The following is a 288,358-nucleotide window of genomic DNA, read 5'->3' as shown; positions in this document are numbered from 1 at the left end:
ATACCAGGATTGAAATTCAAGTACAAGCAGTCACCAATGGGAACTAAGTGCCAGCTACGTTTTAATTAATTTATAAGGATGATGGATGGGAAAGTGAAATCGACAAAGTGCTTGGCAAGTGTTAGAACTTTCTTTTCATTCTGTCAACAGTGGCCCACTGAGTGGCTAAGTAACACAATGAATGGCTAATTCAGAGGAATGTCAAACATCATGTGATCTTATGACACAGGCTGTAGTCCTGATCCATTTGCATTCACTCTCTCCGCATTTTACATCTATTACACAGTCTCATACTCCACATCTAATTTTCCATGCAGCAGATGCCCAATGGACTTGAAATATCAGGAAACCATCATCCTATTTTAAATCTTAGGATTCCTGAACAAACGCTCAGCATACTGGATTAGGGACATCATGCTACTGAAGTATAATTCAGTTTTCAGATTTATTACTTTTTTTGAATAAACACAGAAAGAGTAGTTTTCGTCTGAGGCACAATTCCTGATAGTTTGGTGTTTCCCACTGATTTACGGAAACCAGGATAATACCCTGTAGAAACTGTACCAGAATCAGAATCAGGTTTATTGTCACTACCACGAGTCGTGAAATATGTTAACCTATCAGCAGCAGTTCAATGCAATACATAATATAAAAGAAGAGGAAGAAATAAATAAATAAATTACAGTATTCATAAATTGAATAGATTAAAAATAGTGCAAAAAGCAGAAATAAAATATTTTAAAAGTGGGTTAGCGTTCACGGGTTCAATGTCCATTTAGGAATCGGATGCATGCTGTAAAAATATTAGTCCATAATGCTATAAGCTGCAACCTCTGTTTCTTCACAGAGAAATTCCCTACGGAAGATTATTCTTAGAATAAGATTAATACAAATAAAAATATAGGTAAATTAATTGTAATGGCAATTGTAGTTATCCATTGCAGAGAGAAACAGTCCTTACAGGATCCCAGATACAGTTAAACATATCTAGTTCAGACAATAACTTGTAACTTATTTAACACTGGCAAAGTCAGGATTAGATGGTGCGATAGAAATAAACTGAGCTGTTGCTGTGGTTAATCTGCTAAAACTCCTCAGGTTGAACAGTTAATGTGACAGAACTTGCTAAACATATCCTTATGCTGACATGGATGACAGGAGCAGAAAATAAACCTCCTGTTGTGAATTTTTATAGCACCTCACATGTCAAAAATTTTTAGAAGGAAGTGATTGTTATTGAAATAGAATCAGGAATAATTTAGAGAGATGACTGAGAAGTGGTGAATGACTTGACCTAATTGCCATTCATCTCTTCATGACATTGGTGGACGTCACCACAACATAGTTTTGTATTCTGAAAAGTCCACAATGGTGCACATGCTACCATTCTCTATAAATACTTAAATTAAATTGCTCAAAAATAACATCCAGTGTCGTATTCAATTTACATCTGCGCTGATGTAGTCAGCAACATCAGAATTAAATGCATTGCCATTCTACAACTATCAGGCCGCATATGCCCTCCACAATTCCAACTCCATCAGCCAAGTCACAAAGATTGTTTCAGTAGTGATCGTTGCGGAATAACACGTTAAAAACTGAGCTTTGCTGGAGGATGAAGTATCAAACTGGTAAAGTTACAACACATGCAAAGTAGCATAATATAAAGAGCGATTAAGTCCCAAACTAAAGAATTATGTCAAAAATAATTGATCATACTAAGACATTATGAACTGAGCCCAGGCAACATTCTGACAGGGCTGCTGAAGAAGACCTAATTTCCACTACTTAAACTGCTCCACAGTAAGTACAAAATTAACATCCAACAACCAGTGGGAAAAGTTGCCCAAGTATTTTCCGTCCAGAAATAGGACAAATTCATCTCAGATTATCCCTTTCCTGTCAAACTAATCATAATCATCAAAACAGGTGTAAGTTAAAAATGACACTGGAGAGGTAATAATGGGGGCAAGCAAATGGCCGATAAACTGAATAAATATTTTGCATCTATCTTCACTGTGGAAGACACTAACAGTATGCCAGAAGTTCGAGCATGTCAGGGGACAGAGGTGAATGACGTTACCATTACTAAGGAGAAAGTTCTTGGGAAACTGAAATGTCTGAAGTTACATAAATTATCTGGACTAGATAATCTATACCCCAGAGTTCTGAAAGATGTAGCTGAACAGATTGTGGAGGCATTGGTAATAATTTTTCAAGAATCACTAGATTCTGGCATGGTTCCGGAGGACTGCAAAATTGCAAATGTCACTCCACTCTTCAAGAAGGGAGAGAGGCAGAAGAAAGGATCCTATAGACCAGTTAGTCTGACTTCAATGGTTGGGGAAATGTTGGAGTTAAGGATGTTAAGATGTGGTGTTGGAGGCACATATTAAAATAGGCTGAAATCAACATGGTTTCGTCAAGGGAAAATCTTGCCTGCTGGAATTCTTTGAATAAATAACAAGCAGAATAGACAAAGGAGAGTTGTTGGATGTTGGATTTTCAGAAGGCCTTTGACAAGGTGCCTCACATGAGACTGCTAACAAGTTAAGAGCTTATGGTATTACAGGAAAGATATTAGGGTGGATTGAGCATTGGCTGATTTGTAGGAGGCAAAGAGTGGGAATAAAGGGAGCCTTTCTGATTAGCTGCTGGTGAGTAGTGGTGTTCAACTGGGGTCTGTGTTATGATTGCTTTTTTTTGCATTGTACGTCAATAATTTGGGTAATGGAATTGACAGATTTGTGGTCATGACTGCGGATGATATGAAGGTAGGTGGAGGGGCAGGTAGAGTTCAGGAAGCAGGGAGGCTGCGGAAGGACAGACAGATTAGAAGAATGGCAAAGAGATACAAGATGAGGTACAATGGCAGGAGGAGTATGGTCAGGCACTTTGGTAGAAGTAATAAAAGCACTGACTATTTCTTAAATGGAGTGAAAATTCAAAAATCTGAGGTGCAAAGAGATTTGGAAGTCCTTGTGCTGCATTCTCTAAAGGTTAACTTGCAGGTTAAGTTGGTGGTTGGGAAGGCAGATGCAATGTTTGCATTCATGTCAAGAGGACTAGAACATAAAAGCAAGGATGTAACCTGGAGATTTTATAAAGCACTGCTGAAGCCTCACTTGGAGTATTGTGAGCAGTTTTGGGCTCCTTATCTAAGAGAGGATGTGCTGACCTTGGAAATGGTTAGAGAAGTTTCACAAGAGTGATTCTGGTAATGAAAGGGTTACATATAAGGACCAATTGATGCCTCTGGGCTTGTAAATCACTGGAATTCAGGAGAATACAAAGTGATCTCATTGAAGCCTATTGAATGTTAAAAGGCCTCAATAGAGTTGATATGGAGAGGATGCTTCTTATGGTGGGGGAGTCTAGAATCAAAGGGCACAACCTCAGAATAGAAAGGTGTTCATTTGGAAGGAACGTCTTTAGCTAGAGAGTGGTGAATCTGTGGAATCTGTTGCCACAGGCAATTCGTGGAGGCCATCAATGAGTATACTTAAGCAGAGGTGATAGATTCTTGATTAGTCAAGCCATGAAATGATATAGGGAAAAGGTAGGAGACTGGGGCTGTGAGGGAAATTGATTAGACATGATGAAATGGCAGAGCAAATTTGATGAGCCAAATGGCCTAATTTTGCTCCTATATTTTATAGTCTTGTTGTCTTGTCAACTGTGTTCTCTATAGGCACTTATTGATGGTCAGTTTATAACTTCACCACAGCCTTGGTCCAGATACAGTCTTAGACTGTATTTCAGAGACAAGGTAAGAAATCTATACTGTATAGATGTGTGCTGGAGAGTATATGACTGGCTGTATTACAGCCCAGTATGGAAACACCTATGTCCTTGAATGTAAGATCCTACAAAAAGTAGAAGATACAGCCAAGTCCATCATGGGTAAAGCCCTCCCCACCATTGAGCACATTTACATGGGACAGTGTTACAGGAAAGCCACATCCATCATCAGGGACCTCCACCACACAGCACATGCTCTTTTCTCACTGCTACCATCAAGAAGAAAGTACAGGAATCTCAGGACTCACACCACCAGGTTTAGGAACAGCTATTACCCCTCAACCATCAGGCTCTTGAACCAAAGGGAAAAATTATATAACCAGATAATAATTATAGCATGGAAACAGGCCATCTGGACCCTTCTAGTCTGTACCGAACGCTTACTCTCACCTAGTCCCACCTACCTGCACTCAGCCCATAAGCCTCCATTCCTTTCCTGTCCATATAACTATCCAATTTTTTTTTTTAATGACAACATCGAACCTGCCTCTACCACTTCTACTAGAAGCTCATTCCACACAGCTACCACCCTCTGAGTAAAGAAGTTCCCTCTCATGTTACCCCTAAACTTTTGCCCCTTAACTCTCAACTCATGTCCTTTTATTTGAATCTCCCCTACTCCTAATGGAAAAAGCCTATCCACATCAACTCTATCTATCCCCCTCATAATTCTAAATACCTCTATCAAGTCCTCCCTCAACCTTCTATGCTCCGAAGAATAAAGACCTAACTTGATCTACCTTTCTCTGTAACTTAGGTGCTGAAACCCAACACCTTTTCCTAGAAAGTTACCAGGTAACTTTCTAGGAAATCTCCTCTGTACTCTCTCTAATTTGTTGACATCTTTCCTATAATTCAATGACCAGAACTGTACACAATACTCCAAATTTGGCCTTACCAATGCCTTGTACAATTTTAACATTACATCCCAACTCCTATACTCAATGCTCTGATTTATAAAGGCCAGCACACCAAAAGCTTTCTTCACCACCCTATCCACATGAGATTCCACCTTCAGGGAACTATGCACCATTATTCCTAGATCATTCTGTTCTACTGCATTCCTCAATGCCCTACCATTTACCATGTATGTCCTACTTGGATTATTCCTACCAAAATGTAGCACCTCACACTTATCAGCATAAAACTCCATCTTCCATTGTTCAACCCACTCTTCTAACTGGCCTAAATCTCTCTGCAAGCTTTGAAAACCTACTTCATTATCCACAATGCCACCTATCTTAGTATCATCTGCATACTTACTAATCCATTTCACCACCCCATCATCCACATCATTAACATATATGACAAACAACATTGGACCCAGCACTGAGGCACACCACTAGTTACTGGCCTCCAACCTGACAAACAGTTATCCACCACTACTCTCTGGCATCCCCCATCCAGCCACTGTTGAATCCATTTCACTACTTCGATATTAATACCTAATGATTGAGCCTTCCTAACTAACCTTCTGTGTGGAATCTTGTCAAGGGACTTACTGAAGTCCATATAGACAACATCCACTGCCTTACCCTCATCAACTTTCCTAGTAACCTCTTCAAAAACTTCAATAAGATTGTCAAACATGACCTTCCAGGCACAAATCCATGTTGACTGCTCCTAATCAGACCCTGTCTATCCAGATAATTATATATACCATCTCTAAGAATACTTTCCATTAATCTACCCACCACTGACATCAAACTTACAGGCCGATAATTGCTAGGTTTACTCTTAGAACATTTTTTAAACAATGGAACCACATGAGCAATACACCAATCCTCCGGCACCATCCCCGTGTCTAATGACATTTGAAATACTTCTGCCAGAGCCCCTGCTATTTCTACACTAACTTCCCTCAAGGTCCTAGGGAATATCCTGTCAGGATCCGGAGATTTATCCACTTTTATATTCTTTAAAAGCTCTAGTACTTCCTCTTCTTTAATCATCATTGTTTCCATAACTACCTTACTTGTTTCCCTTACCTTACACAATTCAATATCCTTCTCCTTAGTGAATACCAATGAAAAGAAATTGTTCAAAATCTCCCCCATCTCTTTTGGCTCCACACATAGCTGTCCACTTTGATTCTGTAAGGGAACAATTTTATCTCTCACTATCCTTTTGCTATTCATAAAACTGTAGAAACCCTTTGGATTTATTTTCACCTAACTTTCCAAAACAAACTCATATCTTCTTTTAGCTTATCTAATTTCTTTCTTAAGGTTCTTTTTACATTCTTTATATTCCTTGAGTACCTCATTTACTCCATGCTGCCTATATTTATTGTAGATCTCTCTCTTTTACTGAACCAAGTTTCCAATATCCCTTGAAAACCATGGCTCTCTCAAACTTCTAACCTTTTCTTTCAACCTAACAGGATCATAAGGATTCCGTACCCTCAAAATTTCACCTTTAAATGACCTCCATTTCTCTATTACATCCTTCCCATAAAACAAATTGTCCCAATCCACTCCTTCTAAATCCTTTCACATCTCCTCAAAGTTAGCCTTTCTCCAATCAATAATATCAAACCTGGGTCCAGTCCTATTCTTCTCCATAATTATATTGAAACTAATGTTATTGTGATCACTGGACCCGAAGTGCTCCCCAACACATACCTCTGTCACCTGACCTATCTGATTCCCTAACAGGAGATCCAACACTGCCCCTTCTCTAGTTGCTACCTCTATGTATTGCTGCAAAAAACTACCCTGCACACATTTTACAAACTCCAAACCATCCAGCCCTTTTGCAGAATAGGCTTCGCAGTCTATGTATGGAAAATTAAAATCTCCCACAATCACAACCTTGTGCTTACTACAAATATCTGCTATCTCTTTACAAATTTGCTCCTCCAATTCTCGCTCCCCATTAGGTGGTCTATAATATACACCTGTAAGTGTTACATGTTACTACACCTTTCCCATTCCTCAATTCCCATTCACTCAATTTCAGTTGCCCCATCACTGAAGTGTTCCCACAACCTATAGCCTCACTGTCAAATACTCTTCATCTCATGTTCTTGATACTTATTGCCTATTTATTTATTAATTATTTATCTTTGTACTTGCGCAGTTGTTGAACGCTGTGCAGTCTTTCATTGATTCTATTATAGTTATTACTCTATAATGGATTTATTGAGTATGCCCACAAGAAAATGAATTTCAGGGTGATATATGGTGACATATCTGTACTTTGATATTAAGTTTACTTTAAACTTTGCACAACTGCTCTTGGCCCATCGTTTGCTCTGGTGCAGCATCTCAGAGCTTTGTATATCTGAAGTCAGTGAGGATCAAGTTTGGTGGAGAAGTGTGGTGGATTAAAACTCCTTAGGGTTATGAATCATGCATATCACTAAGAACATAGAACGTAAACAGTACAGCATGAGTACAAACTTTTCAGCCATGATATTATGCCAAGCTAATTAAGCTTGCAATTAAATGCCTACTAAAATAATTCCTTCTGTCTACATTATGTTGGGACTGTGATCAAAGTCACTGGAGAGACACTGAAGCCTTTATTCATCACAACCAATAGACATTCTCCTGGATACTCTCTCAGTAGTCTCACAAAATCAAAACTACATCACATTTTTATACCTTTAAGATCAATACACCTTCAATAGTTACCATGACATCATTTAATGTTGTACGGACCTTTGCAGCGAGCCGTTGAACGACGGGCTCTAAGATTTCCAGAACAACATGTATTTGTTCATTGTTGTCTTAAGCACACTCATTAAGCCTTTGAGAATTCTGTTTAATTTAGTAAGGTTAATTTTGACTGGCACGGGTGTTCCACATACTTTGACTATTTAAAGCAGATTCCCAGTAAGCGCTTATTGCGGGTTCCTTGTATTGAAACTGACTTGTCTCACATTGCCGCTTAGTCAAGCCACCGATTTCTATCGGAATACCTATGTAGGAACTCTTGTTTCTATCTCTGCATATGGGAGTCTGTCATTCCTGCGCACCTGGCCAGTACCTGCCACCACAGAAGGGCATCGAGATCAATAGACCCAGCGGAGGTTCAACAGCAGTCTGGACATTAGTTGGCTGCAGGCAACTAATTATAAGCCTCCCGAGTTTATGTTCTGAGTTTCCCAAGTCTATAATCCAAGTGCGAGTTCCAAACTACTCCGGTTTATATTCAAGATTTTTTCCTAGGCTCTCTAGACTGACAAGGTTTGCTAGAGCCCCCATGGTATACTATGCTTCCGAATTATATATAGTTTCTGAATTATATACGATGTTCATGAGTTCCATACAATGTTCCTGAGTTATGTGCAATGTCTTGAGTTTACCAGCCCTCTCTCAAGAGCATCAGGTCCATCTTGAGCTTAATAGCCCTGTTTCAAGCTCATCGGAGCTTACTGGGTGGTCAGGTGTTGGCTTTGGGTAAGGAAGTACTGTCATGGACCCTGCGGGCATGTGCTACAAGCTATATGGTGTTGTGCCCCAAAGTTTCTGAGGCATCTGTATTTGTTCATTGTTGCCTTAATGAAAGTCAATAAGTCTTTGTGCTCTCTGTTTAATCTTGGCAAATTTGTTTTGATTGGTATGAGTTTTTCACATACTGTGATTATTTAAAACAGATTCCCAATTAGCATTTATTGCATGATCCTTGAATTGAGAATGATTTGTCTCACAGTGCCACTTACTCAAGCCACCAACATTCTGTTGGAATACCTTTGTATAAACTCTTATTTCCGTATCTACATATGGGAGTTTGTCTTTCTTCTGTACCTGGGTTCAGTCGTTGCCAGCGCGCACTGTGTCAATTTACTTCAATATTTTGGGTTGACAAAGCTTCTTTTGAATTACATACCTACTGTGAGAGACATCGCTGAATATTTAAACACCTCTGCTTGGACAAACTAATTGACACAGCTTTCCTAAAAACTTCTGAAGACAGAGTCAGATGCCGAAGATTAATGTTTGTGCAAGTTGACTCTCTGAATATGCAATACATTAGCTATTTGATGTGCTACATGATAGTATCTATCTGGTCTCCAAGGTTCCTTGAACTTGTTTACGATGACGCAAATTACTTAAACCCATAGTTGCCTAAATTGATGTAGGTTAATTAACACAATGCCATTGTCTTAATGTTTGGCTGATGCATATGCAAACATTATGGTCACCATTTTCCAAATCATATCTTTTAGTCTGTGGACTAGTCCGTGCTTTTGATTTCAATTTACTGCTTGCAATTTACAATTTACATTAAGAACTGAAGACTGGTTCTTGCTTGAACTAATATCTGCTATATTCACATACTATTCCCTAACACCATATTTCTCCATTCTCTATATATCCACACGCCTATCTGCTGAGCTGAGGCCTCCGTCAATCTGAGTTAACCATGAATATTACATCCTGGCTGTCTAGGTACCCAAGCCTGGGCAGTATGATATGAAGAGCAAGCTGTTGACCCTGTAGCGAGCTCCCCCTCTCCACACAACCGATGAACCCAAAGGAATGGCAGAGACCAATACAGTTTGGTAGCAGCAGCACTGCAGGAGTTGCCGGTCAGCATTGAACTCAATGCAGGACTGTCTTAGCGACTCCAGCTCCAGACATTTCCCTCTGGATTTAATCCCAAAGCCTTCCCTGTGAGTGGGTATAGCCACAAGGCAGCAGAAGTTTGAGATCAAAGTTTTCCTTCTCCTTGCTGAGATGCCAGCCATGGCTGATGAGCCCCATCAGCCTGAAGCAGCTGGTTTTAAGGCACCAGTATCCCACATTCCTGTCGGTAGAAACTGTTCTGCCAGGCTTAGTAGCCAAACCAAATGTGAAAGCAAAGAGCTGGATTTGGTTGTCAGAGGCTACTTGAGGCACACACCGTTAGGAACATTTAATAGGTAGTGGGAGCTTGTCCCCATGACCACTCCCAGCGAGAACAACCTTAAGGAACCAAGCCTATCTAAGAGTCTCTTACTTACCAATGTGTAGCAGAAGACAAATGGTGCAAATACAATAAATAAATAAACAAATTGGTAAATAAATAAATAAACAAACAAACAAACAAACAATGCTGAGACAAAGTGTTGTAGAGTCCTCGAAAGTGTCTCCTGTGCTTGTGAAATCAGTTCAGAGTAGAAGTGAGTGAAATTATCCATGCTGGTTTAGGAACCTAAAGGTTATAGGGTAATAACTGTTCCTGGTGTTGTGGGACTTAAGGCTCCTGTATCCTCTACCTAACAGCAGCAGTGAGAAGAGAGACATGGCCTGGATGATAAGGGTCTTTGATGATGGATGCTGCTTGTTTGGTGGTGTTACAGTTGATTGAAAAGAAGAGGAAGTAGAACTGGTGTGACTGAACTTGAAAGTAAGAAAAAACACTTTTGTACTACAGATTGCCATTTTGTAACATATATTACAAGACATTTCTACCAAGGGATTGAGCATGAGCTGGTTCAGATTCAAATCTGATCTTTCCCATGGTTTATCAATCTGTTCATATTTGGTTTCCTACTCGTGGGTATTTGCATTCTGTCATCTGGACAAAGTATGTCAGGGCCTTTATTTCGTGGAGTGGATTGCCCAGACATGCTAGACAAATTGATACTTACTTTATTAAGGACTCTTTAAATTGGGCCAGTTGGTGAAAGAAAAATAAACCAAATTCTTTTTGCCACTCATGAGAATGTTGCAGAGAGACATGTATGCGATATAGAAAGGCAGCTGAAAATACTGGTGTTGAAGTGCAAAATGAGTGGGAAGCTTTGGTGAACCACTATTTGAAGAAAGATATTGTGAGTGGTTAAATTGCCAAATTTCCAATCTCTTTGCATGTGAACTGTAGTCAGTTTGGTGACTGCTTAGAACAAGATCACGAGTAATGAATTTCACAGTTAATCTAAAGTACTTTGAAAGTTCTTCAAGCATAATTTTTTATTTAATAAAAGGTTTTAGCCTTTCAGTAACCTTTTAGCTTCTCCATCTATTTATTTATAAACCATATGGTTTCTGCTACAGGGAGCACATCACAAACTCTGTCGTAGTTGTATTTGTCCAGCTGTGGTTTTCAGCCAGCTCCATAAATCAAGGGTTGACATTAGGAGGGTAACATTCTGAAGGGGCAGGGCAATAAATGCCGGTCAGAACACAATTAAGATACTTAGTTGAATTAGCTGTTAGGAATGATAATGAGGCAATGCCACCACTGTAGTGGTCATTCCTGGTGCCCACACACATACAGATATCAGAAAGATTTTGTCTACTTTACTATTATGAACCTTGTCTTTAGATTTGCATTAAAGTGTACGAAGGATGTGAGGATGGAGCGGCTATCAATGAAGTAACTGTAAGTTCACCAGAAAAAGTCCGGCTGGTGCCTTTGGTTGTTGAGTGAAAATTAAATAGATAAGCAAAAGACAATTATCGCCAAAGAACTTTTGTCTCAAAATTTACAAGACGAGTTTCTTTCCGTTGCTAGTTAATTTATTTCCACTTAAGAAATAAAATGACAATTCATTCCAACCATGGATCTTCCATCAAATGAGATTTGCATGTTGTAACTCCCCAGCACACAAGGACAGATGCTAATGGTACTCCCACTTTTCATAGCTAGAGCGTTTTGCCAGAGCCAAACACATTGAAACCTCCCTCTGCTTTACAGGGCTGCATCAGCAGGAGAGAAGCAGTAGGGAACAGGTATGCTTGCATAATCTAATCAGAACTAATTTTAAAATATGGCCACATCTGTAATAGCCACAAGCAAGTATGCACCACTACATTCACAAAAAAAAAGTGTCTTAATGACCAGAAACTCTGTGTTAAATGACTATATGATGCATATGTTATCCAGCATGGAGAGAACTCCCCTCTTTCCTTCAAAATGGTACTGTCCAATGTCGTGCTTCCACCTGAAACAGGCCTCAGCTTATTATTTTATCCAGTGAAGGCCCTGCAGTCCCTCAGCACTGCTCTCGAGTCTATCTTCAGTGCTCAAGTGCGCCATAATTCCCTCTAGGCTTGACAAGAAGCTCAAAGACCTTGGCCCTCACCCTGTCTTGTGTAGCTGGATCCTGGGCTTCCTGTCAGATTGCCAGCAGGTAGTAAGGGTGGGCTCCCTCACCTCCACCCCTCTGACACTCAACACAGGTGCCTCTCAGAGCTGTGTCCCAAGCCCCTCCTCTATTCTCTGTATACCCATGACTGTGTCGCCAGCCAGAGCTCCAATCTGTTAATTATATTTGCAGACGATACTACATTAATTGGCCTAATCTCGAATAACGAAGCAGCCTACAGAGAGGAAGTCATCACCCTGACACAGTGGTGTCAAGAAAACGATCTCTCCCTCAAACTTGTGAAAAACAAAGGAGCTGGTTGTGAACTACAGGAGGAATGGAGACGGGCTAACCCCTATTGACATCAACGGATCTGGGGTTGAGAGGGTGAACAGCTTTAAGTTCCTCAGCATACACATCACCAAGGATTTCACGTGGTCAGTACATACCAGCTGTGTGGTGAGAAAAGCACTACAGCGCCTCTTTCACCTCAGACATTCAAGAAATTTGGCACGGGCCCCAAAATCCTAAGAACTTTCTACAGAGACATGACTGAGAGCATCGTGACTGGCTGCATCACTGCTTGGTGTGGGAACTGTACCTCCCTCAATCGCAGGACTCTGCAGAGAGTGGTGTGGACAACCCAGCGCATCTGTAGATGTGAACTTCCCACGATAGAAGACATTTACAAAGACAGGTATGTAAAAAGGATCATTGGGGACCCGAGTCACTCCAACCACAAACTGTTCCAGTTGCTACAATCCGGGAAACGATACCACAGCATAAAAGCCAGGACCAACAGGTTCCAGGACAGCTTCTTCCACCAGGCCATAAGACTGGTTAATTCATGCTGATACAATTGTATTTCTATGTAATATTGACGGTCCTGATGTACATACTATTTATAACAAATTACTATAAATTGAAATTATATATTGTACATTTAGATGGAGACGTAACGTAAACATTTTGACTCCTCATGTATATGAAGGATGTAGGTAATAAAGTCAATTCATTTCAAGTACCTCAAGTGAGGCATGAACAGTAAATCTTTTGAATAGAATGCTACCTAATGAAGCACAGTTGACGTCACAGAGGTAAGCATAGAACTGGGTGTTTAGAGAAATGTTTAAATTTAAGGAGACAGAAAAGATAAAGGGAGGATCTGAGCACTGTGTTCGTAATAGTGGGGAATTATAGAAGTATTTTGTTTCCAGAGTATGCAACTTAGATGTGTGAATCCTTAATCAGGATGCATGGCAAGAACAAGTAAGTTAGGAGCAAGCGGAGCAGCCTTTGTTGGAGTGGACAGTGTTAGAGTGAGGATTTTGAGGCTTAAGCTCCTCGAGGCTTAGCTGAGGTGGGGCTTGAGTGAGAGAAGGTTAAAAAATGGTAGGTAGACTTCTATCCCCCAGTTTATTGTTTTTCTTCCTTTATATCTGCAGTTAGAACAATAGGGATGCCAGGTAGGGTAGATGAATGATCCTCTTGTGGGACGTGGGAAGGCAGGGAGGTCTCCAGTGTCCCTAACGACCACATCTGCAAGAAGTGCATCCAGCTGCACCTTCTAACACTCTGCATTAAGAAGTTCGAGCTGGAACTGGATGAACTCCTGATCTTTCAGGAAGCTGACAGGGTCATAGATAGAACATATAGAGAAGTAGTTATACCCAAGGTGCAGGACACGGGAGACTGGGTGATAGTCAGGAAGGGAAAAGAGGTTAAACAGTCAGTGCAGAATACCCCTGCACCCATCCTCCTCAACAACAGGTATATCACGTCAGATACTACTGGGGGGGGGGGGGGTGGTGCTGGAGTATGATAAAAACAGAGGAAGGTCATAGTGGTCAGGTCTGTGGCAGTGAATCTAGCTCTGTGACTCAGAAGGAAAGGGGAGAAGAAAAGAGATGTGGTGATAGGGGGACAGAAAGGAGGGACTGTGGACGAGAACAAGATTCCAGAAGAGTATGTTGCCTCCTGGATGCCAGTGTCCAGGACATCTCAGATCGAGTCCTCAGCATTTTAAAGTGGTGGGGTGTGCGTCCAGTGGTTAGGTTCCATGTAGGTACCAATGACATGGGTAGGAAGAGCGATGAGGTTCTGCAAAGTGTGTTTGGGGAGTTAGGTGCTAAGTTGAAAGGCAGGACCTCAAAAGCTTGTGATCTCAGCATCGCTACCCATTGCACGTGCTAGTGAGGCCAGAAATAGGAAGATCATACAGTTTAACACATGGCTAAGGAGCTGGTGTAGGACGGGGGTGGGGGAGGAACAGATTTTTGGATTATTGGGCTTTCTTCCAGGGAAGGTGGGACTTACACAGAAGAATCAGTTTGCACCTGAACTAGAGGAGGACTAATATCTGAACTGGAAGGTTTGCTAGTGCTGCACAGGTTGGGGGTGGGTCCAGGGAATGGGAAGCAGAGTGCCAGAACAAGTAATAGAGAGGTTGAGGAGACAGATGTTGTTAAGTTCTCAATCAAAAGGTTGAGCATGGTGGGACCAATGTCCTGAGTTGTGTATATTTCAGGTATTGGAGGAAACGGAGGTGAGCTCAGGGCTTGGATCAACACCTGGAATTATGATATTGTAGCTATTAATGAGACTTGGTTGCAGGAGGGGCAGCACTAGCATTTCAACATTCCTGGGTTCAGCTGCTTTAGACATGACAGAGCATGGAGGAAGGGTTGCGTTACTAGTCAGAGAAGATGTCACGGCAGTGCTCAGTCAGGACAGATTGGAGAACTTGTCTAGTGAGGCTTTATGGATGGAACTGAGGAATAAGAAAGGTATGACCATGTTAATGGGGCTATCTCATAGTCCACCCAACAGTCTGAGGGATTTAGAACAAATTTGTAGAGTGATCAAACACTGTTTGTTGCAAGAAACATAAGGTTATAATAGTAAGTTACTTTAATTTTCCAAGTATCATCTGGGACTCCCATACTCTAAAAGGTCTAGATGAGATGGAGTTTGTCAAATGTATTCAGGAGAGTTTCTTTAATTAGCACAGAGAAGTCCCAACAAGAGAGTGTGTGATACTTGATCTGTTATTAGGGAATGAGACAGGGCACATGACAAAAGTTTGTGCAGGGGAATATTTTGTATCTCTTGATCATAATGCCATTAGTTTCAAAGTAAATATGGAAAAAGGTCATTCTGGTCCACGGGTTGAGATTCTAAATTGGAGAAAGGCCAATTTTGATTGTTTTGGAAATGGTCTGGCAAGTGTGGAGTGGGATAGGCTGTCATCTGACAAAGGTGTAAGGGGTGGTCTTCAAAAGTAAAATTTTGTGAGTACAAAGCTTGTATGTGACTCTCAGAATAAAAGGTAAAGGTAACAGGTTTAGAGAACCTTGGTTTTTAAAGGATATTGAGCCCCTGGTTAAGAGGGAAAAAAAGGAAGTGTATAGCAGCTAGGAAAAAATAAGGTATTTATGGAGTATAAGAAATGGAAGAGAATACTTAAGAAAAATATCAGGAGGGCTAAAAGGAGGCATGGGATTGCCCTAACAAACAAGATGAAGAAGAACCCTAAGGGATTCTACAGATACGTTAAGAGCAAAAGGTTTGCAAGGGACAAAATTGGTCCTCTGGAAGACCAGAGTGGTAATCTATATGTAGAGCCAAAACAGTGGAGAGGGTCTTAAATGGATTTTTTTTCTTTGCCTTTGTATTTCCATAGGAGATGAACACAGAGTCTATAGAAGTGAGGCAAACCAGCAGCAAGGTCATGGGCCCCATCCAGATTACAGATGTGGAGGTGTTTACTGTCTTGAGGCAAATTAGGGCAGAAATTATAGGGGGCCTAGCAGTAATATTTGACAGGTGAGGTACCGAAGAAATGGAAGATAGCTAATGATGTTCTTTTGTTTAAGAAAGGCTGGATGAATAATCTAGGAAATTATAGGCCAATGAGCCTGACATCAGTCATGGGAATGTTATTAGAAGGTATTCTAAGAGACCAGATATATGAGTTTGTGGAAAGTCATGGAATTGGGGATAGTCAACATGGGTTTGTATGTGGAGTATGTATAACTCTATACCTTATAGAGTTTTTTGAGCAAGTAACCAGAAAAGTTGATCAAGGCAAGAGTGTGGACGTTCTCTATAGGGACTTCAACAAGGCATTTGACAAAATCCCACATGGGAGGTTGGTCAAGAAGGTTCAGTCATTCAACATTCACAATAATGTAGCAAATTGGATCAGGCATTGGCTTTATGTTTGCCTCTCTGACTGTAGGCCTGTGTCTAGTGGAGTGCCTCAGGGATCAGTGCTGGGTCTGCTGCTGTTTGCCATCTGTATCAATAATCTGGATGGTAATGTGGTTAACTGGATCAGCAAAATTCTTAATGACACCAAATTTAGGGATGTAGTGGACAGCAAGGAAGTCTATCTGAGCTTGCGGCAGGATCTGGATCAGCTGGAAAAATGGTAAATGAAAGCTAATGCAGACAAGTGTGAAGTGTTGCCCTTCAGTATGACCAGCCAGGGTAGGTCTTACACAGTGAACAGCAGGGCACTGCGGAGTGTGGTAGAACAAAGGCATCTGGGAATACAGGTCCATAATTTCTTGAAAGTGGTGTCACAAGTAGATAAGGTCGTAAAGAAAGCTTTTGCCACATTGGCCTTCGGTACGGGAGATGGGATGGTATATTGAAGTTGTATACAGCCATACAAATTGTATGAGGCCTAATTTGGAGTATTGTGTGCATTTTCGGTCATCAACCTACAGAAAAATATAAATAAGGCCAAAAGAGTACAGAGAAAGTTTACAAGGACTTTGCTGCATCTGGAGGACTTGAGGTAAAAGGAAAAATTGAATAGCTTAGGACTTTATTCCTTGGAGCATAGAACGTTGAGAGGAGATTTGATAGATGTATTAAAAAAAAACTATGGGGGTAATAGGGTAAATGCAAGCAGGCTTTCTCCACTGAGATTGGATGAGACTACAACAGAGGTCATTGGTTAAGGGTTAAAGGTCAAAAATTTAAGGGGAACATGAGGGAAGACTTCTTCATTCAGAGGGTCATGAGAGTGTGGAACAAGCTGCCTGTGCAAGTCATCTATACAAGTTTGATTTCAACGTTTAAAGGAAATTTGGATAGGTACATGGTTGGTAGGGGTATGAAGGGCAAAGGTCCAGGTGCAGATCAATAGGAGTAGGCAGTTTAAGTGGTTTGGCATAGACTAGATGGGCCAAAGGGCCTGTTTTTTTGTCCTTTTCTATAACTCTGTGACTGTATTTCTGCTAGCCAATGTAACTGTAAATAATTTTAAATTATGACAAAGTTTTTTTGATGCGTCAAGTTGTCGAGGGATAGGTTACTCATTCAGAAATGATGCAGCAGATGCTGAAATGGCATTTAAAAATTCACATTTGATAAAAGAAAAATGAAAGAGAAGTGAGGATAAGGCATAAAAATGGAGTTTATTTGCTGTAAAACCCAATAAAGTGGGAATAGAAAATGCTAGAAGTACTCTACAGCTCAAACAGCAGCTGTAGAAAGAGGACAATTGATCTTTCATCAGAAAACTTGTGTTGAGCCTTGAAGCCTACCACTCCCCTCATGCACTGGTAAATTCAAATATAAATGTCAAATATGTGGGATCAGGCAAAATAGTCATGGAGCATATTACGACTGACTGGATAATAATGTTTGGAATAATCTATAAAGTTCTATTGTTCAGCTTGTGCTGGAGCTGACATCTATTGTTCATCGAGAGTGCTGGTTATTCATGTGTTGCCCCTCCATTATCCTAGCTACTTCCTGTGAATTGTTGGTTGCTAAACAATGCCTGATTACAAATGGTATATGACAATTCTTTTTCTATCCCAACAGTGAAATTCTGCAGTAGGGATATATGCCATCTGAAATTTCTGGGGCTCTTATGTTTATCAGTGACAATGTATTAATACTAGTGAACAATGTTAAGTTTATGAGGTTATTCCCACATAACAATCTATCATGGTTTAAGGTGGCACTGATGAAATACAGTGACAACTTGCTGGCAGCCTTCAAAACTATTTTGTTATTAACACATTATTTTCTAGAAAATAATCACTGCAATCAATAGCCTGTAACCTCCCTTTTGGAGTTGAGCTTTTGAACTGCCTGTACAGTGTGGTTTGAACTGAAGTCTCAAAGGTGCAGGACAGGCACAGTGTGGGATGTACAGGCTGAATTGAGGCAATGGGGCTCGGGTCCGAGAGTAGGGAGTGAGCTCATGTTTGATTATTGACGGAATGGATTTAGAGCTGATTCAAAGCAGCAGAACCGAGGTGATGCGAACGGAGGCAAGGCATGTGTGGGAGGGCATGAGTGCAAGGAACAAGCCAATGTTTGACTGATTTAAGCACTGGGCTAGATTGGAAGGGGCAGGTACAGGCCAAATAGAAGTCCTGGGTGCCAGGTCTGATTGTAAAGGAACTCTCTGTTTGGCTGATTGAAGTGCAGGGCCGTATTGAAAAGGTGGAGGTGTCAGGGCCAAAGTGGAGTGATATGCTGGTGTTCTGCTCACTTCTCATGAGGTTTACTCGTCTCTGCACTGAACTGAGGCTGTGGCCTGCAACTAACAGGCTCCTGGATTGGCTGTGACTGGCTTCGTGTCTGTGGACTCATTTTCGTGAATTTCAGTTCTGAATGTTATTTGCTTACTTTTGTTGTTTGCATGATTTGTTTTTCTCTGTACATTAGGTGTTTGACAGTCTTTTTTTTAATGAATGATATTAGGTTCCTTTGTTTTGTGGCTGCTTGTGATGAGCTGTATCTTGAGGATGTATGTAGCATACATACTGTGATATTAAATATACTTTGAACCAGTATAACTTGTTTTCCATTAAACCTGAGCAGTGGTTGTTTCTTCCTTGGGTTATGACATCAGCAGCACTTGACTGGGGCCCAATTTACTCAGCAGAACAACTGGCACAAACACTACATGAGATCATTCATTTCTGCAGTTACATCAAGAAAGATTTATCTAGGTGCTGATCAAGAAATGGCCAGATTGTGCCAGCCACTTTTTGTATATGATTTTAGGTGATCTGAGCATTTGGTTAATGATAGAAAAAGATTATTATTAGTTTGCAATGCTTATGATTGCACTTGATTCTGCCAATCTGTGCAACTATGTGTCAGGATGGATAATTGAATTCGGTTCATGGGATATGACAGGTAGATGAAGTGGAATTGTCAGCAGATGGTGAATGTTAAGCTGTTACCTACAGAGCCCTTCACTCCATGATAAATGTTTCTATCCCAAAAGCTTCAACAGTGAATCTTGGCGGCTCGCATTCAGAGTCTAAACCACCATCTGTGGCACAATATTACTGAAAGATAATGTCTGGAGATGGATTTAACCTGTCAAAAATCAGTTATAAAATGCTGCTCATCAAGATTTTCAGAGGGTGAATACCAGAAATAATTAACAATAGGCTTGAAGGGCACAAAAAACATGATACATTCCAAATATAGTGTTTATACGTAAACCGTATACATGTTTTTTATTAATTACACTATTTCTGCCAGTGAGATTTGGAAAAAGAAGTGGAGCCACTCAGAGAAGGGAACACAACATGGGCGTTTGAGTTCAGAACTGAGGAGATGCATGATTTTAGGGACCACATTTTTGCTGACAAAAGTTCAATTCCAATTAAAACCTTTACTGGAGCCAACCAGGCAGCTCATTTGAATGTCACTCTTGTCAATTTTTGACACTGGCTGCAAAATAGAATGTGTGTGACAGAAGTGAAGGGGGAAAAACAGCAAAGAAGCTAAAATGCAGTGTGAAAGAGATTTGTTGGATGACTGGAACCAAGAGCTGGCAGTGGAAACGTGCTGTGAGTGAAAAGCCCTGCTTCGGTCAATATAACATGATCCTTGTTTGCGCAGATGAAATCAGAAAGCAGTTCCATTGTTTCTGTCTCCCCATCCCTTGATTACACTGTTAGCGGACATCTCTTATCATCTTAACCAGTGATGCATTTCCAATGAGAAAACCTAAACACCAAGGAAAAATTAAAAGAACGAGCTGGAACTGAGATGATGTGGAGCTCAAAGCATTGGGTTGATTCTGTTATAAATGCTGAAGGAACAATTATCTAAAACAATCATGCCTTAGATGCAAGGGAAGGACAAGGGGGGGAGACAGCAACTTTGCCAAAGAAAGTTAAATTTTAAATGGCTTCTGAATTACCAGTGGTGATGTGAGAATGGCAGTGCATTGGAGGGAAAGGATATACAAGATATGGTGAATCCTAAGAATGCCGGAGAGTAGGTTATTGAACACAAAATGTTCAGGATATTTGGAAAATATCTGGAGGAGGAGGAGGGAATTTGCCCTGCAGAAGGATGTAGGCTCTGCTGATACTGAAAGGGACGATGTCAACACTGACATGAAGGGAACTGGAAACTGTTGAAGTCATATTTGAAGTAGGGATAGATATTTATCTATCCTCAGGGTTAGATACTTCCAGAGGTTACTATCCTCTGAGAGAAAAAAATTCTTTCCCTCTCAGTTTTAAATGACTGGCTGTTTGGTAGCTATCTCCTCTTAATCATTATTCTCACACTCATGAAAACAATTCAGCATCCATATGTCAAACTTCCTTAGGACATTATATGTTTGAATAAGGTTCTTATTCTTCTAAAGGCCCAGGAATATTGCCCCGACTGCTTAGCAACTCTTGACAGGACAACCTTTTTAGCTCAGAAATTGGTCTTTGGAGCAGATTTTCCAACATTGCTATATTCTTTTTTAGTTAAAATTTAGGTTAGACTCTCAGAAGCTCTGGGCTCAGTTATGTCTCACATTGATTATCATAAATATTACATACTTAGCCTTCTTCAACAATTATAGGATTCAATTTGGGATACCTTTGATCTTAGTCTTTTTCACTCTGCTCTAACTCTTATTACATAATTCTTAGGACCATGCACTTATACTGTTTCCACAATATCACGCCTTCATTTTGGAGATCTTAGCTCATGAATTCTGTCTTCAAGACTATATCTACAACTCTGTTTCTATGGTCTTTCCACCACCTGCCCTTCCAAACTGCAGTGGGAGAAACCTCATCCATGCCTCAGGTATTTTGTATCTCATCATTCACCCGAGAGTGATTCACATGGTGGAGCTGAAATTATCCCATAGGATAGCAAAAGGATACATTGATATTCAGTCTATCTTCTGTGACCTGTTTCTTCAATTCTTTATTTACCACAGCCCTTCTGAATTTGAAGCTGACTGTGGTGGAGGACTGAATCGGTGCTTTCCTTTTTATTGCACAAGCTGTAACATTTCACAGTGAGTCTTTTGGGAGACCAGGTGATCTCTCCTACGCATTCTGTGGTGGTGCATAATCCCACACACATAGTTTTGATAATTAATACAAAATGTTTTCTAGATCTTTTCACTATAATCCATATGGATACACCGGAATGGTCCAGCAAACCACTTTCATGCCGAGACTAGGAGACAGAGACAGAAGTCGATGTTGTTCCACTGTTCAAGAAAGGTCCTAAAAATAAACCAGGAAATTATAGACCTGTGAGATTGACCTCACTGGTGGGAAAGTTATTGGTGGGTATTCTGAGGGACCAGCTATATAACTACTTGGATTGATATAGACTGATTAAGGTAGTAAGCATGGCTGTGGCACTGTAGGTCTCGCGTCGAAGGCTGGCTAAGAAGGTTCAGTCACTCGGCATTCAGGATGAGGTAGTAAATTGGATTAGACATTAGCTTTGTGGGAGAAGCCAGAGAGTGGTAGTAGATGGTTGTCTCTCTAAATGAAGGCCTGTGACTAGTGGAGTGCCTCAGGGATCGGTGCTGTGTCTGTTGTTGTTTGTCATCTATGTCAACAATCTGGATGATAAAGTGGTTAACTGGGTCAGCAAATTTGCAGATGACACCAAGATCCGGGGTGTAGTGGACAACAAGGAAAACTATCATGACTGCAAACCGGAAAAATGGGCTGAAAAAATGGCAGATGGAATTTAATGCAGACAGGTGCAAGATATTGTACTTTTCTAGGACCAAGTAGGTAGGTCTTACAAAGTGAACAGCAGAGTGCTGGGGAGTGTAGTGGAACAAAGGGATCTGGGAATACAGCTCCGTAATTCATTGAAAGTGGTGTCACAGGTTGACAGGGTTGTAAAGCATACTTTTGGCACATTAGCCTGCATAAATCAAAGTACGGAGTACAGGAAATGAGATGTTATGTTGAAGTTGTGTAAGATATTGTCTGTGTGAGGAGTGACGCGCCTCACTATCTTTCATTCAGTGCCTTGTAAGGCATGAAAATACCGATGCTGGCCTCGCAGGCCTGAGTCAATGTCATCATCATCATCGTGTGTAAGACATTGGTGAGGCCTAATTTGAAGTGTGCCGTTTTGGTCACCTAGCTACAGACAAGAGTACAAAGAAAGCAAGGTTGAAAGAGTACAGAGAAAATTTACAAGGATGTTACCAGATCTGGAGGACTTGGGCTATAAGAAAAGGTTGAATAGGTTTGGACTTTATTCCTTAGAACATAAAGATCGAGAGGAGATTTAATAGAGGTATACAAAATTACGAGGAGTATGAATAGGGTAAATGCAAGCAGGCTTTTTCCACTGAGGTTGAGTAGGACTACAACAAAAGGTCATGGATTAAGGGTGAAAGGTGAAGAGATTAGGGGAAAATGAGGGGAAACTTCTTCACTCAGAGGGTCATGAGACTGTGGAACAAGCTGCCGGCACAAGTTGTGCATGCAAGTTTGAATTCAATGTCAGAATGCAAGTTTGGATAGGAACATGGATGGTAGAGGTATGGAGGGCTATGGTCCTGGTGCAGGTCGATGGGAGTAGGCAGGCTAAATGCTTCAGCATGGTCTAAATGGGCTGAAAGGCCTGCTTCAGCACTGTACTTTGCTATGACTGTATGACTCTTAAGTCACAACATAAGGTTAAGGAATGTGACAAGGATTTTTTTCACCTTAACGAGTGGAATTCCCTACTACAGATAAACATTATTGCAAAATCATTAAATACATTCAAAGAGTTCAGTATAATTCATATATCTATAAAGTTCTAAGTACATGAAAAAGCGGGACAACGGACTGAATTTGAATGATTAGCCATGATCATACTGAACAAGGGAGCAGTCTTGAAGTGCCAAACTGCCTACTTCTACTTGTAATTTCCATGTTTACGTTTTCAGTGTTTAGATGCATCTAATTTAATTATTAAAGTCACAGTGATTCATCAAGGATGTTGCCATTGTGGGACTATCTGACCTTCATTCCAGTATGGTGTGTGGTCAGTGAATAGTGTGAATGCACAAACTGGCGAAACCTTGTAACTGTGGTACTGCTCAAACTCAAACAATCCTTAACAACCTCTCCCTGCTCACTTAATCTTGTCTGTGTTACAGTGACTACCTTAGAGAAACAATGAAGAGTTGTGAAGAATTTTACAATAAGCCAAAGACATGAACAGTTCAAAATAAATGTAAATCTGTTCTCTCTTTTCCTTAAAGATATCTTTGCAATCTTGCACAAATAACTAATCATTTCAAGATCCACTGCAATTTTTGGCTGATCTCATTTTAACTAATACCAGATTTGGATTCTTTAATTCAATATTATGCTAAAACACAGTGATTTTTTTTACATAATCCTATTGTTCTACTGCAGCAGGGATCATTTTATTGTATTATCCAGAATGTAAAGAATGTGTATATGGATCAAGGAAGGGGAGAGATGTTCAGAAATGGCTTGATTTACCTGGTCCATTTCTAACACCTTTCCCCATTTCTTGATCTCTCTGTCTCCATCTCTGGGAACAACGTCCATTGACAACTTTTATAAACCCACTAACTCTCACAGCTATCTTGGTTATACTTCTTCCCACCCTGTCCCCTGTAAAAATGCTATTCCCTTTTCTCAGTAACCTTCATCTCTGCTTCCAGGATGAGGCTTTCATTTCCAGATCATCAGAGATGTCCTCCTTCAAAAGGCCTGTTTTCCCTTCCTCCATCACTGATGCTAACCTCAATCGCATCTCCTCCATTTCCCAGACATCCAGCCAGGAATCTTCCTGCTGCCCTAATAGGGGTAGATTCGTCATCCTTACCATGAGCCACCACATCCAGCACATCATTCTCCACGACTTCCACCACCTTCAACGGGATCCCACCGCCAAACATATTCTCACCTCCTCCACCCCTCACCCCAATTCTTTGTTTTCTGCAGGAATTTTCTCTCTGTGAGAATAGGTTAGATCCATAAATCTTTGAATATGGCATATCTTTACCTCCCACATGCCACTCTCCACTTCCCACAGGGATTGCTCCCTCCCTACTTCCCTTGTCTAATCATCACTCCCCTCTAATCTCCCTCCTAGCACTTATCCCTGGAAGTGGAAGAAGTGCTACACTTGCCCTCTCTCACCTCAATTTAGGCCCCAACTAGTCCTTCCGGGCGAAGCAACACTTCACCTGCAAATTTGTTGGGGTCATCGTTCTGTATCCAGTGCGCCTCAGTCCTGATGTAGATTGGGGCACCATTTTGTCAAACACCTTCACTCCAACCACAACAAGCAGGAATTCTCGATGGCCAACATTTTGATTCCAATCTCCACTGCCATTCCAACATGTTGGTCTATGAGCTCCTCTCCTGCTACGATAAGGCCACCCTCAGGATGGAGGAGCAACACCTCATTTCATCTGGGTAACCTCCAACCTGATGGCATGAACATTGATTTCTCTAAATTCTGGTAATTTTTCCCCTTTCCCGGTCCCACTTCTTCAATTTCCCAATCTGACTCTCCTCTTACTTCTTCTCTTCTCTTTAAATGCCTCTCCCAGTGTCCTTCCTCCTTCCCTTTTTCCCATGGTCCATTCATCTTTCTTATCAAATTCCTTCTTCTTCAGCCCTTTACCTTTTCCACCTATCACATCTGAGTTTCCCATTTCATCTCCCATCCCTACCCATCTGGCTTCACCTAACACCTTTAAGTGTGTATTCCTTCCCTTCCCCCACCTTCTTATTCTGGCTTCTTTCCCCTTCCTTTCCAGTCCTGATGAAGGACTTTGGCCTAAAATGTTGACTGTTTACTCCTTTCCATAGATGTTTCCTGACCTACTAAGTTCCTCCAGCATTTTGTATGTGTTACTATTAGCTAGCACAAAGGCAGCTTGTAGTTGACAGAGATGAATTAGAATCAGGAATTAGAATAAGAGATTTTCTTCAGTTATAAAATATTCAGTGTTACTTATTTATGTTTATTAATGCAAAGACTTGGTTAATATCAGGATTGAACATGGGAAGCAGCAGGAAACGTTTGTATTGTTTAAGTTCCACGTAACGACAGCAACAAATGACAAATACTTTCCTGTGACCTCCAATTATAATCACCCATGTTAAGTCCCTGCCATCAACACTGATCAGAAGCTTAAGACGACTTTACATGGAACATGAATGCAAGAATGAAGAAGGCTTCAGGTAGTCTACAATGAATAACTTGTCTCATTAGTTTTCCAATTCACTCCACTTTTAAGCTTCGAGGAGCAGATGTTGTATGGCATTTTTGAATAGTGTTTAGTATTGTGCTATTACAGTGCCAGTGGCCTGGGTTCAGTTCCACGGCTTTCTGAAAGGAATTTGTACTTTATCTCTGTGACCACATGTGTTTCCTCTGGGTGCTCCAATTTCCTCCCACATTCCCATTCCCAGGATATGTGGGTTAGTAGGTTAATTGGTTAATGGGTGTAATTGAGCCATGTGAGCTTGTTGGGCCAGAAGCGCCGGTAACTGTGGTGCATGTCTAATAAATAACAATGTGATATTTATCACACTTATTATTGGACAGGATGGATTTTACATCTGTGGGCAAACTGAACTGAGTATTGTCGCAACAAAACTAAAAGAACAAGAATCAGACAGAACATCCTTCAGTGACCATGGTCATAGCTGATCCAAGGAAAAATGTTGCTATTTACCAATTCATTGAGGTTACTTTAAAAGCACCTCTGCCCCTTCTAACTGAGAAAATACCTATAGTGGAACCGTCCATTGTACACCACCATCTCCAAATCACTTCAAGTCTCACACCATCCTTTTTCTGATGTTAATTGCCATTCCTTCATCATTGATCTGTTAACATCCTGCAAATCACCAACAACAATTTGGAAAAAGAGTATTACCATGTGAAGTTCAGCACTTCAAGAGGATCTCAGATCAACATGGGATGAACAAGTGCAGTCTAGTCGCATCTCAACCCATTCTCCTCTAAGAAAGAATGTGAAGTTACAAAGATGTGCAGCATTTTAACTGTTATGCTAGAAGATTAAAATAAGAACATTAGACAGGTAGATATCTATGTTTAGTGCCTTTCATTGTTAACAGTGACATGTTGGAATATCATCCACTTTACTCCTGTTATTGGACAGGCCGACAATAAGCAATCAACATCTAACTATTTTTATTTACAATTTTAAAAATTCGAATAAGATTTCCAACCTTAATTATCAAAATTATATATAAACAATAATGAAATGATATGACAGTAGCAAAGGACTCCTTAAGGAGGATTACAATTCTACCTCAAGTATATTTAATGTTATTCCAGGAAACTCAATTAAGAAATATTTTGTGATTCCACAAATACTGTTAATACATTTTCCTGAAAAGAATGTTGAAAGCTGCAATGAGCACTAAAGAAGACAAAATTATTATCAGAATCAGGTTTAGAATCACTAGGATATGTTCTGAAATTCTTTGAATTTGCAGTAGCAGTACTATGCAATACACGATAAATCAGCAATGATTGAATGGCAGAACAGACTCAATGGGCCAAATGGCCTAATTCTGCTACTATGTCTTATGGTCTTTTAAATATAGGAAAAAACCTGAATTACAGTATGTATATCAAAGTGTTAAGTTAAAATACATGGGTCAAAAACAGAAATACTTTTTAAAAAAAGTAGTAATGTCCATGGGTTCAATGTCCACTTAGGAATCAGATGGCAGAGGGAAAGAAGCTGTTCCTGAAGCACTGAGTGGGTGCCTGCAGGCTTCTGTATCTTCTTTCTGATGATAACAATGAGAAGAGAGCATGTCCTGGGTGGTGGGGTTCTTAATGACAGACACCAATTTCCTAAGGGACCTCTCCTTGAAAGTGTCTTGGATACTATAGAAGCTAGTATCCAAGTTGGAGCTGACTAATTTTACAACTTCCTGCAACTTACTTGGATCCTGTGCAGTAGCTCTCCCTCATGCTAGACGTTGATGCAGCCATCAGAATGCTCTCCACAGTACATCTTTAGAAGTTTTTGACTGCCTTAAGTGACAAACCAAATCTCTGCAAACTCCTAGTGAAATATAGCTGCTATTTTGCCTTCTTTATAGCTGCATCAATATGTTGTGACCAGGTTAGGTCCTCATATATTGACACCCAGGAACTTGAAATTGCTCACTGTCTCCACCTCTGACCCCTCTATGAGGATTGGTTCGTATTCCTTTGTTCTACCCATTCTGAAGTTCACAATCAGCTCTTTGGTCTTGCTGAGATTGAGTGCAAGGTTGTTGCCAAGGCACCACTCAGCTAGCTGGTATATATCGCTCCTGTATGCCCTTTCATCACCATCTGAAATTCTGCCAACAATGGCTGCATCATCAGCAAATTTCTAGATGGCATTTGAGCTATGACACAGTCATGGGTATAGAGAGAGTAGAGCAGTGGGCTAAGCACAAATCTCCGTGGTGCATCAACGTTGATTGGCAGTCAGTTGGAGATATTATTTCCAATCCACACAGATTGTGGTCTTCCGGCATTTATCCATTACTCATGTTTATATGAAGTATTTTTAACTAGGTGTAATGAATAGTTGCATCATCACTGATATTTTTTCATTCAGGCATCATCTAAGTAATTAAAAGCAACAGCATTTAACAAATAGTTGTACAGCAATTGCCTGGTTACAAGATCCTAGCGATTGAGGGAAGAATAACTATTTCTGTGCTTTATTCAGTGCTTGGGTTGCATCCATCCTCTGAAGTTTAATTTTGAAGAGTTTACTGAGGGTTAGAAGGGTTATCAAGAAATCAATGCTTTCCTATTTATACAAACCATTGTTTAAATAAAACAGTTAAAATGAATTGCTGAGCGAATAGCACCATATAAGAACATATTAATGACAACCACATGAATCCTAACAGCCTGCAGATTGTAATATACCATTAAACATTGTCCCATGTCCCATGACAGTTTGGAGCAGGGTGAATTTTGGCATTTTCCCTCTCTCCTCCATGCTTTTTCCTTTGCTTTTTCAGCAATGGTTTGGGGAGAAGAGCAGAGTGGGCTAGCAGTCAAAACTTTAATAGTGTCTTAGGGTGATGCAAAATTTTTCAGTTATTGGGAGACTAGGGTCTGACTGAATCATGGTGGTAAGGGAATTGTGAAATTTGGGTTAAATGGGGAGCACGGGGTCATCACTGGTTTTGTTGGCTTGATGTCAGAGCCATTTGGAGAAGAATGTGATTGGAGCTTGGAGCAGGGATGATGAATTAAGTCACAGATCTGTTAATGGGAAGGGATCAATCCTAGTTTGGGGATTTTAGTGGGACTAAAAGCTAAAATGCACAATGGGGTCTCAGTCTGTTCCCCAAGACTTGGTTGCTCTGAGAGAGTTGAAAGATGGTCCTCTGATATCTATCACAGCGCTTATCACATCAAAAAAATACCTAGGCAAAAATAACCCATAAATGGCCAAATACTTAATTTATATAAAATTGCCAAAATATATATTGATCCATTTCTGACAAATGAAACTAGTCTAAATTTAAATTTGTTGAACCATGCAAAATACATTTGATACAAGTTTAGGAATGGACAGTACTGCCCTTCCAATCTTACGGGCTTGCAATGATCAAAGGAAACCCTAGGTTTCTCACATTGAAGTAACCATTTTGAGCTGCAATGTTTGTTCTTAGCTATTCAAATATTAAATGTGTTTTTTTTGAAATTGCCTTATAGATGATTTCTGAAGCATATTGATTAAATAGTTATTACTGGAAATAGTTCTTAAGTACACGTTAGAAATCACTGAAGCAGCTCAAAGGAAAAGGGAGGAGTTTAATGGGTGGTTCACAGTTTGCAGTCAGTACATTATCTAATCATGTACTAGCATCATAACCCAGGTCCGAACAGTAACTAAAAAATACAAGTCATCTTCTCAGCAGAATCCAGCATTGTCTTAAACACAATTTTATGCCAGTATTAAACTAATTTTAAAGAGTAAAATGGCAGATATATATATTTGTAATTTTTGGAATAAATTTTATTATCATTTCATTCACAAATGATAACTAAACATTTGAGGCTTTCTATCTGAATGTAGTCCACAGATTTTTGTATTCTATAACAGAATTCATATCAGCATTGATAATTTGATTTTCTTTGTTTTCAGAATTATCTTAGATTTTTAATAGAGGTTTTGAGTTTTATTCGTATTGGTGTGAGCTTAATCATACAAGGTGCCATTTCCCCGAGAGGTCATATAAAAAGTGGGTGATACTGATTGTTAAAATGTATACATATACCTCACCAATAAGCTGTAGTGTACAACAGGAAGTGTGATTTTTCATGTTCCAATTAAATGGATTATGTCAAAAATAACCAGCTGCTGTTCTCTTACACCATGTCAAGGGCTTTCAGAATAACTAAGATAACCAATTTAGTAAGAATAGAAATAAAGTATACTAAATCTTAATCTGCAGCTTTTCCACCTTCCATTTTATTGATTGTAGCTGCCTGGCTGCTGAGAATCTTACGTTACCAACACAAAGCTCCCTGTGGTGAGTGACCGGTATTTTAGTCATTGTTTAGTGGAAGGTTATAAACAAAGCCCTTTAGTCGCAACAGGAATCCAAGGAAGTTTGCTGTTAAGGTTTTGTCATCCTGACAAGATGCAAGTTTAGTCAGTTGTTCTCAACCAAACCATATATGGTGAATAAATTGTTATGCAAAGCATGCATGGGTACACGTCACTTTGCTTCAGCTTTTAAGGACATTGCCCTGTTCTAAGTATAAAAGAATGCCTCTAAATTCACTGACATTACATACCATCTTCTGATGGAAAGTCATTCTTCCAATTGTGGCCATATCCTGGGGTGAAACACAGCTTGGCCATTTTCCCCTTGTTTTTTACATGTAGTGCACACATTCAATTGCGTTGTGCCAAAGTAAATGCCGTCACACAATCCATTTCAAACAAATGAGCCCTATTCCAAATTTTAATTTACAGAATTATGAAAAACTCATGTGATAAATTTTAACAATGAAGTACTTCTTGCAGTAGTAAGGCTATACTTCCAGGCATAGCCTTAATGCACATATGTATTAATGCACTGTAGTGATCAAGCTTCTACAAAGTAATGCTCTTGTGTTTTAAATCCATTTTTCTCCCTTACAGTCTCTTAAAAATTGACATTTCATCTGTAACTGTTGATCCCATTATTCCCCTAGCCTTCCTTCTCTCAATCAGAAGTTGCCTGGGAATCATTATCTCTGCCTTCCTCAAATGCTGGATCTTGCTCTCTGTCTCCTTATTAGGTCACCGGGCCCTCTCCTGTCTCTAACAACTATCGTCCCCAATCACGAGAACCCACAATCCTTGACCCTCTCCCCTCACAGCAGTTCTTCTCCAGCTGCTCACTGGCCGCTCTCCTCTCTCAGTTATCATTTTCTTCCTCTTACAATCCTTTCTCAATCATCTCTCCTCACCCTTGATAATTCCAAGCCCTGGTGATGGTGAGCAGGCAGGTCACTCGTCTCAAGTAAAAAACCTGAGGCCAAATTTCAGGTGATAGTTTTTGACACCAGCATGAATTAACTTCTAGACCTCTACAGTTTAAAATGGTATAAACTCATGATTCATTTAATTGAAGTTGGTTTTGTATTTCTGCCCTTCGTTCATTAGTGTGCTATAATATATCATTCATGAGAATGAGTATCACAGACAGTCACCTTATTGACAACTCGCTCTTGTAGATCCTTGCAAAAGTATACATATATATTAAAATAATCCTTGATAATTTCTTGAAAAAAATCACAAAATCCCTGATTTGTGTCATCCTCTTTTCCTTCAAACTGCTGTGATTTCATTTGGTATTTTATAAATACAGTTTTTAATTTTTCTCCTTATTATTTATCATGGTTTTATATGCTTCTTATAACTCATTTTGGCTCAGGTTACATTTGTCTAAGCACCCAAGTAGTCCAGCTGCTGCTACATTTGTATTTATGAAACTATGTCAACTAATCACCTCTGACTTTTTCCCATTATGTTTCCAATGTCATATCTGATTTTTGTCCTTACTCTCCAGCTGGAATGTGTACTTCCCCAGAGAAATAATTTTGATGTGAGAACACAGAACAGTATAGTATAGTGCAGACCCTTCAATCCATGATGTTGTGCCAACCTTTAACCTATGCCAAGATCAATCTAAACCTTCTCTCCCACTCCTCCCTTCACTTTTCTTTCATCCATTTTCCTAAGAGTTCCTTAAACGTCTGTAATGTATCTTCCACGTCCTCATCCAATTCTCTTTCAGAACTTCCAGAACAGATCATTATAGGTTACCACCGGTCACTGACTTCCGGGCAGAATATGCTCTGTCTGCTACCACCTTCTACCGTCTTCGAGTAAGCCAATTCTGAATCCATGCAGCCAAGTTTCCTTGGATCCCAAGACTCCTGACTTTGTGAGTGAGCCTACAATGGAGAAACTCATCCAATGCCTTACTAAAATCCACGTGCACCTTATCCACTGCTCTAACTTTATCAATTTGTTTTTCACTTCTTCAAAGAATTCAGTCAGGCTCATGAGGGAAGACCCAAACCAAAATCCGCATATGAACTAGGACATTCATAGTCTGCTGAGGTCTGGGCCTGAGGCTTTCAAGACTGGTGATCCAAAACTATACAAGAAGTCATAGTACAATCCACGGAAGGCTATTTTAAGAGCAAAGAAACAATTCTGTTTGAAGATAGAGACATTATCGGATGCATGTCAGCTCTGGCAGGATTTGCAGGCCATAACTTCCTCCAAGACAAAATCTAACATCATGAATAGCTGTAATGCTTCACTCCCAGCTGAGCGCAATTCCTTTTATGCACACTTTGAAAGGGAAAATAAAACCAACACCTGTCCGAATCCCTGCAGCATCTGGCGATCCTGTGATCTCTGTCTCAGAGACTGATGTCAGAACATCTTTCAAGAGGGTGAACTTTCACAAGGAGTCAGGCCCTGATGGTATACCTGGTAGAGCACTGAAATGCTGTGCCCACCAACTAGCGGGAATGCTCAAGGACCTCTTCAATCTCTCACTGCTGCATTTGGAGCTTTGCTCCTGCTTCAAAGGGGTGCCTATCATGCCAGTGCCCAAGAATAGCGGGGATGAGCTGCCCCAATGACTATTGCCCAGTGGCACTCACATCTACTGTGATGAAGTCCTTTGAGAGGTTGGTCATGGCCAAAATCAACTGCTGTCCAAGCAGGGACCTGGACCCACTGCAATTAACCTTTCATCTCAATAGCAACACTTCTGTCAGACTGCTGTTTATTGATTACAGCTCAGCATTCAACACAATCATACCCTCAGTTTTAATCAACAAACTCAAAAACTTTACCTCCCTCTGAAACTGGATCTTTGACTTCCTCACCAGCAGACCACAGTCAGTGCAGTTTGGAAATAATATCTCCACCTTGGCAACAGCCAACACTAGCACACATCGAGTTTGTGTGTTAGCCCACTGCACAACTCTCTTTACACAAACAATTATATGGCAAAGCACAAGTCAAATGACATCCTATAAATCTGCCGATGACACAACTATTCTTGTTAGAATTGCAGAAGGTGGTGAGGAGGAGTACAGGAGCAAGATGGATCAGCTGGTTGAGTGGTGTTGCAACAACAACCTTGCACACAATGTTAATAATACCAAGGAATTGATTGTGGACTTCAGGAGAGGAACTTGAGGGAACACACACCAGTCCTCATCGAGGGATCGAGGGAAGTTAAAGCAGTTTCAAGTTCCTGGGTGTCAACATCTCTAAAGATCTATCCTTCTGCCCAACATTATTGATGCAATGACAAAGAAGAAACAAAAGCAGCTATAGTTCATTTTGAGTTTGATGAGACTCGGTATGTCAATAAAGACTCTCTCGCAAATTCCTGAATTCCTGAGAGCTGGCTGCATCATCATCTGGTATGGAGGGGCCACCGCACAGGATCAGAAAAAGCAGCAGAAGTTGTAAACACAGCCACCTCCATCGTGGGCACTAGCCTTCCCAGCATTGAGGACACCTTCAAAACGCCATGCATCAAAAAAGCTTTCTCTGTCGTTAAGGACGCCATCACCCTGGACATGCTCACTTTTCATTGCTACCATCAAGGAGAAGGTACAGGAGCCTGAAGACACACATTCAATGTTTCAGGAACAGCTGCTTCTCCTCTACCGTCAAATTTCTGAAAGGATAATGGAACAAGGAAACCTACCTCACTTTTTTATTTTACTCTATTTTGCAATGCTTATTTAATTTAATTTTTTATATCAACCTCTCATAGTAATTTATAGGATTATTATTATATATTGCAATGTACTGCTGCCACAAAACAATAAATTTCACAACGTACGCCAATGATTAAACCTGATTCTGGCCTACCCATCACAAAGCCCTGCTTACTATCTCTAATCAGACTATGCTGATAGATCCTGTCTCTGAATAGTCTGATAATTTGCCTTCCACTAATGTCAGACTCACTGATCTACAATGTCCAGGATTATCTCTGTTACCTTTCTTGAACAAAGGAGTAACATTTGAGACCCTCCAATTTTCTGGTACTACTCTTGTGGCCAGTGAGGATGCAAAGATCTTCAGGAAACTTTTTTTTACTCATTCATGGGAAAGGAATATTCACGTCAACAATGACATTTGTACTCTCTCCGTAGCTGTGCCTGAACTGTGGAGATAGTTGCAAATAAATTACATTGTTGGGTCTGCAGTCCAAGCTAAGGGCTATGGCGGCCTCTCGAGATAAGTAAGGATAGTAGATTTCCTTCCCTGAAGGATATTAAAATAAATCAAATAGTTTCATGGTTATTCTCATTGAGACTAGCTTTTTGTTTTAAAATTCCAGATTTAATTGCTTGGATTTAAATTTCCCAGCTGCTGTCTTGGTATTTGAACCCCTGTCTCTAGATTACTGGTTCAGAAATATTGCTGCAGGTCACTGGGGTAGAAATTCATCTGTGCAAAATGGTGGTGTTGTATCATCTGCTGTTATAAACTGAGGTCTGCACTCAGATCTATTGACTGAATATCATGTGCAATGTATTCTTCACAAGTGATGGTAATGACTCCTGTATTGAACTGACATCCAAGATAATTTCGGATTCAAAAGGACTGTAATGAAAGGAAGGGTGAACATATTCAATACTTGGAGTCAGAGGAACCCAGCAGAAGAGATCCCATTCCAGATATAGCAAGATCTATTTTATCAAATGATATGGAGAAGGTGCACAATTGGTTAATATCAAAGACAAAATTTCTGCATTCCTAAAAAAAATAACAGGATATTCATGCAGAAATACTGGATACATTTTATATTAACAGCTGGAGCTTGTTGACATAAGATTTTGAAATGTCTTTATCTTGGAAAGGCTACATGTGTGGATAATGGGTGTGTATTGTTTTAGCACCAAAAAAAATATCACATTGCTGTTCCCCAATGGTTCATCTGGTGAACAAAGAGAAGTTGAGACATTTAGACCAAGGAATTTCTAGCTTCAGCTCTTGGTCTGTGCGAAGCTTACAGACCTGAGCCAGACAGGCAATAAGCATTTGCTCTCCGTGGCACTAGGTTCCATGCAGGCTTATTTTATCCTCTTTCTATCCTGCTTTGGGCATGCTTTTACCTCCCAGGCCATAAATTAAGGAGGAAGGAAATTATCTGATTAGAAGATATTAAGACTGGTCATGTGCTCTTTAAAATTTAGAAGAAGTAATTGCAGTTTTACAGAACATGACAGGGTAGATGTTTCCCTTGGTAGGGGTGTCTAGAACCAACAGTCACTGAATCAAAATAAGGGTCTGACCAGTCAGAGTTACGCTGACAAAAATATCTTCACCAGAGGCAGTAGGTGATTATGTAATGAGTTTATTCAAGAGGCAACATAGCAGAATAGTGTAATACCATTACAGTGCCAGTGACCTGGGTCCAATTCCACCGCTGTTAGTAAGGAGTCTCTACATTCTCCCCTTGACCTTGTGGGTTTCCCCCAAGAGCTTTGCTTTCCTCCCACTTTCCAAAAACCCACGGGTTAGTAGGTTAATTGGTCACATGGATGAAAATGGACAGTGCAGGCTCGTTGGGCCGGAAGGTTCTGTTACACTGCTGTTTCTCTAAATAAATATAGAAGAAAATAAATCGATCAATAAAGAGTCAATGGATATGGCTCAGAATGGAAAATCAATAAGGTGAAGTAGCAGCCGTTTATTGAAAGGCGGATCAGACTCGAGAGGACAAATAGCCGACTCCCGCTCCTTCTTAAGAACAAAATGAAATTATGTTGGGAATTTACAGAAGTGCATGCAGGAAGGACAGAATGTACGTAGGAATGGAATGAAAGAAGAGCCTACAGAAAACATTAATTGGGCTTTCAGTTATACAGTGTCTTTCATGACTGCAGGAAAACTTTGGTTGTCCACACAGTTATTGTCCTGAGGTAGATGAGTATTGGTGACAATGCTGAGAAAACCATGCTATATTTAACAGGAAGGAGAGTCCAGATGAAGAGTCTCACTCCAAAACAACTTCTCTCCCTGGATGCCCCCTGGCTTACTGAGATTCTCCATCCCCTTCTGTGCTCCAGATTCTAGCAACTGCGGTCTCATGTCTCTCAATACTTAATGGCATTTTTAATTTCTTGCCAACGTCATCTGTGAATGGAATAGTGAAAACATCCAGAAATGCACAGGAAAGCTATCAGAGAATTGTACTGAAAAACAATCCCACCTTAGTCTGAATAACTGAGTCATTCCACTAACAGCAGTTCAGCCTAGTGAATCACTGAAGCACTAGATTGTTCATGAAAATCACAAGATAGAACAGCTCTGCTCGTATATTCTGAAATGATGTACTGTGACTCTGAAGTCTCAAGCACTGTTCAAAAATATGTGGTGATTCATACCATCTTTGGCTGCAAAATAACCCTGAGATGTCAGTGTTCTTTCAGCATGACACTCACTTATTTGAGCTCTCTGATTTGGAGACAACATATTGATTCAGTGGAGTCTTAGCATGAAATATGTCTATGAAATGATTCCACATGAAGTTACTGCTCCACAATGCTGCATACATTGTGTTAATAACATTTGAGGAATTTCACTTTGACATCTGAAATTACCCAGGATCCAGCAGACAGGTTTACTATATAGTGAGAGGGTTCAATGGACATCATACTTCCTGCAGAGTGCCCAATTGATGTCACAAAATGATGCATGATTCTGCCCAATGCTAGGAGATGCTCAGGGGTCACTGTACTGTTCCTCACCTGCCTCAATAATGTTCAAATAGCTGATTGGACGATTTACACTCTGCCTAATGATAATATTGGCATTTGGAGATCCTCCAAGATCTAAGAAAGTCCAGAAAGCCTGCTGCTTAGTCAAGCACAGAAGAAAGTGGTACAGAAACCCTAAGCACAAGTAATATCTACCAAGATGATACTTGTGTAATCAAAACAACAGGAAAATCGCTTCTACAACAAGGACATTTATACAAATCACAGCTAATATAAGAACTTAAGAAATAGGAGCCCATCTGACCAGTCGAGCCTACTCCATCATTCATTAAGATCATGACTGATCTGGCCATGGACTCATCTCCAACTACCTGCCTTTTCCCCATAACCTTTAATTCCCCTACTATGCAAAAATCTATCCAACCTTGTCTTAAATATATTTATTGAGGTAGCCTCCACTGTTTCATTGGGAAGAGAATTCCACAGATTCACCACTCTGGGAAAAGCAGTTCTTCCTCACCTCCATCCTAAATCTACTACCCCAAATCTTGAGGCTATGTCCCCTAGTTCTAGTCTGGCACTAATCAGTAACACCGTAGACAGAGGTACATATACTCAGTCGTCACCTTATTAGATACCCCTGTACACCTCTCATTAATGCAAATATTTAATCAGCCAATCATGTGGCAGCGACTCTATGCGTAAAAGCATGCAGATGTGGTCAAGTAGTTCTGTCATTGTTTAGACAAAACATCAGAATGGTGAAGAAATGTGATCTAAGTGACTTTAACTCCAATGTTCCCTCTAAATTGTAATGACCAGTGTGCACAAAAATCCTGTGCTGGGCAATTTTTTTCCCCAGTGACAACAACGTGTGTACACTGAATAATTTCTTCAATAGAAACAGTAGAAATACGCCAGCTCTAAAATCTGCAGACAAGTCATCACAAACTCCACATTGTCAACTTTGTCCACATCAGAAAACGGGAAGGGAAATGTGATTGTGTATGATCGTGAAATATAATTAACATGCCAATGAGGTAGAGGGTGACAACCTTTTGTGTGCAGTGTAACTTCCTTTGTGCACTAGTAGCAAAAGATATGTGCACATGCAGACATGAACATCTTAGAGGGAAATATTGTTTAACTGGGGAATGATTGTTGGCGTCAAACAGGGTGGTTTGAGTATCTCCGAAACTGCTGATCTCCTTGGATTTTCACACACAACAGTTTCTATAATTTTCAGAGAATGGTGCAAAAATCAAAAAACAAATCAACTGAGCCGCAGTTCTCTGGGAGAAAATGCCTTATTAATTAAGAGGTCAGAGGAGAATAACCAGATGGTTCAATCTAACAGGAGCATAACACATAGTAGAGTACAGCACAGGAACAGGCCCTTCAGCTGACAATATTGTGCCAAACCAAGTAAATTAGTAATCAAATGGCTAACTAAATTAATCTCTTCTGCCTACACAATGCCCATATCCTTCCATCACCCTCACATTCATGTGTCCATCTAAATGTCTGTTACTAGAACATCAACAGCGCATGAGCACAGAAGGAAAGTGACAGTAACTCAAATAACCACGCATTACAACAGTGCTGTGCAGCAGAGCATCTCTGAATGCACAACACGTTGAACCTTGAAGTGGATGGGTACAGCAGCAGAAGACCACAAAGATACACGCAGTGGCCACTTTACTCGGTACAGGTAGTAAAGTGGCTACTGATTGTACACAATACACAGGACTCAGCTGAGTACTAACACAGAGTTACCATTGCAGCTAAGCAGTCTAGGGAATATATCCTATCATAGTTGTCTATAGTTGGTTAAACACTGTAGTCCGTTATAAATTTCATGTAATCTTATGTTAGAGTTCAGTACTCACACATGGCTGTACATGTTGTTTGGGAGGGGAACTCCAGAAGTGCAGCGATAAAGGGATTATTTAATATTTACACATTAGTGATTCATTCTTCTGACTGCTGCTACAATCCCACACATGTTTGGTGTTTCCAATAGTTACCTTGATTTCCAAACGTCTGCAGGGGAGTGGAGCTGCAGGCGCTAAAATCAATCTTCCAGGACTTCCTGACTTCTGCATAAGCCAGGTGGTCTCAGATACCATTCAATTCAGCGGGTGCTCTTTGAAGTACTGTGTCACTGGGACAATCGCGAAACAGTATGGCAAACAGGAGTATGGAGAGGAGCAGAGGGTTTGCAACTCTGGGTTATATCCAGCCAGGGCTTCGGGGAGTATTTCTCCCACCCCGGGAACTCCTGTAAGGAGTGGAGAGTGAGAGCTCCACACTATGATAGGCATGTCTTCGCTGCAACCTGCCGGCTGCTGCAGGAGCAGCTGCAAGCTGGAAGCAGCACGAGCAAGTGCATCGCCAGTCACTATGGTAATGAACATTTGTGCTTCTGGCTTCTTCCAGGCTGAAGCTGGAGGTATGTGCAACCTCTCACAGCCTGCCTTTGCACAAGTCGCACAGCCTGTTTATTCCAAGAGAGTTAATTATATTTCATTCTCTCTTGCCAGGGACCAGAGGGCTGTGAGAGCAATGGCTGTACTAGAACCACAGACTCCCTCTTGGCACGGGGTGCCACTGACTGCACATGCATCACTTTATTGGCATCATGCCAATTCTGCCTTGTACCAGGGTTGAAGGAGCTTATATTCCCTTGATGTCCAACTGGACCATAAAATGAGTCATGTAGGTCACTGCCTGCTTTCCTGGCAGCTACCGTGATGTCTTTATTCTGTAGAACAACAATGCGTCAGCTGGATTTGAACCACTGCAGTAAACTAAAGGAGGACGGATTGACAAAAGCTATCTCTACATCATGGCTGAAGGATGGTTGTAATTGGGAGCTGAATGTCAAAGGTTACACATTATATTGGAGGGATAGGAAGCTAGGCAAAGGGGGTGGCTTGGCTCTGCTGGTAAAGAATGGGATCAAAACATTAGAAAGATGTTACATAGGATCAAAAGGTGTTGAATCCTTGTGGGTTGAGTTAAGAAACTGCAAGGGTAAAAGGACCCTGATGGCAGGTACTCACAGACCTCCAAACAGTAGCTGGGATGTCGACTGCAAATTACAACAGGACATGTTATAATGTGGACATATAACAGGACATGTGGCTAATGTTATCCCACTTTTCAAGAAGGGAGGGAAGGGGAAAACGGAGAACTATCGCGCTGTTAGCCTAACGCCAGTCGTGGGGAAGATGCTTGAGTCCATTATTAAGGACGAAATAGTGGCACATCTTGATGGCAGAAATAGGATTAGGCCGAGCCAGCATGGATTTACCAAGGGCAAATCATGCTTGACTAATCTGTTGGAGTTTTTTGAGGGTGTAACAAGGATGTTAGACGAGGGTAAGCCAGTGGATGTTGTGTACCTAGATTTTCAGAAGGCATTCGATAAGGTGCCACATAGGAGATTGGTGAGTAAAATCAGAGCTCATGGCATTGGGGGCAGGGTTTCAACATGGATAGAAAACTGGTTGGCAGATAGAAAGCAAAGGGTAGCAGTGAATGGGTGTTTCTCGGACTGGCTGGAGGTGACTAGTGGGGTACCACAGGGCTCTGTATTGGGACCACAGCTCTTTACGATTTATGTCAACGATTTAGATGAGGGCATTGAAAACTATATCAGCAAGTTTGCTGACGATACTAAACTGGGTGGCAGTGTGACATGCGAAGAGGACATTAGGAGAATACAGGGAGACTTGGATAGGCTGGGTGAGTGGGCAGATACTTGGCAGATGTCATTCAATGTGAATAAATGTGAAGTTATCCACTTTGGAAGCAGGAACAAGAGGGCAGAGTATTGTCTGAACGATGTCGAGTTAGGTAAGGGAGAAATGCAAAGAGACCTAGGAGTCCTAGTTCACCAGTCAATGAAGGTGAATGAGCAAGTGCAACAGGTAGTGAAGAGGGCAAATGGAATGTTGGCCTTTGTTACAAGGGGAATTGAGTACAAGAGCAAGGATGTCCTTTTGCATTTGTACAAGGCCCTGGTGAGACCACACCTGGAATATTGTGTACAGTTTTGGTCTCCAGGTTTAAGGAAGGACATTCTGGCAATTGAGGAAGTGCAGCGTAGATTCACTAGGTTGATTCCTGGGATGGCAGGGCTGTCTTACGCAGAGAGATTGGAGAGATTGGGCTTGTACACGCTGGAATTGAGGAGATTGAGAGGGGATCTGATTGAAACGTTTAAGATAATTAAAGGATTTGATTAGGATTGAGGCAGGAAATATGTTCCAGATGTTGGGAGAGTCCAGTACCAGAGGGCATGGATTGAGAATAAGAGGTCAGTTATTTAAAACAGAGTTGAGGAAGAGCTTCTTCTCCCAGAGAGTTGTGGAGGTGTGGAATGCACTGCCTCGGAAGACGGTGGAGGCCAATTCTCTGGATGCTTTCAAGAAGGAGCTGGATAGATATCTGATGGATAGGGGAATCAAGGGATATGGGGACAAGGCAGGGACTGGGTATTGATAGTGAATGATCAGCCATGATCTCAGAATGGTGGTGCAGACTCGAGGGGCCGAATGGTCTACTTCTGCACCTATTGTCTATTGTCTATTGACGTAGAAAAGGCACGTCAAAAGGGCAATGTTATGATAGTCATGGGAGATTTTAACATGCAGGTTGAGTGGGGAAATGAGGTTGGAAATGAATCTCAAGAAGGTGAATTTGTTGAATGCCTTTGCAATGGTTTTTCAGAGCAGTTTGTCATTGACCCATTATGCAATGAATCAAAGGAGAATAGAGAGCTTAAGGTAAAGGAACATATGAGAGACAGTGATCACTATATAATTGAGTTCAACTTGAAATTTGAGAGGGAGGAAGTAAACTTTGACGTAACAGTAGAGTGGAGTAGAGTAGAGTGGAGGAAGGGAAATTACAGTGGTATGAGAGAGGAGTTGGCCAAAGTAAATTGGAAAGAGATGCTAGCACGGACGACAGCAGAGCAGCAATGGCTTATGTTTCTGGGAAAGATCAGCAAGGTGCAGGTTAGATGTATTCCAAAAACAAAGAAATACTCAAGTGGCAGAATAGTACAACCGTGGCCGACAAGGGAAGTCAAAGCTAATTTAAAAGCAAAAGACAGGGCATACAACAAAGTAAAAATAAGCAGGAAGAGAGAGGATTGGGAAACTTATAAAAACCTATAGAAAGCAAATAAAAGAATCATTAGGAGGGAAAGGTGAAATAGGAAAGCAAGCTAGCAAACAATATCAAGGTAGAAAGAAAAAGCTTTTTCAAGTACTTTGTATATAAAAATTAAAAGAGGGACGAGAGTGGATATAGGACCACTAGAAAATGAGGCCAGAGAAATAATAATGAGGACAAGGAGATGGCTGATGAGTGAAATGAGTATTTTGCATCAGTCTTCACTGTGGAAGATACTAGCAGTGTGCCAGGTATTGAAGGGTGTGAGAGAAGAGATGGAGAAGCTGCTCAAAAAGCTGAAAGACCTAAAGGTACATAAATCACCCAGACCAGATTAACTGCACTCTAGGGTTCTGACATCTGTAGTGGTACAGGTGATGGAGGCATTTGTAATGATCTTTCAAGAATCATTGGACTCTGGCATAGTTCCAGAGGACTGGAAAATTGCAAATGTCACTCCACTCTTTAAGAAAGGAGGTTGGCAGTAGAAAGCGAGCCTGACCTCAGTGGTTGGGAAGATGTTGGAGTCAGTTGTTAAAGATGAGGTGATGGAGTACTTGGTGGCACAGGACAAGATAGGACAAAGTCAGCATGGTTTTCAGGGAAAATCTTGACAGACAAACTGTTGGAGTTTTCTGAGGGAATGACATGTAGGATAGATAAAGGAGATGCTGTGGATGTTGTATATTGGACTTTCAGAAGGGCTTTGACAAGGTGCCACACATGATGCTGCTTACCAAGTTAAGAGCCCATAGCATTATAGGAAAGTTACTGGCAGGGTTAGAGCATCAGCTGATTGGTAAGAGACAGTGAATGGGAATAAAAGGATTCTTTTCTGTTTGGCTACTGGTGACTAGTGGTGTTCCACAGCGGTCGGTGTTGGGACCACATCATTTTATGCTGTATATCAATGATTTAGATGATGGAATAGATTACTTTGATGACAAGTTTGCAGATGATATGGAGACTGGTGGAGGGGCAGGTAGTGTTGAGGAAACAGGAAGGTTGCAGAAGAACTTAGACAGATTAGGAGAATGGGCAAGAAAGTAGCAAATGAAATGCAATGTTGGAAAATACACAGTCATGCACTTTTATAGAAGAAATAAATGTGCAGACTATTTTCTAAATGGGGAGAAAATCCAAAAATCTGAGATACAAAGGGACTTGGGAGTCCTTGAAGAGGACACCCTAAAGGTTAATTTTCAGGTTGAATTGGTGGTGAAGAATGCAAGTGCAATGTTAACTTTCATTTTAAGAGGCCTAGAATGCAAGAGCAGGGATGTGATGCTGAGGGTTTATAAGGCACTGGTGAGGCCTCACCTTGAGTATTGTGAACAGTTTTGGGCCTCATCTAAAAAAAGATGTGCTGGCATTGGAGAGATTCCAGAGGAGGTTCACAAGGATGATTCTGGGAATGAAAGGGTTATCATATAAGGAACGTTTGATGGCTCTGGGTCTGTGCTTGCTGGAATTTAGAAGTATGAGGGGGGAGCTCATTGAAATCTTTTGAATTTTGAAAGGCCTAGACAGAGTAGATGTGGAAAGGATGCTTCCCATGGTGGGTGAGTCTAGGACAAGAGGGCACAGCCTCAGGATAGAGGGGCATCCATTTAAAACAGAGATGCAGAGAAATCTCTTTAGCCAGAGGACGGCAAATTTGTGGAACTTGTTACCACAGGCAGCTGTGGACGCCAGATGGTTGGGTGTATTTAAGGCAGAGATTGGTAGGTTCTTGATTGGACATGGCATCAAAGGGAGAGGACCAGGAACTGGGGGTTGAGGAGGGAAAAAAAAAGAATTAGCCATGATCGAATGGTGCAGCCGACTTGATGGGCTAAGTGACCTAATTCTGCTCCTATGTCTTATGGTCTTTTGGTCTATTCTCCAATGGCATGGTCATGTACAGGTGCAAAGCCACTAGTGGACTTTCCGTCTTGCTGCATGAGATCTGATGGACAGATATGCAGAAAGAATCCTCTCATTGTCTGGACACGTCCTGCAGTATATAACAGAACAGTAGTGCAGATACATCACAGCCTGTTTCACGTTCCACTGTTGTCATGGCGAGACAGTCCTTGCCACTAGCAACACAGTGAACAGCTGATGAAAAGGAGGAAGGGAGGGGAAATTGCAGACAGTGCTCTTCTCTGTCTTTTGTCCAAGAAAAATCAATTTGACTATCCAAAATCCTCAGTCACCAAGAACCCATACTTAACTTTTCCTGTTTGGGCTCAAAGGATATATAATATCCAAGACAAAATAAACATTTCAGTTCAGACTTACAGTGAAGTTCATGATACATTGCAATTCATTATCCACATGCATTTTTGTGGTGCCTGTCCTGTGATTGCTATCCCAGTACCGTCACACGGCCACCCCTGTGGCCGCAGCATGAGGGTGAAGGGGAGGAGACTTCACTGGGCTCTTGGCCAAGAACACTCAGTTGTCTTCGGAGCAGCAGCAGTCTGAGCGGGCTGGGGTATGAGACTGAGGATCAGAGCAGAGCAGCTGTGCTCACAGATTGAGATCTTTTTGAAGGAAGGCAGCACTTTCTCACTCCACGGAGATTCTCCACCTTCCACGTAACAATATTCAAACAGTCTTCTATCCTGCTAGGTTCAGCTTGGAACCTATTATGTAAACTAACATCACCAGACAGAAGACGGCAGTCTGAAGTTCCACCACTCCCCCTAGACAGCAATTGCTGCTGCTTAGTTCATGTTTCATTGTATTTAAAATGAGAAAGATGCAAAGCCAAGGTAATAATGTAAATAGGCGGGGAAGTCATATTTGATGATTTCAGCTGGCTGCAGTATCAGCAATAGTCATTCCTGTCTGGTGGCAAGGGGTCTTACAGCTACTTTGAGTTGGGAAGACAAAGTGACGAGTTATGGCTCATCATTGATAACAGGCTGACAGTTATGACGGGGATGCGACATCTGGAGCCATGCACACGACTCCCTCCCTTTGGCGGATCGTCACTTTGAAGCTGCATTCATCAGCCTTGATCTGGCTCTGCATCCAGATGTTGGCATTGACCTCCACAGCTACTCTCTCCCTGCCTTAGGAGCAGGTACCTGAAAGCACTCTTGACCACAGAATCTCCTTCCTACTTGACCTCTCTTCACTAAGGTGTGGCATTCAGCAAACCTTGGACCTCATGCTTTTTATTGTTGAACCACCCTCCCATGTTTCAGAATCAGATCCAGGTTTAATATCACGGGCATATGTCGAGAAATTTGTTAACTTAGCATGCAATACATGGTAAGTAGCTTCAAAACTACAGCAAGTATATATATGTATATTAAATATTTAAATTAAGGTAAGTAGTGTAAAAACAGAAATTTAAAAGAAAGTAGTGAGGTAGTGTTCATGAGTCCAACGTCTATTTAGAAATTGGTTGGCAGAGGGCAAGAAGCTGTTTCTGAATCGCTGAGTGTGTGCCTTCCAACTTCAATACCTCCTTCCTGATGGTAACATGAGAAGAGTACATGTCCTGGGTGGTAAGCATCCTTGATAATGGAAGCCGCTTCTCTCAGGCCCAGCTCCTTGAAGATATCTGGAGGATAGTATCCGTAATGGAGCTGATGAATTTACAACTCTCTGCAGCTTGCTGTGGTCCTGTGCAGTTGACACCCCCCCCCCTCTCCCCACCTTACCAGATCAGGTTCACTTCCTGCCACAGTGCATCTTCCCATTAAATGCAGGCAACATTGAAAAGGCACCATGTTCAGTGTTGACTTCATGTTGATGTGTCCAACCAATCCACACATTCATGGCAATTCCATGACCTGGACAATATATTCATCCTCAAAATGCTGGAGGAGCTCAGAAGGTTAGGGAACATAAATGAAGAGGAATAAACAGTTGATATTTTGGGCCGAGATCCTTCATCAGGACTGAGCCCCGATGAGTCCCAATGAAGGTCTTGGCTGAAAACGTTTATTCCTCCCCATAGATGCTGCCTGACCTGCTGAGCTGGTCCAGCATTTTGTGTATGCTGTTCTGGATTTCCAGCACCTGCAGAATCTCTTGTTTTAATATATTCATCATTAGCTCATTCCCCTCATACTTTCATTGAAGAATCTATTAGCTTTTGATGTTAAACCAAAAGTTTTCCTCAAATCAATTATTGTTCGGACAAGTGCGTTCCATTCTCTGGGTAAAGAACAAAAAAAAGATTTGCAGATATATGCTGCACTTCAGAGCCTTTTTGCAGCTTCACAGCCACATGAATGGTGATGCTAATCCTGTGGAAAATTTTAAGAGTTTGAGTTTGTTTATTTTAATGTTTATTTATTTTATTATAAATTTATTATTATTGATTGCATTTAATTAATATTTTATCTTCCCCAACCAGAAGACCTAGATGAGCCAGGAGACCTGCAATCTGCTGAGGGCCAGATCAGTGGTGTTCAGGTCTGGCAAACAAATAAGATACAAGACGGCCAGGTACAACCTCCAGAAAGCCATCTCACATGTGAAGTGGCAATTCTGGATCCAACTTCAATCATTGAAGGATGTTCGACAGCTGTGGCAGGGCTTGAATGCTATCACCTCCTACAAAGTGAAACCAAGCAACGTAGGTATGTGTCAACAAGGATTCGCTCCTAGATGAACTGAGTGCCTTTTATGCTAGTTTTGACCATCAAAGCATGGAGGCACCTTCTTGAACTCCCACAGCCACTGACAACCCTATGATTACAGCCTCTACGTCCAATGTGAGAGCATCCTTCGGGAAAATAAACCCACAAAAAGCATCTAGCCCAGTAAGGGTACCTGGCCAAGTACTAAAAACCTGTGCTCATCAACTGGCTAGATAGTTCACTGATATGTTTAACCTGTCACTTCGGCAGTCTGGGGTACCTATCTGCTTCAAGCAAGCCTCAAAAATAACAGCGCCCAAGAAGAATGTGGTAACCTGCCTCAATGACGATCATCCAATAGCACTTACATCCACTGTAATGAAATGCTTTGAGAGGTTGGTGATGAAGCATAAATCTCCTGCCTGAGGAGCAATTTTGATCCACTTCAATTTGCCTACCATCACAAAAGATCAACATTTCACTGGCTCTCTATTCAGCTGTGGAACATCTGGGCAGTGAAGGTGCAAACATCAGGATGCTCTTCATTCACTACAGCTCGGCATTCAATACTAACATCCCCTCAGAACTAATCAGAAAGCTCCAAGACCTAGGCTTCAATATCTCCTTGTGCAAATGGATCCTCGATTTCCTCACTTGCAGACTCCAGTTAGTTCGGATTGGCAACAACATCTCTTCCACAATCTCCATCAGCACAGGTTCACCACAAGGCTGTGTGCTTAGTCTCCTACTCTACTCACTTTACACTTACGATTGTGAGCTCCAATGCCATATTTAAATTTACTGACGACACCACTGTTATTGGCAGAATCAAAGTGGTAACTAATTAGCATATAGGCAGGAGATTGAGGATCTGCCTGAGTGGTACCACAGCAACAACCCCTCACTCAATGTCTGCAAAACTAAAATGCTGATTATAGACCACCGGGGGCAGAAGCTGGAGGTCCACGAGCCAGTCCTCATCTGGGGATTAGAGGAGGAGAGAGTCAGCAACTCTAAATTCCTCAGTGTTATTATTTCAGAGAATCTGGAGGTCCACGAGCCAGTCCTCATCTGGGGATTAGAGGAGGAGAGAGTCAGCAACTCTAAATTCCTCAGTGTTATTATTTCAGAGAATCTGGAGGTCCACGAGCCAGTCCTCATCTGGGGATTAGAGGAGGAGAGAGTCAGCAACTCTAAATTCCTCAGTGTTATTATTTCAGAGAATCTGGAGGTCCACGAGCCAGTCCTCATCTGGGGATTAGAGGAGGAGAGAGTCAGCAACTCTAAATTCCTCAGTGTTATTATTTCAGAGAATCTGTCTTGGGTCCAGCCATTTGTAATGGCTAAGTGGCAATACAAAGAAGGCACGGGAGAACTTCTATTTTTTTAGAAGTTTGTGCAGGTTCAGCATGTTATCTAGGACTTTGACAAACTGCTACAGATGTGCGTAGCATCACATCCCAGTGTGTAAACCCTTTAACGGAAAATAGTATACATGGCCCAGTCCATCACAGGCAAGTCTTTCCCCACCATTGAGTTCACTTACAAGGAGCGCTGTCACAGCAATGCAGCATTGTAAACATGGAGCAGTAGAGCACAGGAATAGGCCATTCGGCACACGATGTTATGCTGGACCAGCTAAAAAGTAAGTTAAAGATGCCCAAACACTAATCCCTCCTACCTGCACAATGTCCATATCCCTTACATCCTTACATCCATGTGCCTATCCAACTGCCTCTTAAAAGCCTCTAATGTACATGTACTTGCCTCTGCCATTATACCAGGCAGCGCATTCCAGGCATCTACCACTCTCTAAGTAAAAAAACTTACCTCTCACATCCCCCTCCAACCTACCCCCTCTCACTTTCAATGCATGCCCTCTGGTATTGGATATTACAACCCTGGGAAACAGATACTCTCTGCCCACTCTATCTATGCCTCTCATAATCTTATAAACCTCCATCAGATCTTCCCTCAGCCTCCTCTGCTCCAGAGAAAACAACCCACGTTTACCCAGCCTCTCATCATAGCACATGCCCTCTAAATCAGGCAGCATCCTGGTAAACCTCTTCTGCATTCTCTTCAAAGCCTCAACATCCTTCTTACATTGGGGTGACAGGAACTGTGTGCAATACTCCACATGTGGCCAAACCAGAGTTTTTATAAAGTTGTCACATAACCTCTTGACTTTTGAACTCAATGCCTCGACTAATAAAAGCAAACATTCCATAAGTCTTTTAACGACCTTATTGACCATCATTAAGGATCCTCCACCATCCAGCCCATGCTCCTCCTGACGAAGGTTCTCGGCCCAAAATGTCGACTGTACTTCTTCCTATAGATGCTGCCTGGCCTGCTGCGTTCCACCAGCATTTTGTGTGTGTTGCTTGAATTTCCAGTATCTGCAGATTTCCTCGTGTTTGCTCTATTCTCACTGCTGCCATCAGGAGGGAGATACTGAAGCCACAGGTCCTGCACCACCAAGTTCAGGAATAGTTACCACCCATCAACCATCAGTCTCTTGAACCTGAACCGAGAGCTTTGTTGATGAATTTGATTAAGATCACTTGTGAGCAATGCCATATCACAATTAGGCAACGTGCCTTCCTGAATTAAAGACAGAACAGTCAATGAGCCAAGCAGTATCTGTGGAAAAACAAATAAATCAATATTTCAATCTGGTGACCCCTCTTCACAACTGGGAGAACAAGTTAGTTTTCAGTGCAGGGATGGGTAGGACAAAGGGAGTTTCCCTCATAGGGTGAGACTTGAGGCAGCCCAATACATCTCTCTGTCTGGGTTACATGTTGTTAATAGCAGGGCTTTAGGACATAATAAATGAAAAATCGAGCCAAAATGGTGATAGTTGTAGTACAGGAAGAAAAAAATCCATACATGCTTAAAGCTGGAAAATTCAATAAGGTCTGGAATCAATATTAAATTCTCCAATTATGTTTGGTTTGTTACTGCCAATAGATAGTCACTCTTTGGACAGGGTTCTTCTACATTATAACAGAAATGTTGTAAAGATGAAAAGCATGATGTTTAATCTTGTTAAGTGAAAATGCATCAAACGTGTAACCAGGTATCCTATGCTGAAAAGCTTAGTGAAATTTTTGCAGTAAGTAACGTGACCTGAAATGGATGCAATAATGTTTCACACTGCATTATAGCCAGCTTCAGGTGAATAGTGCTGGATTTCACAAAGCTAGTTCAGGGTAATAATATCTGGGGATTTTCTTTAAATTTATATTAGTTTTGTATCATGTTACATTCATTTTTGCACATGCTCATTAGGTTTTCTTCATGTAGCCCATTAACACATCCTCACAGTTTCCTGAGGACTGTTTAAGTATTATTACATGGAACACCTCTTTAATCTCTAAATTTACCAATCGACTGCTGCTTCTCTCTTTGAACTGCTCCTCAAACTCTGTTGAATTGTGAGTGCTCAACATTTTACTTAAATCTAATTCATCGTTCAGTATACAGTATATGCCCGGTGTTAGTTAGTGATGACTGGGCCCTGAAGTTATTGAAACCAGCAGCAGAAGGAAGTTGGCACATTGCCTGCTTTAAAATCTATTTGTGCAGACAACTATCGCAATCCTTGTTTTCAGTGGTCAATGACTTTACTCCCCACATGTTTCCAAATACCCTTTGATCTCACAGGATCCATCCTTACTCAATAATCTCAGTCTCCCTCACAGTCTATTTGAGATTAAAGGAGGAGATTACGATAATGCCTCAAAGTTCACAATTGCATTCCAGAGCATTAACTAACCACATGTGGAGCAATAAGTAATTAATCAAATATAAGGTCAGCTATTACTGGAAGAGTGGAGAGTGCCCTTACTCTGTCCTTTTTTACTGGAAGACTAGAGGGTGCTAACGTTGTCTTTATTCAAGAAGGGCTTCAAGGATGAGTTAGGGAATATAAACTGGTGAGACTAATGTCAATGATGGGAAAGTTACTGGAGGGAATTCTGGGAGATGATCCATCTGCATTTGGAAAGCTGGTTAGGGATGACGTTTGTGAGATCATGTCTCACAAATTTGAATAAGTTTTTTTTGTAGAGGTGGCTAAGAGGATTGATGAGGGCAAGGTGGTTTACATTGTCAACATAGACTTTATTAGCAAGATTCCACATAGTTGTGTGATCAGAAAGGTTAGATCAAATGGGATCCAAGGTGAGTGAGCCAATTAGATACACAGTTGGCTTAGTGGTAGGAGTCAAAGGGTGGTAGTGGAGGGTTGTTTCTCAAATTAGAGTTCAGTGATCAGTGGTGCGCCAGAGGGTTCAGTTCTGGGTCCACCATTATTTGCCATTATATTAATGAGCTGGTATAGTTAGTAGATTTGCAGATTACACCAAAATTGATGATATAGTGGATAGTGAAGAAGATTATCTAAAATTCTAAGGATCTATATTAAGTTGGAAATTGAACCAAGGAATGGTTGATGGTACTTAAATCCAATAAATGTATTTTTGGGAAGTTAGACCTTGGCAGGATTTACACAGTAACTGACAGAGCCCTGTTAAACATTGCAGAACAAAGAGACCAGGGGCTCCAAGTACATACCTCATAGTTCCGTGATAGTAGTGGCATAGAGAAGTGAAGAAGCTGTTCAGAACATTTGTCTTCATCATTTAGGGCATTGAGTATTAGAGTATTGTGTGCAATTCTAGTTGCAGACCTATAAGGACGATGTCATTAAGCCAGAAAGGGTGCAGAAACAGTTCACAAGGATGTTACAGGACTGGAACGCTTGAGTTTAAAGGAGAGACAGGACATTTTGCCTTGAAGCATGGGAGGCTGAGAGGAGACCTTATATAGGCATAAGAAGTCATGAGGGACATAGGTAAAGTCTTCATTCCAGGATAAAAGGGTCTAAGACACGAGTGAAAAGGTTTAGGGTGAGAAGGGAAAGATTTAAAGGGAATCTGAAGAGTAATTTTTTTTTCACACAGAGGGTGATGAGTACAAGGATTGAACAGACAATGGAAGTCATAGAGTCAGGTGAAATTACAATGTTTAAAGGAGGCAGGTACACAGATAGGAAAGGTTTAGTGGGATATGGGCCAAAGGCAGGCAAGTGGGACTTACACAGGCAATCTGGTTGGCATAGTTAAGCCTGTTTCCATGCTCTATAACTTCTAACTCTAAAACTCTAAACTTACTGAAGATAGACGTGAGAAGATGAAGTGCCCAAATCTCTAAAAACTCTTTTCATGGCCAACTCTCTTTTGGTACTTTTTAAGTACAAAAGCAATAACAACATGTAAAATCAGCAACTTTTTTTAAGGGAACTGATTATGTTTATCTCCTCAAAGTATATTCTGATCATAAAATACCTGTTTTCTGCTGAAGATGATACTTGAATGAGAAGTACAGATTTCAGGTCTATTCAGGTCCCAGATCCATCACTGTCAGGCAAAGCTTTTAACGTGCTGCAGCTTGCAACATCTGACTTTTTAAAGAAGCTTTGAGAACTTCAGTGATGAATAGAAAGTTTGGTTTTTCAGAATGTGAAGTGATATTGCCCAAGGAAATGGGCATAAGAACAGCAAAAAAAAATGTTCAGGAAAACTGAGAACTTTCCATCGCTAGAAGTAGGAATGCAATTAAAATTCCCATCAAACCCCTTTCTCTGTGCTTGACATTCATTTGAGAAAGATATTCAAGTGCAGATCTGATAATCATCAGGAAGTCAGAAATCATTGCATTAACTTCAAAATTCAAAGTAAATTTATTATAAAAGTATATATACAGTATGTAACTTTAAACTACCCTGAGATCTATTTATTTGCAGACCTTCACCATAGAGTAGAGAACTTGGATGACCACAGAAGACAGTAAGCAATATTTCAAAGAACACCTGGATCATATAGTGACATAAAATGGATGAACACACTGCACGCATTTGAGTCTGTGAGTCCAATTAAAGTAATCCAATTGAGAAGCAGTGCGGGATGGAGAATTCAGATTAAGACTCTTGACAGAGCAGCCTTTAGTTCACTGTGTTTAGCCTCCTCCCTCCTCTACCCTTGTTTATCAGTTGGCACTACCGCTGATGAAAACTCCTAGGAATTTAGTGAGCTCATTGATATCCCACTTCAGAATGTTCAGGAGAGTTTCAGTGCTTGAAAGTTAAAAATTAAAAACAGCTGTATTACAGCATTCAGTCCACCAACAACAATGAACTGACAAATCCTATGCCATTCATCTCAGAAAGCAGGAGGTGGTGAACCTTTTTGAGAGTGTGTGTCCAAGGTGGCGATAACCGTCTAACTAATTCTTTCATGTGCCATGGTAATTTTGAGCAGAGATTATCATTGATTGAAATGACTTTAATACTTACATCCTTCATATACATGAGTAAATATCCTTACGTTACGTATCCGTCTAAATGTTAATATACTAATTAATAAATAATTATGGACTCCTTTTAAGAGAAAGGACATTTTGTTGCTTATTTATGTGTATTCATTGTTTTACTATTGATTAAAGTATAAGAAGACATTTTGAAATAAATGAAGCATTTTAGAAAGTCTGTTGAAAAATTACTAACATTAATCTTTTAAAAAGACAAAAAAAATCATTATTTCTAAAAAGTGTGGTTATTGTAGCCATTTACTAACCAAATATTGATGTCTACACCCGGTCTGCGAGGATTTCAAATCATATCACCCTGCATCACAGGTTCTTACAAGCTGGTGTGAGATATCTCCTGTGAAAACATCTCACTGCTCTTGGGTTGCAAAAACTCATTCATTGCTTCATTTGGCAGTAAAGATAATCGTTATGTATCTTTTGTATCTTTTTATTATGGGAGAGGTTTAAAGAATAAAGAGGCAAGTCATTCTTCATGTGTTAACAGACCACCTGGACTCTCTAGTCTCACTCATCACCTCCCAAAGGATGTGGTGGAAACTGTGAAGAGATGTACAGGCAAACAAAAGGAGGGCGAGACCACAGTTTCCATCGGAGTTGGTTAGCGAGCAACTGTGGGATTTGGGCAGTTTGTCAACACGTAGACCAACCTCGGCCCATCTCCAATGATAGCTACACACATCATGCCAGCCAGGGGTTAACCTGGCACCTGGCATCACAGCACTGAGTAGCTGCAGCATTGCCTCAGACTCACCCCAGCACCAGCCCTCAGAGACCAGTCCACACCAAGGTATGGGTTGTTCATTGCTGGAGAAAGGCCAGGGAAGCCAAGAACTTGATCCAGTTTTCTGATGCAGCAGAAAACAAGCTTGGACGACTTGAAGTATAGAATCAGAATCAGAATCAGGTTTATTACTACTGGCATGTCACGTGGAATTTGTTAACTTCGCAAGGTAAGTATGTGTGAGCATTCACACAAGAGTGTTTTAACAAATCAGCACTTTTCGAGATATTGCTGAGTAGCTACCTATGTAAAACATTTGAATGTGATGTGTGAATTATCATAAGCAATCAAGCATATTGCAGATAGGTTCAGAAAATCAAAAGTCTCCCCAGCACTTCCTCCACCTGAATCCATAGCTCATTATCCCACCTCCCTCGTCTGGTTCTGCTATCAACTACCAGTCTGTCTCAAATTCAAAATATATCAAGGGTAAAATAGTGTTAAATGAAAATGCCACACGTAAGTTTTACAAAGCCCATCCGATTCCTCATACCATTTGTGATAAAGAAACCAGTGAGCTAGCTCGCATGGAGGCTGAAGGAATTCTTTCCAAGGTTGAGTGGAGCCCATGGGCAATGCAGGTAGCCGAGGAGAATGGATCTGTCAGGATCTGTGACGTCAACCCAGTACTGAAAGTAGACCTATGTTCTCTACACAACATAGAGGATATTTTTACAAACCTTTCCAGAGAAAAACACTTCAGCAAAGTGAATTTAGCTGAGGCCTACCAACAGATGAAGATAGAAGAAGAGTGTTTCTCACCATAAACACTCACAAAGGACTTAATCGCCATAATAGGCTTATTTTTAGAGTAACATCTACACCTGCACTCTGACAGAAAACTATAGACCAGGAGCTACAAGTCTGCCCAGGCACTCAGTTTTTACCCGTGAGGATAAAAAAGAACATCTCTAAAATCCCAAAACAGTGCTAAAAAGATTAGAAGAAATGGCAATGGGCAAAGCACTGTGAGGTGACTTTCCAAAGGGCAAAGGAAATGGCATTGTACTCACACATTACAATCCACGTCATCCAGCAAAGTTTTCCTGTGATGCCTCACCTTATGAAATAGGTGCAGTCATAACATGTTACAAGTGATGGAAGTGAACACCCCACAGCCTTCGCATCAGAACCCTTACCACTGCAGAGAAAAATTATGCAGACATCGACAGAGAGTCCTTGAATCTGGTTTGCGGTGTAAAACGTTTCAACCAGTACTTGTACAGGAGAGAGTTTACCTTCGTTGCTGATCATCAGCTGCTGCTGCCCATTTTCAAAGCACAGAAAGGTGTTTCACTGACAGCAAATGCACAAATGCAGAGACGGGCTCTGTTTCTTGGAGGACACATTTACAAGATCGAATTCAAGAGGACAACGAATCATGGAAATGTCGATGGATTGTCCTGTTTACCCTCGGAAAAGGAAATACATGAAAAATGTACAAAAGAGGACACTCCTCTGGACATATTCTTCCCTAAGGCAAATTAGAAGTCTTTCTATTACAGCAGCGATGATCCAGAGGGAAACCAGAAAAGACCCCACACTCTCCTAGGTCAGGAAATGGTGGAATGTGTAGCAGGAATACCTGTACCCCCATCTTCTTCAGTGCAGGGATGAACTTATCCTTGATAGGCATCGCCCTATGTGGAGATTGTGAGTTGTTGCACTATCCAAACTAAGAGCTAAAGTGCTGGGGGACACGCAGGTCACTTAGGCATGGTTAAAAGCAAAGCGTCGGCTCAAAGCTTTGTCTGGTGGCCTGCGATAGATCAGCAGATCGAGCAGCTTTCCATGCACTATTCGGGATGCCAACTCATCCAGAAGAAAGGTTCCCTGAGCTGCCAGAACCAGTTCCTGCAGTCCCAGCGTCAACTCCTACAGCCACCACAGAGGAGGCCCCAGAATCTGAGATTGTTTCACAGCCACAAGTCTCACCTGCCAAGCAGGGTGACCTCCCAAATCAGGAAAGGCATTATCCCACAACAGTAAGAAATCCTCCATGGCAATTATATCTTTCGACCTGAATGGAACAATTAAAAATTTACTATGCTGTGGATGTCCATATAGTAGTTGTATTACATATGCAATTGCATTGTATCTTGAGTTGAAGTTTATAGTTAAGCAGGAAGGAGTGCTGTGTTTTAATATTCCAGTAATATTTGAGTAATATGGTAAATATATTGTTTGATTCAGCAATCTTGTTTGTTTAAATAATTCATTACATAAATGTACATGAATGGCATATGTCATCACATTACTACGTCGTATGTGTACATTTCACTAAAGTAAAAACAAAACTAAACCCAAGTTATCTCCTGGCTCCGTGTTATTCTTTTCAGTTTGTTTTTCTGTTTTGGAGTTATAAAACATTACAAAGGAGAGAAGGCAGGAGAATGGGGTTGACAGGGATAATAAATCAGCCATGGGGGAATGGCAGAGCAGAATCAATGAGTTGAATGGACTAATTATGTTTCTATGTTTTATGTTCCTATCTGGCATTCCATCATTTCTACTGTTCCTTACTGTTCCTTTAAAACAGGAGTTCCCAACCTGGGTTCCACAGACCCCTCGGTTAATGGTACGGGTCCATGGCATTAAAGGGTTGGAAGCCCTTGCTTTAAAACAATAAAGTGGCCTGTCATAGTATCAATATTGGTTTTAGTGTAGTTATCTATAAGTAAAGCTTTCCTTATTTCAGCTCACTAAGTGTATTTTTCCAATGTTGTGTCCGGAGTGCTAATGTATTGTTTATTATCTCATCCATTGTAAGAGACTTTTTTTTAGGATTTCCTGAATTGTCTTTTGGGGAAAATTACACTACAATTACATGGAAACTCACATCTATCTTTCCAGACAGAACTTTTATTTATCTGTCTGATTTAAAACACGGCAAAAAGAAATTATTGCTATCAAGCTACAGAAGTCTCAATTACTGACTCAGGGGTTAACCTCTGCGCATCAATTTATTGGGCAGAGGCTGTTCCATCAGAAACTGCCATAAGTGCAAACAAAACTCGAGTGAAATTGCCTGATTCCAGGCTGAGTGCCGGTAAATCCTATTTGAAAATATCTTCCATGTAAACTAATGCCTTGGTCAAAACATCAGAAAGAGTATAAAAAGCATATTTGAATATCCCATTATAAACATCCTTACAACATACATAAGGATTCAGCTTGCAATCGCACAGTTTGCCTCCTCTGGTTCAAGCCCTCTCTCTCAGAGAGTACTGTACTTTAAGTGCTCATTACATGCAACCCCATTATCATTTTCTTAGAGTGAGCACTTAAGGATGTTCTCACTGAAAATGAAATAAGTATTCACAAGCGAATGCCATTTTCATAAGGGTTGTCCTTTTAAAAGTGGATGTCACATATAAACAACATAGATTAAATTAATGCCCACAATGCCTGTACACGCAATACCTGAAAACTAAATATTGTTACTCAGTGACAATCTTACTGTCTCTACTCACAAGATGCATTACTGTCCTCTGAGCCCAATCCAAATAAATCAAGCTATGCACTTCCACTAATTCCTCTTCTGGCCTTTGATAAGCCCAACCATTTTATACCGTTAGGGAAGGATAATGTGAATCTGCTGTCCTGACTCAGTATCGTGTGTGGAAACAGGCGCTGCCATGCCCAGCCCCCACATGGCATCCTAACCTTGTGCAGCCTGGCTACTGGTAGACAGCAGAAAGCTGATCTTGCACAGAGCCCTGTTGCTGATGTCCAATACCCAGGCAGCTTGCCAATCTCCTTCACTGGAGGACATCCAATGGAAATGTCACTCCCAAGCAATTTTCTTTTAGCCTAATTGCTTCCATCTGAAACAGACAGGAATTTCCTGACCTTAGCAGGGGTGCCCCAGAGAAATGCATTAACTGCAGTTCCGAGTTCAAATCCGCAACAGTCAGAAAAGGGGAAAGAAGGGAAGACTTACGTTTTGTTTTCAGTTCCAGAACATCAAGTTACACCAAGTAATCCACTTTTTGAAGTGATGGAATGTAAGAAATGTTTTAACCAATTTGCATTGCAAACCCTCTCAAACAGCAGTGATAACAGCCAGGCTGTCTATTCTTGTGCTGTTTATTAAGAGGTAAATATTAACCAAGACACAGACATGAACTGTCCTGTTCTTTGAAATTATGCCGTTGGCTCTTTTACAATCATCTGGGTGGCCTCAGTTTGTTATCTCAGCTGGAAGCTGACCACTCCAGCAGTGTCACAATGTGAAGAGAATTGCCTTTAAAAAATATATCTAGAACAGAGAGGAAACATGAATACTTGATATTTGTGTTGGGCAGATCTGTGATCATCGAAGATTAATGGAAGCAATGGTAAGGAAAGACCATATAATTTTGGGGGTAAAAAAATAGACATCAAATACAATGCAACACAACACCCACAAAATGCTGGGGAACTCAGCACGTCAGGTGGCATCTATGGAAACGAATAAGCAGTTGACGTTTGAGCCGACACCCTTCTTCAGGACTGAAATTGAATGCATACTGAATGTCTTATCCAATTGATTTATTTATTAATTTTCTTAGCTCCGGGTATCTCTCGAAAGGTCAGCAATGAATACTATGCTTCAGTATTCACCAGGGAAAAAGACCTTGGCAATTGTGAGGTTGACTTACAGTGGACTGAAGTGCTTGAGCATTTAAACATTAAGAAAGAGGATGTGCTGGAGTTTTGAAAAGCATTAAGTTGGATAAGTCACCGGGACTGGATGAGATGTACCCCAGGCTACTGTGGGTAGCGAAGGAGGAGGTTGCTGAGCGTCTTGCGATGTCTTTGCATCATCAATAGGGATGGCAGAAGTATCAGAGAATTGGAAGGTTGCAAATGTTGTTCCCTTGTTCAAGAAAGGGAGTAGAGATAGCCCAGGAAATTATAGACCAGTGAGTCTGACTTCAGTTGTAGGCAAGTTGTTGGCAGGATTCATGAGCATTTGGAAAGACATAATCTGATTAGGGATTGTCAGCATAGCTTTGTCAAGGGCAAGTCATGTTTTACGAGCCTAATTGAATTCTTTGAGGATGTGAAAAAACACATTGATGAAGGTAGAGCAGTGGATGTAGTATATATGGATTTCAGTAAGGCATTTGATAAAGTTTCCCATGCAACACTCCTTCAGAAAGTAAGGAGACATGGGATCCAAGGAAACCTTGCTTTGTCGATCCAGAACTGGCTAGCCAACAGAAGGCAAAGGGTGGTCCCGGCTCTGTGTTCCGCATTCCTGTCTCCCAAGACTAAGGCTTTGTGTTCCAGTCTCCCAAGCCAAGTATCAGCTTCATGTCCTCGTCCAGTCCAGGAGTCTTGCATCCTGCCCCTACGTCCAGTCCTGTTGCCTTGCCACGTCTTGTCCTCGCCTAGATCCGGAGTCCGAGCCCAAGTCAAGACCCAGGGTCTCCTACCCCCTCCAGTCTCTGGCTCAGAGTCCTTGTCCAGCTTCTAAATTCCTAGTTCCTCATCCAGGTCCTGCTTTCCTAGTCCAATCCTAGCCCAGGCCCTAGTCTCATCCAGGGCCTGTGTCTTGCCCAGTGTTGTTTCTTCCCCACTTCTCTTACTTTCTTGTCACACCTAGTCCTGCTCCTAGTACTTCAGTGTCTGGGTCTTGCATTTGGATCTGCTCTCAATGCCCCTCCCTTATGACACCGTGGGATGGAGTTCAAGAGCAAGAGGTAATGTTACAGCTATATAAAACCTTGGTCAGACCCCACTTGGAGTGCTGTGTTCAGTTCTGGTCACCTCACTACAGGAAGGATGTGGATACTATAGAGAGAGTGCAGAGGAGTTTTACAAGGATGTTTCCTGGATTGGAGGGCGTACCTTATGAGAATGGGTTGAGTGAACTTGGCCTTTTCTCCTTGGAGTGACAGAGGATGAGAGATGACCTGATACAGGTGTATAAGATGATAAGGGGCATTGATTGTGTGGATAGCGGGATGCTTTTTCCCAGGGCTGAATGGCTAACACAAGGGGGAATAGCTTTAAGGTGCTTGGAAATAAGTACTGGGGGGGATGTCAGGGGTAAGTTTTTCATGCAGAGAGTGGTGGGTGCGTGGAATGCACTGCCGGCAGTGGTGGTGGAAGCGGGTACAATAGGGTCTTTTAAGAGCCTCTTAGATAGGTACATGGAGCTTAGAAAAATAGAGGGCAATGCACTATTGAAATTCTAGGCAGTTTCTAGAGTAAGTTAGATGGTCGGCACAACATTGTGGGCCGAAGGGCCTGTAATATGCTATAAATTTCTATGTTCTAGTTACTGTCCATCATTTAATGATGTATCAAGGTGAGCACTTGAACAGGCTTGACATAGAAGACTACAAACCATGTGCCAGAAGATGGGATTAATGTTGGGTGCCGCTAGTCAGCATGGCTATGAAATACTGTGATTCCATGACGCAAAAATTGCCTTTGAGAAGGGGCTGAATATCCCCTTCTTGAACCACTGCAGTCCTTCAGGTCACAGTGCGACAGGGTAGAGAGTACCTGGATTTGGACCCAACAAGGAAGAAAGCATGGTGATTATACTTCCAAGTCAAGCTAGTGGAAAACTTGTTGAGGATTCTGCAGAAGGTGATGTTCACAAGTGCCTGCTGCCCTTATCGCTCTCAGTAATAAAGGACTTGAATTTGCCTTTGATGCTGCCACAATGTTAAAGGAAAATCACTCTCACCTCTTCAACTCAACTCCTTGTCTATGTTTGCAGCAAGGCTGTGAAGATCTCCAAAGTGAACTGGTTTGGCCAAAACCTAAATTGGGCATTGCTGAGTTCACTTTGATAATACCTTCCATCACTTTGCTGTAGTACACTAATTAGGTGGTAATTAGCCAGATCAGATTTGTACTTTTTTTTATGAATGCAGTATCCCTAGGCAAACTACCACATTGTTGGGTAGAGACCTTTTGTGTAACTGTACCTCAACAACTTGGCAAGAGATACAGCAGGCTCTGGGTCATTAGTCTTCAGCATTACAGTTAGATGCTGTCCAGTCCAGTAGTCTTTGTTGTATCCCTTGGCATCAGCCATTTCCTGATAGGCTGGAGGCTGGCTTTTGTAATTGTGGGGATCTCGGGGTGGGGTGGGGGAAGAAACAAGATGGATCATCAATTCATTTCTTCTGAGTTATGAATGCTTCAGCCTTGTCCTTGGGCACTCACATGCTGCGCCCCTCTATTGGTCAGGACACTGTCACTCTTGGACATTGCTCCTGTAACCTGCTCAGTTGTCCATTACCGTGTAGTAAGACAAGAGAGTTGAATTTGATCCATTGCTCATCAATCGCTTAATTCTGTCTGCTTCCTGCCGCCTGTGTTTTTTAGCATTTAGTTTGTGCCATGTTACAGCTTCACTAAACTGGCACCTCGTTATTTTAGGTTTGTCTGGTGATAATAATCCCTCAGTAATTTACTGATTTTCTTCATAAATGTTGAAAAGCTTTTAAAACTGGAAGATTATATTTTTGGCAAACTGCTTTACGTAAAAGGGCTCCAAAAGCTGTGTGCGTATCTGCTGGTTTTTGTTAGCTAAATATAGGCTTGTCCTTTGTTTTGGGTATGGAAGGGACTTGTCTGCTCTTCACATCAAGCCCTGGGAATGTTTTAACAAGTTTTTAACTGGTTTGTGAGGAAGATCAATGCTGGTTGCCAGAAATAAACATTTGCATAGATCAGAGCTTGTGAAGGTCATATGAGACTGCGCTAACCTTACATGAGCTTCGAGTTTATAAATAGTGCTGCCTCAGCATGATATCACACTCAACCTATTCACTTTGCTACTAATTACAAACATAGCACAGGATACAATATACTCATGCAAGTTCATTGTTTGACAGCAACTTTTGCAGAAAGGCACATTAACTGGTCTTAAGGTACCATTTTTAATGTCGGTTTGTTAGATGTGTGGGAGGGTGATGTGATGTGTGGGGGAAGAATCTGGTATTGCATGAGAAAACCAGGATGTAATCTCAGCACATCCATTACTGGTGTTTTAACTCAGCCAGCTCATTATCATTTCACTGCCAATGCTGACGCTCAGTGCATTGTCTGTGGACAAGTAGGACCCAGATGACATAATCTCAACTCTGTGACCTGAATGGCCAATTGAAAAGCTGAATTTGAAAGAGTAAGAGAGAAAGGATTTTGCCGGTGCATTTTAGGGCATCCAAAAGCAGCACTGTGCTTTAATGATGCTTCCCTATATACTGCTGGGGGCAGTGAAAGCTTAGGGAAAGATATTCTTCTGTGCCAATGAAGGGACACAGCTGCTCCCATGGTTGAAGATGAGATGTTCACCAACCGAACAACAGTCTGCAATTATAGATTCAGTTCACAACCCGCACTAGTGATCAGTCAGAAAGAAGAGAATGCTAGCATTCACGTTGATGAGGATGGAAGGAGCCCTAGTGTCTTTGCAGATACAAGGGGTTAAGACATTGCTATCTACTTAGTGGCATCTGACCACGTGGCATAGCAATTACTGCATTGCTTTACAGTGCCAACCTGCGATTACCAGTCGAGGTTCAATTCCCGCCACTGCCCATAAGGCGTTTGTACGTACTCCCCGTGACCACGTGGGTTTCCTCCGGGTGCTCGGGTTTCCTCCCACCCTACAAAGATATACGGTTAGGATTAGTGAGTTGTGGGCATGCTATGGTGGCACAGGATGCGTGGCAACTCTAGCGGGCTGCCCAGCACAATCCTCACTGATTTGACTTGATGCAAACTGCACATTTCACTGTGTGCTTTGATGTACATGTAACAAATAAAGCTAATAATAGTAATAGCAATAATAAGAATAATAAGCAATGTTGTTTATTCACCCAGATCCTGCTACGTGCATTGGTGCAACTCATTACTTTCTCCTATTATGCTCCCTACACAACTCCTTTCTCCACTTGTCCCTCCATTGATCTCCCTCCTGGTACTTATCCTTCAAGCAGAATAACTGCTACACCTGCCCTTACACTTCCTCCCTCACTACCATTCAGGGCCGCAGACAGTCCTTCCAGGTGAGGCAACACTTCACCTGTGAGTCTGTTGCGGTCATCTACTGTCTCCGGTGCTCCCAGTGTGGCCTCCTGTTTATCGGAGTGACCTGACATAGATTGGGAGACCGCTTTGCTAAGCCCTTATGCTCTGTCCACCAGAAAAAGTTCATCTCCTGGTGACGACCCATTTCAATTCTACTTCCCATTCCCGTTCTGACATGTCAGTCCGTGACCTCCCCTTCTGCGCAATGAGGCCACACTCAGGTTTGAGGAGCAACACTTTATATTCCATCTGGATAGCCTCCAACTTGATGGCATGAACATCGATTTCTCTAATTTCCAGTAAGTGCCCCGCTCCCTCTCTCCGTCACCATTCCTCTTTCCCTCTCTCACCTTATCTCCTCACTTTCTCATCATCTCCCTCTGGTGCTCCTCCTACTCCCTTTCTTCCATGGCCTTCTGTCCTCTCCTGTCAGGTCCCCCCTCCCCCACCCCGCTGCCCTTTATCTCTTTCAGCAATCAACTTCCCAGCTCTTTACCAACCTCCTTCCCCCACTCTCCCAATTTCACCTATCACCTACCACCTTGTACTTCCTCCCCACCTTCTGACTGCGACCTCCTCTTTCTTTCCAGTCCTGATGAGGGGCCCTGTCCTGAAATTTAAGCTTTTTCCGTAGATGCTACCTGGCCTGCCGAGTTCCTCATTTTGTGGGTGTTGCTTTGGATCTCCAGATCTTCTCACGTTTGTCATTACTTTCCCCTGTTACATCAACTTATTGTGCTATTCCTTGCACCTCTTAACCACCCTCCTCTTCCTATGCACTCTCCCAGCTCCTCAGATGATAATAATAATGCTCTTCCCTCTTATCCTTCAGCAATCTCTTGCTTCTCCCTGATTAGTCACTCTTTTCCATTGCATTGCAGTGCTGTGGCTGCCATGTCATGTAGTAGATAAAACACACACTTTCAGTGAACACATGCATTGGCAAACAGTTCCTGTGTGTTAAATTCTGTGTGCTGAAGCATCTCTTTCCAAATGGAACAGTATTATCCAGAGGAGAATAGAACATTCCAAAGCAAAGACAATTTATTCCATTATGCAAGGTCTCATCAGTTTATCCCATTGCTTGTTTTGTAACGAGAGCAGATTTCTCACCCTCCCTGTATTTTTGCTGTCAGTCAATCTCATTTCCAACTCCTGCAAATTACAAAAGCTATTCTTTTCTACTTGATATTCTTATCCCAATACCACCCCTTCAGCAGAACACTATATTCTGTAATCTTCAAAGTATTTTGATTGTGCTTAATAAATTATTAAAGTGGGGAGACCAAAATAAATAGTGTGAGTTTCCCCCATGCTACTGGTAGGCCACAACCCAGAAGAGTTACTTATCACACAGGCAGCTTTTGCTCAGTTGGTACCATTCTGCACTTGTGGTTTCAATTCCCACTTCAGAGCTCTGAGCACAAATTTTTTAAGTTGGCACTCCACTGCAGGGGAATGCCATTCTATTGAAAGTCTCAACTTCCTGAGGCCCTGTGTGCTCTCACAGACTTTCTTAAAACCATAGCAGAATCACATTGAAGAATAGGAAGGTTAACCCCAGCTACATACTAAACCCTCAACCAATCCCTGAACCACAGATTATCTGGTGATTATTATACTGCTGTTTATGAGAGCTTGCTTTGTGTGACTTTAATGTTTCTTACGAGGAATCAGTGGCTGTACTTCAGTGTTTTGGAATATCCAAAATGGAAAGTGAAAGACACTATTTAAATGCATCTGTTTCCTGTTCAATATTCAACAACGTTGCTTGTTTTCATAAACCATTTTTATAGAATATTGTTGGTTGTGATACTAGGCACAACACATCTCAAAATTCAGATAGTCTTATGACCTTTCAAGAACCAAATTCACTTGATGTTCCTTAATGTATTGAACTTTTTTTTACTATCTGCCTACACAATATTAGAGTTGTGATTTACATTATTATTAAGATATTAAAGAGATACTTTTGAGGTATAATGAAAATAAATGTTTAGTCTCAATTTGGAGCAATTGGTTTATTCTTCTACCATTAATCAGTTTATTATAAAGGATAAAGTATCTAGGGTGTATAATTAAACACTCCGAAACAAAATGCAACTTTCAATATTAAATTATGCTCTCTGTTGCATTAATTTATTTATTGTCAAGACATACAATAAAATACAAAATTATATTTTGACGTACTACTTATCAGTAAGATAAATGTGCATTTGTTCATTGCCTTATCAAACAGGAATAATTTCTTTATTCAAATTATAATCCGATATTCAAAGAGCACTTTAGGCTTGAGGCTTTGTGACTTGCTGACATCTCATTTAAATTTAATTTAATTTTTTCCCTAGGTTATCTAGATGATTCAGGCCTGTGAATGTTATTAAAAATGTCAACTCTATCTGAGTGTCAATAGCAATACAACTATTATAAATTAATGTACTTGATACATTTTGTGAAGATTGACAATTGGGAGATTATGGGTGTAATGAAATAAATAACAGCTTAAAATACATTAAAATCAGATTACTTAATTCCAAAAAATCTTTGTTTTCTGGACTGAATAGCCTATATGGCAGTGCAACAATGAGAACAAACAGAACTTGGTTTGTGTTACCTACGTGATTCCAGCAGGATTATATCATTGATCTGATCGCTTTATTGATTGTGCATTCAGTTAGTACCAGACAGAGAACAAAGATCCCAGACTTAACACTGGGGTGTGTTGTTAGCCCACTGCTCTACTCCCTCTATACCCATGACTGGTGGCTAGGCATAGCTCAGATACCATCTATAAATTTGCTGATGATACAACCATTGTTGGTAGAATCTCAGATAAAGATGAGAGGGTGTATAGGAGAGAGATATACCAACTAGTGGAATGGTGTCCCAGATTTAACAATACTTTGTGGTATCCCATTTCAGCTTGAGCTCTGGAACTGGTTACAGTGCTCCTAGTTTGAGGAAAACAAAATTTGAAAGGAGTTTTAACTCTAAGACAGCACACAAGTGACTGAAGTGCAGTGAGGCTACAGGAAGAAATGTAATGTGAAAACTGGACTGCACTCCATTGTAATATCTCATTAACCCTCCTTGTCACTGCTGATACCTGGGCTACAAATGACCATATGTTAATATAAGGTGGCCTTCCTGGTAAGGAGAGGAGATAGTTTGGTTACATGATACCTGTGATGCTGAATATCACTTTGGAAAAATACTTTTTTTTTTGTAAAAGACATCCAAACATTCTGCAATTGATCATCACTTAAGATTTGAAAAATTACCCTGCAATAGTATACATTAAAATCATCAGTAAATTTAGAAATACCACCAACAGGAACACGAGAAAACCATAGATTTTATATTACATGACCCTCCCCCCCCCCCCCCCCCACCCACAGTAGCACTCACATCTACAGTGACCTTTGAGAGGTCGGTCATGACTAGACTCATCTCCTGCCTCAGCAAAGACCTGGACCCCCTGTAATTTGCCTATCGCCACAATAGGTCGATGGCAGATGCAATCTCAATGGCTTTTCACACAGCCTTAGACCACCTGGACAATACAAACACCCATGTAAGGATGCTTTTCATCTACTATAGCTCAGTACTTAACACCATCATTTCCACAAACCTCATTGATAAGTTACAGAACCTGGGCCTCTGAACCATCCTCTGCAATTGGACCCTCAGCTTCCTAACTGGAAAATCACAATCTGTGGATTGGTAATAATATCTCCTCCTCACTGACAATCAACACTGGGGTGTGTTCTTAGCCCACTGCTCTACTCCCTCTATACCCATGACTGGTGGCTAGGCATAGCTCAAATACCATCTATAAATTTGCTGATGATACAACCATTGTTGGTAGAATCTCAGATGGAGATGAGAGGGCGTATAGGAGAGAGATATACCAACTAGTGGAATGGTGTTGCAGCAACAACATTGCCCTCAATGTCAGTAAGACAAAAGAGCTGATTGTGGACTTCAGGACAGGTAAGCTGAAGGAACACGTACCAATCCTCACATAGGGATCAGAAGTGGAGAAAGTGAGCAGTTTCATGTTCCTGTGTGTCAGGATCTCTGAGGATATAATCTGGACCCAACATATTGATGTAGTCATAAAGAAGACAAAACAGCAACGATACGTCATTAGGAGTTTGAGGAGATTTGGTATGACAACAAACACATTCAAAAACTTCTCTACTGTGGAGAGAATCTGATAGGCTGCATCACTATCTGGTATGGGGGGAGGGGGCTGTTGCACAGGACCAAAAGAGGCTGCAGAGGGCTGTAAATTTAGTTGGCTCTATCTTGGGTACTAGATCTTCAAGTTGCAGTGTCTCAGAAAGGCAGCATCCATTATTAAAGATCTCCAGCACCCAGGGCTTCTTTCACTGTTACCACCAGGTAGGAGATACAGAAGCCTGAAGGCACACACTCAGTGATTCAGAAACAGCTTCTTTCCCTCTGCCATCCGATTCCTAAATGGACATTGAACCCATGAACTCTACCTCACTCTTTTCATATGTATTAATTTTAATCTATTTGATATACATATACTGTAATTGATTTACTTATTTATTTTTACTTTTTTTCTTCTATATTATGTATTGCATTGAACTGATGCTGCTAGGTTAACAAATTTCATGACACATGCCAGTGATAATAAAACTGATTCTGATTCTGATCTGGCTCTGATTAAGTCACTGTACATTTTCTTTGAAGGTGAAGCTGCACTTTAGCACCAGATTGGTTCGGCAATTTTCAAAAATTAATATTGTTTTTATATAATGCTGAAATGATGACAAAGATTTTTTAAAAACGTTTCTGTCTTGATCATGGTATTGTTTATATGAGGAATGCTTGCCCCTTCCTAGGATTTTTTGTTTTAGTGCCTAAATTTAAGAACCATGTAGTATGGATTACTAATCTGGATAATACAGTAAAGGCGAAATATTTGTTTACCAGAAGAACTCATGGAAGAATTCTTATGGTGCAATAGACTCCCTGGAATTAAGAGATATGAACATGTTTCAAATGTGTTTCAGATAGTCCTTGCCTTGCCATTGTTCCTGTCCAATTCTGCTCTCAGTTCCTTACAGTTGCTAGGTTTAGAGATAAAGTGATTATTTTTGTTTCATCTGTGCCTTGGTTATGTCGTAGTGATATCAATAATTTAAATGGTTGGGTTATGCAACAATACAGACAAAGCTTGCATTATGGAATGAATTTTAAACTGTAACAAATCGCTGACTTGTTCCCAGTTCATTATCAATAAAGGGCAGCGCTTGGTCTGAGGCAATACAAATTTACCTGCAACAGTATGAAGACTGGCAACGTATGTGGTCCCCAGCAATCAAAATAAAATAAATGCACTGACTAGGATAAGAAAAGAGTGAAATTTTCAGATTCTTGTCTCCCTCTGATCTCATCGATAATATCTCTCAATAGACCTACTCCCTTAATCTGTTGTTGATTGCCATGGCAACATGCTGTCCTATATTTTCTTCTGTTTTATTGCCTTCTCTAAAATCTGACCTTTAACATAACAGGACAGTTTAAAGAGTTGTTTTCTGTTCACATAAAAAACATATGCATTGAACTAAAGATGTATTATTCAAATCTATTCTATTGCAGGTATCCTGATGGTCAGGCTCATCACAAATTCTGTTGCTTGTTTTTAATATGATGCAGATAATCTTGTAGCTCAGTCAAGAAGCTGGAACACAGTTTTATCCCATTTTCATTGCTTTAAATTAACAAGAATATCTGGGCTTTGCCGTTCATTCTATAATATATTCAACACAGCGCTTGGTGACATTCTTTTCCACCACCTGCAATAAATTCACACACCTTCAATTTTTCAATATTCTTTACATCTTGGTGTTATTGAGATATTTACTATACATCTCCAAACAAAGCATTGAATGTAAAATATGAGTTCCCTATGTTGAGTAAGTAGCAATTTTATTATAGATTAATATTTGCACTGGTTTCTTAGTAAGCATTTGCCAAACATTTCCCCAGTTTTCATTGATTTTGATACGGAAAACTATTTATATTTAATCATAGCCTTGATTTCTCTGACAGCTCAGAAGCAGCCACATGCAGGTTAATCTAATGGCTTTGATTACAGCTCTAACCACTGACTAGCAAAATGGGCCTCAACAATGCCAGGGATCATTCTCACTAAATTGGTCTGATGCTGGAAATAATTTACAGCTTCATTGCTAAAATTATCTTTGTCTTCACAAAGGAATATTCTCCCTTTATCATTTCTAATGCACAGGACTATGTTATCCTTCCAATATAATATTATAGAAATAATTGGACAGTATAGGCTACTATTACTGAATAACATGGAATTTGAAATCATTGTTTTTCCCCAAAAAATATCATAGATTAATTTTCAGGAACCAAAGATGACAGACAAACTATACGGAAACGAACTCCATGACTGGACCTTGTAGGTCAGCAAACATCTGACCAAAATAACAAATCGTACAAGGACTGGCAGCAGGATGTTTTCTATGTGTGTACATCTTTTCTTCAAACCTCAAAAGGGACGACTATGAATGTTTTAGTCAAAGATCATTGACTTGAAACATCTCCACAGAGGCGACTGTCCTGCTGAGTGTTTCCAGCATTTCTCTTTTTACTTGTAGTGTTTATTTTCGCTCTTCAAGTTAAATGTCCTGTTGAGATACAAATAATTAGATGGCTGCATGGAAGACATCTTGTTAATTAAATCATCTTTTAAAGTTTTATGTACTTGAGATCTGACTGGTGGGAATTCAGTGGTCAAGGTCAATGGGAAAATATTGATCTAGGGTTAGTTCACATTAGGGAAATGAAGTTCAGCACAGAATCTGATAAAATAGCTTATGAACATAATACCCCTGAAATGCAATTCATTTAACAGTGGAAAAACAAGTTATCTTTAACCTGAATATTTAAAACAAATTTAATATTCCTGCCTGCTTTATGCTGACATTCTTTTGGAAGTTTACAGTTTAAGTGTAGTAAAGTGTGGCAAAGCTGATTTTATATTAATGCTTATTTAAATATCAGAAATCTTCAGCAACATAATACTTATGCAAAATGCTACAGATGCTTAGAATTTGCAACGAAGAAAGAAAATGCTGAAAATACTCAACAGGTTAAGCTGCACAAGTGGAGAGAGAAATAGGGTTAACATTTCAGGTCAATGGCCTATCACAAAAACTAGTAAAAGTTAGAGATCTAAGACTGGAAACAAACAATCTAATTCATGCTCCCCAAAATTTCATTGGATTGGTGTTGTACACTAGTGATGGAGAATTCAAAATAGCACTGAGAATTAAAAAGGTAATGAACTGGAAGCTTCTGGCCAAATGAAAGTCTTCAGTAAAGTAATTATCCAATCTGCACTTAGTCTTCCTTAGTGTAGATGAGCAATGAAACAGCATGCTAAATTAGTCAAAATAAAAATAAACTAATTTTGCACTTGAATTGTATGTCTAAGGGCCTGGATAGAAGAAGCTCAAAGGGCAGGTGTTCACCTTGTGGAAAATGGCAAGGGTTTTGTAAGTATAATTGGGAGTGTTTTGAAGGAAACAATCTCTTTGGCATACTGATAGAGGAGGTGTTGGTGTGATAACGTGCTTGGCATGCATGTAGTTACAAGTGTTAGAAATAACCTAGTGAATGTCAAGGTTGGTAAGAGGGAAGATAATGATAAAGGAAATTTTATTATGGATCTGGGAGGAAGGGCAGAGTTCTGGATAGTGGGATAAATGGGAATTACAGATTCAAGAACAGTTTTAACCAAGATGCAGAGAATTCCTTATCAAGGAAAAAGGGAAGCACAGTTCCCGCATCATCAGAAGAGAAGCAGGAGAGATAGAGAAAAGGCAAGAGAGAAAATGTTTAGTTGAGATAGCTGAAGGAATTATTTGCCTAAGGTCACTAGAATAGGCAAGTCAAGGAAGGGAAGAAAAGAGTTTGAAGTGAGGGTAAGTTAGAAATCAGAAAGAACAGGTAACAAAATCATCAGTATACAAGGAAAAGAGTAAGGCAATGGCTCGAGTAGGATGAACAAAGACTTTTCCAAGTATTACAAAAAAGATAGCTTTGACAGGATCTATATCAGTTGCCTTGACAACTCCTTTTATTTGGAGAAATTTAATTGAGTTAGAAGAGAAGTAACTCAGAGTAAATGTTGTCTACCAGAAGATGGCAGGGTGTGGAGGGGAATTTGTTGATTTGAGAGGAGAGACAAACCATTAATCTGATATATATGGGATGGAAATGTTGAAGTATTTATGCATTGTGAGAATCAGTATATATTCAAGAACACCTGTCCTACATGTAATAAAATGTAATAATTCATCACGACTGTCATGGTTTCATTTCAGTTAATTTATGACACACAAAATGATTACCATGTCAGAGAAAGTAGTCTTGAGGCATTCTCAGCAATAGACCTTTAAGCCTTATGCAAATTAAATCAGAGAGATTTACAACAGCAGGACCCCAGGCAACTCTTCAACCTAGTATATAGATTTTGGGTCACTTTGTCACTGAGTATGCCTCAGTTAGGTTCTGGCCTGGGTAATGATAGACCAGCAGATCAGAAGCAGACAAGGTCATAGGGCATAAAAGGTGAAGTGACTGGGACAGAGAGTTAATCAGGAAAAGGAGTGGAGCAAGGAGATAGGGAAGGACTAAAGAAGTGATAAGAGAGGTTCAGTCAGAATCAGATTTATTATCACCAGCATGTGTGACGTGAAATTTGTTGACTTAGCAGCAGCAGTTCAATGCAATGCATAATATAGAAGAAAAAATAAATAAATAAAATAACAAATAAATAAGTAAAACAATTACAGTACAGTATATGTATATTGAATAGATAAAAAATTGTGCAAAAAACAGAAATTTTATATATATATTAAGTGAGGTAGTGTTCATGGGTTCAATGTCCATTTAGGAATCCGATGGCAGAGGGGAAGAAGCTGTTTTTCTTGGGGAAACTGAAAGGACTGAAGGACCAAATGTTGTACACCCCAGGGTTCTGAAAGAGTTGCTGAAGAGATCGTGGAGCCATTAATAACGATCTTTCAGGAATCGTTGCATGGTTCCGAGAGACGAGAATCCTGCAAATGTCACTCTGCTCTTCAAGAAGGAAGAGAGGCAAAAGAATGGAAATGATAGGTCAGATAGTCTATCCTCAGTGTTCGGGAAAACGTAGGAGTCTGTTAATAAGGATGAGGTCTCAGGGTAATGGAAGTTACATGATAAAGTCACGCCTAACAAATCTGTTGAAATTCTTTGAAAAAATAACAAGCAGAATAGACAATGGAAAATCAGCTGATGGTGTGTACTTGGATTTTCAGAAGGCCTTTGACAAGGTGTCTCTCATGAGAATGCTTAGCTAGAGTCCATGGTATTACAGGAAAGATTCTAGCATGAATAAAGCAGTGGCTGATTGGCTGGAGGCGGAGAGTGGGAATAAAGGGAGCCTTTATTCTGACTAGTGGTGTTCCACAGGAGTCTATGTTGGGACCAATTCTTTTTATGTTATATGTTAGTGATTTGGATGATGGAATCGATGGATTTGTTGCAAAGTTTGCAAATGATATGAAGATAGGTGGAGGGGCAGGTAGTTTTGAGGAAGTAGAGATGCTACAGATGGATTTAGAGAGATTAGAAGAATAGGCAAAGAAATGACAGATGGAATACAATGTTGGAAAGTGTATGGTCATGTACTTTGTTAGATGAAATGAAAGGATTGACTATTTTCTGAATGGAAAGAAAATACAAAAGTGAGATGCAAAGGGACCTGGGCGTTCTTCTGCAGGATTCCCTATAGGTTAAAACACAGGTTGAGTCTGTGGTGAGGAAGGCAAATGCAATGTTAGTATTCATTTCATGTGGACTACAACATGAAAGGAAGGGTGTAATGTTGAAACTTTATAAAGAGCTGGTGAGAACTTACTTGGAGTATTGTGAGCAGTTTTGGGCCCCTTATCTCAGAAAGGATGTGCTGAAACTGGAGAGGATTCAAAGGAGGCTCATGAAAATGATTCAAGGATTGAATGGCTTGTCATATGAAGATCCCTTTGAAACCTATCAAATGATGAAATGCTCTGATGGAGTGTTTGTGAAGAGGATGCTTCCTATAGTGGGAGAGTCTAAGACCAGAGGACACAGCCTTAGAATGGAGATGAGCCACAGAATGGAGAATCTGTGGAATTCTTTGCCACTGGCAGCTGTGAAGGCCAAGTCTTTATGTAAGGCAGTTGATTGATTTTTGATTGGTCAGGACATGTAGGGATGCAGGGAGAAGGAAGGATATTGGAGCTAAGAGGAAAATTGGATGAGCCATGATGAAATAGTGGAACAGACATGATGGGACAAATGGCCTAATTCTGCTCCTATATCTTGCGGTCTTATAGCGGCTGAAGTAATCAAGATTGGGGAAGACGTCTGGGAGTGCATAAAGCAATTGGAACAAAGGGAGGCAAATAACAAGGTGATCACGTGAGAGATGGAAGTGATTGAGAAACAGAAAAGTAATCAAGACAAAGGTGATGAAGATCAGGGAAGGAAGTTGTTTGGGAAGTCATGTGGTGATTCTAGGTGGACGTAATCAGATTGGAGCAGTGAAGTGGAGATGATTGGGAGACTATTAGAACGATATATGTTTTGAATTCACCTTTGAAACCCTTCTGTTTCGTATGCAAGCCCTGACAATTCCCTAACCAAATGAAATTAAAAGGCTAACACTTTGAGACCTGATGTCAAAACCTTTGATTTCATCATGTGATGCCTATCATAGAATACTTGGTTATCCATGTCTAAAATGTTAGGCTCTTTATTTCTATACAGCTGCCCATGTTGCCAAAATATTCTTAGATATTTTCATCCCATAAGAAAAAAATGTGTATCATTCAGAATCTAAGTATCAATTTTATTTAAAAAAAATTATAGGACAATCTGCAGCAAATTATTGAAGGTATGATATAAACATATGTCATAGTATAAGAATAAAGCTGCAGCTCTTCAGGCATGATGCCACCTGAAGACAAATAAAATGGTGTTACTTCATGCATTGCTTTTAAAAGAAATTGGCTCCCTCTTTTGCAAAACAACTCAAAATGATATGACAAATACAGTGCAGCGGTCAGAAGAGGCCCAAGCATTTACGTCACAGCGAGGGGTGTCTGCATTCTTCAGTGAGTCACAAATTTATTTTTGACATGATAGAAATTGAATAAAATCTAGTCTGCTCCTAGCAATTGTTATGTCTGCTTAAATGTCATTTAAGCTTTCACGGCTCTTGATGTCACAGTGGCCACCTAGGTAATTTTTCATGAATAATATTTAATACGCTGGTGTACATTTTCAGCTTTCACCTTCATGAATTAAATGGCTGCATTAAACCTTAAGCTATATCAATTTTATTAATCTTATTTAAGGCAAATATCACCACCAAGGAATTAAGAGCAAAATTATCCCTAAGTATTTTGAAAACAAAAGGTGGCAGCTTCCAGTTACGTTCTGCTGGAGTAACTGAGACTATAATGACAGTTAAGCATATGTGACTTTGTGCCATTTTGTCACCTGACTCTAAAGCACTCGTTTTCATTCAGACAGGACCCAAATAGGTGGGGCCATGATAGATGACATATCAGTGTTAAGACCAGAAATCCTTTGGAGATAAGTTGTGTGGTTCCCATAAATGAGTGTGGGGATCATGATACAAAAGGAGCTTTCATTGTGCTCTGATGCAGGCAACTCGCCAACCTATTGCTGCCCATTTATTTTTTAAACATTTTTAAATTTAGAGATACAGCATGGTAACAGACCCTCCCTGCCCAGCGAGTTCACGCTGCCCCAACAACACCAATGTGACCAATGAACCTATTAACTCTAATGTCTTTGTAATGTAGGAGGAAACCAGAAAGCGTGGAGGAAACCAACGGAGAGACTGTTAAAGCTACGTACAAATGGCAACGGGAAATGAACCTGTAATAGAATTACTCTACCCGCTATTCTACCCCAAACTTATTGATGCCAACATATTAACAGGGAGCCCACTTCATGTGTGGTCAGCACCATTTAAAACTTGGCTCCTCTGCTTAAGCTTGTCTACATCGGTTCAAGGGGAAGTGTGTCGTGTGCAGATTACAAAGCTATGAGAGATTACAGGACCCATTCAGGTTATGGAGATGGCATCAATGACCCAAAGTAATAAAGAAATGTGTCCCAACATTTTCTGATCCAGCACTGGGGCTTTAGTGCAAGAGGTGGAGAAAACTGAGACAGGCCTGTTAGCAGGAAGACCAAAAGACAAACTGTAACAGCATAATTAGGCCATTCAGCCCCTCGCATTTGCTTTGTCATTCCATCATGGCTGATTTATTATCCCTCTCAACACCATTCTCTTGCCTTCTCCCCATAATCTTTAACACCCTGAATAATCAATAACCTATCAACCTCCACTTTTAATATACTCAATGTCATGCCCTCCACACTGGTCTGTGGCAATAAATTCCACAGATTTTCTACCCTCTGGCTAAAGCAACTCAACTAATCACCATTCTAAGTCTCTATTCTTCACGTCCCTCTATTCTAAGGTTGTGTCCTCTAGTCTAGAGTCACCCACGATGGGAACATCCTCTCCACATCCACTCTATCTAGGCCTTTCAATATTCTATATGTTTCAATGAGATACCCTCATTCTTCTAAACTCCAGCGAATACAGGCCCAGAGGCATCAAGCGCTCTCCACACATTAACCCTTTCGTTCCGAGTTTATTGTTGAGAATCTCCTCTAGACTCTCTCCAATGCCAGCACAGCTTAGGTAAGGGGCCCACGCTGCAAGTGCAGTCTGAACAAAGCCTTTTAAAAACCCAGTATTGCATCCAGGCGAACTGCAGAGGTGATGGGTATAGAAAGCAGAGAGAATCAAACCTAGGGGTCATTCACTGAAGGCATGTGAGATTCTAAACATTAAAGATCTCTTACAAAAGGTTAGTGTCAGTGAATAACTTTTCTAGCTCCTATCCTCCAATTTACTAGTCTTCCGCCCTGTTCAGCTACAACAAACTGTCACTCAGCTGCCAATCGGAATGTGTACAACAGTGCATCCTTACACTCTGAGTACGAATCCACAATCCCAACTCTTCAATCAATGTCAAGGACATGCTTCCCTTACTCTTGCAGAACAGTGTTTCAAACAATCAGTGTAGAGAGAGCCTGGCAGCAGAACGTTACCCATATGGAGGAGACAGTCCTTGCCAATGTTGGAGCAGTCATCGTTGAAGTCATGGACAGCAGTAAAACTGAAACAATAGGAGACCATAATGTACATACTAATGTATAACTATGGTTGACACAGCTTAAAAGAGGAATCAAGAGAAAGAGAAGAGCTGCTCTGGCATATACAGTAAATCGTGTATATAACAATGCACGTGTGTGTCATTTACCCTGCAGATCTAATCTGTCTCTGTTTCTCTCCTTCTTTTCAGTACAATTTAAGCATTTTTGACTGTTTGAAAAGATACAGACAACCTCAGATTGTGGTGAAGAAAGGGAGCATATTAAGCAGTGCAATCCCTCACCTTGTGCAGATTGTACGTTTGAGGAGCTTTGGGGAAAAAGGGAACAATAAGCAGCCCAAAAGTACAGAAAGTCAAAAGTTTGTCAATAGCACAACTATTGATGGCAGAATTTCAGATGGTGACGAGGAGGCATACAGGAGTGAGATAGATCAGCTGGTTGAGTGGTGTAGCAACAACAACCATGGACTCAATGTCAGTAAGGCCAAGGAATTGATTGTGGACTGAAGGAAGGGAAAATCGAGGACACACACACCAGTCCTCATCGAGAGATCAGAAGTGGAATGGTTGAACAATTTCAAATTCCGGGGTGTCAACATCTCTGAAGATCTATTCTGGGCCCAACATATTGATGCAACTACAGAGAAGACATGACAGCGGCTACATTTCATTAGGAATTTGAGAACTCATGGAACATCACCGAATTCTAGCGAATTTCTACAGATGTACTGTGGAGAGCATTCTAACTGGTTGCATCACCATCTGGTATGGAGGGACCACTGCACAGGATCGAACAAAGCTGCAGGAAGTTGTAAACACAGCCAGCTCCGTCATGGGCACTAGCCTTCCCAGCACTGAGGGAATCTTCAAAAGGCGATACCTCAAAAAGGCTGCATCCATCACCTCTTCTCATTGCTACCATCAAGGCATACCTAAAGACATACACTTAACATCTCAAGAACAGCTCCTTTTCCTCAGTCATCAGATTTTGCAATTAACAATAACATCATGAGCACTAACTCTATCTTTTGCACTAATATTTTTATGTATACTTTTTGTAATTTACAGTTTTTTATTAGTATGTACTGCTGCAAGCCAACAAGTTTTATGACAGGCTACCTTGTGAAATTGAGACTTAAATGCTGGAAATACTTAGCGACTCAGACTGCATGTGTGGAAGAAAAAAGTGTGGTAAATGTGTAATAGTTTGTGAAATTAATACATTTGAAAGGAATGCCATAGATACACATTATTTGAAGTTATTGATCTAAGTGTTGAGTCTAGAAGGCTCTAATTGTGGAAGATGAATCTCCATCTTAAGTTAAACATTTTTACCAAGTGTAGAGGCCAAGGGCTGAAGTCAATTTGGGAGTGAGACAGAATTCTAACAACTGGTGACTGGACGCTCAAGATCAAATTTGTAATCGAATGGATCCGCTTTTGGTCTCTGTAATCTGGAGAATATAACATCAAAAGTAGCTAATGTAGTACAGTAAATTCAAAGAAATACAAGTAAATATTGCTTCATGTACGAAGGCTTCTTGGGACCTCAGATGGTAGGAAGAAAATCAAATGGCAGCTGTGCTATTGTCTGGATAGAAGGTAACTCAAACTCAAAGGAGTGCAACCTTGGAGGAGCAGAAGTTTCCAGCAGTAATTTCTGGATTTCTGTGTTTCATTACCCATGTGGTTATACCAGAAGTTGCTGTCATTTTCACAGTGCAGAGATGACATATGCTGGAAGTTACACTGTTATTACAGTTGCAAACTTTGCCTCATTATCTTTCTAATCTGGTTCGTTTCACCATTGCACTCCATGTTCTACACTCCTGTGACTATCACACTACATTCTGATCATGACCCAGAAATAAACTCATTGTCCTGGTTTGCAAGTTCAGCTCTCTCTCACAATTGATCCCCTATTTGCTCTTTGCTTGCTTATTCCAGGTTCAGATGGCTTAAATAGCTTTAGATATTTATCTCTGCTTTTTCTTTCCGCTTCACTCTATGGAAGCCCTCTCATGTTTCCTTGTCACCTTCCTTTTGTTGAATACTTCACACAAGTATTTTTGTATGTGGCAATTGAACTTCTCTACTAATTTCTAACATTATTATCCAAGAAGGGAAATAAAATTATGTAATCTTTAGGTCAGCTGTGATGTAACTGTAAATGTGCTCATTGATCTGCAAGAAAAGTTATTTCTAGAAGCAGCCTCTATCAGTCATTGTGATGTATATCATTACACTTAGATAGATGTTAGTCAGAGATGTGATTAATTTCATATGTCATCCACTTAGTTCTTTGTTCTGCTTGAGAGGTTCAGCTTTTGATCATGGCTACAGGGACAGTACAGCTCCCTACTTTCAGTACCTCTTTAATTGCAGGTTTTCAGATAAATGCATGACTGTTCCGTGAATCATTTTCTTTATTATCACTCGAGCAGCACCTAGCATTTACAAGATGCTGCAAAGATAGCTCTTATGTGTACCAGCCACCTTTTGCAGCTATTCACAATAAGATCATCCTTTATGCTCTGTGGCCAATTCCCTATAGGAAGATGCGTTTATATGTCACCCTCACAATCAAAAACAAATGGAGACTTCCATTTGATTAATCCTGGCTTGATTTGGATTCAGATTATAGAGGCAAAAGGTTCTAATCCCATGGTATTATCCTTCTAAATAAAACAATGCTTCTTACAGCTACCAGAGTTAACATCAGTGGATGTCATACAACTGCAGAAGCTTTTTATGAGTTGTTGGATAATCCGTATTTTATGAAAGAACTGATGCCATACTGTGATCTTTTTACCGTTTTCTTTAGTTTAGGAGCATTTTACTCTGTGGTAATTATAAGCAGTGACTATCAGAAAGATAATTCTTTCATATTCCAGTAAACAAAGGTCATGAGTCTACTGGCAGAAAGTTTCAGAATTATTTTATCCGAAGTTCATAAACTATAAGTAATGAAAATGAAGAATAAAGTATGAACGTAAACAAGGAATGAATGAAGAAAATAATATAATTCTAATATTGCTACATTTTTAGACAGCTTAAGTATAACATTGGCTATTTAACTTGCACGACTGTGGATGCCTACCAGATAACCACTCTGGTATCTACCACAATGGACTGTCATATAAAGTGCAAGTTCTTCATCTTGGAAGTCACTTGCACTCCCACTGTCAGCATCTTGGGCCTTCCTCTTGGCCATTTCAGTGAGATCTGGTTGCTTCCAGGATTACTGTGTCTCTTGCTGCTGTGTCCTTTGAAAATAATCACAATAAACAGAAGGGGAAAATTACTCTTCCACAGTTCTATCTGTCTTGACTGCAACTCAGCCACAGTTTTAAAGCTCATCCCATACTAGGCAGGGCCTTAATATCCATACTTCAAAATTGTCTGTAAGTGCTTTCAGCATTTTGTAAGTTTGTGTTTTATAAGTACAATTGTTAATTTCCTATAAATTTTATTTTATACCCATGTTTTATTATAAAGATAAAAGTATAGTACTGATGGAAAAGTTCTCCACAGGTTACAGCAAAGTTCCATCTCTGTGAACTGTTCATAACAAGTTTGCAAGTTCAAAATGCGGCTGTAAACCAAGCTGTAACACAGCATGTGATGCCTGCAGCCGCACACCAACTGGTAACTGCATTCCTTCATTCTCCCAAACGCTCGCTCCTATGTCTGGGCAGTGCATAACTCGGGCATTCGCAACCTGTATTTAAGATGAATATGAGACCTTGAAAAAAAGAGGTTAATGCATGGTTGGAAATTCTTGGGTTTTATGGATATTGGCAAGGACTGAATATAAGTGATGGAGGCTGATTGGAGGAGAGGGAAACTAAAACTGGAGAGTTCTACTAACTTTTGCAAACTGAATTCCCCTTCAGTAGCCTACCCCTAATGTTAAGGTCAAAGGCCATTATTTCTCAATTTACTAGCAATTTAAATGATTTTGTCTCTTCCTTAACAAATCTTTCACTCATTTTAAGCACCTTAACTCTAAGTCTTCTATATGTTAAGTGAATACAAGTTAAACTAATGCAATTTGGTCTCAAAATGTAATTACATAGCACCACTTTCATTCTTCTGATTTGTCTGCACTGCACTTCCTCCAAACCTATTATATCCTCCTGACAGAGGTTAATAAAAACTTCTACAATTCTAGCATGATTTCAATCACATTATAATCCAGTCCACCAAAGTCACTGTTAATGTTCCATTTGCTTTTCTAATATTTTTAACTATTCCCATTCTTCTCATTGTTTCCTAAATCACTCCATTCATCCTCACATTTTAATTGCTCCCCTCATAGCAAATATAACTGGACAACAAATTTTTTCAAGAGTTGCTTCCTCAGAATTTTTTTTGTTTACGATAGACCACGTGAAGTCGAACATAAATATAATCTCAGACTACTTGCCTAGGAATGTGGAGAAACAAGAAATTAACTTTTATTGAGTATAATGCATTTAATTACATAATGGTGCTAATGCTTTGCAGTAGTTTAATGAAACTAAAAGTGTTTTGTTGATGATTTTCTTTTGTACTCAGTGTCTGAGACTTCTTGCTCAGTGTCCAATAATATTCAGCCAACATTGATGGATTCCAGTTGCTCTGATACCATTTCTCCATGACAGCAATATCCTGGTGAAACCTTTCACCATGTTCGAAACTGACAGCGCCATGATTTGCAGGGAAGAAGTCAAAATTGGAATGCAGAAGATGAATCTTTAGTGACATGTTGCACTTCATAGTTTTGTATGCTTGAAGCATGTTGTCAACCAGCTGCATGTAGTTTGGTGCTCTGTAGTTGCCAAGAAAATTTTCAACAATGTACTTGAATGCCTTCCAAGTGATTTTCTCTGGTCCCACTAGAAGTTTTTCGAATTGCCCGTCATTGATGGCCTATTTAATTTGCGGACAAAGCAAAATACCTTCTTTAATCTTAGCATCAATTATTCTGGCAACCATCTGTCTCAAATATCGAAATCCTTCATGTAAATTTATACATTTTCCAAAACCTGCCCTGCCATGCAGCATCTGCCCTGCCTAAGCATGCTCAGGCAAGCCTGGACAATATAGAAAACTTCTCAGTTTACAGTGTTGTCAGCATTTTAATTGACTTTAATTATGAATTGAAATAACAAACATAGGAAAATTCATTAAAAATGGTGCATTATGGGGAAATTTTATGGTGGTTGTCATGATCAACAGTCCAAAATCCATAAGACACACCCAAAAGTATTTAGGAAGCAAGAGCTTTGTTGTCCAGTGTCCAGTTGTCCCGAATCGATTCTGAGCTCTTTCTGTTCAGGATAGCCTCACATTTATCTGCATTGACATCCACTTGCCAGAACTTTGCTGCTGCCTCAATCTATCAATGTCTGTTTGCTTAAAATATCGGACAAAACAATTGTGTGATCAGCAAGCCTGGATATATGGTTCACCAAGCTTTTATCCACCATTGATAACGGTAATGATCTTAGTCCCAGGTATTGATTCCAAGGAGTTGCTAATCCTGCTCAATAGAATACATCCCCATTATCCTTATACTTTGTCTCCTCACTCCTTGTTAATTCTCTACCCACATCTTCGGGTTGCTTCCATTTCTGTGTACTTTCATTTTGCTCACAATTTCTACTGAGGATGACTATTAAATTCTAAAATTATTCAATAAGCTTCCTCAGAACAGATTATTAGCATATAATAGTATTCATGGACACTGAAAACCACATGTATAATTGCAAAGAACTTCAATGAAGTTCCTCACACATGCTTATATTTTTACAGATACATGACACTCCACTGATATTTGTCAAGTGCATCTGTCCCAGATGACAGATTTTAGTAACTCCCCCACAATTGCGAGTAATAAATCTACAATTTCTGGATTTTCTCTTCCCTAGCCTTTTAAGATATGAGGAGACCATTGATAACTTTCCAATCAAAGTGGACAACACACAACTCAAGATCACGAATAAGGTATGTCCAATTTTTTCCACTTGTATTTTCTTTGACAGAGTCAGCCGTTGGATATTGTTCAGTTTTCTGCCCTAGAATTCCAGCCTAGCATGCACAAATATTGGGTTAAATCCTCAAAAGGAAATTTCAAATAGCATGTGCACAAGAATCCATTATGCAATGTCCTATATTGCCATTGGTCAAAGAACAGCAATGGCAGGTAGTTTGGTATATCAATTGGTTCTGTTTGGTCAGTGTATTTGAAAGTGAATAACACGTTTAAAGATTTCATCTGTAAAGCTAACATAAGGTTTGATATCACCACAGATATTGTGCCCTGATTCTCCTGTGTCCCTTTATGTTATTTTGAATTTAGTGGTTATCATTCTCCTGAAGCAATCTTATGTGAATGTCACTGTGACATTTACTGTATGGTCAGACTGCTTTCATCAATATAAGGGGAAGCTGATTAATTGTTTGGCTGAAATGTAAACTGCTGACCTCATGTTTGTTCTCGTAGAAGGAAATCTGATGGATGCAGATCGCTTCCTGCAGACACTCGGATAACTGCCACTGACTGGGGGAGCATGGATGGTGGTCGCCCTGAAAAGTGCAGTAAAGTTCTGCCTTAGTATCTCCTTTGAAAATGATATGTTCCTCAGACTGCGATCCAGTCATCTCAGCTGTAACATCTGTCTTGGAAAGCAACTGCTTCTGCACTGATGATATCACTTGGCTTTGTCCCTACTCCCTTCCCCTGGAACATACACTGAGATTCCTGTGAACATCCCATGCTAAACCCAGAAAGGAAAGAATAAACAACGAACCAGGAAAGTAAATCCAAATACTTCAGAATCTTCATTCCCTTTTATCCATTCCAAGAAATAACATGCTTTCCACAGGGACTTTAGAACTCCCAAAGTCAAAGTCAGCCGTAGTTCCCATACTGGAGTATGATGACATTTATCCACCACTGGAATTTGTACTTCTGTTGATGTCAGGTGTGTCATGTAATGATTACTGCAGCAAGATTTTGGGTCAATCTGTGGGAAAGTTAAGTCTATAAGACCACAGAATTTTGGTACTCCAAGCTTCCAAGAAAATAAGTAAATTCTGAGTTTAGCTTGGGAAGTCAGCTTAAGCTTTGTTGCTTTATATGTAACTTTCTCCTGAAACTTCACTGTCACCATGACGTGAACCTGTTAAATCAAGCTGGATGCTTACCCTTTAGATGAGGAGCTAATACCTGTGCTTGGGCTTGGGGTGGTAAAAATCCCTCCTCAGGAGTACTGTCCTCTGAGGTGTTTTCCTTGCCCATTGTTTCTGAAAAGGGAAGAAAGAGAAATGAGGCATGAGTTAGTCAAGGGTCATTAACCCCTGAAAGAAAACTATTGGAGCTGCTGTGAATTTAAAGCATAATATGTGTTTGTGTGTGTGTTGTGTGTGTGTGTTTGGAATGAGTATAAAAGGTATTATAAATGGGGCTGCTATTTGGTTGAGGAAATGATGCATTCAGGAAATTGTTCAGATCACTGACAGGATGGAGTTAGATCTATTAACAAAAGATAATGAGAGAGAAAAGGATATAAAAATCACAAGTTTGCTAACCTGAATCCCTGCTTATACATTGCATCACCACAAGCAGTGACACTTCCTTTGAAGGATACGTTCATGCTTTACAAAGGCCTGGTGTGGAAAGTGGGTGGGTTGCCTGCCTAGCGTGATCACACTGGCAGTTTGCCAATCAAATATTCACACAAGAATAATGAAACACAGACCAGCATTCCATTGAAGCCACAAAGAAAAGGAAATTTAATTTATATTACAGTTAATCAAATAAAAGACTCTTTTGAATCAACACCCAGTGAAAGAAAGAGCAGGATTTTTTTTCATGGCTAGAAGATGTGCCAAAGTCCAATTCAGCCAATTAGTTACTTATGAAAAGCAAGGTCCAACAAATACCAGATGACAGAATTGATTTTTGGCGGTGATGATCAAGAGGAGAATGCTCGCCAAAATCTTGGCACGCTTCATCCTTCCTCTTCAAGCTCTGTCAAGGATCTTTAATGTGGACTAGAAAGATGAGGCCTTAGTTTAATTTTTCAGCTGGGAAATGGACAAAGTTAAGTAAATTTTATTGGCCACAGTGGTAAATATGTAGCTACTATATTGATCAAATAAAGTAGACAGATAAAATATATTGCCCATGCCTAATGGAAAGGTAAAATCTGTAACAAAAATATATATTTTGTTGCATAGTTTCACAATAAATTGCAACAATTTGAAGATTGTTTTAATCTGTTCATTTTTAATAGATAGTGCTGTTCATTATTAACTTGGAGAAACTAACATGGAAGAATAAAATTGATTTTGGGCTGCCTGCCTCACTCTTGGCGAACTTTGTAAAGAGACCAGCAGTAGGAAAGGGTACTAGCTGTGGACAGTGAGGGGATAAGGGGCTGATTTATTAAATTGAGGGGTTATGTAAAAGGGTAAGCCTTTCTTTTCTTTATCAGAAACCATGACTGGAATTTTCTTCTTGGATAGGAGTGTTATTCAATCCATCACACCTGACTTCACTTGTAATCAAAGAGTAATAATAGGTGGGATGGCTATTTCATTACGACCTGATTTTGTCTCCTGTTGAAGTTTCCGGATGATAAGCTAAACAACCACTCAGAGAGCAACAAAATGCTACCTTTAAACCAATCATGACTTCATCTAATTGCAAGTCTTTCACTATTCACATGTTAAGTTTTCCAGCAACATTTGAGAAGTTAAATTCTAAGCTAATTTTTATTACATATCATTGCCTGAAAGTGGTATATAATTGTGCCATTTGTCATGCTCAACCGTTCTGATCACTGCAGATTCTAACATTGTTTCATATGACTACAGCACCACCTTATGACTATTTGAGAGACAGCTGAAAAGAGATTACTGCAATTATTAGAAAGGAATGGGAGCTTGAATTACCTTAAGTGTCTTAGGTTTCTCTATTAAAATGATTTGTATACATAGCTGACCGTTTTTGTTTTCAATTTCTCTTTTTTAATTAATGCAGTTATGTCCAGTATAAACCTTTTGAGAATACATATGTGGTGCAGACTGAATATATGGGTTCAGAAACTGAAATGAAGACCCATCTTGATGAATAGAGTCCGGACCAAATACACTTTATTCCACCACATTACTTGCAATAAAGACAGGTAAAGCTGGAAACACAACTTGAATGATGGTGCATTCCCAGTCTTTTCTGTTTCAGCACTGAACAATAAGAAACAGAAATTTGGGGAACAGATAAAGCCATTTGGCCCATCATTTTCTTAGAGTATTTCTGCTGCAGTTCTTATAAAGCCTGATGATGTCTCAAATTACTTTGTCCTATTTTGGGAATTGCCAGTTCATTTTGGGAAGTTAAGGGGATATGATGGTTCATTAGACTTAGATACATAGATAAAGGTGTATAGTCAGAAGAAGTAACCAAATTTAGTATAAATAACCAATAAAGTCTCATCAAGTCCTAGTACATCATATCCAACAGCACTGTGCAATAACTTCACTAGGACCACAATGGATTAAGGTGATGGCTCACCAGCAGTTTCTTAAGGGTAATTTAGAATGGGCAGTAAACACTGGCTGTGGCAGGAGTGTCCCAAAATCGTGTAACGTTACATATGAGAACAGCATGCAAAGTTTATTATATTCCTTTAGATTTTACAGATTGAAGTTATCAAGATTTTTAAAAGGTTAAAGCAATTGATAAAGTAGATACAAGGAATCTGATTTGTTGGGTTATAGAATCAAAAGTAAGGGATTTAAACTTAAAAGCGGCAGTGAAGTCAAGTTGCTGTTTTCACAAGAAGGAGGATGAAAATCTGGTACTCAGTCACCAACAGGTTGAGATGAACTGAAACTTTCTATTTGAAGAACAATGGATTCTATTTGTACAATAATGGATTTTGGCAAGGACATTGCAGCCATAATTCAATAGTACAAGGAGTTCCTGTGCTATGTTTCTAGCCCTACTTCAAGCATCATTTACATGACTAATTAAATGGTCAGCAGATATGTCTTCCTGTGTCTGTGAGATTCTCAGGGTAAACAATGTACAGAACATGCAAAGGTTGTCAAGATGAACTTTTAAAGGCTGAAATGAAGAGTTCCTGCCAACAAACAGGACAGAGATTAAATAGGAGTGAAAAAATGCTCAGGTAACAATTACTGTATGAACCATTTTTATTCATCATTGAAGCCTTCCCTGGTACTAACCTTCTACACAAGCTATGAGTCCCTGTGAATCACAAACATAAACATGGCAGATGTGAGAAAAATTATAGCTTGGTATCAGAGCATGATGATCGGGAGTAGACTGTGGTTCACCTGAGACATATTACACAGTCCATAATCATCCAGAATGTGTCATTCCACTACACTTTGTCATCCCCGGGAACAATTTTCTTGTTTAATAGAAGTTCATAGTTTTTGCTCAATTGTTTCACACCAAGCAAAAGATTCTGTGCAATAAAATCTGTCCTTAAGATCTGTTTTTGAAACAGAACAGACTTCTTTCTCTCTGTCATCTATGCAAAGAAGTTGGGCTTCAAGTCATTACCCACTCTATATGCCAACCTAAAGACCTCTTTGCCTCTCAGTGATCATTGTCAAGTGAAGATGTTGATATTCATAGGCACTCTCTGTTTGACTCCAACCTCCTTTAAAAACAAAATATTGGGCTATTGTACATTGTGAATTATTGTAATAGTCTCTGCTGAGTCCACCTTGTACTTTAAAGCTTAAACATGCCTTTTTTGAGTTCATTCTCCTGTAAAATTGTTATCACAAGCAGTTGCAGCAAATAACATGGATGTATTTAAGGATAAGCTTAAATTATTTATTTATTTGTTTGTTGAATTCAACATAGAATAGGCCCTTCAGCCCTCTGAGCCATGCCACCTGGATACCCCCAATTTAACCCTAACCTAATCACTGGAAGATTTTCCTTTTAACCTATTAACCAGTACAGTTTTTGTACTGTGGGGGGAAACGAGAGTACCAGGAGGAAATACACTCAGTCACCGGGAGAACATACAGGTGAAAATGAACATGAGAAAAGAATTGAAGGTCAAATGTTCTGGCTCTCTATTGCGCTCTCTACATCATTTTTTGCAGGCTGGCTGCTCAGGTTGTACAGATGTTCACTGGATTGATTTTCCTTCACCTTTAGACAACTAACACCATGGCATTGCCCAGATTCCTGAAGTGCAGTAAGCATCATGAGTGTGTCGGAGGTCAAGTATTGGGTATCAGGTTGAGAAAGTGTGACATAATTGCCCAACACCCTTCTTGTGATTGTGATGATCTGCAGGAAAGTGGTGAGCAGTATTCCTTTTGGATCAGGAAGTAGAGAAGGGGTGGATGAATGTGATTCTGTATTCTACATACCGTTGCCAGGACAACAGTGTAGGTGCGTAGTCAGTAGTCACATGAAATATAATTCTGGGCATACAAATGGAATTGTTTCAGCCCAGCAGTTTCACAGCTCCCACTGACAGCATAGACACACACAGAATGCTGAAATTTAACTTTAATTGATTACCTTAATATTACACATAAAGGAAATGTGTATGCACACAAGGCCAAGGAAATAATTTGCAATGGGCTATCTGAAAGTGTTCATTTTTTTAACAAATATCAATGATTGACTATCCCATTTTATGGAAGGAAACAGCAATACAGCTAATATTTTGATATAAAATCATAATGCCTCAGAATTTATGATAATTTTTAACTCATTTTAATGTATTGCTGGGGAGTAGGTTCAGTCTCATTCAACCTATTAAAACAACATCACTACAGTAAACATTTCTCCATACATGACATGCATGGCAATGTCTACAAAGGGGAAAAACTGCACTGAAGCCATTTATCTGCACCTGATTATCCAACCTTCATGTAGTTTATATTAACCTGCAGCCTCCTTCCGCACAGAAATTCAGCATAATTTTCCTTTTGTTATCGCCAACACTTTGTCCTTAATAGGTAAAAATTGTTGGGTTCGGTATTGAGGGACAGTGCAGAGCACACCAGGATGTCAGCATGCAGGCTATTCAACTAAACTTTATTGATTACCCAGCTTGAACAATATGTGGCAGTGGCTAACAGAGTGGTGTAGGAATAACATTATTAACTACCACTACATCTCCTCTGCTTGAAAGAAAAGAAAAACTAGGTATGTACTTTTTGTCTATAGAACTGCATTGAAATTATAATCACTGAAGTTGAGTGATTCAGTTCACTTTACCCATCGTACATACCTCATGCTCCTTATGTAAGCATAAAGCAGAATTGCCAACATTATAACTGTCTTTCTCTTTGTCTTAACGGTCTCCACTCTCTTTATATTAAAAAATTGCCAATATTATAGCGCAAACACGAGGAAATCTGCAGATGCTGGAGATTCAAACAACACACACAAAATGCTGGTGGAACACAGCAGACCAGGCAGCATCTATAAGGAGTCTCTTAGTATCTTTCAAAATCAAAATCTCTTAGTATCTTTCCCTTCAGTTAGTCCTGACGAAGGGTCTCGGCCCAAAACGTCGACGGTGCTTCTCCTTTCTCTGTCTTTCTCTTTGTTTTTAACAGTCTTTCTTTCTCTCACTTTATTTTTCTCCTTTTTTCACCAATTCTTCTTTTTAAGAACAGTCCCATTTTTTGTGAAATGTTTTCAACATTAGAACTCTTTATAAAAAATACTAAATCTAATGGAGGTCAGGTTTCTCTACCTGAACACTCTGGCAAAGTAAGAGGATTATTCTGCCTCTTTAGTCACTTTCTCTAATCTATTAGTCTGTGGAGTATATCTCTGTGGTGGGACAGATAAATGATCCAATCTGGTATAGTGTTGGAGTGGATGGTTGAACAGGTGCATCCATCTCAGGTAAGTTGTCCACAGTTTATTATAATATATCTACTTTTGGAGGTAGGTTGAAGGCATTGCCTAGCAACGCTGGCCTTTTCTCAGCTCATGCCTCATGATGCATACATTTAGCAAACAAGCATAAGCAGTTTAGGTTGATAGCCTCTGAATATTTTCATAGATATATGTGAACAAATACAGGCTTATTATAAATTCTTTCTTTTTGGAGATCTTATATGGACTGTAGCACCAATTCGTTGATAATCCCACTTCTGACTCCATGTTGTGTTTGTTATTGAGGGACAATGCAGAACACACCAGGATGCCAGCATGTAGTATATTCTACTGAATTTTATTGATAACCCAGTTTGTACAGAACATGAACTCCTCCCATGTGGACGTGGCGGCATAGGAATAACGCTATTAACTACCAATACAATAAATACTTCCTAAACAACCAATTTGTAAATCAGCATTAAATTTTGTTGTTCCTCAACTGTTTCAAAATATATAAAGGTTGATCATTCATGCAGTCATTGAGTTACACAGCACAGAAACAGGCCTTTGCCTAACTCGTCCCAGCTGAACTAGTCCCATTTGCTTGTGTTTGGTGCATAATTTTCTAACCCTTTCCTATTCACGTACTTGTGTAAATGTCATTTAAACATTATAAATTCTCACATCTCTACCATTTCATCTGGCATCTCAGTTCCATATTGTCACTTACCCCTTAGGTCCCTTTAAATCTTTCCCGTCACCTTAACCCATACCTGCTAATTTTAGACTTCCCAGCCCTGTGAAAATTACTGTGAGCTTTCACCACATCTAAACCCTTCTTGATTTTACAAAACTCCAAAAGGTCATCCTTCAGCCTCCTTTGTTCCAAGGAAAACAATCCCCACCTATCTAACTCAAGCCCATTTCCAACAATATTATTGGGAATCTTTTCTGCTCCTTCTTGAGATTAATTATATCTTTCCAATAATTTAGCAACCAGAGCCACAGTATATACTGCAGGGAGCTGGACTAATCAGATCAAAATCAGACTTGTGAAATCTCACAAATTACTTCATTTGTCCATAATGGTACCATTTGTCATTAAATTATAAGGTGGCATTGTAATTGTGCCAAAATGTTTCATTACAAACACTGAAAAATATATGCTATAAGAACAAAAGTTTGATAGGAGATGTTTAACTGTAGTTACAGGTTGTCCTTTGATTAATTGACACATTTTGTTTGTAGGGAACAGCTTCTCCAATGTCTATCCAGACAAATTTTAAAAGTGATGAGGATTTCCCTAGTGTAGAATGTAAGGGATAGACGGAACAATCAAGACTATCTTGATCTTACAGATAGAAAGCAATATATTGGTAACAATTCTGATGAAAAGTGTGAATCAAAATTTAAATGGACAAAAAAATCATTCAAGAGTTTACAAAGAAAGTTTTGTTCAACTAATTTGGGGTCAGAACTTTCTCAAAGCTGTATAAATAACAACATTTTTAAAATATCTCACATTTAGTGCTATTTAATTTAATTTGCAAGCTATTGACATTAATATAAATTGATGAAACTTCCAAATAATAATTAAAACTCATAAAATAATACAACAAATAAGCAAAATCAAACTATTTTTAGATAACTTTTCCCTAATTTGCAAACCTAGAACCTCCATTGAAGTGAATGGTTTTCAGATCCTGCGCAGTGTCTGAATGGTACAGAATCTAAATGTGGGGTAAGATACTTCACTTATCCAGGCTGCTGTCCCCACGTGCTTCATATCAATCACCATCATCCCTCTACCAAAAAACTCTACACCTTCAGAACTGATGCCAATCATCATGAAGTGCTTTGGACAGCTGACAATGACACACATCAAAAACTCCATTCCTACCACATTGAACACTCTCCAATATGTTTACTGACAGGAACATTCTGCAACAGGTACTGTAGCATCTGTCCTGCACGTGGCCCTGACACCCCTAGAAAACAAAGACACCTACGTCAGAATGCTGTTTCTGGATTTCAGTTCGGCATTCAACAGTGTTGTCCCACAGACTGTGGAGAACAAACTCCCACCCCTCGGTATAAATACATCACTGTGCGATTGAATATTGGACTTCCTGATGAAAAGACCCCAGACAATCAGGATGCAAAACCACTCGTCCCTCCGCCAGCATCCTCAACACAGGTGACCTCCAGGCCTGTGTGCTGAGCCCATTGTTGCACGCTCTACTAACACATGACTGCACGGCCAAACATCTGAGCAATCAATCATCAAGTTCACTAAAGCCACAACGGCATTGGGATTATTCACCAACAGCAATGAAATGGCCTACAGAGAGGAGGTGGAAGAGCTTGAGGCCTGGTACCAAGCAAATAACCTTCTTCCTTAATCTCAACAAGACAAAGGAGATGGTTATCACCTTCAGGAGAATGCACATCCTTCACATCCCCCTTATCGACAGCACAGCAGTGCAAACTAGAAGCTGTTTCAACTCCTGAGAGAGCACATCTTTCCCAACCTCTGATGGTCCCAGAATACATTCTACACAGTCAGGAGGCTCACCAACACCTCCACTTCCTGAGGAGTGTGAGTAGAGCTGGATTTTGCACATCCATACTCGCATCATTCTCCTGACAAACAGCAGCCAGGTTCCCAACCAGGTTCATCACTGCTCGGTGCAGAAACTGCACTGCGACAGACACGGGCTCTGAAACAGGTAATCAAAACTTCCCAACACACTACTGGCACCAGCCTACCCCTCAACAAGAACATACTGTATGTACAGAAAGATGGTGGAAAAGGGCCAGTAATATCATGAAGGATCCCACACGTGCTCATGAACCGTTTGTCCCACTCCCATCAGGGAGGACACCACGTAGCATCCAGACCAAGACCACCAGACTTAAGAACAGTTACTTTCTCAAGCAGCATGGCTGATCAACATTTCCACTCACAACTCCATCACTACCATATTATTTCCCATCAGCTACCTTATGTCAGCCTAGTGTCACTTTATGGACATACAATCAAACTATGTATATAAGCCAAACAACACACACAAAATGCTGGTGGAACACAGCAGGCCAGGCAGCATCTATAAGGAGAAACGCTGTTGACATTTCAGACCGAGACCCTTCGTCAGGACTGCTGTGTTCCACCAGCATTTTGTGTGTGTTGTTTGAATTTCCAGCAACTGCAGATTTCCTCGTGTTTGCTATGTATATAAGCCATCTTATTTATTGATAATTATTTGTGGGGTTTTTTGTTATTATGGTGTTCTTTATTGTTTATGGATTTTGTGCTGCATTGGATCTGGAGTAACAATTATCTCATTCGCCTTATGCTTGTATACAGGAAATAAAATTAAATAATATTGAACTTTGAGTCTTGAATATATGCATAGTGGTTTATGACTCATGTATACGAGCAGTTACGCACAACTATTACTTTAGGCTAAATGGAGTTGCAATTACCTTAAGTGAATGTGCCATTTGAATAATTTAGTAATACAATTGATTCAAAAAGCAGCAATTCTTGTCACTGATAGTTGGCAAGAAATAAGCAGTAAGACAACTCAGAACTGTTTGCTCACTGTGGACTTGGAGATGACAGCAATGGCCGTGAGCGAAAATGAAATGATTTCACTCCCTTAACAAGTTAGGAACTGCAAAGAATTTGAAGGTATCGACATACATCTTGAATATTACAATGAAAATGAAGATTCAAATATAAACAGCTTTGCTTGAAAGCAGTCTGTTAGCTGCACTAGGCTTCTGCTCTGATTTTGTTAATTTACAATTAAAAATACACGACATGAATGAATTCCTCCATCGATAGTTATTAGGAACTAATGCATAGTTTCATTGTATTGTGGTGGTAATGGTAGTGTTCTACTTTGTCCTGTAATTCATTTAAATACATTATTTGTTACTCAGTTTGTCTCTTTATACGTTTTTTACTACTTCCATGAAACTCTGACAAATTGGGGCAGCTGTTTAATTGAGCCAAAATGTACTTGTCCCGGCATGTCTCAATTAACCACTTATTGTATGAACCAAGATTCAGTACAGTTTATTCAGAAGCACAATAAAGATATGTTTCCTTGATGCTTTCAGTGCATCTGAGTTTATCTTACACTCCGCAATATAATCACAAGAACTGAACACACCACAATGGTGAGGGGAAATGTTTGAGTAATGTTCAGCTTGGTGAGATACTTGAAAAATTAAAGTTGTTAGCTAGTCCTGCAACATCTGAAATATTTTCAAGTTACGGTACAAATATAAAGCATGTAATGAGATGTCAGAGGAAGCATTCAGTCATCTTCTTTCTGAAAATATAGTCAGACATTGCAATTGCATCATGTTCTTGGATGAACTGTTGGAGCATGGATTAGAGTGAGGACTGGCTGATGAGCAAACCAAGCTTGCTAATATTCTAAACCCTACATTTGGGAGGGTGGCAGGATTTCCTATTGTGGTAGTGTTACGTACCCCGTAACTGGGTCACTTACCAGCAAAGATAGAGAGGTCCGTTGAAGTCTGATGGTACTATTTTTAACAGTATTTATTGATAAAAATACACAAAAATAATATCAATGCAAACATACAGATAATATACGTCGTCAATACTAAATCTAAAAGCGCGGGTATAATAATAACCAATAAGAAATAGCTCTATCGTTGTCTAGGGGATAATGTATTGTCCGATGGAAATATAAAAGTCACTCAAGTTCATGCAGGCTGCAGCCTTTGGTTGGAGTCAAGAGAGAGGGTTTAAACTTGCCCATTCCTTTTATGATGTCAATCCTTCGAGAGTCGGTGGGGGCTGAGTGCTCCTTTGTGTTAGCTAAAGCCGTTCTTCCATGGCAAGACCCAACAATTCCGAGGCAAATGGAAAAGGACGCACGTGGCTTTCCACCGGCTTTCACTATTACACTGTTACAGGAGTTCTAGCGTTTCTTCTGGTGCGTCTCTAGGGCTGTTCCCCAGACCCTCTTTTATCCTGACTCACAGGGTCTCAGATGTCAATCAGGGTGGAATGATGCCATCCCCCAACCAGCCCATGTTGCCTGAGGGCTTCCATGAAGTACAGTACTCAATACACAATTCCGTCTCCAAGAGACAATGACCTGTTCTGTGGCTTTGTATCGCTGAGGGCCAGGACATTCCAAACATCTCTCTCTCATTTCCTGGGTCTCCTGCCCTGACTTAATAGCGATCTTGCGATTCTCAAAAAGGAGGAGGGGCACAGGCGTAACAGTAGAAACTACACTGAATAATGTGAGAAATTAAGACAGTGACAAAGCATTGTGTGAATTTGCAGCGGAAATGATCGCAGCCTTGAACGCAGCAGCTTTACCAGGACTTGGTAATATGACAGCCAAACTCAGCTGTGGTGGGAAACCAGCAAGACCTGGAATGTGGGAGACCCATGATTATAAAAAGGAGGAGGCACTGATATCGATGCCAAGGAAATCCCACAGAAGTGTTTGTCCATTCTGGACCAACCTGCTGCTGTAATCTGAAAGAACGTGACTTACAACTTTTTGCATGGTTTGCAGGTAAGGAGAAAAAGAGAGGAGTGCCTTGAATATAGTAAAAATAGGTTAAGATGAGAAAGAATTATTGCTAAACTTATACACTGATGGTGACAGATAAGAAGACTGCATTGAATATAAAACAAGCATAAAGATAAATGGTGAATGTAATGAAATACAAAGCAACAGCAGATCACTCACTATGTGGTAGGACACCTACAGGTACAACTTTATCCCAGTACTGCTAAATAAAAGCAATGTCCCATTTTGCACGTAATCCAGAGAAGTGCTATGAATCCTAGAAGAGATAAGGCACACTGCTACTCAGCATGATAGGAATGTTGAACTGCAGATAATTAAGCCTGATCATACCAGAAAACTGACAGAGGCAGACAGGAACTGGGTTAGTGTTTATGCAGCTAACACAATCTGTTTTGAGCTGTACACTCAGGGAAGCAGCATGCAAGAAGGAGCAAACAGATAGGTCTCTATTCTCTCCGGAATCCACCTCTGATTTGACTCAGTGAAGGGACGAAAGGAAACAAGAACCCAAGCAAGATAATGGTAGAAGTTGAAATGAAAATACCTTTGAGACAAAACTATGAGTTAACACCAGGAAACAATGTGGCTACTGGAAATGAGGTTAGAACTGTGATAAAAAAAAAGAATCTCTCTGGGGCCAAGCATGTGTGTTTTAAAATAAAGCATAAATAAGAAAGGAGCTGTTTATCAGATGAATAGAGTTAAGTAACTTGGAGATGTGTGTGCTGTTATTCATTAAACTTCATTCTGTTGGCTAATTGCACTACCGACTGTACAGTACTGAAAGCCTGTTCCCTGTCACTCCAGTATCTGACATTTGGAGGCCGTGCACCTGTACTGCCAACCGTGAGCCGGTGGTGGCGCTGTAGTGGGAGCCGCTGGGTCCGAGGGCTCTCGGTACGGTAGGGCGAGTTTACCGTGCGGAGCTTGGGCCGAGAGGAGAGAATATGCCGCTGGAGAACCTGGAGGATGAGGGTCTGCCCAAGAATCCGAATCTGGCTATCGCACAGGCTAAGTTTCTCCTCACCCTCGACAGGCACCGAAATGACCCCAAAGTGCAGAGCGAGCTGATGGAGGCCGTGAAGGAGAACAGTGAGTTGGGGCGATCTGCAGAGTCACGGGGAGGCCCCGGCCCGTCTGCCCTGTCTCCTGTCCCTCTCCTCGAACCGGCCCGGCCCGGCCCGAGTGCCTTATCCCTGGCCCCTCTCCCCGGCCCAGCCCTTGTGCCCGTCCCTGGCCCCTCTGCTGGGACAAGCCCGTGTGCTTTGTGCCGGCCCGGCATCTCCTGTGGTTGTCACCTTACACATGTAGCCGGCTTTGTGATGACGGGACTGCTTTTCTCCATTACAAGTGGTTTGGGCTGACGGATACTCGCGTTTGGGGGTAACAGCAAAACCCCTCCAGCTTGTCCTAACACCCACCTTCCCAAATGGACTTTTGACTCCTTATCGCTGCTGTGTTGGAGTTCAGAGAGACCTGGGTGGGTAAAGTTAACCTGGTTATGTCAAGCATTTACGCCGATTGATTTAGCCCATTGAAATGTTCCTGAAGCCTCTGTTCACAACCCACACCAATAGCTAGCTTTGTACTATCAGCACAGTTAAGTGCTGTTGGTCTAATTCAGACTGAATATTTGGAACTCAACTTGCTGTGGCTCTGCACTAGTCACGGCCTCCTATATTGTCAACGGGATCTGATTTAATTTTCCATGTTCGTTTTATGTCATTGGCCAATCCTCGGTGCACAACAGTATATTACCCATAATACCATGACCCCTCGTTTTAAGAACCGTTTGTTTGCCCAGTCTGTTTCCTGATAGTTACAAAAAAAATAAGCTATCCAGCTGAATTGACCTTTTCATAACCCACGTTAACTCTGCCCAATCCTGATTTCATTTTTCTTTCTATTTAGAGATCCAGCACAGTAACAGGCCCTTCTGGCCCAATGAGTCTGTGCTGCCCAGTTACACCCATGTGACCACATAACCCACTAACCTGTACATTGTGGGAGGCAACACATGCAGTCACAGGGAGAATATACAGCCTTCTTCCAAACGACAGTGGAATTGAACCTCGGTCACTGGCACTGTACCAGCGTTATGCTAACAGCCACACCACTGTGCTGTCCTCCTTTTCTAAGTGCCCTGTCACTTTATTTATTGACTGACTGACAGACATATAGTGTGGAATTGAACTGTGTTGCCAAACAGCCTCTGATTAAACCCTAGTCTAATCATGGGACCATTTACAATTACCAAAAGACCTACCAACTGGTTCGTCTTTGGACTCTGGTAGGAAACTGGAGCACCCAGAGGAATCCCACACAGTCACAGGGAGAACAGACAAGCTCCTTACAAGCAGTGGTGGGAATTGAAACTGGGTCACCTGTACCGTAATGTGTTGTATTAATCACTATGCTACTGCACGGACCTTATATCTGATTCTATATGTGAGTAAAGTCTACTTAGCTGTTAACAGACATTCCTGCTCATACATTTGTATTGGTTTGCCTCAAAACAAAGAGGAACAGTGTAAAATCCTTGAATTCCAATGCAATGATATGTTTTATAGATATGGCTCCATACTATGAACAGCTCTGCAAAGATGTCGGGTGGCCAGTAGATGCAGACCTCTTGAGCAAAATGAAAAAAACAAATGAGGAAGAATTAAAGCGTCTGGATGATATACTAGAAGATGCTGAAAAAAACCTTGGAGAAAGTGAAATCAGAGATGCTATGATGGCTAAGGCTGAGTATCTGTGTCGAATTGGTGACAAAGTAAGAATTATGGCAATTATAGTCATATAGCAATTACTTAGTGATTGTACTATATAGTTTGGAAGCAGCAAGGTTTGCTAATGTTAATAAGTTGTATCCACTAATTGTATACCCCCAAGGTGATCCTTGTTTGTGTAGAATTGAGTTGTGTTGTGTTGAAGGATATTTCAATTAAAAAGTTGTATCATAAACCTCATTAATGAAAAATCCACTTTCGGAATAGACAAAATTTGGAATTCAGAAATCTACCACTTTGATAGACCTATATCTTTAATATATTCCTTACATTCAAGGTAATCCTCTGGCACACATGTACGCACATTACAGCTTACTGTGTGACCAGTTGTGGTTGTTTGGCAGATTCATTGTTCTATAAAATCTGATACTTTGGCTAATACTTGTAGCTGCTTTATACTTTTAGTAAGCAAAAGGTTTCAGTTGCACATGCCTAGTCAGCTTTGATTATGAGCATAAATCTTTACAGTAGTTTTAATTTTCACAAAGCAGTTGATGCACAGTTCTGAGGATTGTTGGCTGGGTGTTGTGACAACGTCAGGAATCAAAAGGTTGAGTATGGTGCAACTAATGGTCTGAGCTGTGTATACTTCAATGCAAGAAGTATTGTAGGAAAGGCAGATGAGCTCAGGGCATGGATCAGAACATGGAATTATGAGTTTAAAAGTGAGAGGAGTTTCAAGGGAGACGGTTATTTCTTCAGCAGTTTGGTCGGGGCATGACTGCAGGTGTGTGGATGTCAGCCAGTGAGAAGAGTTTAAAAGGAGACACCTTACCAAGCAGGCGATGGAGTAAAGGGAGACAGAGTAGAAAGGCTTTGGCTTAACGGGGCTTTGGTGATAACAGGTCGAGGCGAGGTCGGTCGCCTGTGTAGAATACAGACAGGAAGAATGTGTGTGAGGCCAGTGTTCTGTGCTTGGTGTTGGATGTTGGAAGTCCTGGAGGCCTCCCAGATGGCCACATCTGTGTAAGGTGCGTCAAGCTGCAGCTCCTTACGAACTGTGTTAGGGAACTGGAGATGCAGCTCGATGTCAGGGAAAGTGAGGAGGTGATAGAGAGGAGCTATAGGCAAGTAGTCACACCAGGGCCTGGGGAGAAGGATGAGTAGGTAACAGGCAGGAGAAGGAAGAGCAGGAGCCAGACACTAGTGAACACCCCTGTGGCTGTACCCTTGACAATAAATACTGCTGCTTGAGTACTGTTGGGGGGTGGGTGGACGGTCTACCTGGGGGAAGTAACAGTGGCTGTGCCTCTGGCACAGAGTCTGGCCCTGTGGCTCAGAAGGGTAAGGAAAGGAAAAGGATGGCAGTAGTGATAGGGGGACTATAGTTAGGGGGTCAGACAGGCAATTCTGTGAAGGCAGGAAAGAAGCATGAATGGTAGTTTGCCTCCAAGGTGCTAGGGTCGGGGATGTTTCTGATCGTGTCCACGATATCCTGAAGTGGGAAGGAGAATAGCCGGAGGTTGTGGTACGTATTGGTACGAGTGACATAGGCAGGAAAAAGCAGGAGGTCCTGAAAGCAGACTACAGGGAGTTAGGAAGGAATTTGAGAAACAGGACCACAAAGGTAGTCACCTCAGGATTACTGCCTGTGCCACGTGACAGCAAGTATAGGAATGGAGTGAGGTGGAGGATAAATGTGTTGGTGACGGATTGGAGGAGGGGGCAGGGATTCAGATTTCTGGATCATTGGGACCTCTTTTGGAGCAGGAGTGACCTGTACAAAAAGGACGGTTGCAGTGAAACCCAGGGGGACCAAAATCTTGGCGGGGAGGTTTGCTAAGGCTATTGGGGTGAGTTTAAACTAGGATTGCTGGGAGGGTGGGAACCAAACTGAAGAGATGGAGGAAGAGGCAGTTGGTTTACAAATAGAGAAAGCTTGGAGACAGTGCGAGAGGGAAGATAGGCCGGTGATCGAGAAAGAGAGCGCTCAGACAGATGGTTTGAGATGTGTCTATTTTAATGTGAGGAGTATTATGAACAAAGTGGATGAGTTTAGAGCATGGATCAGTACTTGGAGCTATGATGATGTGGCCATTACAGAGACTTGGATGGCTCAGGGGCAGGAATGGGTACTTTGAGTGCTAGGCTTTAGCTGTTTCAGAAAGGACAAGAAAGGAGGCAAAAGAGGTGGGGCCATGGCACTGTTCAGAGATAGTATCACAGCTGCAGAAAAGGAGGAAGACATGGAGGAATTGTCTATGGAGGTCTCTGTGGGTAGAAGTTAGGAACAGGAAGGTGTCAATAAATCTTACTGGGTGATTTTTGTAGACCACCCAATGGTAACAGGAACATCGAGGAGCAGATAGGGAGACAGATTCTGGAAAGGTGTAATTATAGCAGGGTTGTCGTGGTGGGAGATTTTAATTACCCAAATATTGATTGGCATGTCCCTAAAGCAAGGGGTTTAGATCGGGTGGAATTTGTTATGTATGTTCAAGAAGGTTTCTTGACACAATATGTAGATAAGCCTAGTAGAAGAGGAGAGGCTGTACTTGATCTGGTATTGGGAAATGCACCTGGTGTCAGATCTTTCAGTAGGGGAGCATTTTGGAGATAATGATCACAATTCTATCTCCTTTACCATAGCATTGGAGAGGGATAGGATCAGACAAGTTAGGAAAGTGTTTAACTGGAGTAAGGGGAAATATGAGGCTATCATACAAGAACTTGAAAGCATAAATTGGGAATAGATGTTCTCGGGGAAATGTACGAAAGAAATATGGCAAATGTCCAGGTGTTATTTGCATGGAGTTCTGCATAGGTACATTCCAATAAGAGGGAAAAGATGGTAGAATACAGGAACCGTGGTGTACAAAGGCTGTTATAAGTCTAGTCCAGAAGAAAGGTTTAAAAAAAACTAGGTAATGATAGAGATCTAGATTATAAGGCTAGCAGAAAGGAGCTTAAGAAAGAAATTAGGAGAGCCAGAAGGGGCCATGAGAAGGCCTTGGCGTACAGAATTAAGGAAAACCCCAATGCATTCTACAAGTATGTGAAGAGCAAGAGGATAAGACGTGAGAGAGTAGGATCAATCAAGTGTGACAGTGGAAAAATGTGTATGGAACCAGAGGAAATAGCAGAATTACTTAATGAGTACATTGCTTCAGTATTCACTACGGAAAAGGATCTTGGCGATTGTAGGGATGACTTACAGCAGACTGAAAATCTTGAGCATATAGATACTAAGTAGAAGGATGTGCTAGAGTTTTTGGAAAGCATCAAGTTGGATAAGTCACCGGGACCAGATGAGATGTACCCCAGGCTATTGTGGGAGGCGAGGGAGGAGATTGCTGAGCCTCTGGCGATGATCTTTGCATCATCAATGGGATGGGAGAGGTTCTGGAGGACTGGAGAGTTGCCCATGTTGTTCCATTATTCAAGAAAGGGAGTAGAGGTAGCCCAGGAAGTTATAGACCAGTGAGTCTTACTTCAGTGATTGGTAAGTTGATGGAGAAGATCCTGAGAGGCAGGATTTATGGTCATTTGGAGAGGCATAACATAATTAGGAATAGTTAGCATGGCTTTGTCAAAGGCAGGTCATGCCTTACGAGCCTGATTGAATTTTTTGAGGATGTGACTAAACACATTGATGAAGGAGGAGCAGTGGATGTAGTGTATATGGATTTCAGCAAGGCATTTGACAAGGTACCACATGCAAGGCTTATTGAGAAAGTAAGGAGGCATGGGATCCAAGGGGACATTGCTTTGTGGGTCCAGAACTAGCTTGCTCACGGAAGGCAAAGAGTGGTTGTAGTTGGGTCATATTTTGCATGGCGGTCGGTGACCTGTGGTATGCCTTATGAATCTGTTCTGGGACCCTTACTCTTTGTGATTTTATAAATGTCCTGAATGAGGAAGTGGAGGAATGGGCTAGTAAATTTGCTGATGACACAAAGGTTGGAGATAGTGTGGAGGGCCGTCAGAGGTTACAGCAGGACATTGATAGGATGCAAAACTGGGCTGAGAAGTGGCAGATGGAGTTCAACCCAGATAAGTGTGAGGTGGTTCACTTTGGTAGGTCAAATATGATGGCAGAATATAGTATTAATGGTAAGACTCTTGGCAGAGTGGAGGATCAGAGGGATCTTGGGATCCGAGTCCATAAGACACTCAAAGCTGCTGTGCAGGTTGACTCAGTGGTTAAGAAAGAATACGGTGCATTGACCTTCATCAATCATGGGATTGAATTTAGGAGCTGAGAGGTAATGTTGCAGGACCCTGGTCAGACCCCACTTGGAATACTGTGCTCAGTTCTGGTCACCTCACTAAAGGAAGGATGTGGAAACCATAGAAAGGGTGAAGAGGGGATTTACAAGGATGTTGCCTGGATTGGGGAGCATACCTTATGAGAATAGGTTGAGCGAACTCGGCCTTTTTTCCTTGGAGCGATGGAGGATGAGAGGTGACCTGATAGAGGTGTACAGGATGATGAGAGGCGTTGATCATGTGGATTGTCAAAGGCTTTTTCCCAGGGCTGACATGGCTAGCCGAGAGGGCACAGTTTTAAGGTGCTTTGAAGTAGGTACAGAGGAGATGTCAGGGGTAAGTTTTTTTTTACGCAGGGAGAGGTGAGTGTGTGTCGGTAACGGTGATGGAGACGGATACGATAGGGTCTTTTAAGAGACACCTGGACAGGTACATGGAGCTCAGAAAAATACAGGATTATGAGTAAGCCTAGTAATTACTAAGGTAAGAACATGTTCGGCACAGCTTTGTGGGCCAAAGGGCCTGTATTGTGCTGTAGGTTTTCTATGTTTCTTCTGTTGTTTTAGAGCCTGAGGGATTACAAGGGGAGCAGTGGCATTACTAGTCAGGGAAAATGCACAGTAATGCTCAGTCAGGACAGATTGGAGAACTCATCTAGTGAGGCTTTATGGGTGGAACTGAAGAATAAGAAAGGTATGACCATGTTAATGAGGCTATATCATAGACCACCCGACGGTCTGAGGGATTTAGAGGAACCAATTTGTAGAGAGATCACAAACTGTTGCAAGAAACGTATAGTTGTTTGATGAGGTGATTTTAACTTTCCACATTGACTGGGACTCCCATTCTGTAAAAGGAGATAGAGTTTGTCAAATGTGTTCAGGAAGTTTTTTCTTAATCAGTACATAGAAATCCCAAGAAGGGAGTGTGTGGTACTTGATCTTCAATTGGGGAATAAGACAGGGCAGAAGACAAGTTTGTGTTGGAGAACACTTTGCACTTACTGAACACAATGCCATTAGTTTCAAAGTAAATATGGAAAAAGATAAGTCTGGTCCACAGGTTGAGAATCTAAATTGGAGAAAGGCTAACTTTGATGGTATCAGAAATGATCTGGCAAGTGTGGATTGGGACAGGCTATTTTCTGACATCAGTAGTGGGTAAGTTATTGGAAGGTATTCTAAGGGACCGAATATGTGAATACTGGGTAGTCCGCATAGCTTTATGCGTGGAGGGCTGTGTCTAACCAATCATCTAGAGTTTTTCGAGGTAGTTACCGTGAAAGTTGATGAACCCAAGGTTGGGCTTTAGCAAGGCCTTTGACAAGGTCCCACATGGGAGGCTGGTCAGGCAGGCTCAGTCACTTGGCATTCAAGATGAGGTAGTAAATTGATTTGACATTGTCTTTGTGGGAGAAGCCAGAGAGTGGTAGTAGATAGTTGTCTCTGATTGGAAGCCTGTGACAAGTGTTGTACCATAGGGATTGGTGCCGGGTCGTTTGCTGTTTGTCATCTATATCGATCTGGATGATAATGTGGTTAACTGGATCAGCAAATTTGAGGATGACACAAAGATTGGGGGTGTAATGGATAGCAAGGAAGATTTATCAAAGTTTGCAGCAGGATCTGGACCAGCTGGAAGAATGGGCTGAAGAATGGCAGATGGAATTCAATGCAGACAAGTGTGAGGTGTTGCCCTTTTGGTAGGATCAACCAGGGTAGGTGTACAATGAATGGAAAGGCACTGAGGAGTGTGTTAGAACAAAGGGATTTGGGTAAACAGGTCTGTAATTCATTGAAAGTGGTGGCACAGGTAAATTGGGTTGTAAAGAAAGCTTTTGGTATATTTTGAGTGCAGGAGATGGGATGTTATGTTGAAGTTGTGTAAGTTGTTGGTGAGGCCTAATTTGGAGCATTGTGTGTAGCTTTGGTCAGCTACCTACAGGAATGATATAAATTAGGTTGAAAGAGTGCAGAGAAAATTTACATGCTTCTTGCCAGGACTGAAAGACCTGAGTTATAAGGAAAAGATTGAATAGGTTCGTACTTTATTCCTGGAATGTAGAAGATTGAGGGGAGATTTGGTAGATATACAAAATTGAGGGAGAGAAGATATGATAAATGCTAGCAGGCTTTTTCCACTGAGGTTGTGTGGGTCTACTCCTAGAGGTCATAGGTTAAGTGTGAAAGCTGAAAAGTTTAAGGGGGAAACTTCTTCACTCAGAGGGTCATGAGAGTGAAAACAGCTGGCAGTGCAAATGTTGCATGCGAGCTCGATTTCAACATAAAATTAAAGTTTGGATTGGTACTTGGATGGTAGGGGTATAGAGGTCAATAGTCTGGTTGCAGTTCAATGGGAGTAGGCTATTTAAATGGTTTGACATGTACTAGATGGGCCAGATGGTCGGTTTATGTGCTGTACTTTTCTATGGCTCTAAATTGATAGTTTTGAATGCAGTCTGTATTCTGGTATGGAGATGGAGCAGTAAATTGGATCTTAATCAGTGGATTGATTGTGGGGAGGCTAGGGCAGATGTTATGTGTAAGACTCATGGTTTTATGCAGGTGAAAGCAAGTAGTTGTTTTGTAATCATCATTAGTCCAGCCCTTTCACCTGGAATTATTCCAAGTTATAGAATATAGGATAGTGCAGCATAGTAGGGGGCCTTAAGTCTGTGATGTACAAACCTACTTCACAACCCTCCTACACAGCATGAGACATACCCAAAGACTGAACCACTTCTACTTGTCATGCCTACAGAAGATCATGGAAATCAATTGGCAAGACAGAATTCCTGACACAGAAGTGCCATCTGCAGCAGACATGCCCACCATCCGCACTTTGTTGAGGAAACATCAAGTCAGATGGGCAGGCCATATTGTCAGGATGTTAGATGATCGCATCCCCAAGCAGTTGTTCTTTGGGGAACTGTCCACAGGGAAGTGCTGTTGTGGTAGTCAGTGATAATAATTCAAGGACATACTCAAGAATTTGCTCAGGTCCCTTGAGGTTGACCACTTTTCTTGGGAATGTGCAGAGCCCCAGAATGTTTATAGGATGGTTTGAACTTAACTGTTATTTTGTGGGATGTGAATTGATGGGCACAGATTAACCATAATAACCTATGGCATTGCCTTTTTAATTCTGCCTGGACTGATGAGTTCCTCCAACATTTTGTGTGTGTTGCTCTGAATATTATTCATATTTGTCACTTGGTAAATATTAAGTAGTTTGGAGCTTTGGAAGGAAGTAACTGATATTGTGGAAAAATGTTTAAACTTAATGTGTGACTTTACTAACTATTTTGGGTCACTGCCTTCGTTCTCAGATTTTATTTTGTTTTATTTAGGAGGGTGCTTTGACAGCCTTTCGAAAAACATATGACAAGACTGTGGCTCTGGGACATCGCCTAGATATTGTGTTTTACCTGCTGAGAATTGGCTTGTTTTACATGGATAATGATCTGATTACACGTAACATTGAAAAAGCTAAAAGGTACTATTTTTAAAGAGATACAGTACAGAACAGGCCCTTCTGCCACAACGAGCCCCTGCCACCCAATTGCACCCATGTACGTAGGTTAATTGGTCACATCTTTCGAGTTTGGGAGGAAACCAGAGCACCTGGAACAGCAATTGAATTGAACGCAGATTGCTGGTGCTGTAATGGGGTTACACTAACTGCTAAGTTGTATTAGGGTGACAATGGGTAAGGGGCCGAGGTTGAGGGTCTCTGTGTGTCATCCCCACAGGAAAATCACTCATGCCATGGCCACACCAACATTTTTTGCATTTGCTTCATAGATTCACGTGTAACTGTTCATTTTCCTTCAATTCATGTAAATTCTCTAGTGTGTCCCTTGTACTGTCTTCCCGTTCAGTGTTTGGCACTGAACTGTACATTTGGATATCAATATTGTTCTGTATCTCAAACATCTTATAGAGATGATGTTCACATTCATAATGTTTTAATGTTTTTGTGATTAGAATTCATACGTGAGATATAAGTTGGATAGGTAATGCAACAGATTTGCATGCAGTATATTGAATTTAACTTACTTAAGCTAACGAGTAAAATAGCACCAATGGAATCAACAGAGCCCCAAAGTGTTCGTAAGATGGTTTGAACTTAACTGTTATTTTGTTGGTTGTGAATTGATGAGCATAGCTTAAACGTAATAACCTGTGGCATTGCCATTTTAATTCTGATGTAGCATGGAAGCATGTTTGCAATTTATCTGAAGAATTAACCAAAACTAATAAATTTTGTTTTTTAAGTGTATTTCATGTTTACCCTTTTGCAGCTTAATTGAAGAAGGTGGTGACTGGGATAGAAGGAATCGTCTGAAAGTTTATCAAGGGATGTATTGTGTAGCAGTTCGAGACTTCAAGCAGGCTGCAGAGCTGTTCTTGGATACTGTCTCTACATTCACTTCTTATGAACTCATGGATTATAAAACCTTTGTAACTTATACTGTTTATGTCAGCATGATTGCATTGGAGCGGCCAGACCTTCGAGAAAAGGTAAGTAAAATGATAGTGTAATTATTTAAACTAGATTGTTTTGCTGATGCATTTTTATGGATATGTATGTGCAAAATTGTTAAGGAATCAACATCAACCATTGACGTTAGCCATTGGTATTTTACTTTGGTGAATTTCTGATCTCCTTAACTTCAAGGTATTGTCCATCTTAAGTCTGTGCTCTGCTGTAACATGTGTGGTGTTGGGCTGGCCAAAATTGTATTGAAGTATTTTCCAGAATTGCAAATTGTATATTGTTCTAGTAAGAACAGTTAATTCCTTTCTTCAGACTGGATTCTTCAAAATGGCCAGAGTCCAAACCAAGTGTTTGCATCATAAAGTCAGACTACCTGTCCATTTACTTTATTTCCCCTTGTGAATTCAACTTATTTGAGGTGATGGTGTTGGCTTTAAAAAGTTTGTCCAAATACCTTCTATAAAAGTTTTGAGTTAATATATAGATTTGCAAAGCCTGTTTTAGCTCTAAGTTTGGACTCTACAATTTATGATACAACAGGTGAAGTTTCTCGGACTATATTAGAGTTAATATTTCATGTCATTTTAACTTCTCTAATATTGACAGGGTGTCCTAAGCCTTAGATGGGGCAGAATGTGCAGCATGTACCCATGTGCTCCTTGAAACAATATGTAAATTGTTCAAAGATGGAGCCACAGTCAACTTTATATTGGGGAATGTGTCAGATTAACTGATCAGTTTGTGGGGTATAATTCTGGAACAGAAATAATTATTCTGTAATTTTCATGATGATTATAAACACAGACAAGACTGGTCCTTAGGTAAAAGTGTTAAATTGGGGGAAGGTTAGGCAGGAGTATTAGGTAGGAACTGGAGAAAGTAGATCAGGCATAGCTATATGAAGGTAGATCTGCATCTGACATGGGAGTCTTTTAAAGGCCAGTTTGTTCGAGTTTAGGAGCAGCATGTTGCTGTTAGGATGAAAGATAAGCATGGCAAGATCTGGAAACCTTGGATGACGAAAGCTATTGTCAGTTTAGTCAAAAAGAAAAAGGAAGCGTGTACAATGTTTAGGAACCTCTTTGCAAAATAATAAGAAAGTACAAAAGAACATAAACAAAAGAGATTACAGAGCTAAAAGGGGCCATGAAATGTCTTTGACAAGTAGAGTTAAATAGAATTCCAACACTTTTTATTTGCATTAGGAGTGGAAGTGTAGGTCCACTCAAAGACTAGAACAAATTTGTGCAAGAAGTATGAGTGCACTTGAGCACTTCTCGGTGAATACTAATGCAAAGGGTGTGGATGATTGTGAGTTTAAGGAGAAATATGTTGATACTAAAGGGCATGTCAGTATTAAAGAGGTTTTGGTGCTGGATGTCTCGCAAAGCATCAAGGTGGATAATACCCAGGGCCTTATGGAATCAAACTCCCAAAACTGAGGAAAGCAAGGATGATATTGCTGAGGCTTTGACAGGGATATTTGTATCCCCTGGTCTTCTGGTGCCTCACCTGTGGCTAACATTATTCCTTTGGTGAAGACATGTAGTGGGCAAACTTGGACCAGACTTGGGAAATTATTGGAGAAGATTCTTGGGACAAGGTTTATGCACAATTGGTAAAGTTTGGACTTAATAGGGATAGTCAGCATGGCTATGTGGATGTTTGTTAAGCAGTTGACAAGGTCCTTCATTCTGGGCTGATCCAAAAGATTAAATCGTATGAGTTCCACAATAAGTTGATAAACTGGATCCAAATTTGGCTTAGAAGGCACAATGGTAGTGGACTGCGTTTCTGAGTGCAGGTCTGTGAGCACTGGTGTTACACAAGGGTCCGAGCTAGGACTTCTATATTTTTTAATACATGTTAATTATTTGAATTAAAGTGTTGGTTGTCTGCTTGGTAAATTTGCAGATGATATAGTTAATGAAGGTGTGGATAGTAAGGAAATTTATCAAGAGATCATTTGGAAATTTGGGAGAGAAATAGCAGATAAAGTTTAATCCAGGCAATTGAAGCGTTGATGTTGAGGGTACAGATAAAGTATGCAGTAAAAAGCAGAGGATTGGGAAGCCTTTAAAAACCAATAACAATAGTAAAAGAAAACATAAGGAGACAAAAGGTGAAATACGAAGTACAGCTAGCCAAAAATATCTTAATGATTTGTCGTTTAACATAGAAACATAGAAAATATGTGCAGGAGTAGGCCATTCAGCCCTTCAAACCTGCACCGCCATTCAGTATGATCATGGCTGATCATCCATCTCAAAACCCTGTACCTGCTTTCTCTCCATACCCCCTGATCCCTTTAGCCACAAGGGCCATATCTAACTTACTCTTAAATATAGCCAATGAACCGGCCTCAACTGTTCCCTGTGGCAGAGAATTCCACAGATTCAGCACTCTCTGTGTGAAGTTTTTCCTCATCAGTCCTAAAAGGCTTCCCCTTTATCCTTAAACTGTGACCCCTCATTCTGGACTTCTCCAACATCGGAAACAATCTTCCTGCATCTAGCCTGTCCAATCTCTTTAGAATTTTATACGTTTCAATAAGATCCCCCCTCAATCTTCTAAATTCCAGTGAGTATAAGCATAGTCAATCCAGTCTTTCTTCATATGAAAGTCCTCTCATCCCAGGAATCAATCTGGTGAACCTTCTTTGTACTCCTTCTATGGCAAGGATGTCTTTCCTCAGACTAGGGAACCAAAACTGCACACAATACTCTAGGTACGGTCTCACCAAGGCCTTGTACAACTGCAGTAGAACCTCCCTGCTCCTGTACTCAAATCCTTTTGCTATGAATGCCAACATACCATTTGCCTTTTTCACTGCCTGCTGTACCTGCATGCCCACCTTCATGACTGGTGTACAATGACACCCAGGTCTCGTTGCATCTCCCCTTTTCCTAATCGGCCACCATTCAGATAATAATCTGTTTTCCTGTTCTTGCAACCAAAGTGGATAACCTCACATTTATCCACATCAAATTGCATCTGCCATGAATTTGCCCAGTCACCTAACCTATCCAAGTCACCCTGCATCCTCTTAGCATCCTCCTCACAGCTAACACCGCCACCCAGCTTCGTGTCATCCGCAAACTTGGAGATGCTGCATTTAACCAAGTCAAACATATCAAAGAGGATTCCAAAAGTTTTTCAGATATATAAACAGTAAAAGAGAGGTGAGCATGGATATTCATTTGCTGGAAAATGACACTGTAGTAATGGGGATGGGCTGCAAAGAAATGGCAGAAGAACTTAAGTATATCACATCATTCTTCACTGGAGAACACTAGCTGTATGTCAGAAATTCGAGAGTGTCAGGAGGCAGAAGTGAGTGTAGTTGCTATTACTAAGGAGAAGGTGGTTGGAAGGCTGAAATGTCTAAAGATAGATAAGTCACTGACCAGATGGACTACACCCAGTGTTCTGAAAGAGATAGCTGAAGAGATTGTGGAGACATTAGTAATGATTTTTCACTAGATTCTGGAATGGTTGCAGAGCATTGAAAAATTGAAAATGTCATTCTCTTAGAGAATGGCGGGAAGCAGAAGAAAATAAATTATAGGCCAGTTAGCCTGATTTCAATGGTTGGAAAGTTGTTTGGAGTCCATTATTAAGAATGAGGTTGTGGGGTATTTGGAGGTGCATGATATAAATAGGCCAAAGTCAGCATGGTTTCCTTAAGAGGAAACCTAGCCTGGCAAATCTGTTGGAATTCCTTGGGGAAATTACAGGCAGGAGAGACAAAATAGAGTCAGTGGCTGTTGTTTTACTTGGATTTTCAGTAGGCTTTTGACAAAGTGCTGCACATGAGGCTGCTTAACAAGATAAGGAGATATTGTAGGTAAGTGTATGGTCATGCACATTGGTGGAAGGAATAAAGGCATAGACTGCTTTCTAAGCAGGGAGAAAATTCAAAAATCAGAGGTGCAAAGGGTCTTGAAGTCCTTGTGCAGGATTCCCTAAAGGTTAATTTGCAGGTTGAACTGGTGATAAGGCAAGTAAATGCAATGTTAGCATTCATTTTGAAAGGACTAGAATATAAGAGCAAGGATGTAATGCTGAGGCTTTATAAGGCATTGGTCAGACTGCACTTGGAGCATTGTGACCAGTTTTGGGCCCCTTATCTAAGAAAAAATGTGCTGGCATTGGAGAAGGTCCAAAAGGGGTTCTCAAGAATCTTACATCCATCCGACAACATGAGGGAGTAAAAATCTTTGCTTTATGATTCCGTTGCATAGTACAGACATGTGAGTTTAAAAGTCTAATGGCTTGTTGAAAGAAGCTGTCCCATAGCCTGTTGGTCCTGGCTTTAATGCTGTAATGCTGTGGTACCATCCAGGAATGAAAGGGTTATTGTATAAGAAGCATTTGATGGCTCTGGGCTTAGAGGAATGAAGGGGTGGATCTTATTGAAACCACTGGAATATTATGAAGTCTACAGTGGATGTGGAGAGGATGTTTTCTATAGTAGGCTTGTCTAGGGCCTGAGGATACAGCCTCAGAATAGAGGGACGTCTATTTAGAACAGAGAGTAGAAGGAATTTCTTTAGCCAGAGGGTGGTGGATCTGTACATGCCACAGACAGCTGAGGAGGCCACGTCATTGGGTATATTTAAAGTAGAGGCTAATAGATTCTTCATTAGTCAGGGTGTCAAAGGTTATAGGGAGAAAGCTGTAATGGTGTTAAGCATGATAATAAATCGGGCATGTTGGATTGGCAGAGCAGACTCGATGGGCTCCTATGTCTTACTGACTTGTGGATCCCAAAGAGCATTGGTGTGTAGAGGAATTTAGGAGTACAAATCTATTGCTCCTGTAAAAACTGCAGCACAGGTGAATAGATGATGAAGTTAAGATGCCATCATCCTTTATCGGGTTTATTTATTTATTTATCTATCACTTATACATCAAAACATACAGTGAAGTGCGTCATTTGCATCTAACAACCAACACAGTCAGGTGTTACCATATGTTCTGGTACCAACATAGCATGTTTACAAGTAGCCCCAGTCCTTTTCCCAACCACCCACTCACATACAGTCAGGCCGTCAGCAGACCTCCCACCTCTAGTCCTTGGCCCCGGACGCTCAGACTCGCACCATCATGCCTCCAATCTCCAGTCCCTTGCCTAGACTCACTGACATTGAGCCACCAACCGCTGGACCTTGCCAGTCTCTGGGTATTGATCCCAAGACTTGCCAGTGACAGAACTTTAACCTCCTAGCTGCAATCTCCGACCATTGACCTCTGGTTCTCGACCCCATTGACCTCTGGTTCTCGACCCCAGGACGAGCTGATCCTAGGTCCCCGACCTCAAGACCTGCCAACAGACTTTGTGCCTCCAAGCTACAGACTCTCTGACCTTTGGCTCCAACCCCAGGACTCGGGGACAGTGGGGATCACTGTTCTTCAATCTCCAGTCCTGCAAACTTCATCTCCTTGGTGGCTTCTGAACTTTGAGCTCTTGGTGTTGAATCCTGAGCCCCATTTCCTTCCTCCAAGTCTACGTTCACCCTGACCTCTCATCCACCACTGACTGTGAGTATAAAAACTGTGAGGTCATATTGCATCTGCATTAAATTTTAGTTAGCCCACACTTGGATTTCCAAGCAGCACACTAATGATAACACATGGAGGCTTTGGAGTGGGTGTAGAGAAGGTTCACTAAGATGTTACCTGAATATAGCATGAAGCTACAGGAAGAGTTAGGACAGACTTCAGTTTTTTCTTGTTCTCTCTGTAGCTTTAGAGGGTATAAAATTGCCCAGGATGGAAGCGGGCCATTTGGACTGACTTGTCCTCATCAATCTTGGGATTCCTTCACCTAACGCTTTTCAGCCTGTTTCACCAACATCGCTTTACAGTTTAAGACTGTCCTCCATGTCATTATCAATCTTTATGTCATTCACAAACTTACTGTTTTTTGCCTCCATTTCCAAATTGCTTGCACATTACAAATGGTAAGGGTCCAAACTTCGATCCTTCTAGGACACTTTTGGTCACCTAGATCCAGTCACAAAAACATCTCACCCTCTGTATTCTATTGCCAAATCAATTTTGAATCCAATTTGTGAACTTGCCATGGATTCCAAGAACCCTACCTATTGAACCTGTCTTCCATGTGAAACCTTGTAAAAGGTTTTACTAAAATCCATGTAAATCACATCTACTGCCCTTCCCTCGTTGATACATTTTAACTCTTCAGAGGATTAAATGAAATTGGATATACAGGATCTGCTCGTAACAAAGTCTCTGATGTAGTGATTAATCACCTTTCTAAATGATTAATCCACTCCCACAGATTTTCCCCTACCATCTTCCCTGCCATTGTTAATAGGAACACAGGTTTATTATTATCACACTTTTCATTGCTATCTCCCTTGAAAAGGAAGACCGTATTTACATCCAGTCATATGGTACGTTACTGGTTTCCAGTGAAGGTATAAAGCTCTCTGATAGATCCACAACTAAAATTATGAGAGACATAGTGCAGCAAGTCTCTCCATCTCCAGGATGGAAATTACAAATACTAGAAGGTAGAGGTTTAAGGTGAAATAAAGAAAGTTTAAATGAGATTTGCGAGGCAATGTTTTCAAAAAACATAGATAATATTAGGAACTGGAGGATGCTACTGAGGGAGATAGTAAAAGCAGATATGAAAGCAATGTTTAAGATTAAAGACCCAGGGAATAGAGGGAAAAGAACTATGTGCGGGCGAATGAGTTTGGATTGGCATCATGATCTGCATTGGTGTGGTGGGTCAGAGTCTGTTCCTGCTGTAGTATTCTATGTTCATATCTTTGACCTTGGATTGAGTTTCTTTGTTCCTGCCCTAAATCAGGAGCCAGAATATGTTGTTTCTAATGTAGATTAAATAAGACCATTTTATGTTTGAAATCAGCTCAAATTCCCAGGTTCTTGTGTAAATATTAGCCATTTGCAGATAACACAATGTTCAGAGTGAAGAAGGATGTCATAGGGTGCAACAGGATATAGATAAGTTACAGACATAGATGAACTTAATATAGCATTAATCTGGTTTTCCAGCAAAGCTACTATAAAAATTATTCTGGTTGTTTGCTTGCTCTTTCTGACACATTGCTCTGTACAAATTATTTGCCACAATTTCCAATTAGACAGGACTATATAGGCAAAATTCTACATTGGAGTATAGGGGGTGGGGGTGGTGAGTTTGCATTCCTCAGAAATAGTCCATGCTGCAATTTCCTGTACCGTGAAGCATTGTCATCTGCACATGTGTCAAGAAGCATGAGTGAAAAAATAATTTTCTCCGTATCTCCAATTTTCAGATAGTGAATGTGTTACTATAAATTTTAACTGCCCAGATAGCCATAACATGGGGGTTGCCTGTATTTTGGAAAGTAATCCTTTGCTTATGAAATACTGTAATAATGTAAAGAGTTATGTAAATGTAAATCATTTCTTCCTATTTTGGCTTTGCAACAATTTTAGATCCTGTGTCTCCTTCAAACATTGATGCACTCGGAAAGGAATGATTGCATGGAAAGCACTGGTAATTGCCAGTAGTTAGTAAATATGTATTAACATAATAAGTACAGCAAAGCAGTTGGCACTGTGCATTTAAATTTTACCCAGTCTGTGGTCTCACTTTGACTCAGAGTTTTATGAGAATAATGATGTGTTATCTTAATCCATTTCCTAATAGTATATTATGGTACATCTAATGGGATGACTAGTGTAGGAAATGGGAGGTGAAATATGTTAATCGAATTAGGTTTTTACTTGTTTATGACTGAGCCACATTGTCATGACACAGTGAGAAGTATCTTATTCACCTGGTTGCCATCTCCTGGGAGTGCCTTCTAGTACAGGGAAGATCTTACCTTGGCACTCATCACTTACTTTGAACAGAAGTTAAAAATCTATAAATCTGATTATTTTGCTAATTGCTAAGATAAAGTCAAAGAACACTACAGCACAGAAACGGTCTCTTTGGCCTATGTACTTAATGACATAGTATTATTTTGCCACCTGGACCACACCCTTCTGATCCATCTCTGGTTCTTCCATCACTGTTCCCTTTCCTGTACCCTATTAACTCTGTCACTCATTTTCATCTTCCTCCTGGTTCCATCCAGCTACTCCAGAATGTTTCACCCACCAGATCCCCCTCCCCACTCACTTTCAATCTGCCCAAGTCCTTTATTTATCAGAATACATCCCTCAAGGATGCTGCACAGGTTGATAGGATAGTTAAGAAGGCCTATGGGATGCTAAGCTTCATTAATAGGGGGTTGAATTCAAGAGTAGAGAGATCATGTTGCAACTCTACAAATCTCTGGTGAGACCACAGTATTGGTAAGTATTGTATAGTTCAGTTCAGGTCACCTCATAGAAGGATGTGGAAGCTATGGAGAGGGTGCAGGGGAGATTTACCAGGGTGTTGCCTGGATTGGAAAACAATTCTTATGAGGCAAGGTTAGCAGAACTGGGACTTTTCTCTTTGGAACAGAAGGATGGGAGGGGAATTGATAGAGGTCTACAAGATTATGAGAGGCATAGGTAGGGCGGATAGTCAGTATCTGTTTCCCAGAGCACAAATAACAAACATCAGAGGGCATGTCTACAAAGTTTAGGGGAGACATTGGGGTAAGTTTTTTTTACTCAGAGTGTTATGGGTGCCTGGAATGACTTGCTGGGGATGGTGGTGGAGGCTAAGACATCAGGGGTATTTAAGAGCCTTTGGACAGGCACATGGATGAAAGAAAACTAGCTGGTTATGGGGTAGTGTGGGTGTAGTACTTTTTTTTAGGGAATATATGGGTCGGCACATCGAGGGCCAAAGGGCCTGGTCTGTGCTGTAGTATTCTAGTGTCTAGTGTCTAATACGATACTTGTAGCCTTTGCATTCCTGTCTTTGCTTATCTTTCCTGTCTCTACCTTTAATTCTCCCTTGCCCCAACCTGGCTCCATCTGCAAATGTTCTTTTGTTAAGCTGTTTCCATTTATCACCCACCTAAAGCTGGTCCTCAATCTGGGCTAAATTTATATGCAGTGTTAACTGCTTTTCTGTACTTCTTGTGAGTACGATCCATACACAGGACCATTAGTTGAAGATTATGGGAGAGTGTGCATTGTCATTGTGACATATCCCCTTTGTCCAGTTCATAGGAAATGCAAAACATAGTAAAATGATCTTCAGCAAAAAGACAAGATAAGTATAGGTATCAACCACAAAAGGAGAAGATGGTGGAATGATTGATAAATCATGTCAGACGACAGTAAGATAAACAAAAAAATGTAGAAGAAAGATGTATTTTGTTAAAAAGGTAGATGGAAGAATTTGGGAAAGAATTCCACAAAGCACGTAGAAGAATACAGAGTCAGATGTATAAGGGCTCAGATTATGGCAAGGATGCTAGGGTGGAGATTCAATGGGATAAATTCATGGAAACAGAAGAGGATTCTGATATTAATCCCAGTTCTGGATAAGGGCAGGCTTCAGCAAACATTTGAACTTAAAGGGGAAAATAGAGGTGACACCAGTTGGCATTAAAGTATTTTACTCTAGACCCAAGGATAACTAATAGATTTAACTGCATCTGGTCAAGCTGGACTTGGTTTAATGGTAGATCATTGACCACTCCATTAAATGTGGACTTGGTATTCAGGCACTGATTCTTTTGGCAAGGCTAGTTTGAACACATTAGGTCTTAATTGGGCATTACATTGCTAGCAATCACACTAATGATCCTGCAGTTAACTGAGAAAACAATTTGTGGTTGAGCAAAGTTTTGTTGTTTCAAATATAATGTACATGTGGCTTTTCACAGTATGTGACTTGGATAGGTACATGGATGGGTGCCAGGCTGGGGAGTGGAGGGGAGAAAATGTAAAGGTAGTGACAGGAAAGATAAGCAGGAATGCAAAGGCTACAAGTATTGGGTTCTGATGAACAAGGGAGATGAGGGCAGTTTGAAAGATTGGAAGGGGATCTGGTGGGTGAAATGTTCTGGAGCAGCTGGATGGAACCAGGAAGAAGATGAAAATGAGTGATAGAGGAGAGAGGGTATGGGAAATGGAACAGAAGTGTGAAGACCAGAGGTGTATCAGAAGGAGGGTGAGAGGGGAACTCAGGAAATAAAAGGTTACCTAAATCTGGAAAATTCAATATTCATACCATTGACTTCCAGATCGCATATCAATCAAGTCAATTCACTTTTATTGTCATTTCGACCAGAACTGCTGTACAGTACATAGTGAAAATGAGATGACGTTTTTCAGGACCATGGTGTTACATGGTGTTACAAAAACTAGACTGAACTACGTTAAAAAAAAACTGAGAAAGCTACACTAGACTACAGACCGACACAGAACTACATAAAGTGCACAAAAACAATGCAGGTATTACAATAAATAATAAACAGGACAATAGAGCAAGGTGTCAGTCCAGGCTTCGGGTGTTGAGGAGTCTGATATGCAGAATATGAGGTGATGTTTTCATTGGACCAAGCATAAACAGGCTGTTGTGGGAATGGGAAGTTGAAATTATGTGCAACCAAGAGCTTAGGATGACAATTCTGAACAGTGTGCAAGTGCTCAGCAAAACAGTGAACTAGAATGTACTTAGTTTAGTTGATGTAGAGGAGAACACAGCAGGAGTATCGAATGCAGCAGCAAACTTGGAAGAGGTGCATCTGAATCTCTGCCTCATCTGGAAAGGACTATCTCAGTCTCTGTGTAGGATCTTGTGAATAAAACATGCAAGAGTAATTTTATGTACTTAACAGAAGCTGCAGCCCTTCCATTATGAACAAGCCAAAATCTGTCACCTTACACCCTACATCATTGCATCAGACACTATTTCTTAAAATGAATCCAACTCAATGATGCTGTTTCTGAATGATGTAAAACAGATTCTATTATGCACAATGTCATTTTTCACCCACTACGTTATCCTACACTGGCTCTCCCCACCCTAAAATTCACTAAAGCCAACATTGTAAGTGCTTCTAGAGCTTGTACGAGAGGCCTGCCACAGGTCGTATGTACCTTAGTTGGAATAACAGCAATGCCTCTGGCTCATCGGGGGGTATGCTGAAACACATATGGTCATGTTGTGATGCGGGGGTTTTGTAGTAGACCCACCAGGTCTTGGTGGTCTGATTTAAGGTGATCTAGAGAAATACGTTAGACTAACCCTTGCTATCTGCGAAAATCTTTTCGCCCCATTCCAAAACATAGGACAGGCCATCATAAGGTGGTGTTGATGTGCATCATGGCAGACAAGAACATATTATGTAGAACATGGGTCAAATGGAATCCAAGAATGCTGTATGCCATGAAGAAGTATAGTACTGTACAAAAGTCTTGGGTTCATGTATATAGTTAGGGAGCAAAGACTTGTACAGTACTGTAGTAATTTTAGTTATTATACCGAATTGCCACAAAAACAACATGGTGTATATGATGATAAACCTGATTCTGATAATGGGTCTCAATTGTGGACCGAGAGTGGGAAGGAAATGGGGGGTGGGGGAGGAATCGTGTTTGGGAAAGGGGAAGAGACAGGACAAGGAGCAGGAAGCACCAGAAGGGCATTCTGTAATGATCAATAAACTAATTGTTTGGAATCAAGTGATCTTGGTGCCCCAGGGCTGGGCATATCTGTACCCACATCAACCCCCAGCACTCCTCTGCCACCTGTCCCAAAGTGCTCCACCCTCGCCGTTCCCAATATCCTTTGCTCCTGCCAGATTTACAAACTTCCTGTCTGCTCCACACTGACAAATACAGTACTTTGGCACCCTAGCTTGGCTGTCCTCTATGGTCTTGTATGTGTAGTTAAGACTTTTGCACGGTACTATCGGATTAGATGTAAAAGAATTACTGAGGAGGGCAGAACACTGCTGACCGGGTGATCATGGTGTCAGGAATAAAATCTCCTGGCATCCGTCGTGGCTACCTGTACACCAACTCAGCTGCAGAGGACTGCACATCCTATTTTGGAGCCATTCTGAGCCCCAGCAGGACTCGGGGGAGACATTCGTACTAACACTTGTCAGTCAGGGAGCCACTCACACAGGGCTTTGGACTGTGGGTGATAATGCTAAGGTGTGATGCAATTTAACACCATGGTTCTGGGCCTCTGTGGCTGAGATGTCTGTGATGCGAATTGGGGACCGTGCTTGGAAGAAATATCAGATGGAGTGCTGAACAGAGCAAGCCAGTTTTGGTGAATGCTCAAACCACATCCACAGCCATCATCGATCCTAGAGGGACAACCTCTGGCCACCTGTTGGTACAGTCCACCATGGTAAGGAGATGCATGAAACCTTGGGGTGGGGGAGAAGACCAACCAGTTCCATATCGTTCAGGAACCTCGAAAGGTGCTGATGGAGCCAAAACATGATTTAATTTTCATCTGCTGACAATCATCAGCTGCACTCCAGTAGTGTAGTCCTTCCTAAGGCTGTGCCACACAAATTTTAAAGCACCCATTTTCTGTGAAGTCTTCCCACCCAGATGAGAAAGGCTGTGAATGGGGTTAAAAACAGTAAGCCTCCAGTTTGCAGACACTATGGGGCGAGAGCGACCGGTTGACACATCGCAAGGAGAGAAACTCTAGTGTCTCTGAACGACGTGAGCCAAACACAGGCCCTTGGCTGATGACCTGTAAGCCTGGACTTCTAGGTCGGTAGCTTGCTCAGATGCCATACCAGCATAGTCAGTTCCACTGTGAATGGCATCAACAGACGGCCCTGAGAAACAATTAGCCATAGCATTATTTTTTCCTTCGATGTCCTATATGTCAGTTGTGAATTCCAAAATGTATGTCAGGTGGCATTGTGCTTTGACCATCGTGTGCATGACAGGTTTGTGGTTAACATATGCTGTGAAATGACGAACCTTGAGTCAAAAATAAAAATGTCGGACAGCCAAATAGAGACCAAGAAGCTCACAAACATGCTGAACTTCCTCATGGGGAGGGGATGCCAGGTGAAAGCCAGCAGTTGCCACACACCTCCAACCAACTGTTCTTGCATAGCACCCTCAGCATAGTCTGAGGCATAGGTAGTGATGGCTATTTGGGGTTTGGGTGCATCAGTAGAGTCACTGTTTGTCATCGTCAAATGCTTTGTCGTGTCTGGTGACCACTTAAGCGTGCATTTAGGGGCACTGCCTTTAAGAGTACTTTATAAGGGGAGCATAAGTTTAGCGGCTCACAGAATGAACCTGTAATAGGAATTCACCATACCTAAAAACTTTTACAGTGTTTTGGTAGTGTGGGGCTGTGGAAAGTCCACAGTGGCGGCTTTTGACGGCAGAGGTGTCGTAACTTCTGAGGAGATGTGGTGGCAGAGAAAGTCAATAGTAAACATCCAGAAATGGCATTTAGCAGAGTCAATAGTCAGCCCATGTTGGCTTAAGCCCTTGAAAAGTGTGCAAAGATGTTATGTGTTTAGTTTTGGATGAGCTGGCACAAGTACGCTGTCCAGAAAAGAAGTCCTTTAACAGAGAGTCCATTAGTCACTGGAATTTTTCAGCCCAGATGGCATATGCAGAAATCTGAATAGACCAAACAGGGTTATAACAATAATTTTGGTGAAGTCGTCAGTGCACGCAGGCATTTGGTGGTGACCCCTAATTAAAAACTCCACTTCAGAAAAAAAATTATCTTTCTGGCTAAACATGGCAAAAAGCCTTGAATATGTGGTACCGGGTAAAGATGAGAGGGTAGTGGCCTAGCTAAGGCAGCAGTAATTGCCGCATGGATGGCAACCACCATCTGGCTTGGGGATTAGGTGGAGGGGTGAAACCCAAAGGCTATTTGACCTGCATACAATGCCAAACATAGCATACTCAGCCTTTATGCCGGCCAGCTTTTTTGAGTACAGACTACGTGGGTGTGGACTGGTGAGCTAGTTATGGAAATATAGTGCTCGACCCCATTCTTTGTGACTGTAGCGCAAAATGTGAGCTTGGTGAGGCTTGGAATTCAGCTAGCCGGCAAGTGAATTCACATGTGGTGGTGCATGCGCTAGCCTGAGTCATCAAGGGGAACTTAGTGGGGGATCCAGGTAATGACCCAATGTGTTTTGCATCCACAAGCTACCAGTTCTTAAGATCTACTAACTGTCCTCCGGCAGAGGTCTGGCAATTTCATCCAAGACAAAGTCCTCTGTGTAGTGATGTCTACTGAAGCAGTGTCACGCGTCGTGTCCCATTAGTCCGGTTCCTGGTACTGTTCGCAGCTTCCAGTGAGAGTCCATTGCATTTTGTCGTATAATCAATGGACAATGCTGGCAGCACACTGTCTGTAATGAACAATTGCCAAACCTGGCAACTGGAATCCATGGTGGTCACAGACTTCCAATGTCCTGATGCTCTGGCACTGTCAAAGCTGCATGGCAGTCAGTACTTCTTGGCGTTCGTGCCAAAGTGCGTGTGGTAAAAACATAGACCCAGCATTGTCCAGTTTGGAGCCATAGGCATGTGTCTTCTGGATGTTCTGCTGATAGTCTACACTCAGCCTGGCAAAGATGCATAAGCTCTATCAGCCATTTAGCAAGCTTCCTATTAGTCCTTCATGGGTGTATTAGGGCTGTGCAAACTTGATCAGGAATTTGATATGAGTTTAAATAAATAAATAATTCAATTTGCAGAAGAGATGGAAACTAATTAGCAAACATTCATGATAATTAGCAGTTGAGACAAAGGTGACTTATTTTACAATGACTTGTATTGCCTTTGGCTTTGTGAAAACAGTAACATTTAAAAAAAAAATAGATAATTTGGGGGCAGAAGGAAATGCAAGGGGCAGGAAAGTATTCTTAATTGAATAGTTCTTTGTAGAAATAACATGGACAGTGGATAGAATTGCTACCTGCATTCTGTAGCATAGCGAATGATAAATATCTGCTGTAAAAGATCCACTAATGGTTCATCCTCAAGCTTGATAGACCACTCTAGCTAATTACCGATAATTAAAGAATTCAAGAACACATTCAGAACTATATTGAGTGTAAAATATAAGGTAGGAGAGCCTATCAATAAAAATGTTTTCTGTTTAGAAGTTTCAATAACAATCTATCACAAAGCTATTTTCAAAATTTGATAGATTTTACTAATGACTAAGTATTAAATTTAATACTAAGTATTAAACTGAGACAGGTAATTCAGATACTTGCTATGGAGTGATAAATATATTTCAAACTAAGGGTATCAGAACTGTGTTAGATTTTTGTGTGTTTTTAAGTATACATTAATCTGAATTTGTAGGAATTTTCTTTCAAGTAAGCATTACATCTTTAATTAATTGAATAATACTAACTTAATTGAGGATTTTTAAAAATTCAACTGATAGGACAAAGAAAATTATGCTCTAACCTTGGTGGCATCCTATATCCATATTAGTGTTGATTCATTAGTATGATTAAGGGTTTAAGTGGAGGGTTATTTCCATAAATGACTAAATGTATCATTGAGTACTTAAGTTATGAAATTATTCAAAAGTGTAAATCTTGGTTGAAAAACTAGCTCACATATTCTTAATTATAGCTAGACTATTTGAAATAAACATATACTCCTTCCACAGATAATGAATATATAGAACCCTCACACCAAAGGCTGTGGATTCTAATTAATTGATATTTTCAGAATAGAGATTGAAAGACTTTTGAGTGTATCCAGGAGAAATTGATGTAAAAGATACAAATCCTGCACGAAGCCCATCATATTCTGCTTGATGCAAGCTGTTGAGAAATTCAATTGAGACTTTATTTTAATTTAGGTCATCAAAGGTGCAGAGATCCTTGAAGTTCTGCATAGCCTTCCAGCAGTCCGACAATATCTATTTTCCTTATATGAGTGCCGATATGGTGTTTTCTTCCAGTCTCTTGGTGAGTACCTGTTACTTTTGGCTTTATGGAAACAGTAAAGCCGCTTTTAACTATAGGTTAGGCATATAGAATGTTAGTATCAAAGTAACTTCACTGGTAACAAGTTTATCACAATGAAAGATGATTTTTAGTCAGTTTTAGTAGTATATGTTCTATGTGCATATTTAAAAAAATTATAATAAACTTTTTTCTCTTTAGCCACAGTAGAACAAGAATTAAAAAAGGACTGGCTCTTTGCTGCTCATTATCGCTACTATGTACGTGAAATGAGAATCTTAGCATATAGTCAGCTCTTGGAATCATATCGTTCATTAACGCTTACTTACATGGCTGAAGCCTTTGGTGTTGGTGTTGAGTTTATTGATCAGTAAGTAATTTTATATCCTGATTATACTGAATTTAAACTTTTACTGACATTGAATATCACAGTATGGGCCCACGATGTGCTGATCTTTTACCCTACTCTAAGATCAATCTAACCCTTCCCTCCTTCATGGCCCTCCATCTGCCTATCTGAGTTTCTTAAATGTCCCTAATGTATCTGCCTTAACAACCATCCCTGGCAGGTTGCTCTACTGTGTAAAACATAAAACTAACCTCTTACTTCAATTAAATTAAAATTATGCCCCCATGTATTAATAATTTCTGCCTGGAGGTGGGGTGGAGTCTGACTATCCACTTTATTTATGCCTCCTTGTACTCCTCTTATAAGTTACCTCATCCTCCACTACTCCAATGAGGAAAATCCTAGCCTGTTCAACCTATCCTTATATAGGACATGCTTTCTAAACCAGGCTCTCTACAGCTCCCATATCCATCCTGTAATGAGGCAGACGAACACAATATTTCAAGTGTTCAAGGTTTTATAGAGTGCAACATTACCTTGCAGCTCTCGCTCTCAAACCTGTGACTAATGAAGACCAACATAACACATGCTCCGCACCAATTCTTATCAATTTGTGTGGCAACTTTGAGGGAGAATGGATGTAGACCTCAGGATCCCTCCACACTGCAAAGAATCCTGAATTTTACTTGTAAATATTCACATGATTTTAATTATTTGTCTGATTTAACTTTCTTGAATCTATCAAGGCTTCTTGACATGTAACCTTTAACTCACACGGTAACGTTTGTAAGAATATTAATAATCTTCTCAACATCTGTGCAAAGGGGTTGAATAGTGAAATCAGTTGAAAGTGACTTAAATCCACGACCTGTTCCCGACCAGATATTGAATAAGCATACCACTAAGAGCACTGCTTCAAGATTAGTTTTATACTGGGTAGTTTTTATTAAGGTTAGTAAAACTTCTTTTTGATTTACAGGGAACTCTCTCGTTTCATTGCTGCTGGTAGACTACATTGTAAAATAGATAAAGTGAATGAAATAGTAGAAACCAACAGGTACGTGTTACAGAAAGTTGACAAACTTCCACCAAATTTTTCTTATGATATTTTAACTTAAAAGTATTAACTAATCTGATTGTTAATTTTGACTGTAATTACAGGCCTGACAGTAAGAACTGGCAGTACCAGGAAACCATAAAGAAGGGAGATCTGCTATTGAACAGAGTCCAAAAACTATCACGAGTAATAAATATGTAATCTGTTTAATGGATGATAACTGTCTACAATGGCCATTAACTTTTGAATTGTTCTAGTTATTTCTCTTAGTATTTACAAATCATGGGTTTAGTTTGTGCCATTGTTTAACCTTTTATGTATGACAGACTTCAATGTTTACTTGGCTGTGTAAACAATTTGAGTAACTGTATATAAAATAAACACCCAACACCTGTTTTCAAATTTGTCTCCAGTATTTTAAAATGTGGATTTCTCATTTTTAAAATTGTGTTTAAACTTTGCACTGGGAAATTAAATATTTTCAGAATAGCCTTAGTTTTCATCCCACTATTATTTAGGTCCACCTTATCATGAAACATATTGTTTATTTTATTAGATTGCAAGAAGCGTAATGTTTGCATCTAAACATAGAATTCAGTCGGGAGGGTAAGCAGCTTTTCAGTTAATTTTCTCCTCTTCTCAATCAAATTTATGCAGGGAAATTAGGTTCTAGGCAGCAACTATCAAGTAATTATCAGTTTTCTGAAGTTAGGGAAGCAAATGGCATTAACAAATAATATCATCCATTCTGCAACTAACAAGAATGGGGTGATGTATTGAAGTATAAATGTGCCAATATGAGAGGGTAGAAAAGCAACAAGATTAAGGTGTGGAAATTAACATTGCTATAATACAAAAAGCATTGCGGTGCACATTGAGGAATAAAAAAGTTAAAAGTGCAACAATTTTAGCCAAAGCTACAGTTTGAGTTTTCAAAAAAATTTAGAATGTAAATATCACAAAAGATTCCTTATCCCCCCATAAAGAACAATTTCCTTTCTTTACTACTGACCATGTCTAAATTAGTTTCCTTTTGCAGGTGGTCAATGGAGTGTATCAGCAACTTTACTCAACCATTATATTCATCTCTCAAACTAAGCTACACAATAGAATTCTCTACATTAATAACATTTTGCACTTGGACTGAATTAACAGGATTTTAAAGGAGAACATGGCAGAAATCTTATATGCAGTTTCAAACGAACCATAGCATCCTAATTTAAATTTAAAAATTATATTAAATGCAAAACATCCTAAAATATGAAATTGTACCAGGCAATTGTCCATAAATTAGATTTCCTACCTAATCCAAACTATCACTTTATCAGAGATAAAATCAACATGTTCATCAGGCTTTAGTAGATTTTGTATTTTAATTCCCAAATAGTAGACAGAGACTTGATTTGTTATAAATAACAGTATAAATTATTTTTATTTACAGACCTTGTTACAAAACAAATAGACTATACATTTTCAAATATCGAAAGATTCTGACCCATGACATTTGTTCATGAATTATACAGCAGGCAACACAAAGTCCAGCTGATACCATAGTGACCCAGTGCGCTTCATTATGCGTACTTCTGAAACTATTCACACTATTACACAGGAGGTTGCTTTTAGAACCAAGCTCAGAACAGGAGCAAGATGCTTTGCTATCAGGCGTACATTCACATTTGAGATGTGTAGTGTTAAACTCTTCACATGTCTCTATTGCTTTTGTCATTGCAATTGTTTTATTCCTTACATAAACCTGAATCAGTTCAGGTTTGAGTGCCTATTAAGACAATACTTGTGTTCTAAATGATCAACTCAGCATTTTAAAATAACTCATGAATTTTCAATATGAGTATAGGTTTTGCTGAGAAATTATTTTATGGGAAGACATACTGCTGACATTGTATTTTCTGGAACATTTTCTAACCCTATTTAATCAACAAAGAACTTTAGGAGATACTCAGCAAAATCCAAGATATTTCCTTTCAAAAAGGCACCATCACCTTCAAAATTGTCAGGATGAGAATATTTACATTCCAGTAGTATTAGATACTATGGGACCATGGGTAAAACTCAAAAGTACAATTATTTTAATAAGCCAAGCTGAACATCAATAGTGCTTTAGACCTCTTTCATAGTCAAAATTATTTAAAACATGGTATTTCAACAAAGGTACAGAAATGTAAAGGCCTTTTTGTTTTGCTCTTGGCTGGTGGTATAACCACATACAAATATACATACAAATCAAAAATTGGTTTCATTTCACAAGTGAAAGATTTACTGATTCCAAATTATTTTAAAGTTTAAGCATAATAAGAAATATTAGGAACTCACTAGGTGGAAAAAACCAAGCTCCTAATCAAAAGTGAGCATTTAAATATTTTTTAGATGCTCATTTTAAACAGTCATTTTGAAGCAACTATCAGGCACTTTAACTTTTGACTAAAAGCTGCAAAATGTTCAAATGGTTTTTCAGATGGGTCTGGGATGGTTTTTTATTAATGATTTTGTTACACTGGGAGTTAGACAACAAATGAATATATATTAGTGAAATAGTTTGAGGCTCTCTTCCCTTCTCTTCCCTTCCCCTCCCCCACTTCCAAAAAATAAATCATTTCACTCCCAAATTCCAAAATGGATGAAAGTTTTTATAAAAAGTGCCCCCAAAAATCTTATACTGCAGGTATTTTGCATTATTAACTGGGCAGTGAATATCTAAACAATAAGGTACATTTACCTGTTATTTATTAATTCCTAAATAAATAAATACCAGATGATTTCAAAATTGTACCAAAACTGGATATAAGAAAATGACCTGTGCAAAAATACATATTTAATATGTACAATTTTAACAAAATATGCATTCTGAAATAGGGATATTTCCATACTTTTGTATAATCCATTAAACAAGAAAATTCAAAATAAAAGGTACAAAAATTGTGACATACTTTATCTCTTAGCTTGTTGAAAACTGGGGTAAGAAAACAGAGTTACAATTGGTAACTGTACCAAAGGAACAAGCTAGCTTCAGTATAAGCCAGTTTTAAAATATCTACTTGGATGCAAAAGGTATGCCATTTATTACAGCAGAGAGGGGCATTTTTCTTTCCTTTAAGAATTTTCTTAATAGCCTTTTGGAAACGGCATTACTGCTTGGTCACCAGCGTGAACTGTTCTGTGAATAACTGTTTGCAAAATGTGGCTCCTTTTATCGTTTTCCTGCCATTTATACAACAATGATTCTAAGAGTATTTTAGCTATACACTATTTTATATTGTTTATATAGAATTCACTACACTGCCCACAAAAATTAAGGTTAACTGGGCAAGCTGTATTAGTGTATGCTCACATTCTCCAGACTGTGCATAATTTGTCCTAAAATCTACATTTGGGAGAAAAAGACAACACTAAGCTGACATTGCAAAAATTTGATATGCTCCCCAATTTTTAGACCAACAGGGAAAATGTTGAAAAGTGTGCAAATATTCACTAAAGTGGTCATTTTAAAAATTTTTGTGAAAATTTTCATTTCAATTTCATTTTGAAATCCCTGATTTAACATACTTTCGTTTATTTGACAAACTTACAACACCATCCCTTTTTATTAAAATTTATTCCAAAGTGGGAGTACGGATATAATCTATTAGTGCAAAAAATGTGGACTACTGATAAGCCATTGGGGGAGGAAGCAGCATACACTAAAATTTTATTTTCTCACCTTTTAAAACAGGCAAGACCAAGCTGCAAATGCCACCGAACCCCAGTAATTTGTACCATATACACAGTACAAAATAAATCCACGTCATAATGTCTTATTCATAAACTTAAAATTGGTGCATCTGTAGTCCATACATGATGCAACCTTTTCCAGCTCTCCAGTCTGCTGTATTTCTAACCAGGGATTAGTTAGAATTTACATTTTTTTTTAAAAAGTACTCGCTATACACAAATCATTTGCTGGACTAACTTCCCATTGTTAATTTATTTCCACAATTTTCTGCACAAAAAAAAAAGCCAAGATTTGTGGATTTAGCAAAAAAAAATCAAAATATCTACCTGACACAAGTCAGCATACTTGGCAACTGTTTAGTTCAACTGTAGACAAAGTACACACGTCTCTCGGAAAAAATAAATACAACATATCTGCTCTGTGATATAAATTTCCAGTAGATGTTAAGGGGCTATGGAATTCCCATTAAACTAGTAATTATGCTTAAACATTTGGCAGTTCAACATCCAAAACTGTAGCAAATGCACCCATCAGCAGTAAATAGTTAAAAACTGAACCTTTGCATAATTCTCAGATCAGTAGTCATTCTTCTATCTACGTACCTAATACTTAATACTGATTTGAACAACTGCAAGCCCAATTTTATCCATAATGTCCATGTCAATTCAATTTAAAATGTGTCACCACACAAAGTGACATTTCCACAAACTTGGCTTCTGAACCTGTATACAATTTTGATTCTACTGTCCACAGACCTGAGGAACAAGGGAAGTTGAAAAAACTCCAAGGCTTCTTGCAGTTCAGAGTGCCTATTTTTTTACTTTTCAATAAAGATGTCCAGTTTCTTCCAGAATAGAATTTGTTATCATGGTCGAGCCTTTGGCTGAAAAAAAAATAACAGTCCAATCATTAAATTCACAATATAAACACGAGAAGACAGCTTACTCAATTTAGTTTACAACAATCCTTACTCTTAAAGAAAATGAGTTAATAAACAAAGCCAGCATTAATTCCCCTTTGGAAGATTATGGTGTGACACCCCAAAGCACAACAGTTCCATGCTGTAGGCAATTCCATAATTTATACAAAAGTCATTTGGACAGTTCTACAGAAAGTGGCACTCAAAACAGTTGTAGAGATAAGAATCAGTACAGAAAGAGGCTCTTCAGCTCATCACATCCATGTTAACTACTGATTACCCACCTAGAGTTATCCCATTTGCCTTAATAATTCAAGTATTGTCTAGATACTACTAAATGTAAGAGTCTATGTTCCCTACTCAGGTACTGCATTCCAGATTTTATCCATCTTACTCTAAAAATTCCTCCTCACTTCCCCTCTAAACCTCATCTCACTTACCCTAAGTAATAACTTCTGACATTTCTATTATGGTAAGATCCAAATGTCTGTCTGACAAGTCACTGATAAAACAAAGTTTAACATTATTCAAGCACAAAAATCTCAAGTTACCTTACCAGCACCTCAAGGATCAGGTTGTTGGAGAAGCTCTAACAAATAACTATCTGTTGTGGTATGCCAGGGTGTGTAATGTGAATACTGTATGTAGTTGTGAAAGACGTGTCAACAGACCAGATTGCTATGTACTGAAAGCTATCAATCTTTTTGAATATTGTTGGAGCTGCCTTCAAGCAAGCCATCACATTCCAGCCTGGATGCCCATTCTCTGACCTCTCGAGTTTCTGGTCAATGGTGACTTAAATATTTCTGGAGATGGAAATGCCATTAATTGCAAGTCAAGAGTTGGTTGTAACCATATTGGAGAACATCAGAGTCTAAACTTCAGGTACATACAGTAAGTTGCTTACCAATTATCAGCCCAGGAATGAAGTATTTTATGTTATGCTGATATGGCCTGCTTTATTTTCTATGGAGTTGCAAATGGAAAAGAATATTTAATCAATGGGCATCTAACTACCTGGCAAAGGAAGGTCATCCATGAAACTGGCATGGTTGGGCCAAAGATACTGCTCTAAGGGACTCCTGCATTGAGGTCTTCATAAAATGATCAGCCTCCAACAACTACAAATACCAATTTTAAAAATTCTTAAACAGAAAGAGCAACAAAAGACATTTTACCCTGCAGCACCCAATTAGCCTGTTATCTGATTTTTAAAAATGCTTTCAATGGAAACTGGTGCATATTGAGGTTTGCTCAGTAATACTGTAAATAAAGAGACAGGAATCATTTAACAATAAAGGACAACTGATCACCACTAGCCAAGAATGTTGTCTATAAGAAGTGAAATGCAATAGTTTAACTTTCCATATGACCAAATGAGTTGCAAACTTTTTTTCAATTAGAGAAAAGGGTGTGCTTAAATATCCACAAGGCACCATTTACCCAAGCTGTCTTCAACAGAATGGGTTTTTGTAATGTAACTCCTGTAGGTACATTTGGAAGGAGTAGACACATTTTGGACTATAAATCCAGTTTGCCAAGCCCCAGAAATTTGTAAAACTCATCAGTTAATTCTTTCAGTACAAAGTGCCTAGCTGATAATAGCCACGAATAAAACTGGAAAACTATTAGATTGTTCAGATACAAAGTCCTTTAACCCCATTTACCCTGAACAGCTCCTTATGGATTTCACTAGTTGTTCAAGGGGAAGATAGACAGATATTCTTGCTGACAAAGTAGAGTCGCTGCTAAATTCTGACTTCCGACAGTGAAACAGCATACAATATAAAAGTTTAAATTATTAAGATTCTTCACAATATGAAAGCATTGTTTTTGTTATATCTGGCAGATAATACCAAGAGTACTACACTAATCAAGAACAAATGAGATAAAGTTAATTTTGGTGCAAAGTCCTTGATTTCCATGAACTTGCAGGCTGTTGTAGGAGCAAATAGATTAAATAGGACATTAAAGGTAATAGAAATATTTGCATAACAATATTATAATTTAACATTTGCCCAATTCTAAACCTAACCAAAATCATATGGTAGGAACAGGCCTAAGAGGTACTCTTAACACATGCCAACTTTGTCATACATTTCTATTTCATACCTGATGGAGGAGAGTGTTGTTGGAAATTCCTGGAGTTCCTGGGACCACATTAGCCTGCTTCGAATGAACATTGTTTACCACAGGTGATTTGGCTATCTTGTTCGATTTGTTACCAGTGTTTATGGTGCTTGAACCTGGCGAGCTTTTCCGTTTTTTTCCTTCCAGCTTGTCCAGTGGTACATGTGGGTGTGAAAAGCTACCATGCAAATTTGCAGATTGTTCGTTCGATTGATGGACAAATGGCCCTAGTGAAAGAGTGGAATCACTACTGTTCATAACCACACTCATCCGTTTAATCGATTCTGCAGGAATCCCCATTTGAAGCCCTTTTCCTGACTGGTCATGTTTGAGACCTAAAGAATTCATTTTGTTTGTACAATTGAGGCCAACGTTGTGGGTACTGCTGTGAGATGATGAGAAACATGATGAGTAATTAGACGTCCCTAGATTTCCAGAATTCACACAATTTTTCTTCAGAGATTCTGTGGAATGAGTGGAAGAATGCAATGGCAGTGCAGAAATATTTTTCCTCTTCTTTCCAGAACTGCTGCTGTTATTGTTGCTACTGGAGTTACTATTACTGTTACTGCTGGTAGATGAAGAATCTTTAGGTTTAAAAGACCTGCTGGGTTTCACTTTTTGAGGTTTATTAAACACATGTGAAGGAACTGAAGAAAGCCCAGAAGGCATCACAGAAGGTGAAGATATATGTCTAGATTGCATACAATAAGCAGGGTCTATGGCGCCCAAGGCAGTAGGGTGAGCATTCAGAGTAGTTGCATATGATAGCACAGATTTACTTTCAATTGATGTAAATGAAGAAGAAACCAACACTGGAGATGTCAATGAGGAGGACACTGTTGTAGAGGAGACAAAACCTGCAGTATTGACACTAGAATGCAACTGCTGTGAGGAGATCATGCCAGTGCTGTGAGGGACTGACTGTGTTGATGTTGGACTATCCACTGCAGGAGGAATTTTTCTGAAAGAGATAAAAATTAAGATTTTTTTTTAACTTCCAAAATCAAGGATTTTAACTGAAAACTGACTTCACAAATACCCATCCAGACAAAAATTTTGGGGGAAAAAATTATTTAATTTAGCCACCATTATCTTTCTAGTTAACAGATACAATTAAAATGTAAGGTTTAATATTTTCAGCTCGTAGAGTAATAAAATTAATCAATCTACAATTTAACTACTTTTATTTTCAGAGGTCTAATCTTTGACTTTGAAGAATAATCTCACCGTTTCAGTTTCATAGTCTCCTTACATTTTCATTATCTGCTCTATTTGCAGATCTCAGGCTATATGGTTTATTCTCTCAGCTGTATCTGACTATGAAGAAGTTTATTCTATATCGTTCAGATTCTGTGTTGAATCAATATTTATCCAGAGTGTTTAGCATATTACTCAGACAGGGTGGATTACTGGGAAATTTTTGCAATTTTGGAAGTTGCCTTTTAGCAAAAGATGAGATGCAAAGTAAGGCTGCACATGCAGTCAGATGGATATGAAAGATTCACATGCGAAAAGCAGCAGAGCAGCTCTCATGGCTTCCATGTCAAGATTTCTCAAAAACTTCCACTTGCATGCTGCCTCCTAGCACTTGGAACTTATGCACTACCTCAAACTAATGCTTTGCTTAGCCAAGTAGGTATTTTCCCCCAAATTACTATACACAGGAAGACTGGGGCCACTGTTTTCTACCCCTATCATAAGCACTGCACCATAGCCATAGGCATCATTTCTGGCGTGCACATCCCCAAGACTGCATATATGTGCTCTCCTCCTCTAGTCTACTCTCAATAGAATTAAGGTAATCAAAATTCTCATGTGCTGACTTATACTGTCATGTTTACTCATACTCCTGTGACATACTTGGATCAAAAGACTTCACCCTTGGTTTCAAATTCATCCATAGACATTCCTCCAAACTCATCATTTTACATATTACTTCACAGAAGGAATCCGATCAGGTCCACGTCAGCTCCCAACAAAACAAACCTACAACTCCTTATTTTCCCAGTAGGCCTTCAACACACTCTAACCTCCTGTTAACTTAATTCATTTCCCATACAGCTGCTAAGTAGTAATATTCTGTGGCCATTGCAATTACAAGCACATCTTGGGAAGTAGAACAAACCAACACCCATTGAGTGGAAATCCAGAGAATCATGGGGAGAATATGCAAACACAATTATCTGTGAATCCCAGCCAAACAAGCCTTCAAGATGATGTGAACACCCCCATTTTTGGTCCCTTGTGTACATCAATTTTATTACCAGAGGTAGCAACCCATGAGCTGCCAGAATCCTCCATTTTTGAAGTCCTCTCTATACCTTCCTGTGTCTGTACCTTTCTCTCTTCCAGGACCAGATTTGTGAACACCTTCCCCAATTCCTCTTGCAGCCTAGTGTAAAATTTTGATAATAACCATATACCAATTACAGCACGGAAACAGGCCATCTCGGCCCTTCTAGTCCGTGCCGAACGTTTACTCTCACCTAGTCCCACCGACCTGCACTCAGCCATAACCCCCCATTCCTTTCCTGTTCATATACCTATCCTATTTTACTTCAAATGACAATATCGAACCTGCCTCTGCGACTTCTACTGGAAGCTCATTCCACACAGTTCTGAGTAAAGAAATTCTCCCTCATGTTACCCCAAAACTTTTGCCCCCTAACTCTCAACTTATGTCCTCTTGTTTGAATCTCCCCTACTCTCAGTGGAAAAAGCCTATCCACGTCAACTCTATCTATCCCCCTCAAAATTTTAAATACCTCCATCAAGTGCCCCTTCAACCTTCTACGCCCCAAAGAATAAAGACATAACTTGTTCAACCTTTCCCTGTAACTTAGGTGCTGAAACACAGGTAACATTCTAGTAAATCTCCTCTGTACTCTCTCTATTTTGTTGATATCTTTCCTATAATTCGGTGACCAGAACTGTACACAATACTCCAAATTCGGCTTTACCAATGCCTTGTACAACTTTAACATTACATCCAACTCCTATACTCAATGCTCTGATTTATAAAGGCCAACATACCAAAAGCTTTCTTCACCACCTTATCCACATGAGATTCCACCTTCAGGGAACTATGCACCATTATTCCCAGATCACTCTGTTCTACTGCATTCTTCAATGCCCTACCATTTAATGATTTTAAAAAGAAATTTACAAAGTGAAAGGCATCATATAATTATATATTTATGTGGAATCCTGAGCAATATTTATCCATAAACCAACATTAATAAAAGCAAATATCTGGTTGATCTTCCACTGTTATCCACAGGACCCTGTTGTGTACAAACCGACTACTTCAATTCTCAACTTACAAATAATTAACCATCTTTTGTAACATCTGATTGAACTTGTATGGATCAACTTTCACAAATCTGAAAATGGAAAACCTTAACCATTTATTTTGTTATGTACTTACTTCCACATCTGTGAATTAAGATGTTTTTCAACCATGGAACTAAATGCACAACGAAAGTGGTCCCATCGTCTGTCAAACACAAAGCAGCCTCGGCCAATATGTCGGCTTCCAAAGGTGCAAAGCTAATTCAAAACAAGATTGTGGAGCAAAAATTCAGAATGATTGAAGAAATTGAGACTTAGTTTATCGGATAAGTTACACAGAATAATATTATTTGTCGACAGAAATAATTCAGACAAAACATATGCAATACTTGATATTAAATGACACAACATTGTAAAAATAGCTGGAAAAGTTCAATGTCTACCATAGCAAAGCAAGATATTTTGTTTTCAATTTGCTAAACTCACAGCTGCTGGTCGAGGGTGATGTCCAGAATAATAGCAGTCTAGCTTTTCCACCAATTCCTCTTTCTCTTCACATTCTCCCTCATCACTAGACAACCTGGATACTGAGTCTTGTCCTGCAAGTGAGGGGTGAAATTCATGTACCGATGCAGTGTCAGTGATGGTATTGCCACTGTGCTGTAATGAACTGGCAGGCCTTCAAAATAAAACAACAAAGTTAACACTTGTGATCAGTCTCTAGAGAAATCTAGAATTTTATACCAAATACATCAAGAAAGACGTCTGTTTTGCATTACAAAAAGCTTGTAAAAGGACCCATGTCAAAACCAAACATTAACTTTTGAGGAATACAGCACTGCATAAAGTTCTCACTTTGCCAAATCATTACCAATAGAATATGTTTACAAAACCATGGGTGATAAGGGATAGAAACAGGGACCACTGGTCTGACTAATATGGAAAATGAATAATTATTGATCACTTGATCACTTATCATATTTGTATTAAACTCATCAAAAATTTGCCTACCCCCTCTACTATGGTTGTGGTCAATAAGCAAATGGTATTAAGATTGAATGTTTTATCATTTTTAAAAAATATGTTAAGACCTCTAAATGATCTTGTATTTCAAGCGCAGACTTGCAGCAATCAGCAAGACTCACAGCCCCTTCAGCCTTTTAACAGGATCAAGACTTTTAACAGGTGACATCCGATTCTAAAATTCTAATAATAATCTATTGTGCAGTCTTAGAGAAGCAAATATCTACTGTCTCCTATAGCAGAGAGAGGATCAATTATAAATCTGAGTAAAGACTTTCTACGATCTCCGTCCCTGACATATGGTCCCAATATTCTAGACTAGTGGTCGCCAACCCATCAATCGTGATCGACTAGTCGATCTTTGAGACTTTCCCAGTTGATCCCGACAAAAAATGAAAAATAAATACAAAAATACTGTTGAGAGATTGTTTCCGGGTTGTGGGGTTGTAGTTCCATTCTTTCTGTCCAGTACGCATGCGTATAGCTCTCCCGCACTACACAGTGTAATTCACTGGTCCCCAACCACCGGGCCGCGAAGAAACGCTATGAGTCAGCTGCACTTTTCCTCATTCCCTCTCAGCCCACTGTTGAACTTGAACCCACACGAAGTCATCAGGCTACTAAACGCAGTGATACGCTTGAGCCAGGGATCCCCGGTTGCCCTTGGGCGGCCAGAGGGAAGTGCTGTCGCTACTGGCCTGGAGCGCTGCCTCTGAACCTGTTTAGCACACCGAATGTTCGTGCGGACCCGGTGCTAAAATATTTGCAGACGACCTCATTCGGGTTCAGGGTTTCGTAAGTAGCAGAGCAGCTACCGCGCTGCGATCTACTGAAACAAACGTTTGTCGACCGATAGATCCTACAAGGGGGGCCTGCGGGCACTCTGTCGCACTCCCTGCTCGGTTGGCCGCGCTCTCCGGACCATGACCATCGCGGCCCCGGTACGGGGACCTCCGGCCCTGAACTTGTTTTCTCACCCCACCTACAACCAGCCGCACGTGGCCAAGGCGTCTGGTAGCGAGAGGCTGAGTTCGGGCCCGGAGGCTATTTAATGAGGCAATGAAGCACTCAAAACTGCTTCAGTACCCTGAGTCCAAGCACCCAGCACTTAAAGACGAACCCGCTGAGTTTTCTCAGCGGAAAAAATGTGAGCAAGCGGGACAGAAACCGAGAACTGTGAAAACTAGAATAGACTGGACATAAGGAACCTGCTTCAGGTATCGCTGTATTCCGGTTGTGTTTAACACCACTCCACCTCCGTCGGCCAGTCCGCAAGAATATTATCAACATTAAACCGGTCCGCGGTGCAAAAGAAATGTGGGTACCCCCGGTGTTTATATATTATTTCTACTTCCAGGTTGCGGGGTTTTACTTCTGGTTTTTTCTGCCCTGGTGCGCATGCATGTAACAAATTGATGTGGGGTCGATCTTGCCTTTTACTTAGGCCGAGGTAGCGGATCTTGAGCTTAAAAAGGTTGGTGACCACTATTCAGAGTGAACACGTGCCGATATTTCATGATGCCGTACTTTCAAACACCTTCTTAGAAGTATATCCATGATTAGTGTTAGGGGAACTAACATAACAGTATGCAAATATTAAACAATTAATTTAACTATTTAGCAAAATGAGCAGTTCGCATTGTGAAAATCTTCACAATTTACTGGCAAACACACACTTATAAACCCAATTCTTTTGTATGTCCAAATTTTGCAAAAGCACCTTATTGGTGAATTTATCACTACTCAAGACAATGATCCTATTGACCCATTAAGCAATTATCTTGAATTATTTTTCCTTTTGTTTCAAAATCATTGAAGACTTGCACCAATACAAAATCTATTTAATATAATGCCAATTTTTTTTCCATAACTGGTTTTAAAGAATATATTAAACTACTGACCTACAATACAAATCTATGCGCTAGAGGCCGTCATCATAGACACTATTTCTTGTTTCGAGGTGTAAATAATCCTGTCAGTCAATCTATACAATTACTTTCAAAAGCGCAATTATATTATAGTGAAACTGGCAGAAACATAATTAAACATTTGACACTTCATGTCTGTGAACAGAGCTGAAAGTACTCGAATATTTACTTATTTATTTAGAGATGGAGTGTGGAACAGATCCTTCCGGCCCTTTCAGCCATGCCACTAATTTAGCCCTGGCCTAATCACGGGACAATTAACCTACTAACCAGTATGTCTTTGGACTGTGGGAGGAAACCGGAGCACCCAGAGGAAATCCACGTGTGGACGGGGAGGACATACAAAAACTCCTTACAGATAACTTCAGAAAGGAACTCCGAACTCTGATGCCCCAAGCTGAAATAGTGCCATGTAACCACTACGCTATAGCGGCACTTGAATTGAACATTTTGAATGCTTAAGTGGAGATGAACTGTTTAATTAAAAAAATCTGTAGCAGGCAGGCACATTAATGGAAGATTCAAAATAAAGGATAACTACCGTTCCAATTTGCAAATGTTCAGTTGTGAGTTAATACATTCCCATTACGGTACCATTCATTGTCTACTACGTCTGAATTGGTGCAAAATTTAAAAGGAAAGGTACCTGAAAAGAATACACTACCCTAATGTGTGCTAACTCTGCCTGGGCACATTCCAAGCAGTTTTACCACATGGCCTCTCTAGTCAGAGACTCAAGGTGAAGGAAAACAGGCTATAAATTGAGCAACCAGCGCAGGACCCATGTTTTCAATTAGGCCGCATACAAAAATCACAAAGGGCTTGCACAATAGAACTTTCTTCTGGATTTATAGCAAAATCACAAAAAGTTACATGATATTATACAAGTAACATGGAAAACAACACTACGTTTGCTCCTGTCCCCAAAAGTTACTTTTTAAGGTGATAAATCACTCAAGTAAATCACATTCACAAGCTTTCACAATTTTCGTGATTTTCAACGTCCTCTCCATCAAACAGCTTCGTTGGTAAAATGCTAGACACCATATCATACTGCACTTGATAGTTCAAGCAAACTAGATAAAGACAGCTCAATTACAGAGAACATTTCATCAATCAAATTGCCACAGGGGTTCAGGTCGAACTTGCAGCAAATTACAACTTACCTAGACAATCATTAAGAATTTAGTGGTTATGTTCAAATTCATCTATAGTTAGAGAGATTGAACAATACTTGAAGTTTAGTTTGTAAGAATGATTATTGACAGGTACAGAATGGTATCTGTCAGCCAATCAGTTAGGGGATAAATAGTGTAAGGTATTGGATTTATACCATCATACAACAATTTGTAGGTTTATATCATATTTCTGTTAATTTTGAACAGAATGTCATACTATTTAAATTTTACTTGAGCTTCTTTTTTAAAGATTACATGAACTTTTTAGCAGAGATCTCTGCAATGGTGCATTATAACCCTTGACAAGATTTTTCTCAAAAGGATAAATTCAGGACGAACTAAAAGCATAGATGCACAAGAAAACTACCTATACCTCCAACCTCAAAAATACATTTGGAACTCAAATTTCCTTATTCCTCAAACTAAAAGTCACCTGTAAAAAGTATTTGAAAAACATTTTTAAAAGTCTTTTATTTTTCATACTAGTGATTTTCAGCAGCGTTCAGAGTTGTAATTAGAAAACTGATCTTCAATTCCTCGAGACTCCCTGACAACCAGTGACAGAGGTTTGTGTAGCCTAACCCAGAATGCTGGGCTAATTTAGATGAGTGCAAGTTTCAAAGGCCTGCAAAAGTGAAATCCAGTGGCTGAGTGCTGTACCTGGGGGTGGTTTAAACTAGAGTCACAAGAAGGTGGGAACCAGAGTGCCAGAACAGAGAGTAGAGTGGTTGTGGAAAAAAGTGTTATTAAGCTGAAATTCAGGAATCAAAAATTTGAACATGGTAGGACTAATGCAAGTAGTATTGTAGCAAAGTCAGGTGAGCTTTGGATATGGATCAGCATGTGGAATTTTGACATTGTAGCTATTAGTGAGACTTGGTTTCAGAAAGGGCAGGATTGGCAGCTCAGTGTTCCAGGGTTCTGTTGCTTTAGACCTGATAGAACAGGAAGGATTAAAGGGGGAGGGGTGGCATTACCAGTCAGGGAAAATATCACAGTGGTGCTTAGTCAGGACAGACTGGACAGCTTGGCTAGTGAGGCTTTATGGGTAAAATTGAGGAATTTTTAAGAAGGAATGAACACAATAACGGGAATGAAACTATATTATAGACCATTTAACAGTCTGCAGGATTTATAGGAGCAGATTTGTAGAGAGACCACAGGCTATTTCTTGAAACATAAGGTGGTAATAGCAGTTGATTTTATCTTTCCACATATTGGCTATAGTAATAGGGCTAAATGGTAAAAGGCTTGTCAAACGTGTTCAGATACGTATCCTTAAACAGTACATGGAAGTTTCCACTAGAGTGAGTGTGATACTAGATCTCCTGTTGGGTAAAGAGACAGACAGGTGACAGAAGATTCTGTAGGGAGACACGTTCATCTTATGATCATAATGTCACTTGTTTGAAGATAATTATGGAGAAGGATAGGTCTGGAACTCAGGTTGAGATTCTAAATTGGAGAAGGGCTGATTCTTATGGTATCAGAAAGAATCTGGCAAATGTGGACTGGGACAGGTTATCTGGCAAAAGCAAACTCGATTAAGTGGGAAGCTGTCAACAGTGAAATTCTGAGAGCAGAGTGGGTATGTTCCTGTCAGGAAAAACGGCAAAGATAATAGGTTTAGGGAATCTTGGTTTTCGATAGATATTGAGGCCCTGTTTAAGAATAGGGTGATAATCATAGGTATTGGCAGGTAGGAACAATTAGGGACTTGAATATAAGAAATACAAAAGAACTCTTAGGGAGGAAATCAGGAGGGCTGAAAGAAGGCATGAGGTTGCTCTAGCAGACAAGGTGAAGAAAAATCCTAAGGACTTTTACAGATATATTAAGAGTAAAAGGATAGCGGGCAAAATTGGTCACCAGGAAAATTATAGTGGTGATATAGGCATGGAGCCAAAAGATGGGGGAGATCTTATATAATTTTTTTGCATTTGCGTTTATCTTGGAGACAGAAACAGACAGAGTCTTCAGAAGTGAGGTAAAGCAACAGCGAGGTCATGGACCCTGTACAGATTGCAGAAGAGGAGATGTTTGCTGTTTCAAGGCAAATTAGGGTGGATAAATCCCCTGCCTGACAAAATATTCACTCACATCTTGTGGGAGGCTAGTGTAGAAATTGCAGGGGCATAGCAGAGATACTTAGAACAACCTTAGCCATTGGCAAGGTGCTGGAGGATTGAATGATAGCTAATGTTGTTTCACTGTTTAAGAAAGGCTCTAAGATTAAGTCAGAAAATTATACGCTGGTGAGCCTATTATCAGTAGTAGGTAAGTTATTGGAAGGTATTCTAAAGGACTGGATTACACAAGTATTTCAATAGAGGGGGACTGATTGGGGTAGTCAATATTTCTTGGTGCCTTCAACAAGACATGGGATATTGGTCACAAAAAAAAGGTTCAGTTGCTTCACTTTCAAGATCAGGTAGCAAATTGGATTAAACATCAGCTTCATGGGAGAAGCAAGGGAGTGGTTGTAGATGGTTGCCTCTCCAACTGGAGGCCTGTGACAAGTGGTGTACCTTAGGGATCGGTGCAGGATCCGTTGTTATTTGTCATCTATATCAATGAGCTGGATGATAACGCATTAACTGGATCAGCAAATTTCTGGACGACACCTAGACTATGGGTGCAGTGGGCAGTGAAGAAGACTATGAAAGCTTGCAGCTGGATCTGGACCAGCTGGAAAAATGAGCTTAAAAATGGCAGATGGAAATTAATGCAGACAAGTGTGAGGTGAGGTGTTGCACTTTGGGAGAACCGAAAGGTAGGTCTTACACAGTGAACGGTAGGGCACCGACAAGTGCTATAGAAAACAAAGGGATCTGGGAAAACAAGTACGTAACTCATTGAAAGTGGTGTTATAGATAGATAGGGTCTTAAAGAAAGCTTTTGGCACTTTGTCCTTCATAAATCAATGTATTAAGTACAGGAATTGGGATGTTACGTTGATTTTGTGTAAGATGTTGGTGAGGCCTAATTTGGCATATTGTGGGGAGTTTTGGTCACCTATCTACAGGAAAAATGCTAATAAGATTGAAGGAAAATTTACAAGGACTTTATTCCTTGGAACATAGAAGGTTGAGGGGAAATTTGATACAAAAGTATGAGGGGTACAGATAGGTTAAATGTAAGTAGGCTTTCTCCATTGATGCTTGCTGGGACCATAAATAGAGGTCATAGGGTGGAAGGTGAAAGGTGAAATGATTAATTGATGATGAGGGGAAACTTCTCAGAGGGTGGTGAACATGTGGAACAAGCTGCCTGTGCAAGTGGTGGATGCAAATTCGATTTCAATATTTAACAAAAATTTGAATAGATGCATGGATGGGAGGGGCACAGAGGGCAGGTGCAAGTCGATGGAACTAATCAAGTAATAGTTCAGCATGGACTAGTTGGACCAAAGGGCCATTCTGTGCTGCAATGTTCTACAATTCTATGAGCTTCAGTTGGTTCTATTTACACTCAGAATCTCCACTAATTTTTATTTGCCTGATCAATTTTACACAAAATACTAATGTTCTCCATCAGGTTTAGTGCATACTTTGTATCATATACATTTTTAAGCTTCATTATCCATTCAAGTTTAACATACCTTGGAAGACATGAATTGTTAAATTTGGTTTTCCCAGACACCGTCTGTTTTACATCCGATGCAATATTTCCATGGGAATTCTGGTGCAATTCCTGGGAAGGTTTAGATGGCGAGGGATGCGATTCCCTGAGAAGGGGTGCCTGGTGATGATGTTCAGAGATTCTATGCGATTCTTTTTCCCTGGGTTTGTTTTTGTGCTCAGCCAACAATAGGTCAAAATGTTTCCTACGACCTAATACTGCTCTCCGTTGGCTCAAGGAATGTGTCTGAAAAGAAAAAGATTAATATAAATTTCTAAACATTAATCTTAACATTTATATTTACCTTTCCATAAATAACTTCAAATGCCTATATATTATACAGACTTGCACTGATGATATATAAACTATACTAGTTTTACTACATTTTGAATAATGCATTCAGCATTTATTAGAAATCAGATGACAGATAATGAGCAAATATAGCTGTGTACAATTAAGGTAACAACACTCAGTACAATTCAGGGAAGAAAGGACAGAATTGAGTTTTGTGTTTGAAATTGTCAATTCTTGCCTTCGTGTTCCAAGCCAGAGCTCAACCATTAACTTGAAAATCATTTAGCAGACTATGACAATTTGCTTGCAAACTAGGAACAATTCTGCAGAACAAGTTATGTAAAACAACTGACAAAATAATCCTCTTCTCACAACAGTGGCAGCAAGCAAGCCATTATTTTAAAAAAAGACAAAGCGCAACAGTAACCTACCTTGCACGTCAAAGACCTCGTACATGGTTTCTTGGTTTCAAGATCAACAACACCACAGTGTCTGTTTGGGTCAAACTCCCGCTCTGTAATAAAGCAATGGAATAAATTGAGTGTGTTACACAGAATATACGGATTTTCTGTTTTGTTTTAATGGATTAATGGAGCAAAAAAAAGCCAAAATTCTGCTGGCAATCAGGCATGAAGACTGAAATGAACATCTTTCTCTTTCATATGCTAGTTGCCTTTGTTGTTCCTTCTCACCCTTTCACAACTATTATATCTTGTACATTTAAACAGAAACCTCTGTCCATCCCATCTATTACAATTGTGCTCCATGTTAATGAGGGCTTTTTGTCACCTACAATCAAGCTAGAAAAACAAAATGTAATATGCAAATTTCAACAACCTTGCATATAAAGGAAATGTGGATATCACTATTTAACTAACCAAAGCACCCAAAACTCAAAACATGAGGAAATCTACAGATGCTGGAAATTCAAGCCACACACACAAAATGCTGGTGGAACGTAGCAGGCCAGGCAGCATCTACAGGAAGCACAGTCTACGTTTCAGGCCGAGACCCTTCGTCAGGACTAACTAATTGAAAGAAGAGTTAGTAAGAGATTTGAAAGTGGGAGGGGGAGATCCGAAATGATAGTAGAAGACAGGAGGGAGAGGAGTGAAGCTAAGAGCTGGAAAGTTGATTGGCAAAAGGGATACATAGCTGGAGAAGGAAAAGGATCATGGACTGGAGGCCTAGGAGGAAAGAAAGGGGGAGGGGAGCACCAGAGTAAGATGGGGAACAGGCAAGGAGTGATTGTGAGAGGGGCAGAGACAGAAAAAAGAGGGGGGGTGGGAATAATAAATAGATAGATAGATAAATAAATAAGGGATGGGGTAAGAAGGGGAGGGGCATTAATGGAAGTTAGAGAAATCAATGTTCATGCCATCAGGTTGGAGGCTACCCAGACCGAATGTAAAGTTTTGTTCCTCCAACCTGAGTGTGGCTTCATCTTGACAGTAGAGGAGGCCATGGATAGACATATCAGAATGGGAATGGGACGTGGAATTAAAATGTGTGGCCACTGGGAGATCCTGCTTTCTCTAGCGGACAGAGCATAGGTGTTCAGCGAAATGGTCTCCCAGTCTGCGTCGGGTCTCACCAATATATAGAAGGCCACACCGGGAACACCGGACGCAGTATACCGCACCAGCCGACTCACAGGTGAACTGTCTCCTCACTTGAAAGGACTGTCTGAGGCCCTGAATGCTGGTGAGGGAGGAAGTGTAAGGGCAGGTGTAGCACTTGTTCCGCTTACAAGGAGAAGTGCCGGGAGGGAGATCGGTGGGAAGGGATGGGGGGGGTGGGGGGACAAATTGGACAAGGGAGTCACATAGGGAGCGATCGCTCCGGAAAGCGGGGGGGGGGGGAAGGGAAAAATGTGCTTGGCAGTGGGATCCCGTTGGAGGTGGAGGAAGTTACACAGAATTATATGTTGGACCCGGAGGCTGGTGGGGTAGTAGGTGAGGACAAGGAGAACCCTATACCTAGTGGGGTGGCTGGAGGATAAGGTGAGAGCGCGTGCGTGAAATAGGATGCGTTTGAGAGCAGAGTTGATGGTGGAGGAAGGGAAGCCCCTTTCTTTAAAAAGGGAAGACATCTCCTTCGTCCTGGATTGAAAAGCCTCATCCTGAGAGCAGATGCGGCGGAGATGGGAGGAATTGCAAGAAGGGGATGAAATTTTTGCAAGAGACAGGACGGGAGGAGGAATAGTCCAGATAGCTGTGAGAGTCTGTAGGCTTAAAGTAGATATCAGTAGATAAGCTGTCTCCAGAGATAGAAACAGAAAGATCAAGAAAGGGGAGGGAGGTGTCAGAAATGGACCAGGTAAATTTGAGGGCAGGGTGAAAGTTGGAGGCAAAGTTAATGAAGTCAACGAGCTCAGCATGCGTGCAGGAAGCAGCACCAATGCAGTCATCAATGTAGTGAAGGAAAAGTGGAGGACGGATAGCAGCATAGGCTTGGGACTTGGACTATTCCACAAAGCCAACAAAAAGGCAGGCATAGCTGGGACCATATAGGTGCCCACGGCTACACCTTTGGTTTGGAGGAAGTGGGAGGAGCCAAAGGGGAAATTATTAAGAGTAATGACTAATGCCACTAGACGGAGGAGAGTGGTGGTACAGGGGAATTGGTTAGGTCTGGAATCCAAAAGGAAGCGAAGAGCTTTGAGACCTTCCTGGTGGGGGATGGAGGTATATAGGGACTGAACATCCATGGTGAAAATAAGGCAGTGGGGGCTAGGCAACTTAAAACCACTGAAAAAACTCAGAGCATGAGAAGTGCACGAACATAGGTGGGAGGAGATTGTACAAGGGAGATCAAACAGTGCTGAGGAATGCAGAAATGAGTTTGGTGGGGCAGGAGCAAGCTGAGACAATGGGTCTACCCTGACAGGCAGGCTTGTGGATTTTGGGTAGGAGGTAGAAATGGAAAGTGCAGGGTGTGGGAACTATGAGGTTGAATCTGGCTAAAGCATCCAAAACTCAATAATTTTGACAATGGTTAACTAGAACAACCAGCTACATTAGCTCAAACTGTAATTAAACATTCAGACAGATGAGGAGAGTCATTTCTTTCCCTGAAGAATACAAGATACGCAGATGAGATTTACCATGATGGTTGTTTCATGGTAACCACCACTGGGAATAAACCGTTTTGTTTACCCCAGATATATTTACATGATCATAAATACCCCAGCTGCCATGGTGGGAATCCATGAATCACAAAACTGAGTTCAGTTAACTACTGCACTGTCATTCCCCTAATGAAATAATGCTTTAAAAAGTTTCTATCTCTTTCTAACTCTAAAAGTTACATAAGTTGCATTGTACTACGAATGACTATTCAGACTCACCTGACAGCCTCTTATGAGAAGAGGGTTTCTTGATATTTTTACCATCTTCAAGTTTCTTTTCTGAGGATGAAGGAGTTGACAGAAGATTTTTACCATTGGGTATCTGTCCAGTGGAGGGCAGGGGTGCCTTTGGTATTGTAGGACTATTAAGGCCAGTTTTTATTGAAGCACTCACAGTGGCAGAATTAATGGGAACAGGCATCATTTTCAATGACGTGCCGTCGATCTTCACATTAGGATGCACCTTCTCTGGTTTAACCACAGAAGTCATGCTGCAGAATATAAAAATTTTCTTTTTAAAAAGCTGGAACCATCATATTTTATACATTTGCTGTTAATCTAAAACATAAAATAACTTGCTTCTCTATTGACACTCTTGGTCGGAATTAAATTCATAAAAAGATCAATCTAGAGTTTTCCTAAACTTTCTTATTCATAATTCCTTAGTCCTTGCCAGAAGAACTTTGCACCTGGGTCAGGAAATCTTAAACTGTTCATTAATATCATTTTTAATAAATTGGCATTGTGCATGACTTACTCCAAATGGATTAGAATATACAAATGTGGTACTTTTCTTTCTTTTTCAATCTTTTTATTGAATTTCATATATAAAGAAAGCATAACATAATAGTGAATAGGTTATAAGTACAATAGACTTGAGATTACATTGATAATAAAATAACAATATCCTATTAAATATCAACAACAACAAAAATAGTATAATAATCAATCAAGTCTATAATATTTATATGAAAAAAAATAAAAATAATCATCAAAAGAAGAATTTTTTTTTTAAAAATACAAGAAAAAATATATAGAAAAAAAAACACTAAACTAAACTAACATGGGCAATAATAACAGTTTATACATATATGATAGTGTCAAGAACTCTGGAACTCGGGGACGTCAAGTGATGACGTAGGATCGAGACGCTGGAACTCAGCCCTCCCATAAAAAAGTTAATAAATTAATGTTTAAGTGAAGAAAAGTCAATCAATACTTTTTTAAGGTTACTTATAAATTACTCTGGATTGTTTTAAGCTATGCCTCATAAACAGAGGATGAAGAAAACTACTTCCGCGAAGACCGCTCAAGTTGGAACGGAATCAAGGCCTACTTCTACCGAAGAACCGCGGACTCAGGTACAACACACCACCGGTGAAACAGAACAGGAGACCGCGGCAGCAACCGCCATTTCTAAAGGAAAGGATCAACGAGAACTGCGCATGCGCAAAGGAACGAGCATGCGCAAATGAGTGCAATCCAAACTACAAAACCCAGCAACGACTGAAACCGACAGTGAAAGTGAGTCTGAGAGAGAGTCGGACTCTCTGGAAAAATCAGACGAAGATGGAGATGAAAGTTCCTCTGAAAATACAAAAAAGACTTTGAGGCAAATAATGCATAAATTAGAAAAATTAAATGCATTAAAAGTAATTAAAGAAAAAAAAACAAAAATGGAGGCTATGTTTGATAAAATGACAAAGAAACAGGAAAAAATGGAAAAGAGAATTACAGATTTGGAAGTCAAAGTGTTAGAAATGGATGGAAGAATGAAGAAGATGGAAGATGATAATGATGCCTGGACATCAGAAAGAAAACAACTCGTGGGAAAAATTGATAAGCTCGAAAATTTTAGTAGACGCAACAATATTAAAATTGTTGGACTTAAAGAAGGTACCGAAGGAGGAGACCCAATAAATTTTTTTTCAAAAATGGATTCCTGAAAAATTGGAAATGGGAGAAGAAACTTCAATTGAGATTGAAAGGGTGCACAGAGCCTTAAGACCAAGATCTCAAGATGATTAAAATCCGCGATCAATTTTAATAAGATGTTTAAGATACCAGGATAAAGAAAAGATTTTGAAGGCAGCTGCCCAAGGTGCTAAAAGAAGAAAAGGTCCATTGATGATAGCAGAGAAACCAGTTCTTTTTTATCCTGATATAAGATATAACCTTTTGAAGAGAAAGAAAGAATTCAATCCAGCTAAAAATGTTTTATGGAAAAAAGGTTATAAGTTTTTAATGCGTCACCCAGCTACACTGATAATTTTTTTGGAGGAGGGAAAAAGATTTTTTCCTGATTATCGAGAAGCGGAGGTGTTCGCACAAAAACTCCCATCTCTTCGCTAATTAAATGTACAGACTTCTAAATGTAATGGTTAAAGATGAAGACAGAGATAGCGAATGGAACTGATGGACATTTAAGGATGATATAAGGGAGAAAAGTAAAATTTTAGAAATAATAACTGAGAATAGTATGTTTTTTTATATATATACTTCCTATGTTGCGGGGGGGGGGGGGGGGCTGGGGAGCTTTAAATCGGTTACTACGAGATTCACGTGTGTAATCATGGCGACTGCCATGACCCGTACAATAGAGGGGGGTAATGTTGTGTTTTTTTTCTTTCACAACATTAGTAGGGGGGTATTTTTTTTTTTTCTTTATTTTCTATTTTTCTTCTATTCTTTTGTCTGGATGATTGGTGGGGACACACATAGCAACATGGAGACTTCTAAAAAGATTTCCCAGGATACAATGAAAGTTGAAAGATTAGGTATTATTATAGATTGGAGTAACATAATTAAAAATAATGACTAATCTATTGAATTTTTTAAGTTTTAATGTTAATGGGCTTAATGGACCAATAAAAAGAAAAAAGAATTTTAACATATATTAAAAAAATGAAAATAGATATAGCTACAAGAAACTCATTTAACGGATATAGAACATCAGAAATTAAAAAGAGACTGGGTTGGAAATGTTATTGCAGCTTCATTTAACTCAAAGGCGAGAGCAGTTGCAATTTTGGTTAATAAAAATTTACCAATTAAAATACAAAATGTATTAACTGATTCGGCAGGAAGATATTTAATTATACATTGTCAAATTTTTTCAGAACTATGGACTCTTATGAATATTTATGCACCAAATGAAAATGATGTAAAATTTATACAGGAGGCCTTTTTGAATTTGGCTAACGCACATGATAAAATATTAATAGGTGGAGATTTTAATTTTTGTTTAGATCCAGTTTTAAATAGATCAACAAAATCAAAAGTAGCAAAATTAACTCTATCATTGATGAAAGATTTAAATTTGATTGATATATGGAGAAGAATCAATACAAAAGAACGGGATTATTCATTCTATTCAAATAGACATAAAACATACTCAAGGATAGATTTTTTCCTATTATCAACAAATACTCAAGATAGAGTGAAAAATGTGGAATATAAAGCAAGAATATTGTCTGATCACTCTCCTTTAATAATGACAATGACAATGTTAGATAAAGAGGAATCAATTTATAGATGGAGATTTAATTCAATTCTACTAAAACGTCAAGATTTTTGTGATTTTATGAAAAAGCAGATTCAGTTCTTTTTAGGTACAAATTTACATTCAGTTGATGATAAATTTATATTGTGGGAAGCAATGAAAGCATATTTGAGAGGCCAGATAATAAGTTATACTTCTAAAATTAAGAAGGAATATATGATAGAAATAGATCAATTGGAAAAAGAGATTATAAAATTAGAAAAAGAATCTCACAAGAAATATGACAGAAGAAAAATGAAGACAACTTATTAATAAGAAGTTAAAATATAATACACTCCAGACATATCGAACAGAAAAAGCAATTATGAAAACTAAACAGAGATATTATGAACTAGGTGAAAGATCACATAAAGTTCTTGCATGGCAGTTAAAAACAGATCAGATTACCAAAACAATAAATGCAATTCGAACAAAAGTGAATGAAATTACTTATAAGCCTCTAGAAATTAATGAGGCTTTTAAGAATTTTTATTCTGAGTTGTATAAATCAGAATCAAAGAATGATGATGTTAAGATAGAAGAATTTTTATCACAAATAACTCTTCCAAAATTAAATACAGAAGAACAGAAGGGATTAGATACGCCTTTTACATTGAAGGAAGTTGAAGAAGCTTTGGGATCACTTCAAAGTAATAAATCTCCAGGAGAAGATGGTTTTCCACCTGAATTTTATAAAAAGTTTAAAGATTTATTAATTCCTCCTTTTATGGAGTTAATATATCAAGCGGAAAGAACACATAAACTTCCAGAATCTTTTTCAACAGCTATTTTAATAGAATTGCCAAAAAAAGATAGAGACCTTTTAAAACCAGCATCATATAGACCTATTTCTTTATTAAACACCGATTATAAAATAATAGCAAAAATCTTATCTAATAGATTATCTAAATGCTTACCAAAATTAGTGCATATGGATCAAACAGGATTTATCAAAAATAGACAATCGGCAGATAATGTAACCCGATTATTTAGTATAATCCATTTAGCGCAAAAGAGGGAGGAAATGAGTGTGGCAGTTGCTTTAGATGCAGAAAAAGCATTTTATAGATTGGAATGGGATTTTTTATTTAAGGTATTGGAAAAATATGGATTAGGAACATCATTTATAAAATGGATTAAAACCTTAAATACTAATCCCAAAGCTAAAGTAGTGACAAATGGTCAAATTTCAACATCATTTCAGTTAACAAGATCAACTAGACAAGGTTGCCCATTATCACCTGCTTTGTTTGTGTTGGCAATAGAACCACTAGCTGAATTAATTAGAATGGACCCAGATATTAAGGGTTTCAGAGTTAATCAGGAAGAATACAAGATTAATTTATTTGTTGATGATGTTCTACTTTATTTAACAGATCCATTACATTCACTACGCAAATTATCTTATAGATTAGAAGAATATGGGAAAATATCGGGTTATAAAATAAATTGGGATAAAAGTGAAATTTTACCTCTTACTAAAGGAGATTATAATCAATGACGATTAATAACTCAATTTAGATGGCCAGCAAATGGTATAAAATATTTAGGTATAAGAGTTGATAATGACATAAAAAACTTATACAAATTAAATTATTTACCACTTTTGAAAAAAATTCAGGAAGATCTTGATAAATGGATGGCATTACCAATAACATTAGTAGGTAGAGTAAATACTATAAAAATGAATATATTCTCTAGACTACAATATTTATTTCAATCATTACCAATACAATTACCCCAGAAGTTTTTTCAAGAGTTAAACAAATATGTGAGGAAATTTCTCTGGAAAGGTAAGATGTCAAGAATATTGTTGGAAAAATTGACATGGAAATTTGATCTAGGAGGATTACAACTTCCAAATTTTAAGTATTATTATAAAGCAAATCAACTTAGATTTATTGCATCTTTTTTCGAGAAAGATAAACCGGCATGGGTTAGAATAGAACTAGATAAAATAGGAGAAAACGTACCAGAAGATTTTATATACAAATGGGAATCTAAATGGATACGGGAAAAGAAAGAATCTCCTATATTAAAACATTTGATTGATTTATGGAATAAGATAAATGTTGATGATGAGACAAAAAAATCTTTATTAGCAAAGAGATCTTTAATTCAAAATAGACTTATTCCTTTCACAATGGACAATCAACTTTTATATAATTGGATTCAAAAAGGGATTAGATATATAGGGATTTGTTTTGAAGGAGGTATATTAATGTCATTTGATCAATTAAAGAATAAATATAAAGTATCAAATAACACTTTATTTTGTTACTTTCAATTAAGGGCTTATTTAAGAGAAAAATTAGGTCAAACAATGTTATTGCCGAAACCTAATGAAATAGAAATTTTAATTCAAAAAGGAAATATTAAAAAATTTATATCCTGTATGTATAATTTGATTCAAAAACAGGCAATTAAACAAGGAATCCATAAGTCAAGACAAAAATGGGAAAGTGATTTGAATATTAAAATTGAAGAAACAAATTGGTCAAGACTATGTCTTGATAGTATGACAAATACAATAAATGTTCGGTTAAGATTAGTGGAGTATAATTTTCTACATCAATTATATATTACACCACAAAAAATAAATAAATTAAATCCAAACTTATCGGATCAGTGTTTCCGATGTAACCAGGAAACTGGTACTTTTTTACATTCTACATGGTCTTGTTCTAAAATTCAACCTTTTTGGACAAATTTAAGACTTTTACTGGAACAAATTACAGGAACACAATTTCCTCATAATCCAATATTACTCTTATTAGGTGATATTGAAGGGATAAAACCAAAACTCAAACTAAATAAATACCAGAAAGAATTTATAAAAATTGCACTGGCAGTAGCCAAAAAAGCTATTGCAGTTACTTGGAAATCGGATACATATTTAAGTATAGACTCTTGGAAGAAAGAAATCTATGGTTGTATTCCATTAGAAAAAATTACTTATAATTTAAGAGATAAATATGAAACATTTCTGAAAATTTGGAGCCCTTATTTACAAAAGACAGGATTAAATCTATAGATGCTCTGAAGATGAAACAATTGGTTATTTGGGGAAAGAAATAAATATACATATTAAAGTTTTTACGAATTCCATGGAGCATGTGGAGATCTTCCAACAACCAGACAATCTTTCTTTCTTTCTTTTTTTTCTCTTTCTCTTTTTTTTTCTATAGGGCAGTTAGGGGGGAGGGGTTAAGGGGAGGGGGGAAGGGTTATATACATTTTTTTTTCATACTTCATTTTGTAACTACTTAAAAATGCAATAAAAAAAGTTTTCAAAAAAAAAGAACTCTGGAACTCCATACCTGAACAAGAATAAGCAGAGAGAAGGTCTGGAAGAGGTCAAATTAATTCATATGAAAATGTCGAATGAACGGTCCCCAAGTTTCTTCAAATTTAATTGATGAGTCAAAAATAGTGCTTCTAATTTTTTCCAAGCTCAGATAAGAAATAGTTTGAGAGAACCACTGAAATGTGGTAGGAGGATTTACTTCTTTCCAATTTTGTAATATAGACCTTCTGGCCATTAATGTTACAAAAGCAATCTTTCGTCTAATTGAAGGGGAAAACTGATTACCATCCTCATTTGGTATACCAAAAATTGCAGTAATAAAATGAGGTTGTAAATCGATATTCCAAATTGAGGAAATGGTAGCAAATATGTCCTTCCAATAGTCATGTAAAGTGGGACATGACCAAAACATATGGGTCAATGAAGCCACATCTGAATGACATCTGTCACATTGAGGGTTAATATGAGAATAGAATCGAGCAAGTTTATCTTTAGACATATGAGCTCTATGTACAATTTTAAATTGTATTAAAGCATGTTTAGCACATATAGAAGAAGAATTAACCATTTGTAAAATTTTTTCCCATTTTTCTGTTGATATATTATATTGAAGTTCTTTTCCCCATTCTTGCTTAATTCTACCTGATATTTCTGGTTGTATCTTCATAATCGTATTATAAATAAAAGCCACTAATCCCTTCTGACAAGGACTTAAGGTAAAAATCAAATCTGAGAAATCCATTGAAGTTGAATTAGGGAAAGATGGTAGAACCTTATGTAGAAAATTTCTAATTTGTAAATATCTAAAAAAAATTAGATTTAGGTAACTTAAATTTGTTGGAAAGTTGGTCGAAAGACATCAAACTACCTTCAAAAGATCACGAAAACATTTTATACCTTTCCTTTTCCATATGCTAAAAGCTTGATCTGTCAAAGAAGGTTTGAAAAAAAAATTAAGTAAGAGAGGGCTATCAAGAACAAAGTTTTTCAAAGTAAAAAACTTACAAAATTGAAACCAAATTCGTAATGTATGCTTGACAACAGGATTAGATATCTGTTTATTGAATTTAACTAAATCAGTAGGAAGAGAAGAACCAAGAACAGAGAATAGAGAATATCCCTGTACCTCATTGCATTCTAAATTTACCCACTGTGGGCACAATGGTGAATCCAAATCTAATTTCCAATATATTAGGTTACGGATATTATTCGCCCAATAGTAAAATCTAAAGTTAGGTAAAGCTAAACCACCATCTTTTTTAGATTTTTGTAATTGCCTTTTACTTAACCTGGGGTTTTTATTTTGCCACACAAATGAGGAAATTTTTGAATCAATATTATCAAAAAAAGATTTAGGAATAAAAATTGGTAAAGCTTGAAATAAATAGAAAAATTTCGGTCAAATCATCATTTTAATAGCATTAATCCGACCAACTAATGATAAGGATAGGGGAGACCATCTTGTAGTGTTGTTGAATTTGATGGAGCATAGGTAAAAAATTCAGTCTAAATAAATCTTTATATTTCTTGGTAATTTTTATACCTAAATAAATAAAGTTATCAGTAACAACTTTAAATGGTATCCTATCATTCAATAAAGTTTGCGCGTTTAAAGGGAATAAATCACTCTTATCCAAGTTTAGTTTATAACCAGAAAAACTACCAAATTGAGCCAACAAGGATAAAATAGCGGGAATAGACCTGTCAGGATCAGAAATATATAACAACAAGTCATCAGCATAAAGTGATAACTTGTATAACTTCTCATTATGGGTAATACCAAAAATATTGGGAGATTCACAAATAGCAATGGCTAAAGGTTCTAATGCGATATTAAATAATAAAGGACTTAAGGGACAACCTTGTCTCGTACCACGAGATAATTGAAAAAAAGAGGATCTGTAATTATTTGTAAGAACAGAAGCAACAGGTTTATAATATATTAGTTTGATCCATGATATAAAATTAGGACTAAAATTAAAATATCTCAAAGCATTAAATAAGTATACCCATTCAACTCTATCAAAAGCTTTTTCAGCATCTAATGAAATAACACATTCTGGAATTATGGGTGATGAAGTATAAATTATATTAATCAATTTTCTAACATTAAAAAAGGAATACCGATTCCTAATAAAACCAGTTTGATCTTCTGAAATAATCTGTGATAGTACCTTTTCTAACCTAATGGCTAAAATTTTTGTAAGAATCTTAGAGTCTACATTTAATAGTGATATAGGGCGATAAGATGCACATAAAGTAGGATCCTTATCTTTTTTAAGAATTAGAGAAATAGTAGCTTCATAAAAAGATTGAGGTAATCGCTTCTTAGCAAATGCATCATTAAAAATTTCACATAACCAAGGGGAAAGCGAAGAAGAAAAAGTTTTAAAAAATTCTATAATATAACCATCAGGACCAGGAGCTTTCCCTGAATTCATTAACGAGATAGCCTCTCCTATTTCGGCCATAGAGATAGGAGCATCAAACAAGCTACGATCTTCATCTGTCAGTTTGGGAATATTCAAATTGTTAAAAAAATTATCCATCATGGACAGATCGCCATCAAATTCTGATTGATATAAAGATTTATAAAAATCTTGAAAAGTGTTATTGATTTCTTTATGATCAGTAGTTAGATTACCATCTTGTTTACGAATTTTAATAATTTGTCGCTTAGTCGAAATAGCTTTTAATTGATTAGCTAACAGTTTACCAGTTCGTTCACTATGGATATAAAATTGAGCCCTGGTCCTAATTAATTGATTCTCAATTGAAGAAGATAATAATAAGCTCTGCTCCATTTGAAGCTCAACTCTCTTCTTATAAAGTTCTTTGGTAGGAGTTACGGAATAAATCTTATCAATTTCTTTAATTTTATCCACTAATAAAGCAATATCTAAATATCTTTGTTTTCTTTTACCAACGGAATATGAGATAATTTGTCCACGGATAAAAGCCTTAAAAGAGTCCCAAAGTATTCCTCTATCAATCTCTTCAGTATAGTTTGTTGAGAAAAACAAGTCAATTTGCTGTTTTATGTAGGTGATAAATTCTGGATCTTGAAGCAAAGTAGCGTTAAGTCTCCAAGATCTAGTATTATTGGAAAAGTCCGAAATCTTGATAGATAACTTCAAAGGTGCATGATCCAAAATAGTAATAGAATCATATTTACAATCAGTAACATCCGTTAATAAACGATGATCAATAAGGAAATAATCAATTCTAGAATAACTGTGATATACATGTGAAAAAAATGAAAATTCTTTATCTTTAGGGTTCAAAAACCGCCATATTTCAGTAATTCCCGAATCAACCATAAAAGAATTAATAAGTAAGGCTGATCTATTCGGAAGAATTCGGATAGGTTTAGATCTATCCATCAAAGGATTCAAACAACAATTGAAATCTCCACCCATTATCAACATATATTCATTTAGATTAGGAAGGGAGGTAAATAAACGTTTAAAAAATTCAGGGCAGTCAAAGTTTGGAGCATAAATATTAACTAGAACCACTTTGCGATTAAAAAGTGAACCAGTTATCAACAAAAATCTGCCCTGTGGATCAGAAATAATTTCATGATGTGTAAACGAAATTGAGGGGTCTATAAAAATAGACACACCCCTAATTTTGGCGGTATCCAGAACCTAAAAAAACGTTGATTATCCTCCCTCCAAATATGGGTCTCCTGTGCAAAAATAATATTAGCGTTTAGTCTATGGAATACTTCAAATATTTTTTTTACGTTTAATCGGATGATTTAAATCATTAGTATTCCAAGAGATAAAGTTAATAGACTTATCCATCATGCCAATATTAGTTGTGTATATCATAAAAGGTTAAAAAGACACATAACCCATAATTCAGGAAGAAGGAAAAATGATTCAGGAGCAACCAGAGAACATGACACCTCAACAATATTAATAATTTAAAGTCGGCCCATAAACTAAAAGCAAAAAAATAAAAAGCAAAAGTGTGAAAAAAGATCCCTACCCCCTCCCCCAACTCCTCGAAAAAGAGCCAAGCGGCAGGCGCACAAACTAATACTAATATTACACCCATTTTCAAGATGGCAACTTCATGAAAAGAAAGAAAAGAGAAACTATATAACACCCAGATATAAATACAGGGTTGTAAAAAAAAGAATATATATCAATCAAAATGAAAAAATATAAAAAAGCAAAAAATCATTAATAAAAAAAGGATAACCATTGAAATTTAAAGTAGTGTAATATGCCTTTAAAAAAAAAGATTCCATATTCAAATATAAGAATATGACGTTTCAAAAACAGAGACTTATGGGAAGAAGAAACGTCATTTTGAAAGGACCATATTACAGAATATAAATGTAAATTCGCCAATCTTTTTTTTAAAAAAAAAGGTCATCAAAATAAGATTAAAAAAGGATTCAATAACCACTACAATATATATAAAAAAAAGGTCCAAAAATTCAAGACATTCGTCCCATTCTCAAATACAGGCAAATAAACGCTTACGGAAAGCAAAGTCTTATGGGAAAAAGAAACGACATCTTAAATAATAAATCATTATTTCAAAATCTTAACGTGTATATCTAATCCAGAGGAAAAAAAACTTAATTAAAAAAAACATTATAGTAAAATTAAAAGAGCATCTGTAAATCATGATAATAAAAAAAAAACAGGTCTACAGACCAAAGTAAAAAGCTATACCACAGCTTCATAAGTTAAAGCCTAAAAGCGGAATGGCGTCTTCTCTCCAAAAATTCTTCTTCAACGTAACGCATAGTTCAACTTGTACTAGAAGATCGATATTCTTCAACGAATTTCTTTGCTTCTTCTGGAGTATTAAAGAAGCGCTGACTGTCATCACTCAACGTAATTCTGAGATTCGCTGGGTATCTTAAAGCTTGTTTAAGTCCAATCGAATGAATCTCTGCCATCACCGGTTTAAAAGCTATTCTCGCCCTCATTACCTCGAATGAATAGTCCTCCACAATACGAAACTTGTTGTTTTTGTGAGAAATCATACCTTTCTGATGAGCTAATCGAATTAGAAGCTCTTTCTCCCGAGGATAATGGTGACGGACAATCACAGCTCGTGGCTTCTCTCTCGCAGCCGAAAATCTCGGAACTCTGTGGGCACGGTCTCGGAACTCTGTAGGTTTAACCCGCAAAGCGTCCTCGCCAAAAATTTCCCACAATAAGTTAGAGAAATATTCAGTTAAGTCACCAGACTCAACATTTTCGGGAAATCCAATAATACGCAAGTTCTGTCTGCGAGATCGGTTTTCAAGATCGGTGATTTTAAACTTATTCTGCTCCACTATTTTAGCGGTCGATCATACCTTCTCCTCCAAAGTTTCGATTGTATGTATTTTTTCACAAATTATCTTGTCAAGAGCCGCAAACTTTTCTTCATGCCATTCAATATCTGCTGCCAGCGATTGAAGCTTGGTATCAAATGATCTTACGACATTTTCGTAAAGCTCAGACATTTTCGCAGTAAGTTTATTTTCCAGACTTGCAAGTTTAGTATCCAGTTTAGTATCCAGAATACTGGAGATTGCATCGAGAAATATAGGGTCTTTAGACGATTTCTTAGGTACAGACATTTTAAGTTTGAAAAAATTAAATCAAGTATTATTTTAAAAAAGAAATAAATCGTAAATATCAACCCATGTAGTTAGGTACGAAAAGATTTGATTAAAGGGTGATTATAGCTTAAAACATGAAGAGTGCCTAAAAGGCAGATGTCTACGTCGCCATCTTGAAACTCCACCCCCAAATGTGGTACTTTTTAAATAACCATTCCCATAACTTCCAGAGCTAATATCTCCATTTTCAACTGATACCTTGGACAACCTTGGTTAGCCAAGAGTACAGTAGGAGACTATCCTCAGGATACCAATGCTACCTTTGGTTAACCTGAGGATTCCCCTGCCAATTTCTACTCTCAATCAAGAAGAGACCAGAAAACAGGCAGAGTGAGGACACCTGGGCACAATAGCACAAACAGCAGAGCTACAGCCTCACAGCTCCCAGAAGGCAGATCCAATCACAACTTCTGGTGGTGCTGTCTGTGCTGACCATGTAGGTTTCACCTGAGTAAGACCATAAGACATAGGAGCATTTGGCATAGGGCCATTTGGCCCATTGAGTTTGCTCCACCATTCAATCATTGCTGATCCTTCATTTCCCCTCAGCCCCACTCCCTCTTGTCCCCATAACCTTTGATGTGTGTCTAATCAAGAACCTAGCACACTCCACCTTAAATACATCCAATGACCTGGCCTCCACAGCTGCCTGTGGTAATAAATTCCACAAATTCACCACCCTCTTGCTAAAGAAATTTCTCTGCATCTGTTTTAAATGGATACTTCTCTATCCTGAGGCTGTGCCCTCTTGTCCTAGATTCCCCCACTACAGGTAACATCCTTTCCACACCTACCATGTTTAGGCCTTTCAATATTTGAAGGATTTCAATAAGAACTCCCCCTCACCCTTCTAAATTCCAACGAGTACAGACCCAGAGCTACCAAACATTCCTCGTGTCATCCTTTCATTCCTGAAATCATCCTTGTGAATCTTCTTTGAACTCTCTCCAATGCCAACACATCTTTTCTTAGATGAGGAACCCAAAACTGTTCACAATGCTCAAGGTGAAGCCTCACCAGTGCCTTATAAAGCCTCAGCATCACAGCCTTGCTTTTATATTCTAGACCTCTTGAAATGAATGCTAACGTTGCATTTGCCTTCCTCACCACCGACTCTACCTACAAGTTAACCTTTAGGATGTTCTGCACAAGAACTCCCAAATCCCTTTGCATCTCAGATTTTTGGATTTTCTCCCCGTTTAGAAAATAGTCTGCACACTTGTTTCTACTACCAAAGTGCATGACCATGCACTTTCCAATATTGTATTTCATTTGCCACTTTCTTGTCCAGTTTCCTAATCTGTCTAAGTCCTTCTGCAGCCTACCTGTTTCCTTAATACTACCTGCCCCTCCACCAATATGATCTGCAAACTTGGCAACAAAGCCATCTATTCTATCATCTAAATCATTGATATACGGCATTAAAAAAAGCAATCCCAACACCGACTCCTGCGGAACACTAGTCATTGGCAGCCAATCAGAAAAGGATTCTTTTATTCCCACTTGCTGCCTCCTACCAATCAACTCTTCTTCTTCTTCTTCTTCCATAAACATCCGCATGATGCTTGTTCTAACCATGCCAGTAACATGGTAAGCAGTCTCAGGTGTGGTACCTTGTCAAGGGCCTTCTGAAAGTCTAAATATACAATAGCCACTGCATCTCCTTTATCTATCCTACTTGTAATCTCAAAGAGTTCCAACAGGGTTGTCATGCAAGATTTTCCCTTAAGGAAACCATGCTGGCTTTGTCCTACCTTGTCCTGTATCATCAAGTATGTCATAACCTTAACAATTGACTCCAACATCTTCCTAACCACTGAGGTCAGGCTAACTGCTCTATAAATTCCTTTCTGCTGCCTTCCACCTTTCTCAAAAAGAGTGGAGTGACATTTCCAATTTTCCAGTCCTCTGGCACTATGCCACTGTCCAATGATTTTTGAAAGATCATTACTAATGCCTCCACAATCTCTATTACTACCTCTTTCAGATCACTAGGATGCAGTTCATCTGGCCTGGGTGACTTACATACCCTTAGGTCTTTCAGCTTTTTGAGCACCTTCTCCCTTGTAATAGTAACTGCACTCACTTCTCTTCCCTCACATCCTTCAGCATCTGGTACACTGCTAGTGTCTTCCACAGTGAAGACTGATGCAAAATAGTCATTTATTTCATCTGCCATCTCCTTGTCCCCCGTTATTATTTCTCTGGCCTTATTTCCTAGCAGTCCTATATCTACTCTCATCTCTCTTTTATTTTTTACATACTTGAAAATGTTTTTACTATCCACCTTGATATTGTTAGTGAGATTGCTTTTATATTTCATCTTTTCCCTCCTAATGACTCTTTTAGTTGCTCTCTGAGTTTTTAAAATCTTCCCAATCCTCTGTCTTCACTCTAACTTTTGCTTTGTTGTATGCTCTCTCTTTTTCTTTACTTTCCACCCACATTTCAAAGGTGTGTGAGCTGGTGGGTGAACACCGTTGTGAATTACAGGTGAGCAGTAGAATGTGGAGGTTTGTTAATGTGAATGTGGGGAGAATAAAACAGGATGAAAGCAAATGTAGGCTATATAGCCAGCACAGTGCCTTATAGGTTATGAGAAGCAGAAATTAGTGCGAGAGAGGAAATATCAGATTATTAAAGTATGACATAGAAGTAAAACTGCTCTACCCATAATTATTACCATTTAGTAATTCTGAGTTAATGAGTTTGTGATACAGTGTGGACCTGGCCTTTCCTGTTCTTCACCCACATTCTGGCCTCATCATGGCACAGTTTCACAATGATCAATTAACCAGTACATCTTTGGACTGTGGGAGGACATTCCACAGGGAAGACGTACAATCTCCTATTAGAGACACCGGAATTGAACTCAGAATTCTGGTGCCCCAAGCTGTAATAATGTCGCACTAACTGCTACGCTACACTGACACAATTTTCAGGTGGATTATGGAATCTGAATGTTTACTTAGAACCCCTATACAATTATTTTATTGAACAGTTTTGGACAATAGCATGAACATAGAAAAGTGGAGCACAGAAACAGGCCCTTTGGCTCATCGAGTCTGTGCTGACCAAATTAAACTAATCTCGTCTGGTCTGTATCCTTCCATTCCCTATCTGTTTAGGTGTCTGCATTAATACGTCTTAAACCCAGTACAGTGTCTGCTGCTGACACCTCTCTTGGCAACAAGCTCCAGACATCTATTATACTTGCCCGACACAACTCCTTTAAATGTCCACTCCTCACCTTAAACCTAGGCATTCTGTTATATGATATATCCACTATGGGGGGAAATGGGTGTTCACTTCCCCTATTTATGCCTCTCATAATTTCATATATTCTATCACAGCCCTTTAGCCTTCAAATCTCCAGAGATCTGGTCCAAGTTTGCTCAAACTGCCCTTGAAGTTCTTTCTCTTCTTCACCCTCTCCAAAGTTCCCACATCCTAGATGATTGGACCTGCACACACTCCTCCAAATGTGGTCTACCAAAGAAATATACAGCTGCAACAAAACTTTCAACTTCTATACTGAATATCTCACTGATCAAGCCAAACCTGCCACACACTTTCTTTACATCCTAACCAACTGTTTTGCCAACCAACCAACCTTCAGGGAGCTATGACTTGCATAACAACGCTCTTAAGGGTCCTACCATCTACTGCATACTTTCCTCCTGAATTTGACCTCTCAAGTGCTCCTCTAATTTCCACGTAATCTACAAACATAACTCAGACCAAGTATATTTTAATTACTATATATATAATATAAACAACAGAGGTTCAGGCAGGGATTGATTCTCATGGTACACCACCGGTCACTGATCTCCAATCAGAAAAACATCCTTCTACATCTACCTCGGTAGGTAAATAATCAAATTCATAAGTTGAGTTGAGGTATCTGAAAACAGGTGCTGAAAATCAACATATGTTGAGAAAACTTTGCAGCAGGAATGGCTAGTGAATGGCAAAAAAAAAGTACACACTAACAAGACAAAGTCTACAGATGCAGGAAATGCAAGCAACATGCACAAAACTCTAGAGGAACTCAGTAGGCCAGGCAGCATCTATGGAAAAAAGTACAGTCAACATTTCAGGCTGAGACCCAAGGAAAAATTTAAGCTTCGTCAGGGTCGGAGTCCCAGGAAGAAACTTTGCAGTGTAGTAATCAAATCACAAACAAGAGAAGATATACATTTCTTCAGGATAGGCATAAGGGAAGATTTAAAGTTCTTCAGGGTAGGCATTCAGGGTACACACTAACCTTTTCTCATGGTGCATCCTGCCATGATGAACCATGTAAAATGGTCTGTTCATACCACCAATGTGAAGTTTATCTTTGGGAGATTTTTGTATCTTGGAGCTGGATGAAGCACAGTTGCCACCAGAAGAGCGACTATTCCCACAATCACTAACACTTCTGCTTTTTGAGAGCGTGGAAGGGTAAGAATACGTAGAAGACGGAGGAGTTACAGGTGGTTTGCTTGATGTACTGTGTCTTCTTTCTGCAGAGAGAAAATTAAACAATTCACAATTAACGAGCAACATGAATTTCAAAAGATTATTATTTTTCAGGAAGCCTCAAACTCTTTGAATTCTAATGCTTTTTATGTAATAGTAAAATACCGCAAAAACATCTTGAGTCAATTATGGCAAACTAAAACTGCTAACAAAGATTTTCTAACTCCTTTTACACTTTCTCCACATTTAATAATGCTTTACTTTGTACCAGATTAATTAAAGATGCTTAGAAAATAGTGTTGCGATGGAATCGATGGATCATTGTAGTATTTGTCAAGGACTACAATGAACCAAAGATAGAAGTCATCAGTTAAGCAAGCCTTTTCAGGAGTTGGATTCACCAACATAGGAACACATTTAAGTACAGGAATTCCCCTGCTTATGATAAACTCTTTGTAACCTGAACAGTTTGCAAATCAGAAGTGGGGTTATTTAGCAAGTTCCAGCATGGCAGAAGATGTCTGCAGCCACTGACAAAACCATCCTGTCGGACTCCCAAACATTCATTTTTGATTCTGGGCTACACATAAGCAAGGGAGAACCAGTATCTGAAATGCTAATGATCTAAAAGGTAAAGAGATAATTTCTTAAGTGGAAGAAACCTGTGAGCTGGTTCATGTTGTCAAGTAGAAGATTAGGGATTTCCTTCAACCTACAGATATTGACTTAAACCTCCAAATGTTAATGCACACACAAGAACAGACCAAACAGTTTTTCAATCCTGCCCAGCCACTTATTACAATAATGGCAGATCAACTCCACCTCTATGCCATTATTCACCATCTACCTCAGTTTTAAATGCAGTTGCACCAACTATCCAGAGTGCTCAGTTGCTAATCCTTTGCTGGTTACATCACAGAGAATGATACAATAAAGCATTTGGACAATGGTGAACTCTCCAGACCATGGCCAGAGGTTCCAGAATAGTACTCCAGCTAAAGGGTCACTTTGTGAAACTGACAACAGTTTAGGTATTCCCTGCATGCTGATATGGACTACTACTACCAAAAGGGTTACGAGTAGTGTCATTACGTCACCTTTCTATAGTTCCTGCTAAATGCAGTTGAAAGTCATGATATGCATGGCAGCTGATGTTAAATAGCTCAACCTAAAGATAACTTCGTGTGCTAGAATTGCCCTTCAAAGCCATGATAATTGCTCTGTAATATAGGGCACCTTCACCATGAGTGTATGAACGTTATTTGCCCATTGTATGGAAAGACAGGTTTTAGCGATTATGACTATAAATTAAGTGGAAATGTCTTCCATCATTTCTTGTTCTTGCTGAGCAACCAGTCTCAATGAATTTCATTAATCACATGGGGCGGAACAAAAAACTTAAAACCATTAAACTTTTTGCAGATGATTTTATAAAACAAAAACAGTGCAATCAAGATCATTTTTAAAATAAAACCATTGAGAATGCAGTGGAAAAACTGCTACCTATGGCAAATTAAATTTCCCATCGCATTATATCATGCTCTAATCTCACCATGCTCACTTCTAAAGGCTGCACAGGCTACAAGCATTTAAAAATAATCAGAACACAGCTTGTTAATCTGAACCACAAAATCTATTCTAAATTTAAATGAGAAATTGATGGCCCAATGTATGTAAAGGCTCACTTCACAAAACTCCAACTGACTTTATTTCAATTTTACTCTGAATTCAATCAAATTAATTTGTGTGTGTGTGTGGGGGGGGGGGGGGGGGGTGGAAAAGACAACTCAAATTGTCAAATACCTTTAATACCACCATTTCTGCCTGAGCTAAAGGAAGAACTTGAGCTAATACAAGAAGCAAAGTTAAAATGAACATTAAATCAAATGGGTAATAGCATTTTAAAGAATGTAAGAAACAGCCCCTTTTAACCAAATGGACCCAAAAGGGAATAGGGACTTTAAAATAAGTAACAAATTCCAACATTAACTCAGGAACTCAACATTGTTTACGTAAACATGAATGATTCATCTGTCAGTGGTAGAGCCAATTAAAATACTAAGACAATTTTTTAACCTGGAAAACAAATGAAGGTTTCACAATTTCATTTTCACAACCTATTTTATCTTACCTTAAATTAGAATTACACGATAATCAATATTTTATGCATCCCATTGATGGTTAAAGTATATTGCTTAGCTGTGCTCATCTTCAGCTGCCATCCATGCTATAATTTAAAAAAATCTTTTGTTCCCATTTACTCTGAAATTTAGTTTTGAATGTTTTAAAGGGACAGATTTAAAACATTGACTATGCCCATATTTTCAACACTAAACCCAGGAAGAACTTCAGAATGAAACAAATCAGTAGCTCTGCAAACTACATAGTTCAATGAAAGCACTGCAGACAGGAAGACGGGGAGAAAGAACAACCAGTTCTGAAGAAACAGTAAAACACTAGGAGTGTACATCAAAATTTAATGAGTTCATGTCAGCATCATGAAATATCAAACACTCCACATGCAGTTTTATTCAACTTAATTTCAAAAGATCCTAGGAACACAGATTCATTACAAATAGATGCGTGTTGCTTGGTCGTTATTGACTTTTTATTGCTGTCTTTATCATGAACATTAAAAATTTACCCTTTCGCAGAAAGCAGCTTGCATGGAAAAGGCAACACTTGCTCTTCAGCAGGCCAGAGAAAATAAACAAACACACACCTTTGTGTTTATTCAAATGAGCTTTTAAAAATAATAACGTAAAATTACAGACACTAAATATTTTCAGTTTTCTGCAGGGACAAGATAGGACTCCCGTACAAATTTTCAGAATTAAAAACATTTAACAAAAGCTTCTAAAGGAGTGGATCCTGATGAAAGATATCTCATCCGAAAGGTTAACTGTTTCTGATTGGGTTGAGTCGTTCTCCAATCTTGGCAATCCATCTGCAAACGTTTCATCACCATACGATGTCTCCTCAATTGGTGACAAAATGTTTGCAAATGGATTACCAATATCAAAAAACAACTCAACCCAAGCAAACACCACTCAAGCATGAACACCCAACTCACTGACCTCCGTTGATACCCCTGCCCCCCACCCTTACCCCCATCCCTATCTATTATTTTAGTCTGGTTCTCTTTCTCTTTCCCCCCTCACTATAATCTCTCCCCCCCAGCCCTACCTTTCTTTCTCTTTTATTTCCCATAATTCTCCACCTTCCCCCTAGCCCATTTCCCTTCAGCCTATCACTTCCCAGCTCTCTACTTTATCCCTCCCCCCACTTCTTATCCCCCCTCGACCATCCCATGTTACTTCACTCCTGATGAAGGGTTTCTGCCCGAAACGTCGTTATTACCTCCTCCCATAGATGCTGTCTGGCCTGCTGAGTTCTGCCAGCATTTCGTGTTTTTTAAATTTATTTCCAGCATCTGCAGATTCACTCGTGTTACCACTCAAGCTACACATTTGCTGAGTTATTTCCATTAACTGTTTGTTTTACTCCATAGATGCTGCTCTTTTGGATGCTGAGTATTTCCAAGACTTCCCCCCCCCCCCCTCATTTGATTTCTAAAGTCTTTAATATTTTCTAATGAACACATTACCGGTATTACATGCACCTAGTAGAGTACAGCTCACATATATTTTGAAACAATTTGCTTCATACTTTAAGACAACTTGTCAATATTAGCACAACTAATCTGAAAATTAAAGGACTGATGCCAAAAACAGAATGTCACACAAACATAACATACCATACTGTGAGACATTAAAACATAACTTTTTTCATTGATAGATACTACACATTTCCATAATGGGCACTGGCTATAACATGATCAATGAAATACAGTGTTTCCTAAATTAACTGGCCAAATTGGTTATAATGCAATTTTGATCCAGAATTAGCAAAATCACTTAAAAGTTAAGCTGGAACTTGATAAGCAGAGAAAAAGATGACTTGAAGATACCTGTAAACATGCAACCTCAACAGTAATTAGACACTACTGTCTCCTTAAGAAAATGGACTGCTATCTTCAGTGAGGCGACTAGAAACTGATATGCAGATATTTTTATTGATACTTGTGCAACAATAAATAATTTATTAAATTACACAACACACAGCCTTTAATATTTTTGGATTTCTATGTATAAAAAATAGAGCCTTCTTTTATTTTTTGAAAGTTCTGCCAGAAAAAATAACTTCGTTATAAGTTTCAAACTTTCTCTCCCTTAACCCACCTTTTCCCATTGATACAATTGATTTGATTAGGTTAATAAAAGGTTTCCTCAAAATGTAATAATGGCATTATAGCAGAACTGCCACTATGCGATCTTTTGGTCAGTATTATTCTATTCTGAGTGTTTTAGTTTTCATTATTTGTGAGGGAGAGTGGGGTGCGGACAAAGAGAGAGACGGGGTGGGGGACAGAGAGAGACGGGGTGGGGGACAGAGAGAGACGGGGTGGGGGACAGGGAATGACGGGGTGGGGGACAGAGAATGATGGGGTGGGGGACAGAGAATGACGGGGTGGGGGACAGAGAGAGATGGTGAACACTCTGACAGAGACAGAGAAAGAGAGATTCTACAATTTAAACTTTAGCACTTTGACAGAATTTGCTGTATAATTTGCTCAGCTTTCATTTGCCAAAAAACACAAATAAAATCAGTGTGGCATGGATGAAAGATGGGTAACAACTCCTAATCCCGTACTTTGAGATGATCTACTCTGATTTACTTGCACCACTTGGGTTGTTAAAGCAAGCTCTAATGGTTTTTAGCTGTAGATTAATCACAGTAAAAGATAACAGAACACGGACACTTCAGATTCACACTAACCTTCTGAAAATTCCATGCTGATCTGGGCATTCTGCCAAACTACTCTCATGAAATTTACATAAGAAACTGCAATTACAGACATCAACTCAGCAGAAAACGGCACAAGCTGATCCAAGGAGTCTCCACAATAACACCCAGTTACAATTTGCTTGCTCTTTGAGTGTGAACTAGCATGGATGCCTCATATCATAACGTATTTACTCATTGAAGAACATGAATCATGCTAGGGATTATGTAATACTTGCAAACAGCGATATACTCAGACATAAAGGTCCTGGAGGTCAAAATGGTTAAAATATGGTCATAGGATTTAACTGGAATTCATCTTTGCAACTGTTATGCTATGCAGTTTTGAAATCCTAATATGACCTTTCTTTAATAACAAAATATTTTGTGAATTGCCAGTTGACTAACACTATTCGACACCCAGATCTGTGTACTGAACCATTACTAAATATTGTGCAATAAAAACATTGCCAGTTCAAAAATACAGATTGGCTAGGTCTGAGGAAACAAACAAAAAATAACTAAAAGTGAAACAGAGTTAGTACAAATGACGTATTATCTGTTCTTATCAATAATATTTTTCAGGGGCACAGTAATGATTTTCCATTTGAATGCCAACATTCTTTTATTCTCTGTTATTTATGGTGCAAGTGATAAACTAATTTCAGTTTCATCATATCAGAATGTCTTTTCCCCACCCACGCTTGTGCTTAAGAACTGATTTCTTCCTGACCAGAAGGAACATCAATATCATTGTATGTTCTTATGCTTAACAAGAACGTTAACCAAATTTCCTTATTACTTCATCTGAAATAAGTGAACCTGAATTATCAAAGCACCCACACTGATAGATTTAGACAAGGGTCAACAATAAAACATAAATATTTGCATTAGAGAGCTATGAATATGGTCAAGGGAGTTGATTCCACAAGATTAGAAGAGACTTAAAATCTTCCTCAGTTAAAAGCTTGTATACAAGTTATAGGTTATAGAAAAAGTTCAAAGACGAAAAGACTACAAAGGGATACAAGTAAAAAACAGCAATTAAATTAACTCCCGAGAGGCTGGCGGATCACAAAACCCATTAGGTTAATGGGCATGCAGCTGATGGAGCATGATGTAACTTTGGAAAGATACAAGAAATAGAATTCTGGGGTACACCACAGTGCAGGCAGGGTGAAAGAGGAGAGTGCAGTATGATAGATACATGGAGTGAAGTGTCAGTAGCTGATGAAAGAATGGATGAAAGTTCAGTAAGAGAGGAACTGGCCTATGGAGATTAACTCAGCCCAGAATCAAGAGTAGATTACAAATAACCAAGTCTGGTTCAGCTTCTGATATTGATTCAACATCATTTACAGGCTCATGGCACACAAGAACTTGGAGGCACATGTCTGAAATTTCAGGTGGTACCAAAGTCATTGCTTTAAATACTAAAATCCAATTGGAAGAAACTGAGTTTTGTCCATAAATCTTTAAATTGACAATTTTTTTTACAAGGTTTATTAAATATGAGCATTCATCAATACAGTGGTAGTAAATTAGAATAATTCTCAGGCTAAAAATCAGGATGCAAAACTTTTAGGAAATGAAATGTTACATTTGAAGTTCAGACAAGTAAATATTGTCCATGGTATTATAAAGTAATGATTGTATGCCAGTATTACCTCACATTCATATCTGGAAATTTACCATGAACAATTCGACACATATTCCAAATATGAATTCATCATAGAGTACAAGGAGAAAGCAGGAAATCGAGTTAATTGCCCAACACAAACAATGCGAACTCTCAGGGTAATTCTGGACCAAGACTTAGGATACACAAAGGGTATTCTTTTGTTGATTATAATTCAGTCAAGATCTGTGGGAGAGACTTTGTTCATTTAAAAAAACTTCAGATGAGTTTAAAGAATTTTAAATCTCTAATAATGAGTTAACGTTGATTAACCTTTTAAAGCATTGTAGGGTCTTTTGTTGATTTTAAAGCTTTTTACCACCCTGATTAACACATTAGTATTTTTAATGCATGAAAGTAACAATACAAGCATGCAATCTACCTTAATACAAGTTTGATTCATTTTACTCCATGTCTCCTAATTCCATCTTCCCAGTTTGATTTAAAACTGGCAAGCCAATTTTTATAAGATTTACTAAAGCAAGTATAAATAATATAAATAATGTGATAGAAGCAAAAAGAGTACTGCAGAAGTAATATTTTGGCAAACATTTTCAATACTTGTAAAATTAATACCTTCATTGTTATCTAATGGACGTTTTATTTTCTTGCAGAACTGCAGGTGTTTCTCCAATTTTCCTCATACTTCACACCAATTACACAAGAAAATCATGTTCTACACTGCCTGTAGTACTAGTTAGTCTGAAGTGGAATCTTAGGCAGAAGTTACACCCATTTAACCAAAATACTAAGAACAAAATATCAAAAAATAATGCAAAATATTCAGTCCAAATTCATTTCCAACTTGAAAAATGATGCTTAAGTTAAATAAGCTTTTTAGCAAATTACTAAAAATACAATTTATTCCTGCATTTAGGCAATGAGGTTGATTTCTTAATGCCCTAAATGACTGGTTACCCACTTGCCCTTACCTCACATTGTTCCAGTATTTCCCCTCGTACTCTGGGTGCCTGGTTTCAAACATTGCTACAAAAGGCATACCTTTGAGTTTGTTCCCGTCTGCTTCATATTTGATTCAGGCCAGAATAGTGCGGCTGTTTTGGGAGTCCGATAACAGACATGCAAATAACATGGCAAGCCCAACCTACCTAGCCAGCTCATGGCAACAAGTATCTCAATACTGGAGAGGTTGGCCTGGGGGAAGATATTAGTTCCAGCAGAAGGATTTTAACAAGGCAGTGTTGACGGTAATTTTCCAGTTCCTCAAGTTGTGTTCTGCAAGTAATACAGGTGTCAAAAACCCATAGGGCAGAGGTCACTGGTGCCCAACAAGCCACAAGTTGTGTACCAGTGTTGTATTACAGGTTCCTTTTTCTCAAATAACCGAAGGCTCTGCTGTACATCGAAGGTTATGGTATGGGTATACGGGAAGTGGTCAATATATCAGCCCATACTGATAATAACAGGAATTCTTTTCCTCTGTCTACCTGTGTTGCCACCTTCAAGGAAATAAATATGTAACTCTTGGTCTCTGTGTTTGACAACACTCTCCAGTGCTCTGTGATTTACTGTTTAAATCCTGCCTCAATTTAACTTGCCAAAAATGCAACACTTTCATACTTGCCCGAGTTAAATTCCATCAGCTATTTCTTGGCCCACCTTCCCAGTTGATCTAGCTCCTGTTGTGCATTGTCTTAGATCATGTTTTTCACTGTCCATTATACCACCAATGTTGGTGTCATCTATGAATTATGCCACCTGTACTCTCATCAAAAGTATTAGTGTATGACTTGCAATTTCTTCCTTGGCTTCCCACAATGTCCTAGGATATACTTAGTCAATTCCCGGGATTTATCTACCATTACATGTCTTAAGGCCACCAATACCTTTTCCGTGAGATGGATATGTTTCAAGATATCACCATTCCCTTTTTCTGTGACCTTCCCCACAGTCAACATAGATGAGAAATAATCTTATAAGGTCTCTCCATCATCATGTGGTTTTGTGAAAGACAAAAGGTGCAAGAAATACGATATTGATGTTAAGGATACTATCGGGGGGGGTGGAGTTTCAAGATGGCGACGTAAGCATCTGCCTTTTAGGCGCTCTTTATTTTTTTAACTATAATCACCCTTTAATTAGACCTTTTCGAACTTAATCATATGAGTTGCTACCTTTGATTGACCCTTTTTTCCTAAAATAATAGTTGATCTAATTTTGTCAAACCTAAAATGGCTACAAGTAAGAAATCGGCTAAGGATCCTTTATCCATCGACGCAATTGTTGGTCTTTTGGACACTAAACTGGATGTTAGATTTGCGGCTATGGAAAGTAAATTGGACAATAAACTGGATGCTAAATTTGCGGCTCTGGAAGGCAGACTAGAAGGTAAATTGGACAGTAAACTGTTAAGTTTGGAAAGGAGGATTACTTCGAAAATATCCGATCTTGAAGGAGTTGTTAAATCGCTTGAAACTAAGTTTCAGTCGCAGGCGTTAGAGGTTCAACAGCATGGAAATAAGATCGCGACTCTTGAACAATCAATTTGTGAAAAAGCACGTACAATTGAAGTGTTAGAGAAGAAGATAGAGTCGACTGCTAAAACTTTAGATCAGTACAAGTTTAAAATTACTGATCTTGAAAATCGTTCTCGCAGACAGAATTTGCGCATCATCGGAATTCCCGAAAAAGTTGAGTCCGGTGATTTAACTGAATTTTTCTCTAAATTACTGTGGGAAATTTTCGGTGGTGAAGGTTTGAAAAATGAACCTGTTATTGACCGCGCTCATAGAGTTGCGAGGCTTTCGTCTGTGTCTGATAAACCACGAGCGGTGATTGTTCGCCTTCATTATCCTCGTGAGAAAGAGCTTCTAATTCGATTAGCTCGTAAAAAAGGTATGATCTCCTACAGAAATTATTCATTTCGAATAGTTGAAGACTACTCGTATGAAGTTATGAAAGCCAGGATCGCTTTTAAACCAGTGATGGCAGAGATTCATTCGCTTGGTTTTAAACAAGCTTTAATGTATCCAGCGAAACTTAGAATGGTGCTGCCCGACAACAGTCTACACTTTTTTATCACTCCTGAAGAAGCGAAGAAATTTGTTGAAGAATATCGATCCTCTAGTGCAACTTGAACTATGAGTTACATTGAAGATTTTTTTTTGGAGAGAGGATGTTATTTCATTTTAAGTTTTAACCCTGGAAGTTGGGTTATAACTTTTTATTTTGAACTATGGGTCTGGGTCTTTTTTTTTACTATTATTATCGCTTATAGATGCTGTTTTAATCTTTATAATATCCTTTTTTTTATATACGTTTGTATTTTGTAATAATGAATTATTTTTTTCAAAATGTCGTTTCTTCTTCCCATAAGTCTTTACTTTTTATAAGCGTTTATTTGCTTGCCTGTATTTAGAAATGGAACAAAGGTTTTGAATTCTTTTTCTTTAGTTTTTTTTTAAATATGTTGTAGTGTCTGTTAAATCTTTTTTTTTATATAAAAATATTCTATTTTGATAACTTTTTTTACTATACTTTCTCATTAGATTGCTGAATTTATATTCATATTTTGTAATATGGCTTTCTCAAAATGTCGTTTCTTCTTCCCATAAGTCTTGGCTTGTGAAACGTCATCTTTGTATCTGAATATGGAAATTCTTTTTTAAAGGTGTATCACATTTTTAAACTTTAATGTGCATTTTTTTTTATTAATGATCTTTCTGGTTTTACTATTTTAGTTTTTTTTTGATTTGTCTGATATGGGTGTGTATGTGTATGTATATATATATATATATATATATATGTAGGTATATATATATATATATATTTTTTTTTTGCAACTCTATATTTTAATTGGGGTGTTATATAGTTTTTTCTTAAAAAATTTTCTTATGGAGCTGCCATCTTGAAATGGGGGTAATATTAGTATTAGTTTATGCGCCTGCCGCTTGGCTTTCTTTCAAAGGGTGGGGGGAGGGGGGAGGGATCTTTTTTCATGCTTTTGCTTTTTATTTTTTTGCTTTTAGTTTATGGGCTGACTTTAAATTGTTAATATTGTTGAGGTGTCAGGATCTCCGGTTGCTCCTGAATCAATTTTCCTTCTTCCTAAATTGTGGGTTATGTGTTTTTTTAACCTTTTATGATACACACAATTAATATTGGTATGATGGATAAATCTATTAACTTTATCTCGTGGAATACTAATGGTTTAAATCATCCGATTAAACGTAAAAAAATATTTAAAGTATTCCATAGATTGAACGCTAATATTATTTTTGCACAGGAGACCCACATTAGGAGGGAGGATAATCAACGTTTTTTTAGGTTCTGGAAAGGTCAACAATTTCACTCAAATTGTACCGCTAAAATTAGGGGTGTGTCTATTTTTATAGACGCCTCAATTTCGTTTACACATTATGAAATTATTTCTGATCCACAGGGTAGATTTTTGTTGATAACTGGTTCACTTTTTAATCGGAAAGTTGTTTTAGTTAATATTTATGCTCCAAACTTTGATTGTCCTGAATTTTTTAAACGGTTATTTACTTCTCTTCCTAATTTGAATGAATATATGTTGATTATGGGTGGAGACTTTAATTGTTGTTTGAATCCTTCGATGGATAGATCTAAACCTATTCGAACTCTTCCGAATAGATCAGCTTTACTTATTAATTCTTTTATGGTTGATTCTGGAATTACTGAAATATGGCGGTTTTTGAACCCTAAAGGTAAAGAATTTTCTTTTTTTTCACATGTATATCATAGTTATTCTAGAATTGATTACTTTCTTATTGATCATCGTTTATTAACAGATGTTATTGATTGTAAATACGATTCTATTGCTATTTCGGATCATGCACCTCTGAAGTTATCTATCAAGATTTCGGATTCTTCTATCAATACTAGATCTTGGAGACTTAATGCTACTTTACTTCAAGATCCAGAATTTATTACCTTCATAAAACAACAAATTGACTTATTTTTTTCAACAAACTATAATGAAGAGATTGATAAAGGAATACTTTGGGACTCTCTCAAGGCTTTTATTCGTGGACAAATTATTTCATATTCCGCTGGTAAAAGAAAACAAAGATATTCAGATATAGCTTTATTGGTGGATAAAATTAAAGAAATTGATAAGATTTATTCTGTTACTCCTACCAAAGAACTTTATAAGAAGAGAGTTGAGCTTCAAATGGAACATAGTTTATTATTATCTTCTTCAATTGAGAATCAATTAATTAAGACTAGGGCTCAATTTTATATTCATAGTGATCGAACTGGTAAATTGTTAGCTAATCAATTAAAAGCTATTTCGACTAAGCGACAAATTATTAAAATTCGTAAACAAGACGGTAATTTAACTACTGATTATAAAGAAATCAATAACACTTTTCAAGATTTTTATAAATCTTTATATCAATCAGAATTTGACGGTGACCGGTTTACGATGGATAATTTTTTTAATAATTTGAATATTCCTAAATTGATAGATGAAGATTGTAGCTTGCTTGATGCTCCTATTTCTATGGATGAAATAAGAGAGGCTATCTCATCAATGAATTCAGGGAAAGCTCCTGGTCCTGATGGTTTTATTGTAGAATTTTTTAAAACTTTTTCTTTATTGCTTTCTCCTTGGCTATGTGAAATCTTTAATGATGCGTTTGTTAAGAAGAGATTACCTCAATCGTTTTATGAAGCTACTATCTCTCTAATTCTTAAAAAAGATAAAGATCCTACCTTATGTGCATCTTATCGCCCTATATCATTATTAAATGTAGACTCTAAGATTCTTACAAAAATTTTAGCCATTAGATTAGAAAAGGTATTACCACAGATTATTTCAGAAGATCAAACTGGTTTTATTAGGAATCGATATTCCTTCTTTAATATTAGAAAATTGATTAACATAATTTATACTTCATCACCTACAACCCCAGAATGTGTTATCTCATTAGATGCTGAAAAAGCCTTTGATAGAGTTGAATGGACATATTTATTTAATGCATTGAGAAACTTTAATTTTAGTCCTAATTTTATATCATGGATTAAATTAATATATTATAAACCTGTTGCTTCTGTTCTTACAAATAATTATAGATCCTCTTTTTTTCAATTATCTCGTGGTACGAGACAAGGTTGTCCTTTAAGTCCTTTATTATTTAATATTGCATTAGAACCTTTAGCTATTGCTATTCGTGAGTCTCCTAATATTTTTGGTATTACCCGTAATGAGAAGTTATACAAATTATCGCTTTATGCTGATGATTTGTTGTTATATATTTCTAATCCTAGTAGGTCTATTCCTGCTATTTTATCCTTGTTGGCTCAATTTGGTAGTTTTTCTGGTTATAAGTTAAACTTAGATAAGAGTGAGTTATTCCCTTTAAACGCGCAAACTTTATTGAGTGATAGGATGCCATTTAAAGTTGTTACTGATAACTTTATCTATTTAGGTATAAAAATCACCAAGAAATATAAAGATTTATTTGGACTGAATTTTTTACCTATGCTTCATCAAATTCAGCAACTTACTACTAGATGGTCTCCCTTATTTTTATCATTAGTTGGTCGGATTAATGCTATTAAAATGATGATTTTACCGAAATTTTTATATTTATTCCAAGCTTTACCAATTTTTATTCCTAAATCTTTTTTTGATAATATTGATTCAAAGATTTCCTCATTTGTTTGGCAAAATAAAAATCCTAGGTTAAGCAAAAGGCAATTACAAAAGTCTAAAAAAGATGGTGGTCTAGCTTTACCTAACTTTAGATTTTATTATTGGGCGAATAATATTCGTAACCTAATGTACTGGAAACTAGATTTGGATTCACCTGTGTGCCCACAGTGGGTAAATTTGGAATGTAGTGAGGTTAAGGGATATTCTATATTTTCCGTTCTTGGTTCTTTTCTTCCTATTGATTTAGCCAAATTCAATAAACAGATATCTAACCCTGTTGTTAAACATACACTACGAATTTGGTTTCAATTTCGCAAATTCTTTAATCTGAAAAACTTTGCTTTGGACAGCCCTATTTTATGTAATTTTTTTTTTAAACCTTCATTGACAGATCAAGCTTTTAGTATATGGAAAAGGAAAGGTATAAAATGTTTTCGTGATCTTTTTTTTGAAGGTACTTTGATGTCCTTTGATCAACTATCCAACAAATTTGAATTACCTAAATCTAATTTTTTTAGATACTTACAAATTAGAAATTTCTTACATAAAATTCTTCCATCTTTTCCTAATTCAACTCCATCGGATTTTTCAGATTTGATTTTTACTTTTAATCCTTGTCAGAAGGGATTAGTAGCTTTTATTTATAACATGATTATGAAGATACAGCCAGAAATATCGGATAGAATTAGACAAGAATGGGAAAAAGAACTTCGATGTAATATATCAACAGATAAATGGGAAAAAATTTTACAAATGGTTAATTCCTCCTCTATTTGTGCTAAACATGCTTTAATACAATTTAAAATTGTACATAGAGCTTATATGTCTAAAGATAAACTTGCCCGATTTTATTCGCATATCAATCCTCAATGTGACAGATGTCACTTAGAAGTGGCTTCATTGACTCACATGTTTTGGACATGTCCCACTTTACATAACTATTGGAAGGACATTTTTGATGTCATTTCCTCAGTATGGAATATCGATTTACAACCCCATTTTATTACTGCAATTTTCGGTATACCAAATGAAGATGGCAATCAACTTTCCCCTTCAATCAGACGAATGATTGCCTTTGTAACATTAATTGCCAGAAGGTCTATATTACAAAACTGGAAAGAAGTAAATCCTCCTACTACATTTCAGTGGCTCTTCCAAACTATTTCTTATTTGAGTTTGGAAAAAATCAGAAGCACTATCTTTGATTCTTCAATTAAATTTGAAGAAACCTGGGGACCATTTATTCGACACTTTCATATGAATTAATTTGGCTTATTTCAGATCCTTTTCTCTACTTATACTTGTTCAGGTATGGAGTTCTGGAGTTCTTTTCTTGACACCTTTATATATTTATAAAGTGTTATTATTGCCCATGTTAGTGTTAGTTTAGTATTTTTTTTCATTATATATTTTTTCTCATATATAATTTCAATTTTTTTTTTCTCTTTTTTCGACGATTATTTTTGTTTTTCATATATATTTACATAGACTTGATTGATTTATGCACCTTTTGTTGATGGATGTTTTAATAGGATATTATTATCCTATTACTAATGTAATCTCAAGTTTATTGAATCTGTAATCTATTCATTATTTTGTGTTGTTTTTTTTTTATATATGAAATTTAATAAAAAGATTGAAAAAGAAAGAAAGAAAGAAAGATACTATCAGAACGTGCTATTCAAGTGCAAAAAGATTTGCTTGTTTGTTTTATTGACTACACAAAAGCATTTGATAAATTGAAGCACAGTAAGTTATTTGAAATATTACAGGAAACTCTAGATCTAGATTTGAAAGATCTCCGCCTAATCAGAAATCTGTACTGGGAACAAACTGCTGCTGTAAGAATAGATGGAGAAGTGAGTCAGTTTAAGAGAATCAAGAGAGGCGTTAGGCAAGGGTGTGTTTCTCCCCTGATTAATGTGCACAGTAAAATATTACAAAAAATAAGAGACATCTTGGGAATCAAAGTTGGCAGTGAAAACATCAATAATTTCAGATATGCGGATGACACTGTTAATCGCAAGTATGGAGGAAGAACTACAAAACTTAATTGATATAGTTGTTGAAGAAAGTGCAAAAATGGGTCTATCAATTGCAAAAAGACAGAATGTATGGTAATATCGTTTAAAAAAAAGGCTGATAATAAACTGGGAAGACATAAAACAAGTATAGAATTTTTGCTACTTAGGAAGCTGGGTGACATCAGATGGCAGGTGCGACATGGACATCAAAAGAAGAATAGGGATGGCAAAAGACACCTTTATGAGAATGAAGACTATACTGACCAACACTAAACCAGGCATGGCAACCCGCCACTGAAATGTTACGTTTATCCAGTTATGTTATAAGGATCAGAATGTTGGACAATATCTAGTACATGAGGAAACAAATTGAAGCAGCAGAGATGTGGTTTTTGTAGAGGATGCAAAGAACATCATGGACAAAACAAATATCTAACGAGGATGTCATGAACAGAGCAAGCACAAAAAGAGAAATAATGTATGAGATCATGAAAAGGCAACGTAACTTCATTGGACACGTGATTAGGAAAGAGGAGTTAGAATGCATGGTAATTATGCGAAAGATTGAGGGAAGAAAGCAAGAGGAAGGTAAAGACAAATGACGATGGAGACAGTAGCCAGAGAACTGGAAATGAATACCAGTGAATTGATCCACTTGACCCGAAACAGGAGTGTGTGAGCCATGGCACTCAAAGCTCAGACTGGGCATGGCACCTGATGATGAAGAATTCCAGCTGACTACTGGGAGCCTATAGTATATTTTGAAGTTCCACTCATATAGCCTCACAAGACCTAATCGATATCCACTTTAATATACAGGTTTCCCCCGCTATCCGAAAGTAGAGCGTTCCTATGAAACCTTTAGTAAGGCAAAATGGCGTAAAGTGAAGAAGCAATTACCATTAATTTATATGTGAAAAATTTTTCAGCGTTCCCAGACCCAAAAAAATCACCTACCAAATCATACCGAATTACACATAAAACCTAAAATAACACTAACATATAGTAAAAGCAGGAATGATATGATAAATACACAGCCTATATAAAGCAGAAGTAATGCACGTATCCAGACCTGACTTGCACTACCTTACTTTCCCTTTTCTATTTTCTAATTATGATTTATAATTTAAATTTTTATTATACTTACTTCAATGTGTACTTCAAGGAGCGCGAAGAACAGAATCAAGTATCGCTGTGATGATTGTATGCTCTAGTATCAATTGTTTGGTGACAATAAAGTAAAGTACAAGTATGTACAGTGTAGTTTCACCTACCAGAATCGAGAAGACAGCGAGCACACTGGAAGGTTCACGCATTTTTCTATCATGTTGTTCTTTGTAAGCACTCAAAATATTCTGCAAACCTGCCCTAAACCTACATGCCCTTTTAAAATGCAGTTCAAAGCTATGGTGTGCGTGCTGCCTCTATAACAGCTCGCTGCAAAACAAACGATGAATGCTATTTTCACTTTTCACTTTTTTTTTGTAAAAGCGAAAATCCTCTTCAAATTTCTTTCGGTTAGCGAAAACAGGTACTAATGTAGGTCTTTCATAAAAGTGAAGTGGTGTAAAGAGAACTTTCGAGAAGCGGGAGATAGCTGTACCTAATGGCTTGGTCTCCACAGCCAAATCTGAAATGAATTCCACAGTTTCACAGCTCTCTGGCTAAAGAAATTTCTCCGTATCTCTCTTCTAAAGGGATGTCCCTATATTCTGAGAGCATGTCCTCTAATCCTAGACTCTCACACTACTGGAAATATTCTCTGCATAACCACTCTTTCTAAGCTTTTCAATATTTGGTAGGTTTCAATGAGATCCTCTTCATTCTTCTAAATTCTCCTGGGTACTCCCAGAGCCATTAAACACTCCTCATACATTAATAAATCTATCATCCCAGGATCATTTGCATGAACTCTCTCTGCACCCTCTCCAATTCTAGCACATCCTTTCTTAGATATGGGGCTCAAAACTGCTCACAATACTCCAAAAGTGGTATGATCAATGCCTTATAAAGCCTCAGCATTACATACTTGCTCTTACAGTTTTCTTGAAATGGATGCTAACATTGCATTTGCCTTCCTTATATTGAAACCACATACTCTGGTTCTCCACTCAAAGGAAACATTCTCCCTGTATTTACCCTGTCTAGCCTCTAAGAGTCTTGTAATGTTTGAATAATATCAACTTTTGTTCTTCTGAACTCCAATTTGTAGTAATCAAACCAGTTTTAACATTTCCTTGCACATGTCCTAATGAACATTCTCTGAATGGACTCTACGGAGATACTTTATGCCAAAGAGGGAGGCCAAAATTGTTTGTTCAGAGGTGCCTGTGTTCTCACTGGTTGCAATTAGATTTCCTACTTTTCTACACCAACTCCACTGAAATAACAGCATTTCATTATGCTTCCTTTTACTTGCTATGGGTGTGCCTGCTCTTTGTATTCTGCACAATGATTCCAAATACTATTTCACTTCCTTTTTTCAAGCCAATGGTTAGTAAACTATGGTAGTCCCACTTTGATCCATGTGACAGCCCACTGGTGACAAGAGGTGCTGCCTATTAGCAAATCCTCCACCCTATGTATCACCTCTAACCCAATGGAGTCCTAACTTTGTGGTGCATCTTTTCACACCCCTTCGGGAAACTCAAGTACAATGTCTGCTAGTTTGGCCTCTATCTAATCCATTAGAAACACTGAAGACACAAACAGGATCGTTTGAGGTTCTGGGGTGTTCACAATTTCCCCTTCATGCTGATTCTGCTCAAATTGGTTGCTTTTCCAAATACGCTATCATTTCTTACATAGTAGTTGATTCTACAATTGCTTAACAAATAGATGTTTGGCTCACCAGCCCGCAGTTTGCCTCCGTTTTGAATACGATGTCAACACTGACAGTTTTCCAATCCCCTTGTTCTGCCAGAATCCAGTAGTTTACTTGTAGGTTTTCCTACATCACAAAATCCCATGTTCCTTAAAGACCTTATGATTTCAGTCTCTGAGGCCGACGTGCAAGCAGCCTTCAGGAGGGTGGGCCCACAGAAAGCACCCAGCCCAGATGGGGTACATGGTCAAGTACTTAATACTTGTGCTGATCAACTGGCTGTTGTATTCACTGAGGACTTTAACTTCTCACTTTGGCAGTATGAGATACTCATCTGCTTCAAGCTTCAAATTATACCTATGCCCAAGAAGAGTGTGGTGACCTTCCTCAATGACTAACGCCCAGTAGCACTTACATCCAATAGTGATGAAAAATTTTGAGAAATTGGTGATAAACATAGCAACTCCTGCCTGAGAAGTGACTTGGATTTCCTCCAAATTTGCCTATCAGAACAATAGGTTCACAGCAGGTACCACCTCATTGGCTCTTCACTCAACCCTGCAAAGGTGCATACATCAAGATGCTCTTTAACAACCATAGCTCAGCATTAAAAGCTATCATCCCCTCAAAAATAATCAATAAGCTCCAAAACCTTGGCCTCAATACCTCCTTGTGCAATTGGATTTCCTCACATGCAGACCCCAGTCAATTCACATTGGCAACAACACCTCCTTCACAATCTTCATCAGCATTGGTGCACCACAAGCTTGTGTGCTTAGCCCCCTGTTCTACTCGCTTTACATTTATGACTGTGTGGTTAAGCTCAGCTCCAATGCTACATTCACTGTCACCCTTGACACCACTGTCACAGGTTGAATCAAAGGTAGTGATGAATCAGCATACAAGGAGGGAGACTGAAAATTCGGCTGAGTGGTGCCAATAACAACAACTTCTTACTCAACGTCAGCAAGTCCAAGGACCTGATTGATTTCAGAAGGAAAGCAGAGGTCCATGAGCCAGTCCTCATGGGAGAATCAGAGGTGGAGGAGGTCAGCAACTTTAAATTTCTTGGTGTTATTATTTTGGAGGATCTGTCCCCATCATGCAATTATGATGAAAGCACGGCAGCAGCTTTACTTCCTTAGGGATCGGCAAATATTCAGCATCACATTGAATCTCTGACATCAACGTGTAGTGAAGAGTATATTGAAAGGCTGCATCACAGCCTGGTATGAATATACCAATGCCATTGAATGGAAAATCCTACAAAAAGTAGTGGACATAGCCTAGTTTATTATAGGTGAATCCTCTCCACCACTGAGCACATCTACATGAAACGCTGTGGCAGGAAAGCAGCATCCATCATTAGGGACCCCCACCACTCAGGACATACTGTCATCAGGCAAGTGGTACAGGAGTCTCAGGACTTACACCACCTGGTTCAGGAAGTTATTACCTCTCAATCAGCAGGCTCTTGAACCAAACGGGATGACATCACTTGCTTCATCATTGTGATGTTCCCGCAACCAATGGCCTCACTTTCAAGGACTCCATCTTCATGTTCTTGATATTCATTGCTTATTTATTATTTATTTCTTTTTGTATTTGCAGTTTGTTGTCTGCTGCACACTAGTTGAACACCCCAGTCAGTGCTGTCTTTCATTGATTCTGTTATGATTATTATTCTACAGATTATGAATCCAAGAAAAAGACTCTCAGCATTGTATAAGCTGGCACATATGCACTTTGATAATATATCTACTTTGAACTTTTTCAACTCTTTCCCTACCTCCTTCCTTCATTGTCTATGGTAGTCTGTTCCTCCCTTAGAATTTTTCATTACTAGGATACACTTTGACAAAGTCATTAATTCTCTTGTACTGGTTCTGTCTTGCTTTTTCTGTGTAACTCCTTACAAACACACTGGGTAACTCTATGCTTACTCCATTGTGGATACAAGAGACTGCAGATGCCAGGATATGAAACCAAAGCAATGGGTTAAGTAGTGCGCCTGTGGAGGCAAAGTTAAGGTCAATGTTTCCAAACATGATCTTGTACTCGCAGTAATTTCTTTTCATAGTTACACATCCCACTTTGTTTAATCCAATCTACAAGATTGAAGTATCCTATAATTACTGTATTGCTCTTTCTAAACACTACTATTACTTGTTAAGTTGTACTCCTTTCCAGTGTGACCATTATTTGGGGATCTAAATTTCACTCCTAGTATTCAAGAGTCTGCTTTCCCACTAAAATAGACTCAACATGCTCTGAGCTTAAATTCTCCATCACAACAGTACTTACTTCATCCTTCATTAGCTGTGCTGCTCCATTGCTTTCTCCTCTCCACCCAGCCTTCCTAGTAGTTAAAAATTAAGCTCTCATTTTGATCTCTTTGCAACCATCAGAGCATATCCATTTACCTTTCTTCTACAGATGCTGCATACACTAAGACACAGCCACCTGCCTTTTTGTCATTTTTATTCATCATATATTCATGTAGTTTCTTTATTCCCATTTGCTCTTAGATTTTCTTTTATTTTTACAGTATTATTTTCTCCTGTTTTTCTTTCCCTTCCCATGGAATGGTATGGGGGGGGGGGGGGTTCGCTCTCCACGCCTTTTTCCATAGATGCTGCCTGACCTGCTGAGCTTCTCCAGCATTTTGTGTGCTTTGCATTGGATTTCCAGCATCTGCAGATTTTCTTCTGTTTGTGGTCCATGCCATTCTTGTTTAAAACCCTCCAACAACACTAGCAAACACCTTTTGATTGGAACTATGCCTTCATGTCTGACATAAATATAATTTCATTCTCCCTCATGAGATCTTTATATCCTCATTGTTGACCTGTAATACACACAGGACTTCCTATTCTATACATGCAGTCCCAGTAATATAATAAATCACGAACAAGTGTGCTACCAAACCAGGGGCAGGCAACCTTAAGCACAAATAATTTTCTAGCATGCGTTATTCATTAATTTGAGGCAAAACATAACTAGATGTATTTAAATGAATAATTCCCATATTTCATTTTTTTATGGCATTTATCTAGCCCACCATCCACTTACTAATACGCGATCCGGCCCACAAAGGCAAAAAGGTTGCCAATCCCTGTACTAAACCATGTACATCTCGTTTATTTCATTAATTACACTGCTATACATTTACATAAACAGTGGATTCCAGTTAATTGGTATACATCAGGACCAGTACATGTTGGCCCAATTAGGCAGCTGACCCCATTAGCTGAATTTTCATGGAAATAGTTAAAAAGATAAAAAAAGACAAACTATTTAACTGAATAACAAATTATATATTTAAATGGAATACAGAACAAATTAAAACACTACCAATGCTACCACAGTACTAAAAAAAATATTGGTTCCTAATAGTTATTGACAAAGGAATCATCCAGTTTAAGCTGCCATGGATGGGGTGTCCAGGGAGTGGTAGATCTCTGGTGAAGGGGCTTGTTGTGACAATTCTGCAGCACCTCACTCACCTTTGGTCCCACCGGACACTCAGCTCACGCCCATGGCTCCAAGTAGCTGTTTGTATGCGACACCCCAATACCCCTACACCCCACTATACCACTTCGACAGGTAAGCCAAACTAGGTGAGGGTAACCAGAAGGCCTCACACCACAATGAATTAGGGACATGCTGTCCTAGCATGTGAAGACACCTTCAGGGAGCAGTGCACCAGAAAGGCGACGCCCTTCAAGGATCCCCATCACCTAGGGTAGGGGTCGGCAACCCGCGGAGCCGGAGCCGCATGCGACTCTTTCATCTCTGTGCTGCGGCTCCCTGTGGTTTGTTAGTTTTTGAAATGTAATTCGAAATTTGAAGATTATGGTGATTTTGTACAATCTAAATAAAACATTGTGGAGACCCCATTTCCTGGCACATCCGAACCGGCTCACAATTAGCCACCGTTCTGGCTAAGGGAGATAGCCTACGGGGGTTTGTGAGTACGTGTCTTTTGGAGCATCCGCGCCCATGGGGGGGCGGGTTGAGGGAGGTTTTAAAGCAAGGCTGTTTAGTTCGAATAAAGTTATCTTTGACTGCAGTGTCGTTACCTTAGCGCTGCTTGTAGCACACCGCCACAACGTGTTTTTTATCGCTATTAATATACGTCACCACTGCCAATCCCTGACACCCGCCAGTGCGCGATTTCTTTTAATTTTTCGATTGAAGGTAGGCTAACTATGGAGTAACCTTCAACCCAACGTCTTTTTTTCGGAGTTCAAAATGTTTTTGTTGCATGCAGAAATGTAATTTCGTTTTCTCTGCAGGAGTTCATCAATTTCATAAATGTAACACATTATAGTTTGTTTATACATAGCATAAAGGCAAAAAAAAAACGTATGCAGTGTTATTTCATTTTAAATGTCAAATGGGTTTTGTGGCTCCCAGTGTTTTCTTTTCTGTGGGAAATGGATCCATATGGCTCTTTTCGTGGTAATGGTTGCCGACCCCTGACCTAGGGCATGTCATCTTCTCATTGTCACCGTCAGGCAGGAGGTACAAAAGCCTAAAGGCACACCCTCAACAATTCAGGATCAGCTTCTTCCCCTCACCCTATGATTCCTAAATGGACATTGAACCCATGAACACCACCTCACTTTTATACATATATTATTTCTGTTTTTGTACTATTTTAATCTATTCCATATACATAGATTTACTGCAATTGATTTATTTACTTATTCTTTCTATATTATGTATCACATTGAACTGCTTCGGCTATGTTAATAAATTTCACAACACATGCCAGTGATAATAAACCTGATTCCGAAAGTCAGCTCTGTGGATATGATCAACAGTGAGATCTAACAGCCAGGAAAGCGGTTCTGTAACTCTTTGTATAGAGTGAAGGGCACGATGAAGCACAGAAGAATTCATGGTCGCCCACGGCAACCAAGGAAAACCCGCTTGTGACAAGTACTAGTACCACTGAACCTAGACTTCCTAGGTTGAGAGTAGAACTGTCCCAGTGCAGTAGCATTTCCACTTCAAGAACTCCTTCGCACAGGTTTCACTGTTATTAGATGTGACAGACAACCAACAAGCTACCGCATTCTTTCGATTGACTGTGCTATTTTTGTTCATTTCCAGACATCCAGAGCAACTAATGAACTGCCTTCATACAATGCTTTTGATGAGTACATCAGCCAAATCTTCATTTTCATTGTAACATTCAAGATGATTGTCAATACTTTCAAATTCTTCATAGTTCCTAACTTGAAGTAGTGAAATCACTTTAATTTTTACTCCTGGCCATTTCTGGCATCTCAAAGTCTGAATGCTTTAAATCACAGTGAACAAAAACAGTTCGGAATTGCTGCTATTTCTTGCCAACTATTCGTGACAAAACTCAGTGCTTTTCGAATACAAACACACAAAAATGACATAATTTTAAAACTGTTCAAAACACAGAGTAGTGTCGAATGGCGACACAAGTTTACCTGACTGATGCTAGTTAAAAACTGTTGGGCAAAAGTCTCCAGACCCAATTAAGCAGCATAGTCCCACAAATAAATGAAGGGAATCCTGGCTATTTTCCCAATTTATTTCATTCTTTTAGAGTTGTCCCAAATAGGCAGCTGCCTTAGTTAACCAATGGACCAATTAAGTGGAATCCACTGCAATTGCACAGAATTATGTGCTATTCTATTCTACCCTTCAGCTAGTTCCTTTACTATTATAATAGTTTGTTCTGAGGTCCAAAGAAGAGTTCAATTCATAAGTTTTAATAAGTTTTCAAGAACCTAATGAAAATCATTTGGAACTCAGACACATTGTATCAATATGCTTATACCAGAATGGTGCATACGTTTTCCACAAGGTAGGGAAGTTTAGAAACCCAAGATTTTGCTCCTCTGCATTAAAATTAATGCATATAACTACATGGAATGGATGAAATGCCAATGTGTCTGCTGTGTCAGTCTGTCCCATCAGTTGGTACCTTCCGAGTTTTCACTAATTATTCCGATGATTAATGTTATCTGACAGATAATTGGGTAATTCTTATGAATTATTGAAGTGCAGGCAACTATGTTTTACCAGATTTTCTATCTTGCTTTCAATGAAGTAATTTTTTTTTTACTTTTTAACTAGATAAGGTTCATTAAGGAAATGTCCAATTTGAAATATTTATCCTAAAGTACATTTAATTATTATGCTCTCCTTCACTTTCAGGTTCATTAGCAATGTACATAGTTTTCACATCTGGTTGCATCTAGGGTACTGAAGAATATTTACTGCACTGCCATAACTTGTGAAAACAATCTTCAATAGCAAGGAAAACCTAACCATGAGAGAGCAGAAGTTTGTGGGTTAAGATTTAGTTCTAGTTATTCCCAAAACAATGTAATTTATTATCTTCAGTAGCTGAAGATAGATATCCAAAATAAAATAAATTACAGCGAGCTCTAATTCTGTTCTAATGGGACACATTGGGTCCAGTACATTTTGGCCCAATTAAGCAACTGCTTAATTGGCTGAAGTTTTACGGAAGTAGTTAAAAAGGTATAAAAACCACAAACTACTCCTTAACCAACAATTATTTATTTAAATGAAATGCAGAACAAATTGGAGTACTAACAGTACTAGAGTACTTTAAAATTATGTATTCATTCTTAATAGTTATCAACAGATGAATTCTTTCAGTGTATGCTGCCATGTTCCTTTGATTGACTGTATTTATGATTGCATCCTCCAAATCTTCACTTTGATTAGCAATCAAGATTGTTATATTCTTCATATTATTATATTGTTATATTCTTCACACCTTCATATTCATCAGAGTTCCTCACTTGAAGTAGTGACAATATTTCACTTCTACTCCCAGTTGTTTCTGGCATCTCCAGGTTTTGGAATTGAAGCAGTTTTGTACTGTGTAACTGCTTATTTCTCCCCACCTATCAGTGAGGGACATCACTACTTTTGAAAACAAGTCCTTTCAACTGACACCATTCAAAAATTGTTCGCTCTAAACATGCGCAGTGTCTAACAGCCACAAAAGTGGATGCAACTGATGCTAGTTAGAAACTGTTCGGCAACAGATTCCTGTCCCAATTAAGCAAAGAGAATCCCGGCTATTTTCTTGATTCGTTTTTGTTCTTTATAATTTGACCCAAACAAGCAGCTGCCCTGATTAACAGATGGTCAAAATAAACAGAATCCACTGTATTAAAATAATGTAAAAAGAAAGCAAAAAATAGGGGGACAGTATTCATGGGTTTATTGTCCATTCTGAAATCTGAATGCAGAGGAGAAAAGCTATTCCTAAAATGTTGAGTGTGTCTTCAGGCTCCTGTCCTTCCTTCTCTGATGGTAGCAATGAGAACAGGCCATGTCCTGGGTGGTGGGGGGGGGGGGGGGGGTCACTTTTTCAAGGCATTTGCCTTTTGAAGATGTCCTCACTGGTGGGGAGGCTAGTGTCAATGCTGGAGCTGGGTGAGTTTACAACCCTCTACAACCTTCTCCAAAGCACCTCTGTAGAAATTTGCTGGAGTCTTTGGTGACATCCCAAATGTCCCAAAACTTCTAATGAAACGTATCCACTGGCTTGCCCTCTTCATTAATTTCATCAATGGTTGGGGTCCAAAACATCATCTTCAGAGATATTGCCATCCAGGAACATGCAACTGCTAAACCATCGATATTTAGTGCCAGAAACCAGGAGTCTTCCGGTCACATTCTTATAATCATATTGGCTTCAGACACTACCCAGTAGCATCTTAGGATCTTTAGGAAACAGAATGGTGCTGCTGTCTCACAGTTCCTACAAGCTATTCCATCCTGACTTCCAGGGCAGCTTACGTGGAGCTTGCATGTTTTCCTTGTGACCGAGTTTCCTCCGGAAGTTCTGACTTTCTTCTACATCCAAAAGACAGACCGGCATCCCTGCACTGTAGATTGTGACCTTCTGTATTGCAATGCCTCGTTACTTGTGCTTGCGTCAAAAAACTAGAGTTGAAAATAAAAAGCATTTATTTATCCTCCATACATTCCATAGAGTGAGCTTTATTCCATCCGAAATTTTGTGCAGTGATCTGCGAATTCTGTAAGGGCAAGTATTTGTTATGTAAATGACTATACGTGGGGTTCACAGGTTAATTGGCAACAAAAAAAAATCTCTATGGCAGCCGGGCAAGCGAACAAACAGGAGTTAATGGGCAGAGAGAGAAAAATTTATAGAGAAGTGGAGGAATGGGAGAGCTCTATGAGCCAGCATGGGAGGAAGTTTCCACTACTCATGACTATCAAGGAAAATACTGACCAAGTAGATCTCCAAAACGTTCCTTCTTAATTACTCTCATATTTTACTCTACTGTTCCAGGTATACTGATCCCTAGCCTACTGCGATCTATCATACTTTTCATGTTTCCCAGCTCTCATTCTCCTGCAGCTGTGAGAAAAAGGCAGAGATCCATTTATGCTCAAACATTTCAACAACAGGTTTAACATGTAAATTAGGTTACAAGGTTCGCACTTTCATGTTGTTCCAGTTTCCTCTGTCAATGTGAAAACAAAAAAAACCTTGCCAATAGCTAAATCTCTTATTTCCTCTACAAAATATATGATTCATTCTCATTTTAGCTCATCTCTACTCAAGAACATGAATTTTGTGTAAACAACATGTCTGATGTAATTAAAAATTTACAAGCCAAGTTATGAGGAAAGCAAATCACAATACTTTCTGATTATTCATTGTCAAACTCAAAGAGTATACCCAACTTACACAAATGCAATACCATAGGTCAGGAAGACACTTGTTAAATGACAACTGTGCCCTGAGATACAACTGGAGTTAAAACTGTGCAACACCATTTCAACAGCTATAAAGATTCCTGGAGCTTCTCCAACTCTGACAATCTTCCATCTTGCGCATTCACAGATTATTTGGAACAAAGAAAATTTCTGGGTAGGGAGAGTGTAGGCTGGATTTGGAGTGTGAATGGACAACATCCATTCTTAAATGGACAGTGAACCTGTGAACATTACCTCACCTTTTTAAATATATATTATTTCTGTTTTGCATGATTTTTAATCTATTCAATATACATATATTGTAATTGATTTATTTTTTAATTATTTTATTTTTTCTTCTTCTTTTATATTATGTATTACATTGAACTGCTGCTGCTAAGTTAACAAATTTCACAATACTTGCCAGTGATAATTAACCTGATTCTGAAAAAGGGGAAAAGCATTGAGACTGCAGGAAAGGGCTCAGTGTAACTAAAGCTACAGTAAAATTAAATACTAATGGCTATTCTTATTGTAAAATAATTTGCATCTTGAATTATTCAACTAATACATTTCTGGTTAGATTTTAGATAATAACATGAAATTTTATTATGCTCTGTGCAAATAAAATATAAACTACTCTTATTCTATGCATGATGCACATCCACCAATTCATAATTTAAGGAACACCTCACAAACTTCTTTTTGACATTCAATAAAAACCTCAATCTAATCTATTTTCTTTATTACATTTAAAGCTGTATTGTTTATACCCTGTAATCAAAGTACAAAACCTAAATTTTTCCTCAGAACAAAAGAATGATGGAAGACAGAATTTAAGGATTTGAATTCATTAGATGCTGATTTGCTGTTTGCTCCTGTTGATAAGATGAGAAATGGGGTTTTCAGGCTCAGGATAAAAGGATGATTCTGGGGATACTGAGGATGCGTCTTCACTCTATGAATCTGCAGTCTTTTCCACCAGCAGTATATAGGATTAGTCAAATATTGTGCTTAAGGTGAGGATCAATAAATCTATGGACACCAAAAAAATTAATTAAAATAAAGAGCAGGTAGTGGGAGATAAAGGAGTGGATTTTAATTTGATGCCCAGCAAAGACTTTATTGAGAGAAGGAGAATCAGAGCGTGACATAACTCAACCCCTCCTACTTATGATCGGAGCAAATCTGGCAGGCAAATGAAAGTTGATTTCTATAATTGTGCAATTTATCTCAGATAATGCTCACAATTCACCACCTTTATTACTGCTATTACTTCAAAAGTGGCATTTGTCTCATTTTGAAGAAGCTCAGTAAATACTAAACTATTTAATCATCTTGTGTGCTATGCTGTCTTAATCATTGCTTCACCAGAAAACATAGAAGCTATTAAACCAGGATGTTCAGTTGTGGATTGTACTGTATTTTTTCATGTGTGGAATAAGCTCAATTCTAAAGTAAATCTCTACTGAAATTTTCTAGAATTGTCTTTAAAATGCACAATTAGAACTGAACAGTATCATACATCAGTAACAGGAAAAGCTAACAGGTCCTCACTTGTTAGATTAATAAATGAGTATTTCCAAATTGGCAAAGAAAATGCCCAACACACAAAAATAAGCACGTGATCAGTTTACCTTGAGCACAGAACATGAAGGTTTTCAAAGCACTGAGCAAGGAGGCGATTTAGTTTTGCAAATTGCACCTTGAATCTCGAAATCACCAACCTACATTTGAGTGAGATTATTTGCTGAAGTAACAAAATCAACAACCACATTCTCAAAATTCCCACACTACAAGTTCCTGGGCATTAAGGTTTCAGAGATCTTTCCTGGGCCCAACTTGTTGATTCAATCGCGAAGACGCACAGTGGTTGCTCTACTTCATTAGGAGTTTGAGGAAATCAGCATGTCATCAAAGACATGCAAATTTCTATAGATGTGCAGTGCAGAACATCCTGATGCACTGCATCAAACTTTTGTGTGAAGGCTCCAATGCAGTTGTTACAAGAGGCTGCAGAAGGCTGTAGATTCAGCCAGCTCCGTCACAGGCTCAATCCTCTCCACGAGCAATGACATCTTTAAGAGATGTTGCATTCCACCATTAAGGAACCACACATCCCAGGACATGCCCTCTTGTTGTTACTACCGTTGGGGGGAGGTTGGAGAATTGGATAATTCATACTCAACAATTTAGGAACAGCTTGTTCTCCTCCACTGCTCCAAGAGGACTACCAGCTTCTTCCACCAAGCCAGACTGATTAATTCATGTTGATACAATTGTATTTCTGTGGTACTGAATGCCCTATCTTACAAACAAGTTATTACAAATTACTGTAAATTGCACATTTAGAGGAAGACGTAACGTCAGGATTTTTACTCTTCATGTATATGAAGGATGTATGTAATAAAGTCAATTCCATTCAACCTTGTTGTGATTTGGAGGTTTTCGTGCCTCAATGACCCGAAAGCTATGCTGGCTGCATTCAGGCTTTTCTGCTTTGCCTCTTGGTAGGGTTATCTATGCCAAACAAGTCAAAGGGTAGTGGTCCACTGGCCACCGGCCCTTCAGGTTCCGGGGGGGGGGGGGGGGTAGGGGAGTTCAGCTCAGGGCTAATAATCCCAATAGGTAAAATAAGACTGTTAAGGAAATAGCGAAGAAGAATCCTTCTACATCTGAGTGCAACATAATTCCAGAGTCTCCACCTGGGGTCTGCATGACTGACAGTTGTGAAAACTGAACTACTGACACAATTAAGGAACTCCTGAACATCACCAGAGATGAAGGACCTTCAATGGTGCCCTAAATGACAGCAGTGTTATGGGCAGTATGTAGGTGTTCCCTTCCACTATTAGATTTTTGAATGGTCTACGAACCCATGAATTCTACCATATCATTCTTGTTTTCTTTCACTAATTATTTTTGTAATTTATAGAAAAGTGGTGGGGGAGCTACGATGGTGCCAATGAGCAGCTTCTTCGAGCTATCTGTGGAAACAGCTGAATTTTTACCTTTTATGTCTCTTTTTTCAAGGTGGATGGGTTCTGTCAGTGCCCTTGACCTGCAGCTGAACTCAAACTGCGACTCTTTACCGTGATGATCCCCACTCAGGGCTCACCGACTGGCACTTTTCCATATCCCAAGGGATTGGCCTAGAAGATAAGCGCATCTTCCAAGCCTTTGCGGCCCTGGGGATGAGCCGATTCTATACCAATGCTGCTGACTGAAGTGTCACGTGAGAAAGCTGAATATCTGGAACAGCAGATCAGCTGCTGGAGTGCTCTGTACTCAGCGAAGCACTCTTCCTTTCTCTCACACACACATTCCAGAGGGAGAGTTTGCTGCCAATTCTCTAGTTGGAGAACTCGGGGTAAAAAAATGATGTGGCAGAACTTTTAACACCATAAATCATTGAGTTGTTTTGCTTTTGTTAGTCTCCCCTCTCACTCTGTGACACCTCTCTGTGCCTTTATTAGGGAGAGAGGGAACCTGTGACATGTTGAATTGGTCAAGAGAATGTTTTTTCCTGTACTGCAGATCATGTCCTCTCATGGGGGGGGGGTTGCTACTGTTTGCTTGTTGGGTGGTAGGTGCTAATGCTTTTTGCTGAAATAAGAGGGGGCGGGGAGGGTTGATGCTTTCCTGCTGCTTGTGCATAGGATGGGGGGAAGGGGCTTTGGGGTGCTAATGTTTTTACTGTAATTCATTCTTTGGGGTTCTCTTCTGTTCTTGTGGATGTCTGCAAAGAGCAAAAATTTCAGTTTGTATATTATGTACATTCTTTGATAAATGGACCTATTGATCTTTGTCTTTGCACTGAATTGCTGCTGCAAAAGAAATTTTGCATCATTTGTCTGTGACAATTAATCTGATTCTGGCACCCAACATGACTGATATTAAGGAAAAAAACTGCACAGGAACAAAACTTATTTTTCCTTCTATTCGTTTTACAGAATGAAGTCACTAGCAAGACCAGTATTGACTACTAACCAATAGTAGTGGTTAACAGCAGTGAGCCACCTTCACAAACTGTGCAGTCCACAGGCTCAAGTACAGGTAAAGATAGTAGCAAAGGAATCCAAGAATTTGGACCAACCTTCAATGAAGGGGCAGTCGCAAATTTCAAGATATAGTGAACAAATTAAGAAGAGATGCCTATGAGATAGCTTTTTAAGAGCAGCTTGTGGTTGAGCCCACTTGGGGATCAAGTATTCTAGACTGGGTGTTGTGTAATGAACCGGATTTGATTAGGGAAGCTTATGTTAAAGGAAATCGTAGGAGGCAGTGATCATGACATGATAGAATTCAACCTGCAATTGGAGAGCGGGAAGAGCAGGAGAGACTAAAATCAGATGTATCAGCGTTAGAGTGGAGTAAAGTGAATTACAGAGGCGTGAGAGGGGAGCTGGCCAAAGTTGATTGGAAGGGGACACCAGCAGGGATGATGGCAGAACAGCAATGGTTTGAGTTTCTGGAAGCAATCTGGATGACACAGGGTAGATACAACACAACCTTGGCTGACAAGGGAAGTCCGAGACAACATGAAAGCAAAACAGCGCACATGTAATAGAGAAAAAAAAGTAGGAAATCAGAGTATTTAAAAAAAACAACTGAAGGCAACTAAAAAAAAAACCATAAGGAACAAAAAGATGAAACAGAAAAGCAAGTTAGCCAATGATAGCAAAGAGGACACCAAAATAATTTTCAGATATATAAAGAATGAAGGAGAGGCGAGTAGATAACGGACCTAAGCAAAATGCTGAAGAAATGGTAATGTGTGACAAGGAAAGGTGGATAAATTGAAATACTATTTTGCTTCAGTGGAAGACACTAGCAGTATGCCGATGCTCGAGAGGGTCAGAGGACTGAAGTGAGTGCAGTTGCTATTACTAGGGAGAAGGTGCTTTTAGGCATTGTGAAGTTTTCATAATTTTGTAATTTTCTCATTTAGTTATTTATTATGCCGTTTTTTTCTATACTTTATTAACATCTAATGTTCGAATGTCTGACCATACAACCTAAGTCATTTCACTGCACTAGTGCAACAACAGATACAAATAAAGTCTGTTTTTACAGTTAAAGCTACTTATCAATGTGTTTTACATGGACTGATGATCCAAGTTGTCCTATTTCATTGTGTCTCGTCTGTGACAAGCAACACAGGAATGTGGCAATGGCTCCTGCAAAATTGAAAAGACACCCAACTACAAATCACAGCCAAATGACATGCAAAAGTACTGGGTATTTTAAATGACTACCGGAATCTCAAAACAAATAGAGTAAGCTTTTGTTAATGAAGTCACAGTCATTAAAAAGTTTCAGGAAACAAGTTATTTAGTAGCAGTACTTACGACTCAAAACTGAAAAGTCACACAATTGGTGAGAACCTACTAATGCCAGCATGTAAAATTATAGTGAGTAAAATGCTGCTAGGACAAAATGCAATTCAAGAAATTGAAAAGGTTTCACTCTCAAACACTATGATAAGTTGACCTATTGATGATATATCACATGATGCTCAAGAGGTTTTGTGTGATAAACTGAAAAACAGCAGCTTCTCTATCCAGGTTGGCGAGTCAACAGATTTCACCAGTAAATGTCATGTTGTGGTATTTGTAAGATTTGTAAATGATGGTGAAATTCAAGAAAATTTTTCCTGTTGCAGAGTTGCCGGAAAAAAGCAAAGGCCAAGATATATTTAATGTTTCGTCTTTATATCTGGAAACCAAAGGTCTGTCTTGGAGGAACTGCATTGGCAACTATGTTGCTTTGGCTTATGGCTTTTAATAACTTTACTATTCAATGTTGTCTATAGATTTTTATGTTGTAAATAGCAGTAGTTAAAATCAATCTACAACCTTTATTTAAATTAAATCTACTAAACATACCTTTAGAAAAATTAGATCCCATTTTGGCTTAAGCCAGTTATTTAACAGAAATTTATTCTGTTTGCCTTATGAGTTTTTAAAATTTATGGAAGGGAAAGAAAGATTAATTTCAAGAAAGATAAGCTAAGCTTAACTACCTGTTTTTTCAAGAAAGGTTGGCTAAAAATTCATTCTCTACTCAAAACAGCATTGACAATTATTTTTGGATTATTTTATCTACAACTTACTGATCACATCAATGTACCATGAGCTATAGATATAATAATTTTCCACGCAGAGTTTCCTGAAACCTGAAAATTATTTCAGGGGATCTTCCAGGGCAAGAAGGTTGAGAAAGGCTGATCTAGGGTGTCAGTCAATGCCAGATACCCAGACTTTGCCACACTCTTGTATATAAATAATATGGATGCTCCAGTTGAGTTTCTGGTCAGTTATGACCATGAGAATGCCTAGAGTTGGTGATAGAACATAGAAAACCTACAGCACAATATAGGCCCTTCGGCCCACAATGTTGTGCCGGACATGTACTTACTTTAGAAATTAGCTAGCTACCCATAGCCCTCTATTTTTCTAAGCTCCATGTATCTATCCATGAGTCTCTGAAAAGACCCTATTGTATCCACCTCCACCACAGCCGCCAGCAGCCCATTCCATGCACTCACCACTCTCTGCATAAAAAAATTACCCCTGACATCCCCTTTGTATCTACTTTCAAGCATCTTAAAACTGTGCCCTCTCATGTTAGCCATTTCAGCCCTGGGAAAAAGCCTGATTATCCACACGATCAATGCCTCTCATCATCTTATACATCTCTATCAGATTACCTCTCATCCTCCGTCGCTTCAAGGAGAAAAGGCTGAGTTCATTCAACATATTCTCATAAGGCATGTTCCTCAATCCAGGCAACATCCTTGTAAATCTCCTCTGCACCATTTCTATGGCTTCTACATCCTTCCTGTAGTGAGGTGACTAGAACTGAGCACAGTACTCCAAGTGGGGTCTGACCAGGGTCTTGTATAGCTGCAATATTACCTCTCAGCTTCTAAATTCAATTCCACGATTGATGAAGGCCAATACACCGTACGTCTTCTTACCCACAGAGTCAAGCTGCGTAGCAGCTTTGAGTGTCCTATGGACATGGACCCCAAGATCCTTCTGATCCTCCACATTGCCAAGAGTCTTACCATTAATACTATATTCTGCCATCGTATTTGACCCACCAAAGTGAACCACCTCACACTTATCCGGATTGAGCTCCATCTGCCACTTCTCAGCCCAGTTTTGCATCCCATCAATGTCCCGCTATAACCTCTGACAGCCCTCCACACTATCCACAACTCCTCCAACCTTTGTGTCATCAGCAAATTTACTAACCCATCCCTCCACTTCCTCATCCAGTTCACTTATAAAAATCACGAAAAGTAAGGGTCCCAGAACAGATCCGAGGCACACCACTGATCACCAACCTCCATTGAAAATATGACCCGTCTACAACCACTCTTTGCCCTCTGTGGGCAAGCCAATTCTGGATCCACAAAACAGGGTCCCCTTGAATCTCATGCCTCCTTACTTTCTCAATAAGCCTTGCATGGGGTACCTTATCAAATGCCTTGCTAAAATCCATATACACTACATCTACGGCCCTACCCTAATCAATGTGTTTAGTCACATCCTCAAAAAATTCAATCGGGCTTTTACTGCAAGACTTGCCTTGACAGAGCCATGCTGACTATTCCTAATCATATTATGTGTTACGAATTCCCATAACTGGATCACTTACCAGCAAAGATAGAGAGGTCCGTTGAAGTCTGATGGTACTATTTTTAAAAGTATTTATTGATAAAGGGCACAAAAATAAGATTAATGCAAACATACAGATAATATATGTCGTCTATACTAAATCTAAGCGCGGGTATAATAATAATAACCAATAAGAAATAGCTCTATCGTTGTCTAGGGGTTAATGTATTGTCCGATGGAAAGATAACAGTCACTATCAGTTCGTTCAAGCTGCAGCGTTGTTGGGTTTAAAAGTGATGCAGTTTAAACTTGCCCCAGCTCTTTTAAGATGCCGATCCGTTGAGTCAGGGGAGCGGGCTTCCCTGTTGTTAGCTAAAAGCTGTTTTCCCGTGGTTCCAGCCACGGAATCGAATGCAAGTGGCTTCCTTCAGATGACTTCCTGCTGTTACGTGGTCGCTTAACGTTTCTTCTGGTGCGTCTAAAGGGGTTGTTCCCCAGACCCTCTTTTATACTTCCTCACGGGGTCTCTGATGTCAATCAAGTTGGGATGATGCAATCCCTCAACCAGCCCACTCTGGTCATCCCCCAAGGGGCTTCAATGAATAGTACAGTACTCAATACACAACTTGGTCTTCCGGAGACAATAGCCATGTCCCGTAGCTTTACATCGCCGGGGAAACGAGGCATTTTGCATATCCCATTCTCATTTCCTGGGCCCCTTGACCCAACCCACCGGTGATCTTGCGATTCTCACAAAGGAGGGGGCTACGGACGTAACATATGCCTCTCGAAATGCTCATAAATCCTGTCTCTCACAAACTTCTTCATCAACTTACCAACCACTGAAGTAAGTCTCACTGGTCTATAACAGCTATCTCTACTCCCTTTCTTGAATAATGGAGCAACATCTGCAACACTCCAATCCTCCAGAACCTCTGCCATCCCCATTGATGATGCAAAGATCATTGCCAATGCAAAGAGCATTGCCAGAGGCTCAGCAATCTCTTCCCTCACCTCCCACTGTAGCCTGGGGTATATCTCATCCGGTGCTAGTGACTTATCCAACTTGAATGCTTTCCAAAAGCTCCAGCACATCCTCTTAATGTCCATATGCCCAAGCTTTTCAGTCTGCTGCAAGTCATCCCAACAATCACCAGCGTCCTTTTCCGTAGTGAATACTGAAGCAAAGTACTCATGAAGTACCTCCGCTTTCTACTCCAGTTCCATACACACATTTCCACTGTCACACTTGATTGGTCCCACTCTCTCATGGCTTATCCTCTAGGTCTTCACATACTTGTAGAATGTCTTGGGGTTTTCCTTAGTCCTGCTCACTAAGGCCTTCTCATGCCCCTTCTGGCTCATTCTTAAGCTCCTTCCTTTAAGACTTAAAATCTTGTAGATTTATCGTTACCTAGTTACTTGAACCTTTCGCAAGCTTTTCTTCTTGACTAGATTTTCAACAGCCTTTATAGACCATGGTTCCTGTACTCTACCATAACTTCCCAGTCTCATTGGAACGTACCTATACAGAACTCCAATTATCTCCTGAACATTTGCCACATTTCTTCCGTACATTTCCCTGAGAACATCTTTCCCAATTTATGCTTCCAAGTTCCTGCCTGATAGCCTCATATATCCCCTTACTTCAATTAAACATTTCCCTAACTTGTCTGTTCCTATCCCTCTCCAATGCTATGGTAAAGGAGATAGAATTGTGATCACTACTGCCAAAACGCTCTCCCACTGAGAGAACTAACACCTGATCAGGTTTATTTCGCAACACCAGATCAAGTATAGCCTCTCCTCTTGTAGGTTTATCTAGATATTGTGTCAGGAAACCTTCCTGAACACACCTAACAAACTTCACCTTATCTAAACCCCTTGCCCTAGGGAGATGCCAATCAATATTGGTGAAATTAAAACCTCCCAGCATGACAACCCTGTAATTATTGCATCTTTCCATAATCTGTCTCCCTATCTACCCCTTGATGTCCCTACCATTGGGTGGTCTATATATCAAAAAAACAACCAGTAGAGTTATTGATCCCTTGCTGTTCCTAACTTCCACCCACAGAGACTCAGTAGACAACCCCTCCACGACTTCCACCTTTTCTGCAGCCGTGACACTATCTCAGCAGTGCCACGTCCCCATCTCTTTTGTCTCCCTCCATGTCCTTTCTGAAACACCTAAAGCCTGGCACTCTAAGTAGCCATTCCTGACCCTGAGCCATCCAAGTCTCTAATGGCCACAGATTATAATCCCCAATGAAAAAGTATTAGGACTCCCCAGTTAGAAACGGTCGCTTGTGTTATGAATCCCGTAACTGGAGAACTTACCAGCAAGGATAGAGAGGTCCGTTGAAGTCTGATGTCACTATTTTCAAACGTTTTATTCATAAAGGGACACAAAAGTGGGGTTAATACATACATTCAGATAGTGCACATTGTCAACATTCAATCTAAAGCGCGGGTATAGTAATCATCATCATTAAGAAGTGAGCTCTGCTGGTGTCTAGGGGTTAATAGATTGTCCGTTGGAAATATAAAAGTCACTCTGAAAGTCTGCGGGCCTCAGTCCTTTGAAAATCGCTGCGTTTTGCGTGGGGCGACCGAGAGAGAGAGATTGGGGGGGAGAAGAGAAAGAACTTGCCGAGTCTTGATGAATCTTCCGTGAAATCGGGGAAGTGTTGGTTTCCTCTCCCCGATGTTAGCTAAAGCGGTTTTCTGTGATTCCAGCCACAAATTCCAATCCCGGAATCTAACGCACGTGGCTTCCTTCAGAATGGCTTCCCGCTGCTGCGGGAACACTCTCTCGTGTCTTCTTGGTGCGTCTGAGGGGGCTGTCCCCCTGAGACTCTCCTTTATACTTCCTCATGGGGTCGCAGGTGTCAATCAGGTTGGGATGATGCAATCTCTCTCTCAACCAGCCCACCTTGCCCGAGGGCTTTTCACATGGTCTCCATGAGACAATAGTTGCTGGCATCTTATTCTGTATCCCTGGTGGGATGTGCAATTTTTCACGTTCCTCTCTCTCTCACTTCCTGGGTCTACTGAACCCCCCCCAACGGGTGCTCTTGCGATTCTCACAAAGGAGGGGGCTGGGATCATAACACTTGTATGACACAAGTGTTACTTGCACATAAAAGCTTGTTTCCACTTGTTATCACGGTCTTACTACATTTAAACATGGACTGTTTCACTTTCTGATGAATTGCCAATATATAATGAAATAGTGCAATGAACAAACATCCCCACTTCCGTACTTAAAGAATGTTATTGACAAAGCAGCTAAGGTGGCCAGACTGTAGACAATATCTAGAGGAACTTAAGGCAGGGATGTCATATAGAGGAGATGACTGATCTCCAACAACCATATCCATTTTCTTTCAGAAGTTCAACTAAGTAATTGGAATGCCTTTCCCTTAATGTTTACTGAATTCAGTTTTGTTTGAACTAAATTACCACACTGGAGTCAAATATTCCACAATGTCATGGAGAGTTTGTCTTGCCTTGCCTCTGGATCTGTGCTCCATAATTGAACATCTTACGGTACTGTATGGTCCAGGCAAAATTCAAACCATATATTGGCAAGCAGGATAAATGGAAAAAATAATTTAATGGCACCATTTACAATACCCATCAATACTTATCAGACCATTGCACATCACCAGCTGAGGCAGAATGAACTTACACTCGACAGGACATAGCCATAATATGAGCTTCACAATTACAACCAATTGAGAATTTGCACTCAAACAGAAAATTGCTAAATGCTGCATTTTTAGAAATTTCTTAGAGAAAAATTTACTATTTTGAAGCAAGGAAGTCAAGTTCCTTCAGTGTACATCCGCTGTGGTCAGAGATGATTAACAGATAAGTGAAAAGTGTTCTAACTTTTAATCACCATCTTCTACATGAAGTGTTGAGAGTTCCTTGCTGTGAACTGGTTACTTTCAGAGCACTGTTTTCCAATTAATTCAGAAGTGGGATTATACTGATTTGTTAATTTAGTCAATAACCTGGAAAAACCTCAAGTTCTTCTAAGATCTGGTCACACTAAGTAACCAGGTCAACCTATCCAAGCAAAAGGATATTGCACCACAGGGAGGCAGATAGGTGAATCCAGGAAGTAGTGCTAGAGTTGCCTCAGTCCTTGAACTTGCCTAACAGGTCTGAAATTTTTGCTCAGGTGAGGACAAGAGTGGGGGCTATACTAAGGACGAGTAACCAAATCATGGCACCATGATTAAGGGAGCCATTCAAGAGGGGTGAGAGAAGAGAATTGGGGAGCTGTAGTTATAATGATTGCCTAAATGATTTGGATCCAATCTAATCTGCCTACCATCACAAAAGCTCAACAGCAGATACCATTTCATTGGCTCTTCATTCATCCTTAGAACAGCGACAATGCATGCATCAGGATGTTTTTCATTGACTAAAGCTCTGTATTCAGCTATCATTCTCTCAAAACTAATCAATAATCTCTAAACCTCAACCTTGTACAACTTGAACCTCAATTTCCTCACTTGTAGACACTAGTCAGTTAGGATCGGCAACATCTTCCCCACAATTACTATCAGCACAGATGCACCACAAGGTTGTGTGCTTACCTCTTGCTCTACTTGATTTCTACTTATGACTGAGGCCAAGTACAGCTCCAATGCCATATTTAAGTTTACTGACAACACCACTGTTGTTGGCCGAATCAATGGCCTTGCTGATTAGAGCCAGAACTATAACCTCTCACTCAACATCAGCAAAATCAAAGAGCTGATTATTGATTACAAACCTTTGCAGCCAGGGCATGTGGTAAAAAATACAATGGGAGACAGAAAAGCAATATTACGAAGGTCATGGGGGAATTCAAAATGCAGTTAGATTGGGAAAAACAGGTTGGTGCTGTACCCTAAGAGAAGGAATTTGTAAAATGATTATGAGATACAGTAGCTTTTTAGAACAGCTTGTGGATGAGCTCACTAGGGCAAAGGAATTCTGGATTGGCTGCTGTGTAATGAACTAGACTATTCAGGAGCTTAATGTTAAGGAACCCTGAGGAGGCAGTAACCATAAAATGATAGAATTCTCCCTGCAGTTTGAGTGAGAGAAGCTAAAATCAGATGTATCAGTATTACTGTAGAACAAAGAGAACTACAGAAGCATGAGAGACGAGCTGACCAACATAGATTGGGCGGAGACACCAGCAAAGGTGGCAGTAGAGCAGCAGTGGCTGGAGTTTCTGGGAGCAATTCACAAGACACAGGATTGGTTCATCCTAACCAGAAGCATTCTAAAGGAAGGATAAGGCAACCATAGCTGACAAGGGAAAACAGCACAAACGCAAAAAGAAGGCGATACAACAGTATAACAGGGATCACTTCCTATGTGTCTCCTTCGTCCATTCATCCTTCTCCACTGATCTCCCTCCTAGCACTTAATCTTGCAAGCAGAACAAATACTACATCTGCCCCTACTCCTCCTCCCTCACTACCATTCAGGGCTCCAAATAGCCCTTCCAGGTGAGGTGACATTTCATCTGAGAGTCTGTGGGGATCATCTACTGTATCCGGTGCAGCCTCCTGTATATTGGCGAGACCCGACGTAGATAGGTACACCACTTCGCTGAGCACCTACTCTCTGTCCGCCAGAAGAATCCGGATCTCCTAACAGGCACACGTTTTAATTCCACATCCCGTTCCCATTCTGACACGCTAGTCCATGGCCACCTCCACTGTCATAATGAGGCAAACTCAGCTCAGGTTGGAAGAGCAACACCTTATGTTCTGTCTGGGTAGTCTCCAACCTGATGGCGTGAACTTCCAGTAATGGCCCCTCCAACTCTCCTCATTATTCCCCATTCCCATTTCCCTCTCTCACCTTACCTGCCCATCACCTCCCCCGATGCTCCTCTCCCTTCCCTTTCTTCCATGGCCTTCTGTCCTCACCTATCAGATTTCCCTTTCTCCAGCCTTTTATCTCTTTCACCAAATGACTTCTCAGCTCTTTACTTCACCCTTCCTCACCTCCCAGTTTCATCTATCACCTGCTACCTTGTATTTCTTCCTCCCTCCCCCCTCCCACCTTCTTACCCTGAATTCCCATCTTTTTTCTCCAGTTCTGATGAAGGGTCTCTGCCCAAAATGTCAACTGTACTCTTTTCCATAGATGCTGCCTGGCCTGCTGAGTTCCTCCAGCATTTTGTGTGTGTTGCTTGGATTCCCAGCATCTGCAGATTTTCTCTCGTTTGTGTGATGGCAAAATTCATTGGAATGCATTGCCTTAAATCAGACACATAACCCCCCCCCCGTAGAAAGTTTAAATACTCCAACTCTGAAAGGTTATCCTGATGTACCAATAGACACCATGGATCATCAAAAGTTTAGTGTTATGTGTTGTTAAATTAAGAGTTTAAATTTTGAAGTACTTCGCTCAAAAAGTATTTCAAAACTTTCAACTTTTATTCCACCAATGTTTATTTTTCAATGCAAGCACCCAATTTTAGGTCATAATGATAGCTGAAAAATGTTGTCATAATTAAGTCTCCAATACCATCACTGAATTAAGCTACATTTTTTCCCCTAAATGTAACCAATAAATACTTTTCACTGACAATTCATCAGGAAATCCAATACATGAGTTATTGGCAATGCCTTCACAACATCTTAATGAAAATAATCCCAGATGGTTATGCAACTGTTGGAGACTTTACAAAACAAAAGAAAGGAAATTTACAGCAATGGAAGACCAACTCCTTTTGCTTCTAATTAAATTCAAGTTGTTTGTAACACTATGAATATTTTAAACCAGGTTATTTTATCAACAATTACCACACTGAAATAATCAACTTCCAGCAAATATCCTATTCAGTTTCACAAGTACAATTTGTTGCCATTGCTCTTGGCAAAACAGTTCACTTTCTAGCACACAAACCTGTGATATGTTCTAACAGAGCAATTCTTAATTACAATTAGGTTTAAAGTCAAAATAAAGGATTTACAGAGCATCTCTTATCATAGAATTATACATCACGGACAAAGACCCTTAGGACCACCTCGCCCATGAGGACCAAGTTGTCTAACGGACCTAGACCTATTTGTCCACATCCCTTTAAACCAGGGGTTCCCAACCGAGGGTCTTATGGACCCCCGCTTAACGGTATTGGTCCACGGCATAGAAAAGATTGGGAACTCCTGCTTTAAACCTTTCCTATCGATGCAACTACACATCTTTTAAATCTTTTAAGTATTGAAATAGTATTTGGCTCTACCACTTCCTGACAGCTCGTTCCACATGCATTGCCGCCCTCTGGGTAAAAAAAAATTACCTCTCAGGTGCCTTTTAAAAAAAACTTCCTCCTCTCACTTTAAATATATGTCATTTAGCTTTGGACTCATCTACTCTAAGGGAAGATATATTGGCATTTCACCTCATTTATGCCCCTCATGATTTTACAAAATTTCTTTTAGGGTCACCCCTCAGTCTCCTTTACTCCAAGGAGGGAAGTTGTAGCCTATCCAGTCTTTTCTGAAAAAACACAGCCTTCAGCCCCAGAAGATTTTTTGTAGCCTCCCTAGTTTAATGACAGGCCCCTTATAGCATGGCTACCAGACTGCCCATCTTCAAATGTGGCCTTAACAACGTCCTGTACAGATGTAGCATGACATCCTAACTTCTACAATCAATATTCTCAGTGATGAAGGCAAGTATGCCAAATACTTCGACCAGCACTGCAACCATGTCACTACTTCAAAGCACAATGTAGCTAACCCCTTTGGTCTCTGTTCAACAACAGCCCTAGGGCTCCAATGACTACTGTGCAAATTCTGCTCTGGTTTGCTTGCCAAAATAAAACACCTCTCATTTATCTGAATTAAACTTCATCTGCCATTCCTCAGCCCACAGATCAAGTGGATCAGGATTCCATTATAAACTAACCCCCCACACATCTAACTGTCCACTATACCACCAATTTTAATGTCACTTGCAAACTTACTAACCATGGCACCTACACTACCATCCAAATTGTGAACAAAAATCGTGGACAACAGGCACAGCACTGATTCCCACTGGTCACAAGCCTCCAGTCTGAGAAAGCAACCTCAACCACAACCCTCTGACTGTCAAGCCAATTTTTCATCTAATTAGCCAGCATGTCCGTGTGATCCAGACTAACAACAGTCGGCCCTCCTTATCCACGGCGGGGGGATTAGTTCCGGGGACTCCCCCCGCCCCCGTGGATACCATAAAATGCAAATGCTCAAGTCAGTGGACTTTAGGACCTGGCAGTGTTTGGGACCCGCCGCCCGCAGTGTTTTCATTCCGAAAAACGATCATGATTGAAAAATGGGAAATAATACAGCGATTGGAAAGAGGTGAAACATCACTGGTCACTGGAAAAGCATTAGGCTACAGTCAGTCAACGATCAGAACAATTTTAAAGGATAAAGTGAGAATAATGGAGTATATGAAGGCCCTCCCCTGATGAAAGCTACAATTATTACTAAGCAATGCAGTGGTTTAATTATTGAAATACATGCATTTCTTTGTGTTTTATATGCACAGAAAGGTAAAATATACACTATATACTAAGACAAATGTTTGACTAACTGACGCAAAATAATGCCAGATGTACCTGTCCTGACTTAAGAGAACTTCCGGGTTTTTCTTTCGATTCCCGATCCCGTATACTTTAAATCATCTCTAGATTACTTATAATACCTAATACAATGTAAATAGTTGTTATACTGTATTGTTTAGGGAATAATGACAAGAAAAAAAAGTCTGTACATGCTCAAACAACAAGTGCTGGAGAGAGAACTTCGAGGTTTTCCCGATTCGCGGTTGGTTGAATCCGCGCATGTGGGACCCACGGGTATGGAGGGCCAACTGTAACATGTGGTATCTTGTCAAAGCATCTAAAGGGATTGTGTTTCTTAATAGGGAGACACAGTCATCACCTGAATATACTAATCCACTTAAGCAATTAGAAATATTAATTTTATTGAATTCAGTTAACTTTGATGTTAACAGACACAGGATGAAGCATTTCATTTTGCAACCTTTCCACTTCTCATACCAAGCAAGCTTTCCTGGTAGTAATTGTCAAATCTATACTTTGGTAAATCAACAAAACAAATGAAGTCGTAAAGAAATAGCAATGGGGACACACTGTCAGAGTTCAAGGCTACAGAGAAGGTCCTGTAGAGGAAAAAAATTAAGTAAATTTATCCATGTGCATCAACTTAAAACCACAAGTAACATTTTTTTTGAAAAAACAGAACATTTTAAGAGTATACACTGAACTCACCATAATGTGCTTGAAAGGCCTGGGGCTTCACAACCTGATTACAATGGTTACACATCACCAGGTAGAAATCATCATGTGCTGGGCAGTGGCCAAATATTGGCATATCTGTGTATAAAAGACAATGGAGATTAAGTTATGCCTTTTAGTAAGTTCATTAAATCTCAAACCATGTTGAAAAATGAAATACAATGGTACTTAAAGGTGTATTTTGTATTTTTAAACTAGGTACTTAATATTTAATGACATGCATATTAATGTCAAGAAAACAATATATTTTAATCCAGAACCTTTTCAATAAAAGATAGCTACAGTCTGACATAAGAACTTAAGAAATAGGAGCAGAAGTAGGCTATCTGACCTGTCGAGCCTGCTCTGCCACTCGATAAGATCATAGCTGATCTGGCCATGGATTCATCTCCACCTACCTGCCTTTTTTCCCCATAACCCTCAATTCCCAATGCAAAAAAAAACAGGTCATATTACTTCAACATTGTATTTAAGATAATATTGTTTAACTTCAAGTTTAGAATAGTACAGTCAACTGCAGACTCCAGAAAATATTAAGAGAAATTGTGCATTTCCCTTTAACTTCAGTCCTTTATAAGGCACCAAAATACCGATAATCTCAGTGACAACACAGTCATGAGTTAGTCATGACTGATAATGTTGGCATCAATCAACTCTTCCCACAGTAGGCTACACTCGTCATACATGTACTCACTTGTACGAGAAAATACTATGCGATAGGCTACAACACGTAAAGAAAACTACACTTCTGACCAAATGGATCCCAGCCCAACTGAATAACTCTCTCCTTCTCTGCTTCATGCCACTTCCATAAAAAATTTCTGCTTTGGATAGATACAACTCTTTCAAATCACACATTTAAACCACCAAAGTCTTTGCATACATGCCAATATGTGCACAAAAGGTAATGATGGTTACGATGCTGTACTCGGTCAACAATGGTAAAGAGTCTCCTCCTCAAGGTTTTGCCAAATCAGAACCACCAAACCCTGCTGAACCTGCTAACTATTGAATGATCATAAAAAGGTGCAACTCCCTCCTGGATCAAAACGTCCATACAATTTTTCCCTTCTTGATACCTCACAAGTCAGCAACTCAACAAAAGAGTCAAAATGTTTTAAAATAGAAACATTTATTACTGCTAAAGTAATCTCTAATCACCGAGTTGTCCACAAGTGGAATCTTCCTAGCACCTTTATATTTCTACATCTGAAAATTTTATGTAATTAATCCACTATTTTAAATAAATTAAAAGAAGCATTTCCATCTCGTTTTGCATCAAGTTTGCACAGAATTTCTGGAATTTATGTCTTATCGAGGTGTATACATTCAAAATGAGAAAATGTTTACTTACAGAAAAGAAAAGATGCCCAGCACACAAGATTAGCATCCTATTATATAAAATTTTAATTAAAACTACCTAATGTTTATTTCCCCCACATTCACAATTCTGGTCTAATTCAGATAAACTTTGTTTCCTGCAATGAATTGTTAATAGAATCAGCATGTTTATAGCACTCCAACAAACAAAATCTTTTCATTCCCAAGCGCCTATTGTAGAATCATACCTTTTATCACATTACATCATCCCCAAATTTAGTAGCCTACCTTAACTGCCAAGGAGCCACACTCCAAAATTCTTCTACTTTTTTTCTTCTTGATAATGCATCTTCAAACTTTTATAACCAGGCTTTTGATTAGCTACCATATCTAATATTGCTAACTGTCAATTTTCTACTTATCAATATGCATATGAAGCACAGTGAAATGCTCCTGCTAAGCAAAATGCAAGGTATGCGTTACTACAGTTTAATTCCAAAATACAAATCCAAGATCTAAAATAGGGAACATATTATGTTTTCGTGCATCTTACTAATGGTGACGAGAGGAAAGAAAGCAACAACAACCATCAGACCCAAACTTAATCGCAAGTCCACAAGACACAGTAGCAGCTTTAGGCCATTTGGCCCATTGAATCTTCTTCACCATTTCATCATTGCTAATTGATTATTCCTCTCAACTCCTTCTCCTTGCAACCTACAATGCCCTGACTAATCAATAACGTATCAACCTCCGCTTTAAATATACCCAATGCCTTGGCCTCCACAAGCATCTGTGGCAATGAATTCCACAGATTCACCGGCCTCTGGTAAAGAAATCCCTCCTTATCTCTATTCTAAATGGATGTCCCTCTATTCTGAGGCTGTCCCCTCTGGACCTAGAGTCACCCTCTACAGGAAACATCCTCTCCACAGCCACTCTATCTGGGCCTTTCAATATTCAATAGGTTTCAATGAGATCCTCCCCCCACCAATTCTCCCCCATCCCCCAAATTCTACTAAGCTCCAGTAAGTACAGGTCCAGAGCCATTAAATGCTCCTCATATGTTAACCCTTTCAGTCCCAGATTTATTCTTGTGAACCTTCTCTGGATCCTCTCCAATGCCAGTATATCCTTTCTTAGTTAAGGGGCCCAAAACTGCTCGTAGTACTCCATGCAGACTGACCAATACCTTACAAAGCCTCAGAATTACATCCTTGCTTTTACATTCTAGTCCTTTTGAAATGAGTGGTAGCACATTGCATTTGCCTTCCTTACACTGACTTAATATTCAAGTTGACCTTTAGAGAACCCTGTGCAAGGACTCCCAAGTCCCTTTGCACCTCTGATTCCTGACTGTCTCCCCATTATTCCTTCTATCCAAGTGCCAAAACCCATATATAGCTACAATGCAATAGTTTGATCAACATGATAAGAATCTAAAATATGATATTCAGATGTTAGGTAGGTCATCCTGACCTGGATTAGATACTGACCCAGGCATTGAAACGCTATCAGAAAAGACCCATCTCCAATACTATATATAGAGTTGTGGCCTGACAGTCTCTACAGCATGGGTCTATGAACAGCAAGCAAGCACCCTCCAAAGACAGAAACAGCAGCCAAGTCCAAAACAATCGCAAGTTCATTTGATTACAATACCAAGTCAAAATGATTTCTCCCCCACTTTGGCAAGTTCACAATTGTCAATTCATTTTGGCTGCAACAGCAAATGTTAAAAGTCAATTGAAACAAGTAATCCGGAGATTCTATCAGTTGTTTTTTTTCCATGGACTTGACACAAATTTGTATTGGAACAGGAACTTTAATAGAAATTCACATCATTCAGCCAATGGTACTTGCCTATGGAGTAAGTTGGAGATTAACAAAATGCTACATGATCCCTCAGTGAGAGGTTCTGTAGCATTTTTATTGCACATAAAATTTCAAGCTACGGAATTGAGCAGACACATAATAATGTGTGCTGAGCTAATATCAATATTTTGGAAACCCCAACAGCAGCACTACATCTTGGCTGAACTTAGCAGGGTGATTCAATTTGCAAAGTTTCCAGACGGTGACAAACAAGTTGATTATATCAGAGTAGAATATTGCTTAATGTAAAGTGGAACAACATACACAAAATGCTGGAAGAACTCAGCAGGTCAAGATGGTGACAGCAAATGATTCCTCAGGCGACATCTTCCAGATAATCAATCATTACAGCTTTTCTATGTCTTCTACTTATTTTTAATCTTTGTCTTTAAAACTGTTGGAGCTGGTGACCTACGGTCAGCATTTCAATTGAGTGAGCTAGTGCTCTGCTGTCCCCAAGAGAACTCCAGGACAGAAATGTTTAACACAAGCTACCATGAGGAGAAGCTCAGAGGCAAGGCAAGGGGGCCATGATCGACTACATTTCTCACCGATTAAAGTGTCAAGGTAGATTGAAACTTCAAGGCAAATGTGGAAGAGAGCAAGCGGTTCTCAAAGGGGCCACCAGTTTCTGTCGCTGCCCTACTGCTGGTTCGAGTAGTCACCAATGGAGTCACTGGTCTGAGTTGCTTCCCTCTGAGAGGCCACTGGTTCATGTCGCTGCCCTCTGAGATGTTATCAAAATACCGAGATTTATGAATTGGACTGTGGCTCATACTGGCCTCTTTCAGTTCAATGTTTCTTCTCCCCCCATGTTCTCATCCATTCTTTCTTGTTGTGGATTGGCAAACTGGGGGTTTGGATGATCTGTTAGTTCTTTTTGTCCTTGGGAGTGGTTGGCGACATTTGGGGTTTGCGAGCTTTTATTTCTTTTTCTTTTTGTGCAGGGGGATTGGTGTCTTCCTTCTGACTACTTGCATGGTTTTCTGGAGAAGAGGCAGATTTCAGAAATATATTCTGCATGTATACTTTGATAATACATTGAGACTTTGAGCATCTATGGAAAAGAGTAAACAGTTGATGTTTCAGGCTCAGACCCTTCATCCCACGTTGAGCTGACATGTTGATGCCAAGGATTTCACATGGTCCTAAAATAGATTGCTTTACAGAGGAGAAAGCATTTTAGATCCAACCTAAAGTGATAAACTAAATGCAAAATTGACAGTAGTAAGTAGCATAGGCTGCTCACTTTGGAGTTCCAGAGAGCTCACCATACCTTGTCTTCATGGGATATTATCAATGATTTAAGGGCTAAATATTATGGTCATAAGTAGGCAGGTTTCAGACCAGATTACTGCAGCTATAAGCAGGATAAACGGCTTAGATACGTAGAAAGCAATTCATATCCAGAGAAGTGTGGCATAACATTAATGAACATTTATATCAACAAACAGAATACCAATTATTAACAAAACACAAAAACATAGCACAGGCCCTTCGGTTCATGATGTTGTGCTGACTTTTCAAACCTACTCCAAGATCAATCTAAACCCACGTACCCCTCTATTTTTCTATCAAACATGTACCTCTCTGAGAGTCTGTTAAGTGTATCAAAGTATTGTAGCTGAACCAAGGCATCTGGAGAGTATATTGTAGATATCAGGAAAAATTGGGATTAGAAAGCTGGTTAAGGCAGCATAGAGAGAAGCAAAGAAAAAGTAATGGATTCATGATTAACTAGTGTTTTATGTCGTATTCATCATTTGGAGAAAAATTAATGGAGGACATTGAACATGGATTGGAGATGACTGGAGAAATAACTTTAAGACTGGAGTGTTTGGGCTGCATAAACAGGAGATAAGGTTGATAGAAGACAGAATGTACTGAAAATTATGAACAGAAGTTAATAAACTGAAGACAATGATTTGAAGCCACTGATAGGATTACCAGGATGTGGGCAGAATGTCAACTGAGGAGGCTGCTTCATCCTAAATAAAAAGAGGAGTCTCACTGATTAGTTAATCAGAGAGTGCTTCATCCAATAAAAGGAAAACAAGTTTAAATGGAGCAGGAACTAAGAGATAGGAGATTTCAGCCTTGGCTTTGAAGTGACACAGGAAAGATTTTATTTTTTGCTGCCCATCCTTGGTTCATTCTTGATTCAGTAGAGGCAGGATGGCAGTGGAACACTCTTTGTACAAGATGAAGGAAATTAGGGAACCACATGATCTCCCTGTTGACTACATCTGCTAGAACTGCACCCAGGTGTAGCTCCTTTCAGACAGGGTCTAGATTTGAATATACAAGGAAAACAAAGGTTAGTGAATGGAGATGCTGCAACAAGAACGGCCACACTAAAGTTCTGACAACCTGGTGCTCCCAGATCTTTGGTGACATGGAGTGGCAGATTCTCAAATTATTAAATGCCCCTTTTGGAAGGGACTGCAGGAAATTTCTTCTGGTGATCTAGTCAAAATTTGTGAGCAGGCTGTCAAGAATTTTACTGTGCTTGTACTCGGGGTTTGTTTTCATCACGACAGGAGATCTTTATTTATTCTTAACAAGCAACACTTATGAAAGAGTCACTCACATGTACAAACCTCCACACAATTCAACAAAAGTGGAATATTAAGGTGGTAGATTATTTAACACTGCTGAACAACTACCACCACCTGCAGGCACAGATGATACTGCATCAATTTTGTTAAATGCTTTCACAATGGCAAAAATCTAACATTGGCAAACCATTACAGATCTTTAACAAGTTTTTGTTATACAAGTCTCAACTTGAGTGGTCTAAACACCAGAGAGAAACCAAAATCCCACTTTATTCCTCAAAGTAATTGCCACAACAGGCACCCTGTCTCAGCACCTCAAGCAGATTACCCACACAAATCTGAATGCTGCGTATGAAATTTGTTTGATCAATGTTTACTTAATACATTAACTAGTTTTATGAAGCTATCTTAACTTGGCTAGCTCAAAACAGACAAACTCGCAGGTTTAAGGGAATAGCAAGGTCAAGTGATGGAAACCCACACGCATTACAATTACTAGTAATTTCAAAATTCAGGTGGGAAGGTCACCTGCTTTTCTCCTGGCAGGTGCATGCCAGTCCAACACTAACTTTACATCATTTACGTCTGTTCAGTTAAATTTGTAACTGAAGGATGAAACCTGAAGATATTTTTCAGATAATTCTGGACTATTCAACCATAAGGAATAATTTATTGACTTAACATACACACAGCAACTCTAAACCACAAACCTCTAGCTTTCTCAAAAAGACTGAATTTTAATGGAGGGTCTGTTTCAAAAATCTCAATGCATGTCCTTTAGAAAAGGATAACATAGGTGTGGGAGGACCTGAGTAACTTTTCAGTCAAAACATTTAAAATAACAATGGAAAAGGTAATGCAGTACAAGGGAAAAAAACACTAGCTGAGTTGGTAACATCAGTCATACTTGATTGCTTCAGCATTACATAAAACCAAAGTCTGGAAAACACCTGTTGTTAAAGCACTAAGAGGGGCCTTAAAGAGCAAAATATTCAATAAAGTTCAAAGTATACAACCCCGAGATTCATTTTCTTGTGGACCTACTCAATAAATCCAATAACTGTAATAGAATCAATGCAAGACCGCACCAATAGAGCAGACAAGTGTGCAAAAGACAAATGTGTAAATACAAATCGAAACAATAATTAATTAATAAATAGAGAACATGAGATGAGGAGTCTCTCATAAACCTTTCATGACTCTAGATCATTGTAACACACACAGTACTCTTGCAGTGTAGCCACTCCTGAGTTGCAGGAAGCATTGCGACCAATTTGATAGCTACAAGGAACCATAATGACTAATGTGATAATGATAAAGTAACCAGTTTTGGTGATGCCAACATTCAAGGTGGGATTTTTAAAATCCAGATTTACAAGATAGGTTGTTAATACAGCTTCTTTTGAAAGACAGCATACATAATGCATCAGTACAGCATGAACCAGTGCATATCCAAACACTGGAGAATGTAGAGGCCAGGTAGCCCATGGCATGTAACTGCTGCCAGTCAGTTGTATAGCACAGTAAATAATCCTTTCATCCAACTCATCCATGCTGTCTATGGGGTGTCCATTTACGTTAATCCTATTTGTCCACATCAGGCTTGCTCTCTCTCTCTCTCTCTCTCTACTCTTCCTATTCAAGTACCTGTCAAAATACCTTTTTGAATATTGTAATTGTATCTGCCTCCACCACTTCCTCCAGCTGCTCATTTCTGTGTGGTAGAACTTACCCCTCCAATCTCCTTTAAATACCTTCATTACATGTGTTGAAGATAGTTGCCTCAATCCACATCCAGCACAATGAATAATCACATATCTACACTAATCCCATTTACCAGCATTTGGTCCATAACCAACGTGGCGATTCAAGTGGTCATAGAAACATAGAAAACCTACAGCACAATACAGGCCCTTCAGCCCACAAAGCTGTGCTGAACAATAACTTACCTTAGAAATTACCTAGTTTTACCCATAGCCCTCTATTTTTCTGAGCTCCATGTACCTGTCCAGGAGTCTCTTAAAAAACCCTTATTGTAACATCTAGAAGTTTCTTAACTTTTACAAAAGTCTCTGCCTCTACCACTGTCAGGCAGCATTCCAGTTTCCAACCAGCCCCTGATGAAACAATTCCTCCAAATACCTCCCCCACAACTCCAAAGCTTTTGCTTTTTACCCTAAATATACACCCTTTAGTTATAGATGTCTACCAAGAAACAATTTTCTATCTGTGTCAGGTTCTCTCTCTACCTCCTCCATGCCAAGGTAAACAACTCAGGCTCTCCCATCTCTCCTCATAACTGGAACAGCCCATCCTAAGTTTGGCCTGATCGATTTACTCTGTACCCTCTCCAGCACAATCACATCCCTCTCAACAAGGTATCAAACAGAACTGCACAGTGCTCCATTCGTAGCCTATAAACGTCACTGGTCTTGCATTCTATGCTATGACTAATGACATTATCTGGTACAATTTCACCACCATCCACCTGTGCGCCCAACTTTATGGATCGGTACCCTGGCTCAGTATCTCCCCTCTGTTCCTGTGTACAGCAATGAAAGGTTCTACACTTGTACATCACAGGTCCTCAAATGATATCTGTGACCTCAGCTTTGATTTACCAAGCCAGTTTTGGATTACAATCACGATTTCTAACCTTTTGGATCAATTTCCTATGTGGAACATTGAAAGCCTTACTGAAGTCCATATCAACTGCAATCCCTTCATGAATACATTATTAGCTCTTCAAAAACAAATTGCTCGGACAGGATATCTCCTTAAACTATGCTCTTTCATTAATCCACATCTATCCTTCCAACTCTCCCTACCTACCCCCCCCCACCCAATTACTACACCACCATTGACTGCTTTTTAATCCAGTTGAAACAAATAACTTATCTATAATTTAAAACATATAAAAAGTATTAGATGGGAAATAAACAAGTATGATGGACCTCGGTTATTGAATAAATAGGCTGCTCTTTGTAGAGCAGCAGAACATAACCATTCAACATACTTTGCTTCTATTTTTATATGAAAAAGGCAGGATGAATTTTCCTCTTGTACAATGAAACTTTGCTGATGGTGTGCAAGCATGAAGAACATAGAACAGGCCAAGTTTATTTGGACTTCTTTCTGGAAATAATAGGACAGCATTAATTTACTAAAGGAGGGAATGGTTGAGGTCATTTGTGATGTTACTGCAAATACAGGTTTCACCCACTATCCGAAGGTACAGCATTCCTATGAAACCATTTGTAAGCCAAAATGTCATAAAGCGAAGAAGCAATTACCATTAATTTATATGGGAAAAATTTTTGAGCGTTCCCAGACCCAAAAAATAACCTACCAAATCATACCAAATAGCACATAAAACCTACAATAACTCAAACATATAGTAAAAAGAGGAATGATATAAAGACACAGCTATATGAAGTAGAAATATTGTATGTACAGTGTAGTTTCACTTATCAAAATCGGGAAGACAGCAGGCCAAAATCGATTTGGAGAAAAAAAAAAGATCGGCATGTATGTGCATGCACACACAACATGCACAAGGTTTCACGGTCATGGTTGTTGTTCTCGGGGTAAACACACGCATAAAGCAGGCGTCTTTTTTTCGTAAAAGCGAAAATCCTCTGTGGTTAGCAAAAACGGGTACTAATGTAGGTCTTTCGTAACAGTGAGCTGTTGTAAAGCGAACGTTCGAAAAACTGGCCACCTGTATTCAATTACTGAGAACCAGGGATATTATCAGATGATTGAAAGCAGCCTATACTTCTTTTTAAAAAAGAGGCATTAAAATCACAACCTGTCAGTGTAGATCATTAAGTTTAAACCCTAGGCTACATCCACACTAGACCAGATAAGTCCGTAACTGAAGCTTTTTCTCTTCGTTTTAACCCTCCGTCCACACTGAAATGGCGTTTTCCTCTCCCGAAAACGGAGCTTTTCTAAAACACCCTGCAGAGTATGCAAATTTGAAAATACCAGTTGGGCAGAGTAATGTGGAAGGGGTAGCCGGAGATTTCTAAAAATGCTGCCATGACGTGCATTGTTTTCTTGAACGCAACCTAACAATTTCAGAACAGATGGCAACGAGACTGAAGCCAGAAGAGTTAGAAATGTACTCACCAAATACCTTGACCCATAACTTACTGAATAAATAAGTATATTCACTTTGTCCTGTTTTCTGTCCTTGCTCGTATGAAGGTAGTTTACCTATTTATGCAAGTACTTCTCTGACAATAGAAGTGTAACAGCCTAATGTAACATTGTATGGAAATACAAGATAACACTGATGCAGACATGTTTCATACATTTAACAAGGTGCTTTATTAATGCAACAAAGTTAGTCAGTTTTTCAATGTTCGTCGTCAGCCGTGTCATACTGCCTGTGAACTCCCTGCCAGTTGCCCCCATATGTTCCAGTATTTGTTTTTTTTTATTTTTAAGTCCTCCTGCGCGAGAGCCAACAGCTGTCCGTCATTTGGCAATTTCCTTTTAAGCTTTTCTAGTCTGTAACTGCACAAACGCACACTTTCACAGCGAGATTCAACACCAAACATGTCGCTTCTTTTCTGTAGATGTGTCCTGCGCATGCCCTGGAGGAGGAGATTCGCCCAAATACCTGTCTTAATGTGGACAGAGGTATTTTCAAAAAACGCTTAGTGTGGATGCCAATCGTTTTTACACGAAACCAGCGTTTTCAAAATTATCCGGTCTAGTGTGGACATAGCCTCAGTGGTGGGGATGCTCATGAAAAACATTAGTACATTAACAATTACTTGAAGTTCAGACAATAGTAGATAGTTTGTACTATTTCAGGAAACCCTCATCATGACCAACATATCATAAAGTCACCAGAAGATGGATCAGTAAAACTCAGAGGCACTTTAAAATTTTTTCCTTAAAAAGTGTCTCAAGAGAATTTGTGCAAAAACTAGTCCCTTGCTGTCCTTGCTTGTCAGATTGCAAATTGGCAGACTACAGGGCTAATTCCTAACATATTCTCTTCAGTCGTGGAATGCCCCAGGGTTCTGTCGAATTCTTTAATCATCTGTGCAGCAAATGTACAGCCCATAAATGTTAAATTTTCATTATACATAACTGATCTACAGATTCAGGAACTTGGGTGCAGGTAAGCAATGCAAGTGGGTGCAATAATGCAAATATGTACACGCATTCAATTATGCACTATAATATAACTCGGAGCTTAAGAGGAGAAAACTTTAAAATAGTCATTGGCGGCTCCCCAATGAATAATGGAGCATCAAGCTCCTCCACTTTTGAAGGTTGAACTTGAAAGAACCAGACAAGGTTAATGGGAAGATCTTAGCAGTGTGCGGCAATAATGGGATCTTGGAGTCCATGTCCATAGATATGTTAAAGTTGCCACTTAAATTGATAGGGTGGCTAAAAAGGCTATAACGTGTTGGCCTTCATTAGTCGAGGATTGGGTTCAAGAGCTGCAAGGTAATATTGCAAGCTCCATAAAACTGGTTAGACCACACTTGGAGTATTGTATTCAGTTATGATCACCTCAGTACAGGAAGGATGCAGAAGCCTAAGAGAGGGTGCAGAGGAGACTTAACTGGATACTGAGGGGATTAGAGAGCACATCTTGTGAGGAAAGGTTGAGTGAGATAGGGGTTTTCTCTTGGGACCGAAGGAGGAAGAGAGGTGACTTGATAGAGGTGTAAAAGCTAAGAGGCATAGAGTGGACAGCCAGCACCTTTGTCCCTCCAGGACAGCAATGACGAATATGGAAAACACAGGATGATGACAAAGATAGAATTTTTTTTTTAAAACTCAGAGTGGTAACTGTGTGGAACACACTGCTAAGGTTGGTGATACAGGCAGATCCATTTGGGACATTTAAGAGACTCTTGGGCATATAGAAGAAAGAAAATTGCACAGATGTGGGAGGGAAGCGCAAGATTGATCTTGGAGAGGATACAATAGGGTCTTTTAAGAGATTCTTATATTGGTACACAGAGCTTAGAAAAATAGAGGGCTATGTGTTAGGGGTACTCTAGGCAGCTTCTAGAGTAGGCTAGATGGTCAGCACAACATTGAGGAACGAAGGGCCTGTAATGAGCTGCAGATTTTCTGTTTCTCTGTTTCTAAAAGGTCAGCCCAACATCATAAGCTGAAGGGCTTTTACCGTGATGTGCAATTTTATTTTCTGTGCCCAGACAAAAGGCAACAAGGTATTAGCTAGAAGATTTATAAAGTTAGGGCCACAATAATACATTTGTACCAGACTTGAGTAAAAACAAGCCGCAGACTTCTTGGACACTCTCCCTCAAGAAGAGCACTAATAAAAGGGAGAGCACAAAGAGATACACAAAGTAGTGAAATGCAAGTCTTAGTTAATCCTGAGTTAAAAGAAAAATGTTGGAAACTTCCAAAGTAGGCAACATCTCTTTAATTGAATATTGCTTTCCAAATGCTATAAAGTGTCTAGAGACAACCTGCAGTTCAAGCTTATGTGGGCTTCACTGATAGCGTGGAAGACCACAGACATTGGTCAGAGTTTTAACAGGATGGAGAAATAAAGTGACAGACAACTGGAAACTCAAGTTTGCCCTGCAAAAGACGAGTTCTGCACAGCGATTACCCAGTCTGCATTTAGTTTCTCCAATACAGAGACCAAATCTTGAGTACAAAAACCAACAGATTGGAAAAGGTACAGAAGAGTTGTCAATTCCTCTAAGACAGCCCTGGTTCCTGGACTCTGTAGGTTTTCATGTAGTATCTGCTCCTTTTCAGGAAAATGCACTTATGCTACAATAGTGGTCACCAACCCGTCAATCGCAATCGACTGGTTGATCTTTGAGACTTTCCCAGTAGATCCCGAAAAAAAAGAAAAATAAATACACAAATACTGTTGAGAGGTTGTTTTCGGGTTGCAAGGTTTTAGTTCCGTTCTTTCTGCATGCTCCCTCGCCACGCACTACACAGTATACTTCAGTGATCCCCAACCACCAGGATGCGGGGAAACGATATGATTTGGCAGTATGAAACAATACGAGTCAGCTGCACCTTTCCTCATTCCCTGTCACGTCCACTGTTGAACTTGAATGCACCAGAGGTCATCAGTCGCCTAAACGCAGTGATACCCTTGCACCAGGGATCATTGGTTGGCCTCGGGTAACCGGCCAAATCTCGCGGCCGGCGGGAAGTGCCGTTGCTACTGGCCTGGAGCACGGACAGATGGGCGCTGCCTCTAAGCCTGTTTAGCACACCGAATGTTCATGGGGAACCCAGTGCTAAAATATTCACAAATGATCTAATTCGTGCTCAGGGTTTCGTAAGTAGCAGAGCAGCTACCTCGCTGCGATCTACTGAAAGTCATCCCTCGAGACAAACTTTTGTCAGCCGATAGATCCTACCTACCTACATGGGGATGGGGGGGGGGGGGGGGGAGCCATGCACCCTGTCGCACTCCTCACTCACTCGGTCGGTTGCTCTCTGCGGACTGCGACCGCCACGGCCCCCGTACAGGGACTTTCAGCCCTTACCTCATACTCTCACCCTACCCACGACCAGCCGCACCTGGCCAAGGCGTCTGCTGGCAGGCGGGTGGGAGGCTGGAGTTCAGGCCTGAAGGCTGTCTAATACGGCAATGAAGCCCTCAAAACTCCTTCAGTACCTTGAGTCCAAGCACCCTGCACTTAAAGACAAACCCATTGAGTTTTTTCAGTGGAAAAAATGTAAGCATGTGGGGCAGAAGCAAATGCTGATAACCACGTAAACTAAATTACAGAAAAGAGTGGACATAAGGAACCTGCTTCGAGTATTGCTATATTCCGGTTGTGTTAAACAACAACCCCCACCCCCGTCAGCCGGTCTGCAAGAATGCTGTCAATATTAAACCGGTCCAGGGTGCAAAAAAAAGGTGGTGACCCCTGGTGTACATACATTATTTCTACTTCCGGGTTGTGGGGTTTTACTTCCAGTCTTTTCTGCCTGGTGCGCATGTGGGTGGCTAACAATTTAGTAGGTCGATCTTGCATTTCACCAAGGCCGAGGTAGGGGATCTTGGGCTTAAAAAGGTTGGTGACCACTATGCTATGACAACATGGAGAGAAATAAGTGAATAGTGGCCATTTGGGCTTTGTCACATTCAGCACAAATTTTAAAGGAAACAATTTAACATCTCAAAAAGGGAATGTAGTTGGAAGATCAACAAGTCAGCAATATTGCCAAATCAATAAATTCATTGGTGCAAACTAGAACAAGAACTATTACAAAATAGATGTTGCTGGTTTCACTGATGGACACATTTCATATTTAGTCTAACTACTGAGCAAATGAGTGCAGTTAGCTCACCAAATTAAGTGACCATTCTGAAGACTAACTACCCAAATAGAATACTGTAATTAAAAAAAGAGCCATAGGAATAATAGAATTGCCACGATTTTGTATTTTGTATCTGGGTCAGCAGAACATCAAACACGTTTAAGATTTCAGCCTTGTTGGACAGGAGCTGGGATCTAAAGAAAGGGGGAGATAGGCCAGGACTAATGGGAACAAGAACTGCAAAGTCAAAGAATAGAATCGTCAGCATGGTCAACACTGTCAAGAGCTGATTCAGTACCAAAGCAAAGCAAATTATAACCGTTTATGATAAAATTCAACTGCTCCCCTCTTTAAGAGAGACATATTGATCACTGCTCCCTGTATCTAACAATTTAGGGAAGACAGGGAGGTCAAAATTGTTAATGAAATTTTATAAGCAAGTGTCATTAATGAATGAATCAACCAAATCTACAACCACCCTTACATGCTTTCCTACAAATTTATTACATTTTTACGTTGCATTAGGAGGCAAGTCACATTTTAATCATCTTTCTCCCTACATAAATAAATTCAAAATTCCTTAAAAAAGATTTTACTTGAAGTACTCTGTGACAAAGTGCTGAGACATTTTAGAATTACGATACTGGCCTTAGAAAAAGTTTGGGAAATGGTAAGATTAGAACACAATGGAGAGAAATACACACTCATGATATTCTTATTTGGTTCCAATCTTGTTGCATAACTCAACATTATATATAATGTATTTACAAAAAAACCTCAGTTGAATAAAGAATTATTTTAAATGTAAAAAATAAAGTTTTAAACTCGTTAATTTAATTAAGAGGTTATAGATGTGATTGGATAGATGCAAAATGAGTTTCCATTGGTAGAGAATTTTTGAAATTTGAATTGGACCATTCGGAAATGAAAATCAAGAACTATCAAGGTGATATCAGAATGGCACAGGACCAAGACTACCACATGTGCTGCTAATATTAAAAGAAAAATGTTGCAGAATGGTGGAGATATATTTTAGCTGTTATCTAACCAGTTCAAATTTCAAAGTAAATTTATTATCAAAGTATGTATATGCCACAACATAACAACTCAGATTCATTTTTCTGTGGACATATTCAGCAAATCTATAGAATTCTAACTATAACAGGATCGATGAAAGATCAACCAGGGGGCAGAAAACAAACTGTGCAAATGCAAACATAAATAAATAGCAATAAACATTGTGAACATGAGCTAATGAGAGAGAGCCCATAAAGTGATCATTGGTTGTTGGAACATTTCAATGATGGCAAGTGAGTGTAGCTATCCCCTTTTATTCAAGAGCTTGATGCTTGAGGGGTAGTAACTGTTCTTGAGCCTGGTGGTGTGAGTCTTGAGGCTCTTGTACCTTCTACCTAATGATAGATCCTGGGTGGTGGTGATCTCTGATGATGGAAGCTGCTTTCCTATGACAATGTTTCATATAGATGTGCTCAATAGTTGGGAGGGCTTTAACTGTGATGATTTGGGCCAAATCCATTACCTTCGGTAGGATTTTCCATTCAAAGTGTTTTCAGACCAGGGTGTGATGCAGCCAGTTAATTCACTCTCCACTACACAACTACAGAAGTTCAAAGTTTTAGATGTCACGCTGAATCTACACAGACTGCTAAGGAAGCAGAGGCACTGCCATGCTTTCTTTGCTATTGCACTTACAGCACAAGCTGGGTCCAGGACAGATCCTCTGAAATAATAACGCCCAGGAATTTAAAGTTGCTGACCTCCTCCACCTCTGATCCTTTGATGAAAATTGGCTCATGGACCTATGGTTTCCCTTTCCAAGTCGACTCAGTTTTTTTGGTCTTGCTGAGATTGAGTGAAATAGCACTGGTGACCATCTGTGGCTCTCTGTGGGCTGCAGCAAATTGTTCCAAAGTTTCTCTTAAATATACTTGGAGTTACATTTGCTGCAATCTGCAGCATGTAACCTTTCTCTTAACAATGCACTTTTAAATCACCTCAATGATCTTATGATCAACTGAAGAACCCGGACCAGCCAAACATGACGCCTCTAAGGTTCACTGCCATGGCCGAAAACATAGCAGGAGAGGGGGAAACCAAGGCAGGCTGAAACACAGATGGATGAGGAAACTTCCACCCAACATCTTGTTGGTGAATGTGCAGTTACTGGAGAATAAAACCGATGATCTGAGGGCAAGACTGCTGTATCACAGGCAGATGAAAAACATCTCAATTGTTTGCTGTATCAAAACTAGTTATCTACAGACATATCAGATCCAGTTGTCAGAACAGAATTCACAATTTACAGAATGGACTGCACTGCAGACTCAGGTAAGGCAAAAGAAAGGGTGTGTGTGTTTTATGGTTAACACCCATTGGTGTTCCAGTGTGGGGGTTCTGTCAAACTCATGTTCCCTTGACTTGGAATACCTCAGGATCAAATGCAGACCACTCTATTTACCTTGGGAGTTTTCATTTCCAATTCTGATGGCAGCTTATATTCCACGATAGCCGACTATAATCAAGCACTCATGACACTTCATGATGTCGTCTGCAGATAATGAACAGTCCATCCTGATACATTTCAAATTATAGTTGGAGATTTCAACCAGGCGTGTTTGAAGAAAACCCTGCACAATTATCACAGCATATAACCTGTAGCACCAGAGGTCCCAACATACCAGACCACAGCTATACTAAAGTAAGGAATGCCTACCATTCCTTGCCCAGACCACATTTCAGTAAATTGGATCATCTGGCTGTCTTCTTCCTACCTGCGTACAGGCAGAGCTAAAAAAGCAAGGCTCCAGAAATTAGGACATTTAAGAGTTGGTCATCGGAGGCAGAGAAAGGATTACAGGACTGTTTGGAGTCAGTAGACTGGGCTGTTTTCAAGCATTCATCTAGAGATCTAAACGACAACACCACGGTTATAATGGACATTATTAAAACAGCTGTAGATGAGTGTGTCCCCACTAAATCATTCAGTCCTCCCCAATCAGAAGCTTTGGATGAACCATGAGATCTGAAATTTGCTGAGAGCCAGGTTAGAGGCTTTTTTTATCTGGAGGCCACAGAAGTTACAAGAAGTGCAGGTTTAATCTCCAGAAAGCTATCTCACAGATGAAGTGGAGGTTCTGGACCAAACTTAAATCAACAAGGGATGCTCGACAGCTGTGGCAGAGTATGAATGCTATCACCTTTTATGAAGTTAAATCAAGCAACATGGGAGACAACAGGGCTTTGCTCAACACCTTCTATGCTCGATTTGACCATCAGAAAATGGAGGAACTATCAAAAACTCCTATGTCTCCCAATGATCCTTTGATCTCAGTATATGAAGCTGACATGTGAGCTGCCTACAGGAGGGGAAATCCACGGAGAGCATCTTGACTGGACAGGGTACCTGGCCACATAGAAAAGACCTTTGCCGACCAACTGGCTGGTGTATTCCCTGAGATCTTTAATCTCTTGCTTTGGCGATGTGTGGTGCATCAAAGTTGTTCTAAAGGAAAACTAAGTGCTTTGGAATATATTCCAAAATCCTGAAAAACATTCAATAAATTACCAAACTTCCAGAAATTATAATCAATGGGTTATCAACTGTGGATTGAAAAGTATATCTAATTAATCCAGTCATTTGTAGATACTTTTGACATTACTGGCTCTAAGAATTAAATTATTGTGTATATTGATAAAAACAAAATTCTAAAGTACAATAATATTTAAAACAATTAGATTCTTGCAGGTATTAATAAATGACAAATCTGAAGTGTAGTAATGATAGCATGGGATTTGAAGAGACCACTGAAGAACAATGGGCACAGCTCACCTGGAAGAAAAGTGAAATGTAGAAAATGTAGAACACAGGAGTGAAAGGCTGGCTCTAGGAAATAGAGTGACGCTCAATGATATGGCACTTTTGCTAAGTTGCTGATTTACATTATTTGCCCATAGTGATGTCAGCAAGACAAAAGAGATGGCTATTGACTTCAGCAGAGCTCGCAGCACTCACATCCCTCCTTAAGCTGGCAGCAGAGCAGTGGAAACTGCAAGCAGTTTCAAACTCCTAAGAGTGTCCACCTCACAGATGCACAGAGGAGAATATCCTAACATGCTGCATCACCGCATGGTACAGCGTTCCTGTCCCCCGCAGTGCAGCTTCCGTACCATGCAGTGACGCAGCATGTTAGGATGCTCTCTTCTATGCATCTGTAGAATGGCGAGAGGACAGATGCGTATAGTCCAGCTCCTCAAAAAGTAGAGGCATTGGTGATCTTTCCTGATTGTGTGGAATGTGTTCTGAACCACAAGAGGCTGTATGAGATGTACACTCTATGACTGAAACTGCACTGCAGTGGGCAGGAAGGCTAACAACGGATAGTCAAAACTGCCCAATGCATCACCAGCATCATGAAATGCACACAAAAAGATGCCAGAAAAGGCCAGTTACACCATGAAAGGATCCTACCTACCCTGCTCATGTACTTTTTTGTCCCACTCCCTTCAGGGAGGAGGCTATATAGCATCTACACCAGGACCAGCAGACTCAAAAAACAGTTACTTTCCCCACGCAGTAAGGCTGATCAATACACCAACAACACACACAAAATGCTGGTGGAACACAGCAGGCCAGGCAGTATCTACAGCATACACTGTCAATGTTTCGGGCCTAGACCCCTTCTCAGGACTAACTGAAAGGAAAGATAGAAAGAGATTTGAAAGATCAATATCTCCACACCCACCCACCCCTAACCACCACTTTATTATTTCCTGTCAGTCACCTTATGTACAGACACTCGTGGGCGCAGCATCTCTATATGGACATACAAGCTATCTGATATATTTATATTTATTTTTATGTTCTTTATATCATTGGTGTTCTTTTGATGCTGTATTAGATCCAATATAACAATTATTTTGTTCTCCTTTACACTTGTGTACAGGAAATGACATTAAACCATCTTGAATCTTGACCTGGAAATCTGATGTTAAAAATCCCTCAGTTTGAAAGCTCAAATTAAGAAGTCAGCATGAGATAATTTAGCAAAAATGCATAAGGAATTTAAAGTTGATTTGCCATGGTGAATTGCTTCTTTGGTCAAAATGAAAGATCAATGTCATGTTGAACAAGATTATTAGTGCTAAAATGCAAATATAATTCTAACTCTCACAAGATGTACAAGCCAAAAGATAAACATGGAACATGTTGAAAACATTCTTTCCTGAAAATGCAGTATTAAGCTTCAGAACATACAAGTGATAGAAAATTGAACACACCCCTATTAGGGAAGACTTAAAAGGCTGGCAATTTTATTACTAAAACATTATAGTCCAAGGTAATTTCTAAGGTAAGGACATGTTCAGCACAGCTTTGTGGGCTGAAGGGCCTGTATTGTGCTGTAGGTTTTCTACTTTTCTATGTAATTATGAAAAGCCTAAGTGGCCTCTAGTACTTGAAGGATGTAGATCAGAAGTAATCAAGTTCAAGGGTATTGTTACTCATCAGTACACATGCATGACGCCAAATAAAACAACGTGCCTTCCTCCAGACCAAGGTGCACAACACAGTAAATACAACCCAGAACATAAAGTAATATTACCACAAATAAATTAACAAATAATTGTGTTTACAACACAAGTTAAAAACAGTACAATGCTACTGATGCTTCATATTTGTGATGAACCCGAGTGGTGGCAGGGAGGTCAGTAGTCTTAGGGCCTGGGGGACCATCCAAACAGTTCTTGTCCAAATGCTACTGTACCTCCTGCCTGATGCTTGGGGGGGGGGGGGGGTGTGGTTAAAGCGATCATGGAACAGATGAGAGAGATCATTGACAATGCTAAGGGCCCTAAGTATGTAAAGCTATTGATAAATATCTCTGATGAGTGTAAGAGAGACTCCAATGATTCTCTCAGCAGTCCTCAAAATCCTTTGTAGGGACTTGAAGTCAGATGACTTGCAATTCCCGTACCGGGGTGATGCAGCTAGTCAGAACACTCTTGATGGCACTCCTGTAAAAGCTGGTTAAAATAGGAAGGGGACGAAGCCTCACCCACCTCAGATGGTGAAGACACTGCTGTCTTTTCATGACTAAAGAGGTAGCGTTGCGGGACCAGGTGAGATCATTCATTATGTCCACCCCCAGAAACTGGTTGCCCCCAACTCTCACCACAGAGGAGCTGTTTATCTACAGTGAGGAGTAGTCAGCCTGCACCCTCCTAAAGTCCACAATCATCTCTTTGGCCTTGTTCACGTTGAGACTCAAGTTGTTATGCTCACACCATTCTACCAGCCGCTCTGCCTCCTCTCTGTACGCTGTATCATTGTCATTGTTGATGAGGCCAAGCACTGTTGTGTGATGAGAGTTGGGAATTGAGTGAGGATTTCCCCCCCCCCCCCCATTTTAACCATTTTTTCTTAAGCAGGAGCACCATTGAGAGAGTTCTGACCAGCTGTATCATTTCCTGGCATGGGAAGTGCAAGGCATCTGACTACAAGTAATTATAATGGATTGTGAGGACCACTGAGAGGATCATTGGGGTTTCTCTTTCATCAGTAGCACTGCATACTCAGGGCCTTTAGCATTGACAACGATCCCTCCCATATGTTCAACAATCTCTCTGACCTCCTACCATCAGGCAGGAGGTACCATTGCCAAGAGCTGTTAGGATGGGAAACAGCACCTTCTCCCTGGCTGTAAGAACTTGATGATTTGGTTTGAACTTTATCTTGCAATACAGTAATGCATCAGCAACGTGATCAGCATGCCACCCTGGCAGTGCCAGTGCTCAGATTGATGGAGCTAGAGGTGTTCCTGCCAATACAGACTGACTGTGGTCTTTCTGTCAAAAAGTCCAAGGTCCTGTTACAGAGAGAGGTGTTGAGAACCAATGAGGAGAGTTTACCCACCAGCTTTTGAGCGATGATCATATTAAATAGCAAATGAAGTCTATAAAAAAATAATAATCCTGGCATATGAGGCAATATTTTCCAGGTTTAACAGGATGGAGTGGAGTGCAGAGGCTATGGCATCATCAGTGGACCAATGAATGATAAGCAAACTGGAAAGGGTCCAATGTAGCACGAAGATACAACGGGAGTAATGAGGGAATGGGGCGATAGATAAAAGATTTAAGTGCAAGAACTGTGTGATTTTTCTTCTCCCATAGTTAGTGATTAGTCAAAAATAATGTCAGCACTCAAGTTCAATTTGGTAAGTGAATGAATGACAAAAAGGATAATCTATCCGAGCAACAAACACAAAACGCTGAAAGAACAGCTGGCCAGGTAGCATCTATGGAAAACAGAAAACAGTTGCTGTTTTGGGCTGAGACCGTGAAGGTCTTGGCACAAAATGTCGACTGTACTCTTTCCCATAGATGCTGCCTGGCCTGCTGAGTTCCTCCAGCATTGTGTGTGCGTGTTGCCTGGATTTCCAGCATCTGCAGATTTTCTTTTGTTTGTAATCTATTCCAGAACTGGCAACACTGCATAAAATTAATAAAAAATGAAAATGGAAGATCTACAGCTTATAATTACTTCATTTTCCCTCAGAATACTGTTCAAAGCTCTATTTGGCAAGGCAATGATGTATTTTATTAACAGGAATATAACGGTCAAAATTGTAAAGATACATAACATCTTGGCAACTTTCGTAACACTCAAGACACACAAAAAATGCTGGAGGAACTCAGCAGGCTGTGCAGTATCTATAGAAATGAATAGACGGTCAACGTTTCAGGCCAAGACCCAGTACTGCTCTGGATTTCCAGCATCTGCAGAACTTCTTGTTTATGCTTGGTAACTTTAGTGTTATATTTGTTTATGTAACTATATTATCAAATTTAAATTAATCTAGAGTTACTCAAATTAGGGTAGTTGTGGGAAAACTCAGTTAACATGTGAGGGCAAAAAATAAACTCGAAAAATATACAGGGACGGCATCATGGCAAAGCTAATAGTTCTGGGCCTCACTGCCCCAATGCCTGCTCTGAATTCTGAGCTCTGGTGCTGTATTTTTGGAGCTTGCTTACTCTCAGTGACTACTTAGGTTTCCTTTTGGGCTTCAGTTTCTTCTCACATCTCCAAGTATGCCCATTGGTTAAGTGGCCCGCCATAAACTGCTTCTAACTAGGAGGTGAGCAGTAAAATCTGAGAGCAGTTGATGAGAACATGGGAAGAAATAAAATGAAACTTGTGTACTCAGAGGCCCTTACCTAAAATTTACACATCCATGAAATTAGTTCTCTAAATGTCCCATCAGGACACTCAAATATTTCAAGACACGGTCCAATTTCACATAATTTGGTAAATAATTTTCAGCTGATTTTAATTCAAGCTTTATCACAATTTTGGGAATTCCAGAATCCTGCTTATGGGAGTCAAAAGGCTATAAACTTACCAGCTAAATAAATGCTACAAAATTTCATAAATTCATGTGCAATTTTCGCAAGCCACTATTATAACTTATTACTTCTGAGATTCAGATTTCACTGTTCTCTGCACCCATCCTCACCTATCAGTGAGTGTAGAGTCCCACAGAGCCAGACCAGACAAGGATGGCAACTTTCTTAAGGACATTAATGAACCAGGTAAGTAATGAAAATCAAATGCATTCTTGCTAGGGTATGATGTGTTAAGAGATGCTGCCAGACTTGCCAAGTTCCTTCAGCCTTTTGTGTGTTGACAGAATAAGAAATGGTTTTTCAGGTTCAATATCCACACCTCTGCTGCTAGTCTCATAACTGAACCACTACTCAGTCATTCCTTACTGCTACATTTTACCACAGTAATTATATCAGACAAACGCATTTCAAAATCTACTTAAGGGGTACTAAGAAAAAGCAATCTTACTTTCAACATTACATTGCAATACAAATTCTGAGAGAACAGGTAAGCAGTTATAGTTATTAGTGGAATAAACTAGGCCCAATAGTCTAGAAAAATATAAATCTTCCTTACTTCCAAGTGATCTCTTTGCCTGTCACTTGAACAGAACACAGCATTACAAAATAGTACCAGATGGTATGCCCTATTCCTCTACCATCTCATTACAGATAACAATTCAAGAAAACATCGGTTTACATTTTCAATACGAAGTACGAAATCACTGGCTGTTCACTGAGCCCACATTGCTCACAAGCTGATATGGCTTTTAAATGGCAATCAATCAATAAACTGCAGACACTGGAAATCTGAAATAACAGAACAATGCTGAAAATACTCAAGTGGTCAGACAGCATCTGTACAAGGAAAACAGTTAACATGTTAGATTGGAGACCCTTTTCCACAATTGGAAAAGAGATGACGGAAAGAATTGGAATATTATTGTCAAACATTCCAAGATACAGTGAAGTCTGGTATGGAGGGGCTACTGCACAGGACTGAAAGAAGTTGTAGAGGGTCGTAAATTTAGTCAGCTCCATCTTGGGTACTAGGCTAAAAAAGAACCCAGGACATCTTCAAGAAGCGGTGTTTCAGAAATGCAGTGTTCATTATTAAGGACCTCCAGCACCCAGGGCATGGTTTGTCTCACTGTTACCACCAGGTGGGAGGTACAGAAGCCTGAAGGCACACACTCAGTGATTCAGAAACAGCTTCTTTCCCTCTGCCATCCAATTCCTAAATGGACATTGAACCCTAAGACACTACCTCACTTTTTTTACATATACAGTATTTCTGGTTTTTGCACAATTTTAATCTATTCAATATACTGTAATTGATTTACTTATTTATTTTTATTCCTCTTCTACATTACGTATTGCACTGAACTGCTGCTGCTAAGTTAACAAATTTCACAATACATGCCGGTGATAATAAACCTGATTCTAATTCTGAAAAACTTCTCTTGCATACTGTTGATCAGATCAGACCATTTCAGTGCATTGATGTCGAAAAAGTTTAAGCAAGATAAAAAGATAACAAACAGAATAAAATGCAACAGCTACAGAGTAAGTATAGTGCAGATAAACAAGGTGCAAGATCATAACGAGATCAACTGTGAGGTCAAGAGTCCATTGTATTGTACTAGAGCAGGGGTCAGCAACCTTTACCACTGAAAGAGCCACTTGGACCCGTTTCCCACAGAAAAGAAAACACTGGGAGCCGCAAAACCCGTTTGACATTTAAAATGAAATAACACTGCATACAACGTTTTGTTTTGCCTTTATGCTATGTATAAACAAACTATAATGTGTTGCATTTATGAAATTGATGAACTCCTGCAGAGAAAACGAAATTACATTTCTGCATGCAACAAAAACATTTTGACCTCTGAAAAAAAGACGTTGGGTTGAAGGTTACTTTTAAGTAAAATACTCAACGTCTATTTGAGTCCTTCTTGTATTTATGAAAAACGCTAAACTTAAATTTGCCGCCAGCAGCAAACCAAAAATAACGTCAGCCAGCTGTCAACCTGAAAAATAAAAGGACTATTTCACTGAACAATGAAAACATATGAATATAAGTAAAATAATAGGCAATTAAAATATTTATCATCCTTGTTCAGATTGACTCACACCTGACAATGCAGTCGTATTCAGTAGGGATGGATCGATGCTTAGGGGAGTGACCGGGAAGGATAATGTGTTTTTTTCCTCTCTGAACTCACAGAAGCGTTTCCCAAACGATGTTTGCATTGCGATGATTGCAGAATGTAATTACTCCGAATTTATCATGTCGTGACCTTGTTTGAACTCTCTCAAATTGGGGAAGTGAGACAATGTGCCTTTCTGTAAATCTCTGGCAAGCAACGTCAACTTGCGCTCGAATGCCAAAACATCCTCCAACATGTGCAGGGCTGTACGTCCTTACCCCTGAGGAGCTGTGTTCAGCGTGTTCAGGTGCGCTGTCATGTCTACCATGAAGTGTAGCTTTTCCAGCCACTTTGGCTGTTCCAGCTCAGGAAAGGTGAGCCCTTTGCTGCCCAGGAAAGTTTTCACTTCTTCCAGACACGCGACAAAGCACCTCCCCTCTGGACAGCCAGCGATAAAAACACGTTGTAGCGGTGTGCTACACGCAGTCAGTAAACTGCAGTCAAAGATAGCTTTATTCGAACTAAACAGCCTTGCTTTTAAGCCTCCCTCAACCCGCCCCCCATGGGCGCGGATGCAGCAAAAGACACGTACTCACAAACCCCCGTAGGCTATCTCCCTTAGCCTGAACGCTGGCTAATTGTGAGCCGGTTCGGATGTGTCAGGAAATGGGTCGCCACAACGTCTTATTTAGATTGTACAAGATCACCATAATCTTCAAATTTAGATTTACATTTCAAAAACTAACAAACTAACATAAAATACATTTTAATTAAATACTGACCATGTAGCGGTGTGCTACACGCAGCGCTAAAATTACGACACGGAGTCGGTAACTGCAGTCAAAGGAAAAAACTTTATTCGAAATCTTCAGCCTCACTTTTAAGCCTCCCTCAACCTGCCCCCATGGCGCAGAGGCTCCAAAGCTCTGTGCTCGCAAACCCCCCTAGGGTATCTAATTGTGAGTTGGTTCGGATGTGCCAGGAAAAGGGTCGCCACAACCAATTATTTCCCAAAGCAACAGGGAGCCGCAGCACAGACGTAAAAGAGCCACATGTGGCTCCGGAGCTGCGGGTTGCCGACCCCCATACTAGGGGAACCTGCTGTTACTAGGGTACTAACCTGCTGATAGTCTTACAACAGCAAGGTAAACGCTGTCCTCGAGGCTGGTGGTACCTGCTTTTAGGCTTTTACACCTTCTGCGCAATGGAAGAGGGAGAAGAGAGAATGTTTGGGGTGGGTGAAGAATTTAATTATGCTAGCTGCTTTACTGATGCAGCAAGTAGTATAGATTCTATCGAGTAGAGAGAGCGGGGTTTCCATGATGTGCTGAGCTGTGTCCCCAAGTCTCTGCAGTTTCTTGTAGTCATGTTCAGAACAGTTACCATACCAAGCTTGTATGCATCTATGGTATAATACAACCTTCTATGGTGTATTACTAAAAAAAAAGTCAATGGGGATGGTAGAACAAAGAATATTTCTCATGGGATGAGACCAAATAAGCAAATGCAGGAATCAAAGGCAGAAGATTTTTTTTTAAAATCAGCAGGGCTACATTTCACTACATTATCAAGCAGGCTATACTAATGGAGGGGGGAAAAAACAGAGCCAAAAGTCAAGGGCAGATAACTGACAGACAAGATAGCTTTAATACAGACAAAAGAAAATTACCTGAAATTGGAGAATTCAATATCAAGCTTGTAAAGCTGCAATATACTCAGATAAAAGATTTGTTATCGTACCTTGAAATTCAACAGTGGCCTTAATCTCAATGCGAGAGGCCACCAATAAATAAGTCAGAGTAGAAGTGGGATGAAAAAATGAACATGGCAGAGAACGACGACACTTTCCATTGTGTTTCAGGCTGAAAAGGTCTTGTTGTTGATCAACTTCTTCAATTTCATTCTTTGAAGTTGTTCACTCACATTTTGATAGATCAAGGTGTAAGCAGCAGCACATGGGTCCAAACTATACAAAGTCTTCTTTTGTGGGATATGTGGAATAGTTTTTGCTTGGTATATTTTTTTCTGGTATATCATTGGTGTTGCTTCCTGCACTCATATAGATCTCAGAAATTGTATTTTTGCTGCCAGTTTTCTCCATGTTCTTGCCACAAGAGTTGGGATAAAGCCAGTATGTCTTCTCACAAGTAAGGGGAGGTGAGCTGCATGCAGTTCTCAGGTATGGTCTCACCAGTAAAAACCCTGGCTGGCAAAGAGTAGCGAGCAGAGTGTTGGAGAGGTCGGTGCTGGGCCCGCAAATGTTCAAGCTAGAATATTAACAGTCTGGAAAAGGGGATCAAGTGTAACATTCCTGATAACGCTAAATTGAGTGGAAAAGCAAATTGTGCAGAGGATATTAAAAGTCTGCAGAGAGATATATATGGATAAAATGAGTAGACAAAGGTCTGGCAGATGTAGTACAATGTTAGTAAATGCAAGGTCATTTTCGCTTTGGAAGGAAAAACAGATCAGATCGTTAAAGTGTGAACGACTGCAGCATATCATTGTGCAGAGAGACTTGGGAGTGCTTGTGCATGAATCACAAAACATTGATTTACAGGTGTAGCAGATTATCAAGAAAGCAAATGGAATGTTGCTTTCCTTGCTAGAGGGATTGAATTTAAGAGCAGGGAACTTTGCTGCAACTGTACAGGGTACTGGTTTGGTCGCATCTGCAGTACTGCATGCAGTTCTGTGCTTCTAATTTTGGAGGAGACATACTAGCTTTGGAAGTGGTGCCGAGGAGGTTCGCAAGGTCCATTCTGGAGATGAGGAGGTTAACCTATGAGGAGAGATCAAGTTGTCTGGGACTATACTCAGTGGAATTCAGAAGAGTAAAGAGAGATCTTAGAGAAATAAAACTATTAAAAGGATGAATAAAGGGCAGGAAACTTCTAGTACACGAGAATAGAACTAAGGGACATGGCCTCAAGATACAGGAGAATAGCTTTAGAATGGAGATGAGGAGAAGCTGCTTTTTCTAGCGAGTAGTGTATCTGTGGAATTCTCTGGCCAGCAAAACAGTAGAGGCTACCACATTAAATATATTTAAGGCAAAGTTGAATTGATTATTGCATAGCTGGGGAATTAAGGGTTATGGAGAAAAGGTAGGCGGGTGGAGTTGACTCCATGGTTAAATCAGCCATGATCTGTTGAATGGTGGCCCAGGCTTGATGGACCAGATGCCTTCTCCTATTTCTCATGGTCCTTCGATTCTTCTCTTTTCTGGATTTGTATCTATCGCAGAGGAAAGGCTAAACAGAACAACCTCTCCAAAACTACAAAACTCCACAGCTAACTTGACAATATTTCAAGCCATATTGCTTCCTGTAGAGACTCTATTCCAATCACCCAGTTCCTCACCCTTCACTGTTTTCATTGATGACAAAAATTGCCTCCGAAATGCCTTTCTCCTTTCTGGACCATGGCTTCCCCTCCACAACACTGAACTCATGACTAAATCTCACCCATTTCCCGTACTTCCACTTTCTCCATCTGTATAAAGGACAGAGATCCCCTACTCCTCATCTGACATCCTGCGAGTTTCTGCAGTCAATGGATTAACCTTCACAATTTCTACCAGCTCTAACAAGATTTCATGAGATACATATACCATTCTCCTTCAAAATTCAAAATTATTGCTCCCTTCACAACTCGTGCTCTGATTTTCTATTGTAAGTTGCTCTCCTTGCAAGAACCTCCTATTCAATATCTGTCCTTTCACTTCTTCAGTGCCCACCACCCAGAGCCCTAACAGTCTTTCAAGATGAAGTTCTTCTGGTCTAATGTATTGCATTTGGTATTCACAATGTGGTGTCCTCCACATTGGAGAGATACAGTATTAACTGGTTTAATACAAGCTTTATGTTGTTCACAGTTTATTTCATGTGCACTTAGCTACTAGCTTAATGTTGAAACTTTATGCAAGATACTGTGTAATTGCAACTGTAGTGCAGAAGGGCAACTTTCATTTTCACATTTAACTATGCACGGAAGAGCATCATAAATTGTCGTTTACTCAATACTGTTCACTGGCAGTGTCAATAACATCACTACAAAAACAAAGCAATTTTGTAAGAATTATGCACACTTAACAAATCTTTTAAACAAAGTGCATATTAAAAGATTTTATTTTACATATTTAGGTAATCAAATGATCTGTAGTTAGTGCAGGTAGCCAAGGTAAAAGATCAACCCTGAACTCATTAAAGAGCAGAGCAGGATGAGAAGCCAGATGGCTTAAGTGGACTTCCAATAAAACTAACTGTGTTTAAAGCTCTATTAAGCAAAAACGATACACTGGTTTTAAATTTTCAGTTACACTCACCAGTCGAGTTCATGTATAAAGTCTACTATGAGAAATGATAATTGTTGCCTACAGTGGTCACAAGTAGTACATGAGAAAATGATGACACAAGCCACAGAACAGACATATGTAAATAAAAGTCTACAAGGATTGTGTGTTGGCACGTGGCCAAGTGGGCAAGGCATCAGACTAGTAACCTGAAGGTCACTGGTTTGAGCCTCAGCTGAGGCAGCGTGTTGGGTGTCCTGCGACGTCACCAAGCTGCATGGGTCCTAGTGCCCTTCCCTTGGACAACAGCAGTAGCGTGGAGAGGGGAAGGCCTGCAGCTTGGGCAACTGCCGGTCTCCCATACAACCCTGCCCAGGCCTGCGGATCCATGGTCTCTCAAGACCGACGGATGCCACCACCACAAAGATTGTAAAAGGACACCACCTTTTATCACCAGCCATTCCTTGGGTTTCATACATACAACATTCTGGTAATGCCATTATGAAAATGTCAAGGCCCCTGTGAAAGTTTCCCCTGACTTCGGCCTTCCAGGCCTGAAGACAAACCAGAGCAAGGAAAAGTCAGCAATATTTGTGGGAAAAGATATAACAGTTCCATTCTTTTGTTCAGATGGACACCCATTCAAACCACTATTTCTATTCTGTAACAGCACCCAACTTTAAGGGGTGCTGGCCAAGTATTACTTGCCTATCACAGGTAGTTCAACATTTTCCAGTCAGAGAGTCTGATTAGAGGCCTGGAATTTGAGGTCCTCATCCAACAAACAAAAGATCAAAACCCAAAGGGCAATCGGAAGTCTGTAAGTCAAGGCCCAACGTCTTCAAATTCACAAGTCTGCTGAAGGCTGGAGACGTGTGGTGATACTTACAGGTTATCCGCCAGTACTTCTTTAGGTTGTGTTGGTTTTTAAACGCAAATGACGTATTTAGATGTACGTGATAAATAAAATGAATATGAAATCTGAATCTGAAATGGAGTCAACTCATCTTTACATCCCGACCTGTATATTGTAATGCAGAAATCAGAAGTAAGCATCTAATGCTTGGCACAACATTGAGCTGAGGGGTGCAATGCACAATATTTCACATCCAACTACTTAGTTTTTGCCAGAGATGGATGGCTGACGTTTGAACAGTTCTGAACAGATTTGTTGAACTTGATCGAAAAATTAAGACCTTTCATTTTTTTCGGAATTTACAAACACCACAGGTTTACCATTATTCTGCTTTGTCATTTTTTTATTTGACTGTGCCTGAAGCACATTTAAAGTCTCTGACTATCAGAAACAGTTAAAGCCAAATTAAAAGGACCATGACAGCAATAAGCCATCAGGAAAGTTCAGGGCAAGCCTCAGGATCTTCCACAAGCGTTAGTCTCTGCTCGTGCTCAGTATGCTTCAAGGCGCAAGTGCAACTGAGAGGCTTCCATCTCAACAGGAAAGGCAGCACTGTGAAAAGTACAGCTAAAGAAGATTTGCTGAAAAGGGCAATTTGGTCTTTTAAAAATCCCATGTAATTGCTGGAAACAAATAATAGCACACTTCTTTCAAAAAGCTAGCATGAGTTCTGCAGCATTATGGTTTATTCATTTGCGTATTTATTGTATTTAGATAATGTTGATTTAAAGGCCAAGCTTAATAAAAAGAAAATCTATCTGCTTTTTATTGACACAATGATCATGGTAGCAGACTGTATTAGGTGTCACTCAGGGCGACGAATCTCTATTTAAGTCCCTCGATGTTTTTTTATATAAAACCTTGAGACACTGAGCATAAGACACTAAAATTACTGGACCATTAAGTATTTTGGATTATATCATGAACATCTCTTACAATATACCAAAAATATTGCAATGACAATATATATTTTTTATTAAAGCAGTTTATGCCAGCAAAACTTGCTATGACAAATATTTATCAAATTTATATTTGGAAATAAAAAATTGTACAGCATCTATCATTTTATTTCAATATGTCCCAAACTGCTTTAGAGAAAAACAAGTGTGATTTCTGTTGTAATGCAGGAACTGTGGAAGCCAAAGTGTGCAAGTATGCTCCCATAAACAGTGATAATGACCAGATCATGTGTTTTTGAAATGTTGATTGAGAATATTCCCAAGTTTTTCATCAAAGCAGCGTCTTGGGATCTTGTGTCAACCCCAGAGAACAGTCTGACAGGGCAAATCTGACAGGGCAATATTTCCTCAAAACTCCTCATGATTATGAACCTGAATCAATTATCTCTAACAGGTTGTGAACACAACATACTTCTGCCACCAAGGCAAGCATGTCATCAACTGAGATCCAAATCACAATTTCATATAAAATAACATTTACAGTACCTGATCACAACTCAAACTCTCACTCTTCCCCAAAGAAACGCAAGATTCTAGTTAAAGTTTACAGTACTAATAATTGACAGATCTGGATTTATGGCCTGGAGACATGCTCAGATTTCAACATGGTAGCTGGAAGAGTAAATTTAGTTAGTAAGAATGAAAGTAAAAGAACTAAAAATTAACAATGTTCTGGGTGACAGCAGAGCTATGATTCACTAACATTCACCTGATTCACTAACATCCTTTAAGGAAATAAATCAATTCTTCATACTTCATACTTAGTTAGGGGGCTCCCAACCTTTCTTATTCCATGGACCCCTGTCATTAACCAAGGGGTCCATGACCCAGGTTGGAAACCCCTGCTCTCAGTGATCAGAGTTTGGAACCAGTCTGGCTCACTGTCAAATCCCCTTTGCTCTCGCAGGCCACACTATTCAAAGATAATGAATGCCAACCTCACCAACCTTGCCCACATCCCATATTGGCAAACAGTTTATCATACAGAAAGGTAAACAACCAATTCATTAACAAACACAATGACTGTATTGAATCAAGTCAGCTGATCCACAGCTCCATATATTAGATCATGTTTTACATAATGGCATGTTTAAATGCCTACTTGATTTTGTAAGAAAAGACAAATTTAAGTTTGGATCTTTATGTCTCTGTTCACAATGACTTCACTCCCATAACGACACACTTTTATATGATAGTACAGCATAAAAAAGTAGAATAAATAAGTTGCAAAGCCGGGTTAGAGTCAAACTGTTGAGAATACAGAATGAGTATTCAATTTACTCAAATCCTAGTAAGGTCAACAAAACTATAATCAAATATAATCTTCACAATTGATTACATTTAGCAAAAAATCTATAATATTTGCTCAAAAGGCATGGAGAAAATGAGCCAATTAAAAAAAGAAATAGGTTATAATTCAATTTCTAAACATAATTCCCACTCACATTAGGTTATCATTCAGTATATTTTCTGCACAGTTAGTCCATATCAATAATAAAGATAGCAACATTTATCAGTGTTGAACATTATTACTCCAAGCAAAGGCAGCAGAATTTTTTTAAGTACATTCAGTTTAATCAGCAAATCTTTACTACAGATGACCACCCCTTGTTACAGGATGGTCATGTTGCTGGAAAGGAGCCCATATCATGCAGCTCTGAAACACAAGTTGAAAAGGAAAATTCTGTATTGTCTCATATAAATGTTAGAGCAAATGTTATCCCGTATCTCATGCAATTTTTTGGGGTAGAGAATTGTGAATTCTAAAGCCCAAGCAGACAACATGGGGTGGCCTTTACTCAGTGATCCAGAACATTTTCCAAATGATGTAAAATCAAGACTACAGAACCCAGAAATATGATTTTAAAAAAAGGGAGTTCTGGAAATGGTGGAAAGTAAAAGTTAATGTGAGGGGGTAATGGGAGACTATCAGAAGATATAAAATCTGCAGCTAAAACTAAGCTATGAAAAACAAAATAGAAAAAGGCCAGGATAAAAATCAAATTGAAATATTGTTGTGATTAATGGCAGGTCACAGTCCTTGATTTTTTTTTAAGAAATCTATATTTATAGCTCAATTATTTGACCAGAAACATAAGGAAGTTGGCAAAAGGTGGTACGAGAGCAAACTAGCAAATAACACTACAACAGTCTACAAGAGTGTCATTAGGTAAATAAAAAGCAGTATCGCCAAAGTAAAGGTTGGTTCTTCAGAGGATGACTCTACAAATTAATAATGAAAATTAGAGGAAATATCAGATTCTATATGGTTATTTTGGATTACTTTTCTTGGTAGATGTTACAAAATTCCTAATAAAATAAAAACTATGAGAAATAATAGGGAAATTAATTGAGGTTCATGCCATCATGGATATTAAAAAGTAGCCACATCATTCATCAATTGTAATCTACCAAAATACTCTGAATTCTGGAGGGGTCCCCAAGGATGGAAAACTACAAACAATGCTTCTTTTTGTGCAGGAGGGAAACAAGAAACTATAAGCCAGATAGTCCAACACATATCACTTGGAAAATCCTGGAATCCATTATTAAATAACATATAATGTTGAGAAAATTAACTGACAGTGTCAACGTGACTTTATGAAAGTACAATTTGCCAAACTTGAAGCTTTTTGAGGAAGCAACGAAGTGAAGGATCAAGGGATTTAAAGTGTTTTGATTTCCTGAAGGCATTCAATAAGGAGTCACACAACAGACATTACACAAGAGCACGTGGCCCAACAGATATACAGAAGCAGGCAGGCTAACAATCAAAAAAGTCAGAATAATAGTAAATAACTCATGGGATGCCACAGGAATCAATGGAACTTCAACTATATTAATGATGTGGGCAAAGAGACTGAGTAGATGGTAGCCAAATTTGCTAATGGTAGATGCTTATTAGATTGCCAAGTTGAGGAGAACATAAGAGTTAAGGGCGAAAATGTAGCAGGTTAACTATAAAGTGGGAAAATTTGAGATTCTCCACTTCAGAAGGAAGACTAAAAGAAATACAAACCAGTTTTTGAGCAAACTGAGGTGAAACATGCTGCAGTACAAAACATCCAGGGTTCTCAGGGCATAAAATATAAAGGGCTGACATGGAAGTATGACAATTACTGAATGCAGCTGTTCTAATATAGGACATAGAATACTACAACATCATACAAGACCTTTGACCTTATTCTCATCAGCAAGTTACAGAACAATTAACCTACCAACACTCCTGTCTTTGCGAGTTAGGCACACCCTTCTATTAGCAAATTCACGCCAATTATCTCTGATTAATCTATGGGTTTTTTAATTGAGGCACAGGCAGTTCTTCAGAATGGATCCCACTGTCCGCCACTGAAGTTAAATCACAATTTAGGCTAGTTACTTTGCATCTTCTCGCTATATACTTTTTAAGCAGCCTCCCAATCCACTGGCACCAATCTCATAGCAGAAAGGCTTGACAATTTGGTGTTAGAGTCTCCCTAAATTTCTCCCATGACACTTTGAACAGCCTAACATATTCTTCATACAGGCTTAATGATTTAATCATATTCAGAGAAGATAAATGCCCCTCTATTGTTTATCCCATCTAATATCCGATAATCATTTACTTTGATATCATTCCCTCCTTCGCAAAATATATTTCGGTCTTTAATAAGCCTTACTCTTTCTATATTATCTACTTTCTATAGTTATCTACTTTCCATTTGTATACATAAAACATCTTTAGATTTTTTTTTAATGTACATGAACTTTTAAACCCACTTTCTTAACTTTTATTTTAGTTTCAAATCTATGCTCCTTAAATTCTTCAAATCTTTCTGTTGTTTTTAAGTCTGCACCTGAGAGAAGTTTTCTTTTATTTGGCTTTATTTTACTCTCTATGCACCTATTCATCTTGGAGCACTTAAAATTAGCAGCACCACTTTACTCACAAACACTTGAATCCCCTTCTTAAATGTCTTCCACTGCACCTACACTGATCCACTTTTAAGTAGTCTCCAGAGAACTTTAGTCAAAATCACTTCTCAGGACTTGTAAGTTTGGCCTTCACTTAATGTGAATGATGCACTTGTAAGCTTCTTAAAAATCCATGCATTTTAAAATGTGTTGCATGCATAACTGAATCATTCAATTGCTATAGAAGTGCTTGAAACCTACATTTCACAATAAACACCACACTTGAAAACTGCAAAAACCTAATGGGAACTATAACAACTTTTGCGATCTATTACTTCTGTTCAAAAAGCAACTTTTTAATTTTCTGACAAACTTACCAACTATCAAAATGAGGTAGATTACTGGAAGAATAAAAACTTACTAGAAAAAAAAGTTAGGATTACAGATCCTAAAAGTATAGATAGATATCATATTGAGTTTTAGGTGGAAGTTGGGGCAGGTAAAGAATTCGAAGAACTTACTATTTCAATAAATACATGATCCAATATAGAACAGGATCCCTATTGTGAAAATTGACAATCCAATAACTCATTGAAATGCAATCTGTTAATAACAAGAGTAAGAGCAGCCAAGAAATGCTTGGAAGACAATTCCAATGTCTAAAGCTGATATCCCGAGAATTCATCTAATTTTGAGCACGTTGAAGACTATTTGACAAGACAGGTTGCTATAATTAGCCAACAATTCTTATGGCAGATTGCGTACCCTCTGCCCAAAATTCCAAAACCTGAAAACCCCCAAAATATTTCTGAATGCTGACATTACGTCACAAATGAAAATTTCACAAGTTACTGGAAACTGTCACTGCATACCACAAACAGTCCTGAGAAGTGACCTCACATATGTAATAAACAGAATTTAATGAGAAATAGAAAAACGTTGTGCAAATCAAAAACTGAAGATCTTGATTGTGTATTGAAAGAATATATTTGTCAGGGTGTGAACATATGTGCTTCACAGTATGCTGATCATGAAACAATATGTAATCACAACAAACTGAAAATTGTGAATGGTCAGCAGGCTGGTTGCAGAAATTTAAGAAAGGGCACAGCATTAAATTTTTTAATATTTTTAAAAATTTTAAAGATAAAGTGGCTGCTGATCATGAAGCAGCAGAAAAATTCAGAGTTAGTGAAGATCACTGATGAAAATGTAACACCAGAACAAGTCTACAATGCTGATTTTTAAAAAATATACCCTACATTGCACATTTAGATGGAGACGTAACGTAAAGATTTCTACTCCTCGTATATGTGAAGGACGTAAGAAAAAAAGTCAATTCAATAAAACTTACAAAAAAGTAAAATAGAAATGCAGTGTTTCATAACTTCTTAATCAAAACGTGGCATCATAAGTGGAGACTAAAAGCCTGCCATTGTTTGTTGGTGTTCAACAGTGGAATCAGGTATTCTCCGAACACTTCTGTTATCCTGCACACATTTTCATTATATTAATAATTTGTAATAATTTTTACTGTAAAATACATGTGTGCTGAACAAGTGTAAGACATAGTCTGCTTACCAGTAGCACATACATTCAGAATTGGAAATTATGGCAATTCCAAGATCTCATTATATATTCCAAAATAAAAAAAATCCGACACACTTCCGGCCCCAAGCTTTTCGGATAAAGGGTACTCAATCTTTATAAACATGGCATGGAGGAAAGTGAACTACATGGTCCTTTGTGTATCTAGCAAGTCCTACTCGTCATACAATAAATCAATAACTAATTTGCTTTTGTAGAGCCAAATCACATTGTATGAGATACTGATGGAAAGAAAAGATTATAATCAAACAGTTTCAATGTGAAATTGACAAATATGCTTGTTAGAAGCTCACACTATTAGTTAAATATGATGGCATAAAGCAATGTCTAGATGAAATGTCACCTTGTATCTGTAAATCCGATCTAATAAGCTCTGAACATTAAAACTGAAAACACATCCCTTTTCTAATGTCAATGTCAATTAGAAAAGGGCAGGAATGAGAATAGAAAGAGGAAGAGAAAGCTTGGCATTTTGTTTCACTTTGCAAAATCATCTAAATGAACCCTTAAGTTGAAAGTTTAGCTGACAACCAAAGTAAGAAGCAGTCATGTTTTGTAGAAGAGTAGCCTAGACGGTGGATTCGGACGAGGAATGTGAGAAACTGTCAAGGTACCAGCACAGAACAACCAAAGTAATTTTAACCTAACAAATGACTGGCACTCTTATATTTTCATGGATACCATGTTAAATGATTAAAATTGTAACAATTTAATATAATTTGTGCAGTTAACATGATAAACAGGTAGCAAACTGCAGGAGAATCACAAGGTGGGTTCCATTTTATCATTTGAGACACTGTAACTAACCACAGCATTACATGTCTCTTTTTTGTAGGTTATTTTAAAATGAAATGCCAATGATGCAAAACCTACACAAAAATCAGTAATCAGTCCATGAAAGTAGTTCTTTAAAGCACTGAAGTGTTATTGTTAGTATACAGTACAGGCAGTCCCCGGGTTATGTACGAGTTCCATTCCTGAGTCCGTCCTTAAGTTGGATTTGTATGCAAGTCGGAACAAGTACACCAGGTATTATTTAGCATCAGTCAAACGTTTGTCTTAGTATATAGTATATATTTTACCTTTCTATACATATAAAACTTATGTATTCCAATAATTAAACCACTGTGCTGCTTAGTAATTATTGTAGCTTTCATCGGGACAGGGCCATTATTCTTACTTTATCCGTAACCCTTTAAAATTGTTCCGATCGTTGACCGACTGTAACCTAATGCTTTTCCAATGACCGATGGCGTTTCTCCTCTTTCCAACACTTTATTATTTCCACTTTATTTTCAATCGCTATTACTTAACATCAATGGAACGGAAGCACTGCGGGCGGCCGGTCCCGAGCTCCGCTGGATCCTAAGGGCCACTGCACTGAGACAGGCTAAATGGCCTGTGCTGGGTTTGGGTATTTGATCCTCCACAATATTCTGCATGGAAATTTAAACTGGCGGTGGCAGCGTTTTTTTTATGATGTTGAGTTGCGAGCTTGACATCAACCCAGCACGGATGGTACGGGAGTCACTAGATTGACATCAACCCGTCACGGGAGTGGTCTGTCACTGTATCGAACTCAGAATCCTCCGTTCTCAAGCCTGGCCGCTGATCTCACTGCGTCACCAGCCGACCGGAACTAGGGCGGGGGTGGGGATCAGGATGAATCTTATTAAGAAAAATTTAAGCCAAATACAAATTTAAACACTCAACACAGTGTCAACGGCAAAGACTTAAAATGGCGGACGGTGGTCTCCTTCCTCGGTTCATAAGTACGAGATGTCCGTAAGTCGGGCGCCCGTACCTCGGGGACTACCTGTATTCACTTTTCCTGCAAGATCTAATACTAAAGGTATCACTTTAAAACCAGCTACCACAGGAAGCAGACTGGATGTAATCAAAATCATCCAATAATGTCTTAAATTTATCTAATATGGATAAGAACAAGTAACAGGAGAAGAACTGGGCCATTCAGCCCATCGAGTCTGTGTCTCCATTATATCACAGCTGATTTATTATCCCTTTCTACCCCATAAGCCTTCTCTCTACAACCTTTGGCACTTGAACCAATCAAGAACCTAATCAACTTCAGCTTTAAACATACTCAATGACTTGGCCTCCACAGCTGTTCGTGGCAATGAATTCCACAGATTCACCACCCTCTGGCTAAAGAAATTCCTCACCGCTGTTCCAAATGGATGTCCCTCTATTCTGAGGCTATACCCTCTTGTCCTATACTTCCCACACAACATGAAACATCCTCTCCACATCCACTCCATCTAGGCTTTTCAATATTCAATATGTTTCAATGAGAACTACCCCCCCCCCCCCCCCATTCTTCCAAATTCCAGCAAGTACTGACTCCGAGTAGAACACTCCTCATACAGTACATTACACTTTTCATTCCTGGAATCATTCTCATGAACCTCTTTTGTACCCCCTCCAATGCCAGCGTATCTTTTATTAGATAAGGGGCCCTAAAACTGCTCACAATGCAGTCTGACCAATGCCTTATAGAACCTGCTCGTTACATCATTGCTTTCAAGTTCTAGTCCTTTTGAAATAAATGCTAACGGTGCATTTAACTTCCTTACCACCAACTCAACCTGCAAGTTAACCTTTAGGGAATCCTGCACAAGGACTCACAATTTCCTTTGCACCTCTCGGTTGTAAATTTCTCCCCATTTAGAAAATAAACTACACTTTTACTCCTTCTACCAAAGTGTATAACCAAACACTTCCCTGCACTATATTCCATCTGCCACTTCTTTGCCTATTGTCCCAACTTCAAGCCCTTCTGCAGACTCCCTGATCTGCCTCTCCACCTATGTTCGTATAGTCCGCAAACTTGACCACAACATCATTGATTTCATCATCCAAACCATTGACATATAATGTGAAAAGAAGTGGGCCGAATACACACCCTTGCAGAACACCACTTATCACCAGCAGTCAGCCAAAACAGGCCATTTTTATTCCAACACTTTGCCTTTTGCCTGTCAGCCAATCTACTATTTATCTTTCCTGCAATACTATGGGCTCTTGTTTTATTAAACATCCTCATGTGCCACACTTTGTCAAAGACCTCCTGAAAATCTGTGTAAACAGTATCTACAGACTCTTTTGTCTATCCTGCTTCTTCAAAAGAATTCCAACAGATTTGTCAGGCAAAATTTTTCCTTAAGGAAACCATGCTGACTACAGCCCATTTTATCATGTGCTTCTGAGTACCCCAAAACCACATCCTTAACAATCAACTCCAACATCTTCCCTACCACTGAGATCAGACTAACTGGCCTATAATTTCCCTTCTTCTGCCTCCCTCCCTTCTTGAAGAGTGGCGTAACATTTGCAATTTTCCAGTCATCTGGAACCATGCCAGAATCTAGTGATTCTTGAGAGATCATGACTAATGCCTCCACAATCTCTTCAGCTACCATTGAGAACTCTGGGGCATAGTCCATCTGGTCCAGGAGACGTTATCTACACTCAGAAATATCAGCACCCAAGCACATTCTCCTTAGTAATATTCATCTCTTCTGCCATAACACCCAAATTTCTGGCCTACTGCTAGTGTCTTTCACAGTGAAGAAATTCACAATTTCTTTGTCTCCCATTACTAACTCTCCAGCATCATTTTCCAGTAGTCCAATATCCACTCTCACCTGCCTTTTTTTTTTAAACTCTCTATACACCTGAAAAACCTTTGATATTCTCATTTTTGGGTAGCTTACCTTCATACTTCACCTCTTTTCCCCTTATGGCTTTTTTAGTTGCCTTCTGTTGGTTTTTAAAAGCTTCCCAATCCTCCAACACCCCACTAATTTTGGATCTATTATATGCCCTCTCTTTTCCTTTGATGTTGTCATTGACAGCTCACCTCTAGGTCTGCATGATAGCTCTATTTTTAAGATAGTTATTATTATTTGGAAATTCTGCACGTTTTGGAAAATTCTCACCATTAGGAAATATAATAAAAACAGAAAATGCCGCAAATTCTCAAGTCAGGTAGCATTTGTAGAAAAGAAAATAAAGTAGTAAACATTTCAAGTGGTAGCGTTCAACTGGACTGAAAGCTAGACATTAGAAGCAAACTAGCTGAACAGTACCTCATAATTCACCTGGTTAGTCTTCAAACCAACAGCATGAACACTGAATTCTTCAACTTCTGAAATGCATCTTCTTTGTCCCTTTACTCTCTCCTCCTGATTTACCTAATTCTTCCTATACTCCATCTACCAATAACTCATACATTCCCCCCACTGGTTCCTCTCCCTTAATCTGCCCTCCCCACCTCCATCACTTGACTCCATGCTCCACCCTCCTCTCAGAATACATCATCTTCAGGCCTTTGTCACTTCCACCTATCACCATCTGGTTGTTATTGTTTTTCCACTCTCCTCTCCTCCATTTGCCCAACAACCCTCTTCACCTAGATCAACCTATTGCTTGTTGGCCCTTAATCCACACCTTTCCTTCCCCTTTCTGCATTGGTCAACACCCCTTTACCTTTCAGTCTAAATGAAGGGACTTCATTGAAAACGCTGACCCTCTATTTTACTCCACTGATGCTGCCTGTCCCAGCGACTTCCTACAGCATGTGTTGCTCCATATACCAGCACCTGGAGTTTCTTGTGTCTAACATTTTAGGTCAACAACCTTTCAAACCAGAGGAGTTCAAATCTGTTTACTGGTATATACCTCTGACTAATGATCTAAAATTTGACATATAAACTGTTCCTTTTGCCACAAATGCAGCCTTACCTGCCGAATATTTCAGACAAATTCTGTTTCTAAATTCAGATTTCTAGCATCTGCAGATTAAGGATTTCCATTGGAGAGCATGTACAAGTATTACAAAGAATAAAAATTAATGCAATATTAGCTGTGTTGACTCATTTCTCTGAAGCTTTCTCGTTCAAAGCCTCCAAAAGTTTCAATAGCCAACATAAGCTCCACTTAAAAAGCTGTAGTAAAGTAAAATGATAAAGTACCAGCAAATCTTCAAATTTCCAGCAAGTCCACTGTCAAATTGGTACCACAAATACTGCCAAATGAAAGAATAGTGGGTCCTGTCATCACTGTCCAAGGGAAAGTATTACAGCAAAAGGACATACAATTAAGAGTACTGGAAAATTTAGGGAACAAATTTACGAAATAGGAGCCTACATTAATGTTTCATAATAGACTAGATGAACAATAGGTGACGGTGATGATGATGACATCGACGTCGACACAGGCCTGAGAGGCCAGCGTCGGGTATCTTCATGTCTTACAAGGCGCGGAATAAAAGACTGTGTGGCGCGCCATTCCTCACACAGACATTTTGCAGTATTTTTCTTTATTTTACGAGGTCGAGTTGTGAGCTCATCACTCAACCCGGCATGGATAGAAAGTGTACTCCGGAACTGCCCCACTGGATTCGAACTCGGGAACCTCCATTCCGGAGTCCGGCCCTGATGTCACTGCGCCACCAGCCAACAATAGGCGACCAGTGCCAAAATCGATAATTAAGGAAACAGTAACAGGGCATTTGGATAAACATAGCTTAATAGGACAAAGTCAGCACGGCTTTACAAAAGGGAAGTCATATTTGACAAATTTGTTGGAGTTCTTTGAGGACATAACATATAGGGTAGATTAAGGGGAACCAGTGGATGTGGTGTATTTGGACTTCCAAAAGGCATTTGACAAGGTGCCACACCAAAGATTATTACTTAAAGTAAAAAATCATGGGATTGGGGATAATATTCTGGCATGGGTGGAGGATTGGCTTTCTAACAGAAAACAGAGAGTTGGGATAAATGGTTTATTCTCAGATTGGCAGTTGGTGACTAGTGTGTTCCGCGGGGGTCGGTGTTGGGACCCCAACTCTTTACAATCTATATTAATGATTTGGAGAAAGGGACTAAGTGCAACGTATCGAAGTTTGCTGATGACACAAAGATGGGAGGGAGTGTAATGAGTGCGGAGGACATTGAAACCCTGCGGGGGACATAGATAGGCTGAGTGATTGGGCAGACATTTCGCAGATGAGTACTGACAAGTGTGAGGTCTTGCACTTTGGCAGGAAAAATAATAGAGCAAGTTATTATCCAAATGGGGAGAAACTGGAAAGTGCTTCTGTGCAAAGGGATCTGGGGGTCCTGGTGCAGGAAACACAAAAAGTTAGTATGTAAGTGCAGCAGGTGGTCAAGAAGGCCAATGGAATGCTGGCTTTTATTGCTAGGGGGATGGAGTATAAGAACAGGGAGGTCTTACTGCAGTTGTACCGGGTATTGGTGAGACCACACCTGGAGTACTGCGTGCAGTTCTGGTGTCCATATTTAAGAAAGGACATACTGGCTCTCGAGGCAGTGCAGAGAAGGTTCACTAGGTTAATTCCGGGGATGGGTGGGTTGATGTATGATGAGAGGTTGAGTAGATTGGGACTCATTGGAGTTCCGAAGAATGAGAGGCAATCTTATTGAAACATATAAGATTGTGAAGGGGCTTGATCGGGTGGATGCGGGGAGAATGTTCCCAATGATGGGTGAAACTAGGACTAGGGGGCATTATCTTAAAATAAGGGGATGCCATTCCAGGACTGAGATGAGGAGAAATTTCTTCACTCAGAGGGTAGTGGGGCTGTGGAATTTACTGCCCCAGAGAGCTGTGGAAGCTACTACACTCAATAAATTCAAAACAGAGATAGACATTTTCCTGGATAAAAATGGCATTAGGGGATACGGTGAGCGAGCAGGTAAATGGACATGAGGCTAGGTTTAGATCAGCCGTGTGATCTCCTGGACCAGTTTTCGATAGCCTGGATGGGTCGGAGAGGAATTTTCCAGATTTTTTCTCCTCAATTGGCAAATCGGTTTTTTCTTCCCCCTGGGTGATCACATGGGTTTGGGCGGGATGAATAATAAAATAAAATGGGCGGCATGGTGCCCTGTTGGTTGGCACTGTTGTCTTGTGGGATTCGGTGAAAACTAGAGTTAAGATTGGATCAGCCATGATCTTGTTGAATGGCAGAGCAGGCTTGAGGGGCCGATTGGCCTACTCCTGCTCCTATCTCTTATGTTCTTATGTTCTAAAATAGCTTATCTGACTATAAACTTGAAGCTGTTGATTCCATGCTTGCAAGATTCACTCCGACTGGATACTCTATTAGATAAAATGAAGCAAACAGCATTCAAAAGATGTTCTGATTATCCTCTGCTCTTTCCATTTCTTCTCATTTCATTGTAAAAAAAATTCTATTAATAATTACTACCAAACAAGATTTAAACCTAATTTAGCTCACAGGTTGATGGGGTCGAGATAAGGCTCTACTAAAGGAGGTGTAAGGCACTCCTTCCCACCACCAGCCCGCAGGTCACCCTTGAGCACTTGCTTAGACCCCCGTTCAGGGACTTGTGAAGCCACAGGAGCAGGCTGTGGATGATTGTATGAGGAGTTGGTGCATATCACAAGTCCTGGTTATGTGACCACTGACACCAGTCAGGCAATCTCTGAAGAGTATTGATAATGGCTGGGGTCACCATCTTATAAAGACACTGTCCAAAAGGTGGCAATGGTAAACCACATCTGCAGGGGAAAAAATGCCAAGAACAACCATGATGAAGATAGGGCCACACGCAGGTTGATGGAGCAATGCCTTATCTCCCGCCTAGATAGCCTCCTACCTGCCGGCATGAACATTCAACTCACAGACCTCTGATACCCCTGCCCCCCCCCCACTTACCCCATCCCTATCTATAATTTTAGTCTGGTTCTCTTTCTCTCTCTTCCCCCCCTCCCTATAATCTCCCCCCAGCCCTACCTTTCTTTCTCTTTTATTTCCCATAATTCTCCACCTTCCCCCTAGCCCAGGGGTCAGCAACCTTTACCACTGAAAGAGCCACTTGGACCCGTTTCCCACAGAAAAGAAAACACTGGGAGCCGCAAAACCCGTTTGACATTTAAAATGAAATAACACTGCATACAACGTTTTGTTTTGCCTTTATGCTATGTATAAACAAACTATAATGTGTTGCATTTATGAAATTGATGAACTCCTGCAGAGAAAACGAAATTACATTTCTGCATGCAACAAAAACATGTTGACCTCCGAAAAAAAGACGTTGGGTTGAAGGTTACTTTTAAGTAAAATACTCAACGTCTATTTGAGTCCTTCTTGTATTTATGAAAAACGCCAAACTTAAATTTGCCGCCAGCAGCAAACCAAAAATAACGTCAGCCAGCTGTCAACCTGAAAAATAAAAGGACTATTTCACTGAACAATGAAAGCATATGAATATACGTAAAATAATAGGCAATTAAAATATTTATCATCCTTGTTCAGGTTGACTCACACCTGACAATGCAGTCGTATTCAGTAGGGATGGATCGATGCTTAGGGGAGTGACCAGGAAGGATAATGTGTTTTTTTCCTCTCTGAACTCACAGAAGCGTTTCCCAAACGATGTTTGCATTGCGATGATTGCCCAATGTAAATACTCCGAATTTATCATGTCGTGACCTTTTTTGAACTCTCTCAAATTGGGGAAGTGAGACAATGTGCCTTTCTGTAAATCTCTGGCAAGCAACGTCAACTTGCGCTCGAATGCCAAAACATCCTCCAACATGTGCAGGGCTGTACGTCCTTACCCCGTTGAAGAGCTGTGTTCAGCGTGTTCAGGTGCGCTGTTATGTCTACCATGAAGTGTAGCTTTTCCAGCCACTCTGGCTGTTCCAGCTCAGGAAAGGTGAGCCCTTTGCTGCCCAGGAAAGTTTTCACTTCTTCCAGACACGCGACAAAGCGTTTCAGCACCTCCCCTCTGGACAGCCAGCGATAAAAACACGTTGTAGCGGTTGCTACACGCAGTCAGTAAACTGCAGTCAAAGATAGCTTTATTCGAACTAAACAGCCTTGCTTTTAAGCCTCCCTCAACCCGCCCCCCATGGGCGCGGATGCTGCAAAAGACACGTACTCACAAACCCCCGTAGGCTATCTCCCTTAGCCTGAACGCTGGCTAATTGTGAGCCGGTTCGGATGTGTCGGAAATGGGTCGCCACAAAGTCTTATTTAGATTGTACAAGATCACCATAATCTTCAAATTTAGATTTACATTTCAAAAACTAACAAACTAACATAAAATACATTTTAATTAAATACTGACCATGTAGCGGTGTGCTACACGCAGCGCTAAAATTACGACACGGAGTCGGTAACTGCAGTCGAAGGAAAAAACTTTATTCGAAATCTTCAGCCTCACTTTTAAGCCTCCCTCAACCTGCCCCCCATGGCGCAGAGGCTCCAAAGCTCTGTGCTCGCAAACCCCCGTAGGCTATCTAATTGTGAGTCGGTTCGGATGTGCCAGGAAAAGGGTCGCCACAACCAATTATTTCCCAAAGCAACAGGGAGCCGCAGCACAGACGTAAAAGAGCCACATGCGGCTCCGGAGCCGCGGGTTGCCGACCCCCGCCCTAGCCCATTTCCCTCCAGCCTATCACTTCCCAGCTCTCTACTTCATCCCTCCCCCCAATTCTTATCCCCCCTCGACCATCCCATGTTACTTCACTCCTGATGAAGGGTTTCGGCCTGAAACGTTGTCACTACCTCCTCCCATAGATGCTGTCTGGCCTGCTGAGTTCTGCCAACATTTTGTGTTTTTATTTATGATCAAGACCATGATCGTCCATGACATATAACAAGGCATACAATGAATGAATTTAAGCTAATAACAAGGAGAAAAATACACGGGCTTTTCTTTTTAAATAATGTTCAGCTTTATGAAAAAGCATTCAATGTCAAAAGACAATAAATGCTAACTCCTTTACTTCTAATTATAATTCCAATGTCCTATGGTTACCAATGTACCAAATAAAAGAAAGCTTAAAAATAAACTTTAAATTCCACTTTAATCTTCATAGATGCAAATAAAGTTCCAATAACTATTTATTTCTAATAAATCTTTGACATACTCCATATACTAGCTATGCCCTAAACAACATCCAAATTTAAAAGCTGCATAAATGTTGAAATTTTCTTTCCACACGCAGTTGTCTGCAAGGTTCAGTACATCAGGGCTTGCAAATTTTGCTTTCTTTAGTTTCTTTTTACGCCAAACTGTACTGCTTCGTATTTATTTCAGTGAAGAATTAAGTCTTCCTCCTTACTGGTACAACAATTTTCAGAATGAATTTTTATTGACTTTTTTTTTTACAAAAACATGGTAAAACAAAGACCCTGGAAACAACAGCTCATATATTGTTAATCTCCATATGACCCTGTTTTGTTCTGAATTCCCACAGACAATACTCAGCAACTACAACCTAATCCATGTTCCACAAAATTTTAAGAACTTTTTTCAACTAAGTAAAAAGATTCTCCTCATCAAATTATAATATGATAGTTATGGTGGATTTGCTACATTCAGAGAATTTATAGTAAGAGAACTTGCATTTAAAATATCAATGAGATACACGAACCCTGCAGTGTTTATCTTCAGTATGATGTCTAACAATGACATTAGTAAATCATTCTACACTTCCAAAAAGAGATATCATTTAATCTTCATTGCTCCTACCAAAGAAAATATTGGTTTCACAACTGTCACTCGGAAATGTTGTAATCTTTTCTTTATATCTTGTATAAATACAGATAGCCAATAAGAGAAAGCATTTGTTCCTGAAACTGGAATTTCAGTGAGTGGTCACAGGACAGTTCCTCTTGTGATCAACTCAGGCAGCAAAATGACTGCAAACTCTGAAAATGGATTTGAAACTCAATTATGCTCATCTGCTTAGGCTTTCAAAATAAGTACTGAGCGGAAACGCAAGATCAGAAAGACTCTTGCATGCTCAACTGTTTGTCTTTGCACCCAAAAACAAAGTCGCTAGCAAAGGCATTTGTAAAACTCCACTGCTCCATTCCCTAGCTTACCAAAATTGGAGTTCTGCAGAAAATAAATTTTCAGTTGAACAATAATGTATAATGCATTTATACCACTTTTCTGTCGACTGTCATAGCACCAACACTTCTGTTCAAACAGCCACTCATTCGTTATATGCCATATCGCATGACATGGCTGATCATGGACTTTCCATAACCATGATTTGTCCTGGCAATTATTTTTTTTTAAGCATAGTGGTTTGCCATTGCCTTCTTCTGGATGATGGTTGACCCCAGCCATTATCAATGCTCTTCATGAAATTGCCTGGCTTCAGTGGTCACATAAATAGGACGTGATAGGCACCAGCTCCTCATATAACCATCCACCATCACCATCTGCACCCATGGCTTAATGTGACCCTGATTTGGGGGGGGGGGGGGGGGGTGGGGAGGTGACTAAGCACCATGTCCAAAGGTGACCTGCAGGCTAGCAGAGGGAAGGAATGTCTTATTCCTCCTTTGGTAGGCATGTATCACCACCCCACCACCCAGTCCAATTCTATGAAATTATCTAATAATTTGAATATTTCTTCTGCATAATGTCAAACCTAGTCGCTACTTGCATGCCCCATGATGTAACCAAAACGGGTTTGATTAGTGTCTCCAATCTGTACACACTGAGATTGCAGTGCTGTGGGAGACATCCAGGCATAGAAAGCTATATACGTAAACTATTTAGAAGGATTTTGTCCATTTCAGTAAACTCCTGGAAAAATCTGAGGAACAATTTGAAGAATACTATTTTAACCTTCAAATGCAACTCCATCTATTCAAATGTAACGTTTTATCAATCCATATACAACAGTTGCAACAATCACCTATAAACTCTGACCCACTTCTTACAATCTATGTTGAATGTGCTCACTTATTTCTAATTTCATATCTCCACTAACAACTGCCTCACACTAAAAATATCCAATTACAAATGTCATTTATTTCTGAACTAAGTGCATTACTTCTTTCACCCAATATAGGTTTCTACTGCAGTAATATCCACAAACAAAATAAAGTTATTATGAAACCTTGACCAGCCAAAGATATTCCTCCCTACAATCCAATACTTCTACTGATACACAGGCAAGGTTAAACTTTACTAAATACAGATGTGCTGAGTATTTTTTTCAGACATATTTGATTGATTTCCTCAAAATGTCTTTACGGAATTCCATTATGGAGCAAAATTCCAACATTTGTATACTATAATGTGGTAAACTCACAAGCTCTGCTTCACAAATACAGAGGCATTTACAAAGTATTACTTCAGAATCAGAACAACTTAGCCCAGCAACCTAGGCTACAGGTCTTTTCCTCCATGAGCTGTCCAGCTTAAGCCAGCATTCTTGCTGGCTGTTCTTGTATCAAAATTTGCTAATCAGCTCTGAATTAATGTCAAGAATCTGCAGCACACATAATAACAGAACTTTCTCTGTGTCCAGCAACGATACTGACCAATAATGCCCTGCATTAGTCTTCCAGTTATTTTATCATTTCCTGTTTAATGTGCAATTCCTTATTCACTAAAAACTGCTTCATTTGGGCCCTATCACCTCAATTTTTTCTTCAAATTCAGTCATCCAGGAAGGAAGTGCTCTTCACTGGCATCACTGCCACATAAGTTCTGAAATCACATCCAAAAAAAACCTCATTCACTAATTTCATCTTCATGATACTACAATTTAAGATCTCAAAGTCTTTATTTTCTCAGGAAGTAACCAAATTAAGCATACTCAAATAATTTTAGAGACATTCCACATTTTTAAATTTTTAATGAACTACTCAAAATTGAGCAAAATTATTGCTCACTGTACATGCTTCATTTCCATCACTTTCCAGAGGAAACAATTTTAAAACAAAGACAAAACTGAGGATCATTATGGATAATTAGAGCATCATAGAAAGGTTCAATATTTGAGATAACAATATTTTCAATTTACCTCAAAGAGCACCTGGCAATCTTGGAGATGTTATTTTCTCTTTCTGACTAACTCACTATATGCAATTTGATCTAATAGGGGTAGCAAAACTATGGCACGAGTGCTCAAGGTGGCACATGCAAAACTTATGTTGGCACACAACATGCAGTACTGCCCCAAAACTTTATACCTTATCGATAATAAAGATATATAATGCTTATCTTTACTGCCAAATGAAGCAGTGATTGATACATATATATATATTTTGAACAACCTGTGGGCAGTGAGATGTTTTCACAGGACATGTATCACCCCGGTATGGCGCCAGCTAGATGGCTGCAAGAATAAGAGACATTGGATGATAAGTTTTGAAATCGTCACGGACCTGGAGTACACATTAGTATTTGGATAGAAAATAACTGCAATAATGTTATGTTTCAATTATTTTTTAAAAGACTAATATTGATAATTTTTGAACAAGTTTTCTAAAATGTTTCATTTATTTCAGCTTCTGTTATACTTTTATTAATTGTAAATCAATGAACATAATCAAGGAACAGGACTCACCCTTTTTGCTCTAACTGCATTGTATCCTGTGTTGCACATTTATTATGGTAACTGGTCACACGAGCAGGAGTGTGGTAAAAGCAAAGGGAATAAGTTACACCTTATTTAATTCATTGCAGTTTGTAGCTTGGGATTGGCGAATGTTCTTCCTTTGCTGACTGCTTAATTATGCTTAGCTTATGTTTGGATATGCTTAAGTTTCATTGCTTCAAGATTGCATATTTGATAATTGCTAATAAAGGATTGAATTCAGAATTCGACTTTTGGAGCAATCATAAGAGCTGAGGGTGCATCATGCAAGTATAACAAATCCATTGGGTTGCAGGCAGCAGCAATTGCTTTGGTCCGATTTTGCCACTCTGTCAGCAAAAATTATCGACAGTTATACCAAATGAACATCAGCATTTGGACATGTCCATGAAATTATAAGCACTGCATCTGAAGCCGTTTGTGGTAAGCAATGACTTTTTGTTAGTTCATGCTATGTGTTTGGGTTTGAAAAACAGTTTTGTATGGTCAGTGCTGCCTGTCTAACTGGAGACTAAGCTGTACAGTAGTGTTTGCCCAAGTTAAAAATACTGCCTCAAATGTCAACAGCTGAACTGAATTTGTCATTATTTTGTCTGGTTCATACACTTGGAAAACAACATGAGTCAAGTTGGAAGCAGTGTCCCTGAAGTCAAGACTAAAAGAGAAATTAAAAATGCAATATTGAAAGTCAGATTGTGGGAGGAAATTAAAATGTTTATAAAGCACAGAATGAGCTGTGACGACATATAAAGCTGAAGACAGCACATCTAATGTGAGTGCAGCATATTGCCTCATCAGCACGCATTAGAATGGACGTTCATTTAGCTGAGTTATATGCAAGACAACAAATATTGGAGGGATAAAGATGCACTGGAGGAAAAGATGAAAGAACAACTTTGAGGTAACCAGTAAGAACAGGCATAACAGATGGAAAAGCAACTTAAGAGAAAGATTTAAGTTCCAAGAAAAAATTGCAGCCAAGATGGCCAGTTAAAGTGCTCAGGGCTTCAAGTGCTATGAGTGTTCAACGTGCTCCAGCAAGATGTTTCTATGGTGAGAGGTCCCATGTTAACATAGAACAGAGAAAATCCAACATACTCAATGTTATTGTGGATATATTTGAGGAACGAGTTTGAACCCCAAGGGGTAGTTCAGAATGTTCACCCTCAGCCTGCACTAAGGAGACACTCTGATCCTATGCCATATTCAACAGCACAAGGTGCTTCTGAGGACACTGATTTACTGTATGGTGGCACTTATGTTTCATATGATAACGGTCTAAAAGCTACACTGGAGGCCATAAGGATGCGAAAGTAAATGAGCATAGCGATGCATTGCATCGCATTGCTGCCTAAAAGAGATACAAATCTATGATGGTGATCCATCATAGCATCATTTATTTATGAGGGCTCTCAAGAAACGCATTAAAGACAAGACCAATAGCTATGGTGACTGTCTCTATTTTCTTGAACAGTTCACTGGAGGTTACCCTAGAAAGCTTGCCAAAATTTACCAGCAGGCCAGCTCAGAGCAAGGATAACTAAAGGCTCAAGCTTAACTACAGGAACATTTTGATGATGAGTACAAAATTGCTGTAGCCTACATAGAAAAGGCTCGTTCTTGGCCGTATATCAAATTAGAAGATGTGAAAGCTCTTCAAGACTACAGTCTTTATCTTAGAAGCTGTCTTAATACCATTGAAGACATGCAGGACATGTGTGAGCTGGACATGCCTGTGAATAAATTGCCCAATAAACTGAGAAAAATGGCAATCAGCAGTCTGTAAACTGCAAGAAAGGTACAACCATAAGGTTAACTTTGCTGACATTGTTGATTTAATTGAAAGGCAATTAAAGATTGCTACATACAGTGTCTGGGAGGTATACAAAGCTAAGTTGCCAGCAGTAAAGGCATAAACAAAACTAGAAAATAAATTCATTTTAAGGCTAAAGGAAGCAGCATTGCCACTACTGTGAAAAGTAAAGTTAAAATTGAGCACAGAATTCATGATAAGGTTTGCCTGTTCTGCCAAGGTGAACATACTTTGGATTTGTGGTCTAAGTTGGTAAGGGAGGTTCATAAGGAGAAGGTTGCCTTTCTAAAAGAAAATGGTGTCTGCTTTGGTTGTTTGTGTACGGGACACTTCAGCAAAGATTGTAAGAAGCATCTCTGATATGAGCTCTGATGAAAAGGGTGCAGATTTGAAACAAGCAAACATGGTAACAAGTACTGCCTGGTATCTAATGGCTTTAAGGGGGCCAGTGATAATGCTTGTAAGCTTCCTCTAATTCCACTTCGAGCAAAGTCTAAGAAGAGTAACAATGCAGTGGTTACTTATTCTTTCCAAGCAAGATCAATGAAGTACAGCAGGGTTCTGCACAGTGAGCCTCATGAACAAGCTCAACCTGACAGGAAAAGAGACATACAAGACTTACAAAAAAGCTAAATGAACTAAGCAGGTCGGGCAGCGTCCGTTGAAAGAAGCAGTCAATGTTTCTGGTCGATTCGCTTCGTCAGGACTAAAGAAGGAGGGGGCAGGGGCCCTATAAAGAAGGTGGGGAGGGTGGAAAACCAATCAGAGGAAAGAACAAGGGGTGGGTGAGGGGAAGCAGGGAGGGGATAGGCAGGACAGGTGAAAAAGGAATCTAAGGGGAAAAGAGACATACATTCTCCCATGCACAATAGGTCAAGCGAAGGTTGTGTGTAGCTATATTGTTTCAGGATTGGAAGTAGCTGACTTAGATAGTGAAAACAATTGTGAACAGCCTAACATTGACCGGCAGGAAAAATAAAGATACCTCAGGGAGACCTTCAGGAATTATCTCACTTGAAACATATTCATTTGCAGAAAATTGAGCCAGAAACCGAGCTGCTGTTAAGGGTGGATGTGCCTAAAGCATTGGAGCTGATGCAAGTGATTTGCAGTGTTAATGATGGACCCTATGCAATCAGAACAACACTGGGTTGAATTGTTAATGGACCGTCGATAGGAGACCATGGTGGAGGAAGAAACTACGGTCATCTGGAGCTGACAGTTAATGGGACTTTGGCTTTGCGCTTGGATGAGCTTTGGCAGCAACCATTCAAGACAGATTTTCCTGAATGCAATCAAGAGGACAAACCTGGTTTGTCAGGAGGAGATCACAATCCATGATAAATGTCCCCTTTTGGTAAGCAGTTTATGTAAATATTGAGATTTCATTTCTCCTGTGTTTTGGTAGCATGTAGTTGCAATTATTCTAGTATAATAATTAGAGGGCTGGAATGTAGGAGCCATGCATCTGTTCTCTATCTGCATTGTATCCTGTGTTGCATGTTTGTTATGGTAACTAGTCACATGAGTAGGGGCATGGAAAAAAGCAAAGGGAATAAGTTGTGTCTTCTTGCTTAGTTCATTGCAGTTTGTAGCTTTTGACTGGCAGATGCTGTATCTTTTGCTGACCGCTCACTAGCACTCAATTATGCTTAGCTTACACTCAAGTCTCATCACTTCAAGACTATGTTTGGCAATTGCTAATAAATGATTGAATAAAGGATTCCACTTTTGGAGCTGGGGGTACATCATGCAAGTATAACAAATCAGAAGGGTCACAGGCAGCGGCAATTGTTTTGATTTTGTTTTGCCACTACACTTGTATTTACAGTGCCTATAAAAAGTATTCATATCCCTTGGAAGTTCTCATGTTTTACTGCTTTACAACATTGAATCACAGTGGATTTAATTTGGCTTTTTTGACACTGATCAACAGAAAAGGACTCTTTCGTGTCAAAGTGATAAAAGATCTCTACAAAGTGAGCTAAATTAATTACAAATACAAAACACAAAATATTTGATTGCTTAAGTATTCACCACTACACCTCCCCCTTTAATATAACACTGGTGCAGCCAATTGGTTTTAGAAGTCACATGATTAGTTAAAGAGAGATCTGTTTTTGGAGATCTGTGTGCAGTCAAGGTGTCGCAATTGATTGTACCACAAATACACCTGTGTCCGGAAGGTCCAACTGCTGGTGAGTCAATATCCTGGCAAAAACTACACCATGGAGATAAAAGAACACTCCAAGCAACTCCGTGAAAGGGTTATTGAAAAGCACAAGTTGAGATGGATACAAGAAAATTTCCAGGTCACTGAATATCCCTTGGAGGACAGTTAATTCAATCATCAAGAAATGGAAAGAATATGGCACAGCTGTAAATCTGCCTAGTCCTCAAAAACTGAGTGACCATCCAAGAGACCTATGACAACTCTGGAAGAGTTACAAGCTTCAGTGGCTGAGATGGAGAGACTGTGCTTACAACAACTGTTGCCTGAGTGCTTCACCAGTCACAGCATTGAGAGAGTGGCAAAGAGAAAGCCACCATTGAAAAAAAAAATTCACATGAAATCTCAGCTAGTTTGCCAGAAAGCACATGGAAGACTCTGATGTCAGCTGAAAGAAGGTTCTATAGTCTAATGAAGCTGAAAGTTTTGACCATCAGACTAAACGCAATGTTGGTGTAAGCCAAACACCGCACATCATCAAAAACACACCATCCCAACCATGATGCATGGTGGTGGCTGCATCATGCTGTAGGGATGCTTCATTCCAGCAGGCCCTGAAAGGCCTGTGAAGGTAAAGGATAAAATAAATGTAGTGAAATACGGGGAAATCCTGGAGGAATACCTGATGCAGTCTACAAGAGAACTGCAACTTAGGAGATGATTTGTTTCTAGCAAGACAATGATCTCCAGCATAAAGCCAAAGCTACACAAGAGTGGTTTAAAAACAACAAAGTTAACGTCCTGGAGTGACCAAGTCAGAGCCCAATTTGTGGCTGGGTTTGAAAAGGGCTGTTCACACACAATCCCCAATGCAATTACGGAGCTTGAGCAGTTTTGTAAAGAAGAATGGGGAAAAATTGCATTGTCCAGATGAGCAAAGCTGATAGAGAATTATCCACCCAGACTCAAGGATGTAATAGCTGCCAAAGATGCATCTTCTAAATACTGACTCGAAGGGGGTAAATACTTATGCACTCTATTTTGTGTTTTATACTTGTAACTAATTTAGATCACTTTGTAGAGATCTGTTTCCACTTTGATACCAAAGAGTCTTTTTCTGTTAATCAGTGTCAAAAAAAAAACAAATTAAATCCACTGTGATTCAATGTTGTAATGAAAAACATGAAAACTTCCAAGGGGGGTGGCAAATACTTCTTATAGGCATTGTATTTTGCACTTTCAATTACCTCGGGACATTTCAAAGTGCTTTAGAACTATAAGTACAGGGACTCTCCAGGTTGTAAATATGGTTGGCCCCCATTTTTCGAACATTCGCTTTACAGCACCTCGCTGTTATGAAAGACTTACATTAGTTACCTGTTTTCACTAACAGAAGGTGCTTTCACTGTTACGAAAAAAGGCAGTTATGCCCCAAGCAGCCAAGCTCCTCCCCCTGAACTGCATTCTAGCCGCCATTGCTTAAACACGTGCCTGTGAACATTAGTGCTTTATCTCGATTTATTTTGAGCATCAGTTAGCAAGATGAGTTCTAAGGTATTGGAAAAGCCTAAAAGAGCGCGTAAGGGTATTACACTTAGCGTAAAACTAGACATAATTAAGCGTTTCGATCACGGTGAACGAAGTAAGGCCATTGTCCACGTGTTGAACTTGCCTGCATCCACCAATTGCACTATTTATACGCAGAGACAAAGAATCTTGAAAGTTGCCAATGTTACTGTTGGTTCTGCTTGTAGCAAAGTGGGCTCTCTTAGTCGGCATCCAATAATGGATAAAATGGTAAGTCTATTGCTTGAGTAGATTGACGGGTGTACAAAGCATGATGTTCCATCAAGTTATCTTATACTTAAGGAGAAATCAGTCTTTTTAATAAGCTGAAATGGAAAGCACTGGATGATGGTGATGAAAGTGTTGTGAAAGTGGAATTTTAAAGTAGCCTTGGGTAATTTGATCGGTTACTGAGTCAAGGGCAGCTTCATAGCTTAAAATTATTACTAGAGAGAGTGCTTCGGCTGATACTGAAGCTGCCAAAAAGTTTCCCAGCAGAACTGAAGAAAATAATTACAGAAGGTGGTTATTCGTATAAGCAAGTGTTTAACTGTGACGAAACTGCAATTTATTGAAAAAAATTGCCAAGCACCCCAACCTCCGACGACTCAGCCTAACACACCATCATCAGTATGCTCACTGTCTTCCCGATTCCCAGTAAGTGAAACTACACTGTACATACATTATTTCTACTTTATATAGGCTGTGTATTTTTATGTGTTATTTGGTATGATTTGGCAGCTTCATTGCTTAAAGGTTACTGGAGAGACTGCTTCCGTTATGTACTGAGATTATACATAGTGAGATTTTCGCTATGCGACAGTGCTGCAATGATTGCAGAAAAGTATTTCTACTTTATATAGGCTGAGTATTTATCATATCATTCCTGCTTTTACTATATGTTACTGTTATTTTAGGTTTTGTGTGTTATTTGGCATGATTTTGTAGGTTATTTTTTGGGTCTGGGGATGCTCACAAATGGTACTTGCTTATTTACTTTACAATATTCTGGCTTACAAACAGTTTCATTGAACACTCTACCTTTGACTAGCAGGGAAAACCTGTAATCCAAATCTCAAAAACCTGACTTTACAAATATTCTGATTTATTTTAAAATTATTTTAAAAAAAACTTATGATAATAAATTTCATAATATTGATACTATTTATCATTGATTACTTGTGTAGTGTTAGGCTGATTATTCCTGAAATGAAATTATAGCAAGTGTACAGTCTATAGAGTGATACAGAAATCTCTGACTTGCAGACACTTCTCAGGAATGGAACCTTCACCTAATCCAGGGAATGTATGTGCTTTTTTAAGTACTGTAGCTATTCTAATAAAGTGAAAGATTGCAAATGCACGCCGGTTCTTAAAGGTTTGGCTATAATGTAGAATATTTGCTAATATCAATAAATAATTTTGGCATCCAATGATTTTAATCTGTATCAACCATTGTTTAAAAAAAATACTCCAACACTCTTCATTCTGCAATAAGCTAGCCTGCTATTTGTATTGAAAAAGAACATGGCATAACATGCCTCGAGATTTTGCTAAGGAGTTACAGATAGGAACATAAATGTTAATTTAATATTCCTTTCTCCTATTTTTCAAGGAATGTGCTACTAGCTAAATTCAGACAAATAAGGCATATGTTTCTACGCAAGGACCAAATTAGATTGGCCCACCCCAAGCCTATGCTTGCCTGGTTCAGATGCAAACACCTATTCCTCTGGCTCCAAAGTTTCCCAGATTCCATCAGGAGGATGGCACTCCAAGGCCTCATCCTCCAAAGCACTGACAGCTGGCAAAACTCCACCCCCAGCTTTTTAGCTGTCGATGGTGCACTGTCATTTAATTATGTAAAAATCAATAACCTACAGAGACAAAAGAAAATTAACAGATGGGGTGGCAATGCAGTTACTGTATTGTTATAACAGCGCCAGCAACCTGGGTTCAATTCCGCTGCCATCTAGAAGGAGTTTGTATATTCTCCCAGTAACCGCATGGGTTCCCTTCAAGTGCTCTGGTCTACTCCCATGTCCAAAAACAGATGAGTTAGTAGGTTAATTGATTACACGGGTGGAATTGGATAACGGGAGCTTCTTGCGTCAGAAGAGCTGGTACTGTGAAATTTTTAAAAAACGAAGTGTTGATCAGGAAGGGAATTCCAGAGACTGTACTCATGCATAATTGCTGCTAATGGCAGAGTGATACTGATTACACCAAATCTTCAGGTTTGAGACTTCTACCTTTGACAATGGATCTGCCCACTTAAAAGGGCAAATGTCAACAGTTCCCTTCAAATAAACCAATTAAGACAAACTCTACATCTTTATTTTAAGAGGATCTGAGTGAAAGTATAGAGGCAGCTTGCTGCTATTGTATAGCGCCCCGCTGAGAACATGTCAGAATATTAAGTACAGGTCTGTTCAGCTTACCCAAGGACATACTAGCACCAGATGGAATTGCAGCAAAATCCTCACTCCAATCCTGGAGTGCCACGTTACACTCACGAGGAGGAAAGGTTAAACAGACTAAGCCTGCAAGGTCTTGGTTGAGAAGATAACCTCATTGAATTGTACAAAATTCTTAACCACCATAATGCAGAGATAGTGTTTCCAGTGACTGGAATCAAGTATCAGGGGTCAAAGTTTCAAAATAAGAGGTCAGTTGTTGAAGATAAAAATAAAGGAAGTGAACCTTTGGCATTCCTCTCGCAAGAGGGTTATGAAGACCTAGTCGGTCAGGACGGATTGATTTTTTTTTGGATATTAAGGGGATATCGTGCAGACACGGAGTAAAAGGCTCAGCTAAGATTTTACTGAATAGCAAAGCAATCACAAGACGGCAGATAACCTACCTGCAGACAGCACAATAGCAGTTAGTGAAGTTGCTGTATCACAGCTCCAGGGAGTTTCACACTGGGTGATCTGTGCAGACTTTGTATGTCCTTCTGACACTGCAAAGGCTCCAGTTCCTTCCCACATCCCCAAAAATGCGCTAGGTTAATTAACTACTGAAAATTGCCCTTGGTGTCGAGGTGAGTGATAGGGAATCGATGGGAATGTGGGGAGAATAGATTAAAAAAAGTTATTGAGGGAAATGGGAATGCTGTGAGCCAACGTAAAACCAATGGGTCAAAATAGCCTATGTCACCAGGACACAGATGAACTCAAAATCATCAGAGGCAAATTTCAGGCCATTATTCTACTGAACAGTTTCAAAGTCACAGTTATTTCTTTATCATGAAGCAGACTCTTATATTTGCACAGCATTCTCAGCCTAAAAATGTGGAACAGCAAGTAGTGTTATTAAAATGCAGGAAATATTAAGTCAGCAATAAATATAACTTATATCCTTGAGGAAAGATGGTGAGCATTCCTTTTCCATCCGAAGTCATCTATGATCATTTCAATTCTTAAGCTAAATGCAAAACACTGAACGTAAGAAATTGGAGCAGCAATAGCCACTCACCCATTGTTCCTGCTTCAATAAGGCCAAGATTTATATTTGTACCTCAGCCATTTGCTACACTAACCCACAATTCCATAAATGATCAATACGGTCTTGAATATGGTCAGCAACTCAAGCCACAGCATTGTTAGTTTCCAATTTTCCAAGTTTCAGTACCCTCTGATTTTCACTTCACTATCTTTAATGAACAATCCCTTACATGAGCTGTTTAGCCATGGTTGCAGATATACTAGCCAGAATAATCAATGCTACCTCTCACTGTCAAGCTCCTTTCCTCCATTTTCAAATCAGATCACCTTTCACTTTTAAAAACTTGAAAAGAGTACAAACATAATCTGCTTATTCTCTCTTTATACAAGAAACCCACCATTTATTGAAATAATTCTGGTGAACTTTTGATGCACTCCCATTACTTAAAGTGCATTCTTTGTTAGGCAGTAAAACCACACATATACATTTTCCCCGAAGTGGTTTCACCTATGCTCTATTGTGTCCAGTTCTGCGGATACAAGAAAGCACCAGCACAAAAAAAGTGTATGTGCACAGGAGCGATTGTAAACTGGTCTTCATAAAGAACCAAGTTACATAAAGTTATTTATCATACTTACTGCAAACAATGTTTAAATAGCCTATTCACAGAACAACTTTTGAACCACATGAAAATTCAGCTTAATTGCCATGGTCTGGAGAAGAGTTCCGAACTCAGAGGTAGTGGCACATAAACTGGTGGAGGAACTCAGTGGGTCAAACAGGTCCTGATGAAAAGTCTCAACACAAGGTAGGTTCCCCATTTCCCTCCACAGATGTTGCCTGACTAGCTGAGTTACTGGAGAACACAAAACGCTGGATATTTCCAGCATCTGATGTCTTTCTGGTGTCTTTGGATTCAGAGGTTATGGTTATACAGAATCTTGCAATATACAAAAGGAAATTTAATGAAGAACAGAAAAGGTCTACGGCAGACACAATCTCATGGGGTCTTCCCGTGGCCCTGGACAATACAAGTGCTTATGTCAGGATGCAGTTTACTGACTACAGCTCAGCATTTAACACAATCATTCCAACGGTTTTGATGAAAAAGCTCCAGAACCTGGGTCTCTTGACCTCCCCCTGCAACTGTTTCCTCAATTTCCTAACCGGAAGGCCACAACCTGTGTGGATGAGAAACAACATCTCCACCTCACTTACACTCCACTGGGCTAGCACTTAGCCCACTGCTCTGCTCTCTTTACAGCCATGACTGTGTGGCTAGGCACACCTCAAATGCCACCCATAAATTTGCTGACGATACAACTATGGTTGTCAGAATTTCAGATGGTGACAAGAAGGTGTACAGGATTGAGATATATCAGCTAGTTGAGTGATGTTGTAGCAACAACCTTGCACTCAGTATCAGCAAGACCAAACAAAAAACTGATTGTGGACTTCAGAAAGGATGAGGTAACACACACCAGTACTCACAGGGATCAGAATTGGAAAGTGAGAAATTTCAAATTCCTGGCTATCAATATTTGAGGATCTAACCTGGACCCAACAAAACTGCTACAAAGGCATGACAGTGAGTATATTTCATTAGGAGCCTGTGGAGATTTAGTATGCCACCTAAAACACTTGAAAATTTCTGCAAATGTACCGTGGAGAGCATTCTAACTGGCTGCATCACTGTCTGGTACATGGGGGGGTGGGAAGGGGAGCTACTGAACTGGATCAAAGTAAGCTGCAGAGAGTTGTAAACTTAGTCAGCCCATTATGAACACTAGCATTTGTAATATCCAGGGCATCTTCAAGGAGCAATGCCGCAAAATTGTGCCATCCATGATTAAGGATCCATCACCCATGTCATGACTTGTTCTCATTGCAACCATCAGGAAGGAGGTACAGAAATGAAGGGACACACTCAATGATTCAGGAACAGCTTCTTCCCCTCCACCATCCGATTTCTGAATGCACATTGAATACCTGAACACTACCTCACTACCTTTTTTTATTTCTATTTATATCTGTAATTTAGTTTTTCCCTCTATTACATATTGCATTGCGCTACTACAGCAAAGTCAATAAATTTCAAGACATATTAAACCTGATTCTGAAACTGCATCTCCAATTTGTTCTTATCATCCAACCAGCATCTGCCATTAGGCCTACAAGCTGAGTGGCCATTAGTGGTTTTACTGGATAGGGAGTGGGCTACACACATACACATGCACACACCCAACCATTATGACTTTTTAAAATCTGTTTCAATTATTTTTATTTCAGATGATGATCAAATTGGAAGCATGTAATAGTGAGAAGAAATAATTAATTTATCTTTCTGATAGAATAAATCTATTTTCCATTGTATTTAACTAAGGATACACAGTTCCAGGAGTTTCAAAAAGATGTGTAACTACTTTAAGCACAAAAAATAGATTATACAACCTATCCTTCACTCAAAGACTTGTATGGTTGGCCAGAAGGCCAAAGAAGTAACTACTTGGATTCTTAATTTAAAACAAGATGTCTTTTTTTTTAAAAAAAGAAAAGCCTCCAGAAAGAAAATGTGTCCTCTATACCCATAAAAAATGCAACTCCAGATCACAATCCATAGACACTGGCCTATGAACCTACCCTCTGGAATAATCTACATATCACTCACATCAGGCAACAATGAGGGATGAACAACAAATGCTTGTTGTTCTCTACTATGAACAAGTGAAAAGAAATTAAGGTAGAATCAAAGGGAAATCATCATCTGTTGGAAGGTCCATAAGACATAGGAGCAGAATTCTGCCACTCATCCATCAAGTCTGCTCTATCATTCCATCGCAGCTGATTTATTATCTGTCTCCTGCCTTCTCCCCATAACCTTTGACACCCTGACTAACCAAGAACCCATCAAACTCGTCTTTAAATATGTTCACAATGCAGCCTCCACAACTGTCTGTAGCAATGATTTCCATAGATTCACCACCTTCTGACTAAAGAAATTCTTCTCATCCCTGTTCTAAATGGACATCCCTCTACTCTGAGTATGTCTCCAGTCCTGGGTTCAGCCAATACAGCAGGGGTCACCAACCTTTTTTGCACCGTGGACTGGTTTAATATTGGCAATATTCTTGCAGACTGGCTCGGGGGGGGGGGGGGGGGGGGGTGCATTGTGGGTGTTAATATTGACCAGAATATAGGTGATAAGTCACCTATAAGTCTCTTATAAATGGCTAATACACTCAATTTCATTTCTAAAAGGGTTTAACAAATTTAATATTAAACACACAGCGCATATTTTCCTCGCACAAACAATTGTAACTCACTTATAAATCAATAGCATCATAACATTTTAAGTAACATTTAGATATTAAACACACAGTGCATATTTTCCTCATATGAACATATAAAATCATTGCAACACACCAGTGAGAGGACAAGAGGTCCGCATACCGGGGGCTGTGGCGGTCGCAGTCTGGAGAAAGTGACCAACTGAGTGAGGAGTGCAACAGGGCGCATGTCTGCCCCCCCCCGTAGGTAGGTAGAATCTATCAGCCAACAAAAGTTTGGCTTGAGGGATGACTTTCAGTAGATCTCAGCGAGATAGCTGCTCTGCTACTTATGAAACACTGAGCCCGAATTAGGTCGTCTGCTAATATTTTAGCACCGGGTTCCCCACGAACATTTAGTGTGCTAAACAGGTTCAGAGGCGGTGCCCATCTGTCCGCACTCCAGGCCAGTAGCAATGGCACTTCCCACCGGCTGCACGAGCTGGCTGGTTACCTGGCACCAACCAGTGATCCCTGGCGCTAGGGTGTCACTGCGTTTAGGCGACTGATGACCTTGCGTGCATAATGACTTTACGTGCGTTCAAGTTCAACAGTGGGTGTGACAGGGAATGAGGAAAGGTGCAGCTGACTCATATCGTTTCATATCAACATATCACATCACATCCTCGTGGCCCGGTAGCACATGCTTTGCAGCCCGGTGGTTGGGGACTAGTAAGTGGACTAGTAAGATATAGATGGAAAGGTGACAAACTGAAGTGCAAAAGTGCAAGGTACTTAAGGTGACATACAATAAGTGGAAAAGCACAAATTTTGTTTAAAGAAAGTCAGAAAGTGATAGGATAGTGACTAGGAAAAAACCAAGGAACAGAAGGATCTCGGAATGGATTTCCACATACTTGAATGTAAAAATTCTGAAATATACAAGGTACACAAATATACAAAGTATTTTCCTTTATTAGCTAAATCAGCAAAGATTAAGGTTACTTTAGAACTGGTAATAACAATTCTTGGGCCATAACTGGACAGTTCTAGTCTGACATTTGAGGAAGGATGTGATTGCATGAGAGAGTATTGGAGGAATAATAAAGTCAGGATCGGAGAACTTTAGTCACAATTAAACTTTGGAGAAACTGGAGTAGTTTTACTTAGAACATAAGAGCCAAAGAGATGCAATCTTGGATAGGAAGACTAATTTCCCTTGACAGAGGAGCTTGATGTCAGAGAACATCCCCAGGTCACTGGTAAAAGGATCAGAAACAGATAAGGAAAACTGTTTTATAAACCTGAGGTGGCAGGGTGGATTCTGAAGTTCACTACCTCAAGAAATACAGCTTAAACAGAAGCATTTTGGTTATGATACACATGTCCACCACAAAGCAAAAGATGGAAAATTGTATTTGGACAGTTAGTTCTTCAGCCGTGATGAGCTGAAGGGTAAACTTCTATGATCCAGTTAGTGATCAATACATTGCACAACCAAGCTGACAAATAAATTAATAAATATAGTCTTTTCCATTCTTCTGCATGCTGCTAAAAGGTCAGTGTAAACAGACATGTTTGGTTTTGTCCGATAGAAACAGATAATCTTTTCCTACTGATAAAATAAATGCAGCCTTTTCACTCCTGTCAATATATTGCCAAGACTTCATAACTTTTGAAAGTTTTAAAATCCATTAGAATTATCCAAAAGACACTGAATGCATGTCCTTCTATCAGGAAATGGTATCAACAGCAGAACGTGATCACAAAGAATGCATGTTAACAGTAACAGTATCATGGCAAGGAAGGTAACAAACTAAATGTTATCTAAATCACATTCAACCAAGTATATACTTCTGCCAGTTTTTCTGCAATATCGTCTAACAAGGAATACAAAGGGAATCCAGAAAACTTCTGAAAATAAAATTCCCCAATCAGAATTCAATTGAAGTTTACTGTGTTTGATGACTACGCACTCCGGGTGAGATTGCAAATTGTAAAAAGAATGTCAAATTGAGTTAGAACATAGAGCATTGTAGCATTATAGCCCACAATCAACTTAACCCTTCCCATCTACAGCACTATATTGTCCACAATCAACCTAACCCAACCCACCTACAAAGCCCATATGAACACTAGTATTTCTTTCATCCATCTGCCCAAGAGTCTCTCTATATATAAAAATATCTACATCTGTAATTTTCCATCTGTTAATGGGCAAACAAACAGCATGTAATTAAATGGGCAATTGCGAAGTTATCCACTTTGCTAGGAAAAGCATAAGGGGGTAGCTGTACTTAAATTAGGATAGACAGAGATGTGTGCATTCTTGTACTTCCTCACTGAAGACAAACATGCAGGTATGAGCAAGCAATCATGCTAAATAGTATGTTGCCACTTCACCAAAAGAATTTCACACATAGGAGTGAAGATTTCTTTCTACAAATCTACAAAACCTTGGCAACACCAAACCTGAAGTACTGGATGGTTTTAGTTTCCAATGCAAAGGATCAAAGTAAATTTATTATCAAAGTATGCATGTCACCAAAACTATCGTGAGATTCATTTCCTTGGGTGCATTCATAGTAGACAAATAAATACAATGGAACCAACAAAAAACTACACAAACAATCCAATTGGCAAAGGGGTCAAACTGTGTAATACAAAAACAATACATAATACTTAGACCATAAGTTGTTGAGTCCTTCAAAGTGAGTCCATTGGTTGTGAAATCAGTTTAGAGTTGAGATGAGTGAAGTTATCCATGCTGCTTCAGGTTGAAGAATAATAAATGTTCTTCAACCTGGTGGTGTGGGTCCCAAGGCTTCTTAACTATACAAGCATAAAAGGATACATTTATCATAGAAAGAATTTAGTGAAGATCCACAGCTCTGAATTGTAGGATGATTGTACAGTCAAAAGAACCTATCAGATCTATAATCAGTGAACTTTCTAAAGAGATCATATTGCATTCTTCTAAACTCCAAAGCTCTAATTAAACTTGATAGATTAGATGAAGAAAGATTATTCCCGTTTTTTTTAAAAGAAGGGATAGGTATGTAGTTACAAGTAGAACAAGAAATCAGCCTCTGGATAGTGCAGTAAGTTTTGCAACTGAAGTACAAGAAATTCCTTCAGTCAGGAATAGTGAACCTATTAAATTTTCTATCAGATATCTGGCCAGCCAAGTTCTGACCAGAAGGTGATGGCAAGATTCAAAAGGATCAAACAGCCAACATCCGGTCCTATATTCTGTTTCTTTTTCAAAAAGAAATTCATCCTTCATAGTCTTCTTATCCACATAAAGTCAGAGACTGGACACAGGCCCATCAGCATATCATGTCCACGACAACCACCATTTATCCATCTATATGACTCCCATTTATCAGTACCTGGTCTGTAGCCTTCTGTGCCTTGGCAAACTAGGTGGGTTAGAATCAAGATCAGGTTTATTATCACCGGCATGTGTCATGAAATTTGAGCACACAATACAAAACATACTTAACTAGCCAACACCTTTCACGGTTTCAGCAATGAGAAGTGTCTGAAGATGATCAGGCTTCACCAGCATTGTCAAACATACAAATTAGAAACAGACGTAGGTCACTCCAGTCTGCCTCGCAATTTAGTAAGACAGTGGTTCACTTGGCTGTAATCTGGCATTTCCATTTTCCCATGATAACATCCACTGGCCTCCACCAAAATAAGTTGTACAGTACCTTATTTCAAAAGATTGCAGAGTCAAGACAAGGGAAAAGAATTCTGACGGAGAGGATTAATTTACACTTGTATAGGTGGAATAGCCAGCACAACTTTGTTAAAAGGAGATTCTGACAAAGCTGAGTTTACTAGTCAAATGCACAAGTATATGCAATGCACAGGTACAATGAAAAACTTACTTGCAGCAGCACTGGAGACATAACATTGAAGCAACAATCTAAGCAATATGACTGAATCCTTTTGTAGTAAACAATATTTTACATTGTTGATTTCAGTAAGGCTTTTGACATGATCCTACATATGAAACTGTCCAAATCATTACAACTCATGGGATCCAATACAGATTGGATCTAAAATTAGCTTCAAAAAAAAGGTGAAGGTTGACTGCAGAGAGCTGTTGACTGAAGCCCTGTGACCAATGGATCAATACTGAATTCTTACTGCTATAAATATTAACAAATGAATACGAATGGAGGAGACCTTGGTTGATAAAAGGGAGGAACTACACAATGAACAACAAAGACCAAGGAGGAATAGAATATCAGGGTAAATGTCCAACATTGCTTAAAATGACAGCACAAGTAGATGAGATGCCAAAGTCATAAGCAGTTTTTGTCCTCTTTAGCTGAGGCACAGAATACAACAGCAGGAAGTTTATGGCACAACATAATAAGACAGTAGGCCACAACTGGAGTGAAGTGTGCAATTCCGATCATCACACTACAACAATGATACAATTGCACCAGAGGAGGATGCAGATGAAATACAGCAGGTATTGACCTAAGATGGTGCATTTTGGCTCTGTAGAGAAATTAGATTGATTGGGGTTGTTTTCCGAGAAGTGAAGGAGACTCGGTTGGTGGGGGGGGATGAAGAAGGGTTGCAGTAGGGAGGCAAAATACACAAAATTCAGATGGAATACATAGGCTAGATGGCAAGAAACTTCCCCACATCAAAGATGCAGTTGACTGGAAGACACAGATTTAGGATGAAGGTATATTTTTTCCTCCCAAGAGACTAGTTGGAACCTGGAATGCATTGCCTCACTGATGTGTAAGCAAGGACATCAAAATATTTTATGATCTAGACAAGAACAAGGACCTTAATCACCAAAGGAGAGAAGGTTACAATACAAATGTGTCAGATAGGATAGGTACAGGTGGTTGGGATGAACACAACGAGCCAGGGAGCACATTTCTCTGCTGCTTGACCATCTTAAACGAATGATCCGCCATCTTTAAACTGATACCAACCAATTCCAGGCCCTTTCACAGGAGGAATCAGCCTCTCTGCATCCAACCTCTGAAGACACCCCTCAGGATTTTGCTTCCATTGATTCCTGCTCATTCTACTAAATGCCAACAGGCATGCCTAGCCTGTCCCAACTTTCCTCATACAGCACTGTGTCCATACCAGTTTTTAGTCTTGCAAATATTCCCCAGATTGCTTCTGCACAGAACACCCTTCCTTATAGTAGGACATTAATACTGTATATAGTGCTCTAGAATTGGTTTCACCTATTTAACCTTCCTATTTCTATATAAAATTCCACTGCAATAACAACATTGTTAGCGTTCTTAATTTCTTGCTGTAGCTGCTAGCTTTTGTGATTCATTCAGTAAGGGACACCTAATTCCTTTTGCAATCACTACCTAGATTTTTTTAATTTCTTGTCTAATGGACAATTCACATTTTCCCCACAATATACTCCATTTGCCATTTCTGCCCATTTACAAAATCCACCCAAAATCCCCTGTAGTATCAATAATCTCTCTTTTACTTACTTGTCGACCTACCTTTGTATCATCTGCAAATTTAGTAACTGTATCTTTGGTGCATTAATCCACGTCATTAAACAAATTGTAAAAACTTGAGATCCCGACACTGACCCTGTGGACTATGACTTGCTATACTTTGCCTATCAAACAAGCTCATCTAATCCATTTCCTGTTATCCAACTAATTTTCTATCCACATCATAAGCTTATACTTTTTTCAATAACTTTTGATGCAACCTTATGTTGATTACTACATAAGCTACAGGCCCATTTTTTATGTCTTTAATATTACAACTTAAGAATATTTTCTAACATGTTCCCTCTGAGGCTATAAACCTAATTGGCTTTTAGTTCTTCATCTCCACCACATCTGTTCCTCAGATGAGGTTTTCCTTTCCTGAACATCAGAGATGTTGCCCTTCCTCAAAGAATGGGGCTTCCCTTCCCCCACTAACGATGTTGCCCACACCCGTATCTCCTCCATTTCCCCTATATCCACCCATCTTCGTGCCACCTTAGCAAGGATTAAGTTCCTCACATCCTCACCTCATGAGTCTCCACATCCAACACATCACTCTCCACAACTTCTGCCACCTTCAACAGGATTCTACCACCAAACACATCTTTACCTCCACCATTCTCCCCCAATACGGCTTCTGTAGGAATTATCCCTTCTGTGATTCTCTTGTCCATTCACCCCCCCTCCCCCGCTGATCTCCCTCCTGGCATTTATCCTGCAAGTCTTCCCTCACCTTCATTCAGGGCCCCAGTCCTTCCAGGTGAAGCAATACTTCACCTGCAGATACATTGTTATCGTCTATCATGTCCAGTGCTCCCAATGTGACCTCCTCTACATTGGTCAGACCCAGTAAGTGGGGAACCAGCTTTGCTGAGCACATTTGTTCCAGCTGCAAGGAGGATTTCCCAGTGTCAACCATTTTAATTCCAGTCCCCATTTCCATATATGTCCATCCACAGCCTCCTCTACTGCAACAATGAGGCCATTCTCAGGTTGGAAAAGTAATACCTCATACACCATCTAGGTAGCCTCCTGCCTAATGCCATGAACACTAGTTTCTCTAACTTCCAATAATTTTACCCCTCCCCTTTCCTCTTCTTCCATTCCCCACTCTGACTCCCTTCTTACCTCTTCTCTTGACCTTACCTGCCCATCACCTACCCCTGGTGTCCCACCTCCTCACCTTTTCTCCCATGATCTACTCTTTCTTCCTTTCTGATACCTTCTCCAGCCCTCTACCACCCTTCACCTTTTTACCTCATCACCCCCCCCCCCCACCCCACCCCGGCTTCACCCACCACCTTCGAGTTGGTAATCCTTCCTCTCGTGTCGTCGTCCCCCCCAACATTCTCATTCTGATTTCTTCTCCTGATTAAGTGTCTTGGTCCGATTGCTTACTTCCATAGGTGCGGCCTGACTTGCTGAGTTCCTCCAACATACTGTATGTTACTTTGAGTGCTCAGCAGTTGCAGAACCTCTTCCTACCTTCTACCTCCCTCCTTTTTTAAAAGTCACATTTGTTCATTTCCAATTTAACAGAACGTTTTTAGTATGAAAGGAAGTTTGGAAAATTAAACCTAACCAATCATTATCTCAAACAAAAAATTAAAACACTTTAAGAACTCAGTTGGGATCCACCTAGTGAAAATTGAAAGTCAACATTCCACCTCAATGTCTCTAAAAGTTGGACAAGTTTGGAAAAGAGATCAAGGTTCATCAAATTGCAAACTCATTTTGTATTCTTATCGACACTCAAATAAGGTTTAGCACCTCACAAGTTGTGGACTTGACAAGTTATTATGAAAGTTGTTGATCAAAAATAATGACCATTGCTCTCTCTTAGGCTAAAGTTTTATACTATTTTCATGTTTAATTTTCATTTGTTGACATTTTTCTGCTCCAATTATTGCATCAACCATCTCATGTAGAACCACTGGATGAAATCTAACAAGACCTAGAGACTTGTCACCTCACACAGCCAACAATATTGCTTATTATCACTTGTCTGATGATTATACTCCATCACTTCCATACCTACCCCTTGATTCATTTCCAATTTACAGCTATTCCTGGATGTTACTTCTTTCCCATAAACATGTGAGAATTGAATATGTTTAGTATTCGTGGATCATGATAAAGCAACCTGAAAGCCGTGAATGAAACCAAATACTGGTAATTATTGAAGTCAAAATCCCAGAAAGAACAGGGCAGAGACCATCTAAACAAATTAGAATTTTGCCTCTTCCCAAACCCTTGACCTTTACCATTCACAGAGCAGCAGACAGAGCACAATATTTCCCTCCAAGCAGTACTCTGTCCTAACTTGCAAATGGTTTGCCATTCTTTCATCATTGTTCTGTCTACATTCTGTAAACCTTTATCCAATTGTAGTGTAGATGCTTTGTCAAAGCCAATTAAGGATGCGCATTAACTGCTGCTCTTACTGTGGATGTTCAGCTGATAGGAATGGATAAACAACCTCTTAAGTCAATGTTGCTAGTGGCACCTCACATCCATGCATGCAAAATTGTCTACTAATAAAAATTTCAAAAACACTTACAGTAGCTACAAAACTACACCCGAGTCAACCCTAACAGAATTTTAATCCCAACTCAAAAGCAAACTTAATGCACTTGTGCACTGGCTCCATGGGCTCTTTCAAAATGTCAAATTAGTGCAGAATCACAGAGTTACATACCCCAATCCAGTTCTTAAGAGTTTAAAATAAAGGTCACATAAATCTTGTTGGAAACTTCTACAGATTGCAAAGAAATCTTGTATTGGGTCGGACAAATTAAACATGTTCTACATTTGAGAGGTTAAGTATAAATATGGCTGAAGAGCAACGAGAACCTCGTCTTCAGTACATTTCAATTGAATTTTAAAAGAAATAGCTCCAGAAGCAAAGAACTGAAGCTTATGAATCCTTATCAATTTCATTCCCTCCAATAGATAAAATGGCTGAAGCTAAGTTCAACCTCACTACTTTATCCGCAACACATATACACAAACTGAAAATTCCTAAACTATATAATATTTTAAGAAAGAGCATACAAAGTGACAATCAAGCCACAGGTATACCCCAGTGTTCATTCCTAGCTACCAACAGTTAAGTAGATTTTTAACCAAATAATATGCAGAATTGTAAGTGTAGTTAACTGTACAATTTACAAATGATAAACTTAAATTAGTAACTTTTGTGTATCTGGCATTTAAATGGGTTGATTACCCAGCATCATAACAAAATAAACTGGGGAACAAATGAGTAAGTATATTTACTCATTTGCAGTTGACATAAATGAAACCAAGAGTGGCTAACCTTAATCTCTTGAAAAAGATTAATTGTGATCAGCTTCTGTAGAATCACCAAAACACAACAAAATGACCAATTACAGTGTTTCTTTATTACTGATTTCAAGTTTCAATTGCTCCAAAATACTATCTGGAACCACTCCCTCGTTACCTGACAAACAAGATAGCAATTGAACCCTTAAACACGTAGATCAAGGAAAGCAACTTTTCAAAAAAAAATACAAGACTAGGAAATCGTTATCTAGGTGGGAGAAACAGGAACTCTGGGAGATTTTTTTTTAAATTGAGTCAACCTTGCCCCAGAAGTATTTGGGGGAAACCAAGAGTAGAATGCATCCATGGAACAGGCCCCCTGTTAGTCTAGTTGCCAGTGCCTGCGAAGCAGAGTCGCCAGCCCGCCAGTGTGCGGTAAAGAGCCTATACAACAGACAGCCAGCCATGCAGGGGCAAAAACAGCAAAGTTTGAAGCCAACGCTCACCTTCCCTACTCAGCCGCATGACCTCACGGTTTTTCCCGCACTCCTTAAAAGTTTCTTCCAATTCGGTGCCTGTGTAACAATTGGATACATCATTCAGTCAGTCACATAGTTACTACACTTGCCTGGCTGCCTGCGCCAAGTAGACGCACAAACATTCCCAGCCCCGCTCAGCACACGCAGTAAAAAGTGTTTTTTCGGGTTAAACAGCGCTTTGGACTCACCGTCGGCCCCTTGATGTTTAGCGGCATCGATCCAGTGGGTCCAAGGCTGTCCCACCAACGCCTCGGGACTAGGTAGTCTCCGCTCCACAGTCGCCATTGCTGATCCTTCTTGCTGCCCGGCCGCTCTTCGGGCCGCGCTGACGTCATCCTCGGCCGTTTCCGCCATCTTTTCGCTACATTGTGCGAGGAGTTCCCTTTCCTTTAAGGAGGAGGTGGAGGCGATGTTACTCCGCTACTACCGGGGTTCGGCAACATTGTGGCAAGTCCCCTACCCTGCTACAGCTCGGAATTTCTTCCACAGTAGCAATGTGCAGTATTAAACAAACTCATAGGCAAATATGCTCCCTGAAATGGCGTTACAAATTCAATTAATGACTTTGAACATTGATTTGAGAGTTCTCAAGAAAATTGAGTGGCCAGAAAGATTGTCCCTTGTCATCTCTCTTTGCGGATGTGTCCTAACATTAAAGAGTTTTTTTTTATTTCAAATTTTCTAATGCACAATATTTTTGGATTTTTTTTAAATAAAGGGCTGCAAATGAAGTGGCCATTACGCTGGTATCGACACGATAGGCCGAATGTCTTCCTTCAATAAGTTTGCTGCACTTCACTCCGATAGATGTCCGCTTCTGTTAACTGATTTACAAATCTCCAGGTTAAGTCTGGGGTTACAACGAACTTTTAGCTATATTTAATTTGTTCCTGTTTTACATTTATATCTTTAAAGTAAATGGATAATAATTCCTGAATGCATAATCTCTCTAAAAACTATTGATATTGAAGTCCCGAAATTTAAAAGTTGGCTGTATGCCTTCTAGTGAGTTTAGATGGCCGAAACCCATTTTCTCTCCTGGCCAGCTTACAACATGCCCAGTGGTTTTCGAGATGAGGCAGGTGGCTGCATATTTTGCACAAATCTTAACAGTGCCGCACTTCCTTAAACCCGAACGTCAGTCTCTAGGCTCCTACGCTATGCACGCGCGTCACTGCTGGAGCTCTCGACCAGGGACGTTCCTAACTATACCATCAGCAAAACAAACAGCTGGAGGGGTTGAAACTTGCAGGAAGTGGAAGAGTTTGCAAGTATTTAATCAAACCTATATTTAATCACTTGTAATACAATCTGCCACCTAAAATTCAGTCAAAATACATCATTCTTAGTAAAACCATGATTTAGAAAATTTATTGTTTCTTATGTTTTTTTTTAATGATCAGGGTGCTGCTAGGAAGGCCAGGATTTATTGCCCTTTCCTAAAAGAAGGTGGCCAATGAAGGTAGTGATACCGTGTAATAGGAATTCCAGAATTTGGATTCCATGACAGTGAATCACTGACATCTAAGGTTGATTTGATTCCCATTTGACAGTGTCCCTAAATGGACAAAACATAAATCGGCTATGAAAAGTTAATCAATTTTAGCTTATTTCTGTCGGGCTTATTTATTTCTTCATACTGATAATATATCGATCAGGATTAGCCTGAGTTACAAACTGCTCGCATATATCTTCAAACAAGTTCCTGCACTGGAAAAAAAATGTATCACAAGCAGAAATTAAATAGTTATTTTGATGTTATTTTATGCTGCTTGTATTCACTTTAATAAGACCACAAGATATAGGAACTGGATTAGGCTCCTTGGCCCATCAAGTCTGCTCCACCATTTTATCATGGCTGATTCTCCTCTCAGCCCCAATCTCCTGCCTTCCCTCCATATCGCTTCATCAGAATCAGATTTAATATCACCGGCATATGTCGTGAAATTGATTAACTTTACAGCAGCAGTACAATGAAATACATGATTAATAAATATGGAGAAAAAAACTGTTACATTAAGAATATATATGTCTATTAAATACTTAATTTAAAATAAGTAGTGTAAAATAACAGAAATAAAAGGTAGTGAGGTGGTGTTCCTCAGTTCGTTGCCTATTTAGAAATTGGATGGTGGATGGGAAAAAGATGTTCCTGAACTGCTGCATGTTTGCCTTTAGACTTCTGTACCTCCTTCCTGATGGTAACATGGTAACATTGTGAAGAGGGCACGTCCTGGGTGGTGATGCCTTCCTGATGGTAACATTGTGAAGAGGGCATGTCCTGGGTGGTGATGCCTTCCTGATGGTAACATTGTGACGAGGGCATGTCCTGGGTGGTGATGCCTTCCTGATGGTAACATTGTGAAGAGGGCATGTCCTGGGTGGTGATGCCTTCCTGATGGTAACATTGTGAAGAGGGCATGTCCTGGGTAGTGGCACCTTCCTGATGGTAACATTGTGAAGAGGGCATGTCCTGGGTGGTGGCACCTTCCTGATGGTAACATTGTGAAGAGGGCATGTCCTGGGTGGTGATGCCTTCCTGATGGTAACATTGTGACGAGGGCATGTCCTGGGTAGTGGCACCTTCCTGATGGTAACATTGTGAAGAGGGCATGTCCTGGGTGGTGGCAGCTTCCGAAGGCACTGCTCCTTGAAGATGTCTTGGATGCTGCAGAAGCCCTGACCAATGGGGAATAAGAAATGGTGCATGATTCTTTCTCCATTTCAGCTGGGAAATATTTTCAACACTGTCCCCAGTGATGACACATCATTCCAAAACATATAATCTGCCTATTGCCTGCACCTGGGGTATATATATTGTGCTGAAGCAAGTATTATTGAAATGACCACTCATTCCCCATCCCTGACTCCAATGACACTGAGAAACAGTTTGCATGGGACCGGAACATTGAGTGGTTTATTTTCACCCTAACTCTGAAGTACTTTATAATCACTTTCTCTTTAAAAAAAAAGTATTATCAAAATACATGTATGACACTATAAACAACCCTGAGATTAATTTTCATATGGTCACTCATAGTAAATGCAAAGAAACACAATAGAATCAATGAAAAATTGCACACAAGATAGCCAACAACCAATATGCAAAAGACAACTGTGCAAATACAAAAAGAAAAAAAATAAATAAATAATCAATGAATATTGAGAACATGAGATGAAGAATCCTTGAAAGTGAGGTTATGAGAACAGTTAAGTGTTGAGGTGAGTAAAGTTATCCCCTCTGATTCATGAACCTGATGGTTGAGAGGAAATAAATGTTTCTAAACCTAGTTGCATGGGTCCTGAGAAGAGAGCACGGCCTGGATAGTGGGGTTTCTTGGTGATGGATGTTGGTTTGCTGCCACAGCGCTACATGCAGGTGTGTCCAATGGTGGGGAGGGCTTTAACCATGATGGACTAGGCTGTATCCACTACTTTTTGCAGGCTTTTCTGCTCGAGGGCATTAATGTTTCTACACCAGACCGTGATACAACTGGTCAAAACACTCTCGATTGAATATCTATATAATTTTGTCAAAGTTTTAGATGACATGCTGAATCTATGCAAAATTCTAAGAAAGTAAAGGTGCTGCCATGCTTTCTTTGTAATAGCATTTACAAAGCAATTTACAATTTGTGTTGGCCCAGGACAGATTCTCTGAAATGATAATGCCAAGGAATTTAAAGTTGCTGATCCTCTCCACCTCTGATCCCCGATGAGGACTGGCTCATGGACCTACAGTTCCACCTCCTATAGTCAATCATCAGCTCCTTGGTCTTGCTGACATTGAGTGACAGGTTGTTGTTGTGGCACCACTCAGCCAGATTTTCAATCTCCCTCTTATATGCTGATACATCACCACTTTTGATTCAGCCAACAACAGTGGTGTCATCAGCAAACATAAATATGGTATTGGAGCTGTGCTTAGCCTCACATTCATGAGTATGAAGTGAATAGAGCAAGTTGCTGAGCACAGGGCCTTGATGTGCACCTATACTGATGGGGATTGTGGAGATGTTGTTGCCAATTCCAACTGACTGGGTACCGCAAATGAGGAAATTGAGATTCCAGGAGCTATTGAGGCCTAGGTCTTGAAGCCTACTGATTAGCTTTGAGGAGATGAAATTGAATGCCGAGTGGTGTATGAATCCTCACTGCCCTGATGTTTCCAGGCTGAACAAAGAGCCAATGAAATCACATCTGCTGTTGACCTGTTGTAAAGGTAAGCAAATTGGGGTAGATCAATCTCACTTCTCAGGCAAGAGCTGATATGTTTCATCACCAACGTCTCAAAGCTCTTCATCACAGTGGATGTAAGTGCTACTGGATGTGTTACGAAATTCCCGTAACTGGATCACTTACCAGCAAAGATAGAGAGGTCCGTTGAAGTCTGATGGTACTATTTTTAAAAGTCTTTATTTATAAAGGGGCACAAAGATACAGACATTCAGATAATATACGTCGTCAATACTCAATCTAAAAACGCGGGTATAATAGTAATCATCAATTAAGCAATAGCTCTATCGTTTGTCTAGGGCAGGGGTGGGCAAACTTTTTGATTTGTGGGCCACAAAGGGTTCTAAAATTTGACAGGGGGGCCAGACCAGGAGCAGATGGACGGAGTGTTTTGGTAATACACCTCATAAGAGAAAATAAAATATCATGGGATATGTAGAAAACGTGTGCTTTAATTTCAATTGAAAATGAACAAATGCATTACAACAAAATATCTGTCTTTGATGTCCCATGGTATTTAGCTATTTATTGAAATGACTTTTAAAACACTGAAAATTAAATGAATAAAAGACAGCTTTTTTAATAGTAACAGTTATTATTTTAAAGCACTGAAAATTCTGTTACCCTTCAAGATATTATCATCATCACTCTCCTCCTGACTGTCTTTATTTCAAAAATGGTAGGAGATGCAGGTCTACTTGTCCTGCTCCTTCTTATTCAATTGTCACCTGTGCCAAAACTCAACAACGACCAGCACAAGGACTGAACAGTGACAGCGCGCCAGTATGCGGAGCGCATTATTTGATCTGGAGCGCATTTTTTATTTTGAGAACATACGTGCACCTGCGCACTACTCATGTCCATTACTTAACAGAAATGACATGTAACATGTAAGGCTTATTGAAAAAAATATTTTCAAATACATTTTTTACATAACACAACGAAGAAACTTATCTTTAATTTCAGTGGGAACAGTGTTGTTGGTCTCCCTTTTTAGCCAGCGCATCAAAGTCTGGATTTAGTTTTGTTGTGGTGATTCTCAGGATGGATCTGAGGTGTTGGTCAGTTAACTTAGATCTGTGGCTGGCTTTGTTGATGTTCATGACGCTGAACGCCTGTTCACACAAATAGGTCGAGCCAAACAAAGAGTAAAGCGCAAATGTGGAGTAATACGCTGCACCTCAATGTATATAGAGTGCGTCATCTATTGGGAAAACGCCAGAATTGCGGGGAAAAAACGTTAACAAGGTTTATTAATATAATTTCATCAAGATCTGCGGGCCAGATTAAAAAGCTTAAGGGGCCGCATATGGCCCCCGGGCCGTAGTTTGCCCATGCCTGGTCTAGGGGATATTGTATTGTCCGATGGAAAGATAAAAGTCACTGTCCTTCCAAGCTGCAGCTCTTTGGGTTTAAGAGAGATGGTTTTAAACTTGCCCGGGTCTTTTATGAGGCCAATCCGTTGTGTCGGGGGAGTTGGTTCCCCGTTGTTAGTTCCAAGTCATTTTCCATGGTACCAGCCACCAGCCCCCAGGCAAGGGAACCGAATGCACATGGCTTCCTTCAAATGGCTTCCCGCTATTATGGGATCGCTAGCATTTCTTCTGGTGCTGTCCCTACAGCCCCCCTTTTATCTTAACTCGCCGGGTAGTAGATGTCAGTCAGGTTGGGGTGATGCAATCTCTCTCTCAACCAGCCCAGCCCGAGGGCTTGCATGTAGCATAGTCCCCAATCCACAAACGTTGTCTCCAGGAGACAATGGCCATGTCTCTCTCTCATTTTCTGGGTCCTCTGACCCAACCCAATAATGCTCTTGCGATTCTCACAAAGGAGGGGGCTACCCCGCACCCTTCGGCCCCTCAGAGCTGTGGTACATTCATAACACCCCCTTTCTTTAAAGCGTTTTCACCAGTGGTGAAATGAAGTAGTATAGAGTTCTACAGGGTTTTAGAATCTAACACAATAGAAAAGTTTTTTTTTCTCTACAGAGTAATACAGTGATACTTTCAATTCAGCATCCAAACGGTTAACGATTACAGTGGCATTTCCTTTAATATTTTAACATCTTGTACCTTACTAAAGTCTTGTACCATCAGACTTCAACTTAATAACCACCTACTTTTTTTTCAGCAACAAAACTAAGGAGTTGTGATCTTAGCTTATGTGCATCTACAAAAGTTTATGTGAATACTAATCTTTTCGGTCATTTTCAACTTAACAGGCAGGCTTCCAAGGGGTTTGTCTTTATTATTCACAGGCTTTGGTGAAATCCCTTACAACCTGCTTTGCTATTTAAAATGGCATCCCAATTAACCATCCCCTCTTTTCCGGTGAGTTCCCACGTGGGGAATTTGAGTAATCTGGCGAGGTAAACACCCGCCCCGCCTTTTTCAGAGGGGTTATTTTATCAACACCACTTAGACCATTTCCACCCAATTCTTTAATTTGACACAGGTGGCTTGCCCTCTTGTCAGGACCCTTCAGGCTATTGGTTTTTAATTCAATCTCTTTGTTCAAGCAGCATTTCGAATTCAGCCTCTTCACACCACATCCTGGCATAACAATAGCGTGCCCCCCCTCTATCTCCCAGCTTGGGAACTACAGACTTTCCTTCAATAATAATATTTATCTCCCCATTCCTGAGCTCTGCATTAAGTTTGAACACACCTTTGAACTCAAACACCTGGGAACTCTCACTTCCCACTGTTACCAAAAGTCTCTCTGACCCAAAAGGACGGCCGTCCCGTTCCACTGAATCAACTACCTAATACTTTTTCTGAGCTCCGTTACTAGGTTCAGTACCACGTGCATCCCCATCTTGGACACACTCAAACGGGACATTGGCCTCTTCCAGGCTTTCAATACCCGTAACCTTTTTGAAATTCTAAGTTCCCCTGTTTCTCCCAGGTACTCTCTGGGCAACTCCCTTCCGGAGTAAACTCAACCCCGCGGGCTGAAACAACCTCATCTGCCAACCCAGCAGACTTCTTCGAGGTAAGGGCACACTTTTCATCTAGGGCTGCCCTCATTTCATTATCGGGAACACCTTTAGAATTTTCAACTTCTTCAAACAGTTCTGCCAAACCAGGCAGATCATCCATGTCCAACTCTGGACCTCTTAACCGCTCTTATCAGTTCCTCATCTATATTTTCTGCCTCTAGGACCTTTCTCCTCGCTAAGGGCAGATCTACCTTCGCTCCCTTACCCTCTTTCACTTTACTACTCTTCGTTTTACCACCCTCTAAACCCTCATGGTACAGGGTCGGTAGAAACGTCTCGGCCAAATCAAAACTGGCCAGATTTAAACTGCTCTCTTTCTCAGCTGCCTTTAACGACATGCTGCGAGTGACTGCGCATGCGGGATAGATCTGGGACTCTAGGGGCGGAGCCTCAACACTCACCGGCCGGCGGTCCTCGTCATGGCTGCCCAAACCTTACCACCTGCTAAATCGTTACCGAGAAGGACGTCTGCGTCAGTTCTCGGGAATTCTGATGGCACCCCCATTTCAACGGGTCCAGACACCAGCTCACAATCCATAATGACCTCATGTAAGGCCACCATTTCTATCCTTTTACTTATTCCCCTCACCGCTACCATTCCCGTTTTCCGACCAAATTCTAGTACCTTACTGCTGATCAACGACAGCTCAGCCCCCGTGTCTCTCCAGATTCATACGGGAATTGGTGGGTCCCCCTTCCTCAAATACATGGTTCCGAGTGACAGACAAGTCTCAGACCCTTCTCATACTCTGTCTACCCGGGGCTCTCTTGTCGTTTTACTGATTACCACTGCACATCTGAGAGGGACTACCGCTTTCCCTTTTCCCGTCTCCCTCCTTGGAGCATAGCACTGAGACGCAACATGCCCGCTCTTCCCACAATTAAAACAGGTCAAGCCCTGAAATCTCTGGCCGTCTGGCCTTTCCCCCTCAACCTTACCACTAGCTCCCGGCGGGACCTCTGCCTCAGCCGGCGGACTTTCTCGATCGTTCCCACGGTCTCTCTGGGAACTTTTATTCGAGGAAAACTTTGTCTTGTGGGTTAGGGCATATTCATCTGCGAACCTAGCAAATTCTGAGATGGACTTATTCAGCTTCTCATTCAAATACATCCGGATCTCCTCCGGAACACAACTTTTAAATTCCTCAATCAAAATTAACTCCCTGAGATGCCCATAATCCTCGTCCACTATTTCTGCGGTGCACCAACGGTCCAAGAGCACACCCTTCTCATGGGCAAACTCGGTATACGTCTGATTCTACCCTTTCCGTAAATTTCTGAACTTTTGTCCATATGCTTCAGGTACCAGCTCGTAACCCTGGAGAATGGCCACTTCTACTTTGTCATAACTCTCCTCCTCCATGGACAATGCCGCATATGCCCGCTGTGCCTTCCCTTTTAACACACCTTGTAACAACGCCACCCACTGTGCTCTGGGCCACTCCTGATTCACTGCCAGCTTTTCAAAAAGCAAGAAATAACTACCAACATCTGTCTCTTTGAACGGGGGTACTAACCTCAATGCCCGACTAACATCAAACCGCTTCTCTCGGTCTGACCCCTGACCGCATTGCTCTTGCTTTAACTTCTCCATCTCCAAGTCATGTTTCCTCTGTCTCTCTGCCTCCCTCTCCTTCTCGGCCCTTCTCCTTCTCAGTTGCTTCCAGCTTTTTTAACTGAAGTTCATGCTCTCTTTGCTTCTCAGCTCTTTCCTGCTCCCGTTTCACCTCTAACGCCCTTAGCTGGAGCTCCTGATCCCGTTTCACCTCTAACTCCTTTTGCTGGCACGCATGCTCCCTTTGATTGTCGGCCCTTTCTCTCTCTCTCTCTCTCTTTCTCGGCTGCTTCCAGCTGCTTTAACTTAATTTTATGTTCCAACCTTAATTTCTCCAACTCTAACTGAGCCGTCCAACTAGCTGGTACCTTTTCAGGGATATTTTCCAATACCTCAGCTGCAAACACATTCTTCTCGATGTAATACGGAGTTATGGCTCTTTGCACCTCCTGCTTTTTCATTGACGACCTCACCTCTGCGAGGTTTAACCCCTTCGCCAAATTTACCAAGTCTGATTTGGTGGCCGCCTCTAGCGCCTCCAGAGTCAGGTTTTCTATAAATTCGCCCACGTCCATCTTTGCTGGTTTCCCGTCTGGCTCCCTGCGTAACCAGATCCAAGTTTGGACTTCCAAGCCCGATTCACTGGCTCCCCGATTTGGTTTCAAATCTCGAGACGAGAACCCCAACTGTTACGAAATTCCTGTAACTGGATCACTTACCAGCAAAGACAGAGAGGTCCGTTGAAGTCTGATGGTACTATTTTAATAGTCTTTATTTATAAAGGGGCACAAAGATAAGATTAATACAGACATTCAGATAATATATGTCGTCATTACTCAATCTAAAAATGCGGGTATAATAATAATCATCAATTAAGCAATAGCTCTATCATTTGTCTAGGGGATATTGTATTGTCCGATGGAAAGATAAAAGTCACTGTCCTTTCAAGCTGCAGCTCTTTGGGTTTAAGAGAGATGGTTTTAAACTTGCCCGGGTCTTTTATGAGGCCAATCCGTTGAGTCGGGGGAGTTGGTTCCCTGTTGTTAGTTCCAAGTCAGTTTCCATGGTACCAGTCACCAGCCCCCAGGCAAGGGAACCAAATGCACGTGGCTTCCTTCAAATGGCTTCCCGTTATTACAGGATCGCTAGCGTTTCTTCTGGTGCGTCTGAGGGGCTGTCCCTACAGCCCCCCTTTTATCTTAACTCGCCGGATAGTAGATGTCAGTCAGGTTGGGGTGATGCAATCTCTCTCTCAACCAGCCCACTTTGCCCGAGGGCTTTCATGTAGCATAGTCCCCAATCCACAAACGTTGTCTCCAGGAGACAATGGCCATGTCTCTCTCTCATTTCCTGGGTCCTCTGACCCAACCCAATAATGCTCTTGCGATTCTCACAAAGGAGGGGGCTACCCCGCACCCTTCGGCCCCTCAGAGCTGTGGTACATTCATAACAGATGAAATTCATTGAAGCAAGTTACCACGTTCTTCTCGGACATTGGTATCATTGAAGCCTGCTCGAAGCAGGTAGGTCGCTTAGACTCTCAAAGCAAGAGGTTAAGGATATCAGTGAATAGCCGTTGAATAGTACAGGTCTTTCTTTAGTACTCAGCCAGACACCCTGTTTGGGCCAAATGCCTGCTGTGGATTTACGCTCCTGAAGGATACTTTCAGAGAGGTTAACATCACAGGGTTGTTGGGGCCTGTGGGAGTTCATGAGGGTGCCTCCATGGTTTGATGGTCAAAGCAAGCTGAAAAGGCATTGAGCTTGTCTGTTGTCATTTATGTCACTTGGTTTCACTTTGCAGGACATGATAGCATTCAAGCCCTGCCACAACAGTCGAGCATTCTTCGGAGATTCACGTTGGGTCTGGAATTGCCATTAAGCATTAGAGATGGTTTTCCAAAGATCGCACCTGCATCTCTTGTATTTTTCTTTCTTCTCACCACACATTTCTCCTTCTTCCAACACACAACATTATTGTGATTCACGGTGTGTTGTTCTCACTATTGAGCAGTACATTTATAATTGGTGAAACTCTTCTTTATGAATAAGTAATATTCAATGGTAGTCTTCAAATGCGTAATTGCTTGGAGATGAATTTGTCTAAGTAATCATTAACTTTCCTCCCAAAGCTAAGAAAATAAAATGGGAGAAGCAAAAGAAGAGAGTAGAATTATGGAATATACATATCGATTGTTTTGATGTTCAAAGAAAAAGAGGTCAAGGATGAAAACTCCTCCAGACATTAGGGAATAATATTCCTCTTCATTCCTCCTCATTTTCCCTTTTCCTCTCCTCCTCCTCATCATTTCCTATCACATACACTTTCACTCTCCCAAACCTCATTCCTTTCTTTCTCACATTTATGTATTTCTTCCTTTCTTCTAACTCACCACTGATTGCTTCCCTTCTTTCTTCCTTCTAACTCACTTGTCAGCACCATCTTCTAAAGTCCATCTCCCATTCTCCTTTATTTTCCATCTGCCCTTGTTGTATTTTAATTGTCCAAATGATCACAGGAACTAGGTTAGGCAACATGGCCTTAATATTTGAAATCAATCGGAATCAAAAACAGGTTGAATATCACTGGCATATGTCATGAAATTTGTTGTCTTTGCGAGAGCGATACAGTGTAATACATAATAATAGAAAAAGCATGAATTACAGTATGTGTGTACACACACACACACACACACACACACACACACACACACACACACACACACACACACACACACACACACACACACACACACACACACACACACACACACACATAAATAAGTAGTGCCAAAATAGAAATAAAAAAGTCGTGAGAGTGAGATTGAGTTCATGGGTTCAATGGCCATTCAGAAATCAGATGGCAGAGGGAAAGAAGCTGTTTCTGAATCGTTGAGTGTGTGCCTTCAATATGTTTCAATATGTCCTCAGCCCATGTTGTTTCACTTTTTCACCCCACTGCAAAAAAAATCCATACTTACTTTAGACCTCAGGTTTCAAACCGGGGGTCCATGGAGCCCATGGTTAATGGACAAGCTCCATGGCATAAAAAAGTGAGGAACCCCTGTTTTAGACTTTATGTCTGTTTATTAAAATCGCACGTGGATGGATGTCAACATTCTGCTTCAAAATGTAAAATCTGTTGTCTTCATGGTTTCCTTCAACATTAAAAGTAACTGATATAGCTATGATCCTTTCATGGTAAAATGTTAGCCTATATTTATAAAGCACCTAATGGAATTAATATTCCAATTTCCCACTTTTATGCTGAGAGTTTTATTCTGAATTTAAAGGCTTGGTCACAATGTATGCTTCACGG

The 288,358-nt window shown here is 39.6% G+C and overlaps 2 protein-coding genes and 1 non-coding gene across 4 annotated transcripts; 2 read left to right on the top strand and 1 right to left on the bottom strand.

Moving 5' to 3' along the window:
• Window positions 1-61,705: 61,705 nt before the first annotated feature.
• Window positions 61,706-61,831, top strand: LOC132378187 (U6atac minor spliceosomal RNA). Its single transcript, XR_009506916.1, has one exon. It is a non-coding gene; the product is annotated as a U6atac minor spliceosomal RNA (small nuclear RNA).
• Window positions 61,832-95,072: 33,241 nt separating this feature from the next.
• On the top strand, window positions 95,073-123,389 carry psmd6 (proteasome 26S subunit, non-ATPase 6). Its single transcript, XM_059944263.1, has 8 exons — window positions 95,073-95,292; window positions 96,771-96,976; window positions 104,551-104,696; window positions 105,505-105,724; window positions 121,483-121,591; window positions 121,790-121,958; window positions 122,917-122,994; window positions 123,099-123,389. The coding sequence occupies exons 1-8, from the start codon at window positions 95,148-95,150 to the stop codon at window positions 123,193-123,195; spliced, it is 1,170 nt and encodes a 389-aa protein (XP_059800246.1). The 5' UTR covers window positions 95,073-95,147; the 3' UTR covers window positions 123,196-123,389.
• A 1,013-nt stretch (window positions 123,390-124,402) lies between these two features.
• Window positions 124,403-276,627, bottom strand: LOC132377840 (ataxin-7). 2 transcript variants are annotated; one of them, XM_059944261.1, is made up of 11 exons: window positions 276,436-276,627; window positions 276,215-276,283; window positions 204,901-205,005; window positions 160,992-161,232; window positions 144,458-144,729; window positions 141,540-141,622; window positions 140,795-141,060; window positions 133,551-133,743; window positions 133,201-133,322; window positions 129,753-130,734; window positions 124,403-127,604 (listed from the first exon to the last, which is right to left on the bottom strand). In XM_059944261.1, exons 1-11 carry the CDS (start codon window positions 276,599-276,601, stop codon window positions 127,587-127,589), a joined length of 2,517 nt encoding a protein of 838 aa, XP_059800244.1. In that variant the 5' UTR covers window positions 276,602-276,627; the 3' UTR covers window positions 124,403-127,586. The 2 variants fall into 2 exon arrangements, with proteins under 2 accessions (XP_059800244.1, XP_059800245.1); XM_059944262.1 differs by lacking the exon at window positions 276,436-276,627 and adding an exon at window positions 254,323-254,384 and having other exon boundaries at window positions 276,215-276,279.
• Between the last annotated feature and the right edge of the window lie 11,731 nt (window positions 276,628-288,358).

The sequence above is a fragment of the Hypanus sabinus genome, chromosome 19 (genome assembly GCF_030144855.1).
Source record: "Hypanus sabinus isolate sHypSab1 chromosome 19, sHypSab1.hap1, whole genome shotgun sequence".
In the NCBI taxonomy this organism is placed as follows: Eukaryota; Metazoa; Chordata; class Chondrichthyes; order Myliobatiformes; family Dasyatidae; genus Hypanus; species Hypanus sabinus.
Note: the sequence above shows the minus strand (reverse complement) of the source record. Positions and strands in the feature narration are given on the sequence as shown.

What these genes read in the sequence shown, in the direction of transcription:
- psmd6 (XM_059944263.1), top strand. Translation starts at nt 95,148, where the DNA reads ATGCCGCTGGAGAACCTGGAGGATGAGGGTCTGCCCAAGAATCCGAAT. An exon ending in GGAGGCCGTGAAGGAGAACA is followed by an intron (nt 95,293 to 96,770) that starts GTGAGTTGGGGC and finishes TATGTTTTATAG; the next exon opens with ATATGGCTCCATACTATGAA. An exon ending in GGTGTTGAGTTTATTGATCA is followed by an intron (nt 121,959 to 122,916) that starts GTAAGTAATTTT and finishes TTTGATTTACAG; the next exon opens with GGAACTCTCTCGTTTCATTG.
- LOC132377840 (XM_059944261.1), bottom strand. Translation starts at nt 276,601, where the DNA reads ATGGCGGAAACGGCCGAGGATGACGTCAGCGCGGCCCGAAGAGCGGCC. An exon ending in TAAACATCAAGGGGCCGACG is followed by an intron (nt 276,284 to 276,435) that starts GTGAGTCCAAAG and finishes ATTGTTACACAG; the next exon opens with GCACCGAATTGGAAGAAACT. An exon ending in ATCACCCTCGACCAGCAGCT is followed by an intron (nt 133,323 to 133,550) that starts GTGAGTTTAGCA and finishes GTTTTGAATTAG; the next exon opens with CTTTGCACCTTTGGAAGCCG.